This window comes from Lampetra fluviatilis, chromosome 12 (assembly GCF_964198595.1).
Source record: "Lampetra fluviatilis chromosome 12, kcLamFluv1.1, whole genome shotgun sequence".
In the NCBI taxonomy this organism is placed as follows: Eukaryota; Metazoa; Chordata; class Hyperoartia; order Petromyzontiformes; family Petromyzontidae; genus Lampetra; species Lampetra fluviatilis.
The window spans coordinates 8408548-8696905 of NC_136286.1; the positions used below are offsets into that span (position 1 = coordinate 8408548).

Below are 288358 nucleotides of genomic sequence, written 5' to 3' on the forward strand. Positions count from 1 at the left end.
ATGTGTACGTTGAACTTCTTTCGTACATAGCCAACCGTGCTAATCGGAGGTGCGGGGGAAGGACACCAAACTAAACACAAAAAGCAGTTCGAAAGAAATTAGTTTTCAAGCTAGATGATTTAAAAGTGCATTGCTCAAGTGGCTTCCTAATATCGGAAGGAAGAGCGTTCCAGACGGCCGCAGAAGCGCATCTGAATGCGCGCGATGGGGTAACCGTCTTTGGTCGATGGCTAGCCAGTAGCCGCTGCGAGGATGACCGGAGTTTGCATGATGGTTTATGCTCCTTGACGAGATCAAGGTATTGTGATTAATTTGCCCGATTTAATAGCTTATTTGGTCACAGGGTCATTCAAAATAAACTGAAACTTTCAGATGCGCATCTGCAGCCATCTGGCACGCTCTTCCAGTCCGATATTAGGAAGTCACTGGAGCTATGCAAATGAAATCTAAATTGAAAACTAATTTCTTGAGAACTGCTTTTTGTGTTTGGTTTGATGTCCCCCCCCCTCCCCGCACCTCCTATTAGCATGGTTGGCTACGGTGCGAAAGAAGTTCAACATACACAATGGTCCTCTGTGGCCTGACACCATTAGCCTCGTGTTGTCACAAGGGATCCTCATTATCACAGAGGCTGATAAGTCCACCTAAGCAGCCGTGTGCAAACACGCCTGCATCATCATCATCATCGCCGACGTAATAATTAATCTACCATTGTTGGGCTCTGGTGGGACACGAGACCTGGAGTTGTTGTTAACGGGCAGCCTAAGCTGGTTAATCGTCACAGATCCATCATGCACGCCATCCGAGAGACTGCCGGGCACAAGTGCGGATATAAAAGAGACGATGGCAAACTCGCCGGACATCTCCACGGCCGCTCCGCCTTCTCCGTTCCCCCGACAGAGGCCAGTTGTTCGGAGGCGGCGGCGCGGGGGAAGCGATTTCAAGATGCAGCGGAGCGAAAGCAAGGAGATCCTTAAAGACGACGCATACGTAAGTCGCACTCCTCCGCGGCGTCGCTGACGGGTTGTCGCGTTTGTGTCGATGACGTGAAGTTTGGGAGATTTCTTCTCTTCCGCCGCGGTCACTCGAAGGAGATCGGTGCGCTCCGTTTAAGAGGCGCACGTGTGCAGGTGGCCGAGGGTCAGAGGACCGAACCCGAGGTGCTGAGATGCTGCGATCTGAATTTGTGGGTTTTCAGCCCTCGCCCCATTAAACGGGGCTCTCAAGTTGTGCCGAGTTCACGATTTCAGCCATCGCCAAGATAATGATAACATTTGTCCGTGACATTAATATTGGTTTTGGACTTAATTTGGCAAGGCTTCAGTTTGGGTGAGACACACCATGGTCGCTTTGCAAGGGCATGAAGAGGCCGGCTGAAGTAACTTACGAAGAAGTTCTTGCGAGTTTTATTTTTTTGTATCGAATGAGGCTGTTCTCTGACACAGGGCGATGCACTGCTAGTTGCAGAGTTCTGAATGTAAGTGAATTAATGTATTAATGAATCTACCTCATAATGCAGATTGCAAAGATATCAAGAGCAGTATAGCAACGAATGTTTCATTTCCGCTAATAGTAATGCTTTGTTTATGCCACGACACACACCATTTTTTAAGATACCATTTGCCAAGATGATCCTATCTAAATACAACACGCACGTAACACGATACTAGCGTGCCTTATTTTCACAATTTACGGGGAATAAAAATATCTCGCGTCTGCGTCACCGCAGAGCAGTTTATTGTTGTTGGTTCATCACCGATGTTTGTTCCGTATCTACCTGCCGAGTTGGAAAGCGGTAGCTCATTGGTTAGTGTGGCGTGCTACGAACCCGACACCCCGAGATAGACTCCCACTCACGGCCAACACAAGTGACGATTATCTGAACCGATCCTGGGCCTCCGCTAGGTCGACTCAGCCTCCAACGAGTACCTGCTGTTGTGTGTAAACATCAGCAATGGGGAGACAAAGGCGGCCGCGCGTGGTGCTGGCCACCCACCCCCCTTCGTGTGCCGTGCCGGCCTTCATAGGTGTTCGCAAACAGCACTTGCCCTACCAGTCTGTTAAGACTATACGGGGAACCTTTGTCTTTTATGAAGTTCGTGAAGAGATTGTCGGGGCAGCGTCCAGCCCTGAGAGACTGCGGCCTCGAGACGGTCTCCTTCTCGGCCTCGTGTGACCAGCTGAGCCTCGGTAAGTGCTCCCATGCACGGTGACTCAATACACAAACATCATCGTCGCCATCGGCCATGGTCAATCCACTGCTGGATGAAGGCCTCCATGAGCCGCTGGCACCACCTCTCACGATCCCGCGATGTAATAATCCGCCCAGCACCTGCACACGAATTGATTTCGTCGCTCCGTCTCCACGGGCTCTTGGTCTTTAAAACAGTGGCGTTGCGTGGTTTTGGCGTGTGGTCTGGTGCAAGAAATGAGAGCGATTCCCCACTCTACAATTCCCCTAACCCCCCCCCCCCCCTCCAAAGGGGCCCTAAGCGCCATGGTCTATGGAAGGTCCTTGGCTAATGATCCTCTATGACCGTTGGGCCCCGGCGCAGTGGCACCGCCTGCACACTTGGTAGTTGCCGCTCCACCGCCTCTATGACGACAACAGCCGCCGTTTGCCACCGAGGGGCGGTGATGCCACCACGGCAATTGTGCCCCAGGCTAGGGGCACCTAGAGGCCACGTGACGTGTCAAAAGGCTCGCTGGCCCGAGGTCACGTGAACACACACGGTTGACTCAGGCGACTGGCAGATGCACCACCTGTGTTCTCCCAATTGTACCAACAGTTGGCACTGATTCTATACACTACACACAAACACACTATCTACAGGAGCATACCACGGTTGGCATGGGCCCTGGTTTAATTTATCAAATGGGGGCCCTATCCTATTCTGCCGCCCCCACCACTCACCTCCCCACACTTGTTAGCTCTGGCGCCTGGGGCCACTATGTCCTGCGGGCCCAGGTGCAGTTGCATCGCCTGCACACTCAACAGCCATGCCATCGTCTTACGGTGGATGTTGATGGCTGATTCCTGTGCGACTGTTCTCCCGTGTGCCGTTGCGCGTTGTAGGAAACCTGTGGTACCTGCTTGTGGCTTGGGCCACGCATTTGACCCTCTTTGGCATTTTGCTGAAGGACTTTCTGCCGCACGTCGCCTCCAGCTTCCCACTCGCCCACAGCCAAGGTACAACGAATAATCGAGCAGAGCAGGAGGTGTTTGTTTTTGTGTTCGCTTCAAGATCTTTACGGGCCGATAACTTCAAACGCCGATGCCAAACTGGTTGGATTTGTTACGAGACTGCTTCAAGTTAGCTTTCCTTATCTCCGTGTTATGTCTCGGAGGAAACGACTACAAGCCAATTACGGCGAACAGGCGGTTGTATTTGAAAACAAAATACTTGTGTGTAAAGTAATACAGGTGTGTGGTGTTAAACGTAATTTGTTTCACCTCCACCATCAATCATCGGCCGCGATCAATAAACTGCTGGATGAAGGCCTCCCCCAATCTATCGCCATCTCTCACGATCCCGTCACGTGATGAGAATTCGTTTCAAATGCATCATTGGTGAAAATTATCCTGAACAATGTCAGAGGCCAATGTGTCCAATGCTCACACGGTAAGTGCTTATTCCTGATAACATTCCTCAGCCAGTGGTATCAATTCCACATTTCTATGGCAGGGTCATTACATTATAAGTGGCAAGTAAAACTATATTTAAAACGCTGGAAATTATCAAATAAATGTGAGATATCACAGCGTCAATTATTAATTCAAAACACGCCTTAAAAACCCATTGCCTAAAATTTACAAATACAGGAAGCTCCTATAAAACGTTGAGACAGTGAAGTTTTTAGAGATAAATAAAGGGCATTTTTATACAAAAGCAAAACAGAAACAAGAGTTATTTGAGAATTAGTTAAACGGCATGTCTTAGTACGTTTGACTCATGATGATGATAATGTTGATGGTTTATTTTTGACAGTGGATGATGATTAGTGTCATGGTGATAACTGAGGATGATAACGACGACGACGACAATGCTTATTATTTAACACTAGCATTGCTTGGCGATTATGATTGAGGCTCGTGACGATGATCATTTACGATGATTAACGATGCACCTTGCCATCGTCATCCGTCACCCAACGATCCATCATCAAAATCACCCGCCCACCATCCCTTCCCGCTCCCACGGCGTGCAGGCGTGGTGCTGTGCCTCTCTGCGTCGTTGCTCGCGCTGCTGCTCTTCACGCTGCTCACCTTCCTCTCCCTGGAGCTTGCCATCGTGCGCGTGCCCCGCGCGGCGGGACATTCCCAGCTCCCCGCCGGGCAGGCCGCCCCCCCGGGGCCGACCCCCACGGGGTACCCCCCCCCGGGGCTCGCCTGCGTAGTACGGGGACGACGCCTGCTGGCCGTGGCGCTCTCGCTCCTGGGGCTCCAGCAACTGCCTCTGCACGCGTTCGCCGGGCTCGCTCTACTGCTGGCTCACACGTTCCTGTGCGTCGTCTCCACTGCGGTCGACGGGGTGGTTCGTCCGCCTGGCACCACCGCCGTCGCCGCCATCGCCGCCGCCGCCGTCCCGTTGAACGGTGGGCACCGGGACGGTGGGCACCCGCGACTCTCGGGTTATTCGGGGACGGATTTACTGGGTTGCAGATGAACCACGCGTGCACTATCTCCCGCGTGCAATTCTGCAGCGTGGATATTGCGTGTAAAAGAGGTGCGACTGCACCAGCGGGCCCTCCAAGCCAGCAGGGCCTGTGTCCCAGACATCTCACCCCCGAGGGTGCCATGGTGGTGAGATGTTAACTACCTCGCCTGGTGTGCAGGAGGCCGTGGGTTCAATCTCGACCCTGACCCCTGCTGTATATGTGGAGTTTGCGTGTTTTCCCCGTGGTCACGTGGATTTAACTCCGGGTCCTCCGGTTTTAGATTAATTATTTGGCTGCTAGAAATGTCCACATGATATGCTACTGCGTTGAGCTATTATTTGTGGCAAGGTTGCTTCTGAAAAAGCACACATACCGCAGTGGGCCTTACCTGGTAAATAAAATAGTTTAGTGTTTCTTCTTAAAATAAAGAAGGGGAAATTGGACAGAGCCCCCCCCCCCCCCCATTTTATTCCTTCCACCAGGGCCCATGCCAACCGCACTACGCCACCAATTACATCATCATGAAATGTTTCAATTCACGCGGGGCGACCAATTGTGAAAATCCGTACGCGTTCCGCCGTGCAGGTTCCCACGCGGGTGCTTCCGCCAACCACACGGACCACGCTGGAACCGAACCGGCGGGCGTCATCGTGCCGACGGCGTGGGCGGACATCGGAGCCGTGGATCTGCACCTCGACCCGGCCGCCAAACTCTGCCTGCTCTGCATCAACTACCTCACCCCGCTGCTGTTCCACGCGACGCGGGAGGCCCGGCCGCTGTGGCGCAAACATCGCGGCGCGAGCTTCGCCTACTGCGCGTTCCTCGTGCTCACGGGCCTGAGCCGCCTCGCCTCCTACGCGGGCTTCCACGCGCTCTACCTGTCCGCCGCGTCCGGCGCGGCCGCGACGGCCCGCGGCCCAGCTCCCTGGCCGCGTCTCATGCTGCGCCACCCCCAGGCGGTTTTGTCGTTCTACGCGGCCGGGCTGTTACTGTCGCTGGGGGCGACGCTCGGCGTGAAGGCGATCGCGTACCGAGCGCACGGAGCCAGCTCGGAGGGCGTGCGGCTCCCCTCCGCGGGTCTCGTCTCCTGCCAGCGCGCCGCCGCCCCCTCCTCCCGCTGCCACCCGAGGCCGCGCGCGTCCCTCGTGGCGACCGGGTCCCTGAGCCTCGCCGCGGTGGCCGCCAAGCTCACCGTCGCGGTCGACGTGTGGTCGCTGAGCTCGCGGCCCGCGACCCCCGGGCGGCCCGGCGGCCTCCCGCTGGCGGTGGCGGCGTGCGGAGAGGTGGCTTCCTGCCTGCTGTGCCTGGCGGCGTGCCTGGCGGCGTGCCTGCACCAACTGAGCAGCGGGCGGCGGTGGGAGCGGCGCCACCGCCGGCTGTCGGGGTCGTCGCTCAGCGACGTGGCCAGCACCAGCATCATCTACAAGCCGGCGGCGCTAGCAGCACACATCTCTTACACCCCCACCAGCGCGGTCAGCCGGACGTTCGTCTACTGAGAAAGAGACGCTTCACTCGGTGTGCCCGACCCAAAATAAATCGACCGACCGACTGATTGTTTACACCTGACCGCCGACACAACGTGCGCTGTATGTTTAATGACTGTAATCATTCGTGGTTGCATTATTTCCCCGTTTTTCTCTGTGTAAATGTGTTTTGTTTGTATGTATGTATGTTGAACTTCTTTTGCACCGTATGTGGCCAACCTTGCTAATCGGAGGTGCGGGGAAGGACAAGAAGCTAAATACAGAGAGCAGTTCTAACGAAATGAGTTTGCAATCTGGATGTAAGCTTTCGGTCATTCTTGATTTATCCATGGGAGGATTATCCAGGTTGCGGGTTAAAATAAATATCCTCATGCACGCCGGTTGAATCCCGAGCTGCCCTCCACGCGTTGAGGGTCAAATGACCCGGTGCCCACCTCGCCACGCACGCGTCTGCACTGCATGTAAAGCTCCGCACCTCCGAGTCACGGTCATGTATGCCTGTGGAGTGTCGTGCGCAATATAAATTGCAATATTATAATAATTATTCAAACGAAATGGGACCTTTTTTTGCCAGTATCAAAGTTTGAAGGAAAAATTAAGAATAGGTGTTAAGATGTGCAAATAGAAACCTTTTGCTCTCGGAAGTGATAAAAACGCGTGCCACGTTCGACTTCTTCACCCCGATGCTCAACAGTTGATCAATACAGACACGCTTTTCAAGCAATCATTTGCATTATCGGGGTTTTTCCCCTTTTATCTGGAATCCTCATAACCCCAAGATAATCGAGATTTGTCTGTACGTTGTTTCTTTTTTTCTCACACCACCTGCCCCGATTAGCATTTCTTGTTGCACTCTGGAGTCCGTCCAATGCTGCTGAACGTAATTTCACGTCATTTTACTTCTTCACAGAAACGAGATGGCTAATGGGGTGCTTGCGTCGTCCCTGTAGCTTACGGTGCTGATATTTATTTTACAAAAATTCTATATTTAGAACCTTTAAACTTTCAAATGTTACAATAATAACGAATACATTTGGCGTTAGCACCATTCGTATAGCGCAAGGCAGTATCGCGAAGTGTATAGTCTGCCCGTAAGGTGGCGATATTGCGATTACGTTTTACCAAATTATGTAATTTGCGAAAAATTTATCAAATTTGTAAAACTTGGACCATGCCGACCGGCACACATAGCGGTTTCATCTCCGTTTCAGGAAATAATAGTTGATAACGGTTTGTAGTTTCGCAATCATAATAGAAATATACACAAACAGTGATTCATAGATTTTGACCAATAGATCGGCCCTCCCATAATGCCTTGCACGTCACGTGACATTGGCAGCCGAGTTTCAGACCACCAACTCAAACGAGACACAATTGCGGCCACATTTCTTCAAGGCGGCAGCTGCAGCAGGACAATGATGCAACGATAGTCATCAATGAGTCGTTTGCTAGGCCCACTTGGCCACAGTGTAAGCTGCGTCTATGGTAAATGCTAACGGCCCCAGCAAAATGTAATCTGAACCCTAGTCAGCCACACACGTGCACAAATAGGCCGGGCTATAAGAACACCACTCAGCACAATGCACATACCATCATCGGACGTTTGTTTACTGGAATAGGTTTGCTTCAATAGTTGAATGGCTTGAGGCGACTGTTGACAAATTATTTTGTTGACAAAACTACCCTTTTCGTGTTCCAGTGCTTACGCGGGAAATGGCCCATACTTCAGTTTCAATAGAATCCAGCCACATTCCTGGGATGGTTTCCATTTTAAGCTTTCTCTCCCGCATGCGTGGTCCCGCTATTTTTTTTCCAAAAAAATCGTGAGCTACCAAGTAATGAGGTGCAGAGAGATTTAGCAGCTTTTCAGTTTAAATTTCAAACCATCGGCTGTTGTTGTAGTGGTGGTGGTGTTAAAGGTTTTAAGTGCACAAATGTTACCTTCCCCCCCTCCACTTTAATTCGTCAACGTTGACTGCGTCGGTGGAATACATTGACATATCATCAGCCCTGATCAATCCACTGCTGGATGAAGGCCTCCCCGAAGCTCTCGCTATGCCTCGTGTTCCTGCTAAAGTATTGGCCTCGTGTGACCGAGTGATTGCTCATTTTCACGAGGATTTGATGACATCCAGCAGTAGATTGGCAAAGTGGTGTCAATATCTTTAGTTACCCCCCCCCATCCCCCCATTGCCATTGATGTAAAGCGCCTTGATATGTTATGAAAGGCGCTTGATAAGCTGGAATAATTACGACTGTCTGCAGAATGTAACACAGACATGACCTCGAAGCAAGCAATAGCTGCTGGTGTGTAACGCTGTCATGTTCACGTGTAAACACAACATATTTGTGATCAAATGAAAAACTTTTTTTTTTCTACTCCGTTCATTCGTGTTATTGAACATGTGTATCCCGGCTTGTTCGGAATTCTGGCTTCGAGAGAATGTTTACCGGATTGGCGATATCATAGGAAAACTTTGACCGATGATGCATCAGGTAATCGTGCACTCTGCAAGTGACACGTGTATGCACACACGTGTCCATCCGTGCATTCATAGACCGTCACCCTCGTGCAGGTGTGTATCCCCTGTGTCCGTGTGTATGTGCCTGTGTGGACAGCCCTTGCCCCTACAGTCACATATGTCTGTAGGGGACCTTCTTAGTCTTTGTACTGTGCGTGTATATGTGTGCCTGGATATTTGTGTGGCTGTGTGCCTGTATGTGTGAATACATGTTCCTGGATGTGTGTGTGTGTGTGCATGTATGTGTGTGCGTGCGCTATATGTGTGCACGTGCATGTATGTGTGTTTGTGCATCTCTACATGTGCCTCTGTGCATGTGTGTATGTACCTACCTGTATATATGTGTGTGTGTGTACCTGTATGTGTACGTCCCTCTGTGCATGTGCATCTTCACATGCCTGCATGTACACACCCGCATTATACGTGTGTATGTATGTGTGTGTATGCCTATCTGTACGTGCCTGTATATATTTGTGTAGGCATATGTACCCGTGCATGTGTATATATATAGGTGCTCGCCAACAACACTTGCCCCAACAGTCTGTTCAGTGTACACGGCAGGCAGGGGTGTGGATCTTTGTCTGGGTGTGTGTGTGTGTGCGCGCGTGCTTCACTGCTCCCGTACGGAAATGGGTCCTTGGCCCCACGTTCCGCCCGAAGTGAAAACAAGCGGGTAAGGCGATTCCTCCAGCTCTCGCTCCCTTGCTGACTTGCTTACATCCCATCCCATCCCTCCCACCCCATCCCATCCCATCCCTCCCCTCCCACCCCATCCCATCCCTCCCACCCCATCCCATCCCTCCCACCCCATCCCATCCCATCCCTCCCCTCCCACCCCATCCCATCCCTCCCACCCCATCCCATCCCATCCCTCCCACCCCATCCCATCCCCTCTCCACCGCCACCTCCCTTCACCCTCCACCGCAGCCACAGTCTTCTCGCCACGGACCGCTGGCGGCCGCTGACAAACGCGTGCCAAAACAAGGCGCCTCCATGAGCCCGCACCTGCACACGACATCAAGCAGCCACGGCCGCGTGAGAGCGGCAGCGGGGATCATGGTCAAGCTAACTTCTGCCCGAACTTCCGTTACCCCCCACCCGCCCGCCCGCCCGCCCTCCCAGGAGTATGCCAGCCAGCCAGCCAGCCGGCCGGTCCCTAATATAGCAGCAGCAGCAGCATAGTCAGCCATGTTCAATCCACTGCTGGATGAAGTTCTCCCCAAAGCCAACGGCCTCTCCCGCCGCCACCACGCGATGTTATGATTGCACCTCGCAAGCTGCACGTGTGCTGCTTCCACGTGCAGCGCCATCCGAGTGGACGTCGTCTCGGGCTCTTTCCCATTCCAAGGCTGCCCATCACGCGTCCTGTGCAAGCCCACTGTCGCTTCTCGACAGATCGAACGAAGTCATGAAACCGTGAAGTGTATAATTGTAAATGTTGTGGATTTACTCTCCAACACACCAGTGGGCTGAAGTAATTAATAGGCACCACGTTTTGTTTACGTGACAAACATTACTGGCTGCGTCGGGTGGTGGAGGGTCACAACACATAGTTACACGATCTAACTAAAATATTCTTTATTATGAATAATATTGGTCGCGAAACGCTACGTGTTAGACTGTATATTCTCTGTATATCCATCTGATTCTCCTGTTTGGCTCGGTGTATTTGCGAGGATACATCTCCCCGTGCTTTTTTGCACACTTTTCAGATCAAATTTTGTCAATCATCACGTTTCTGGACCATATGTCGTAGCGGACAGTGCGCACTGATTAACAGCTGACTTCTGTAGGCACACTGCTCTGCTACTTTTCTTTATCACGTTGAGCTGTCCCAATACAACTCCAAGCTGCTCTCGTCCGCCTCTTTATTTAATTCGTTTGATCCTGGGAACGCATTCAATATCTATCCCAGGTACACATACTCTGCCGCGTTTTCCAGTAGGTGTACCGAGGCCACTCTTGTTTAGCGACATTGTTTTACCGAACACGTATGCGACATGCATGCGATACAATACATATGTAAGGGGTAAAAAAAATAGATTTTAAAAAAAACGTCATCATATATAATGACTACTTTATCAAGCCACTACTAGAGGGAAGTGATTTAACCATGCTTCACTGCGCGTTGGTGAGCGGGGGTGGTCATCGCGTTATCGTGAAATTAATGTAACGGTTCTGGAAAAAACACCCACGGTGGTAACCCACCGCAGTCTGATTTGGGCAAAACGTTACTGGAGCAGATAGTCAGTCCGGGCTCTGTCCCAAAAAAGCGAGGCCGAGCCAGACCCAGACGATATTGGATCCATGACGCAGCTGCTTGGGCCAGGGCTCAGTGTGGGACCACGCTCACAGAGAGCACCCTTGCGTGCGTGCGTGTCTATCCTCGGGGAGGGGAGTGGGAGTGTAGCGGTTAGCACGCTGCGCTACGAACCTCGTGACCCGGGTTCGATTCCAGCTCACGGCCAACACCGGTGACGATTATCTGAACCGGTCCTGGGCCTCCCCTAGGTCGACTCAGCCTCACATGAGTATCTGGTGCGATGTGTAAACATCGCCACTAGGGAGACAAAGGCGGTCGGGGCGTGGTGTTGGCCACCCACCCCCTCGTGTGCCGTGCCGGCTTTTATAGGTGCTCTCTAACTGCACTTTTCCCTACGGGGGATCTTTGTATTTGCCTTTATCCTCGGATCGACGAAGGTTCGAAACGAAGGGAGTTCAAATTAGCCGTGTAACCTATACACAGATTACCAATTACTTTGAGGTGTGTAAGTTAGACACTGATCTTAAACGTCATGAAATGACATTCTTTTTAAAATAAATTACATTCATGCATTAACTGTGTCCGTCTGCCCACCTATAACCTGGGGCCACTATAACTCTCGTAAAGTTGTTAGAAACTTAGCCTCTTGAAAGCCGGAAAAATTGTAAAAAAAAAAATAGGGTGGTGCAAACTTTGAAGACACAAACCACGGCAAAAAAAACACTTGCAAATATGCAAACGCATTTTTCATTGACAGCTACCCGTGGGCTTCCGCACTCATTAATTACTTCCGAAAACAAAGGCACGTTGGAAAACGTTATGTAAACATTATTCTTTGTTTGTTTACTTGTCATATTTATTTATTTAACCGGGGCTGAACACGTGCCACGACGCAACCCACGTGTCATCATCACGAACTCTCTCTCGGTGCGGCACCGTGGCTAGGAGATGTTAACTACCTCGCCTGGTATGCAAGGAGGTCGTGGGTTCGATCTCGACCCTGACGCCTGCTGTACATTTTGAATTTGCATGTTCTCTGCCCGTGGTCGTGTGGATTTTTTTCCGGGACCTCCGTTTTTTTGTGTCCATATCTAAAAAACACGCGTTTAGAGTATTTGGGTGCTATACATTTCCAAGTGATAAGCCACTTTGTTATTGAACTATCATTTGTGGCCAGGTCGCTTCTGAAAAAACAGCTATATAGCAGCTCAATGGGCTTTAACAGGCTAAATAAATAAAAGATCGCTCCAAAAGCCCTCTCGTGGCCAGCAGACCTCGATATTCCCATTTAGCTCCTGAATGTATTGCTGACAATATAGAACGAATAGAATAGCACACATGACAAGATTCGTGACACATGTAGAAGACGCGTTTTTGCACGGCATGGATGTTTACTTAATTATTTGAATACGTCTGAAAAACTGGATCTGCGAGGGAGATCTCTGTGCCAGAAGTCCATTGTTTTCCAAATGTGGATCCGTTCACAATTTGTGCAGATGAGCATACATTTTTGCGTGGGAGAGCGGTGGTGTAGTGGTTACATAACCCGGCAATCTGAGTTGGATTCCGAGCCAAGGTTTATTTCAGTTGGAGCAGTCCGGGACTGAGCTCAGGAAAAGAATTCCCGCAATCCCTTTCATACAATATTCCATGAGAAAGGTCACTTCCCATCTATGGCTCGCGTCTGTCGCGAGTAATATCAGAACCGATCCCGAGCCTCCCCTAGGTCGACTTAGCCTTCAGTGAGTATCTCATGCGGTGTGTAAACATCAGCCCTGGGGAGACAACAGCGGGTGGGCGCGGTTATGGCCACACAACGCCTCTACATAGGTACTCGCGAACAAACAACAAACCAACTCAACACATCCGTCAATAACACTGTGGCATTAAAGAATAAAATACAGTATATACTACACGACGTTTCGGGCAATGGCCCTTCTTCACAGCACATAGGCCATAAAGGTGTAGAGGCCAGAGAGGTAGATGCTAACTCTATCTTGAAAAACATTGCCTTCAAAAGAAAACGATTTAAGTAAGTATATTTTCGGCGATGGCCCTTCTTCACAGCACAAATATGTACCGTCTCCTTCTATGGCCTCTCCACCTCTCTGGCCTATGTCCTGTGAATGAGGACCATTGCTCCAAACGTCGCCTATTGTGTTTATTGTTTATTGTGGCCACAGTGTTGTTGATGCATTTGTTGCGCTTCCGTTGTTGCTGCTATGTGTTTGTGCACCATTGCCAACGCAATAACATCACCAAAAAAGTTGCCCCAAAGCAGTTATGTTCAAGGCTACGCGGGCGATCTTTGCCTTTGTTTGCTTCTCTGCGCGCGCACGTGCGCGGGCGCATTGCACGTGCGCGCGCTCGCGCTCGCCCTGCAGGCTGGGTGCGTGCCATGATGTGGGCGGCTGGAAGGATGCCGAGGGGATGTATGGGTGAAAGGTTCTAACCCCGGTTGTCAGTGCCCCGAACGAGATGGAATACTCCGGATGAAATATCCCACATGGGCGCCACGCCTGCACGAGGCTGCAGGTGCAGTGTGGTACGTCGGACAGGAACGGCGACGCCTCATCCTGTGTGAATGACAGCGGAGAGAGAGGCGAATTCCCACCGCTGTGGAAACACGGACGCGCGCCTGTGTCTACCGCGCGCGTGCGTGTGTACGAGCGTGTGCGTGCATTCTGTGTGAACAAACGTGTGTGTGTGTGTGTGAGAAAGAGAGAGAGCATTCACGTGCACGTGTGTGTGTGCCATTTACTGGGGAGCGGTAGTGTAGCGGTTAGCGCGCGGCGCTACGAACCCGGCGACCCGATTTAGATTCCCGTTCATGGCCAACACCAGTGACGATTATTTGAACCGGTCCTGGGCATCCCCTAGGTCGACTCAGCCTAAAATGAGTACCTGGTGCGGTGTGTAAACATTGGCACTTGGGAGACAAAGGCGGCCGGGCGTGGTGTTGGAAACCCACCCCCTCGTGTGCCGTGCCGGCCTTCATAGGTGCTCGCTAACAGCACTTGCCCCAACAGTCTGTTAAAGGCTACACCGAGGATCTTAGTATTTGTGTGCAGGCGAACGTGCGTGTGTGTGTGAGCAAGCACGTGTGTATGCCCGGGGGGGGGCGGTGGGGGGGGGGGTTGATTGTCAGCTGCTGTCACATTTTTCCCTAAAAGGTCACTTCCCGTGCATCATCATCCCAATGAACTAACTGATCAAGCTAATACCGATGTCAAGGTAATATCGCAAATTCAGTCTAGTGGATCAGATTACTTTCCTACAGCCTTGCTCCCAATGTGCACTGAGAAGGAAGGAGCTTTAAATGAGTCGAGGGCAATTGAGATATAAGAGAGCATTGGCGTACGGCATTGGCCAACATGTATTGCTTTGACCCTTGTGTGCGGTATTGGCTGCCGGTGAAAATTACCCCTGAATACGATGATGGTTAAAGTGGCACCTTTACAGCTGATGGAGAGATATCGCTGCGTGTGCCTAGGGAGGGCCCTTGATTGTGATTGAAGGATGCCCTTGTGGCTGACTAAAGTGTGCTTTAACAGTGGCTAGGGAATGACCCTTAAGGGTAAACTACAGGAGATGAATCTAAGGCCGAACAGTTGGTGTCGTTGGAATAATCAGCACCGAGAACCGCGGCGGGTGGCTCAGAGTTCAGAGCAATGTGCAGGCCCCGCTGAGATGCTGGGGTCGAATCTGGGCAGCCGCTTGTGATGAAAGTGGGTTCTCAATTGTGTCGTGAATTGATGATCACTGTCCATTCGCCAATAACCATGCAAAAAAACACATCACGGTAAATGTGGTTCTCTGTCCAATGTTAGCTAACTTCCGACTTTGAGGATTAGAAACATTCGTCTTAACTGTCAAGCGACGAAGCACATCTGTCAGTGACAGGGGCAGCGAAGAAAGTGTTACCCAACACTGTGTAGACCAGAGCTCTCTTGACCGGATCTTAGAGGGACCTCTGTGGTATCCACTTTCACGTGCCCTTATCCCAACCGCAGGGGTTGTACTACTCCGCGAGCGATTCGAATGAGACCCTTCGTCTCGTGCTATGACACTCATAGCACGTTCGAGATTAAACTAGCCACCTGCAATACAAACGCGGCGAATGGGATCAATAGTAACAGCAGCCGTACGGGTTCCTCATGACAATTACTTACATGGACATATATACAGGGTGGTACAGATGTTTTGGGATCTCACAATTAATTGACCCCTAACATGTTTTTCCCTTTGCTTATTCGTTTCTGTTTTCACACACATTGGTATGCAAAAAAAATTACGTTTTCGAGATATAACTCGGGGTCACGATACATCTGGATCATCCCGAACAAGTGCAGCAGCACACCGCGTGTGAAATAATAAAAAAAGTTGGAGGCGCCCGTGCTGGGCTCGCCTCGTGTGAAACCCTCCCTGTGAGCAAGCACCTGCTTCATGCAGCAGTGCTCTTCCCTCTCCCCCCACCACCACCACCACCACCGCCACCACCACCAACACCACCCCCACCACCACCCCACCTCCACCACCCCCACCACCACCACCCCCACCACCACCACACCACCACCACCATCACCCCCACCACCACCACCACCCCCACCACCACCACCACCCCCACCACCACCACCACCCAACCACCACCTCCACCACCACCACCCCACCACCACCCCCACCACCCCCACCACCCCCACCACCACCACCCCCACCCCCATCACCACCACCCCCACCACCACCCCCACCACCACCCCCACCACCCCCACGTCCCTCCCCCCACCGAATGCCCAACACGCTCATTGTGCCACGACTTGTATTTCTCTCTCTCTCTCTTTAAGGGAGTGTGTGGTGGGGGGGGTGTGAACAACTCTACGAAGCAAGAAGCTTGACCCTCAATTAACCCGCTAATGTGGGAAGCCCCGTTTTCTCGCGTTCGCCTCTGGTGAGAACTGGGCGCTTGCCTATCGCGCTGCCAACCGCCTCCTCCCCCACTTCCACCCCGGCATCTCTGGCCTCCCCCACCCACCACCCTCCCTGGCCAATCACCCCTGACGGCTGGCCATGCCGGGGTAACTTCCCCCACACCACGGGCCCCCCTTAATCCCTGGGAAACGTGCGGGAGTGGATAAACGTTGCCGCCCCGTCGGCCGTCACCAGCAATGTTCCCGCTCACAGGTCACGGGGGGGGGGGGGGAGTGCTGTGCGTTTGGGCTGTCGGTCGGTTGCCGTCGGCACGCATCGGGCGATGAATCTGTGCGGCTAAATTCCGTGTGAATTTAAAAATGTTAAACGGAGCGGGGTCGTGAGAGACGGTGGCAGCTTCTGAAGGGGGGGGGGCTTCGTCCAGCAGTGAATTCATCACGGCTGATGATGATGATGACGAAGTTGTGTCTGCCATAACCTGATACATCATTATCATTGTTGTTGTGACTTAATGTTATAATTAGATTGTCGTGTTCTTACTGAATTCCATAACCGTGCAGGCATGGGCTTATATGTTGTAACATTACACCAAATTAAGAGTCAACTTTGTTTACTTTGTATATTGTGGGATTTTTAAGATGTGTAAAAACATTGTCCACTAATTTGAGATTATCTCTTTCACTACTGTAGAGTTTAAACCATTTTACGAATTTCAAACAGCACCTTAACTAAGCCACATCAACTCCAGAACAAATTAACGAAACACCAAGCATTACCGAAAATGACAGCGCTTTGTCAATCCAATCCACTGCTAAATGAATGCCCCCCCCCCCCCCCCCCACATACGCTGTGTCAGTCACAAGGCTTGTTTGACCATATTTCACCACATTGGTCAATGCAGGTTGCTTTAAATGGGGAGGCCCAGATCGGTTGAGCTATCACTCACCATCGCCAGGCATGGAACTCAGGTCACCGGGGCGTACATTAAAACACCTTTACAGTCCTGCAGTGTGCTGTGGTAAAGAAAAGCGGAGAGAGAGAGAGAGAGGGATCACAGATGGGGTTGTACGGTTGGTTGGCAGTGGGTGGGAGAGTCGGGAGTAAGTGCTGGGGCCCTTCTAATCGCCTTGCTTTAATCGCTCCCGTGAAAAGGTGGCCTCAAAACCTGCGGCGATTAATGCACGCGGACAATGTCCTCAAATCCCAAATTGCTCTATGAGAAATCTGGAAAAGATTAAAGGCTTCGTTCTAAGAATGAGGGAGGGAAAATAGGTAAAAAAACTTTTCTTTTGGGAGACGCGATTAGCGTCTTTCTTTGAGAGTTTATTTTTTTAAATCACCTTCCACTCCTCCTCCTGCCAACTCTATTTTCCCGTGTAGTTTAATGGGCGTGTGTGTATGTGTTTTTTTCTTCTTCTCTTCATGCAGTCGGTAGGTGGGAGTCACAGCGAATAGGGGGATTTACGTAGCGGCACAAAGAGCGCTAAACCCTTGCGACCCGCGCTTCCTGGCTCCTAATCAGAGCGGGCTCGGCCCCCAGCCTCTGCAGCTCCCCCCTCTGCGCCACCAGGTCGTTTGATGATGATGATGATGACCTTGCAATCTGACATCATGCTGCCCATTGTGTCCGGGTCGCGTGACCTTTGCAGGGGGCGGCAGGCCCTCTGTCTCTGACCGCGCCCGCAATTAGTGCTGCCCCTTTGACCGAGCAATTGCACGGTCGGTACGACAATGGCTGCTTAAAATACTACCCGGAAGTACCTCATGCTATTAAAGTAAGATCAACCGTCGAGGACAATCATTAGTCTGCGGTATAATGCATTCCATGCCGGCATAATATGTGCATGTGTGTGTGTGCGCGCGGGCGGTGGTGTGGGGAGCGGTGGTGTAGCGGTGAGCGCTACGCTGCGCTACGAACCTGGCGACCCGAGTTCGATTCCCGCTCACGGCCAAAATCAGTGACGATTATCTGAACCAGTCCTGGGCCTCCCCTAGGTCGACTCAGCCTCAAATGAGTACCTGGTGCGGTGTGGAAACATCGCCACTGGGGAGACAAATGCGGTCGGGCGTGGTGCCGGCCACCCACCCCCTCGTGTGCCGTGCCGGCCTTCATAGGTGCTCGCTAACAGCACTTGCCCCAACACTTGCCCAGGCGAAACGGGGATCTTTGTCTTGCAGTGGTGGCACAAGTGTTTGTCGCGCACTGAGATATTTTTCCCAGCGACCGGCAACCTGAGTTCCATTCCCAAGCCACAGCTAACATCAGTTTCATGACTGTGTGTGTATGAGATCCACCAACCGTCGCGTCTGTAGTTATTGTGTTACAGACGTGCATGTATGTATGTTGAACTTCTTTTGCACCGTAGGCAGCCGCCATCCGTGCTAATCGGAGGTGTGACGTAGCTTCACATTATTGCTCAACGAAGTGACTTATCGTGTGGACATTTATTTCGGCCGAACACTCTAAACGCGTGTTTCTAAATGCCTCTGGGAAAAACCCGGAGGAGACCCGGAGGAAAGTCCACGCGACCACGGGGAAAACATGCGGACTTCACATATACAGCAGCAGGCGTCAGGGTCGGGAACGAACCCACGGCCTCGTGTATACCAGGCGAGGTAGTCAACATCTCCTATCCACCGTGATGATGATGAGAGAGAGAGACACGCAAACTCCAAATATACAGCAGCAGGCGTCAGGGTCGGGAACGAACCCACGACCTCCTGTACACCGGGCGAGGTAGTTAACATCTCATAGCCACCGTGATGATGATGAGAGAGAGAGACACGCAAACTCCAAATATACAGCAGCAGGCGTCAGGGTCGGGAACGAACCCACGACCTCCTGTACACCGGGCGAGGTAGTCAACATCTCCTAGCCACCGTGATGATGATGAGAGAGAGAGACACGCAAACTCCAAATATACAGCAGCAGGCGTCAGGGTCGGGAACGAACCCACGACCTCCTGTACACCGGGCGAGGTAGTCAACATCTCCTAGCCACCGTGATGATGATGAGAGAGAGAGACACGCAAACTCCAAATATACAGCAGCAGGCGTCAGGGTCGGGAACGAACCCACGACCTCCTGTACACCGGGCGAGGTAGTTAACATCTCATAGCCACCGTGGTGTAGCATAGCTCCCAGAGGTTGAGCCAGCGCAGCAAACAAGCGAGTTGCAGGTGGGTTTCCACTGGCGCATCTGAGTCGAGCCGGAAACCAAAGTGCAATATTTACACACAGCCTCACAAGGGCATCTGAGTCTGACCCGGCGCTAAGCAGGGTCAGGGGTGGGCGCTGACGACTCTGTCTGTCTTAGCCCTCCGTATGTCGGATTGTCTGTAGCGAGGGTCGTGATAATTCGAGTGAAAATGATCCAATATGAACGCAACTTTAGCGTGAAGTTGCGTTGCTATTTGGGACTTAACCGAGAGAAAAACAGGCCACATTGATCAAAGGGTTTACATTACCTTCTTATATGTTAAAAAAGAAAACTGCGTTAAAATAATTACCTTTGGCGAACAATGCGATTGTGTCATTCGGCGTGATATCATCTCAATGTGCAGTTTGAAACGTAACGTTATTATCGCTAATTGTAATCCTTGCGAGGACAAATGCATGCTGGAAAGCGTTCAAGGATCCATGCGTAAGCACGAGATGAAGACAAGGTTACAGAGAGACAAGAAGACTGAGAGACAGAGACACCGGGAAGGAGACCAGCAGAGACAGTGACAGGGATACAATGATAGAGAGAGGGAAACAATTACACGTAAAGATAGAACAGATAGAAATCTAGATAGCGAGACTGGGAGACAAGGTCACAGACAGACAGGGAAACCAAAGAAAATAGGAAAGACAGACAGAGACTTTTGACTTTTAAACAACTTTTATTGCCGCCAGCAGCAACAGCACTGGAGGCGATTCCGATTATGAAATACATACAGTCACCAGCAAACAAATAAAACGAACGCGATCAAAGACAGAGAGACAGAGGCATGCGGGGAGACACTGAGACTAGGATACACAAGCGGACATGGAAACAGACAAAGAGACACGGAGGAGACAAACGGTGCTGTATATTTCTCTCTTGCTGTTAGTGAGCACCTATTAACATTAGGTCATCGCTAACAGCACTTGCCCCAGAATTCTCGGGGCAAAATTAGCGTGCGCTTTTTGCTTGCGCTCAACACCTGCGGGAGAAAGTTAATTTATGAAAATGTTTTTGAGAAGTTCTGCCCTATAAATAGCCATACCCACGTGGCATGCATTATTGCATTTTTATGGATTCACAGTTAGCAGATGGGAATTAAATATATAAAATGTATTCAATTTAATTAAAGTCCCGTATTCATTTTATATTTCTTTCTATTCATTACATGTCGTATTCATGCTGTGGGAGTGTTGTGGACATTTGAAAACATGACTTTGTCCTCATCAATTTTATATAGCGCGGTAATTTCCACATGCATCTCTTACAATTACGGTTACATTAGTGTATTGTAATTTGTTTTTGTATTCGCTTGTCATTTGTATGTCCCCTCTTACAAAATGTCATTTCAACACGAACCTTCGTATTGATTCCGCAAAAATGATCTACCGCTGGTGCATCACGGGGCTTGTTTGACCATACTTCACCATACTGGTAGGTGAGGATTAGTGAAAGGTAGTGGGGAAGGGGGGGGGGGTGGCGAATGAGGGAGGTGTTGGAGAGGTGGCTCAGGACACGTTCAGGTAAACATTGCAGTGCATTAACCACTGCGCCACCGCTCCACAAAAACCTTATACATTACACTGCAGAAATAGTATCACGTAGGACAAAGTCATTTAACAATATACATTACTGCAGTGGTATATACCTGGCAGACTGCATTATCCATTAATCATTCCGTAATAAAGCCATTTAATCATTACGTAACATTCTCCAATTTCGCCACTCGCTAATCCATTCCTTTGTTGAAATTGTTCAGGAGGAATGGCTTCAACGTTTCCCTCCGTTCGAAAACACCGGCGTGTTTTATTGCATTTTCCAACTTCAACAAAAAAAAAACATACTTGGCACCAGCGGTTTCTCGGTTATTTGAAAATAGAAAAAAGGGAACACATCCTTGTAATTATTTACGTAACTTTATAAACGGAATGTACGGGCCCGGTGTTCGTTACAAGCTCAGCGACGGTGTTATTAATATCGGGTGGAAGTCCGTTACGTTTTGCCGCTCCCATCTCAGGAACGCACTTGGGCAGGGGGATGACATTAAATCATCCCGTGTGCAGCTGCTGTGCGGATTATTGTCTTGCATCGCCCGAGAAGTTAGAGGCTACTTAGGGAGGACCTTCATCCAGCAGTGGATCGAGCATGACCTCGGGGCAGTGTAGACATACGCGCGTTTGCACGAGCGCGTTTCCTGCGTCAATAAAGCACGGGGGAGATCGAGCCCCGAGTGGCGTTTGCGTGGCGCAAGTCACCATGCCATTAGATGTGGCTCGAGGCTAGAAGCCATGAATGGGCACTGTCAAGAGAACGTCGGAAGACAATTTTGAAAAGCACGCCAAGAAGGGTGGCGGCGAAGGTGCTCGCTGGGTTTTACACCGAGAGACGGAAACAGATGGAACACGTGGATTAAGAGAGCCACGCGCGGGTTCGAGACATCTCGAGATGAGCACAGTGCCCTGGGCTTGGGCCGGGCACGTCGTGAGAAGGGATGCGACGTCCGCAATAGAGATGGAGTGATGAAATCAGCTCGTGTGCGGATTGTTACATCGAAACACAATTGAACGGCATTTCCATACAGCGCTGGATTTATCGTGGCCAACAACGATGACGACGACGACGACGATGATGATGTGTTCTAAGAATGCCAATTATTCTTGCGTTGGGATATTTGACCGATTCCGTGAACAAAATATTTGAGGAAACCTAAGAACCCGGATAACACCCACGACGCACACGAGGGCGATGACACTCGGCACTGCCATCTCCTGGCCACGCCTGGCGGTCCCGTGCCTACACCACCTGGCAAGCCCTGGTGGCGGTCACCCATTAAAGTCCCGCGCCGACCAGACTCAACTCTGCATGGCTTGGGGGAGATTTGCCGAGATTGGCGCACGTACGGAGTGATTTTGGGTCGACGATTCCAGTCGATTAGCCAGCGTTCGGCAATCAGAGCCGTATCGGAGGCGGCAGAAGGCAGCAGTCAGTGGCTTTGGATGAAGAGGAAAGACCCCAGCTGGGCCCCGAAGTGAGAGGGCCAGGAGGTATGCGGTCAACAATGCTTGACTCAGGGAGGAGGACGCCCCTGCCATGCATAGTCCATTGGGATGTTGGCTATCAACAACAAGGCAACTCCTATGACTAATTGGGAATGGGACGCAAGCGTAGGATTGATCACCCTGTCGCTGGCCGCCTTTGGGGAGGCTGTATAGTGTGAAAGGCCGAAACACCCTAGGAACCAAAGGTTCACTACTGACGACGCGCTCCCCAAATTTCACCAGGCTCACTGTTCATGAACTCTTGGAAGTGCTTACACAAAGGATAGTAACATCTCATCCTGTGTTCTTGGAATCGTATCATTGCATTCCACAAGCACCTCCTCCCCCAGGAGCCACCAGAGACGATATCTGATCGATCTGATTGATCTGATTGTAACCGTTAACTACACCAACTGCTGAAATCATCTGGTGGGGGAAATTGCTGCTCCGCTATTTTCCAGTGAAGACATGACGCCTGGACTTTGGGCTATCCTCTCGCATGGATGCAATGGGAGAGGATAGTGCAAATCCAAACACCATATTGATTAATTACCAGGATTTTTTTCTTCCTGGGAGTGATTTGTACGCTCACGAAATAGAGCTGTCCAGGGCGGTGCCGTGCGAGATTGTTGTTCAGCGTGATCGGTGTGAGAGGAGAATGAATGATCTGTTATCGACTTTGGCTTCATTTTCACCACTAACAGACACCACGTTGACTCACGGCCGCACTATATGTAAGAAAATAAATCTTTAAATATATATGACAAGGTGTCATATCATGAGATGAGATACAGTGTCGACTGTGAACTCTTGCAGTAAACCGTGCATCGCTGTGTTCGACAACAGCTGGCCAAGAAGCAGATTTCACGTAACTACTCACGAGTTCCTGCCATGCGACCTCTTTATGCAGTAGAGAAATGTTCATAACGTGGCTGTCGAATCTAGAAATGTTTTTGATTCTCAGAGCTGAAAATTAGACAAAATGTGACTAAACAAATGTAATGTTTTTTTTCTATTTAAAGTCAATGTTGACCAAGCTGAGATCATCAACGCAACCACACTTTAGAACCTGGTTAAATCATGGGTGGCTAAGAAGTGGAAATTTAACCCAGGTGCCTCAGACACGCTGGCTCAATGGTCGGAAGTTTTAAAACACATTCCTGCGGAGGGAGCTGGTAGGAACGTTGGGTTGCTCGGTCAATGGCCAGGGTCAACGGCGGCGTGGTGTATTCCGCAAATATGCCCGACTGTGAGGGCGGGCACAAGCCGGCGTGAGTAGGTTAAACGTTGAGTTTTATAAGGGCACCACGGGGTGACCAGCCCCTCCCCACCCAGCCCCACCCTTCCCACCCCCCACCCAGCTCCACCCTCCCCTCCCCACCCAGCCCCTCCCTCCCCACCCAGCCCCTCCCTGCACGACGGACGGACACAATAACCCCCTGTGGGCTGGTGTAACCAGTGGGTTCCTACCAGTAAAATACTGGTTTATACGTGAACTTGTCAATTGCAGGGCATTTTTACGTGTAAGTATTCGTTATCGGAGCACGTGCTAATGTTACGGCTATGGTGGTGTGACATACGGTAATTATACAACTTACACACACTCGAGCAATCACAGTGAATTCTCTTCGCTAGTCAGACAGATATAAACTTGTAAGTGGACGTGAAATGAAATAGCAGTTCACACGCTTCTTAGTTAATTAAGCAGCTGCAAAGTGTTAGACGAATACGTCAAGAAAGCCATGCAAATATTTTCAGCATTGTTTTTAAGCAATACGAAATTTGGTGGTGCGTGCGCATTTGTGTGTGAGCGGGGAGCGGTAGTGTAGCGGTTAGTGTGCTGCGCTATTAACCCGACAACCCGAGTGACGATTATTTGAATTGGTTCTGGGCCTCTCCTAGGTCGACCAGGCCTGAAATGAATGCCTGGTGCGATGTGTAAACATCGCCACTGGGGAGACAAAGGCGGTCGGGCGTGGTGCTGTGCCCTGCCCGCCTTCATAGGTGCTTGCAAACAGCGCTTGCCCCAGCAGTCAGTTAATGCTATATGGGGCATCTTTGCCCTTGATTGGCAACGAAATACACTGAACTCCAACAATCAAACTTGCACGTGCATTTAGATGACTCAGAAATCGTGTGTACATCGAGGCTGTCTTGGTGGCCAACAACATAAATCAACAACAGACCATGGTCCATTTAAATGCATTATACATCTGTACATCTGTCCGGGGTGTAGCAGTTGGCACCAATGGACTCGCAATCCAGAGGGCGTCGGTGCCCGTGCGAAATCCCTGCCGCGTGGCAGTTGACACAGTGGGGCGTGTGTCGTGCACCGCCCCCCACCACCCCACAACTCTGTCGAGCCGACAGAACAAAATATATGGAAATGAGCACACCACAGTTAGTCGATCGGCAGAGGTCGTGCGTGTTGCAGCAAAGTGTTGGTTACTCCGACCTACCGATTCCAGTTAGTGATTTTGTTTTTACATCGTTGAGGTTGATTCATCAGGAATGGATTGACTGGAGAGGTAAATCCGAATCTGTATTAATACTGGAGGAATCCGATGAGCTATGAAGCTCTTTTCACAGATGTCCAGTATAAAGCTTTCGTGACTGCAGGGATTCATCTTCTTGGTTCTTTCGGTAAAGTCACGTAGAATGGAAATAATAAAATAATAAAAATAAAACATAATAAGACTTTGTCTTCTCGACAGACCTGCTCTCCACCTGAGGACGGCTGCTTGCGTTGTGGCCGAAACGTCGTGAGAATTATTTTATGTTTTATTTGTATTATTTTATTATTTCCATTCTACGTGACTTTACCGAAAGAACCAAGAAGAAGATGTCCAGTAGTTTCACAGACGTCCAGTAGTGAGGGAATGTTGCAGATAACACGGATACGTTTGATTGCTGGTGGGACAGATGTGTGAATAAGGCTTGGAGGTGACCTAGCAAGTGCCTGGGCGAGCTCTGTTGGAGGTCAGAGACATTTCGTGAAAGCAGTAGGGCAGTTACCGAGTGTGCAGGTGGTGACATTGCACCGACCCACGCGCAGAAAGGGCCCAGGTGCCGGGCTACGAAGATGGAAGAAACTGGACAGGTTGAGGTGGGGGGGGCATTTTATCCCTGGCACCAGGGCACATGACTCACCATGCTACACCTCCGATTAGCACGGTTGGTTACGTACGGTGCGAAAAAAGTTGAGAGCGTGTGGAGAGGTGTCTGTTGTGAAATCATGTTGAATATAAACTAAAAAAACTACTCATTTAGACTGCTGTGTGCAGAGAGGCGGGAGGAATTTTTTTAGAAATGTGTACCGTCGTTTCAACTTCAACGCGGGGAGAAAAACTAAAACTCAACTAAACATTTTTATTTAATTTTACCAGGTAATGCCCATGTGAGCTATAAAGTTATATTTCAGATGCGACCTGACCACAAATGATAGCTCAACGACGTGGCCTATCATGTGCACATTTATAGCAGTCAAATACTCTAAACACAAGTTGCTATATGTAGAGGGAGGACCCGGAGGACCCGGAGAAAAATCCTTGCGACCTATGAGTTGGGCACATCTGGATGAAGGCAGTGATGGGTGTCATCAGCGTTTCATCACATCATAAAAGTTGGACGTCACCTTCATTGTCAATGAAAACACAGTTGACGTTTCTGCGTTGTTACTTTGATTTGGAGGTGCTCTGCCTAACGCTTGAATTATACAAGTAGCAGCGATCGTTATTTGAGCATTCCAGCGCTTTGGACAGCAGGTGGCAGAAAACATCTTTAGTTGCGGTAGTCACGACAAAGCAGAGTCAAGAAAATAATGTCCCCCTGAACAGTTGGGTATGAGCAATGATTGTGTACGTTTCGTACGTTTATCATCACCTTCATCATCATCATCAAACATTATTAGTCCACTGTTGGATGAAGGCCTCCTCGACTCGTCACCATCTCTCACAGTTATGCAATGCAACATACGGAGACGCTTAGTAGTTTTCTGTGGTTCTTTTTAACCACTAAAACAATTTGGCAGTGAGTGCTATGCTATGAAACCATACAATAAAAAAAACACTTACATGTCACTCACTCCCTCCACGTGTGTTGGTTGGCACTGGTTTGTGGTGATTGTTTTCCATGAATAACGCTTGGGTCGTCATTAATACTATGGGAACCTCATTTGCCAGTAAAAATATGATAATTGGTTTTTTACCCTTCTATCTGGCAACAAAACTGACACCTTTTTACAAGGAGTCATGTTTGCATAGACCGCAATACCTGCAGTCATAATACAAACAAAAGAACATAACTCTGATAGGGCAGTGCACATTATCAGAGTTATGTTCTTTTGTTTGTATTATGACTGCAGGTATTGCGGTCTATGCAAACATGACTCCTTGTAAAAAGGTGTCAGTTTTGTTGCCAGATAGAAGGGTAAAAAAACAATTATCGTCATTAATAATCACGATACCAAGTAGGCAAATAACGATGCACCTCTCGTGAAAATAAACACGTTTTTACACTTCAGCGAGATTCGTTCTGCGGTCCTCTACATGTTCAGGTGTTATCGGCCAATTAATGAGTGTTTACAGGTGGAAGAAACCTGGAGAAACCCGGAGAAAACCCACGCGTGCGAGGGCGAAACACTCTATCCCGTACAGATGGAACAGATGGACTCCACAATTTGCTGTACCGCCTTCTCCTGGACAGCCAGGATATAGCTCCTTCTCAACGCCCACGGGGGCGGGTTTCACAACATCTGAGTGATCCACCAACCCTCACCTCCACAGTGCTGGATTGTAGGCCACGTGCATAGCCACCACCGCCCGGCAAATTATAAATAGCGGGCATAACCCATCGCGTCCATGGATTAAATATTATTAAATGTGTCCATGGTGATACAAAAATGTTAATAATAATAAGATCATTCATTTAGCGGCTTTTCATCAAGGATCTCAAAGCGCTGTACAGGACACAGCAGCAGCAGACACTTAACATAACATACATTTTAAAAATCCTTCTACTAAATTAACTAAAAGTTTAATAAGCGGAAGCATATAAATATGGTTTAAGGATCATTTAAAAATGTCTTTCATCAATATCATTGTAATTATATTGTATAAGCTTATGACACTCGTACAAGAGTATGTGTTTAAATTTATGTTTGCTGTGTGAACTGATGAGATCAGTTCATGAGATCAATTCATGTACACGAGATGCACTGGATTATGAAGGATCGCTTACAACTAGCTTCATCAGGCTATCGCCTGATGAAGCTATTTGTAATTACTGGCGAAACGTCGTACTCGGATTGTAAATGTTGTGGCTTGGCTCTTCAACACACAACCGGTGTGCTGTACCAGTGACGAATTGGCACGTTCTGTTTACGTGACAACCCTTACTAGTTGGCTGTGTCAGGTGGTGGCGGGTTTTAACGACACATTCATATATGTATGCGATCCAACCCAAAAAAAACCTCTATTATGGATGATATTGGTCGCGAAAGCCTTCGTGTTAATTACTTTTTTTCTATGCGTAGACCAACATGGGACGGTGTACCCTCTGCGTATTTATTAGTTGCAAAAAAGCTTCGCTTGACCTCCTCCAGCCACTTGGGGCCACTTGCACTCACCGCAACCTCCAAACAAGGAAGGCACATCCTGCCACATCCTGCCATGAAAGTGCGACTGCATTTGCGACAACGGCGAGAGGGGAGAATGTGCCGCGTGATGATAATAATAATAAAACAATCCTTCTAAATTAGACGTGGCTTTTCATTATAATGGAAAAAAGCACACTAAAACTAATTACTGATAGTATTTTCTTTTAAAAGGTTGTCCTCGCGGTGCCCTCTTGCCGCATGCATTCATCCTCCCGCGCTGTGTGACCTTCCGCCGCAACCAAACAGGGCGCTTCAATGGTGCCACTTTCATTCCAGTCGGCTAAATGATATTCCCAACCCCTAATTAAGAAACAGTACCCGAGTAATTATCACAGCGCTTTCCTAAAACAGTGTCGATGTAGCACGCAAATGCAATCAATCAGTCGGGCCTTGAGTGGCTTCGTCGCGATAGACGAGGATGTAGACCGCGAATTTAAACGCGTCTCGTCAGATGTGGCAGTCACAAAAAAAAATATCAACTGCATCGAACCGACATATATTTACCCAGAGAAGCCGCACCGGAGCCTCGAGATACTTCCACGGGCCATGTGCCTCGTTCTACATCGCGATGTTTGGCCAATTCCAGTCTTCTTCTTCTGCTTTCGTATGGCGCTTGAAAAACAGCAGCAGGCTACAGTTGTACGTTGAATTTTGCGTGAGCCACTCTTGCACGGCATCTGGAGTCGTAGCTGGGTGGAACAGTTAACTTGTTCCACCAGGACATGCGTGTTGTATTGGGGTAGCTGGGTGGAACAGTTGACTTGTTCCACCAGGACACGCGTGTTGTATTGGGGTAGCTGGGTGGAACAGTTGACTTGTTCCACCAGGACATGCGTGTTGTATTGGGGTAGCTGGGTGGAGCAGTCCACTTGCTCCACCAGGACACGCGTGATGTATTGGGGTAGCTGGGTGGAACAGTTGACTTGTTCCACCAGGACATGCGTGTTGTATTGGGGTAGCTGGGTGGAACAGTTGACTTGTTCCACCAGGACATGCGTGTTGTATTGGGGTAGCTGGGTGGAACAGTTGACTTGTTCCACCAGGACACGCGTGTTGTATTGGGGTAGCTGGGTGGAACAGTTGAGTTGTTCCACCAGGACATGCGTGTTGTATTGGGGTAGCTGGGTGGAACAGTTGACTTGTTCCACCAGGACACGCGTGTTGTATTGGGGTAGCTGGGTGGAACAGTTGACTTGTTCCACCAGGACATGCGTGTTGTATTGGGGTAGCTGGGTGGAACAGTTGACTTGTTCCACCAGGACACGCGTGTTGTATTGGGGTAGCTGGGTGGAGCAGTTGACTTGTTCCACCAGGACACGCGTGATGTATTGGGGTAGCTGGGTGGAGCAGTTGACTTGTTCCACCAGGACATGCGTGTTGTATTGGGGTAGCTGGGTGGAACAGTTGACTTGTTCCACTAGGACATGCGTGTTGTATTGGGGTAGCTGGGTGGAGCCGTTGACTTGTTCCACCAGGACACGCGTGTTGTATTGGGGTAGCTGGGTGGAACAGTTGACTTGTTCCACCAGGACATGCGTGTTGTATTGGGGTAGCTGGGTGGAACAGTTGACTTGTTCCACCAGGACACGCGTGTTGTATTGGGGTAGCTGGGTGGAACAGTTGACTTGTTCCACCAGGACACGCGAGATGTATTGGGGTAGCTGGGCGGAACTGTTGTCTTGTTCCACCAGGACACGCGTGTTGTATTGGGGTAGCTGGGATGGAGCAGTTGACTTGTTCCACCAGGACACGCGTGTTGTATTGGGGTAGTTGGGTGGAACAGTTGACTTGTTCCACCAGGACACGCGTGATGTATTGGGGTATCTGGGTGGAACAGTTGACTTGTTCCACCAAGACATGCGTGTTGTATTGGGGTGGCTGGGTGGAACAGTTGACTTGTTCCACCAGGACATACGTGTTGTATTGGGGTAGCTGGATGGAACAGTTGACTTGTTCCACCAGGACATGCGTGTTGTATTGGGGTAGCTGGGAGGAACAGTTGACTTGTTCCACCAGGACACGCGTGATGTATTGGGGTAGCTGGGTGGAGCAGCTGACTTGTTCCACCAGGACACGCGTGCTGTATTGGGGTAGCTGGGTGGAGCAGTCCACTTGCTCCACCAGGACACGCGTGATGTATTGGGGTAGCTGGGTGGAACAGTTGACTTGTTCCACCAGGACATGCGTGTTGTATTGGGGTAGCTGGGTGGAACAGTTGACTTGTTCCACCAGGACATGCGTGTTGTATTGGGGTAGCTGGGTGGAACAGTTGACTTGTTCCACCAGGACACGCGTGTTGTATTGGGGTAGCTGGGTGGAACAGTTGAGTTGTTCCACCAGGACATGCGTGTTGTATTGGGGTAGCTGGGTGGAACAGTTGACTTGTTCCACCAGGACACGCGTGTTGTATTGGGGTAGCTGGGTGGAACAGTTGACTTGTTCCACCAGGACATGCGTGTTGTATTGGGGTAGCTGGGTGGAACAGTTGACTTGTTCCACCAGGACACGCGTGTTGTATTGGGGTAGCTGGGTGGAGCAGTTGACTTGTTCCACCAGGACACGCGTGATGTATTGGGGTAGCTGGGTGGAGCAGTTGACTTGTTCCACCAGGACATGCGTGTTGTATTGGGGTAGCTGGGTGGAACAGTTGACTTGTTCCACTAGGACATGCGTGTTGTATTGGGGTAGCTGGGTGGAGCCGTTGACTTGTTCCACCAGGACACGCGTGTTGTATTGGGGTAGCTGGGTGGAACAGTTGACTTGTTCCACCAGGACATGCGTGTTGTATTGGGGTAGCTGGGTGGAAAAGTTGACTTGTTCCACCAGGACATGCGTGTTGTATTGGGGTAGCTGGGTGGAACAGTTGACTTGTTCCACCAGGACACGCGTGTTGTATTGGGGTAGCTGGGCGGAACTGTTGTCTTGTTCCACCAGGACACGCGTGTTGTATTGGGGTAGCTGGGTGGAACAGTTGACTTGTTTCACCAGGACATACGTGTTGTATTGGGGTAGCTGGGTGGAACAGTTGACTTGTTCCACCAGGACACGCGTGTTGTATTGGGGTAGCTGGGTGGAACAGTTGACTTGTTCCACCAGGACACGCGAGATGTATTGGGGTAGCTGGGCGGAACTGTTGTCTTGTTCCACCAGGACACGCGTGTTGTATTGGGGTAGCTGGGATGGAGCAGTTGACTTGTTCCACCAGGACACGCGTGTTGTATTGGGGTAGTTGGGTGGAACAGTTGACTTGTTCCACCAGGACACGCGTGATGTATTGGGGTATCTGGGTGGAACAGTTGACTTGTTCCACCAAGACATGCGTGTTGTATTGGGGTGGCTGGGTGGAACAGTTGACTTGTTCCACCAGGACATACGTGTTGTATTGGGGTAGCTGGATGGAACAGTTGACTTGTTCCACCAGGACATGCGTGTTGTATTGGGGTAGCTGGGAGGAACAGTTGACTTGTTCCACCAGGACACGCGTGATGTATTGGGGTAGCTGGGTGGAGCAGCTGACTTGTTCCACCAGGACACGCGTGCTGTATTGGGGTAGCTGGGTGGAACAGTTGACTTGTTCCACCAGGACACGCGTGCTGTATTGGGATAGCTGGGTGGAGCAGTTGACTTGTTCCACCAGGACACGCGTGATGTATTGGGGTAGCTGGGTGGAACAGTTGACTTGTTCCACCAGGACACGCGTGCTGTATTGGGGTAGCTGGGTAGAACAGTTGACTTTTTCCACCAGGACACGCGTGTTGTATTGGGGTAGCTGGGTGGAACAGTTGACTTGTTCCACCAGGACATGCGTGTTGTATTGGGGTAGCTGGGTGGAACAGTTGACTTGTTCCACCAGGACACGCGTGATGTATTGGGGTAGCTGGGTGGAACAGTTGACTTGTTCCACCAGGACATGCGTGTTGTATTGGGGTAGCTGGGTGGAACAGTTGACTTGTTCCACCAGGACATGCGTGTTGTATTGGGGTAGCTGGGTGGAACAGTTGACTTGTTCCACCAGGACATGCGTGTTGTATTGGGGTAGCTGGGTGGAGCAGTTGACTTGTTCCACCAGGACACGCGTGATGTATTGGGGTAGCTGGGTGGAACAGTTGACTTGTTCCACCAGGACACGCGTGCTGTATTGGGGTAGCTGGGTGGAGTAGTCTGATTGTTCCACCAGGACACGCGTGCTGTATTGGGTAGCTGGGTGGAGCAGTCCACTTGTTCCACCAGGACACGCGTGTTATATTGGGGTAGCTGGGTGGAGCAGTCCACTTGTTCCACCAGGACACGCGTGTTGTGTTGGGGCAGTCGTCAGAGATATTCGCCTGATGATTGGCACCTCACCGCAATTGCAGTTTTGGTGGATTCATTCCATTCACGGAGGAGACATCAACACCTTCTTCCGTGCGTTGTTGTTGTTGGAACACGGTTGAGAACGGTCCCTGCTGATGTCGGGGCAGAGAGGAAGCAGGCTGTTCTTCGTCGGGTCTCCAATAAGGTTCATGCCAATTCCTTGAATGTTTGGCTTCATATGGGAGAAGATGGTGATACGAGGAGAACACCCACATTCCGCCCTGCCCACGAATGGCGAAGTATGATCAAATATTCCTTACAGCCTGAAAAAAGGGCTTTACACTTGGGGTTGTACAGAAAACACTCAAATCTTGGCACAGATTCAGTCCACACGTAATTAGCAGTGAGCGGATCAAATCTCTCTGTTGACCGAATCCATTGCTTTTATTCCATCTTTTTGGCACCTCACATTAACCCTTGCCGACAGCATCTGCTGAAGATAGGCAACTGATGTTCACACAGTACATGGCATTTCTCAGTGTCCCACTGCAGACCAAGTGTCAGTGCTTGAACGTTTGTTTGTCACGCACGCATGACGCTTACATGGGAAATGGCTGTGACATATCTAAAATTGGTAAATGCGTACGAATCCCCTTTAAACATTTCCTTGGCTTTTTATCTCGGTTTTTTTCTTGCTCGCTCGTTCGCTATTTCATGTTTTGTCACGAGCCTGCGACAGAGATTAAAGCAACTCTGACTGTCCCAGTTACTCGGGATAGAAATAAAATATATTATTTCACAATATATTAGGTCGAACTAAAGAGCTTGTAAAGTCGTGGAGAGGAGCGCATGTTAGTAAGGCATGCAAACCAACCAAGCCAATGTCGCCAAAAATCAAATGCACGTCTTTCCAATGGCTGATGTTGATGAAAAGCAATAGCTATAATTTCACATTGACGTGGCAGAGCCAGATTCATTGCATCAGGAGCAGCAGAGTGGCGTGTCGCTGCGATGATGCCTCCGTTTGTATTTGTGAATTTGGCAATGAGTCGTTATGTCCCACGGTCTATGCTGGGTGATCACAGTCGCACACCACAGAGTTCTTAACACACAAACAAAACAGAGGTTCCTTTGTAAAATGAAACATAAATTGCCAACATAATGTCACCCGTTTATATTTTCTTCGCTCGAAACAGCAGGCTGTGAGGCCTGATCATCCTCATCAAACTTCACTAAATAACAACAAATTGCACGGGCCGGGTTGTGCTTTCACTGGTGCGTCACAAAAATGGGCCATTTTGCAATGTTGACGATAATGCCGCAGATATTGTTGCTAAAGCGTCCTATTTGTTAATGACTCTCGGTGCTATGCAGTCGAAACAAGGCTATCGCGCTTTGTGATATGCCGGTTTAGAGACTTTTTCCTGGGATTTGTTGTTCTCGCTTTGCTCCAAGCTCGAAGAAGCAAATCGCTCTGCACTCAATAAACAATGACAGCGAATATAGATTCACGGCCGACATCTCAGAAGCAGACAATCTGCAAGGTATCTTCATAACTTATCTCGAAGCGTGCAACTGTTTTATAATGTTGTAAATTCTTTCAGCCCGACTTTTTTTTCTTCTGGATTGAACGCTGGGCCTTGTGTTTACAAGTGTGGGGGAAAACAATTTGGCTGTTAAACTTCATACCGCTTGATGCCATAAAAACCCGAGGCGAAATCATTAGTAGCAATCTTTTTAATTTATAAGGTGACCTAAACAGTCTCCAGAGGTCCTATTAAAACAAGCACTCTGTTGTAATCAAAGTTTTGTTTGAACCGAGACCACAATCTACAAGGCAGCAAAATAACAGGCCTGGTTAGATGACGTTTACGGATTAAAAACACATAGAGCACCTACGTTGACTAAATGTAGTCGTGGATTCGTATATTTTCTTATTGTTTTAATTTTATGTTCAATCTGGTTTGTCAATAATAATAATGATTCTAGATTTGAAGCTTTCGTGACTGCAATGATTCATATTCTTAGGTTTTTTCGGTAAAGTCACGTAGGTTAAAAATTAAAATTAATAAAAGTAAAATAAAAACAATTTAAATTTTTTACCTACGTGACTTTACCGAAACAACCTAAGAATAATAATAATGATTGTCAATCTATTGCTGGAGGAAGGACTCATCACGCTTTTCAAGGGCGTTGTTTGACCATACCTCACCATGCTGGTCAGTGCGGGCTTGTAAAAGGGGGAACTCTTGTCACTCGCCACTGATGTTAATCACGGTCGGGAATCGAACTCAGTTTCGAAGGATCATAGCACAGTCCACTTGCCAATGCCTCACTGCTCCCGGTAAAGGGTGAATTAGATTTTGCTAAAATATTGGGCATTACAAAAGTAAAGCCTTTTGGTTGCCACTAATAATAATAGTAAAGGTATTAGCGCAGGTATTTATTGATTTATGACTCAAAAAGAACTGAGGATTAGGACCAAGCATGGGAAATTAACCAGAGAGGAAGTCGCAATCGTAAAAAAAAGCCGGGGTAGGGCTTTAATTGCCGACTTAAAATTCAGTTAGGGAAGGGGAGGGGGAGAGACACACGACCTTAATGGAATGGGTGCCCGGGGACACGGTTGTAAAAGCAAGCTCCTGGTCACACTCCGATTCAAACCCCTGGGGAAAGTCCGTGTTCTATCACGACGATCTGGCCAAGCTTGTCCGTGCGCGCCGTCGTTTTCAGTCACCTCGCGCAAGGTCGGACTGCCACCGCTTGCCGCACACGGGTTCTTTGTAAACTCCGCTCAGGTGTCTGGTTAAGACAAACAAACAAACAAAGGACACAGCGAGCGACGGTAACTCGCAGAGCAGAGCAGGTGTCCTCCGTGTTTGTAGGGTCGCATCTTAAAGTGAGTTGCGGTGGGATAAATATTGGTTACGCGCGCGTGGATTGCGTGACGTTTCACAAACATGTGTTTGGTCTTGCTGGGGGTTTAATTAGCGGTGTGGAAACTGACGGGTGGCTGCCACGGGGGGGGGGGGGGGGGAAATAAAAGTTGCGTTTGAAGTTTTTAGTTTTTGCAAATCGTTCCTCGATGTGCTCGGTGTGTGTCTCTACGTTTCGAGGCGGGCTGTGATCAATGTGCCCGATTTTCAATCGGGTGAGTCCCTAATAGCAACGCAAGTTTAGTATGTAGTTTCGTTCAGAGGGGATCACGTCCATGTAAGTTCTCCTGCCCCCTCTTTACAGACAGACAGACCGACATAGCTAATGCATAAACACGCTCTCAACCCTTGTCGGAAAGTATTACAAAACCCCACGGAACAAAACCTCAGCGGCGGCACTTGTGTGACATCACTGAATTGGGCAGACCTTGCCACGGTTCCATGGCTTTGTAAACACAAAGTGATTAGAATTGTTTGCCGAGCTACCCTAGTTATCTCCTAATCCCGTTCAAACTCATCTCGGTTAATAACATTTTGAATTGGGGTGCCATCGAAGGGGGCCGGCGCGGTGAGTAATTTCCAACGCGAGGTATACATGCCGCATTGTCTATGGCTATGTTTCTCATTAGTGGCTTATTGCGAAGCTTGAAAACCTTGCTTGAGCCCTGAACAGCACTTATCCCTAATGCGGAGGCTTTAGACAAAAGCGAAGTGCCGCTCACATTTTTCCTCTATTAGCACCTTGCTGGTGCACATTTACATTCACGGGTAAAGGGACAATTATCCAATTTTATTTTCTGACGACAGTTGCAGCCATCAAATTAAATTCCTATTAAAATGTAACACTGATTGCCTGGGAAACAAAATGTAAGGGTTTTTTTTTTTACTCCCCGGACAGATTTTGAATATTAAACGCGCGCTGTTACTTTTTCTTTTGTAAAGATGAGCGCTGCGTTAAATTAAAATGTATATTAATGTATTTTAAAGGGAGGCTTTGGGTAAGGATGGCCAGGGGGCATGCTGTAGCCCAAGGTTGAGTGTTTTAAAGAAACCGGGGTCAGGCGTCTATTAACCTCGGCTTTATCGGCATCATTTTGCATTTAAATGAAAAATGTGTTATGTTTCAAAAGCCCTTTTTAAAATTAATAGCCAATCAAATGCAGGACGGACACACTCAGTGACAAACAAAAGAGTCTGGCATGACTTTTTTTACATCTCTGAATTGATTGAAGAGTGGAGTTTTCCACGTGTTGGGAAACATTTTTAATAAACCTCATAGAAATTCGACTAACTTGTATTGTGCATGTGCAGTAACGTACTTGGCGTATGGAGCGATTGGCAGAGCGAATCGCGCACTCTGCTATGAGCTCAGCATCCTGAGTTTAATTCCTGGTCATGGCTAACATCGGTGGTGAGCATCATCGTGAAGTATGGTCACACAACCCCCCTAATTATCACAGACTTCGGAGGGGGGAGGCTTAAATGCAGCAGTCAGTTATCAAAAGGAGCTGTAAATTAAAATAATAATTATTTTTCTGTATTAAATATATATGCAAAGTGTATTTTCAGCATAATGATGTGCATGTACTGTACGTATAAATCACGTAACTGGCATGGCATCTCAATGTGATTTACAGCTACAAAATCACTATTTACACTAATACCATAATAAATGCCAAACACCTCGGGTAAGGAAGGTAAATTTACTTGCTATACTCTCTCTCTCTCTCTCCCCATGAAACCAGCTCGTGCACAGGCGCTAGGTGATTATTATATCGCAAGATTATGAGAGGTGGCGGTGGCGGTTTGGGAATTGGAGATGCCTTCATCCAGCAGATAATTGACCAAGGCTAAAGCTGGCGATGATATTGATGATGTGATGACATTTCCTCCCGATGATAAATGTAATACGCATTACGTTGACGGTATATTAGCCGTGCAGTGGTGGAGCACACGGGTAATCCAGCACTGTGGAGGCAGTGACGCGTTGGTGGATCACACATATATGTTGTGAAACTCCCGTGGGCTTGCAAGAAGAAGCAATGCTGTGCAGCAAATGTGCACCGCGCCTGTTCTGCCCGTAGAGGATCGAGTGTTTCACCCTCACACTCGTGGGTTTCCTCCGGTTGCTCTGGTTTTCTCCAGCATGTCAACACTCGTGAGCACCTGAGTATATAGAGAACCGCAGAGCTTGGGGGTATGGTTTGTGGCTCCTCACGCCTCTCGAGTCGTTCTCTCTCTCTCTCCCTGCGAGGGTGAGTGAATGTTGTGTGCGGCGACGCGTGACTAATTGAAATTGTATTCATTAAATCTAACCCTCAAATTAGTACAAGCTATGATAAATCAGCGGCGACTCTGAGCCATTGCAATTGTTTACGCAATAAACTGAGTAACCCACCGCTGAGCGAAACGTTTAGGAATTTTTAAAAAATAATTCCACGGGTAGCGCAAACATGATATTTGCATCGTTTAATCCAAAGGGGAAAAACTTGTCGCCCCGTGGCTCCCATTATGCGCGCAACATGCTGTTACAGCCTAGTCGCGCGAGTAGTTTCGCTTAATGAGTTTTTGTTAGTGCAGCCCCGCGTAACCATTTACGAAACAAGAGCGCGATAATTGAACCTGCAGCCGAGATAATTGCTCGATGGGAGAAGGAAGACCGGCAATGATTGACTCGCATTACGAGCGGTAATGTGCGCGGCATGCGAGAGATAAAGCAGCATTGGGGCGGGGGGGGGGTAACGGCGAACCTGTCACCGCGTGATCACGGCCGCGCTGTCCGTGTCCTATCGCTTGTATCTGTGAGTGGTGGGGACCCGTCCGCTTGGGCGGAGAAGGCTAACCGGGCCCCTGCTGCTGCTGCTGCTACTGCTCGCCCCCGTGCCTCGTGAATGTTTTGCCTCGCTGGAGGCTATTATATCCCCCGCCGCCTGCTGTAGAGGTTCCCAGAGGAGGTAAATATCGTGGCCGAGTTGCCCTTGCAGTCCAAGTTAACTGGATTAGGCAAATTACGGTATATAGGGTGGCGGCGGTGGGTGGATGGATGGACGGGAGCTTGTGGTTAGCGCACTGCTGCTATCCGTGCATGTATTTGCGTGTGTGTATGTGTGTAGATGCCTTGTGTGTGTGTGTAGATGCCTTGTGTGTGTATGCGCAGGGAGCGGTAGTGTAGCGGTTCGTGGCCAATATCGGTGACGAATATCTGAACCGGTCCGGGGCCTCCCCTAGGTCGACTCAGACTCAAATGAGACCCTAGTGAAGTGTATAAACGTCGTCACTAGGGAGACAAAGGCGGTCGGGCGTGGTGATGGCCACACACCTCCTCGAGTGCCGTGTCGGCCTTCATAGGTACTCACTAACAGCACTTGCCCCAACAGTCTGCGAAGGCTTTACGGGGGATCTTTGTTTTTTGTGTGCGTGTGTGTGTACGCGCGATGAAACTGCTGGCCACAATTTCCGCTCACGGCTGACATCAGTGGTGAATATCTAAAGGGGACCTGGGTCTCCCCTAAGTCGACTCGGCCTTAAATCAGCACTCGCCATAACAGCCCGAGTAAGCTACGTGGATAATCTGTGGCTTTGTGCATTCGCGTCTGTGTAGGATCGAGCGATGACGCGGTGGTTGATGCACTGCGCTGCGAACCCGGCGACCCGAGTTTTATTCCAAGCCGCGGCTGACATCAGTTGCGAGTGGTATGTCAACTGGTCGTGGGGCCTTCGCTCACGTCAGCAAGCGGCACTGACCAGCGTGGTGAAGTATTGGCACCACAATCACCACAACCGGTATATAGCGTGGTGGGGTGGGGTGGTGGGGGGGGGTAGGCTGTCATTCCTGAGTTGATTGAGAAGGATTGTAAAATATAAAATGCAATGAACTGTGTGCAGGTGGCTTCCCAATAAAGTTGCGTGCAATATTTTAGATGCATTTCTTTTACGAGAGCCGACGGATAAGTTAAAAGGGGAAACATTAACAGTGCGGCAACTTGGCTTCGTGGAGGAAAGCCTAATTTGTGACTGATGGCAATCGCACACGTGAACCCACCTAGCGAGAAGATTGTGGAAGGATGTTTACCAAGTTAATGGCATCGGTGAGGAATGTTTAGCAATTGCATCTATCGCGGCAAGGGTGAGTCAGTGGTAGCACCTCTGTCTCGCAACAATTGGCACGTGGATTCGATTCGCGAGTCGGGCGATTTTCTATGCGGAGTGTGTGTTCGCTCTCCCCATGTTCTGCGTGGCTTTCCCTCCGAGTTGTCGTGTTTTAAACAAACAATTTCACCACCCGTGTCGGGTGGTTGAGGGTTACGACACATTTATAAATAACGCGATCTAAACCCAAAAACGTTGATTATAAACAATTTTTATTTTACCAAGTAAGGCCCACTGAGCTGTATAGATCTTTTTCAAAAGCGACCTGGCACCTAATGATAGCCCAACGAAGTGGCTTGTCATGTGGAAATTTATAGCAGCCAAATACTCTAAATGCGTGATTCTAAATGTGGAGGAGAAAACTAGAGGACACGGAGAAAAATCTACGCAACCACGGGGAGATAAGACGCGCAAATTCCAAATATACAACAAGCACAAGGGTCGGGATCGAACCCACGACCTCCTGCATACCAGGCGAGGTAATTATCATTTCGCCACCGAGGCGTTAAAAAAAACATTCAATAAGCTGCAATTGGTATTGGCCATAAATATCCCAATGCTGAACAATCGACTGCAAATTACTCGATTGGGATTGCATGCAGCAGCATTGTGCCCCTTTCTGCGAAGACTTGGCAGCATAACCCTCTTGAAAGAGGATCTTGAGACTCGGTGATGCTTTCCAGGATACCAAGCGTAGGGATAATATGAATAATCACTTCCACCGCCAATGAACACCAACACGCGTCATGAACACTTCACAAGCTGAATTTGACCATCATCAGGGTAGGCGTCTGTGGATATCAGGAATTAACGAATCACTCTCCGCCGTTTCCCCCCACGTCTCATCAATCTATTGTTGCGATGCACCATTGTGATTTTCTTAAAAAGAACGATATTGTGTATATATTCTAGATTTGAAGTTTTCGTGACTGCAAGGATCCATACTCTTTGGTTCTTTCGGTAAAGTCACGTAGATGAAAAAAAAATGCAGATAACTAAATTAAATCACGACGTTTCAGAGGCAACACAAGCTCTCACTACAGTGATTTTGCTGTGGCTGTTCCACCTGATGACGGAAGCTTGTGTTGCCTCCGAAACGTCGTGATTCAATTGAGCTATTTTCATTTTATTATTATTTTATTTTTCATCTACGTGACTTTACCGAAAGAACCAAAGAGTATTGTGCATATATGTTTAACACCGCATTGAAAAGTAGCGTCTGTAATCGCTGTAGAGCGGTTATTTCAACCCATGAAAAAGAACACAGAAATACAAACCTTGATTCTTACGCACGGGAAATGCCGCGCGTGCGTCGTGAGTTTAAGAATCAATACGGTATTGACGAATCGATCCACCGTTTGTAACCCTGAATGAATAACCACTGTCGAGTTTACAGTGACACGTCCCAATTATCCATCAGACTATTCGACACCACGCGCTCTGAGTCTGCCCAATGTCCGTGATTGCATTCAGCAGCATACATTACCTGCTGCAGAGAGGGTATTTTATCATCATTATTATTAACACACACACACACAGCAATGAACCTGATAATACTAGTTTAAACAAAGCCAGGAGTGGTTTATATATAATTAACATAATTCGAGAATTAATTGCTAAATTCCAGCCTGCGGCGTAGCAATTTTCCCACTGATGTCACGCCCGATAACAGGAAGAAACCAGGCAGCACAAATTAACATTACCGATGTATCGGCCTGGCTTAGCTGATCCTCTCCGTGCAAACCAGGCGGTAATTAATATGCATTAGAAATCCGTGTTCCAATAATGCGGGCGAGGCGGGATGATGATGATGACGATGGTGGTGATGTACTGATAACGGGGAAGGAAAGGACTACGAGATGTGTACAATTCCGCTTCGTAATTTATTCTGGGGCTCTTAAAACCCGCCGCCGTGACATTACCACCGGGTATTTTAAGTGCGCTCCATCCCCCAACCCCGCCACCATATCCTGTAGGTTTAACTACAAGTACAGCCTATGTATAGTAGTATATGGCATCAATTGAAGGTACTTCAATATGAAAAGCGCTTTATAAAATAGAGGTTTTTATTTTCATAATTATCGTCATAAACAGGAATCTATGTTGCCGCGGTGTAACGATTAGCGCACTGGATTATTAATATTATTATTAATCCAGAGATCGCCAGTTCGATACTATCTCCCGGTGCGGCAGCTGCAACAATGGACATTGTTTCAACTTCAAACTCATTTACGGTGTCCGAAATCCATGGACTCGACAACATAAAGTGCAGATACATTATATATTGTTCGTGTATAAGGTATTCTTGTTGAAGAATGCACATGTGCACAATTTGTATCAATCCCACATTTTTTTCCCCCGTATAACTTTTTTTACTTGAATAAACAGCACTTTATATACATTGTTTGGAAACTTGATTATTCCAAATACATATTTAAACACATCTAAACAAGAAACACAGGCCCCGGGGAAAGAGGCAAAGTAAAATGTTCAGATTGTGGCATTGTGACTGTGTGGCATATAACCTTTAAGCCTCAATACAAATGTGCGCGAAGACAAATCGACGTACAACTTATTACATGGCCCGCTTACCACTGCCCCTTGATTCCAGAAAACGTCGTGGTTAACAAGTGGGAAAACTGACTGGACTGTGGAGTGAATAACGTCTTCATTTCCAGCTGGCTCAAGGTGGCCCCATGCCAAAGGGCCACGCACAATGCGCTTTCTGTGAACTTGGCAGCAACAATTTCATAGCTGCTAATAAGGTGTGGCATCTTGAATCTCCCCTATACAGCACCGCGTTTCCATGAGCCGCAACACTTGAATAGGTTCCATACCTTCCCCCCACCTGGCATACCTGTTTCCTACATGTTTGGACAGCTCGAGATGACCGTGATTTCAGCAGGAGCTTGAATTCTCCAGGCCAATTTCACGTTGCTGACCTGACCCGCATTCTCTGCATCAGAATTTGCGCAGGACACGTGGCGAGAAGAGGTGATGGGTCAGCTGTTGAGACTAACGATGGCGAGACATGGCAAAAGAGGGAACGCGTTAAGGTTAATGTCCACTGTGGAGATGGAGAAACGAAAACCAGCTCATGCGCAGGAGCTGCATGGATATTTTGTATCGTGAGATTGTGGGGGGCGGTGATGGCTTCATCTAGCTGTGGATAGATCACGGGTGATTCTGATGATTTAGTAGTGTACAAGTTCTTCGGAGACAGATTCACACAAGTACGAAGTTATTTGATTCATCAGCAGTCATTGCAGAGCTGTTTTCAGTAAGTGAGGCTCCAAAATATCGACAATCTATCACTTTCAATGAACATTTGTTATATTTATTTCCTTACATTGATTGGTGCGATGGTTCAGTCACATCTATCATGTGCTGGTCGTAGATCAACAGCTATTGGCTACTCCTCTTGCTATCCTGTTGCACGTTATTGCCAACGTAAGTCAAAGGGGCCTTACGTCCAGAGGCCACAACGTGACTGCGGGCACCGATCTAGAACCTTGTTACCACTCGGGAGCGCCACCGCCCGCTTTGATAGTTCGCCGGCAGCGTTTGAAACGTCAACCAGGCCGGCCGCTACTGAAGCGGTCCACTCACGCGTTCGTCAACACTCGACACGAACATTAACACGCAAAAAAACACATGTCGGGTCAACTCCCCCCTCCCGCCACCACCATACGAAGGAAGAAGTCCATCGGCCTGGACCAGATGGTTGCGACCTTCCAGAGGTCAGTGTTTCTCAAGATTTCTCGGAGGATGATGATGATTTTGTATTGTAACGATGCATCAATTCGTCAAATGTCGATTTTTTTTTAAGATCACGTTACATGTATCAGCATCACTTCTGAAATAAACGATGCTATGAATTCGATTGTGCTTTTTTCTAGTGGGTTTACGTGGCCCCTCCAGTTACTAGAAGCTGCTACGTAAAAATATATATTCTTTATTGAAATCGTGACCCAGAATTTCGACAATTCATTGAATCGCGAAGGGGCTGGTGGTACATGTTGTTTATGTCGTTTATTGTGAAATTTCGGTCACAGTTCCTATGATCACTGTTACATTGCTTATGGCTTTATTTTGGTGATTTCGAAAAGTGTTTTGGTTTGGCCATGTTTGTTTGTTGTAGTACGGAGTTAGACTGATGGCTTTAATCTAAGTTGTTTTGTGGTTGTTGTTGTTGTTTGACTTGCATCCCACTGGGATTTTTGCACACAGCGTTGGTGTACGGTGCTTTTTCTGGGAGATTTTGCAGTTTTTTCCTGTATTTTTATGTTTGCGCATAGTCACTTTAAGATGTTTTCTTGTTCATGTTTTTTTGTTTGTTGCGGTTGCACCCGATTCAAGAGCCGAATAGCTCTCACATGGCTATACCAAATAAATGAAACTGAATGAAATGAAACTGAACTGAATTATGCTCAACATTGCAGTTGTGCAAGAGGCTGGCGTACTTGCAATCGGCACGGAGCCAAACCGCCCAGTGCAGGGACCCTCCCACTAGGTGGCGATCTGGCACGAGACAAAATTGTGGTCCACGTGCAGCAGCCGGCAATCAGTGCCACTTAAAATTGTCAGGTTCATTGCCCCTTCAATGTGCGGTCAAGCAACTGCCACATGGGAAAGCGATATCGTCATATCGTTCAGTCTCATGTGCGAGTATGGGACCCCCCTCCCCACATCCATGCGTGCTGACAACACCTTGACCCTTCTCAAGTCCCGGCTTACGACGTCGCGTGTTCCATCGGCTTATGGCTGCCTCTCTCCGTAAACTGAACGTGTAAGCTACGTCTGTACAGCGATCCCGACCCTGACGCCTGCTGTATATTTGGAGTTTGCATGTTTTCTCTCCCCGTGGTCACGTGGATTTTTTTTTCTCCGGGTCCTCTGTTTTTTTTGCGCTCCACATTAACAAACACGAGCTGAGAGTATTTGGCCGCTGTAGTTTAGCACGCAATAAGCCACTTCGTTAAGCTATCATTGGTGGCCAGGTCGCTTCTGAAAAAGAGCCTGGTAAAATAAAACATAGTTTGTACTGCAGTACAGTTTTATTTAGCTCCAGCATCAAACATTGCGCATCAAACCTTATTTCGTGTGGTTTTTTTATTACGATAGAATATTTAAAACCAAACCAGATTGATATTTTTCTACGTTTAACCTTTAGTCATGGTACTTCACATTCACAATACTACGGGGAATTTGCGATGCACTACTGTACATTATCAGCCTGGATCTCTTGTCACTTTATGAATTTATACAATGTGATTCCTTTTTTTACACTTATATGGGACTATAGTTTTTAATGGAAAATTAACGGATAATAATACACTGTAACATGATAACAATTGTATGTTAATAGCTTCAAAAAAGTAAGTCTCCACTTGTCAACACGTGCCTGGAATCTTCTCCAGGTGGTCTCCAGAGCCCGGAAGCACATTTATTGTGGTATTGTTGCAAATTCTCAGAAGTGTCAAAATGTTTTTGAAGCACCATGTATACTGTGCATAATTAACTAATGTTCAGCCTTCATGAGTTGCACGGCTCGTTTTCAGGAGCATCCTGTTAAAAAAAACATTTGGATGTTTGGCCAATTTCAATATTTGCCATATGGAAGAAAACACAGCCAGCGACACCCCACGCCTAAGAGGGAGAGATCAAAGCTTCATGCAAATAAAGTAAAGAATCCACGACTGTGCTACCGTACTCTGCTCACCTCACAACACGGATAGGTCAAACACACATGGTTGTCCCTGTCTCCTGAGTACTAATCATCCTCAATCTTGCTTAGGTTCAAGGATCTGACAAGTTCGGGTTCATTTTGGGTGCTTTTCTCTAATAGAGACCAGAAAACAGAGAGTGCAGACTAATGTAAACAGCCTCACTTCCTTTCTTTTCCAGTATCGGCAGGATGGAAGTACTATAATCATAATAAAGCCTTTCATCAATCCCCTGCGGGATGAATGTCCCGCACGTTGCGCTCATCACGTGGGCTGTTTGATTGCAATTCGTCGGTCTGGCCAATGCAGGTTGGTCAAATGTGGGGGCAGGATTGGTTCAGATATCACTCACAACTAATATTTGCCGTGGCCGGGAATTGAACTCGGGTCGCCGGGTTCATAGTACCACATAGTACCAAGACAGAATACAAATCTTTCTGGCCGAATGAGAATTCAGGTGAGCGTTGTATCCATGCGCTCATCACGTGGGCTATTTGATTGCAATTCGTCGGTCTGGCCAATGCAGGTTGGTCAAATGTGGGGGCAGGAATGGTTCAGATATCACTCACAACTAATATTTGCCGTGGCCGGGAATTGAACTCAGGTCGCCGGGTTCATAGTACCACATAATACCAAGACAGAATACAAATCTTTCTGGCCGAGTGAGAATTCAGGTGAGCGTTGTATCCATGCGCTCATCACGTGGGCTATTTGATTGCAATTCGTCGGTCTGGCCAATGCAGGTTGGTCAAATGTGGGGGCAGGAATGGTTCAGATATCACTCACAACTAATATTTGCCGTGGCCGGGAATTGAACTCGGGTCGCCGGGTTCATAGTACCACATAGTACCAAGACAGAATACAAATCTTTCTCGCCGAGTGAGAATTCAGGTGAGTGTTGTATCCATCTTAATTATAAAATCTCCTGCAAGGCACTCTGACTGAGCATGGACTGGGGGTGGCCGCGCAGGTGACATTCTCACTGTTATACCGCAGCAAGGAATCGCATTGGTGATGGGGTGACGTGGTAATAAAGTGAAGCCTCCAGCCAAATCACCCTGAATGTACCCAGTCCCATCAGGAATCTTAGAAGCAGAATGGAGCCTGTTTAGCACTTGAGTGGGAGACTGAGTGACCAAGAGTTGTATGCTGGGGCTGCAGGGTGCTCAGGAGATGGCAGTGCCGCAATGGATTCTTGAATTTACCTGTTTGGAGCTGTGAGTGTTGCCGTCTTGATCGCGTAGATTGTCTCAATGTACCACCGGTTCCCTCTCAAATGAAGCCAAACATTAATTTGTGGAATTGACCAAACACCCCAATGTACAGCTGTCATGCAAAGGAGGCTCGAAACTCATCAATGCTTTGCTGGGTAATTAAAGAGGCTGACAGCAGTCATTGTTCGTATGTTGTACATGTTTTCCAAGAGGCCTGACCAGTGTTGAAGAGTAGGGGGGCGTCCATAAATGACGTCACGCACCTGGGGGGGGGGGGGGGGTCAGACATTTGTGACGATGGGTGACGAGGGGGGCGGGTTGAGAAATGTGACGCCACATCAAAATGCGCAACTTTAAATAAATATAGACTACGCGTTCTACTTAATTAAATAGACTTTTTAATAAATGTTTTCTCCTACAACATCAGAGTGCAGCGCCACACTAAATACACACTACAATGACAATAGTTGAAAGCGATTTTAAGCATGTTTTATTTTGGGGGGGGGGGCAGAGCTTTGTGACGCCATATTTGAGGACTGACTTTTTGTGACATCGTGACGAGGGGGGGGGGTCAAAAATCGTCAAAAAATGTCCAAAATCGCGTGACGTCATTTATGGACGGCCCCTAGGCCAAATATATCCTCGAGAGAGAGAGAGATACTTTCCAGAGCCCTCTCGAGTGGAGGCCCCAGCAGCGGTGTGAGCGAGCGGTTGCAGTGCCGCGCCTTTTCCCGTCCGCACGTCGACAAAACCCTCGGCTTCACTTATTTTTTACGCAACGACATCCGGTTTCGTGAAATTGATAGTTAATAGGCGGCATTACCACCGGTCTGTGAGACTAACCGCCTCATTACTTAGGGCGGCATTTGGCAGTTGAATAAATATTATGGTGGCAGTGCTTCAGAGGGACGACAGGCAGGGCTATGGGTGGGGGTAATGGAACATTCTTGGAATGGGCAATGGGGGGGGGGGTGAATTCCTGGTTGGAGTCTCACGCGAACCCATTTAAACACTGGTGAATTAAACAATAAAACAGGAAAGCATCATGCACTGTACGATCTATAGACGTGTAGCGGCGCATCGATCCACGGCATCAAAATCGATTCTTACTCTCGGGATGCCCGTGGCCACATGAGAATTACCACTTTGGATCGGTTCGCAAACAATGGTTATCCGTCACTGCAAGCAACTTGGCCGCGCTAATCGGGTGCTGGAGGGAAATTGTTTGACCCAACACGAACACGGCGTTTATAATTTGAGCGCGTCGCAGTCACTCTCATCAATGCAAGGGCCTTATTATACCTGGTTGACACACACGGTGTGTTGAGTTTTTATTGGATTATGCTCAGGTGTGTTTAAATGTGTGGCCTGCCAACGGCACTCATGAAAAACGAGTCGAAACGCATTGTTTTCAAGATCCCCCCCCTTCATTAGTTATGCAGATAAATCGGCACATTTTCGCCAAAAAATCTTACGAAAAGAAACATTTGGCACTACAAGCACTGTTTAGTTTTTTGTTCCTTCTGTGCATTAAAATTGTGCTTTAAATCGCCGGTAATAAGGCACCTTAGAAACACGTGCATAAATGCACCGTACTGTATAACTGCAGCGTAGTGGTTAGCAAATTGTCATTGAAATCGATAATTTGTATTTGGTAAACCAACGTATCCACGTTGAGATGCACCTTCTAATGGGCACTGGGCCGTTGATACGTTCCATCTGATCCTATCGCGACACGGGGGAACACACAGACTGCCTCTCTCGGCATTCCTTTTGATCGTCTCACACCCCCCTGGGGTTGAGGGAATCTTCGCTCGGAAAGGATGCATTTTTTAACACGCTATTCTAAATCCACCACAACAGACCGTATGAGAAATGTGCACAGCTGCCATATGGGACTTCAACATTTCGATATTCTAGCGATAGTTTACACAAACCCATCAAGCTTGAACCACAATAATTTACTGATCTCGTCAAGGATCATAAACTATCACGAAAACTCCGGTCATCCTCGCAGCGGCTTTTGACTAACCACAGAACAAAGACGGCCACTACATCGCATGCTTTCAAATGCAATTCTGCAACCGTCTGGAATGCTCTTCCTTCTGGTATCAGGTAGCCGCTGGAGTTATGCACTTTTAAATCTCGATTGAAATCTCATTTCTTTTGAACTGCTTTTTGAGTTTAGTTTGTTGTCCTTCCCCCGCACATTAGCACGGTTCGCTACGTATGGTGCGAAAGAAGTTCAACATACATACAATTAACACTTGATTCATTGGTTTGGGTTGCATGGTTTTGTTACACAGGGCTTTGGGATCTACCAGAAGCGTTGGGATGTATCCGCCACGTAACGTCACAAGTAAGGAATTCTAACTTCTCGTTAGTAAAACAGTTCTGCTTTTTTGGATAGGGCTTCTTTTTGTGTGTAAACACCGCCGCAGTGTTTACTGACATACACAACAAAATACCGCCGTCCACAACCGTTGTTGTCAGTTGCAGATGCAAGGAATTGGTCAAAAAAAAAGTGTTGTTTAAAAGCAGGCAGACGATCATGGCAGCGCAAGTCTTTACTTCACTCTCTTTTGGTTCCGATGAGACTTGGGTTGGAGCCTCACAACCAGAGGACTAAAGAGTTCGATAGACGACACGGTGCTGCCTGTATACGTGCTAAATATAGAAACATTTAGATATTTAGTTTGATATTCATTTCACACAACTGTTTTTTGCATTGCAAATATATAATTTGACCTCCCCCCAGCGTCGCAATTTGATCCCAGAGTCCATTAATATTGGTATTGTTTTGACCGTTTTTAAATTGGGGTTTTTCCCCATCCCATGCGTGGTTCTATTCACTCCATTGTCCTCGTAGTAACACTGACCCCTCCTAAATTTGCAGATGAATTACATACATTGGAAATAATACATTTCGTACACGTACAATGCCAAACGTGTATCGCGAGGGTAAGAAACAATTTAAATCGATGCATATCGTTACATGCCTCAATTAAGAGCAGGCACAATAACGGCAAGGATCAGAGCAGGTAGCGGTGTGCAATGCACAACGCAGCTGGCCCGATATCCTCACACCATAACTTAAAATCAAAGTGGTCAGATGGCCTGGTTCAATCACTGACATCACAGTGGAAAACCCCAAGTGGGTAATTGGCCCAATTGCAGACCAATTGCTCATGACCCCCTCCATGACCCCCCCCATGACCCCCCCCCCAAATCACCCCGCCCAAATCACCCGCCCCCCATCACCCCCCCCCCATCACCCCCCCAATCACCCCCCCATCACCCCCCCCAAATCACCCCGCCCAAATCACCCGCCCCCCATCACCCCCCCCAACACCCCCCATCACCCCCCCCCCAATCACCCCCCCAATCACCCCCCTCCCATCATCCCCCATCACCCCCCCTATGTAATCCAGAGCCCAAAACCAAATGGTTAACTTGTTGGTACCGCCGGAGATGGCAACACTTGAGTTGCATCAACATTTTTTAAATTACCGATGAAAATTAAGCATAACAATTATTTTGTTTATTCATTATCACATGCACTATTTCAATTAGCCATATACAAAAACGTGTGCATCACTAAATATTTCCCACCTTCAGTGCTACTAAATGATGCTGCGGTCCCATGGAATAATGGGCCTGATTGCGCACACTCGTGTTGTATTTAACCAGGCAAGGCCCACTGAGCCATGTAGCTCTTCTTCTAAAGCGACGTGTCCACAAACGATAGCTCAACGAAGTGGCTTACCATCACGTGGAAATTTATAAGCAGCCAAACGCATGTTTTTAAATTTGGAGGGAAAAACCGAAAAACCCTGAAAAAAATAATCGACGCGACCACGGGGAGAACACGGGGAGAACACGGGGAGAACATGCAAACTCCAAATTTGTAGTTGTTAAGGTCAGGATTGGAACTCACAACCTCTTGCATACCAGGCGAGATAGTTAACATCTCACCACCGTGGCACCCCAGTGTTATGACGAAGCGTAATATCCTGTTGTGGCTGCTTGGCCAGGTAAAATGACTCATACCGTGACTTATAACCCACGTGGCCAGTTGGCCCGATGGTACTTACACCACTTTCAAATTCAAGCAGCAATTTAGGATGATTGCATACCCACGCCATACACAGCGTGGTCCAGATGTCTTGTGACTCTCAATTAATTGACCCAAAACAAGTATTTGCCCTTCGCGTATTCATCTTTGTTTTAAGTAAACCTTACTTTAAAAAAAGATATGAAGTTTTACAGAATGTATTTTAGGGAATTAAACATGGGGTCGCAATACATCTGGACCACTCTGAAGCACAATGACGGTGTCAATTTGGGTCTGATTTGGACACTCGTTGAACGATGGAAAACGCAAGTGACCGTTTGATCAGATGACAAACTCACGATCTAATTCGAAACACAAGTGGCCTGTCGGCGAAACGACGCCGCGCAATGAAAACTCACGCAGCAAATTTGGCATCATAGCACTCACACCTCGTTCCACTTTGTAGAAGATAAGGCCGCACCACAACACGCAACTCCAACACGAATGTTCAGTGGCCTGTGGCCAACAACACCCGCCCAGAATTGCGAAACCGACCGATTACCGTACAGTAGCTTCCGCCTTCCTGTGCTTCCTCCTGAGTAGAACCGGCACTGTGCTGCGATGCAAAATCTCGCGATGCCTGCTGGGAATAATATCGCGACACAAACGAAGATTCGCACCGAATCGCACCCATTAATTTGAATACTCGCATGGCTCTACAAATCCTGCAAATGCTATGGAAATCAGCAGTGCTCCATGGACTGCTGTATGAAGCCCTCAACAAGCCGTCGCCACATCTCACGGCCATGCCATGGAACGACAATCAGTCGAGCACCTAACACACGTGGTGTTTTCATTAAGTCACCTCGGGTGCATTCCGTCACGTGGCTGTCAAAGCGAATGCTAAACAGTACAATATCGTTGAAAATTCTAACGCTAGTTTTCTTTACAATGGCCTACCTCCAAAGGCAGCAACAAAATAGAATTTACAATATACGGCAACGACAAAAAACGCCAAAAACAAAGGCAACAGCTGATTAACGTTAAAAGCCAACCAATGTTACAATAAGATTGCAACAGCTGAAGCAAATACATAAAAACTAACAACTGCCACAAACACAGACAAAAAAAAACGCTGCCCACAGTTATTAAGACGCATCGGATGTTTCAACAGCACCGGAGAAATCCAATAACCTTTCTAGCAGCAGCAACGACAACAATAACCGCTGCCCTTAAAATTAATTTGTTTCATCTCATGTACACGGAGGTTACCTTTTCCAAAGACCATGCCCGGTATATGTTTTTCAGTCATTCTCGGTCTATGACACCAATGAAGGATTTTGTAATCAAATTTGACTCAATACAGCTGCTAGATATTGGCACAAATCAATTCCTGCCACCTGAAAACAAATGCCAGTTTTCTGGACTGGTGGCAACTCGGCTTTTCCCGAACAATTTAATGGGAACTGATATCGCACCGTAACAACTGAATTACCCAGGCTCGAACTCGTTTACACTTGTGTAGTGACATAGAATCGGTCACGTAGCAACATAGGGCTGGCTATGCTGCTACGCGACACAATACAGTAATGGACAATCATTTACAGCCCATTGTCAAGACACTGCTGGATGAAGGTCTCATTATGCCCTGTTGATGATGATGGGGGTTGTTTGACCATACTTTACCACCTGGTCACTGATAAGTGTGGGTTGTTGAAGGTTAGGGTGGGGAGGTCAGAGCTGGTTCAGATGTCACTTGCCATTGATGTTAGCCATAGTCAGGATTCAAGCACAGGTTGCTTGTGAAATTTGCTTTGCACAAATCTAAACATGTGAAGAAGTTAATATGATGTAATGTTATTGGTTGTATTTAGATGCTATTTAATAGCAAATTGTGTATTATTAATTGTTTTCCTGCTGGGCAGACATGTCGACACGTTTTATTAATTACAAGCACCTACAGCTGTTTGTAAACAATTGCTTTGCTCCAAAACCTTCTTGGGATTTCTGTATGGAGTACTTCATGATTGGGAAAATAAGCAGCATTGCTGCAATCCTTTTCAAACCTTTTTACAGAGACTTCCACGGAATACTAGCATGCATTTTGTGACGTGTTCAATTTCAAGGGAACGCCAGTCGTGAATGTTAGCTAATCTCTCGTCCTCTGCAGATGCGGCTGCGTGTGCGAGTTAAGCAATGGCCTTGCTCAACATTTTACTTCGTCAAATCTTGTCTACATAACAGCCGCCAGCAGAGCCAATAAAATAACTATTTCTGCAATCACCGGTCTTTGATCATGACGATGATGATGGAAATATTACTACACAAGCCAGGCAGCTGCTGCTGTGGCATTGGTGTCAACGTGGGGCGATTTCAGAAGCTTGAGCCACACAGCTGCTTTATTCAATCACGCATTGTTTTACAATAAGCGGTGCAAAAAAGGAATTCTCAACAGAAACCACATTTAAGGGATTTCACTTTCATCAGGCCTCTATGGCCAATAAAGGAGGACAAAGTTAAACAGTTTACAGCAGGTGTTTGGACCGGACTGTACACACATCGCAATACATTTTTGAGGCAGTTTGATTGTCCTGCTTTTCCAATTAAAGTCAGCAAACATCCTGGTTTGGCTGGAACAGTCGCTCGTTTCAGAGAGGCTATAGTGGTGTGTCAAAATCACTTTAGAATATTTGTATTTTTACCCGGCTTCACACTTTTTGGCCTCATTTCCGATTCATAATACGGACAATGGTCATGACTGGCCAAGGAGTAGGCGGGGACTGTGGAGCAGTAAGCCCATCGTTAGAATGAGGAAAGCCACTGTTGTGGGCAGGGATAGTGAATGAGTGGGTGTGGTCGTGTAAAAGTGGGCGTGGTCAGTAGAGGGAGGGGCCTGCCAATCCACCATGTGCCATGGTTGACCCTCCCAGAAGTTTGGTACTGGTAGGAACCTCCTAGTTACACCAGCCCACAGGGGATTATTGTATCCGTCTGTCCATCGTGCAGGGAGGGGCTGGGTGGGGAGGGGAGGGTGAGGAGGGGCTGGGTAGAGAGGGTGGGGCTGGGTGGGGAGGGTGGGAAGGGGCTGGGTGGGGAGAGTGGGGCTGGGTGGGGGGTGGGAGGGGTGGGGCTGGGTGGGGAGAGGCTGGTCACCCCGTGGTGCCCTTATAAAACTCAACGTTTAACCTACTCACGCCGGCTTGTGCCCGCCCTCACAGTCGGCCATATTTGCGGAATACACCACGCCGCCGTTGACCCTGGCCATTGACCGAGCAACCCAACGTTCCCACCATCTCCCTCCGCAGGAATGTGTTAAATTTATTTCGAATGTGCACAGTGTAGAGCATGTGCAATTAAATTCATGCAAAGAAAAACAATTAATGTACTGTACTCCAAGTGATGAAAAAAACTTCAAACATGTGTTTTTGGCCATCGAAACGCACGAGGTATCTTGATCTGTTGAAGCCCGACGAGGCTACGGTGGAATCGTGAGAGATTGTAAACTAATTTATTTCGCACTGCTTTTTGTGTTTAGTTTGTGATCCTTTCTCCACACCTCCGATGAGCACGGCTGGCTACGTACAGTGCGAAATAACTTCAACATAGATATATACAAACAAAAAGGTAATCATATGATAGAGAACACATTCCAGTTAAAGACGTATTTTTGACTGTTAATGAAAGTAAGTGTGCACAGGAAGGATCCGTCGTTAGAAAGGATGATGACCGGTGATTGAGAATAATCACGGAGCGGCAGGCAAAGGATGGAATTCACCGAAGAGGCTGTCCACCTCAGTGAAACAGCAAATAAAGAATCTACTTGTATGCAGGTGCTTCAGTGTATTGTTATATCACTGGAGCATGAGGGATGGCAACGGCTTAAGGAAACTTGCATCCAGCAGTAGAATGATCATGGCTGATGATGTTCAATTTTGTATTCTTGCATTGGTTTGTGTTCTCACAAAGCTATTGCTTTACACCAGGGGTGGGGAACGTCCGGCCCGCGGGCCGTAGCAGGCCCGCAAAATCATTTGATGTGGCCCTGCCAAGGCAACCGCAGGCGGGACTCGAAATTCAATAAATCTAGGAGCGAACCTGGACAAGCAGTTGCGAGTAGCAACATCATCAACACCAGCTAACATCACACGCCTCACCAAAGAGAAGCAGTTCCAGCCATCACATTAGGGGTGAGTTAATTAAATGTTTAACCACATATAACAGGCTAATTTTAAGTTGATAATTTTGTATGGCCCGCGAATTATGTTATAAATATCCAAATGGCCCTTGGCAGAAAAAATGTTCCCCACCCCTGGATGCACACTATAACACGCATTAAGCAACTTTGGGTGTAAGCGTGCCATTGTATCATTAGATAAATATATGCAATATACAGTACCGTATCTGAATTGACAAATTGCCCTAAATGTGTCTGATCTTGACATGTTAAACTTCGCAGGTTGGAGCCTGGTTAGTACTATACTTATGTAATAAAGGACTTCGCCACGCTTTGCTTGGTCTCCGTCACTCTTTATTTAGGTCAACACCCGCACCCCGCTGGTCCCGACACCGGACCAGCTGTTCCTCGCGACGCGCCCCGCACGCGCTCTTCGGTTAGTCTTTCCAGCTCCCCCGCTCCGCACACCGCTGGCCGACGGTGTGCTGAGCCCGTGCAGCCACGTGGCTGATGGCGCGGAATCCCTCCGGCCACCCAACGTGGTCCCGCTTCTTCACTCCAACAACTGACCTGGAGCCCTTACGGGCTCCCACCTATATCCCCTTCACCACGTGACCCTGTCTCCTCCCTCACACCACGTGCCTCCGAACCTTCCAAATCTCGCCCCTCCATCGCGCCCTGCTGGCTCCGCCCCTAGGTTCCGCCCCCACTCACCTCGCTTCCGATTGGACCCGAGGTGAGCGGGGACCTTCACATACGCCCCCATACTGGCTCCTCCCCCCAATACCCCGGCCCATGTGATTGGCCCAAAGGCCAGCAGCGAACCCCGCTTGCGCTCGCATTACACTTCGAAGAGAGAGTGCCTGAGAAATGGCAGCTTTTGTAAGCCTGGACTGCGAGGTCGCCACAAGATGCTAGCAAAGCAATGGATGTGTTGACTCTGTGTGGATCCTTGTAACATGCTCCTATGCGTGGTGAGTTCTCTCTCCAGCTTCATTGCACGTGACAACACACACGCGTGACTGAAGACGGCCAAACATCCCAAAGCAGAAGTAACATTAATGAAAAGGTGGCTTTAAGACTCAGCGAATAATTCCTGGGTAAATAACGGCCGTAATTAGTAAAACATTTTTTTTTAATAAAACACAATTCAGAAAATGTAGGAAACTGTTAGTAATCGCATTATTTGAAGCGTTAATAAGTACAGGCATACGAGAGGATAGCGTTTTGTCCGTAAAGTCGGAGGTTTTCTTCGCATTTAAATGATATCATGGCATGAATGCTCGCATTCTGAAGCAATATTGTGAAACACGTTTTGCCTGATCTCATGACATCATATTTATTTAGTTATTTTCTCCTTTACTGAGCAGATTGGAACATGAATTACTCTCATTTGTGGATGTATGCTAAAAAATGTTTTATTAAATCTGGCATTCCCATACAAACCCAGATTTATATTAAAACTGCAAAAAAAATTGTGGCTTCATGTGTATATTTCTGTAATTTTTTGCAGATTTGTCCTGGAATAATACGTGCATTGCACATTGGCAAATTCCAGAAAAAAAACAACTTACTTTATCCCAGCGGATGCAGCCCTGACGTAATGGTTAGCACACTGTACACGTCTTGCAATCCAGAGGTTGGCGGTTTGATATCGGTGGCGAGATGTTAACTCCCTCGCCTGGTATATGGGAAGTCGTAGGGTTCGATCCCGACCCTGACGCCTGCATGTTTGGAGTTTGAATGTTCTCTCCGTGGTCGCGTGGATTTTTCTGGGTCCTCCGGTTTTTCCCCTCCACATGTAGAATGAACACGCGTTTCGAGTATTTGGCTGCTACACATTTCCACATGATGAGCCGCTGCGTCGAGCTACCACTTATGGCCAGGTCACTTCTGAAAAAGAGCTTTATAGCTCAGTGGGCCTTAGCTGCTAAAATTAAATAAAAATGTTTAGTTGAGATTCAGTTTCTCCCCGCGTGGAAGTTGAAACAACGGTACACATTTCTAAAAATTCCTCCCGCCTCTCTGCACGCAGCAGTATAAATGGGTACACCACAATCGATTGGCAGATCGCTTTGGTGGGGTAAAGTGTGGGTACCTCCACCACTTGCAAGCCATCTGGTCAGCGTGGAAGACTCGGCACACTATCCCCTTATGGCAGCAGTGGCGTGAGCAAGCAAATTGTAGGGCCGCACCTTTACCTTATTTTTTTTACTTATTTCAGTGAAAACTGTTTAAGGAACAATAGGACCCGTCCCTAATCGTGACCCGGAAAGTCCCCGTGGGTGCATATCATTGTTCGGACGTTTCACTTTACGACAACCAGATGTTCACCGCTTGGTGTTCTTAGGGGGCAGGAAATGGTTTCCCGTGAAGAGAGTTTCTCCCTCCCCTCTCTTTTTCTGACTTGGCCTTTGCACATTCCTGAACATTTTCCCTGGTCTGCATTACAAAGGACTGAACGTGACCCCCAGATCAAGTCTGCCTTTGTGACAGTGTATGTAGGGCAGTACTGAAGTTCACCACCGCCATGACTTTGCAGTGAGCAGACGATTAGAAACATATAGTGATACGTATCATTTTTTGATACTAACTTATGAACATCACTGCCAGATCAATTAATCCTTTTTTATATTTACAGTGTGTGCAGACCAGTGCAACTGTTATCTGCGGTGAGAAGATAATTTATACCATTTGGACCGAAGGGTTTGTATAGGTTTATCAGCATCATCCTCGGACATTATTTATCCGATGCTGAAGGCCTTCTCAAGCCGTCGCAATCTTTCATGGTCTTGCGATGCAGCAGTCCATCTAACTCCTGCACAAGAACTGATTATATTGCTCCATCTTCATAAATAATACTTCTGAATATCAATACATCATAAGACATGAACATTAAATAGTAAAGTATCAAGTAGTTATCTATTAAAATATAAATGTATTCACAGAATTTCAAAACCATTCTCAAAATATATATTTTTAAAAGCATAACTTCAGAAAAAATATGCTGGAAAGTGTCATCCAAGGCCCACTATGATTTTCCATGCCAGGTAAATGTTTCATCCTTATTGAACATCTATCTTTTGCATTTTAATGAAACATAGCCTAACCTACTGTAACCTACATGTAGATCAAACTTCGCCTTCACATTTTAAATGCATTTCTTCCCTATAGTCACTCCGTCGATGTTGCCTTGATTCCTGACCAGAAACGAAGTGCCCTCCGAAGGTGGCACGCTCGGCCACAGTGTCGGGCAGCAGTTGAGAACCTTTTCCTCAGAGGGCCGAACAGAACTTCCAATTGCTGTACTCTACCTTCGGCGGAAAAAAACTTTACCACAAACCGTAGCGTTATCTAATGTGAACTACATCAGAAAGACAATGTTACTCGGTGAAAAAAAATGTATTCCCCTCTTATTCCCGATTCGTACCGCTAAGATGTCGACAGTGACTATCGTTCACGGGCCGTTTAGAAGTGGGAGTGGGAGGTCTTACGTGGCCGCAGGCCTACATGACGTAAAATCGCGGGCCGTATGCAATAGTCATGGGGCCTCATGGATTACACTCAATGGGGTCTTGTGAAACGAAGACGTGGGTCGTATGAAGCTGTGGGCCGTGTGGAATAAATCGCAGGCCTGATCCGGCCTTCTGGTTGGCAGGTTCTGCACCATGGACGTATTGGTAAGGTTCTAGATTTGAAGCTTTCGTGACTGCAAGGATTCATACTCTTAGGGTTTTTCGGTAAAGTCACGTATGTAAAAAATAAAATTAAAAGTTAATAAAAGTAGTAATGGAAATCAAATAAAATAATAAATCACGACGTTGCGGAGGCAACACAAGTCTCCGTCATCAGGTGGGACCGTAACAGCTAATTGATGCAGTAATTTCAGCTGTCACGGTCCCACCTGATGACGGAGACTTGTCTCCGAAACGTCGTGATTTATTATTTTATTTTCATTATTACTTTTATTAACTTTTAATTTTATTTTTTACATACGTGACTTCACCGAAAAAACTTAAGAGTATGTATAGGTAAGGGTCTGGGTTGGAATACGGGGAGCGCGCTTGGCTTTGGTTCTTTGGGCGTCAATAGCAGGAGAGGATGGGGCCATCTGGTTTACGGGAACATGATGATGACTCGAGCCTGGTAGGCTACAGCAACGCGTGCCGATCGGCGCAGCGATTTGCGTGCCCCTGTGACACATCGCGCCCGTCACTCGGCACCGACAACTCGTACCGCAGGACGAGCCCCGCGGGGTCTGGGTGCCGGTGGGCTCTGCTGCTCTTTACATTCGGCGAGATTCAATCTTGCCTCAGGGGCACACGTGTGTTATTTTGCGAACATCTTTGCTGCGTCCTCTCGTACAGCTAAAAATAAAGAGGCAAAACTGAAATACTCTTAGGTTTTTTCGGTAAAGTCACGTAGGTAAAATATAAAATAAAAATTTATGAAAGTAAAATAAAAAATCACGACGTTTCGGAGGCAACACAAGCATCCGTCTTCAGGTGGAACCGTCACAGCACGATTAATTGATACAGCAATCATGCTGTGACGGTTCCACCTGAAGACGGAAGCTTGTGTTGCTCCGAAACGTCGTGATTTTTTATTTTACTTTTATTAATTTTTATTTTATTTTTTACCTACGTGACTTTACCGAAAAGACCTAAGAGTATGAATCCTTGCAGTCACAAAAGCTTCAAATCTAAAACTTAAATATATGTTTTTTTGCAAGGCTGATTAATTGATCAGCGACCATTGTTATAGGCTGGTGTTGGGCTACACAGTGAACACAAAAACACAGAAGGGCAGCAGAATAACCCATTGGTACTCTACTTCTGTGTTCTCATGTAAATGTTATCTGGCTTCACCAAACTTCACTGCCCAGCCTGGTAACCGATGATGCGCACAGACTTCTCCACAAATCTGGCTGTCGCCTGATGAAGCTAGTTGTAATTACTTGCGAAACGTCGTACTCAGTTTGTAAATGCTGTGGCTTGGCTCTCCAACACACCGGTGTGCTGTACTCGTGACGAATTGGCACGTTCTGTTTACGTGACAAACCTTACTATAGGAACCCTTACTAGTTGGCTGTGTCGGGTGGTGGCGGGTTTTAACGACACATTTATATATTTACGCGATCTAACCCAAAAACCTCTTATGGATGATATTGGTCGCGAAAGCCTACGTGTTAAACTGATGCGCACAGCATTGGGAAACTCTCATCCACCGGTGTATTCAAAAAGGGCTCCACAGTTAATGTAGATGTGTACATGTGTAATTGAAGTGACTTCACCGGGTCAATAACAGACCAAGAAATAATATGCTAATTAAGTTTAGGCATGGGAGCAATTAAGACATTGAACTACCGAGCGTATTTTTTAAGGTTCTATTCAAGGCTAATCACACGTCATGAGCAATGGCTGGTCAGTAATTTCCCAAGTGCATTGACCTAATGATCACATTTATACTTAGCAGCTACTGTTCTTTTATTCTGGGGCTGTGCCTCTGGGGAAAGAAGCGGCAGTGGTTAGCGGGACTGCACTGTGAACTTGATGAGTTCAACTCCTGGCCATGGCTAACATCAGCAGCCAGTGATATCTGAAATGGTCCTGTCTCCACCCCCATGCCTTTATTCAACAACCCACACTGACTTGAGTGTTGAAGCATGGTAGAATAACCTCCATCACTGACATGTAGTGTAAACCTTCCAAGGGATATGCCAGTACGTACGGTCGTGCCATTTTCATAGAACAAGACATTTACTGCACTATTAACCTGACATGCAACTGTTTTTCATCTTAAAATAGTATACCCACTATAGCCATGAACACAACTAATCAATGCATTTAGCAGAAAGAATCAATACAGGGCAATCAGTGGCTAACCCGTCTCAATGTTTACAAGTGTGGCCCAGTGGAAGGGCCATCCACTCTGCTTTAGCAAATCAGAGGCGACGCATCAGGAAGCCGATAACGCATTATCAGCAATGTGTTAAACGGTGTTTGATTTGCTTCGAAAAATCCTGTGTGGTCATGAAAACTTGCACGCAATTCACCGCACATTTGCTCCATAGTGACAGGCTACATATCAGAGGTGTACATTTCAACCCCCCTCTTCAAGATTCAGTGAATTGCTGGGAATCAAGGATACAAACTGGAATCACGAATGGACGTTTATTTTTGTAACCCTTGTGTAATTTTAATGAGTCTCTCGTAGATGGAGGGATCATTTGAACCGATGACAGAGAGTAATGATTTGATGCATTTAGCATTAGTGTAAGAATCAATATTAATTAATGAATATTGATAGTGTAGAATACAATGTGGATTTACCAAGCGTATACATGCGACTGCATCTCAAGTTGCTGTACAGAAACAGTGGACGTAATATGTATATATATAAAACGACAGTCAATCATAGACAGAGGGAAATAATCTTAATTTAGGAGCTTTCGTGACTGCAGGAATTATTCTTTGGTTCTTTTCGGTTAAGTCACGTCTAAAAATAAAATAATAAATTAAAATAAAATAACATATTACGACGTTTCGATTGCAACACAAGCAATCATCATCAGGCATAAAAGAAATAGCAACAAAAATCTAACTAGAAAAAAAAACTATAGACAGACATACAAGCAGACAGACATCACAACGGCACACAGAGAGAGGAGCAAGCTGACAACGCGGCACGGGCACGCAAACCTGAAAATTAGGAGGCAGGCACACGAAAATTAGATAACCTAGTAAAATATCGAAATGTGATGTAATACAACACAGAAAGTCTGTTAACACACAATTAACTTAGCAAATTTTGAAACACGTAATCAACCAGGCTATGCGTTAATTGTGTGTTAACAGACTTTCTGTGTTGTATTACATCACATTTCGATATTTTACTAGGTTATCTAATTTTCGTGTGCCTGCCTCCTAATTTTCAGGTTTGCGTGCCCGTGCCGCGTTGTCAGCTTGCTCCTCTCTCTGTGTGCCGTTGTGATGTCTGTCTGCTTGTATGTCTGTCTATAGTTTTTTTTTCTAGTTAGATTTTTGTTGCTATTTCTTTTATGCCTGATGATGATTGCTTGTGTTGCAATCGAAACGTCGTAATGTTATTTTATTTTAATTTATTATTTTATTTTTAGACGTGACTTAACCGAAAAGAACCAAAGAGGGAAATAAATGAATGTTTTGAGCCCCGGACTTCAACATGGGCAGGGATTCGACAGCGCAGACGGCTCGGGGATAGGAGTTCCAGAGCACGTGGGCAGCAGAGGAGAAAAATTAACCCGTAAAAACAAAGTTTTTCACTATAAATCCTTTATATGCGTGGCATCGGTTTTATTTTATTCATTTCTGTTTTTCTTGAGTAAGAGTTTCATTTTTATCACATTGGTATTTTAAATTAAATATGAAAAAAAAATACCCTAAAAAGTGGAAAATTTTGGAAAAAAATTTTCACGAAAATAAATTGTCACGCACAACGAGTCTATGTGCAAAATGTCAGCTCGATTGGATCACGGGAAGTGGGTTAAAAACGACAGAAAGATTTGCACGGTCGTAAGCGCGCAAGCAAGCAAGTGAACTTAATATAAAGGATTTAAAAAAGGAATCCCCTCTGAGCGAAGGTTTGGCGTGGGCTTGGTTGCTGGAGAGGATAGCGCATGGTTGCGAGTGGAGATCGATGATAGAGAAGACGTAGGCAGTGGTGAGTAGAAAGAGGACGTTAAAGACCTTGAGGAAGGCGCATGTAATCTTGAAACTGATCCGGGATTTGATTTGGAGGGAGTGGTATGATGTGGTCTCATTTACAGTTGTCTGGCAGCGGTGGTATATTGGATCATCTGGAGTTTAAAGATTACTAATTTTCAGAGGCCGTTGAAGAGAGAGTCGCCATAGTTAAGTCGGGATGTGATCAAGGTGTGAACGACAATCTCAGCAGCAGCTGGGTTAGGGAAACGGAGAATTTGGGAGATGTGGCACGCACGGAGCTGTAAGGTCCTGCAGAGTTGAGATGTGTGGAAAATACGAGAGCTCAGGATCAAAATACAACGGCAAGTTTGTGGCAAATTATTGGCCGGTCTTTGTTGAGAGTGGACTTTTTGTTGATGAACAGTACTTCTCTTTTGGCAATATCTAGCTGGAAAAAACATGAGAACAATTGCCATCTATCCACTTTCACTAAATCCACAAATATTACACACTGAGTTGCTGTATGCATCGCGGTCTAAGTACGGCTAATCCTGCACTTAAGCGAAACTGTAAACAATTTGCTCTGGAATGTAACTGACCGCGCCCAAACAGTGCGCGATTATTTTTGGGAAAACTGTGCATTGGGATTGTATTTTGAATCCTTTCGTTGCCAAGCAATGAATGGATGTGTCACGAATATATTATGTCATCTATAGTATGTGTTGGTAGCTGTACATTTAAATAAATTCGATGTTGTACCACCCATCAACTGAAACTGAGATCTATGTACAATATAATACGGTAAGAGTAATAACCTTTTACCCGTGGCACTGGACGGGGAGTAGAGTGAAGGATAAAATTAAATGAAGAATGAACGGGAAAGGGAAGAGACAAGATGAGGGCAGACAGGGGCAAGATGACCGGCAAAGAGAAGGGGATGTTGGGATGGAAGTCCGCAACGCAGAAAAAGAGGACAGAGCTCAAGATGAGCAGCAGCAAATTAACAGGAGTGCAGGCAAGAGGAAGGGGGAGAAGGAATCACGAATCCAAGATGTCAGAGATGAGAGGGGAATGAAGAGGGAGTATGAATGTTGGAGCAAGCGGTAGTGAGCTGCGCGGAGCAGTTCCTGTTTTCAGAGGGGGGGGGGGTGTGGGAGATTAAGTGTCCATACTTCACCATGCCTCTCCCTGACTTCGCCGCAATTAAATGAATGCTCATTGAAAGTGATATACTGTGCAATATTTCGATGGACAACGTGTTTTTTTTTGTGTGTGCGACAATTTATAAATAAAATGTACATGAAATAAATCATGTTAATGACTTTGTCAATGAACTGCTGCTTGAAGGCCTCCCAATCGACGCACACCGTGTCCGTCACGTGGGTAGGGGTCACGTGCTGCTCTTTTCGGGATTGCTGCGTGACATTAATCACGTGTCATTGCCGCTTTTGAAATATTGAGGTGGGCTTTTTTTGGTTACCCAATTCGAACAACAAAAGTGCCTCAGCTTGTTATTATGTTTGCCGACCCCTTGATCGTGGGGATTGTTTGTGTATGCTTCACCGTGCTCGCCAGTATGGTTATGAAGTGGTTTGTGACCGGTGGCGGGTGAGGCGGAGAGGGGGGGGCAGGAAATGGCTTTAGTCAATGGTGTGGTGGATATCTTCTTTGTCTCGGTTCAATTTTCGGAGTTCACAGTGGCTCAGTACCATGTGACGTGGTCGATGTTCGGGTCAGCGTTTTTGGAATCGCACGCCGGGCTTTCGTTGAATTTACGCTTGCGAGTGTCATAGCGGATGGATCTGCCAATAGACACGCGGATTCAATTGAACGTGGACCATTGTTTTCGAGGTATTTGTGCCCTTTACCTCAAGTCACCCAAAACACCCCACATTTACATGTAGCTCCAAGCGTCAACAAAATATAGATGTGGTCCGTTTTTCGTTGTTGCTGCAAACAAGAATACAGCAAATGGCTCGGAGGCACACGACCTCAGATCAAAGGAAGAGAATTAACTGAGAGGGCGTAGTCAGTGAGACAGCTGTGGAGTGTGGAGGCAGTGCGACTGCACTGGGACCCATGGACTAGGCCATGAAGAGGGTGGATATTGGACACGGGGCCCCATTTTATTCATTGCACCAGGGCCCGTGCCAACAATGCTATGCCACTGGGCATATAGTATACAAGGCAATTATCTAGGAATGGCCGTTTGATTTGTTTGAGGGAAATACTTCAACTATTAAAAGGAGAAACAGATGCTTCCTGCAGCTAGGGCAGACCTTCCTGTGTTCAGCGCACGATATATCAATATTGGATTGACTGTAACTGATGAAAAGGTCACCTTTTAAAGTTTCCTGCATTTCTCTAATTTCTGTACCTGTGCGATTGCGAAATGGCACAAGAGTAAATTCAGTGCCCAATCTTATTTTATAATTGAAAAGCATGATTACACAAAGGAAGCCTCTTAAAATATCACTTTTTTATTTTATAAAAGAAATAGCAACAAAAATCTGTCTAAAGTTTTCTAGTTCGATTTTTGTTGCTATTTATGTTATGTCTGATGATGATTGCTCGTGTTGCAATCGAAACGTCGTAATATGCTATTATTAAATTTATTATTTTATCTTTAGACGTGACTTAACCGAAAGAACCAAAGAATAATGTACATCTCTCTGTCAATCCACTGCTGGGTGAAGATTTCTGCACCATGTGTCAGTCACGGAGGTTGATTGACCATACTTCTCCAAATTGGTTTGTGCTGATTCGTGAACAAGGTAGAGGAAGGTTCAGATATCACTTGTCACTGATGTTAGCGATGGTATGGAATGAAACTCAGCTTTTTAGGTTCATAACCCAGGGCACTAAACACTCTTACCATGCCTCCATGTACTTTCTTTGACAGAGGGAAATAAATACCAAAAAGGACAGTTCAGTGAAGGATATCCTGCAAATATTTATGGCTAATTTGCTACCCACATATCAGCGAGATCCTGGCAAGACAATCTGAAACGGGTGCAAATAATTTAGACTAATGAAGAATGATGCAGAACCTATTCAAACATTTCTATATTTTCAAGAAGCCACGTAATTATAGCGCCATTATTACAAAAAAAAAATATTTGCCTGCTGGATAAAATAAATGATGTTATATTATATAGAGGACAATTAATTATTCAACCTGGTTTGCACAACCGCACCCTCGTGCATACAAATACTGTACGGAGGGATCGCGAGTGGACATGCACTTGAATTAATGAGCGTTTTCCTGCCTGCGAGCCAAGAGAGCCATTCCATGCCACATGCGAATGTGAAATGCGTTCACGCAATGGCATGCAGGAGCACTGCTCACCCTGCCAGACCGTTATGCTAGTCAGCTGAATAACGTTCCTTTTTGGGAAAACATCGCTTTTGTCCCAAAATTTGCTGCTTTTTTTTACCAAGAAATTAAAAAGAATAATCTTCCTATAATTTTTTTAAATATTAATCTACCACAGACCTAATTCACAGCCTCCCGTAATTTACTGGCAAAAGGGCCCCCATCTGCTCCCAGCATTTGGCGAGAACGGTGACGTGCATGAGAAAAGCCCACGCACAGGAGGCTACTCTAGACTTGCTCAAAGCCTGCAGCCATCTGACATTTATTTTCAAAATTCCCCATGCCAGGTGTGGGTAAGAAACTGTGGTAAATACGGCCCGACTGTATCTTAAAATATGTAGGCAGTACACGCGCTGCAGCCTCTGTTAATTCACACTGCAGTAATTCCTCGGCTATGTCCAAGTTTCAAGGGTACACTGATTTTTCTTTTATAAAAAAAGGCAACCACCAACTGCTGCAAAATTAAATAGAATGAGCTCATAACAAGTGAAATTCGGCGTGAAAGGCATGGTCAGTCATTGCATCTATCACATCATTGCGAGTAAATAACACGGAATAACCTTGGAATATGAAAAACATATTCCCCGATAATTGTTTAATACGGTCTCATCGACATCAGTTTGGCAAATAATCTTCAAAGAGGTTCATAACTACCTAGCTCTTGCGACATTGATAATACCAAAATTATTGAATTGACGTTCCAAATAACACATTTAACCCTGTAGCAAAATTCACGTTTTGGATAAATAACTTATTGCCAATATCATACGGTGATAAATCTATAAAAACACATTTAGGAACGTTACCGACACTTGTTTAAAGCTATGAAGGGCATCGCCAAAATGCGATTATTTAACTGTGACCATTCAGTTGACATGGTACAGTACATTATAAACTCAATCTTGTAACAAATGATTGTTTTAATATCGCACGTATTCCTTTTCATATTGCCAGTACAACTATAATACTGTCATGTAGATTTAATACTAATGTTTTGTATTAATCATATTATTTAAATGTAAATTACTTTAGGAATACATCAATTATTGACAATAACCATATCATCTGAATGCATCCATGAATAAGCACAACACGTGCATTTGTCTGATGCTGTACGGATAAGCAAAATAAAAAAAATACTTCTCTATTTTATGATTTGCATAGCGTGGCTTTCGTGTGGCATAAGCCCCCCCCCCGTCGCGTCTGTGTTTCCCTTCCCTCTTTCTACATTTGGCCATTCGGCAAGGGGCCGCGCAACAACGGGAGGGGTCAACGTCCCAAGAGACCCACGTGGCTCCAGAGATGAAGAGCAGTGGCGCCGGCAGTGACGTCAAGTTAACAGGATTATTTATATCATTTATATTGTCCCCTTTCTGTACAAACAAGTTGCGACACCCCCCCCCACACACACAACATGCACAGCACCCACACACACCCCCCTACCCAAGTCATGATATCCCGTAGTCCCACTCGTAAGCTAAGCAAGCAATCATCTCACCAACAACCACCACCCACCCAACCCAACCACCCCCTTTCCACCCTCCCACCCCCATTCCTTAAGTCGGCAGCGCATGTCAAGACACACACACATGCTTACGGCAGCCGGACAAACACAGCATTGTGTGTGGGACGGTAGCAAAGTAGCGGGCGGACACACACGGACGCACACACACGGACACCACCCAGTGTGTGAATGCACGCGTGTGTGCGCGCGTGTTGCGCACAATCGGCAGATGCTATCGTTGACGTGCGAACACGGCGGCCTGGAGAGACAGCGAGAAGCAGAAACAACAGCAGCACGGGCAGAGATGAAGACGACATTCTGATTCTTCGCAAGATACAGGAGCGCAGTGATCAACTCCCGTGTCTCCATCAGTGCCCGCGCTCTCGTCGATGCTGAGTTTAAGAACGAACTCGTGTTTGCTGCTTTGTAACTGTAATTCTTGTTTTTTTTTAACAGAAATATTTCCTGTCCGTTTTGGGGTTCTGCTCGGGATATACGGAGGGCGGTCGGAACGCGTCTTTAAGCGGAGAGGAATTTGGACAGGGAAGAGTGCAAAGGAAGATCTGGAAGACTACGAAAGGGGAGGATGATCGTCCGGATTGAACTTAGTGTTTGTTAGTCGTGGCCAGAACCTCTCTCTCTCTCTGTTTGCGGTGCTTGTTGTTTTAATTACACGAAGGGAATATTATTAGAGAGGAGTGAATACAAAAAGGGGCAGGATATAAAGAGAAGGAAGACAAGCCAGTTCGAGGCGTAGTGACGGATGGCCACAAATAGATACCAAGGCTGTATTTTAATGTAGATTATTTCGGTCGAAGGCAGAAAGGCAACAGCAGAGATAAGAAAGTGGCTTAATATGTATTGTTTTGTCTTATACAGCACATTAACACACCGTGCCTAACACTCAGTATTTTTGATGTAATACCCACGTCCAGTCTAGGTACACAGTGGTTATACAACATCACCACTTATTACTAAAGAGGACATCAGTAGTGTACTGCGGTTATTGTAAGATAATTGTTACTATATTTGAAATCAGTTAAGAAGACCCTATTGAGAATAATCCTATAAAATATATGACAATAGGTAACATAGCATATCAAAGGTACATCGCTTATTTAGATAAAGTGCTTATAATACCAAGATAAAGAGCATACTAAGATAATTATAGTATCAATACACAGCATCGTTCAGCTAAACTGTTGAGTGCTATTGTCTAGATACATAGACACCGCCGGATAGTGTTGCTATTGAAGAAGCCAAGAGGGGAAGAAGAGGAAGATGTCTTCTGGATCTCTAGAGGAGCAGGCAGCTCAGAGGTGGTGTCCCACTCACGTGCAGATCACCGTGCTCCAGGCTCGTGGCCTGCGTGCAAAGGGCAAGAATGGAACCAACGATGCCTTCGCAGTCATGGAGCTGGGCCGAGAGCGATATGCCACGTCCGTGCTGGAGAAGAGCTCCAATCCCGAATGGAAGGAGGAGTGCTCATTCGAGTTGCCCCCAGACGCCCTGGTTGGAGACGGAGCGGCAGGAGGAGGTCACCGCCAGGAGTCGCAGAGCTGCGTGGTGGTGGTGGTGGTGTCCGTGATGCACCGCTCCTTGCTGGGTCCTGACAAGTTCCTGGGACAGGTGTCCGTGTCGATCTCCGAACTCTACGTCGACAAGTCCAGACGCAAGCCCGAGTGAGCTATGGGTGGGGGTTGGGAGAGACACGTTTGGATGGTGGAGCTGGGTTTGGGATAGGAGATGGATTTGGGATAGAAGTTGGGTTTGGGATAGGAGATGGGTTTGGGATAGGAGATGGGTTTGGGATAGAAGTTGGGTTTGAGATAGGAGTTGGGTTTGGGATAGGAGTTGGGTTTGGGATAGGAGTTGGGTTTGAGATAGAAGTTGGGATTGGGATAAAAGCTGGGGTTGATATAGGAGTTGGGTTTGGGATAGAAGTTGGGTTTGAGATAGAAATTGGGATTGGGATAAAAGTTGAGTTTGGCATAACAGTTGGGATATAATCTGGATTTGGGATATAATCTGGGATAGGAGCTGGGTTTTGGATGAAAGCTGGGTGTGGGATAGGTGATGGGATTGTGTTTGGAGTTGAGTTTGGGTTGAGGTGGTATGGCGGAATTTTACAGCATAGTGAGCTTGAGGATTAATTAAAACGTCCAAGTATCAAAATGGAGAGCCCACCTGAAAACAAAGTCCTGAGACTCGGTGAGGTTTTCCTGGATTATTAAAGGACACCGTTTTAACTATTATCGTGTCAACTTCAGACTCGAATATATCTAGACTGTTATCGAGTATTGTCGGGCAATACTGTGCCGTAGTGTACTCTATGTGATTGTCCTGTAGGTATCCTGTACTGGTTTCCGTCCAAGTAATGTGCAATTTCCACCATTATATCAGGACTTGGGATACATAGTACAGTACTGTAATAATATGCAACCTACTATATTCCATACCATAATACTGAAGTAGTCTCATTACTATACCGTGCTGTTGAAATGTCCTATTACGATGCAAGTGGGTGGGTGTGTGTGAAAAAGAAATGGCGTTTGCAGGCAAGACTAAGATACTGTTCTTTTACACAATACTCCAACATGCTTTCTCAGTCTTAGCATGCTGTCATGACGTGCACACACAAGAGCAGTACAATAACTGTAGTAGTCTACAGTACATTTGCTGTACATTCACATTTAGAATAGCACAGTGCAACCAGCGTGGTTGCAGTATGGTGTAACAAAACCCACTCGCACCCCCCCCATTCGAGTATCAACACAGGGTGGGGACAGGCATTCATCGAGCAGTGGATTGGCAAAGGGCCCCACGTGTTAACGTTGCATTGCAGCGACTCCACACTTTGTATGCAAGCCTTGGAGCCACAGTGGCTAATACAGTACGGGAATAACCATGCACACACAACCCTCCACACACACAGTGTGTGTGTGTGGAGGGTTTAGTGCTTATGCCTGCACTGCATACAGTAGAGTAGTGGAAAACATAGTGCTCAGCAGTCGTGAGCACATTTGAGCTCTGCGTTGTCTGGGCCTCGGTGAAATGCCCTCGTCTCAGCAATGCATCTGCAGTCATCAGCAGCTCACAAACAGAAATGAAGCCTGCACCCACCGACAGCACTTGCATACGGCTGCTACCTTCTGCAAATAGTGCTTGAAATCATGTCCGTACAGTGTGCAACATCACTTCAGCCAGAACTCAACGTTTATTACCTAAACCCGAAAGCTTGTGAGAAGAACAAGATCACAACAAAGCCTTTTTTTTAATCCATGGCCAAACACAACAGGGCTTGTGAATATGTTTTGCTGATAACGGCTTTGTTAGGAGCCCTACGGGGGAATTCTTTAAGCAAAGGAGCTGTGGAGGCTTGGTTGGCTTTGGAGATCACACAGACGATTACACCAAAAAGTGGACTCTAGGCAGGACACGTTGCTCAGAGGTCGTGGACGAGACCAGGAGCAGAGTGGCAGCCTAAGGAGGGGGGATACATCCCTTGAGAGGACATCCGCTGCAGTGATGGAGCGATGAAATTGGCTTGTGTGCAGGCGCGAGATGGATCGTAGGATCGCAACAGCGAGAGATGACTATGGTTTGGCGTGGCCTTCATCCAGCAGCGAATATATCATGACCGGTGATAATAATGATGATCATTGTCAACTGGTCCCACCCAGAACATTGCTTCTTTGTTCCCATCGTCGTACAGTGGAGCATTATGAAAGGCAGTGGTGCAGCCATTTATCTCCCTTGTAATTGAGCTGGCGGTCAGTCGGGGTGGTGTAGGGTGGGGTGGGGGATTGGTTAGGATAGAAATTGCAGGAGTGTCTTGCTGCGTGCTGGAATTTTTAATGTTAATATCTATTCACGTGGTGGTAACTCTTAACAACCTTGTGTCTTGGTATTCTGACAGGTCCACCTTGGATGTGCCCAACAATATATACGACCACATCTCCCTGAATGCGTCGTGATGTTTTCAGAGCTTGTCAGCTAAAGCAGGGTTTTGAGCCTTCTTAACACTTGCACGGGCTTTCTCTCGGTGTCATAGCCGCTAGGCTCTGAATTGACCACCATATGGCAATGATGAATGTATCCCCTTCCTGTGCGAGGAGATGGGCATTCTCAGAGAACCTGGGTTTCCTCCCACATGTTAGACTCTCTCTCGGAATTAGCCATACATACCAGTACAGGTGTCTCCTGCAAACAAGTCTTGAGACTTAACGAGGGTTTCCTCGGTAAATAACGATGAATAATAATTATTATTGTTATTATTATTACATGACACACCGATGACATTCAACAATATTCGTTGCCTACCACCCAAACGATATCAGTTTGTGTCCCTTATTTCCGTGGTGTGGAATTCATATTGCATCTGCAAATTACGTTTTGACCTTGGTTATTACGCTCTAGTCATGCGTGATTGAAAAACGGTGCGATGACGTATCCACGATTTGTTTTTATATGACGGTCCACACTTGGTCACCTACAGTACAGTGCAGCAGCTGTTATTCTGCTGCTGCTGCTGTGTCCTACAGAATGTCGAGGCATTGTTGCGTCCTGGGAGCAGATCAGGGTCAGATTTCGAAATGCCCAAGTCATCAGCTAACCTGGTTCAGCTGTTTGTTCCGTTGTGTGCGTGACTTTCTGTCAACGTAACCAACTGCAAGGTAGTTTCTTGTGGGATTCGTTAGCGAAAAATCAATGACAACTCAAGTGACATTCAAGTTGGTCAATATTTCAGCCGATACTGTGTAAATGGCCGTCTTGGATGTTGGACAAAATTGGCTGTGATAAAGAATGGCATTTTGACCAATAAGCTGACCGATACACAGCAATATGGGCGACCAATATCACGGATCCTCTTCCAGTAATACTGTACTTATTTAAAGCGATTTTCCAATCCACTGCTGTCTGAAGTGATCCCCACGCCATGTTGGTCATGGGGTTTGTTTGACCATATTCCATCACACTGGTCAGTGCGGATTGGTGAATAGGGTGCGGTGTCCAGGACCGGTTCAGATATCACTTGCCACTGATTTTAGCCATGACCAATAAATTAACTTAGGTTGCCGGGTTCATAGCGCAGTGTACACAGCAATGCGCTACTGCTCCACCCCAATACTGTAACTCTACAGTAGAATACATTCCTATAATATATTAGCACAACCAAAAAAAACAGCAACATGTTTAAATTAATATACTGTATGCGTTTAGAGTATTTGGCTGCTATACATGTCCACATGATAAGCCACTTCGTTGAGCTATCATTTGTGGCCATGTCGCTTCTGAAAAAGAGCTAAATAGCTCAGTGGGCCTTACCTGGGAAAAAAATAGTAAGATAGAGTAATATATATGTGGTACGGTTGAAACGTGGTTACCTACAATACAGCAAAGTCTTTCAACTTTTCGTAACAGTTTGCTGATGAGTAGCTTGAGTTAGAATACCCTGTGAATACAGTATGAAGTCTATGGCCAAATCCTCCAGAATGTCCCCGATTTTGTCAGATCTCAGAAGCTAGGCAGGGTCCCAGATATAGGTTGGACGGGTGACCACCATGCTCAAACAGGTTGTTATAGGCTACAGGGCAACGTGGTGAGTAGCAGAGGGCAATGCAGTGAAATCAACTGTTGCACTGTACTACTATGCCTCTGCTTCTTTGGCTGCCCGACTTCACCAACAAGCACTTACCAGCGTTTTGAGGTGTAAATCCCACGATCTGCACGGTGCTAAAAGGGCCCTCATCCAGCAGTGCATTGACAACATCAAACCACACAACATGGGTGCAACATAGTTCATGAGCAATGGATACACAACGTATATCCATAAAATCCGGTTATAGCCTGTCATTTCTGAGAAAGAAAAAAAATCACTTAAGTGAATAGCATAAAATAATGAAGACATTGAGCTTTGTCAGATGAATAAACAATGCTTTAATGTGCCTAATGGAAGGCTGCGAAAACACATGAAACCCAAAGCCATTAATGCCTGCAGTAAAATTGGATATTTGCAATTAAAATACTGTGACGCATACTGCAGTACATGAACTGCATGACTGCTGCATTGTAATGGTTAGCATACTGGCCTTGCAGTCCAGCGGTCGCCAGTTCGATTCAGTCTTCTGACGCGGGAGTTGAAAACTTTAAACAACGGTTGCAAGTTCCTTAAATCCCCTGGCCTGTCCACCCGGCATTATAAATGTGTACACTGGAGTCGATTGACAGGTCGCTGATGGTGGGGTAAGTGTGGAGTACTCTTACTTTCCTCGAGATATCTGACCAGTGTGAAACAGTAGGCCAAATACCCCCTCGAGGGTTTATAGAGCTTCCTTTAATGGAGGCCCTTCCTCCAGCAGTGAAAAGAGCAAGCATTTGCAGGGCTACACATTTGCATGGTCATAGTCTATGAACGACCGTTTCCTTCGATTTATTTTTCAGGTAAACCATTATTTGTTATGCTGGTGTCACGATGACATTTCAGTATATTTAATCTGCGCTGTGAACAGCATTGTTCTTTCTTGACGTTTCTGCACGGCACGTTCCAAAAAGAATGTTTGAGGCCAGCTGCCCTGAAGTGAGAGTGTTTATGATACTCCGTGACGTCAATGATCCCTTTAAAATATCTAAAATTATTACCTTTGGTACTTCCTTTGGTGCCAAACACTGTACTATATCTGTGCGTAACAACACGTAGCTCTCTCGCACACGTATTCAACTGGCCAAGTTCAGTGTATACTCTATCTTCCAGATAATGTCATGTTGTAAATCCACTGCTGGATGAAGAGCTCCCCATGCTTTCTCGCTGGGTTCACAGCAGCCTGCACTATGGGTTAATTTCAAGGCCATGGCTAATATCATTGGCGAGTAGCATCATAATTGGTCGTTAGGTCCCACTCTTCCCCAACCCACGCTGACCACCATGGTAAGGCTTGCTCAGAAAACACCGATGACCAAGAGAGTGTGGTTAAGGCCTTCACCCAACAGTATATTAAGGGATTGTAGATTTGTATTAATCATGATTTTTACACGTAATATTGTATATGAACTGGTCATGTCAACGATCAATTTGATATTTGTAAGAAACGCTCATTTACTGAGCGTTTCACTGCCGTGGCATGTGGAAAGAATACATGATACCGCAGGCAACCTTCCTCCGTTCTTGTGGGTGCTGTGTCATCCGTTATGCGGCTGCAGTAAGGCAATGTGTGAGATAGCGACACTAGCACCGTGTCACTGTCAGTTTCCTGGCATGCGAACACAGAGATACAGCAACTTCCCGCATTGTGCCAATATGCTCACGCGAACGATTCTAGCAAGTCCGTGTGTTTGTCTGCTTCGTCCTCCATGAAGGCCCATTAGTGCGATGTGCTTCGTATCTTGCTGTGCTGGGAAGTCCCATCAAATGTCCCTGCAGATTGTTGTTTAAGGGGCCGTGAAGCTAAATTATATCTTGTGTTGCCGGAGCAAACCACGTAGATTTGTGAGATAATTGAGCACGTATTCGGCACGCTGTTCTCCCTCGCTAATGTTTTGTGAGTAGGTGGGAAGGGGTGGTGGTCTCTTAATTTCACATGCTGTAAGTGCAACAAATTGAACCAATTATGCACACTTATTTATTGTTCACAGTAATAGCAGCCATTAACTTTACGCAGTACACGAAACGAAATGCAGTGCAGAATAAAGCGTTGTTTTTATAGAAAATACGGTACACCGTGGTTTATTAACATGCCGCATTGCATTTTGTTGCAGATTTGCCCTTCTCCAATGGCAGTGTTCTATTTGAGGCAAAATAGGAGGCAGCGTAATATTGAAAGATATTATGTAAACACTGGATGCCACCGTGGCACAACGATTCGCAGGCATGACTTGAAATTCAGAGGTCTTCGATTCAATCTCCCAGTTCGGGAGTTGAAACAGTGGACACTTTTCTCACTTCTCCCTGCCTCCGGACACGCAGCAGTATAAATTGACGCACCACTTGTTCCATCGGAATGTCGTGCGTGGTGGGGTGAAGGTTGGCTATCGCCATCTCTTCAAAGACGTCTGGCCCGTGTGAAAGAGTAGGCCAAATTTGCCTGCGGTGAGGACGCTGGCGCTTCCGCAAGTGGAGGCCCACTTCGTTCAGCAGTGGCATGAGCGAGAAATTGTGGCCCTGCACTTTTACCTTTTACCCAGCAGGTAAACGTGTAAAGAGCTTTCCATTCTGCTCCTTTTCTAAAGAGGCCATTGTTTGAGCATCTGAAACACGGAGCAGATGTGTTGCCCTCATTATTTATTGCACTGAAAAACAGTCGGGCGATTTTCCAGAGTCTGGCACATTTAAATTGGTAGGTGATCCAGAGAAAAGAATGGGGTGACGTGCCTCGTGGGTTTTTTGTTTTCATGGATTATGTTTTTATTGTTGATATTTTTGTAAGAATCTTAAAATATTTAGCATTGCCAACAATGAGAAGGCATTTGCTTTGTGATAGCTTGTGGCTCAAAGAACTCTTTCATTTTTAAAATGTTTCTTTGAAATATAATGGAAACAATAACCTGTGTTTACTATGTAACCTGTTTGAAATTATCTTTTGTTAAAGCAATGTATAGTACTCTAATACTTTAGGTTACATATATAGCAGTTTTGGAACTTATGTTTTAGCAAAAACTCATTGAGAGATGCATTAAATTGCCGTTCATGTGGATCATATATACAATGGAGAGTTTATACTGGTAGGAACCACCTGGTTCCACCAGCCCACAGGGGATTATTGTGTCCGTCCGTCGTGCAGGGAGGGGCTGGGTGGGGAGGGAGGGGCTGGGTGGGGAGGGGAGGGTGGGGAGGGGCTGGGTGGGGAGGGGAGGGTGGGGAGGGGCTGGGTGGGGCTGGGTGGGGAGGGGCTGGTCACCCCGTGGTGCCCTTATAAAACTAAAAGTTTAACCTACTCACGCCGGCTTGTGCCCTCCCTCACAGTCGGCCATATTTGCGGAATACACCACGCCGCCGTTGACCCTGGCCATTGACCGAGCAACCCAACGTTCCTACCAGCTCCCTCCGCAGGAATGTGTTGCAGCATTTTTTCTCTTGTGCTCAGACCAATAATACAACGTTCATAAAACTGAATTTCTGATTTCAGTGAGAGATGAAAGCTGTATATGGGAAGTTAGGAGTTGCTCGCAGAGGTGCAGATCGGTGGTCGAGCTTAACAAGAGCGGCAACCGAAGAAGGGAGTGATAAAATAACCCCACGTTCTCTCTGGCTCGATGGCTTGTTGCATTGTGGATTTGTGGGACCGAAGGATGGCAATGGATTGAGGAGGAGGCTTTCATCTAGCAGTGGATTGATTGCGACCGATAATGACGATGATGATGAGAGTTGAGAATATATGCAAATGAAAAAAAAATACTGTAATATGTAAATGTGAGTGCAGTTATTCTGTGCTGCACCAGATTGCTTGGCCTCTCTTGGGGAAATAGATCCCTCTGAGTCAATCTGAACCAGGATGACCATGCGCTGCCTTCATTTGAAATCCCTAGGGGCTGTTTTATAAATGATCATGAACAGATTTGGTTCGTACTTTTCTTTTTGCAGTTAAACGACACTGAGTCGTGCAAGGAAAACGACAATTTATTCTTTAAAATACAATTGCCTCCACATCTAAAAGCAGTCGTACCTGCACTAAAGCTCGCCGTGTATGCCGTCCGCTATTACATTGGGATAGGAACTGGAGACTCGGCGGTGCGTTCATAAATATGGTCATTGCAAGGTCATTAGATGTGTGGCGGTCTGGCTGGCAGAGCATCATTAATTCATACTAAGCGTGGCTCAGTGCAGCTCATGATCCATTACGGTTCCACTTTGACGGCGCAGTCCGTGGTGGTTTAATGCTCGCACTCAAGACAGGCCTGCCAACAACAGATAACAGCAAGAAAATTGCATCCAATCAGCACTTGCTCGTTGCCACTTGTTTTTGCCTTACGAAAGAAATCCTCCACTGCAGAGCGAAAATTGGAAGGAGAAGAAACTCCCGCACCCCCCACCACCACCACCCACCACCACCTTGACTCCATCGCAAGCAAATTATCGGATGCGTTGTCAGCGCCCGTTTTTTGGTGCAGCCTACATACAGCAATGTGCAGTTTGCTCGTCGATATCGAATTGTCAACAAACTGGTCAAACGGCTGATGTGAATGCTTTTGTAATGATGCAAGTGCAACTCTTGTTCACGCTGAATTAGTACTGCGTCCCAATACCATCACCCCCTCCCCGTTCACTTCGTCGTTCGGTGCCGCGACGTGTCTGTTGCTACATACGATGAGGACCTGTTTATCGCAACCCTTTTTTTTCATCCCACGTTTCGTATTTGCACGCTCTGTTTACAACAAAAAAAAAGCACGCCACAGTATTAACAGAGGTTGCCTTATCTTCAAGTGCCGTGTGTAGGGTAATGGATGCGTCTCGGGGGTTTTATCGTGCACGGACACAATAGGCGCTCTTCTCCTTGTAAAGCTAATCCCTATTTATTGCTCAAGTTACGGTTAAATGTACACTGAATATGGGCGCAGGGTTTCCTGTTCCCACTGCCCGCGGCTATCGCAAAGATATGTCTGGAATGTCTTGGGAGAAAAAAAATGTGGTCTAGCGTTTGCATGCTATATTTAAAATGCACAGAAGACGTACACGCTACAAACGACATTATAACCATATAGTTTACGGTATTGTAGTGTAGTAATCTAGTACTTGTCCGTTAGCCACTTCAATATTAACCTTTTTTTTTATGTATAGACTTCACCCTGTGGGGATTCACTGTAAAAATGGGCATTCAAGAATATTTAAAAGCAATAAGAATCCCTCATGTGTGAGAGACATGGCCCACATTTGTATCTTACTCGCAGTGCCTGATGCCAAAATATGAAATTACCAAGTTCAGAGGGTTACTCTTTTCGAATCACATTTGCTCTGCACAGGCCCAAACTTCCAAAATTGACAAATGGCTAGCAACAAGCAGCACTGTTGAGAGTGTAACAGACACGAGTCAATGTGTCTTGCATTGAGCAAGGTTGTGAGAAGCTGGGAAAAGAGATGATGGGAGGGAATTCCCAAGTCGAGCAGTGCAATGAAACAAGCAGAAAGAGAAGTGTTTTGACCTGCAGCACGGTGGTGAACACAGAGTGAATGTGACCAGGGCCACTCGGAGGAGAAGGAACAAAAGGGGCAATTTGCCACTGGCCTCACACATGAAAGGACTCCGCAACGGGCCTATATTGTTGATGTTGCTAAGGAATAAGGGGGCCCCAGTTGGCATTCTGCTCTAGGCCTCCAGGAACCTCTGGGTAGCCTTGGATGAGGTGAAACAGTCAAGCTCGTTGGGTCTGCAGCCAAAAAATCAAGATGAGTAATTTATTTCGAATTTGTTTTAAAAAAAGCTCAATATTTCAAGAGCCACAATGCACGTGCATAACGGTCACGAAGCGGCCATTAAACAGCCTCGTGCGGCTCTGGAGCCGCAGGTTGCTGACCCCTGGTCATGCTGGTAGGCCGAGTTGCCTCAGAGGTAACTGCAGTCTGACGAGTCGGCGCTACACCACCCTTAAACCTCTCCCCCTTGCGTTGGCATTCCTTGCAGGTGGTACAAGTTACACTCGAAAGCCGGCAAGAAAGAGAAGGACCGGGGCGAGGTGCAGCTTTCGGCACAGTTCATGAGGAACAACCTGACGGCCAGCATGTTCGACCTGTCGGCGCGTGACAAGCCCCGCTCCGCCTTCGGCAAGTTCAAGGACAAGGTGAAGGGCAAGAAGAAGGGCAGCACCTCCGACTCCTCGTCGGCCATCGTCCCCGGCGTGCTGCGGATCGACAGTGAAAACGAGGACGAGGATGCGGAGAGGGAAGAGGAGGTGAAGAAGAAGGCGAAGGGCAGGAGCTTCCTGACGCTGCCGGGCATGAAGAGAACCTCGGTGACGCACTCCTCATCCTCATCACTTTCCTCCTCGCACGTGTCCATCCCGTCCACCCCTGATCCGTCGCTGCCGCCGCTGGGAATCCCGTCCTCCGGCCCGGGCGCTGGGGTCGGGGTGACAACCGTCATTACTCCCCCACCTGTTGAGCTGGCTCCAGAGCAAGACATGACTGGTGAGGATGTAAGAGCGGTCAATTAGGCATGTACCACCATACACTTCAGATTATGTATAGCAAAAAACGTTTTCCCCCTCTATTTTAAAGCAGAAGTTGATGGTGCATCTTATAATCTGGAAGGTGCGTGTGTGTGTGTCAGACCAGATTTGTATAACTTTAAACATCTTATCATCTAGACAATACTGTAATAGTGCATCAATAAAAATGTATGTTTAAAAAAACCTTGCTATGGCTAAGATCAATGGTAAGAGATGTTAACTGATCCTGCAAACCACCTACTCCCCCTAACCCGCACTGTCCTCCATCAACATGTACACTCCCCAATACAGCATCGGGAGTCGTTCAGCACCGGATTGACAAAGGGCTTCAACTCATGATTATTTGTTGATAGGTCATTCAATTGCCTTGATTTTTCAATCGTATTTTTATACAATACATTTCTTTAAAGTGATTTCTGGAGTGAATGCAAGACGTCTAATCTGAAACATTCACCGTACACTATATCCTCATTCATGTTTTCCAAAGAAAGCCTAGCAAAATTCGATTTAAAGCTTTCGTGACTGCAGGGATTCATCTTCTTGGTTCTTTCGGTAGTCACGTAGAAGGGAAGTAATAAAATAATAAAAACAAAACATAAAATAATATAATTCTCACGACGTTTCGGCCACAACGCAAGCAGCCGTCCTCAGGTGAAGAATGAAACACCACCAAGCTAGGAGCGTATATATAAGCTGGGTTGTTATGTTGTTAAGGCGCTCTTCTTCCCACCTCCCCCCCTCCAACCCAGCTTATATATACGCTCCTAGCTTGGTGGTGTTTCATTCTTCACCTGAGGACGGCTGCTTGCGTTGTGGCCGAAACGTCGTGAGAATTATATTATTTTGTTATGTTTTGTTTTTATTATTTTATTACTTCCCTTCTACGTGACTTTACCGAAAGAACCAAGAAGATAAAGCCTAGCAATGTAAGTTTTTTTTTTGCCAACACGTAATCTGTTCCCTCATTTCATATGCACCTCTTCTGAGGTAACGTTAATGCCATTCCTAATCGTTGCACATCAATCTTCCACTTGCGTTTTAAAACAGTAACGATTAAATCATGACTGCGGTTATTTCTAAAGGTATTTTCACCAAATCCATGAATCTATCCAGATATTATTCACGTGCTATGATGAAACTGATTTCATGCCTATTACTCGACTGTCTGCTCCCTTTATTGTGTTTTACTGCACTTTTGTACGCACCTAGAATTAGCAACACACTTATTGTCATGATAAAAAAATTATGTAAACAAATTAATGAAATGACACTACAGTGTTTATCAACACTGCCATTACTAGCAAATGTGTTTTTATGTCTATTGACATCACAATAATGTGGTGTCTTTTTCCAACATTATAAAGCCCCTACCACATGTTCTTCACTCCACCAACCAACGCTTTCTGTTGCAGCAAGTGGGAGACCGCTCATTCTCCTATGCTGCTGCCCCTGTAAACTTGAACTCCATTCACCCTGCCATCCATGCTGTCAAATCCCAACTCAAGACCTTCCTTTGGTTCCTCTGCCTTTGACTGCACGCAGAAAGAAAATCAAATGGCCACTGTTTATGTGCAGTGTCTCGAAGATGTGGTCGCATTTATTCACCGTATTAACCCAAATTGTATCGTACTGTGCGAAGTCTACAGGGAATGTCGATCAATATTTTCAAGTGAAATTTGTCCCGCAGGCAGCGTGGGTCGCAGGAGGACGCAGAGTGCCGACATAACGATGGCCCTGCCCGTCAAGGAAGAGCGAAACCTCTTCGGGGGCCTGAAGCCGAAATCCGAGACGGCCTCCAAGTCCTCGCTGTGCATCAATGGCAGCCACTTGTACGTGCCGGAAAAGGGCGCAGCCGCCACCGGTGGGCAGAACCAGGCCCAGCCCAAACCCAACATCGCCCTGTCGCGATCCCTGCAGAACATCAACAACGCGGAGGAGCAGAAGCCCTCCATCCAGAAGACGGCGAGCGTGGGTAAGGCCGACGCCGTGAAAGCCGGATTTTTCGGGGACAAGAAAGCTGGCAGCGACAAAGTCCTGGAGTCGACCTCGCTGCCGGAACCGGGGAAGGATGGAATGCACAAGGAGTCCCGGAGGTCGCTGGACCTCAGCAAAGGCGTCGGTCTGGACCTGTTTGACAAAGTGAAGGTCAAGGAAGTAGACGAGGGGAAAAAGGAGGATGGAAAGAAAAGTCGGCTGAACATCAAGTCTTTTGTGACCGGGTCCAACAAATCTGAAAGCGCCAGTCGGAGCTCCAGTGGGCAAAACCTGGCCGAGGAGCTTGCTCATGGGACCACGTTCGGTTTTCATCGGGACCACAAAGACAAGGTTGTGAAAGTCAGGTATGTAACAAGTTTGCGCGGGTTTTCATTTTATCATGGCTTGCCAATTTTCCTTCCATCACTATGAGCCCATTATGCACCGTGTGTCTTGGCAAGCATGCAGTACCGGGCAATCGATAGGCCCTTTCAGTAGTTTGCATTAACCGTGCAAGGGCTGCTCTTTGCTAAACGCAGCGTACGAACATTTATATGAAACATAGTGCATAACGATTAGGTTGCATAATAGTGGCCTGAGACAAAATGTATTAATATGTATATAAAAAAAACGAATGCTTGCTGTACATATATTGAATGATCATCATCAAAGGAAGGTTATATAATGTGATATTACAGTGATGTAAAAACACGTGGAGAGGTACATACTTGGAAAAACGTTGAGAGACAGGAAGAACACATGCAAGTTTGAGGCATCACTGACTTTAAAGAAAAGCAAGTTGGCTTGAAATGGACGTATCACCTGAAGGCATGGTGGGCGTTGGTTGAGACTTAACAATAGCAGGTGGTAGCCACAGGTGAAGACACACCTGGCACCACGTCCGTCATGAGGATGGAGCAGTGAAATTAGCTCGTGTGCAGGAGGTAGATGGGGTTTTTCCATAGCAAAACTGAGAGACGTCAATTTCAGTGGATAGATGAGCATGGCCGACAATGAAGATGTTACACTGTATCGAATAGTTTTCTTAAATTGTGTACGCTGCAAATTTCACAAGTACATCGTTTGTGGCGGTGTCAGAATATTTCTTACAAAGGCCACGCTGCCAGGTGGTGTAGGGCACGTGACTAAACATATACAATAAAAAAAATGACGGCATGTCAAAAACAGCTGGGTAAAAGTTGTCGATACACCTTAAAATACTGTAATGGGATATGCTTTAAGGGCATGAAACACATTTACGTATTCACGGGTGCGTGTTGCAGTCAATTCAATGCCATTATGCGTTTTGTTCCCTTATGTATTTTTAATCAGGGCGATGTCGCTGACAACGAGCAGCATTAATATTTTATCGGCGCTCACACGTCGTTCGCGTGCGATAGTGACAATTTGGAAATAGGCGTGCGGGACCGTCCGTCTGCTGCCTCAGCCGGACCACCCACCCTGAATAAGGTTGTGCAACTTTCCTGTTGCCTTCGCTTGCAAGTGGCACTGACACGGCTGCGGTGCCAGATAGCTAATATCGCGTTTGTTTGTAAGTGCCTATCAGAGGCTCTGGCAAAAAAAAACGGGTTTAGGCAAAAACGAATGCATCATGAGGAAACAAAATGGATGACCCACACACACAGTGTCGTGGTTGTTCAGGGCAGAGACAAACATTACATCGGATTCTGCATTCTGTTGAAATGCCACCAGTTCATTTTGTGGGCGAATGTGTAAATGCTTCAGAGCACGAGTAGGCAACCTGCGGCTCGCCTGCCTGTCTTCGTTTCTTGCAGCCTGCAGGTCACTTGATCCAGGACCACTTTCAAGCAGCCTGTTAACGATATGTACACTTCACTGCGATCCATTGTAGCCGCGCTAATCGGCTATTAGAAGGGAGGTGTTTTCAAGCTGTCAATAACCGTGTTTCTAATCTGAGCACGCTCAGTCACTTCTGACACTGCCAGGGAGGGTCTCTTGCAGTGACAGAAGGGAATGAGATGTGTGTGTCTGTTAGTGTGTGTACTTGCGTAGTTTTGTGCGTGGGGAGCGGTAGCGTAAGTGCTACAAACCCGGCAGCCCGAGTTCAATTCCTGCCCACGGCCAACTCCAGTGACGATTATCTGAACTGGTCATGGGCCTCCCCTAGGTCGACTCAAACTCAAATGAGTACCTGGTGCGGTGTGTAAACATTACCACTGGGGAGATACAGGCAGCCGGGCGTGGTGTTGGCCACCCACCCCCGTGTGTGCCGTGCCGGCCTTCATAGGTGCTCGATAACAGCACTTGCCCCAACAATCTGTACAGGCTGTACAGGGGATCTTTGTATATGTGTGGCCTGCCAAAGGTATTTGAAAGTCACATTTGGCCCTCGGTAAGGACAAGGTTCCGCACCCCAGCTGTCGGCTGTCAAGTACCACAACGTTTCACTCTCACAACCCATATGTCTATAATGCAGCACAAAGGGAAAAATGCCATAAAAATGACTAGGCAGTGATATTATTATTATTCTTGTTTAACTAGGAGAGCCTCACTGAGTCTCATGATTCTTTTTAAGGAGCATGCTGCTAATTTTTCATGCTCAGGACAATGATGTATGTGTAATTTGCGGTGTAAGTTTTCAGTATGGCAAATTTGAACTATGATGCTGGTACACATTGACCTCCTCTTGCAAATGACATCATGGGATCTTAAACGTCCACTGTGATGCAACATTGCATGTTTTTGTAATGATCGAACCCACGACCTCCTGTATACCAAGCGAGGTCATTAACATCTCACCACCACGACGCCCTCATATTTTAAATGATAATAGACACCTTGGTATTAATCAGGGCGGGCGCTGGATTTGAACCGTGAACATCTGCAATAAGCAGTGAACGCGCTAGCCGCTAAGGCTGCATTATCTTAAGATTGTTAAAGGCACACAGAGTATGATATGTAACCCATCATGCAAAAAATATATAATGCATCAAAAAGATGTTTATCAGTGTGCAGCTACTTAATGCACGTAAACCCCGTACAGTACTGTATTCTCAAAAGTGTAATACATTTGCCATGAAAATAAAAAAACAAATTTGATACAACCCACGTAAATCATATTTGATATTATGGAATCAAATGGAGATCACGAACAAATGGGATCATTTTCAGGTATTGGCAGGATTTTGTATCTATCCGACATAGCGTTTCGAGTCACTGCTGGTAAGCCTACGTTTAGTCTCGAATCATTTTACAGCAGTACGCAGCTCACCATGTATCACAGCAACATGCATCATCTTTGTTCACATTTAATATTCGCCATTTACTTGAGGTTTTTTTTGGACATCCTCTAATGCTTTTCTTATTCAGAGTGCTCTGTAACGCGATAGCTGTGCGATATGTATGGCCTTACTTTGGAACAAAATTGTTTCCATATGCAGTACAGTACTTTGGCTTGGGCTAGGCAACCTCTGTCAATCTTGGAACACAAAATTGGGAATATAACAGTTCTAAAATGTAGTCGTATGCTATTTTAATGCTATGTTTTTGCGTGTATTGAAAGTAATTTAAATGGCAATACAGTACAAGCGAATATATACCTACTGTACTGCTGCTTCTACGGTCTAACTTGACCTCTTTTACATCTTTGAAAGAGAGCTTCATCACTCATCGGATTCCTCCTCCACTCGAAATAAAGATTCTGTATATACAGGACCATATAGTATATACGATGCTACATATGTATGCTATTGCAGGGAACGATGTTGTGTGTGTTTTTTGGGGTGCTAATTAAGGTATTAGAAGTGGTCAGCAATACTGCGCTCTGGATTTGGCCACCCGACGTTGATTTATGACCACAGCTCACATCAGTACAGGCAGTCCCGCCCGAGATATGAATTTCCAACTTACGAACATCCGCACTTACGAACGAACCGCTCTGAGGTTTTATTCAAGATGCCATTTAACCAACCGACTGGCGAACGCTCAGTCGTACCAACGAACCCAACCGCAGAACTATGTTGTTCGGCGGAGGGATCCTTCGCGAGATGTAATGAGGCCCAGCACCCTAGAAACGCGCAATCTGACAAGCAAGCCAGCATCAGGACTCAATGCAAGTGAAAATAAAACATAGTTTTTTTCATTTCATGCTTCTTTAATTTACGCAAATTTATGTTTTTCTTCTTATTTATGAGTTTAACAATGTTTTCCCTCTTTTGTTGAACCATAACACATTTTATAACACTGACCGTATGTACAATTACATATTGAGTTCCGAGATATGAAAAATCGACTTACGAACGGGTCTCAGGAATGTAACCCGTTCGTAAGTCGAGGACTGCCTCGTAATATTTAAACCAATCCTGGACACCCTCTTTACAATCTTCCTTCTTCACCAGTGGTATTAATATCATTGGTACGTGAATGACGCTCAAACATTAACATTTCATCAAAGTTTCATATCGTCTTTGATGCTGTGCTTTGGCGATATCTAAAATAGTTTGCAGTTTAATTTCCTACAGTTCAACAGTGCGACGACTCACGTGTTTGGGCTCTTATGCCAATGTTCGTGCCACCGTCGATGACCTACGTTTGTTTTCCCCACTTGGCGTTGTTAAAAAATCCGGGTGTTGTCTTCGGCTTGGCCGCTGTCATTCAAGCCTCATGTTAAAAAACACCACTGGAGCAGCTTTCTTCCACCTCACAAACATCGCTCGTCTGAGACCCTGCTCGTCCGCTTCTGATGCCGACGGTCTGATCCACCACGCCGTTGTGTTTTCAAGGACCGATCATTGCAGTGCTGTCTCTTTAACGTGCCGGCTTTTGAGACCAATATTATCCATAAGAGTTTTTTTTTTTGGGTTAGATCGCTTAAACGTAAATTTGACGAAAGAGGAGGATTTCTCCACAACTCCGGCTGTCGCCTGATGAGGCTGGTTGTAATTACCGGCAAAACGTCACGGTACGCGAATGGTAAATGTTGTGGGTTTACTCTCCAACACACCGGTGTGCTGAACTAGCAACGAATTGCCACGTTTTGTTTACGTGACAAATCTTACTAATTGGCTGTGTTGGGTGGTGGCGGGTTTAACGACACATTTATATTTACACGATCTAACCCAAAAAAAAACTCTTATGCAGTGCTCTCTGTTCGGTGCCTCTGCCCCAGTCCTAAATTGCAATACGTCCTCTACTCGGCTACCAGAATTGTATCAAGAGTCCCGAACATGCGAACATATCCGTCCGCTCTAGGCCTCTCTTCGCTGGCTTTCTATAAAATCCAGAGTTGTAATCCCCAAGAAATTCCTTCTGACAAATGAGGCTCTCGAAAGTGGACAGCTTTACTCACCCCAGTATGTGTGGCCATCCCGAAGACTTTGTTCTTCAATGGGCCAGTGGCCCTGTGCATTCCCCGTGATGTGGTGTTGCACATTGGGTTGCGCGTGCCTTGTGTTGCGCTGCTGCCCGTCAGGAGAGGGCTCTGCACAGCGTTGTTCGTGATTCGGTGACAACGGCGGTGGCGCTGAAACCCGCGCCTCAAGACGCGTGCATTGTCTCTTGCGTTCGGTTCTATAAATTAGCTTCTATACTTTTTAGTTCCCCCCCCCCCCCTAAGTGCTGTATTATTTATGTGTTTATGTGTGTGATGTGAAGCAACTTGAGTACCTTGTAAAAATGTGCAATATAAATGTAGTTTATTATGATGGTTAACCCACACTGGCCAGCATGGTGAGGTATGATAAAAACAGCCATGTTCGACTGCCACGGCAGTGAATTGGAAAATGTCTAAAATATAATTAGTTTTTTTTTTATGATTATTGTAATGTTCATTGCTTCAGTCTTTAACAAAGATTTGATTACTTTTACGCATGTTATTTTATTATCCAGTATTTAAGTACGCCAATGAAACTTGAAATTACTCTTTACCGAAATGTGTTTGACAACGTATGGCCAACTACCCCACATGACCGATGGTGCATTATGGGGAGGCCTACAACCAGCAGTGGATATACGAAGTTGCCCTAGATAACTTTCGTCATTACTTTGTAGCATGCCGACGTTCAACCATTAATGCAAGAGATTCGCCTGCACAATGTGTCACATTTAAAACTGGCCTCTGAGGTGCACTGTACTACTGCACGATATTTATAACATTTGTAAAAATAAATATGATGACATCTCTGCTTGACTTTCACCAATACGAATAGCTGCGACAGCCCGCATACCGCCACCTACTCACAAATGAGAGTGCGTACGCTTCGGGTCCGCTTGCTTTTATTACTAACATTGCAATGGGTTCTCAAGTCGGCTTATTCAACGTGCATTCGAATATGTTGCGCAACTTTACTGCCTTAAAAGGAAACGTGGAATAGACGATTTAACACATTGGGTCTCTGTGTGTCTGTGTTGTGTGTCTCTCTCTGTGTGTGTCTCTGTTGTCTCTCTCTGCTTGTGTGTCTGTCTGTGTGTCTCCCTGTGTGTGTTTTTTTTCTCTCTCTCCCAAATTTAGTTCTACCTAATGACGGTTGCTTGTGTTGCAATCGAAACGTCGTATTCTATTATTGAATTTATTTTCTTTCTACGTGACTTTACCGAAAGAACCAAAGAGTTAACACGTAGGCTTTTGCAACCAATGTTATCCATATTCGAGGTTTTCTGAGTTAGATCGCGTAAATATAAATGTTTCGTTAAACCCACCACCACCCGACACAGCCAATTAGTAACGTTTTTCATGTAAACAAAACGTGTCAGTGTGTTACTAGTTCAGCACACCGGTGTGTTGGCGACGTTTCGGGCATTGGTCCTCCTTCACAGCACGTAATCTATGTACTGTATCGCAACATAAATGATTTGTGTGCTTTAAATCATCTATGTGCTGAGAACCAATGCCATTAATTTCACCTATTATGTTTTTCCTTTTGAGGCCACAGTGTTATTGACGAATGCGTTGAATCGTTTGGTCTATGTGCTTGTGCACCACTGTCAACATAACAGAATCACCAAAATAAATAGTTTTCCAAAATGTAAATGCTTTTTATAAACGGCAGAAACTGGAGCCACGTTCTCTGATCTATGATTTTACGGTAGTTTTTTCCTCATTATAACTGTCTGTGATTGGATGGAGTCACATGTAGATTATTTTTCTTAGAACGCATTAACGGTGTCGTAAATGAATTTTTTCAACAAAATTTAAAAGACAAACTCTCCACATTTTAGCCCGTTTGTGAGTGGGTATACTTTTTTTGGATGGACAATATACATTGTTAATCATTCTATTGCTTTTTTGGGGATAAATGGTACTTTTTTTAGATGACATAGTACATTGGAAACCCACGTATTCCTTTAAGAAGAATAAGCACGCTTTGATAATGGCTCGTGCAGATGCTCAGCTGAACAAATATCATTGACCGGTGCCTTCAGCTCACGTAATAAATACTCATTTAAGCTAAAATTATCAAAACGTTCACGGTCTGTGAACACTTTATGGATACGCGCAACTTAACTCGTAACTGTCATACCTTCCACTTGGCATGCAACGATGAATCAATTCACCATCTCTTATGCTCACTAATCTCACATGTCGCTACACGGAGTGGATATCACTGAGACGGTAAGAATTACACGAAAATAATCGATCTAAAATCGATTCATGACCCCAAATTGTGATGCTTCATCAAACTTCTGCTGGTGATAGGGAAGGCGGGTGGGGGGGGTGCAGGCAAGGGGGCAGGGGGGTTGCAGGCAAGGGGGCGGGGGGGGCAGAGTGAATCGTTGCGTAATTTCTAACCCTCCTGCGTCTCACAATAACGGAGCGCCGTGGCTGGAGACGAGTAAGAGGGTAAAATGATTTGTATTCCTCCTGCCCCTTGTTTTGTGTCTCCCCCACAGACTGGACGTGTCTCCCGAGGTCGAAACCACAAACCTCCCACAAAGCCCGTCCATGTCTGATAACTCGCCCCTCGCTGCGGCAGCTGCACCCGCTGTGCCTTTCCCTCTGTGCCCCCTACTAACACCCGTGCACTCCCCCACCTCTCCTTCCAGCCCCATGTCCATAATCTCACACCCTCCCAGCACACCCCCTTCCATTCTGTCGCAGTCTCCCCCCACGCCCGCGTCGCTGCTGTCGTTCACCGACATTGCCGAGGTTCCCAAATCCCCCCCTGCACCTAGGCCGACGCCGCGGCCTTCTCCACACGCCGAGAACCGTGCCGTGAGCGCGCCCGGAAGTTCCGTACGGGAAAACAATTTGTCGAATGCAGCGGCGGCCTTCGCTCGGGACGATCTGGTGTCGCCACCGCCACCACCCTCCTCACCGGAGAAGGTTTCCACCAAATCCTCCAACCCCTTCTTTTTCCCGTCCTCTGCTAAAAACCCTTTCCTGAGCAGCCATTCCTTTAACCCGTTCCTGGATGTTCTGTGCGAGGGCTCGGAAGCCCAAGCGTCGCAGGCACCGACGGTAGCGAGAGAGGGCGACGCGACTGAACGTGCTCCCAAGACTGACGAAGCATGGACACGTGGACTTGAGAATGAGAAATTTTCCGCTCACAAGAAGGACATCCAACATGAAGGAGCCAAAGATTTTATGACAGGATCGAAGGGGGTTTCTGTGAAATTGAGTGATTTAGAGACTGGCAAAGTTGATAAACTGGTCACTCAAGATTTATCTCCGGGTTCATCTCAGATGCAGGCTACAGGACCTCCACAAAGTGCCCGTCTGAGGCCAATGCCAACAATGGGGAGGATTGAAAAACAGGAAAATGTTGCGCCACCTCTAAAAGCTGATGATGTGGTGCTCGCACAGACTGCTCGCCAAGACGATCCTATTCACCAAAAAACACAGATGCAGTCATTTTCAGATTTAATATTGGGCAAAGGAAAGGTTTCTTCCCCTATAAGGTCACCGCTTTTCCTGCAGGGTGTTGAGGAGAATAACCAACAAAGGAGTGGGACAGGCAAGTCCTGTTCTGAGGAACAGCCTACTAAAAATGTGCCTGTACAACAGGAGAAAACTCCTGCCCAACTGGTAGACGCCATTGCAAGTAAGAACATAACGCCGGGACTTCAGCCAAATCTCTTGGATAAGTCAACCACTAAGATGTACAGTGAAGTTGAAGGCGCCGACCTAGAGTCGTCGTTAAAAATAAACTACTTGGACCAGGACGAAACCTCGTATTATCCTGTCAAAAGCCAGTTATACAGGCCTCACTTTTACAGCGCGTCTACGTTACGCTCGGACGCGGCTGAAACTTCGCCGCCTTATTTACAACTCTCCGTCGCCGAGGAGGACTTTGAGAAAGGTTCTCGCCGCACACCCCCTTCGCAGTTTCAGCCAAAATCGCCCGAAGAGGCTTCAACCGACACGAACCTCAGCGGCGCGCGCGGCGCAAGCTCTTCACGCACAGCGTTGGGCTACTCCGAGCGGGGTGTAGAGTTACCGGTGAAAGACTCAGACACGCAGCCATGCATTTTAAACATAGAGGTCACCACTCAGCCTGCACGGAAGTATGGTTCTCAACCACTGGACACTGCCTCCAAAAAGAATGAAGAAGGTTCTCGTAGCGGGTCTACGCTCTTCCAGTCGTCCTCCACTCTGGCCGAGTGGTTGGAGGCCAAGCACGCACAAGCCACGAAGAAGAGTGAGGAATCGCTGTCAGGCACTACCAAAGGCAGTTCTCTTGCTGATGGGTTGGATGTTTCGATCCTGAAGCAGCCGAGGAAGGACGATAACCCCAGTTCTCTGCATGAAGGAATAACTGACGATGGTTTGTTTGTTCGCACCTTCACTACAAGGGCTACTAATTTGGAAAGTAAGGGCTCAGTAAAGATGGACAATGGAGCACTCTCAGGGAAGAATTTTGTGCCTTCTGGCTCCTCTGCCTTGTCTCCCACCGACGGAGCGGGTAGCAAAACATTTTCGCCAGACACTTTCAAGCCCATTAATAACTTGGAAAAGATTGATAAGGCCAGCTCGTCAACAACACCCGCAGACGTCAGCAGTGAAGAGCCTCCACCGGACGTTGCCGGTGCGACCGAAAGGGACGCGGCGTTGCAGTCGACGTCCAAAAGGCTACACAGCGTAGACACAGCGTCTCGGGTGACCTCCCCCTCCGCACCGCCCCCCTCCCCTGGCTTTGTGCCTGCGCTTGCTGAGCCCTGCACCCTTCACCCCATCGCGCATGACTCTGTTCCTGCCCCAGTTGGTCGTCCCGTGATGCCCTTTACGGCGGCTCGCGAGTTTGGTCCATCCGGTGATGTGGGTTGGCACAGCCGAAGGGAAAAGGGCCCTCCATCCTCCTCTTCCCCACTGGTTTCAGCCTCGGAGACACGGCCAGGCTGCTCGGAGCCGCAGGGATGTGATGCTGGAATCAGGTGAGCCTGACCACGGCACTTTATTGATGGACGCGTAGCAGGACAGGGACTTGGGTCGGGAGTTGAACACAGAGATTAGTGTGAGCGTATACCAGCAGAACTTTATACTGTGTCTCCACATATGAATACAATTCTTTTTATACCATCGACCTATTGCATTATTGCAACCAAGTTTACACAGCAGCTTTTACTTAAGCACACAAACACTGGGCCGGTTTTGACATTTTTGGATAAATAGCTTCTGGGTTGCCATCTGTTATTCAAATTAAATAATTCGTACATTTGGTATTTGTGCTATTCTCATAGCGCAAGACTATGACAAAGACGTTATGTTTCCCAAACATAGTCTGTGGCAGTTTTGGCAGTCGGGGCTATTGATTGTTATGTGTTTTCCCGTTTGGATGATTTACGGATTTTTTTTAATTCGGCAAATTTGGACGACGCTGGCACAAATAGGCCACAAGAGCATTCCACTTAAGCTATGTGGCCCTTTTAAGCGCAAACGTTTGTACATAGAGTTCAGTACCATTTAGCTGATAGTAGTAGGCTCTTGGAGTGTATAGTTGGAAGCATTCCTTGATGCAGGAACAATTTATCTGGGATGTAAAATATGTTCCAGGAAGATGTTTTGTCAGCCGCAAGAGGTCTTTGGGCCGGATATGTAACGACATCTCAGTTGTGAGGTGCATGATGCAATGCATCATATGATATGTCGGTCATTATATTAAAATGGAGAAGTGATATGAACAAGGCCCATTCCCCAAAAATGTCACGTGTTATATGCTTGTTCTTTTTAAGGCCACAGTCTTATTGATGAATGTGTTTGAGTTTTTAGTTCTCCGTGCTTGCGCGCCACTGCCAACGCAGCATCACCAAGTAATGAACTGTTTTTTTTGTATTTGATATTGACGCAAACGCTGCGACGACGCTTTTAGGATAATCTGGCGCAAACACGACTGCAAAAAAAAACAAAAAGACGCAAACATTAAAAGAGAAATAATGCGTACGGTGAGAGTAGACACGAGACGAACGATGTTTTTTTAAAAATCATGACCCAGAATTGTAAATATGCATCCGACTTCTTCGGTAGCAAATCGTTACGTGCCGACCTGAGACTGTCGAACTGCAGGGGGTCATGTTTGGACAGGGCGGTGTCCTTCAATCCTGATTGGTGCATTCAGCGGCGGCGCTAACGAGGTCTTTCTCACGAGCGTTTTTGCACACCTGAAAATGTTCACCCAGTGAAGCTATTTTCAGGGGTGTTGCAAGAATCCCAGCAAATCGCTGGGGTCTCAACGCGCAAAGATGGGCGTGCGGTTCACGCGTCACATTGAAACATTCTCACGCAGAAAATGGAATAATTTAATGTTTAAAACGTGTATGCATATACAGTATGTGTTAGTATTCACGTTGGCATGCAGGGTAAATATGGTGTATTTCTGTATTATTACCAAAACAGGCATTTTGCAGTTGAGGAACAAAAATGTGTTAGCATAGCTGCTGTTTAAGTTGCTCTTCTTACTTTGTGTTATGTTTATATATTAAATTAGAAGCTTCCATCTTCTTGGTTCTTTCGGTAAAGTCACGTAGAAGGGAAATAATAAAATAATAATAATAATAAAGACAGACCTGTTCTTCACCTGAGGACGGCTGCTTGCGTTGTGGCCGAAACGTCGTGAGAATTATTTAATTATGTTTTATTTTTATTATTTTATTATATCCCTTCTACGTGACTTTACCGAAAGAACCAAGAAGATGAATCCCTGCAGTCACGAAAGCTTTAAATCGAAATTTAGAAGCTTCCATTAAACAATCATCAAGAGTTGTGTTGATGGTGTGGTGGGACAGCAGCTAATGCACTGCGCTATAAACCCGACCGAGTTTGATTTCTGGCCACAGCTAACATCAGTGGCAAGTAATACCTGAACCAGTCTTGGCCCTCCATTCACCTGAGCAGTGTAGCGAAGCATGGTGAACTCTCACAACTGACACGGCATGAGGAGGCCTTCCTTCAGCAGTGGACTGTCAAATTAATTTAAATTACCATTATTAGGTCTTGTATCGATAGTGAAATATCTGTCACGACAACTTATCCCTGTGAAAGCTGGTACAGGGTGTTGTAACATTTGCTTTATTGTGTGCGGTGGTGCACTTGGGCAATTGCTTGTTGAAGTCAACAAGGAATTGGCTGCAGGATTTTTATTTGTGTAGCAGCAGTGTGGTGGTGATCACACTGTGCTATGGATCCTAAACTTGAGTTTGATTCCCGGCCACGGTTCACGTCAGCGGTGAGTGATATCCGATCCGGTTCTGGTCACTCTCCTTTCCACTCATCCTCGCTAGCCATGGTTAGTGCAATTTCTAGCCTGCACCTCTCTACCTTTTACATACGTGTAACCACTTCATTCGGCAGTAGTTTTACTATTGCCCGTCAGATAAAAAAAATGTTTTACCTATGTTTGAAAAAAACGACGTGATTTTAATTTTACCAGGTAAGGCCCACTGAGCTATATAGCTCTTTTTCAGAAGCGACCTGATCACATACGATAGCTCAACGAAGTGGCTTATGTTGAAATTTATAGCAACCAAATACTACTCTAAAAACATGTTTTTCAATGTGGAGGGAAAAACCGGAGGACCTGAAGAAAAATCCACGCGACCACGGGGAGAACACGCAGAGGCGAGGGTCGGGATTGAACCCACGCGCTCATACCAGGCGAGATAGTTGACATTCTCTCCTCTGTGGCGCCCTAAACAAAGAGATTTAGGAAAAATAAAAAAAATACGTCGTACGTTGTATTGTAAACCTCGATTTAAATGTGGTGCGCGAGCAATGACGGCCAATAAAGCTGCCAGCGTATTTGTCTTTCGTTGCAAATGCAGCCCCCGTTCGGTGCCACCGCTGAACGCAAGCGGGAAGAAAATGGAAGAAGATGTCAAAACCTTTCCAGCTGGAACTCACAAGGTTGGTTATCTGCAGTTCAGCGACACACTCAATGAGACCTCTCTGTAATATGTACATTGCGTATTCATTGTAAACGCATGTTAACGTGCCAAAGAAGTGGTGTGTGACATTAATCCCGTGACGTTGCCTGGGGCTGCAACAAAACGAGGCTCGGGTTAGCCACAGTCGTCACAGTGAATGACACAGAGTGCCAGCACACACATTCAATATTTATATATATAAATGTTACATATCTTATGGGATACTGCCGAGCTTTAATGGTTAACACAATAGACTTGCATTGACGTTTGCGCGGTTTGATTCAATCTCCCGGCGCGGCAACTGAAACCAGAGACAATCCTCTTGAATCACCCCACCTCTGTCCACCCAGCAGTACGAATGGGTACGTCAGAGTTAGCTGCTCGGCAGGTCTCTTGTGGTGGGATAAAGTGTGGGGACACTCACATCCTCTGGGACGTATAACCACTGGAAGTGTAGGTCAAAAACCCTCTACTGGGGCCTTCTAGAACTCGTCCTAGTCGACTGAAATGAGCAAGCAATTGCAGGACTGCACCTTTACCGATGTACGGATACGTGTTGCTATAAGTTTTCTCTGTTTATTTTGTGCGAGAGAGTTTCACTGGACTCTCAGTGCTCCACCGTGATGTCTGGAGAAGGACTCCAGAAGATAACAAAAGGCCTTCTCACCCACACTAAGGCCATACATTTTATGAGCGTTGCAAAGAGTCTTCATCGCATGGCGTGTGGGAATCTCCAGCCCGCTGGCCCAAGTGCAGTTGGCACCACCTGCACGCTCGATAGCTATGCCACTGCCCCTGAGCAACGCAGGCTACTTTCTCATTCAACCTTCTGCTGAAGCTCGGTCTTGCTTTGGTGACCATCCCGACACCGTGAAGTGACTACACGTGAGAGAGAACCCAGATTAATCATAGAATGCTGAAACCCAGGTTCCAATCCAGGACCTCAGCGGTGCCACCTGTCCTAGTTCTCACAGAATTGTCCTTCTTAGACGTAGCCATCCTGAGAAATCTGTAAGTCTTCACGGAGCATGACGATTCCTGCTTTTTGTCTGTTCCGTAATAATACGGCATTCAAAACAACACATTTGCACACGACCCCACATTCTGGCATTGTGAGATATTCTTCTCCCCGTGATACGTCGCAGATATATATATACATTTTTGCCACCACAGAGGTTGCAACCCTTAGCTCTGACCTCCCCACTCCACCCCGCCACCCCCCACAACCGAGCGTCGCCCTGAAGCGCTGCAACTCGTTGCGTCCCCCTCCCGCGCCCCCAGGACGGCGGTCCGGCGGCAAACGCCTCCTCGGCCGCGGTGCTCTCGCGCCTCTCGCACGCCGAGCTGGTGGCGCTGGTGACGCGGCAGCAGGCGGAGCTGGTGCGGCGCGACGACACCATCCGCAACCTGCACGAGTACATCGACGGGCTGCTGCTGCGCATCATGGAGGAGACGCCGCACCTGCTGCTCGTGCCATACCAGAGGGCTGCTACGCTCGGGCAGAAGTAGTGCCCTTGGCATCGCTTCGTGCCCTCGGCATCACTTCGGTTCGGCTCGGCCCCGTGTGCCTCTGTTGGTCGCTCGCCGATGCCGGTGGTGGGCTTGCCAGCCCGGTTAATGGTGTGCGCGGGGCTTAATTTCAACCGAGCATGTTCGGGTCAGCGACCCTAACAATATTTGCGCTCCCGGTGCACCACATCGAGTGTACCTGTCGCTACGACCGTGGCTACTACTCGTCACGTGCAATGTTCTCCAGTCAACCGGCGAGCCGGGAAATATTTAGTGAGAAATTAAGCCCTGGGCATGCCCGGATGTACTGCATAGAAAGGCGTGATATAAATATTAAATTACGATGATAATATTTATGAGGAGTCAGCCATTGGGGTGGGAGGGTGGGGGCGAGGATTTAAAAAAAAAACTGTCAGCTGAAAACAGCACTCCGCTATGCTCCCCTACTCGGAGCGCTGTTAGTGACATTCCCATCAGCTGCTCGAACTCTGGACAGTTGCTGGTGAATTAACCATAAGAAGTATATTTACAGGGAGGTAAAAAGAGTAAAATGTCTGTTTGGGTTCTATTAGACACAATGTGAACAAGTATAGGACGTTGATCAATTAGCTTAGCTCAGATATGTGCGTGGGCTGAGGCTCATGATTAAGGGCTACAGTTGCTGCCATCCACACTTGCCCTGTGGTACAAGGACAGATTTCATGCGTTTACTTGTGGAGCTAAATAAGACTTCTTTGGCCATGTATTAAAACGCCCATAATGGGAGTATTCTCTTTGCAAGGCTTTAAAATATTTATGAATCTAACTAGTCTTTGTTATTGACCAGCAAGGCTAATTCCATTTCAGGCGGTATTATTATGGGTATGTGTTTGACACCCTCTTATCGAAAGCAGATATACATACTGCATTCCGCTAATTATAAATGTCCCAGAAAGTAAGGCGCACCTCGGTCTTGTGCCTGGTGCCAATAAAGTTAAATAAAAAATCAGGTCACACACATGCACACACCTACTGGATTTCAAGACTGACCACCAACTTTAGCTGTAAAATACAGGGGAAAACAGTGCGCCTTATTATCCAGAGGCTATGGTGATGGACTGGTAAAGGACGATCGAGATTCTTTTAGTGAAGATGTACGTGGATGGCCTGTGTGTTTGGGTGCCACGGTGGCGAGATGTTAACTACCTTACCTGATATACAGGAGGTTGTGGGTTCGACCCTGACACCTGTATATTTGGAGTTTGCATATCCTCCCCGTGGTTGCATGGATTGCTTTTCCGGGTCGTCCAGTTTTCCCTCTACGTTGAGAATCAAGACGATAAGCCATCTCGTTGAGCTATCATTTGTGGCCAAGTCGTTTCTGAAATTAGAGCTATATAGTTCAGTGGGCCATGCCTGGTAAAATACTAGTTTAGTTTTACACGTGACTGCACGGCCAGTGGGTTACGTATGTGTAAGCAAAAGTGTTTAAAAACCATACTGCAAATTTTAATTGACAGTGCGTATGGGATATGTTAACCAGTGTCGAATGTGCTCTTCCAAATAAGGCACGCCGCTATGAAAACAACCCAAGCTCGTCAAACCATTTTGGGGTGGAATTGCTGCAGGGCTGCTTGTTCATTGTCCCAAAGGATTGGTGCAGTTGATGATTGAAATTATTCAGAAGGTCTAGGTCCAACAATTGTACTGCATGCATGAATACATGTTTATGAGTTACGTTCCATAGATTAATTCCCATTTTTATTGCATTACAGTATTTGGTTTATCATCAGAAGTATATTATTGTAAATTTGGGTAAATACAAGTCCGTGATTATATGCCAAATCAATTCTGTATATACAGTATAGTATGTGTTTATACGATAATGTCTGCCTAAATATGCTGTAGAAGAAACGACAATAATGTTCATTGCAAAAATGGAAATGTCAAATTGAACTTCATAGCTGTAAGTGAAAGCACAAAGCCAATTAAGAATATAGGAAAGTAAAAATTACAATAATAGTGATTGTAAGATTGTATTGTCTATCAAACAGTGTTGATTATATCTGGATCTGTAGTGGTTGAATGTTGCTGAATTATTGTCGGTACAAACAGGAACTTAGCTTTTTTTAAGTTGTGACAAAACTGAATGTGTAATGCTCACATAAATGTGAGCTTTATTTTACGCGCAAGTATTTTGTATTATTTTACACCAGCTTTATTTTGGCTTGTTTACACTCCGCTAAATATTGTTCGCATCTGTATGTGATCTACAACTACTAACTGCCGTGCTTTCCATCGGATTCAGTGCTACATCAGTTTATCGCATCATAACATATTTAATATACCGCACACCATATTGAACGCCTGCGACCAAATCACCCAGAATGCACGCAGTGCCGTCAGATCTTGGAAGCTACACATGGGCTGAGCACGAATGGGTGGCCACCACCACGTGCACACAGAGGATGTCGTAGAGCAGCGACAGAGGGCATTGCAGCAACGTCCATTATTGCATTGCACTTGTGTGCTCTCAACATGCTCACCGCCTTCAACCCACACTGACCGGCGTGGTGAAGTATGGTCAAATAACCTGTGACGGCCCGCACGGTATGTGGAGGCCCTTACCCAGCAGTGGATTGACAAAGGGCCGTACCGGTATTAGCTTGCTACCTTACTTTGCTTCAGTATTATTTCATGATATATAAAACAAATCGCATTCAGGTAAATGCGCAACAGGAAAGTGTTTTTGAGAGAAAAGTCAATATTTGCTGGCAGTAACACTGCAAAGAGGATTATTGCCGAAGCCATGTTTAAAAATGACACGGCAATCTGGTGTCAATGTGCTTTGCAACGTGGCCATTTAGGGGCGCCGCGGTGGCGAGGTGCTAACTACCTTGCTGGTATACAGGAGGTCGATCCCAGTCCTGACGCCTTTATATTTGGAGTTTTCATGTTTTCTCCGTGGTCGCATGTTTTTTTCTCCGGGTCCTCCGGTTTTTCCCTGCACATGGTAAGCAACTTTGTTGAGCTATCATTTGTGGCCAGGTCGCTTCTTAAAAAGAGCTATATAGCTCAGTGGGCCTTACCTGGTAAAGTTAAAATCACGTAGTTTTTTTCAAACATAGGTAATTATATTGTATATATATGGCGTTCTCTGGTCTACCATCGTTTGAGACGAGGCTCAAAAGAAAGCTCTCCCTGGTGTGGACCAATCAGTTTCAAAGACAATGCATATATTTTACACTGGTCAACAACAAAAAAACATTTTTTTCTGGCCTAGACTTTTGCAGCTGTTCTAGACTAATTTCAGGGTGCTGATTCCAAATCTGATCTCAGATTTGCTCTATCACATCTCATTTTTATGCTATCGGCATACCCCATTTTCATTGATTTTATCCGAAATTAACTCTGTCACTTATGATTGCAAGTTGTTGCGAGTCAGTGACTGCTTTAGTGTTAAAATATGGTGCTGTATTTTTAGGATAGTGTGTTTATAATATCATTTTATGTAGATATACACATTTATTTAATATTTTTCTTCTGCAGTTTTTATTGAAAATGCAATATTTGATATCTCAAAAACCTGAATCAGCACCCCAAAATTACCTTAAAACCGTTGGAATACCTTATGCCAGAAAAGTGTGTTGACCAGTGTTATCATTCTGACCACAAGCATTGTGGTTAATGCAGACATGATTCCTTGTTAAAGGTTTCAGTTTGGTGTTTTAACATCTTAACACCTGTTTTGTTGCCAGAAAAAATTGTTTAGTTTTATTTGATGGACAGCTTAACTGGCTTTTGCAAGATGCTTGATCTGCATCGATTTACAGTGCATGCAGTCAATCCTGTAGGAGGACTGGCTTCAAATGCCATATTCAGTGTTCCCCGTCATATAAAATGACCCAATTAGTTGACCTGGATGCATGAATAATATTTTTTGCAAAAATATTCTGCCAGCATCTTAAAGATTTTAAATTTCTACTTTGCCTTAAGTGTTTTAACACATGTAAACATTATGTATCCTGACTGATGTATGATTTTTTTTGTTATTGGTGCTGTACGGACTGCAATAGACTCAATCAAAAAAATGTCGCTGCCCATAAAACGAACTTGTCTATCTCTACATTTAAAGTGAAAAATCACAGTTGATGTGCACAGGCCCAATAGCCACAAAAATGCCAAGCGGCCAGCAATAAGCAGCACTATAACAGCATATAGAAATGATCAGGTTTTCCTGAAAAAAATTCCCCCTAAGTGCTACATTTTTTGAGAAGTGGCATGCGAAGTGTTTCTTAATTACATTTGCGGTTCCCTGATGTGTGCAGCAAATTGCGTTTCAAAAAGCTATGTTTTTACAGTATTCTGTTACTGGAAACACCTTATGAAAGTATTCGCTTTCCCGTTCCGAGGTTTCATCTATTGTTGCTTGTTTATTTTCTTTGACAGTTTCTAGGAAAAATACAGGGATAAAAAAGAAATTGGACGGTCCAGACCGAATTAACCACATATTCATTACTGCTTCCTCTGTTGCTTTTGAATGATAGCATTTAAAATGTACGCCCTGTGAATCGGCTATAAGTTTTCACTTGACGTTGCAACGTGATTTGTTTTTAAAGCGCCGTTGTTGATTCCCACAAAGAAATTATTTATTCAAAGGTTAAAAAGGGACCACCATGCATTGTTTTGCTCTTAAAAAAAATTGTTGCAATTACAAAGGCTCCTTCCTTGAAGTTACAGAAATAATTACGGCAACAACAACATTATACTGTGGCTGAAAGTTGGTTGCCTCCTTTAAAATAAAGTACATATTGTTATGGAACCTCATGTTATTTCACTCTGCCAACATTTTTGTTCTATTATACATCTTCATTTTACAGTTACTTAAATGTCCCCACATAATATAGTATGTAAAATAAAAAAACACATGGAAGGTATTAACATTGTAATTTTGTTTTAGAAAACAATAAGGGAAATTATATTTGCAAAAACCAGATGGCTAAAAAAAAGATTTCGAAATTAAATTGGTTTTTAAAGTAATTTGAAAACAATAAAGTTACATTTTGAAATTGCAATGGCCCATATATAACATGTATTAATGTTATTTGATACATATTTTATTTTCATAGAAAATAATCCCATGCACGCACGTGGATTTTTTCTTTGGCATGTTTGTCCGCAACATTTACTTACATCCGCACAATTGTGAACGTGGAAATAGCGGCTGGATTTTCGTAACTAAATTGCATGGTGGTCTGCCTTTTAGTCCCATTGCCACTCCGGGGAGAGTAACTCAGTCAGCCTTGCAGATGTATAAATAGTGCATGGTCACACGTGCGTGTACGCGTACAGACCCGTGTTTTGTAGAAATGTATACGCTTGTGTGTGTTTGCGTGCGGGGTGAGGTGGTATTGCAGTTCGCGCACTGCGCTACGAACTCTGCTACCCGATGTCGATTCCTGTTCGCAGGCCAACAGTTGGCCCGTCCTGGGCCTCCCCTTGGTCGACTCAGCCTCAGATGAGTACCTGGTGCAGTGCGTAAATATCCTAGATTTGAAGCTTTCGTGACTGCAAGGATTCATATTCTTAGGTTTTTTCGGTAAAGTCACGTAGGTAAAAAATGTTTTAAAATTAATTTTAATTGTTTTACCTACGTGACTTTACAGAAAAAAACCTAAGAATGTGTAAACATCGTTGTTCGAGAGACTAAGGTGGCCAGACGTGGTGCAGGCCACCCATCGCCCTCGTGTGCCGTGCTCGCTAACAGTGCTTGCCCCAAAAGTTTGTTAAGGCTACATTGTGTATGGGGGGGGGGGGGAGCAGCGACATAGTGGTTGGTGAAAATTAGTACACGGTCAGGTCCTGGACAGGCACAACACTGTACGCAGTCTAGGGAGTGACGCACTAAGACACCTTTATAACCATACTCTTTGTTTTTTCGGTAAAGTCACGTAGGTTGCGTGACTTTACCCACTTTTATTTTTCTTCAAATTGCCAACATTTTTTCCATTGAACTTGTGATAGTTTTCATTCTATCATCTCCAAATGGCAGAGCCACATCGTTGTTAGCTTTAATAATTCACATTTTCCATGCACTAAATCCACCTGCTTTCTGGACAGTGGGATACTGTGGCTTATTGTGTTTTTTTTTTCCCCAGGGCATCGCTGAGTTTTTCAGTCAATCTGACCATGGTCAAAATGACCCAGAATTGTGACAATTAATTGAATATGGGAAGCGAGGAGTTACGAATAATTACACCCCTATTATGAACAGAATACGAGGCTGCGCTTTCATTGACAATGCTATTTTTGTCGCTGTGGCAACGTGGATTGTTTTGTTGGTATAGCAATGTTCATGCATTCGTTATGGATTAGACTCATACGATTGCGCGATAACCAATGGTCAGACTTACGTTTCTGATCCATGTCATTGCAAGTAATGTACACTGATGACAAAACCTTGTTCTTTGGGCGCAATTCATTATTAAGTTCCGCTTTGCCAAATGTAGAAGCGCTGGCTAGGCATCTCACTGAGGAAGAGGAACACGTGGATTTGAGAACATACGCACGTTTGAGATATTTTGGAAAGTACACGTCCGTTCGACGGAATGAAGGCCACACTGGTCCAGACTAATGACAAAGGTGGCACACCCTCCCCGAGAAGCCCTCCCCTGTGGAGATGGAGCAATGGGATCGGCTCACGTGCAGTGGCTCGATGGGATTTCCGCTTTGCAAGATTGAGAGAAAGCGATGGTTTGGAGAGAATGTTTGAATGTTTGTTGTATGCTGAACTTTTTTTCGCACCGTACGTAGCCAACCGTGCTAATCAGAGGTGCGGGAAGCTCATCGGAGAGCCATTCATCCCACTGTGGGTAGATTCCCGACTGCTCTGGTACTAGTGATTGATAATTTTTCGTGCAAAACGTCAGCTTATTCAAGTACAAAGCAACTCGTAAAATCAACATCGATGTATTTTACCTGCCCTGCGGTGTGGATACAAATGCATAATGATTCTGCATTCTTGGAACACGTGCATCGTCGGCTGTTTATGTTCTGGCTGCAACAGCACAATGACTTGGCAACTCGTGCAACCCAAAGCAGACTTCACAAGGCAAATCATATCCAGGACCCAGGACTCTAACAGCACCAATTGGCCAATTCGCGTCCAGTTGCTGGAAAAGGTTTAACGGAAATAATTTCCATTTTTATTTATTTCAGTGTGTTGCTCATGGGGTGGATGCAGTTGGGGGGGGGGTGGGGGGGGCGTGAACATACTTCACCATACTCATCAGTCTGCATCCAGGAATGGCGTGATCATGGCATTTGATGATAATGGCGAATTTGCAATTTATTTTCACGTTGTCGTCTACAGTAAACAATTCTGATCGGAGAGTTCAGTCTCAAATGTATATATATATAAAAACGATATACACAGCTTGTTTGTTCATTGTAAACGAGTGCCTGCACAGTCACTTGTGGTTGGTTGCTCATTCCCGGCAGCGTGTGACGAGTGGATCATAAAACCCGTGCTATGTGGAAGTTGACCTTGCAGTGCGTGTGACCTTTTGTTACGCAATCGATAATGTTCAGTTCATGTTACTTGCGAGCTTGCGTCTCAACGTGTGTTCTGCTGTTGTCCTCCGGTCACCGGTTTTACTTTCGTTTGCCTTAAATTGCTGCAGTACCGGAGACCCGTCGCGATTATGCAGAGGTATCCGACAACAAGGTGTCGGCAATTGTTGCGCACAGTGTACACGTCTCGCTTCAAGTTTGCGGGCGGAATGCCAAGCAAACGTTGTCTTTTGGACGTCGTCTCGAGTAAGTACAAGGCACGGCTAATAGTTGGATGGGTTATGCCATGCTGTTGTGAAGAGTCGCAACACTCCAACCAACCTACCAAAGAATGTTGCTGCGGCGTGTACGGCATGGCAGTGTTGTGTGTTGCGAATAAACTAATAAAGGGAATCAATGAAGAATCTGCCCGATCCATTTTGCCCTCTTAAGTGGCATTTGTCATCTGCGTGTGCGGAGGATGTTTGTGTCATTGGTGGCCGCGCATTTCTAGAACAACATGGCCGTGCGCGTGTGTGTTTGTGCCTATTTTTTTTCATTGGTGCTCGTTAACAGCACCTGACCCAACAGCATGTTAAGGCTATACGGGGGATCTTTGTCTTTGTGATTTTTATGGAGCGGTAGTGTAGCAGTTAGGGCGATGCGCTACGAGCCCGGCTACCTGAGTTCGATTCCCGCAAATGGCCAACACCAGTGACGATAATCAGAACTGGTCCGGAGCCTCCCTGAGGTCGACTCAGCCACAAATGAGTTCCTGGTGTGGTGTGTAAACATCGTCACTAGGAAGACGACGGTGGCCACCCACCCCCTCGTGAGCTGTGGCGGCCTTCAAAGCTGCTCGCGAACAGCACTTGCCCAAACAGTTTGTCAAGGCTATTCGGGGGATCTTTGTATTTGTGATTTTGGCCACCCTTTGTGGGAGTGCCCGAAAAAGCCTTGCGGTCTGTTTCCTGGTGCCCTCTTGTGGAAGCGACACGCATCACTTCCCCTCGTTTAATGCGATGTGAAGTGAGGATCCAAGCAGGAATGTTGCATTTCCATGCCAAGGAATGCCAAAGAGTGTCGTGTGGGAGGCCATGAACCCGAACCGCCGTTATTAGATGCTGTTCATGAAGGGTGGAGAGCACAGCCCACTTTTCCCCAACTTTTCGACAATTGTACGAATCGTAGCTATTTCAAATTCGCGATTCTACTTAATTATGTTTTACAGAAGCTGAAGGGCTCATGCGAACCCACTGCATACAACGTATCATCATCATCAACCATGGTCATTGGACTGCTGTATGAAGACCTGCTTAAGCCTCCAGCCATCTTGCCATCATGCAATACAATAATCCACCTCTAGCACCTGCACATGATCTGGTTTAATCGCTAATCCTCGGTCCCCTTGGACACGTTCCATGCCTTGGCTGCCGCTGTGATTTGTCTTAAGCATGGCCATCATCCCTTCCAACGGACGTGATCTGGCCACGCCTAATTATCAATGTATATGACATTGAAAAATGTTTTATTTTTAAACGTGATCCCATGAACATGTCGTGAGCTTTAAGAATCCATATTAATAGATGCACCGCCACATGCCTGTCTATCCACTGTTGGTACAGCAAATACTAATTATATAGACTCTACCCCCCTGCCCCACCACTTACGTTTGTGCCTCTTCCCGTGTCTTCTCTTCTCCATATTAAAAAAAACCTACGTTTCCGCTCGCAGTCCCTGTGTGAGTGGGGGCAGTGAGCCCAATTGTCTCCCATTCTTTAAACCGAGGAGCACTGAGTTTGTGTTTCGGTCCACGGGATTTATTTGCCCTTTTTCGTGCTTTGTACCGGGCTCTTATTAAAAAAAACTCTTAAGAATGTATAGACTCTACATTGCTCAATGCAGTGAGATAACAAATCATGTGCGTGGTTATGAAACGCGATGTGCACAATTTGTTTTAATCTGCATGATGCAGTCTTAATTCCCAAAGCGCGTTTGATGTGGTCGGGTGCATGGCCAGATGTGCGCTGCGTTAATTAAATCACAATCATGAAAGTGGTCTGCTGTAGTGGCAATGGGGTTGTTGGAGTAAGAATGGCGTGGCCCACGTTAATGAGCCGTTTGAGATGAGGATGAATGGAAGCTTAAGTGGAAGGCTGTGGTGTTTGTGAGCAGGTGAGAGGCTATTGAGATAATGATGCAATTGCGGGGGAAACGGTGACATCGCATGCCTTCGTCTACGATGATGATGAGGATGATGTGGCGAATACGTGGCACAAAATGAACAAAAAATGTACGTGATAATTACCGCAATAATCATACCAGGGATACAAATGTTGTTAAATACGAGCGATTTACACACACTTAGAAATATTTTCTAAACTAGGACAGCGCATACTGTGAAATGAACTCATTAGAATTGATCAGAGCAATGTTATTCAAGAGTTACACAAATTACTGAACAATGCATGTTTCTTCTACGTTCGAATGTCTTCGATTCATGAGTGCCTTCTTATGGACAAATGCCCAAAAAACGAACAGAAAATCAAGCATTCGTGAAGGGGGAGGGGTAACACACAGCACTGACATTTCCTGGCCACATTGCAGCCTATAACACCTGGCAAGACCTGGCGGTGGTCACAAAACCAAGTACAGGTGAGAAAGGAATTGGCTAAACATGTCAAACTCGGCAAAATTTAACTTGGAAACAAATCATTAACATCGTCCGCGTTTTTGTTCATTCTACAACACGTCGATTCATTAACGCGGGTAATACACCGTGGGAGTTGGAATGACCATTGTACCCACACCAGTGCTCGGGAATAATAAATAGCGATCGGGTACTGTTTCAATAATCTCACGTCGGAGTGTGTTGGTTCAAGGCTGGCTGGGCGATTGCAACCACGCCTCTCACACCTTTAACACTAAAACTACGGTTTAAGGCTCAATGCAATCATAGCTTTGTTCATTTGTCAATAACTGTCGGAAAGGTGATCCAATATGAACAAAACTTTAATGTAAAGTTGCGTTGGTGTTAGGGAATTCCACCGACAGGGGTTGCCCAAAATGTGGAGATAAAATACCAGCGCTAAAAGGACCTGCCTGGATGTTTTATCGAGGTCTAATGACGTATTTTTTTTAACCAATTAACAGGTAAGGCCCACTGAGCTATAGAGCTATTTTTCAGAAGCGACCTGGCCACAAATCATCGCTCAAAAAAGTGGCTTATCATGTGAAAATGTATAGCAGCCAATTCCTCTTAACGTATTGCTTTGCCTGTGCGCCTGTCATGCGCGCTCTCGTTATTACCGCTAATTAAATGCTTCCGAGGACAAACGCTTGTTATAAAATACACCATGCATATGAGGTGCGAACACTCAGCACTGAATTATTAAGTACCGTACTTAATGATTGCTTCATCCAGCAGTGGAGAAATCGTGATTGATGATGAATACATAGTAGCAGCAGGGGGCATTTCCAATTCCCCAGTGTGCTTTGAAACAACTCATGGCCACTAATGGCTCGGCAAATATATTTAAGTGTTATGACGTCTATAGTACATTTCGATTTAAAGCTGTCGTGACTGCAGGGATTCATCTTCTTGGTTTTTTCGGTAAAGTCACGTAGAAGGAAAATAATAATAATAATAAAAACATAATCAAATAATTCTCACGACGTTTCGGCCACAACGCAAGCAGCCGTCTTCAGGTGGAAAACAGGTCTGTCGAGAAGGCAGAGTCTTCTCGACAGACCTGTTCAGACTCTGCCTTCTCGACAGACCTGTTCTCCACCTGAAGACGGCTGCTTGCGTTGTGGCCGAAACGTCGTGAGAATTATTTTATTATGTTTTATTTATATTATTTTCCTTCTACGTGACTTTACCGAAAGAACCAAGAAGGTCTATAGTACAGTTATTACATTTTTTGTTCCCTGCAAAATATCTTTGAGTCCAAAGACTGACTATTCAAGAGGGTCCTGATTGTCAATGTTTAGCCTCTTCATTTGTTTATCCTTACACTGTAGCTGAATGCACACATAATACAGTCATATCCCCATCTCTTCGTGGTCCTCTAACCCAACATCTGGCCGGGTGGCAGAGAAGGGTGTAGATGTAGCTATGTTGGTGTGATATATATGCACGTAAAATTCACAGCCCTTTGTCAATCCACTTCTGGCTGAAGGGAGTCACCGTCACCTTGTCCACGTCATTGGGGTTATTGACCATACTTCACCACGCTGGTCAGTGCTGGTTGGTAAAGAAGGGGTGCATCCAGGAATGGTTCAGATCATCACTCCCCACTGATGTCAGCCGTGACCGGGATTCAAACTGATGAGTTCACCTGCGAAGTACACATTTCATGTCCACTGCTCCTCCCATTAAGCTTTTGTCAATGACACGAATTTAAAATAATTTCGTAAAAAAACACTGGCCTTAAAATAAAAATATATAATAAACGACGTTATCATAGCACATAAACTGATCATCGTTTTTTGGCTTAAAATTTTTTTTTTTATTAAATGCAAACTCGATTAAATGATTATGTCAGCTTCAATAATTAGGTGACGAGGCGAGAAGCCTCACCCATTCATTGGGGCATTCTCGCAGCCAGCAGTGCACCACCCTGCGGTGGGACCACGTCCAACTTACACAGTACACACCTTGCTGCAAGTGCCTCGCGTTTGTAATACGTGCTTACCACACGCCGTGGTTGGTATCCGTAGAATCCGAGGGAGGCGGAACTGATGAGCGCAACGTTGGCGCAGCCTGTGTCCCTTGATCCGGCAACGCAATCTGCTTCACAAACAATTAGCGCACACTTTTTAGCTAACTAGAGCGTAAACTTACGCACGCGCACAGACACACACACACGCGCCCACTCTCACTCACTCTCACTCGAATAGAGTCGACGGCACAACCTTTGCTACGCGACGCACGCTGCAAGTTCTTAAAGCGGCGATGGAGGAGCGTCGTGAATGCCCGCCATTCAAGCTTGGAAAGTCCATGTTTGACCAGGTAACACAAAAAAAGAACAACGTTTAAGAAAATAAAATAGATATACTGTACAGTATTTTAAAATATCCTCTACCGTACTGTTGTTTCCAGTCTTGTTGAAGGAACTAAGTCTGTTAAAAGCCAAGTTGCGTAGTTTAGTGCGCGCGCGTGTGCGCGTGTGTGCGTGTGTCATTGCGTAACGTGAGAGATAACGCGGTAGATGTGTTACAGCCACGTGGAGGGGGGGGGGTGTTTTAGTGTTTAACATGCGCCAAGATGGTCAGCCGATGGAACGTTTCCGAGAGAGCAAAATAGTGGCTGTCCACCACGTTCTTCCGCGGGAGACGGAGCGACGGCACCGCCGTAGCTTGGCGAGGGGGTAGGGAGGGGGAGCGACTTCTCATCCATCCAGCGGTGGATTGCTCGTGCCTCATCGGACGCGATATACGGGGAGTCGTTCCAGCTTTAGCACGGGCGCTTCAAATCCGCCGCTTTCGACGCTTGATCCCGCGCGCTGCAAGATATGCGGCTCCCTTCGCATCGACTGCAGCGGCGACAGTACACAACAGACTGCATCCGCTATTGATCGGCTCGGCATGGACTCGTTGGGCCGGGAGAGGGAGGGAGGGAGGAAGGAGGAGAGGAAGCATTCCGTCGTGATGTGCGGGTTGTTTTTGCTCTTGTCGAAAAGAGACCGCGTCTACTTTGCGTTCTTCACACGCTGCCCACTGCCCCCCCCCCACCGCCGCCAGCCCACACCCCACCCTGACCCCCACTCGCTGCATCCGACTATAAAAGAGTTGGATGCTACGTGGCACGGGTTCATGGCTCGCGACACATCCCGTCTCGATGTTTTGGCGAGGCCGGTTAATCGGCGGTGCCTCCTCCTCCAGGGTGTCCTCGCTCTCAGTCAAAGGGTCCTGTTGCATTTGGGGCGATTGCTTCTCGGCCGTGAATGCCATCAGAGGTCCACGGATGTTTTGCTCTGTGTTGGAGGAAACTTGGAGCGAAGCCATCACGCAATCCGAAGTGGTGGTGGTGGGGTGGTTACATTTCGGCACTGCCATCAGCTGGCCACACCTGGCAGCGGCGTGACTACAACTCCTGGCAAGCCTTCGGGGTGATCACCCACCAGATTGCCTCGCTTAGAGACCTCTCAACTGCTTAGCTTTTGAGATTGCCGGGGAGCGGTGGGAGGGCGAACGCAACGTGATTTGGTCATAGGCGAATATTTACGTGGCTTCGTACGATATGCTTCGTCGACTTTACGCACCTCGAATTCACCGCGTTGGCGAATTCACGTGGGGACGATGCCGAAAGGAGCATGGCGCAGATGACGACGCAGAGTTAAAGTGCTGCACGGAGGGACTCGCGTCCGTGACGTTTAGACACGCGCACTTGCACTCACAAGCACGCCTTTGTCCAACACAGCATTTGTACCAGTTGCACGCGCCGTTGCTAAGTACATTTTTTGTTGTTGCTGTTGCGTTGACACTCTCCACGGCAGTGGCGAGCTCACGACAGTGTGAATTTCATTTGCTCGGAGGAAACAAAATCACTGTTACAGTCGTCGCCGGCGTCAACCGTGATTTGTCCACTGCTGGATGGATGCATGGTCCTGCGAAGCGCCTGCACAACGAGCCGATTCGATCGCTCCATCTCCACCGTGGGCGTTCCCTCCTTGGGCTGCCACTCTGTCGCTAGTCTCGACGACGAGCGGTCATCCTGCCTAGGCCTCATCCGTGCTCATTACTCCATACCTGTCAAGCCCTTATCAGTGCCCTACCTTATTACAGACTAATTCAGACCTTATTGGGCAACCCGTGCCCTTATAAATCTCAACGTTCAGCCTACAAAATCCCATTACAAAGGAGAAACACAAGCAAATAGACAATCACCACAAGTACACTCACCACTACACTCACCACTACACTCACCACTACACTCACCACGACACTCACCTGTCGACCCCTTATCAGTGCCTACCTTATGATAGACCACTTGAGACCTTATTAGTTACTCCGTGTCCTTATAAATATCAACGTCCATCCTGCAAAGTCCGCATTGAAACGGCTGCATGCCGTATGGACATGAAAACTAAATTTCCCTGTACAACAATACGGGGTAAGCTGTATGGGTTGACAGGTATGCGTCACTCACAGAGTCCGTATGATGTACAGTATCTTGTTCCGTATGGAGTTTGAAAAAGGCAACAGACTGACATTTTTAAGTGTACGTTGCGAGCCATTCCACAGCATACGGGGCTGAGTGGAGTTGGCGAGTTCCACCAGAATACGCGTGTTGTCTTGGCCAGTGATCAGTGATATGTCCGATGGTGAGCACCTCACCACATTGTAAGTTTGGAGTATGATGTATATAACTTGTGCACGTTCTCTGGTCCATGTGATCCCTCTGTCTCTCTGTGAGTGACCCCAAGCGTGCACCATATCTTTCCTTTGTCCACTTGTAAACCTTGGTTCCATTTTCTTTGTCGGTGACCATATCTCGTTGATCCATATGTCATAGCAGGAAGTTTGCACTGTTCGTAATAACGGTTTTTGGGTTAGATTGCCTAATTACAAATGTGTCGATAACCCACCACCACCCGACACGGCCAATTAGTAAGGTTTGTCAAGTGAACAAAACGTGCAAATTAGTTGTTACTTCAGCACACCGGTGTGTGTTGGAGAGTAAACCCACGACATTTACAATTTAAATATTAAGTTTCGCTGGTGATTACAACTAGCTTCATCAGGCGATTTGTCAGAATTGTGAAGTCTTCCTGTTTGCGGTCTTCAATATAGTAAGTTTGCACTGATTGAAAACATTTTCCTAATGCGTAATTATTTGCTCAGCTAAGCCTTACTGTTGAGTTTAAAAAAGTGTTTTTTCAGGAGGGCCTTGTGACAGGATTGTTTGGCCATTTTGTTTTGGACATGTTTGTGCGTGTAATTACATTGGGGTGCCTGGAGAAAACACACACATTCCAAGGGGAATAACTGAAATGCCACACAGGCCACAAACATACTTGCTGTACTGCCTTCTGGCACCTTGTAGCCGCTGCAATGGGTAGTCACACGCGCGCCACACACTCGGATCTCAGGATGATTTACCAACGCCCACCTACAAATCGTAGGCTGTCAGGTGCGTACCACCGCAACACACGCATGGTAGAGGCATCGTATTGAATTGACTATTAAAAAAAAAACACTTGGCCGATGGTCCAGAATAATAATAACAACGCAGTGGCAGCCAAGGAACGTGATGTGTCTGAGAAGATGTCCACCGAGGAGATGCAGTGAAGTGCAAGTGCTTGGTGGATTAATAATAATAATAATTCCATTCATAGAGCACTTTTCATCAAGGGTTTCAAAGTGCTGTACAGGACACAGCAGCAGCAGACACTCGGCATTAAAAAAAATCAATTTACTAAATAAACTAAAAGCTTCATAAGCAGAAGCGTATAAATAGGTTTTAAGACACGTTTTAAAAATGTCCAAATATCCTGATATCTCATGGAAGAGCGTTCCATAGTCTGGGGGCTACACAGGGAAAGATCTCGGTCACCCATAGACCGAAACCTCGAACTGGTGATGCAGAGAAGATCTGCATCACGCCCAGATCTTAGGGACCTGGAGGGGACATATGGGTGCAGCACGTCAATGATGTAGGCTGGGGAAAGATGGTTCACTGCTTCGTAAATTCACAATAGGATTATGACATCACGTGATGATGAGAGATGGTGACGGCTTGGCGAGGACTTTATCCAGCAGTGGATTGATGATGACTGATGATGGTCATTCAGCGCTGCTCTGTCTCAGTCAGTGGTTTTGAATATCACCGTAGTATGTTTTGTTATATTATTAATGTTACCGTGTTATTATTTTCAGACCACATTCTACGGACGCCTTCGGCACTTCCTCGACATCATCGATCCAAGAACTCTGCTCGTGAGCGAGGTGAGCACTGGAAACGGCTGCTCTGGCATCTGGAATGCCTTACTGGGAGTCTTGATACCTGAACCTCTGAGAGAATGGAGCTGTGCTTTCCATGGCCATTAATAACCTGTGCGAGTTGTGGATCATTACTTTTACTGTCCATATAGGACATATATACACGATACCTGGCAGAGCCAAATAATGAATTTAGTACTCTATATATTTTTTTTTATTTCCGCCAGCCAATCTGGATTATTGCCGAGTGTGCTTTTTTTTTGGTAAAAAAATTCTGACAATTCCAGAATTATACTTCATATATTTAGCAAGGAGTATCTGACAGGCATTGCAGTGATGAATACATCGTATGTTAGAAAATGTAATTGTAAAAGGCATTTCCACTGAAGTGCAGTTGCGTGTAACAATTCACTGTGTCAGTCCACTGCTGGATTAATACCTCCCCATGACACGTTGGTCACGTGGATTCTTTCACCATATTTGACCATATTGGCCAATGCTTGTTGTTGAATTTGGAGTTGGGGTGTAGGATTGTTTCACATATCGCCAACCACCGATGTTTTTCCTTGGCCTGGTCTCGAACTCATTTCACCAACTTCACAGCACAGTGTGCCTACCACCTTGACACCCCCCCGCCCGCATCCCTTGCATGAAACAATACTCTTAATGTGCTATTTTTCCAGTGTGAATATGAATGTATTCCTATACCTACATAAAGTAAACCATGTGGTAACCTTAAACAAAACATCTGAAGCTCACGTTTGCCGAACACACAAGTAATATTTCATATCTTTGATTTCTCTCCATAGGCCGATACATAATACTAGTGTGGCTGGAAGTCTATCCTTAACGGTTATAGTGTCTGACTTGTATAATTTGGCATTGTAGTGCATATAAAAACTGCTGGCGTGCATGATGTGCAGAGGGTTTTGGCCTGAAGGACACACAGAGCATGTGGTGTACTCACTTTGGTTATTTAAAAAAATTAAAACACAGCGCACCTTTGTTAAAGATCCGTTCTCTCTGCCGTGTTTTCTAAACGCTTGTAAAACTCAAGTGCCCGGTAGACCAGTCCCCTAGTTTGTTTTAAGCCCTGTTTTTTTTTATCAGTTAAAAGCAAAAACATATATTTCAGGTCCAGACTGTTGGTGTAAGACATATGAATGAACGTGTAGAATGTAGTGCCCTCTGATTCTCTCTCTGTCATCCGGAGAATTTGCCAATTTTGCATAGTCTGAGGGATTAATGCTGAACCTTAAGAATTACGCGCGTGCCTTGGTCTTGTTCTATAAAGCTTGGGCAGTAACTATTACCCTTAATAAAAAAAGGTACCTTAGGCTGGTTATATGAGCATCAGGCATTATTGATCAACAAGAAGCCAATAGGTTGCTTTGTGTAACTCTGAGCTTGAGAAAATTATGTTGAACCCTGATCATTCTTAACGTGCCTTATTCTGCTTCTATGAACCTTGGTTATCAATTATCAGCTGCAGTAGCTCCAAAGGTGCCTTAGTCTGGCACTCTGTGTATAACTGCGTTCATCGCTGTGCGTGCGCACATATACTGTGTGTGCAGACGTTGTGATGTCGCGAAGTCCCGCATTCCCGTTGATGTTCTTGGTGACGGACACAAATGATTAATTTTTGCGCCAGTCCATCGACAGAAAAGGGTGTGGTAGATGTCGCGCAGTGCCACGTGCACAGTGCTGTAAAGCCTTCGAGCTAAGTTTGAATTCTGGCACAGCTGACATCAGTTGGCGAGTGTTATCTGTTTAATTCTAGATTTGAAGCTTTCGTGACTGCAAGGATTCATATTCTTAGGTTTTTTCGGTAAAGTCACGTAGGTAAAACATCAAAATTAATAAAAAATAAAATAAAATAAAAATCACGACGTTTCGGAGGCAACACAAGTCTCCGTCATCAGGTGGGACCGTCACAGCCAGATTAGCTGCATCAAGTAAGGGATTACATCTTGAATCATTGCCTCACTTGATGCAGCTAATCTGGCTGTGACGGTCCCACCTGATGACGGAGACTTGTGTTGCCTCCAAAACGTCGTGATTTTTATTTTATTTGATTTTGATTAATTTTGATGTTTTACCTACGTGACTTTACCGAAAAAACCTAAGAATATGAGTGTTATCTGCACTGGTATGTAGGCCACCCTCACCTTCTTTAACCCGTGCTGAGTAGCGTCGTGAAGCATGGTCAACCCCCGAAACCAACACGGTGTGGTCAGTCCTTCATCCAGCAGTGAATTGACAAAGGGTTGTATGTTACATTATCGGTGGAAGATATCCTCCAGACGTGAAGCATGTCAATTAATATTTCTGCAATCGGCAGTCACCAATCGGATACAATTTGACACGCATGATGTTTAGCATTTGCATTGCAATCTATTTGGCATGTACAGGAGGCTTTGGTTATTTTGCAAAAGCTGTCCCCTTTGGTCTTTAAGCACGAGTATATAAAATGGTATTGCGTTCGAGGCTTCGCCTTGAACGTTATCTCCATAAGCCACCCGGCCATCTCATTTGGGGTGAGTGTTTTAATTTGAGAGAAAAAAAAAATCGTGATCCAAATGAACATTCCCATGTCTGCAGGTCAACATGTGCCGCAAATGATTTTCTCAAGGCGTTACGTAACGACTGTTTAAACCTGAACCATTAACATTTCTTGTTCAAATGTTCAATTTGCACTCGTGTCGCTTAGCTTGCGCGTATGCATATTTCGAACCGGTTCCTCTGTTTTCCACCGGCACGCACGCACGTACGCACGCACGCACGCACGTACGCACGCACGTGTTCACTTATTTCGTCATTACAATTGAGAACATCTGGTCCCGAGCCCGCGAGGTATTTGAGCTACGAACGAACCAGCCCTCCTTCCTCCCCACATCTCCCCCCGTCCCTTACCCCTCCCGTATCCCATCACCCCCGGCTCTGTGACATTGAACTTGTCAGCTTTGGTTTGGCGGCAGATCGGTTTACGGCTGCACCTGAGCGGTCGCAATTAGCCTTGTTGAGCTCGGCCTTCCCGGGCCGGACCACCCGGCTGCACCCGACGCCCGGGGTCCCCACGCTGTTTCCCGGGGGGGGGGTGAATGCGACCAAGGCCTCGGCCGCAATTAGGCCGCGGACCGCCGTGTGGCCTTGATGTGACGAATGAGGCGCTAAAATTACGGGGGCCCGCTTTCCCGGTCGACCTCCCTGCAAGCGAGCGGCCTCCCATATGGCCCTGCGCGCCGCGACGATTGACTCGCAAGCTGTTTTTGTTATCGTTGTTAACGATTATTACGCGGTGCGGTGACGCAGAGGTTGAGCGCGCCGCGCTGTGTTGCCGAGTCGGATACCCCCCCCCGCCCGGCACAAGCTGATGTCGGTGGTGGGGAAGGTCTGAACCGGTCCTGGGGCACCATTCCACACAAACCCACACTGAGGTTGAGCAAATCCTTCGCCAACCTGCGCCGACTAGCACGGCTAAGTATGATCACGCCTACCCCAAAATCAACATGGCACGTGGAAGCTTTCGGCACACAGCGTTGGTGACGGATGGTTATAACAAAGAGAAATGTTTAAGTAAATTGCAAGTTTTGCTTTGCAAGTGTTGGGTGATGGCGAATGATTGTTACCACGACCGTAAAGCGATGAAATTGGTGGCTGTGCAAATTGGGCAGTCAAAATAAAAAAAAAATCATCCTAATAATACATTTGGAGTGTCATTTTGAAGGTAATAATAGTGTTGTGGTAAAAAAATAAAATTTTATAATCCGGCTTGTTTATGGACTAAGTCACTGGTTTGGCGCGTACGCGAAAGTAAATGTGTCGTCATTGTCCCAGCCTGGGTGAAGCAGTCGGTTCGCTCTTCTCCCCGATTGAAAAGGGTGGCCCAATTTATTATTTTTGACATCTGGATAAAAGTCATAAATCGTTAACATACTATGCCCAGGTATAATATGCCACTTCGTGACAAATGGTTACCCACTTATGTAGTGTCTGAATTGTACATCAAGATATCTGTGAAAAATAACTTTATAGCTCATCGTATTCTTCCAGTATTAATAAATATTCTGATTCTGATCGTGGAACTGCCCATATGGCAATGGACTTGCTGTGATGCACCCACTGAGATGGAGATATTGTCTCAAGGTTCATTGATTTCGTCCCGGGATTTTAACTCGGTGAATGTGGATTGAAGGAACGATATGCAACATAACCACAGTGCCACATCAAATATCCTCCACCCAATGTGTGTTAATACATGACAAGGTATTCGAGGTGTAGTGATGTGTAGAATCTTCGATTCAAATCGAATGTTATGCTCAAGATATATGCAGAGGATTGTGCGCTTAAGAATTTACTATTTAGCGTTCATGTTGGAAATTTGTTCCTGTAAACCCCTGCAGCTACTAGAGGTCATATATTGCACCGGAATGTTTAAACAGTGATATATCTATATTCTTTGGGTCTTTCGGTAAAGCCATGTAGATACAATTTTTTTTAATACAAATATGACTTTTCGATCGCAATGCAAGCAATCGTCATTAGGTGAAAAATATATATCTTTTGTTTGTATAATTTTAAATTTGTTCAGTTATGTTGCATCATTGGTCTAAATGTAGCGTTACTAAATCCGTTTTAACGAATGGATCATTACATGCCTACTGAATAATTCCCAACTGGATTTTTTTAATGTTGAGGATATATTACCTCCACCATGATCTTCGCTATTTTGCACGCTCACATGTTGATGTGGTCGCATTTAAATCCTACACAAGTCCAAATTATAAGTGTATACATTTTAATTTATATTCAGCATGTTTTAAATCAAACTTTTATCCATCCGAAAGATCTTTTATTTCCAAATCAACCGGCAGGAAACGGCAGTGTGTGTTCGCGAGTTGTTCGTAACCCCGAGGTCACTTCTCCACAACCCACGATTGCACGACCCCGTTAAGCGGCACCGATTAGCTCGCAGCACCTGGCGGCTTCGCCATCCGGACCGAGTGACGTGGACAGAGCCTTGACCTTCTCGGGAGCAGCGTCTCATGGTGGCGGTGGATTTTTGTCGGAATCGGGTTTCCGAGCGGAGCTCCCGTGCCCACCGCGCTAAGTCTCACTTGCCGCACATCTGTCCGTCTGTCCGTCCCATCAGCTGACGCTCACCCCAACCATCCCCACCCACCCACCCACGCTCGCGTGATCGTTCCCTTGCTTTGGACACGTGTGCGAGACCACACAGCCTTGAGGACTGTGACGGATGTGTCGGCGGATATGGACCTCCTTAACGAGCTTCGGCTAATTGCGAAGTCCGCGGCGTGAAGTGGAACGCGTGACTTGGCGCGGCCTCCGCCAAGTCTCTGGCCGGGGTAGAGGTGAGGGGCGATGCATCTGTGCACGCACGGTGGCACGAGCGAGCGAGCGAGCGGCGCCCAAATCCCCGCGGACGCAGCACCGGCGCAGCTGTCGTGTAACTTCAGTGTCTGCGTCGGCCCCTCCACCTTGGCCTAGCTTCCTGCGTCCGCCCATCATCGGGCGCGTGCGGTGCACGTTAGTGTAGATTGCGTGGAGATGAACACAGTCGTGACGTCTTGTGGGCCGTCTTCTGCTAAAGAACATTTATAAACGATGAAAACCTAAACGTTGCTCTCGTGTCCAATGTTGTGATCATCAGGTTTCGTGCCCTGGCCGTGCTGTAATTCCATCAGTCTGTGTAGGAAGCTGTGGAGTTGCTGCTGCCTGTGGGGTGCTTGTAAACTTTTACCTGAGGACATTGCGCGTGTGTTTGCTTTCGCAATCGAGTAGAGCTGTCATCAGCAAATCGATAGCGTGTTACATGTTGAAATTGGCGATAGTTCCTGTGTGAAAGCATCCTCCAATTACATTGCAAATTGCTTGTAAATAACAGTGTTATATGTTTCACTTGTGTACGTTTGTACACTGCGGTGCTGCTAACTTGAAAAAAAATAAACCAAGATCACTCTGCACTCTTGCAATCTACAATGCCCCAACACAGGATAGTGTATCGTAGACTCTATGTTTTAGTCAATGGCATTTTTAGACATTTTCTTTCCACGACTAAAGTACTCGAGACTTTTGACTTGAGCAGTGTTATTTTACACTCGGCCATTAAACAAACATTGACATATTCACGATAATAATCACAATCCACACTTCTATAGCGCCTTTTACCCAGAGGTGACAATGCGCTGTACAAAACACGCACGCAACACGCAGGCTCGCACCAATACAATCCAACACCAAAATATACGAATTGAAGCGGATACGAAAGCCGTTTTCACTCCCAATGTGCTGGACACAGCTGTTGCTGTCCCACGTGCATCAGCATCGCCTTGCTTGGACTGTGGATTAGTAGGATTGTTGCTTCTTTATTCACGGAATGAAAACTCTGGTCGAGGACAGCCGTTTTGTCGCGAATGTCTCGTGTGTTAGTAACCAGCGTACATTACAGTGATGCTGCATTTTGCACAGCACAGTGATCGTCTTCAAGATGTTTACTAGAAAATCTCAATCTTCTCACTACCGATCGATACACAAGCACCACTCTTACCAACGTGATCATTATTGCATACTTACTGTCATAGTGATGGCGATGACAGTAAGTTAGAATGATGCGGAAACATTGCTCGAACGATTAGCCGGGTAATTGGAACTTCTGTTCCACCCGTTGCTTGAAGGTTACTCTGGGTTAAAACGGGCCCTCTCGGTTGTCTCAAGGAACGTCGGCGCAAACTTAGCTTGCGCTCGCGTGCCCTCCATGCCAAGAAAAGCAACGTCACCGGCGTGGGGAGCGAAGGTGGTGGGGGGGGCTCAACAAATCGGTGACTCGGACATCGCTCAGCGTCGACGCAATGTAGGCAACCCACCGAGTGGTGCGCTCTTTGGGCATAACAACGCTGTTTCCTTTCGGACGGATTCGTCACGTCGGAAGTTTGATGAGGCGGTGACCGATGCCTTCATTTTTAAACGGTGTGGCTCTGACGTGAGCCGCTCGCTTGTCCGTTAGTTGAACTTGCCCTGGTCGTGCAAAACGAGGCGCTTAGTCTGCAGGAAGTTTGAAGGCAATTTGAAACTGATTTCTCCGCCAAACGGAAAACCAATCGTCGCCTCACTCGCCCAGACGCCCGCGATCATTATCCTCTGTGCGCAGTATTCGCTTCCCCGTTTAATGTGAGCAGTGTTACTTGAGATTGAGGTTATTACATTTTGTAAGGTTCACGATCGTAATGAAACATAACGTTTTGCAGCCCTTTGGCAATTAGCTGCTGGATGAAGACCTTCCCGAGTAACGTTGGTTGTGGTGGTGGTGGTTTGACCGTACCTCGCCGTGTTGGTCAGTGTGGATTGGTTTGGTGAAGGGCAGCTTAGCCTGGTCGTTGGCTGGAAGGGTCCTGTTTTAAAATCACAGCAAGAGGTTGGCTCATGAGCCAGGGTTAACTCATTCCCATCGTTAGCACAGCAAACAAAAAAACACGGCAAATATTGTTTTAAACCAGACGGTAAAAAGGAGACCAAAATTTGTTCTTGAATGGAAATGCAACTTAAGCTTACACCTTGAATCCCTCCCTCACTTGATGCAGCTAATCTGGCTGTGACGGTCCCACCTGATGACGGAGACTTGTGTTGCCTCCGAAACGTCGTGATTGTTATTGTTTTATTTTAATTTTAATTTCATTTTTTACCTACGTGACTTTACCGAAAGAACTAAGAGTATGAATCCTTGCAGTCACGAAAGCTTCAAATCTAGAATCATAGCCATCGTTCGCTGCTGGATGAAGGCCTCCCCCCCCAACTCTAGGCATGTAATAATTCAACTCCCCTCGGCCCCCACAATATATTTGAGAACGTTTTACCAATCGTGTTGCATTTCTATTCAAGAACAATTTTTGGACTCCTTTTTACCATCTGGTTTAAAACAATATTTGCCATGTTTTTTTTTTGTTTGCTGTAATATCGGCGTGTCATTTTCATGAATTGTAAAATGAATCGAATGAGGGTTTCGTTGACCCATACTTCACCACGCCGCTGGTCAGTGTATGTTGGTGAAGGGTGAGGCTCACAGCCAGTTCAGATATCACTTAAGCTGTCACCGAATGTGTGCTTCAGTGCGTGAACCGCTGTGTCACTGTTATTATTATCATCAACAACATCATCATAAAAAACACATCAAAGGAAGAACTTACATACGTGAAGACCAATATAACATTCAGAACTTAAGACTCGTAACTTTTTTACTTTCTGAAGTATTTTTTTTTACATGACGATAACAACAATAACAAGTCACATTTAATTGAGAGCTGCACAGGCACCAGTTGCGGCAGCGGTGTCGTCGGAGTGAAGCTCACAGCGGGGGCCCCGCGCCACCGCGGGCGCGAAGACGACGCGGGAAGTGACAGCGCCAGATGGCGGCAGAGCTGCTGGAGCTGTGACTCTCCGCGGGGGAGCTGTCCTCGACTCGTGGCTCCCCACCGAGCCACACCGCCACGACCGCCCCTGCCGAGCACGCGGGCACACACACGGGCACACACGCACGCGCGCACGCGCACACACGGGCACACACACGCGCACACACACGCGCACACACGCGGGCACGCGCACGCGGGCGCACACACGGGCACGCGCGGACGCACGCGGGCACGCGCGTGCGTGTCACGACAGGTCCCGTACGCCGCGCCCGAGACTTCCCTCCCTGCGGCGAGCGACTCGGCCGTAAACCGCCACCGGCGCCTCCCTCTTCTGCCGCCGCCCGCGATTTTCGTTCGCTCCCCCTTATCTCTCCTCCCTGGCGAGGCTGCATTTGCATAATGATTATCACACGCCTTGACGTGCGAGTGGTGTGCAGTCGCCCCCCTCCCCCCCCGCTCTGTCTCCCTAAAGACATAACCAGCCTTGCCCCCCAGCCTTTGCCCGTCTCAACTCCCCTGCCCCCCCCCCACAACTTCAGCAACAACCTCCGTGACCGCCTCCCCCCCCCCCTGCTCTCTCGCTGATTCTCGTGCCGCGCAGCAGTGGTGTGTTGTTGGCTAGGGAAGGAGGGGGAAGGGGGGGAACGGCCACGTGAGAGGGGACTTCTGAGGGCGAGCGGCGATCTGCGCCAGCGGGGAGGTTGGCTCAGGGTTCGTGTTGCTGCTTCTTGAACCTGAACGGTGAACGGGGGGAGACCCTCCCCCGTGGGCCGCCCTGCAAATAAACTCGGCCCACGCTCACCCCGCGACCATTTTCCGAGCGTGAAATGTAAGATCCGTTTTCGTCGTTGTGCTCCTCGAGTGTGGGTGCGAGGACGAACGTCAAGCCTCGGTCGGCGTTTATTTTTTCTTTCGAGCTAATGTCCTTTAATGCACGGTAGCGGCGCTGGAGTGCGGTGGAGTGTACGCGTGGTTGTGTGTGTGCACGCGCGAATGTGACGATGTAAAGTTAACATTTTGTATGGAGTAGAGTACCTCCACTCAACCTTACTTGGAGGAGGTTGCAGTTGTTGAGTGCCAAAAGTTCCACTGCATTACTTTGGTACGATCGGTTAATTTCACAAAAAGAGAAAGAGTCACTTTCGTTTTGCTAAAATTGGCCCTAGATGCTTGCCCTGTTATAAGTTAAGCCTGCAGCGTAATCGTTTTAAAGCGATGTAATTGAAATGAAATAAAAATAAGCGTGCGGTTCAATAAAAAATAACGCTTTAATGCTCGCTGCGTTGTCAAATATGCGGCGTTTCATGCATAAAAAATAATCTGTCATCACCAACTGTGATATCCGTGGCAGTGTGTTTAACGCTGTTTTTATTAAACCACCCAGGGGCGGTTCTAAAGTTCGTGACTCCTGACGCCTGCTTGAGAATTTGTTGGCAACGTACACATTTTACAAATTATTTTGTGTGGCTTTTTTACGTCTCGCAGATCAAGAGATTTGCCAAGATGCCTCCCGATTTTTCCAAGTGGAAGTTTAACATCGCTCCCTTATCAATTTGCAGCTTTATTAAGACCCCCCCACCCCCATGACAGGTTTAACCCTTGTGATGGGTTGAGCATACTTCACGCGGGTCAGAGCCGTTTGGTAATGGGTCAATGGGAGAAGGGTCGTGGGGTCACAGCGCCGGTTCACGGATTCGCTCGCCACTGAATGTTAGCCGTGTCCAGGTATCGAACTCGGGTCCGTCGGGTTCGTAGCGCAGTTCGTGACCCTCTGTTCCATTGCCCCCCCCCCCCCCCCCCGTATTGATTTGCGTGACGCACGGTGAACGAATGTTTTAACTGAGCCGCGGGATGATTGACGGCACTTACAGTGCAATGAATATTTGCAATTTAATTCGGTGGTATAGATTACTTTAATCGTGCAGTCCACACTTTTGTAAATGTGGTGAATGTACTCTCTCAAATATCATAATTAAGCTAAATATATGAAACACTACTATTGTATCCAAATTATTGGACTCTAATCACGATTCTGTAATAATGTTCAGTCCATCTACTTGAAGGACTGACCACACACCGGGTTGGTAATCTGGGGCGTGTTTGACCATACTTCGCCACGCTGGGCAGCGCAGCGTGATGGAAAGCGTGTGGAGTGTGGGGGTCGGGCAGGGGGGGGGCGTTGGTGGATAGGACTGGTTCAGACATCACTCGCCACCGATGATGTGATATTACCTATCACGGGGGGGGGGGGGGGGGGGCGGGCGAACTCAGGACGCCAGCTTCACAGTGCAGCGAGTGCCGTCTATCCCCCACCCGTCTTGTGGTGCAGTGGCCGGCGTCAGACGTACGACAATCGCAATAACACTGCATCGGCGGCGGGCCGCAGTTGCGCGCGAAACACAAAGGCGGCCTTCATGGAAACGCACCGTCGCGATCGTTCGGTTCGAGCGGAACAGTTGAGGGCAAACCGCTATTTTCAAAACGGTTCAGGTTATGCGTAGGTTTATTGGTGTTCGAGAAGGGAAAATAAACGACTCAAAATTAAAACACGGCGAGGTTGCGGTCGGGCGTGAGCGGACGTGGCCGACTCGACACGCGCGTGCTCGTGTGTGCGCGCGTGTGTGTGCGCGCTTGTGTGTGCGCATGTGTGTGCGCGCATGTGTGTGTATGTATGTGTGTGCGTGTGTGTGTGTGCTCGTGTGTGCGTGTGCGCGTGTGTGTGTGCGTGCGTGCGTGCGTGCGTGTGTGCGTGTGTGCGCACAGTGATTAGCACTCTGTGCACCGAACCCAGCGAGCCGAGTTCAATTCCCGCTCACGGCCAAAACCCGTGACAATTATCTGAACCCGTCCTGACCTCCGAACCTCCCCTCGTTTGCGTGCCATGCCGGCCCATCACAGAGGTGCTCGCTTAACAGCACTTGCCCTCAAAAGTCCGTTCAAGCTGTACGGCGAACCCTTGTCTTCGTGCACCCGCGCTGTGTTGTTGGGGTTTGTGTCTCGGTGCTCAGTCGGCAATGGTGAGTTTGGCCGCTGTGTTGCTCCGGAAGTGTTAGCTCGAAGGTGGCGTTAGGCCTTTGTAAAAGGTGGGATGTTCATGCTCCCCGTGATGTACTTGCGTTTATCTGCAGTTCACTGGCTGCTGCCAAGTCCAGGATGACGGCAGGTGACAGGCGTGTGCTTATTTGGACAGTGTGGGGGACGCACAGTGCTCATCCGATTACAGGCCACGGCTTCTGGTGGAAATTCTACATTCCTATGGCCGGGAGGGACAGTTTTCCCATCGAAACACCACTGTTGATGTTGTACACAGTATGTGTGTTAATGTTGTTAAAGCGCCGTCTATGTGTATATCAGCTATAGCAAGCGTATACAATTTTAAAAAAAAATATGTTTTCGCTTATTGAGTTACTTTGGAACCAAACTGCTGTGTAGAAAAATCTCTTCTCACAGCAGTGCGTCTTCAATGCAGCACACAGCTGCACCGCAAGCGATCAACAATCTGGGGTGTGACTTGATTCAAATCTGCAATTATTTTTGGCCTCATTTCCAGTCTTTTGTTATCGGTATTTGTTTCCGTCTTGTGGGTGTAGTTTAGTTTACTTCATCAACCCTCTATCCCCCAATCGTTGTCGCATCACGAGACGGAGAGTCTGCTTGGAGCTTCTCACGAGAAGGTAGTGCGGTCCTTCATGCGAGTCAACAGAACCATGCACGTGGGTATCCCAGGGGCTATCTCTTTCCACACAGTAGTGGGCAGAATTTAGGACGAAGAGTATTGTTACATCACGTGACAATCATACCGATAGTTTGATTTCCCAGACCAGGAATTTAGCCACATTCAGTGTAGAAATAAAACGATTGTGAAAGTTATATATACATATTTTTTTAATGTGCAGTCACTGGAGGCAGCTGGCCTGGATTCCAACGCAGGATCTCAGCAGTGCCAACTCAGTGATCCATTCTGAGCCACTCTGCCACTTGGCTTTAATCGGTTCCTCCACACGACGCGATTCGATGCACGTATCATGATCGTAACACTCGAGTTTCAGTCGACGGTCGGAGGCGCATCTGTCCCGACTCGCGCTGCCGAATGCGGCGCGCGCGTGCCACATTTCACCTTCGCCGCGATCGTAAACGCCGCCTCAAGCAGTTCTCGCTTTGTACGGGCGGCTCAAGTTCGTTTGGAGAGAGGGCGCGAGTTTGGAGGAGATGGGTGGGTTGTAGGTGGAGGGTTGGTTCCATTTCCACCCCCACCCCCCCGCAGTGTCACAGATGCGAGCCTCCCCGGAGAACGTAACCCCTGCACGCCGAGGAGAGGTGTCTGTACAATTAAACAAGTGTCTGTGCCGATAATTACAGGAGCTGTGTGTTTAATTACGTGCTAATTAAGGCTCGGCAGCACACCGCTAGGGGGTGTCCGCCTGACGCCCGTCTGCGCCGACGCCGCACAGCCGACGCCTCGGCAGGCGGAGGGCAGCGGATGATGGGAGACGGCGGCGCGAGGGGGTCCCGCCTGTGCCGCTCCCTCCGGACACGTCGCACCATCGCCATCTCGGCCCCGAGCGTCCGGGGTTGGTGGGGGGGGGGGGCGGGGGGGTGGCCCTGAACCGCACCGCTATCGACGCGATCCGGTCTGCACTGTTTGGGGATCGCGGTTGGGGCGGTCGTGGTGGTGGTGACGGTGGCGGCGGTCGTGCCCTGGGTAATTGTGGGGGCCGTGGACGCCGCTAGGGTAATACGTGTTGCGTGCACCTCTGAAATGCTACTTTGTTGTATTGTTGTTGTTGCTGCTGCGTGTTTAGTGACGTGTGTCACTGGAGAGGATGGACAAGTCATTACGGGGCTCTGGCCTGGTGTAAGAGTTCTGTGCGTGGGCAAATACGCCACGAACAAATGATGAGAGCAAGGCAGTTAGAATGAACACAGTCGTGATGTCTTGTGGGCCGTCTTCTGCTAAAGAACATTTATAAACGATGAAAACCTGAACGTTGCTCTCGTGTCCAATGTTGTGATCATCAGGTTTCGTGCCCTGGCCGTGCTGTAATTCCATCAACCGTGGAAATTCGGGGTGTAAACACAACACAACTTGGATTTGTAATTTGCCCGAAATGCGAGACCGCATCTCCAACCGGCGTACAAATGGGGAGGGACACGCACATCGAGGTAATAGTTGCATACCCGAGTATAGAATCACCTTGCACGCATCGTAGTGTAAAACACCGATTGTGAACGATTGCAAATGTGGCACGCGAAGCCGCAGTGACACTCGAAGCAAAATTCCCAGACGTGTTTTTGTATTACTATTATTATTATGATAACCGCCTGTAAGGGGAGTGCGCGCGTTTGGCTTTCGTAACGGCTCTCCGAGCGAGCTTCTCGTCGTGTCCTATCGGTGTCGACTTAGAAGCGCGACGCTGAGCCGTGTGCGCGTGTCACATCGTGTGTGCGTCTTAGCCAAAGTGCGTTTGTTGTTTTGTTTTAAAGGTGCATCTTTAGAAACGCGCCATTGTGCCGTGCGCGTGTGGCTCGTGTCACATCGTGTGTGCGTCTTAGCCAAAGTGCGTTTGTTGTTTTGTTTTAAAGGTGCATCTTTAGAAACGCGCCATTGTGCCGTGCGCGTGTGGCTCGTGTCACATCGTGTGTGCGTCTTAGCCAAAGTGCGTTTGTTGTTTTGTTTTAAAGGTGCATCTTCAGAAACGCGCCATTGTGCCGTGCGCGTGTGCGCGTGTGCGCGTGTCACATCGTGTGTGCGTCTTAGCCAAAGTGCGTTTGTTGTTTTGTTTTCAAGGTGCATCTTTAGAAACGCGCCATTGTGCCGTGCGCGTGTGGCTCGTGTCACATCGTGTGTGCGTCTTAGCCAAAGTGCGTTTGTTGTTTTGTTTTCAAGGTGCATCTTTAGAAACGCGCCATTGTGCCGTGCGCGTGTGGCTCGTGTCACATCGTGTGTGCGTCTTAGCCAAAGTGCGTTTGTTGTTTTGTTTTCAAGGTGCATCTTTAGAAACGCGCCATTGTGCCGTGCGCGTGTGGCTCGTGTCACATCGTGTGTGCGTCTTAGCCAAAGTGCGTTTGTTGTTTTGTTTTAAAGGTGCATCTTTAGAAACGCGCCATTGTGCCGTGCGCGTGTGCGCGTGTCACATCGTGTGTGCGTCTTAGCCAAAGTGCGTTTGTTGTTTTGTTTTAAAGGTGCATCTTTAGAAACGCGCCGTTGTGCGTGCACGTGGGAGATGGCGACGGCTTTGGGGAGACCTTAATACAGCAGTGGATTGACCATGGCCAATGACGGCGATGATCATGATGATGACGACGATAATGCGTACAGCAATATATATTTTTGTTTAATTTATGTCAACATTCATCACTTGCGCGAAAGGGGGGGGAAAACTAAAACACACGGGGATAATTTTACGGCATTCTAAAGAAATAAAAAATATATCTTCAGCGTTTTAAGAAATGTTTTAATAAAACATAGCAATGCTCGTTCAACGCCCGTACTTAAGTTTATTAAAAATGTAATACTTTAGCTGACAGACCATTACTCAAAAACTATTTCACACGCACATATATACCTACGTACGTACGTACATACGTCCGTGAGTGTGTGTGTGTTTGCCGTGAATAGGATTGGCACTTTTAATTCAAGTGCTATAACCGAGTTTAACAAAGAAAATCTGGATTTAAGCCTTGGGCTGTGGAGCCGAGCGTGCACACGTGTGCGAGGAGAGAGGGGCCAGAGGAATGTTGAGGCTTGCGGAGCACCAATCAATATTCCACCACTCGTGCTATAGGGCTATTGAAGTGTAATCTATTCACAATTGATTTGAGAGCTTAAAGGGACCTCGGGCTCTTTACAAGTAATTGGATGTTCTTATATTATGAGGTTCTTCCCACCCCACCATCCCCCCTCCCTCACCTTCTTCATGTACACATAACTTAGAGATGAAATAATTAAATCAAGGCACGGCCTCCCGAGTTATTTCCGACCGTCGCAGGACAATCTCTGTTTGCTTTTTTTTGTTTGTTATTCGCTACATTTCACCAATGCCACGCAACCACCAGGGTGCCTCGTATGAAGCCCACTGAAAGGCTGTCGGAGCAGGTGACATCAGCGAGCACCTATTAAGGCTGGCGAACAAAGACACGCGCAGGGGGTAGTTAAAACTCTTTAACGACGACGAGATGAGCTATGAAAATCGATGTTATGTCGACGTAATGCAGTGCTTGTTTGGAAGACGCACCGCGACCAATTGTAGGGCGGAGCAAGCTCTCGCGCACGCGTTAACGTTGATCGTACACAGTTTTACTTTTAATTAAAAAAAATTAGAAGTACGTGTAGCAATGTAGCAACACTCGTCGTAGTCATAATGAATAACAATTTCCCCTTTTTGATGAGTTACAGTGCAGTTGTGGTTTAGGGGCAACAGCGTGTGCAGGCATTGAGGTGCTGTGCCATGCACCTGGCGATCCGGGTTCGATTCCCAGTGACAGTTGACGCATCAGTGGGGAGCGAATTTATGAGCAGGTCCTGCCCCCCCCCTCCTCCTCCCCCCGCCATCCCCACTTTAGCACTCTTTTCTGACCAGCTGGGTGAAGTATAGTCAAATAAACCACCACGGCTGACACGACACGGGGGCGGGGTTGGGGGGGTGAGGCCTTTATCCAGAAGTGGGGTCTATTCCATTGGGATATGTTCAGGAGCTAAACGCGAATGGCGATGTCTGCAGGCCCCCACAACAGAGCTTCGGTAAATTTCGATTTAAAGCTTTCGTTAGTGCAGGGATTCATCTTCTTGGTTCTTTCGGTAAAGTCACGTAGAAGGGAAGTAATGAAATAATACAAATACAACATAATAAAATAATTCTCACGACGTTTCGGCCACAACGCAAGCAGCCGTCCTCAGGTGAAGACCAGGTCTGTCGGGGAGACAGCGTCTGAATGACGCTGTCTCCCAGACAGACCTGGTCTTTCAGACGCTGTCTCCCCGACAGACCTGGTCATTCAAACGCTGTCACCCCGACAGACCTGGTTTTCACCTGAGGACAGCTGCTTGCGTTGTGGCCGAAACGTCGTGAGAATTATTTTATTATGTTTTATTTTTATTATTTTATTACTTCCCTTCTACGTGACTTTACCGAAAGAACCAAGAAGAAGAAGAGCTTCGGTAGTTTTGCTCCTCCGTTGAAGGAGCGCAGACTCGGGCGGCTCGCTTCTACGGTCGATGGTTTGGATTTACTTGGCCACAGTCGCACCGCTGTGGCTTGTCTTCAGTTTTCCTCTTTACGAAGGAGATGTGTGCACTTTCGCGGATTATATATCGTGAAAAAAATGCAGTGAAAATGGAGCGCAGCTGTTTGTTTGTAGCTGAATATCCACATTTATTTTTATCCGGATTCACAATGATGTACGGTACCGCGATTTCTCTTTTTTTAATTTGATGCGACTTTTAAAACAAAAGCGGCAACTGGTGAGGGAGGTAAACCGACGCTACTTAAAGATGTAATGTCCTTTGTGTTGGGGTAATGCGAGTCGATAGCCATTGCCGTTTTAAACAAGAGTTTGCTCGCCTTTAAATTTTGCAAGGGACATAAATAAATGCGACGTTGCATCACAGCGACACTCAACGCTCACTGACACAATGCAACGCGCTTGCAGAGTACGCCGCAGTCATTCAGCTGTTTATCACCGAAATTCACTCGCGGCAAAAAGGACGATACATTGAGATGCGTGGGGGAAAAAAAAGCCCTGAATTGTAAAGTCTGATGCTAAGCTTTGATGTGACTTGGGTTGAAAATAAGATGCGTACTTTCGCGTTAATCTGCGTGACATTATGTGCTGAAATAGATTCATATCTCTGTGACATGTTGGCTCGATTTCCTCCTCGTGTTGATTATCGTTTGGTGGTTTTGCCGTATGATGTTGATTTTCTTATCAAGGCTGGATGGTACGTTTAAATTGTAACTTACGTTGGCTTCTGTCTTTTTGTGTGATGTGCCATATTTATCCGAAATAAAAAATTGTCCGTGCATTGGTTTATGGTCAGAGTGATGATCAAAGTCTTCGTGTGAGAATGCATTATCTGCACTTTAATGTCACGTGTTAACCATCTATAAATTGCAGAATATGTCTTGCAGGCTGACGTGATTGAAATGCTGCAATGGGTGGCTAGCCATTCAAACTCTTTCCCAATAGAGTTGAAATATCCTCTAAAGTTATTAAGATTTTGTAACTTCAATTAACAATAAAAAAACTATCAATACTGCACAATCTAATTGAGCAACAGCGTGTCGGTTAAAAGTGTGTCCCCTTTTGAGACTACTGACACGCACCTGTATACACTCCGCATGCGTACCATGTTTGCATAACAAAAATGATATCTGTTGATGTTTAACAAAAAATATGATAATTATTCACCCAGGAAAGTTTCGCTGTGTCCAACGACTCCTTTTCCGAAGGGTCCTACAACATAGGGTTTTTATTTCAAGACATTTTCAGCCAATTCATGGTGATTATTTGATATGTGGGAGGAAACTGGAGCACCCGGAGGAAACCCTACACGTGCGAGGGGGAACACTCTATCCCCGTACTTTTGGTGACGGATGGAGATTAGTTCACACTTGCTGTACCGCCTTCTCCTGGCGGCTCAGGGTATGGCAACATCCACGCCCACAGGAGTTTTCACAACATTTGTGCGGTGATCCACCAATCCTGGATTACAGGCCACAGGCATAGCCACCACCGCACGGCTACAATGAACATCTAACGATGATGATGAACTTAATGAGTGACAGCTCATATCTTTGTTGTCAGAAAATCTGAGATGGTGAACGTTCTCTCCATTTACATTCATGCCTTTGTTTCAACTGGAACAGCCACACTGAGATGGCGTTGAGAAATTAACGAAACCCCTGTCACAGGGCGAGTTGAACAATGTGACGCACTTTCGCCATTCAAGGGAAGGCGTTTTCTCTAAATGATTCACCACCCGTAGCAAACGGTAATGATGGTCATGATTTACAGGGCCTTTTGTCAGCCCACTCCTGGATGAAGGCCCTCCACACGCCACGTCCAGTATACCCGTCAATATACGGCAGAGACATTTCAAACAATTGGCCAACAGCAAAATTACTTAAATTTCGATTTAAAGCTTTCGTGACTGCAGGGATTCATCTTCTTGGTTCTTTCGGTAAAGTCACGTAGAAGGGAAATAATAAAATAAATAACACGAATTATTTTATTCTTTTAGCACGTTTACTTTTTATTATTTTATTATTTCCCTTCTACGTGAATTTACAATTTTATAATGTTAAATTTTTATTATTTTATTATTTCCCTTCTACGTGACTTTACCGAAATAACCAAGAAGAGCGAGGCGTCGTGATAATGCGCTCGCAGAAGGAGCGCGGCGGAGCCTCTGGACCGGCTTGACGTGCGTGCGCCTGCGCCCGCCGGACGCGAAGATTGCTTGTAATTGCAGGAACGTTGTTCAACGTTGAGCGCCGCGCGCGCGTGTGTGCGTGTGCGCGTGTGTGCGCGTGTGTGCGTGTGCGCGTGTGTGCGCGTGTGCGCGTGTGCGCGTGTGCGCGTGTGCGCGTGTGCGCGTGTGTGCGTGTGCGCGTGTGCGCGTGTGTGCGCGTGTGCGCGTGTGCGCGTGTGCGCGTGTGCGCGTGTGCGCGTGTGCGCGTGTGTGCGTGTGCGCGTGTGCGCGTGTGCGCGTGTGTGCGTGGACACGAACGTGGGGCGCCGCGCGTATAAACGCGCGGTCCGTGTACACATACGCGCGTGTGTACGACCGCGGCGCCCCGCGTGTACACGAGTAGTCCTGGATATATAATCAGAAATTGACTACACGTTACATTATACTGTCATTACTGTAATTGCCAGTACCCACAGAAATGATGTTAGTGAGCTGCGCTTATTAAAGTCACTTGTTTAATGGAAGTATTTTGTAATTATAACAAAGAACACGACCTCTTTATTACGAATCCTCCCGCAGAAGTTTTTTTTTTTTACGGTTATTATAAAAAAACATATTAAACTAGAAGCAACTTTTAACAAGCAAAGTGATTAGAGTGAAAGATTAATTTGAATAAAAGAATTTGACTTCAGATACAAATGAGAAAAAAAATATTGAATATGTAAATCGCTTTAACAGCATGGCACATCAGTTTTTAAAAACAGTCTCGTAGCCAAGGGGAACATTTTAAGTGCTCGCATTTGCCTGGTAATTTCAAATTTTCTGCTGGGAAACATGAAAAACGATCCCACGTGCTTGCAGTTGAGAGAGAGAAAAAAAGCCTTTCTTGGTTGACGTTAATTTAAAGTTTAAAGGGCTAATTTGTTTGAACTGGCGTATTTAATTTATAAGAACCTCCGGGCCCATTATATGTTTTAATAACTTCCAAATCACTTGAGTGCGGGGTGGATTGCGCGTAAGATCCTGTTCGTTGCCATTCCCTCCAAAATTCCCGTATCGTCTTCGCGCCGTTTGCTTTTATCGTAATTGCGCTCCCAACGAAAGTTCGCGGACGTTCGTCCGTACGTGCATGTTACGCGTTAAACCGGTCGCGCTCACTGCGGCGCGCGGGCAACGCTGCGCTCGTTGCCTCTCGCGGTGTTATTCACATTCTAAAAAAGACACCGCTGCATGGGGCTATTATGACAGTTGGCCCCTCCGAGTTCAGAGGAAATGTCTCACGGTTTCTGACGTTTGCTTAAAAGGTGTTTAGGCGCCGGCTAATAAGAAGCCGATTTTTGAATTGCGAATGTTTTTTTTCTTCTTCCCTTCCCTGTGCCCAAAGACAAAATTGGCCCCACAAGAATGTGCGAAGGAGGAGAAATACGATGTAAATAAATAACTAAACGTGGGAAGGCATTAAGGGAAGGTTTTGAGGAAGGGGGGGGGGGGTTGAGGGCAAGGAGGGCAGGTGGGGGGGGGGCTGGTCTCCTAACAGGTGGATAATGAGGGTGCAGAGCGAGGGCGGGTATTTTTTTTTCCCCCCGTCACCGCTATTTCGCGGGGAGAGACAGCGGGAGTTCCTTTGCACTCGGCTCCGTTCTCATCATTACGCTCAAGAAACTAATTAATTCGGCTTTGCAGTGGCCCGTAGGAGGGCCCAGGCCTCTCGCTTTGATCCGGTGGCGTAAGAGTCATCTCGTTCGCGCTAATTGGGGTTTGTTGTGCGGCGACAGGAACCGATTCAACACCCCTCCTGCCCCCCCCCCTCCACCGACTTACACCCCCCCGCCTCCCCCTCGGATATGCGCATGGGTGGGGCCCCTCGGTCCATCTGTCTCCGTGAGGTGAACCAAATGTTGCGGTGATGTTTAAAAAAAAAAAATCCATTTTGTCTCGTTGATTTTACCTAACTTTACTTTCAACGTTTTTTCCCCCCTCTCTCCCGTTCCTTGTTTTGCTTGGAATGCCCCCCCCCTCTCCGCCCCCACCTGTCGTCACGTTCGTCGTTGCCCGCCGCTCCGTCGCGAACCGCCGACCCCGGCCCAGAGGGAGCTGCTGCGAGCCGTGGAGACTCTCGATGACTACAAGAAAGGCGTCGCTCGTCTCGGGGTGACGGACAAGCAGGTAGCGCGACCTCGGGTGTCACGTTCGCGCGTGCTCGTGTGCTCGTGCGCGCGGGTTCGCGCAAGAGACGGAGAGGCACGCCGACGCGCGTGCGAGCGTGGGCGGTGCCGCGCCGCGCAGCGGTTCGTGCGCCCCACGCCACGAACCCGGCGACCCCAATTCGATTCCCGCTCACGGACAACACCGGCGACGATTATCTGAACCGGTCCCGGCCCTTCCGTTAGGTTGACTCGGCCTCAAACGAGCAACTGGTGCGATGTGTACAAGTTATCGCCGCCCGGGGGAGACGAAGGCGGCCGGGCGTGGTTCCGGCCACCCACCCCCTTTGTGGGTGCTCGCTAACAGCACTTGTCCCAACAGTCCCACAAGGCTATACGGGGGGGGGGGGGGGGAGATCCTTTGCCTTTGTGCGCCTACCGCTGAAGCAGGTTCCACCGTTGGAACCACGCGAGCGCCACTTGAGATCGAGACAAATCCGTAGCCACATCCGTCGTGCTGCGTTGAGGAACTTCTCAAACTTCTCAACGCAGCGCGTTATTCATCTGGCTCGTTCTCCCCAAACGCATTTTTACTTGCTCGGGTGTTCGCTGATGTGCGTGTGTATTTTGGCGCGCGATGTGAAATATTTCAAAAGGCGCGCGTTTGGTTGGTTTGCGTGAATTAACGGTTAGCGTTCCCGCATAATATGCAATTGTTTACATTGCAATTAGTCGCTGAGTCACTTTACTGTTGCATGTGGTGATACATTCTGAGGGTCCCTGTTCAAATAATCCAATTACGTTATTATTATATGACTTCACAGGAGAAAACATGACAATTGCGGTTTAGGAAATAAATACGGTGATGTCAATGGAATAGTATTCACAAGCCTGCTTTTGTGGTGTTTCTGTACGTTAAATACAGCCATTATTTTCTGTTCGTTCAAAAATGAATTTACAATTAATACCTACCTGGTATATTTCAACAATTATTATCCAATTAACGCTAAATTAGCAGTTTCATTGATTCACTTAATTGGGTCATAAACAAATTGTGTTCATCCTTTCAACACAATACTTTGAAATTGCACCGTGGACTGCTTAATTGGTATGTAAATGAGGCGTTCGCTTGTGTATTGTTTGCATTATACACACACACACTCTCTCAAAATACATTTCTGTTTGAAGATACCTTCTCACTTCTTAATCGTGTATTTAGCTGAATTCGTGATTGATGTAGGGACCATTAAATGAAGGTAGCCCCCAGTTGGTGTTCGAGGTGATGAATTTACATATCGAGCCATCGCATTAATAACGTACTCACAGCTTTCACCGGTGTTGTTCGAAGGTTGCCCTTCATGACAGGTTGTCAGTTGACTTGGTTTCAATGAAATGGCAGCACAAATCTGGCCACTTGGCATGTGTGTGCATAGGTGCACGTGTGTGTGTATATGTGTGTGTGTGTGCGTGTGGGGAGCGGTAGTGTGGTGGTTCGCGCGCTGCGCTACAAACCCGGCGACCCGAGTTCGATTCCCGCTCACGGCCAACACCAGTGACGATTATCTGAACCGGTCGTGGGCTTCTCCTAGGTGGACTCAGCCTTAAATGAGTGTCCTGGTGTGGTGCGTAAACATCGCCACTGGGGAGACAAAGGCGGCCGGGCGTGGTGTTGGCCACCCACCCCCCTCGTGTGCCGTGCCGGCCTTCATAGGTTGCTACTCGCTGTTCTGGCTATCCGGGGGATACTGGTCTTTGTTTTCTCCCTGATATTTCCACATTGACTTGTCGGCTGGTAGCGCTGCATAATTGGGAAATGGGCCAGGAAAAAGGAAAAGGCTGTAAGGTAAATGGATGCTAATAAATCCAATTCATCGCTTCATTGCCACCCCCCCTCCCTCTAATTTAATGGTTTAATTTACACATCTCTCTCCCTCTCTACAGGATCCTGCCAGTAATTGACGCTTAAATTGATTAGTTAATTTACCAATATAGTACTTTACTAATTCGTGCATTTCATTATCATTATCCCTACTTACCAACACGATTCCGGTAAATACGAGTGCAGTTTAAAACATGTATATATATATCTAATATAAAACTGAGGATTGAATAGTTTAAGTGGTTGACATTTTATTGATGACTTTGTTTAGAGATTCACGGAAATCATTCTCGGTGAAAAATCCTGACTATACATTGATTTTAACTAACTATGTTATTATTTAAATTTGACCAGTTAAGGCACACTGAGCTATATAGTTATTTTTCAGAAGCGATCTGGTTACAAATGACAGCTCAACGAAGTAGCTTATCATCACGTGGAAATGTATAGCAGCCAAATGCTCTAAACTCATGATGTTGATTCTAAATGCGGAGAAAAATCCATGCTCCAACGGTGAGAACATGCAAACTCCAAATGTACAGGCGTCAGGGTTGCTGTATACCAGGCGAGCTAGTTAATATCTCGCCACCATAGCAGTTTGCGTGGTTCTACATTTGGTGATGGAAACATACTGTGTGTATTTTTGTTACATCTAAAATGTCGAATCAAAATTTTTCGTTCGCTTGTAGGTTTTGTTCTGGAACACACGTGAGCAATCTCGACAGTGGGAGAGGCTCAAACTCTGGTATCGGCCACTTGTGTCGGAAGCTGACGGTTGACCTTCGACCTAGTCCCATTACCCTTTGACTCCGCGTCGCGAAGGGGGGGTGGCTTGTTAAGGTTTGATGGCATCGACGCTGAGGCCTGGGGGGTCAATGTGAGTGCTTGTTCGATGCCAAAACACTCATTGATGGAATTGACCAAACATCCGAATGAAGCGGGCCCTCCTGAAAAATGTGTGCAGAGACTCGGAGAGAGCCTTTCTTTTGTAAATAACTGGAATCATTAATTGGCATTTCATGTTATTTTCAAAATGAACTCCAACAAGCATTGCTTCAAGAAGAGTACGTCATTTATTAATCAGCGATAATTATGAACAGTAGTGACAACAATTGCAGTAATTTTGGGAAGACTTTCCTTGGTAAATATATTAATGTAATTATTATTGATATTGGTCTGGCCTTTGTGTGACGGATATAGTGCGACCTGGCACACATTTTAGAGGTGCAAGTCTGGACTTGACGATGATAACCCACAGGGCTTTATTTAACATTTTGTCTGACTTCACCCCTAATGTAAGAGTGAAATGTCTTGTCGCATGATGGGGTGGCATGTAAACGTCATGGCATTGTTAAGTTAAATACTCAAATCAAGACCGCTCTGGTTTCATTTTAATAGTTGTTTGACCATATGCTGGTGGCTCAGCGGCTTTTGGTTGGAAGCCTATGAGTTCGAATCCCAGTCGGGGTCGACTCAGCCCATGCTCCATCTCGGTTCAATAAAATAAATACAACTTCAGGAGGAAATCAAGAGCGGTTATCTTTTATAAATACTCTCTTGCCAAAGAAATGTGGATTTCATACCACGAGCTCAGGGCTGTGAAGAGGAGGTGAGCACCACCCCATGTCCAGTTCAGTGGGAAACCACTTGGGCTCTTTTGAAAATAATTATTAGTGGTTGGTGAATGAAAACTCAATTACTATATTTTTCGATTTAAAGCTTTCGTGACTGCAGGGATTCATCTTCTTGGTTCTTTCGGTAAAGTCACGCAGAAGGGAAGCAACAAAACAACAAAAATAAAACATAGTAAAATAAAATAATATAAAATAATATAATAATATAATAAAATAATATAATAATAATTTTATTATGTTTTATTTTTGTTGTTTTGTTGCTTCCCTTCTGCGTGACTTTACCGAAAGAACCAAGAAGATCAATTACTATAATTACTGAGTCTTCATTCACCAAGCCACACTGACCAGCGTGGTGAAGTAATGAGACGGCCGGTGGTGGCTACGCACGCTTCTAATCCAGCACTGTAGACGCGACGGTTGGTGGATCGCACAAATCACGTGAAGCTCCATCTCTGTGTGGACGTCCAGGAGGTGTCATCCCCTTGTCTCGCCAGGAGAATGCAGTACAGCAAAATTGTGGACGCCACCAGTTCCGTCTGTGGGATAGAGTGTTTCCCCCTTGCATGCGTGGGGTTTCTCCCGGTGCTCCGGTTGCCCCCCCCCCCCCCCCCCAACGTGCGAACACTCCTTAATTAGCCAATAGCACCTTACTATGCAGAGGAACATGGAGCTTGGGAAATTGTTGGCACCGTGAGGCTGCATTCCCGCCTGTCTGGTTCCTCGCGCCTCTGAGTCGTCGCCTGTTTTCGACAGTGAGTGAATACTGTGCGTTTCGTTACAAGTTGAAATTTGCATTATTATGACTGACAGCAGTAGAGTCACAAAGTGCTGTAAAAACCAAAACATATTTGACTGTCAATGTTACATTGAATAAAATAAAGAATACTTAGAATAATAATAATATAAAAGCAATCGTTGTTTTTATATTCTATGGTTGTTTCGGTAAAGTCACGTAGATAGAAAGATAAAAAAAATAAAGTGATTAAAAAAATCACGACGTTTCGATCGCAACACAAAGCGGTCCTGATAGAATATGAATTCCTGCAGTCACGAAAGTTTTAAGTCAAAATCGTTGTTTTGTTTTCTGTTTTTGCAGCTCTGGGAAGCGCAGAAAGTCAAGCAGGTACGTAAAACCCACTTTCTCGGTGCGATCCGGACCCTCCCCGTGAAAGCCGTGAGCGCAAACCCGCAGGGGCGGCAGCGGTAGCGGCGGCACGGGCTTCCCAGCGCAAACGCACGCCGAGTTCGTCAGCTCCCCGGTGCTCGGTACAAAGCCTCCCAGACCTGGACTTTGGGGGGGTGGGTGGGGGGGGGGGCAATCCATTTGAACTCGTCCAAGCGATGAAACAAAAACACAAGAACGTCCGCACGTCCGCACGCACGCACGAGGCTGACCGAACCTGAACTTCATTGTCCTCGCCCACAATGCCCTACTCTGTACGCTGACCCCCGAACAGAGACGTTTGAGACGATTAGAGAGTCACTCGGGGATCAGACGTGGAAGCCCCTCGGAGTGCGCGCACAGTTGGTTTAACATTTGCATAATCCACCGAGATCGGCCATCTCCGGGCCCCGCTCGCTCGCTCGCTCGCTCTGCAATGCGGCGGCCGCATTAACATTTTTTGCGCGTTGCAATCAACTCGTCATCGGCTCTCCGCGGAGACTGAGCCTTTGTGCTCTAATCCGAGGGCGAAGCGATTTACGCCCAGGCCACTCGAGTCGCGATATTGTGTGTGATATCGGCTTTGTTTGCCAGAGAGCCCTTTCCTCTTAGACACCCCACCACCCCCCTTTCATTTTTTTTGGTCCTCTTTTTACCTTAAGATTTTGGAACCGGGCGGTGTGCTAATTGTCCGTTGTGGCACTGTGCCAGTGTGTAGTTATTCAAGTGTTCGATCGTTGGAAGTGATACAGCTATATCTCTTGTACGATGATGATGCTAATGGTGATAATGATAATGATGACGGTGGTGATTTTGAAATTAATATATCGTGTCTGTTTGCGATGTTAGGCCGGTAGATTTGCGAAGTGATCTCCGTATCTGGGAGGAAAGCAAGGTGCTAAGAGAAAGCCCCCACATCGTTCAATGTGCTGAATGGATGAGCAAATGTTAACTTACTTGCCCGTTATGCAGGAGATTATGGGTTCGATCCCAACCCTCGTGTGGATTTTTCTCAGGCTCCTCCGGGTTTTCCCTCCATATTTAGAAACTTGCGTTTTCGAGAATTTAGCTGCTATACATTTCTACATGATAAGTCACTTTGCTGAGCTATCATTTGTGGCTAGGTTGCTTCTGGAAATGAGCTATATAGCTCAGTGGGCCTTACCTGGTAAAATAAAAAATTGTTTCATTTTAGTTTATAATTTAAATTTCAGGCCTACTTGCTCTTAGAGACACGCGTTTACTAAAAAATGAATTTTTTTTCAGTTTTCGAAATGAATTACCATCTACAGCGACAAATAGGTGACATTACAGTATAGGTGACTGTGGCTTACAACGTGGCACCCGGCACAGCTCACCATTCTTGGTGGCACATTCACACACATTCACGGGGCATCTTTGACTGTACTTCGCCTGCCCCATGAGTGTGCGCACCGTTTGTGGCAGCCTTCATCCAGCAGTGGATTGACAAGCAGACGTGACGTTTATTCGTAAGAAGTTTCATTTGCAAGCTGTTTAGCGTTAACAGTCGTAACGAACGATAGGAATGTGTGTTGCCATGGAAAATGCGCGTCTGTAACAGTGCCATGAGCGACAGTTCCAGAGTGTGCTCGTTTTGCTATATCCACGAGGACGTCAACTCGGAGGTTGTGTGGCAAAGTTTAAAATCATGATTTTAGACGGAATTTGTTTCGCTAACTTTGCCGTGTCATCATCCTGTGTCCGTTTGACACGAGATGATTTCCGCCGCGCACCATTCGCAAGCGTGGTCCTATTCGACATGTTGTGTTGAATTTAGCGCCTCTAGTGGTTGCTGCAGGGTTTCCACCAACGCGCAAGCACTTAAATCTTACACAGGTCAACAATAAGTCGCTCACACGCACGCGCTCCCAATCGATATGTTTGGAACACTTGGTGTTAATTGATTAATCAATGCATCGTCAGTCACACGCCTAGTGTTCACATGCTATAACCTCGCCGAATCAAAGAAAAAAATTGTCTTAGTTAATTTCTGCCGTGATATAATTCGCGCTTTGAGATCTTGATCACCTTCGTTGGCATTCGGCGCTGTGCTAAGCAATGCCATTAAAACACTAACAAGTGATATTGATGAATCAAAGTTCCTTTTCTAGTACATGGCCCATTTTACTGCCTGTTTGCAGTCAATAGACGAAAGAAATTATAATGTTTTTTTTATGAAAACCCCCACTAGGCCTGGAATGTTCATCATAAGCCAGATGTTGGTGGAGGCCCAGGACACGAGTCAGGATGAGGGCACATGCTCTCTCGTGGCCTAGGGTAGCCAGCACGCACACGCGCAGACACAGACACGCACACGCGCGCACACAGACGCACAGACGCACGCACGAGCACACACAAAGCACATGCAGGTAGTAGGCATGTGCATGCATACATGCACACGCGCGCACACATATGCACGCACACAGACGCACGCACGAGCACACACAAAGCACATGCAGGTTCTAGGCATGTGCATGCATACATGCACACGCGCGCACACATATGCACGCACACAGACGCACGCACGAGCACACACAAAGCACATGTAGGTTCTAGGCACGTGCATGCATACATGCACACGCGCGCACACATATGCACGCACACAGACGCACGCACACAGACGCACGCACGAGCACACACAAAGCACATGCAGGTAGTATGCACGTGCATACATACATGCACACGCGCGCACATGAAAATTCTCGCACACGGGGAATTCGCATGGACGCGGGCACACCCTCGCGCGCATGCACCACAGTCATATGTCGCTGGTGTTGGCCTTGAGCGGAAATCAAAATCGGGTCATCGAGTTCATAACGCAGCGTGCTAACCGCTACACCACCACTCCACACGTACAGACACAGGCACACACGAAGACGCACATGCACTGGCGTACACACTCATCCATAAACGTTGGCCCCGTTCTCCCCTCTGTCCCGAAAGTGCTCTGACGGACAGCTAACGATGCTAATCTGCTGCCTTTGTGAGCCAGTTGGAGCATAGTGTGGAACCAATAATCAAAGCCGCGCTTTGTCAAGTCCAACTGCTTCTTACCCATTCCCAGCAATGTTAAGCCTCAGCACGGTGATTTTCAACCTCTTTGAGAAACCGAAATAACACTGTCAAACACAACCTAGCCGCGATTGCTCATACATTAAGTCAAAACAATTCCGCCACCATTAAGTCGCATTGCTGTGCTGTACTGCAAGATGGGTCACGACTCTGCTGGGTCCGCGACCCGGAAAGTATTTTCGCACCCGGGGTACCCACGTCCAGTGCTGCCTCTCGCTAAGGCTCTGGCTACTCGAGTCGCGTGCCACGTCTACGCCGGTCTACCAGCGGCGAGAAATCGTGCAGTCCTGTAAGGCGCGTAAAAATACACCTGAACGACTGCTGTTTTAACCCAGACTTCTTTCCGAGAGCTTCCCCGCCTTAGCGCAGCCGGGCCTGAGCCCGGCTGCGCTAAGGCGGTGAAGGCGCGGACCCGAGTGGCGGTGAAGGCGCGGACCCGAGTGGCTTTTCTGCCGCTCTGGACGGGCCGCTTGACGTGCCCTTTGAAGCGCTCGCGCGCACAAAATCCCGCTTTGCGCTGCCACCCCGTCCCCTTCTGCCTCGGTCGACTTTCCTTCCGCGGGATGACGTTCGCAGTTTAAAACCCTAACGGTCCCGCGACGGCGTGAAACGCTGCAAATCACCATCGGCTGTTCTTCGTTGGCTCTTAAGCGCAAATCTGCTCCTGGCTGTCGTGGCCCTCGAAAGGTTAATTTGGGCAACAGCTGGTGAGATGGGGAGCGAGAGCGTGGCAGAGTACAAATTGGCCTCGCCCGGAGCTTCACTGCATGAAACCCCCGTCGTCAGGAGGATGTGCAAAGAAGTGGCATGGCGCTAATTACCGTGCTTCCTTTATCTTGGCTGCACATCTCTCACTCCCCATCACTGGCACTCTCCCTCTCTCACTCTCTACCCTCTTGTTGCACTCTCTTTCAGCCTTCCTGTCCTACTCCCCGAGTGTAGGTTCTTGCAGGAAAACATGAAATTGCCGCTGATGATGCTGATTTTCTTTCTCCCCTCCCCCCATACTTTTCTTTGGTGTCTTATCTGGATTTGTTGTGTTCTATTGTGAAACAGTGGCGGGGTGGGGGGGTGGGTAGGATGCGTGCAATGCAATTCCCCGTCCCCCCCACCCCCGTTTAATTTGATGGCACGTGTAAGGAGCGGCACCTCGTCGAAATGTGTCGCTGCGTGGGTGTAGTTTTCTAGCTGGTGACAGCCCCCCGGGTCGCATAATACATCGGTCATAATTCCCGTTGCGCAGCCAAAAGCCTCATTGAGTCTCAATAATATTTTTGTTGTAAGGCGGGTCCTGCTTCATTGGGATGTTCGGCCCTTTCCAGTCGTGAGCTTGTCGGCTTTGAGAAAACCGCAGCGTGGCACAAAAGCCAGAGAAGCCGGGAGAACAAACCATGTGCGTATCGCGAGGGCGCTTCGCTCCCACCTTTTCGCTACAGACAGATTCAATTACCCATCTCCCGAGCCTGGGACAAATGCACAACCGAGTCGTGAGTGGCGACGCGCCCTGCGCCCCAAGCACAGTGCCCGCAGAGGCCAGGAAACCGCGATCGCAGGTGCGGCTCGGACTTCGGCATTTGATTTGTGTGTGTGAAGAGCCCCATGGCGTCGGGTAATGGGAAGTGCCCGTGCCCTAGGTCCTCTACGCCGAGCCGTCTGCTTGCTCAACGCCGTTCTTCGATCGTGCGTGGTGCGCAACATTTCTCTCTCTCTCTCTCCATTCCGCTGAGGCGAAGAATTCGCTCCGATGTTTATTTTTTTTTAACTCAGTCTCGGTCGTTCTCCTCTCCCTCTGTCTGTGCACGCTCTTAATGGCTGTTTCTCTCGCAGGCCATTTTGCACCCTGACACGGGCGAGAAGATTTTCATGCCGTTCCGGATGTCAGGTGAGGCTTTCGCTCGGCGCACTCGGACGCGGTCTTTTCGCACCGTGTCGAATATTTTGCTCGTTAACGAGGGGTTGCTGGGCTGCTCCCTCCACCACAGCACCCTTGCCCCCTCCCCATGCGGACTTCCGTGCCTTGCCTCTCCCGCTTGTCGCTGCACCTCCTTGCTTTCACCTCCAACTCCACGCCGTCTCCACCGCAGCCACCGGCACTCCGACCACCACCACAACTCCACCATCACCGCCGCCACCCACACTGCACACCAATCACCACCACTCCAACCACCACCGTCACCGTCACCACACTCATCATCACCACCGCTGCCCGCCACCCCCACCTGCAACGGCACCACCAACCCCACCACCGCCACCGCTACGAATCAACACCCAGCACCGCCACCCTCGTGGGCCCTCCTCACCCGCTCACCTGGTGTGGCCGTTGGTGGCAATTAACGAGTAGCGGCGTCTGTTAGAGAAGGAATTAAATGCAGAAGTGGGGAAGGGAGGAAGTGAAAAAAAAATTGGAAAGAGCGTGCAAAAGAGAATCACGGCGCAAAAACGTGATCGACTGCATCCAGCAAAGTTTTACAACTGCGCGTATGGCTGGGCAGAGAGAGAGAGAGAGAGCCCTGCTATCAGATTAAGCCAGGCATGAAATATGAAACTCATACCCAACCTCCAGCCCGGGTGCTTTTTTTCCCCCCTTTCCTCTCAGCGCAATGGGATGTATATTTAAAGGACCTTAAAAAAAACCCAGCTTTAATGAGCCAAGCGTCTGTAGATTCATCAGCGACTTTGTTTGCCTGTTACTTAACTAATTGAATTTTGGCGTGGGCGTTGTTTTCAAATAAAAAAAATGGTTTACAAGGTAAGCCCACTGAGGCTATATGACAACCTGCCCACAAATGATAGCTCAACGTAGTGGCTTAGCACGTGGAAATGAATAGCAGCCAAATACTCTAAACGCGTGATGTTGATTCTAAATGTGGAGGGAAAAACCGGAGATCCCGGACAAAAATCCAAGCAAACCACGGGGAGAACGTGCAAGCTTAAAAAATATACGAGCGTCAGGATTCGCGATTGAACCCACGACCTCCCGTATACCAGGCAAGGCAGTTACCATCTCGCCACCGTGGGTGCCCCCCTTTTGCCCGCGCTCATACCGGGGGCTGAGAACTCCGTGGCGTTTGTCTTGTTGAACGGGAGTGGGGGGGGGGAAGGTGGCGTCTTTGACGTGAATAGCGATAAATATCCCGCCCGTCGCCGGGCTCCTTGCCTTCAGCAGCAGCGCCGGCCCCTCTTGAAGATAACGCACAGCTCAATAAATAACCCTTGGGAGGGGTTAATTGATCATTATCGCTATCGGGCAAACACCCTTGAACGTAATTGGCGTTCCATATTTCAACACGTCCAGGAGTGCAAAGAAGGAAAGTCCCTCCGAATTAAGCGATGTCGTTACATTACCCCCGCATTACATTGCCCGGCGCAAACGAACGGAGCTCGCAGTAACACACTCCGGTAATTTATTGCCCGTGCGCGCACATGTTCTTGGGAATAATGCTCGGCTCGGTAATGGCGGAAAGTGTGTGTGTGGGGGGGGGGGGTTTCCCCTCTTTCCCCCCCACCGCCACTTCTCCACCGTGACGCGCCGCGTTTTAGCGACATGCTCGGAGCCACGATCCACGTGTGGGCGGTGGCCACCGCTCGTCAGCCGGCTGCTCGGGCCGGGCCGAGGGTGCGGCGTTGCCGCCATCGCATGGGGGATTCCGTGTGGGATAATTACCGGCGAAATTTGCGGGACAGGTCCGAGCATGCGGCCGAGCGAATGTGTGGCGTTTCCGAGAGGGTGAACCACCGCCGCCCCCCCCACCACCCCCCTCTCCACTGCCCCTCCCCTCACCACGCCATCGCTACCCTCCTGATCGTCTTCATAAGCGCACACAAATCTGAATGCGGTGTTTTATTTTCCGTCTTCTGCAGTTGTCATTTTCGCGTCGTGATACCAAAAATATCCGTTTGCATGCATCTCACGGAGAATGGCCTGCGCGGAAGCGGATATCACAGAGCTTGCTCTGAGATCGCTTCAAGTGGCCTCTGGCCATACAGTAGAGAGTCGTGCTCGTCTCGTGACGGTCAACCCGATCGTTAATTGACAGAGCTCGTATTTTACGCGCAGAAACACATTTTACGTTCGAGTTTTTGGTCATGCAGTCATTTGTGAGAACGCGGTTTAGGCACGGGTGGCTGCTTGCAGTCGAACCCAGGAGCGCAGCGGTGCTCAGCGCTCTGACCTCTGAGCCACGTAGTCACCTCTTAAAATAGTTTAAAAATCATACGTGAATTATACAGCGTTAAAAATTACGTTGCATTTTCTCAAACAAAACGCATTTGCAGAGATTATTGTTTTTTTTAAACAATTTCATCGCAAAGGTGACTTGAGATGGATAAATGGGAACGTAATACAAAGTTAATACGCATCATTCACCTGTCACAATATAATGCTATGGATCTCATCAGATTTCGGAAGCTAAGCAAACTTGAGCCTGGATAGTGCCTGGATGGGCCACTGCCATGCAAAACAGGTCTTACAGGCTCTGAAGGCAACGTGATGGGCGGCAGAGGACAGTGCACCGTTGTACTGCACTTCCATGCGGATATGTTCACCACCTTCACCAAACCGAGCTGAGCTCACAAACATAACGATTACGGCCCACAAAATCCACATGACCAGGTGAGGCCCTCATCCAGCAGTGGACAATGGGCCGCATAGGTGCAGGCACAAGCAGCGTCCGCAAATCAGCTTTCTGGATAACAGCGCACCGGGTCGTGCTGACCACGGTAAAGTGCCACACTCTGCTGCCCCGACCATTTCGATTTTTTTTTCTCCTTTGGCGACGCTGCACAGGTGCCCTTGTGCTGGCACATTGACCGCCCCGCACACATCGCGGTGACTAATCCCCAGTCGTACAACCAATCCGTCAACACCGCCTACCCGTGTCAGCCGTGCGCCACCTGCCTCTGCGTTTCTTCCGCGGCCTTCGTGGGTGGAGTTTATCCACCCCCATTTTTGTGAACCGGCCGCAGTGGCACACGCCATACACGTGATGTATTGAAATAATATTTTCTATCGGGCACCGCGGTTGCGATCTATTGACTCACTATGTCTCTCACCGCTGCCCTGTCTCTCTTCTATGAAGAAGAGCCATTGCCCAAAACATTGCCTAATGGACACTGTTTCTTCTTTAGAACAGTGTTGATTGATGCGTTAACCTGCAAATGAGAAGTACTTAAGTATAACTTATAAAAAAAAACAGACAAAAACCTTTTCCATGAGCCTGAGATTTTACTTACTATGCACTCCCCTTCCCCCTTAATTATATGTTGATATTTAATGCTTTCTGTACCAACGATGTTTAACATCCTGTGTTTACACAGAGACAGTGGAAGGTATTATTATTATTTCTTACACACCCCAAGCTTTGCCAGTAATAAGGCAAGGAGAAGCAGGCCCACAGCAGACATGGCCGAAACACGTTTGCGTCAAGACATGTGGCGCGAATTTCACACCACCTGGGGTGCCTAACGTCTACCTTGTTCGCGCCAGATCTGCTAAAATAACACCATAACAGTCGTTAAATCCAAGGGTAACTTTTGTGGATGTTTAAAGTGGCAAGAGCTGTAATTTAAAGGCCTTGCAAGGGTTTTTATTTTGGAATATATATCTATATCTCCGTAATACCCCTGTGCCGGTCGTTTTCATGGACCGGCTTGTGAGAGGCCTTTTCCCAGGCCTATGAACCTCTTAGTATTCATGCACCCACTGCTTCGTCATCAGCCATGATCTATCCACTGCTCGATGAAGGCCTCCCTCCCAAAGCTGTCACCACGTCCAACAGTCACGTGATGCAACAAGTCTGGCTTTTGCACCTCTTCGCTGTGTTCATCCTCTTGGGTGTGAACGCTGGCCCGTCAAATATCCTCGCGACGTGTCCCTACCCTACAAGTGGTGATATTGTTGTGCTACGATGATTTAAATCGTTCTACATAATGCTCCAGATATATTCGATGAAAACGGTCGTCCACCACAATTTTTTTTTATTCTCAAGATACCACTCGTTTGCAATTTTAAGTATAATACACAGCGAATCATGGCCAAGGGAGGGAGTGATTTGCCAAATGATCATCATAACTAGACTAATGACCCTTGCGATGATATGAACCCAAATTGGAAAAATATACTAATTGGCTGAAGCCATGAAGCAACATCACTCCTTGCTGTGAAACTACTGTAGACCATAATTGTCTAAAACATAGCGGTTTCGTAATTGCCCCTTTGCTATAAATAACGGCACAAAATACCAAATGTATTAATGATTTCAAGGACCGTGTAATTGCCCGTCCTTGTGGATAATCCTTGGCCCTCCTTCGTGGTGTCCTAAGTCTAGACACCGATCTTGTCGCCTTGCTTGCCACCACTTGCAAGGCCTAGCGACCTCTGCCTCCACGTCTAGCCCAAGCTGCGCCATGCTTTCCACTCGCAGTCTGAATGCGCCGGGCGCCTTGACAGCCCATGCTCCTCTGCGTCGACGTAAACCGTTACGCTGGCCTCTTGTGCCTTGCCTCCTGTGTCCTGGCCTTCTCTGTTCTGCCTCCTGTGCCCGGCCTCTTTTGTTCGGCCTCCTCTAGCCAGCCTCTCCTGTGCCTGGCCTCCTCCTTCCGGCCTCTCGTTGTCTAGCCTCTTGTGTCCTGGAGGAATCCGATGAGCTATTAAGCAATTTTTCACAGATGTCCAGTAACGGTGGGTGAGATCATTAAAACAACAAATGATACGAAACACGATGAGAGTGCAAAGTATAAGAGGAGAGGTAAGCAAATCATGAAACGAATATTTGTTTTTATTTTCCCAGGTAAAGCCCACTAAGCTGTTAGCTTATTTTTCAGAAGCGACCTGGCCACAAATGATAGCTCAACGAATTGGCTTATCACGTGGAAATTTATAATGACCAAAAATTCAAAATAATAAAGACATTCCCATGGGCTATGTAAGCCTAAACGATAGCTGATGTCCTTCAACAGTGCCGATCCTATTTTTCAGCCGTTCATGGCAGTAAATAAAATGCGTTCCATTGGTTGGCAGCTGCAAAACGTTGCAAAATTTTTCCTGAACGCACTTTTCCGACTTCAAATCCGAGATGATTTTTCATTCGAATCACATGACTCGGCAGCGAAAATGCTCGACGGGGCCTCTGAAAGCAGCTGTTTCAGCCCATAAAACAGGAGGCCGATTGAGCGCCGGCAATGATTCGATATTGTTTATCACATTTATTAAGCACATGTGCTGGCGCTGCTGGAGAGGGTGGTGTTGCAAGATGTGTTAGATGTTTATTACGTTCGCAGCCATTCACTCAAAAGTAATTTGTTGACATAGAGCGAAGTGCTTATTAAGGCGAATGCATACCTGTCAACCCATACGGTTTACCCGTATTCTTGTGCAGTGAAATTGAGTTTTCAGGTCCATATGGCGTACAGCCGTTTCAATACGGGCGAAAAAATATGTCTATTTGTGTTTCTCCCTAATGATGGGACTTTGCAGGATAAACGTTGAGATGTACAAGGGACGGGTTGACCAATAATGTCCGAATTGGTCTGTAATAAGATAGGCACTGATAAGGGGTTGACAGGCATGCGAATGACAGTGTCTGGTGTGTGTTAAGTACTTTCCTTTGTTGTTTGTGGCCTAAATTAATGGACAAATAAAGGCAAATCAAGAGTTGTTTTGAGCGAATTGGCCAGCAAATGCAAAACCAAATACCGCCCTGTAAATTAACGTTAATTCCGCATGTTTTATGGTTGAAAAAAGAAAAGCTATATTCCCAAGGCAGCGTCACTAATTCTGTATACAAATTAAAATTACTGTAAGTTCAAGGTAAGCAGTGATGTTTATTTAAAAAAAAATGATTGTAACTTCGCTTGAATCAAGGTAGTGAGTGTAGAGCTGAACACATTTCCTTTCCGTTTGAGGCCTTGGACTTAGACTTTATTATTCCAGCTGGTGAGGCACCAGTGAGCAGTGAGCAGCTCTGTTACAAGGACGACCAGAGCTCAAGACTGTCGGCAGTGCTGACAGTTACAGGACATTGCAGTTAACGGGACATCACAGTTACAGGACATTGCTGGGAGGGAACGTGAAAACTAACAAGAGCCAAAAAACATTTATTTTACACGAAACAAGCCTTGCCCGTCAAGTTGTATATAAGTTGGACCGAATTGTGAACTCGTAACAGAATCCACAGCCATCCAAAACCAACGTCTTCATTCTCATTCTTCTCATCTGAGATGCCCAGGTGGTTTTTATGAGTGTAGTATCTGGCTTTCAGTCCTTGCAGCAGTTTTTTTTTTACTGTTGCTTTTCTAACATTGCCATTATTGATTATAAAGTGGTTAACAACCTTTACAAAATCAACAAAAACACTGGGAACCTGATTAAAGAAGTTACATTTTGTTGATTTTGGCTAATAATTCCACGGCATATTTTCCAATATTACGTAACCTGGGATAAAAATAGTACTTTAGAGAAATGTAATTACCACGCATTTCATAAATGCAGTCTTGAACACATTATTATAATTATTATTATACGATGCCTTAATGTGTGTGGCCTTTTTAATATTTTATACAAATTGTAATGATTATTTTGTGTCGTGTTTTCTTATATCGGTTTTTTTTTTGATGAGCGATGACGCGTTTATTACTGGGGAGGGTCCTTGCCAAGAAACACCGTGTGCAAGTTCACCAGCATTTATTCTCAAGACAGAGACGTGTTGGAACCGGTCCAGCGTTTGCTTGTCGTGAACCAATACTGCTGATACGATTGACTTCCCAGTAGGCCGTGTGGCAGATGGTTTGTGTAACAAAAAAAAAACGGTTTACAGAGACAAATATTGGAAGGAGACATTGTTTATTTCGTTAAACAAATGTAGGGTCACTTATGGGTAAATAAAGTCATAGAAGCTTGCTGGCGGAAAGGAGCAATGAGGAATCTCGTTATTACAGTGGCGTGCAATTTGTGGGTCGCAGCCCTTGTGTCTTAATCAGTTAGCCTAATGGGGTGGCATGGCAGGGTGGGCGGGCGGGCGGGCGGCCGTGCGTTCAGGCTGGGGGGTGCTTCTATTTTAGCAATGAAGAACACGCGAAAATAAGGCCAGGCAATTCCGCACTCAAACAGGGAACTGTTTTGTCTGAAATTACCCTAATATAACTTGATGCAACACAAGCTCTTGTTTCTATTTACCACTGTATTCATAACCGCGTGCATGTGGTACCGCTGAAGCCACGGCTCCCATTTCATGGAAAAGCGTAATCCTATCGTCCGTGACCTTCACGGCGGTAATTGTGTTGCTGTATATTCCTATTGACTTGAAAATTGCGTTAAAATGAAATAATTAGCCATCGCCGGGCAGTGTAATAACAGTCGAATGAATCATGTTTAAGAGATTATAATTAAAACCAAAAGCACGTTATAGGAAAAGGCATCTCAGTTTCGTTTAACTGATTTAAAAATATCAGGCCACCAGCGAGCGAGATTAGGGTAGGAAACTCCGAGTCCAGTCCGTTCATTATGAAATTGCCACGAAAGAGAAAGTAATTTAAGAGTAATGCCAGCCTAATTCATGACTTAATGTTTCCCTTCTGCCCGGTGTCTGGCTGTTAATGTGAGGACTATGTGCTCTGTGATTAAAATATAACGAGCAAATTTCTTCTCTCCTCAGGTTACGTACCGTTTGGGACCCCCATAGTGAGTATGTTACATCTCATCCATTTCATCCACACTGCTTCATTTATTACCGCATTTCTTTCAGGATGTAACCTCACACCTGACGTGACTGCCCCGCATTATTGCGTGTGTTATGACCGGGGGTAGTGGGGTTTGCGCCGGCGTTACCGCTCGCAGGAAAAGCATTTTTACGGTGAAGGGGAAAAAAAAAATCTCACAAGATTTGCCGATTGCTTCCTCATGTTATTCACTTCCTAACCATTTCTTTTATAAATGAAATATCCTATTTTCTGTACTTTACAATTTCGCGATAACAATGACCGCGGGAGGATCAGCGGTGCAGCGGGTTAACGAACTGCGCTTTGAACCCAGCGGCCCGAGTTCAGCGGTCTCTGAACTGAACAGGTGCCGGGCCGCCGCATTACCAACCCCGCACTGTGCCAGCACGGCGAAGTAGATAACCCTCACTCACGACCGGTAGAGCATGGGCAGGGCCTTCACCGAGCAGTGGATTGACAAAGGGGCCTTCATCGTTTTCGTGTCCATCGTACCAACGTCGTCAGACCAATGACGGTCGTTTTGGACACTGCTCGGAATACCCGTCGACCTGAGTTTTGATTTCCGGCCACGGCTAACATCGGTCGTGCACGATGATATCTGAACCAGTTTCCGCGCCTATCCCCAATTCGACTCTGCCTTTAACGAGTTCCTTCTACAGTGCGCAAACGTAAGCACTGGAGAGATCAAGGCGACCGTTTCGCGGCCCTCGTACGGTCAGTCACTGTGCGCCAATTGGCATTAACTACAGTTCCACTGTTATAGGTTACGAGCTTGCAAACCATTTCTGCGCGATATTTTAAGACCTCGCCGGAACCGCGAGGGGGTTGGCTGCGGCACGTGGCCTTCACCCGGCAGTGGATAGACACTGACCGATGACGACGTACGCCGATCACGGAACCGTTCGTGAAGGTCCGTTTCACGTTTTACTTCTCCGTCAATGCGACCGCTTGCTCATGCCCCCCAACCACCTTAGAGACACGGCCGCTGTCGTTGAGTTGAGGCGAGTGAGGTCCAGCTGTGTCACCGCCCGCCCAGTGTCTTAAGAGGGGAGGCGAGAGCCACCACCCTCAAGGCGTTTGACGATGCGCCGTACGAGCGATTAAAATACATTTTTGGTTTGCTCGCTGGATTGCGGGTGTGATGATGAAGGCCATTGCATGGACGTTGTTTTTAGTGAGCCGCAGGAAACACTGGGGGACTGGGCGTATAACGAGCATCGATGCCGACGCTCGGGATATTTGCATGTAATCGTGGACGTTCAAATGGATGTTATGTTACAAGTGATGCAAATGATACGGGAGTGAAACGCCAATGTTGCCCCTCGGGTTTAATTTTTACAAACACTGCGCATACGAGACGGAAAAAACAGCAACAATTGAGACACAATCTAAGCGAAAAGGCACAAACTATACTGGAAAAAAATTCAACCCTCCGAATCGTATAAGGACCTTCCAACCTTGAGCACGAGTTTAATCGTAGCGAGGGGTGAGGCGGTGCGTGCCCCGTTACCCCGTAGCCTGTGTGAGGCCGATTGCTACACGCAGCACACATGGCGCTTGCGAAACGTCGCTCGGGCAGCCGCGTATCGGATGCTCAAGCAAAACGGTCGCACCTGCTGGTGCTGCTGCCGCCACAGCTCGGCTGGCGAGAATTGCGGCCGCTCAAGCAAGCGCAGCCCCAACGACCGAACGTCATGCGGAGGGCTTGAAACGCGTTCCTGTTGTCTTTCCCAACGCTACGTCCGGCCACGATCCTATCCAACGCTGGATGGAAGGCCTCCCTCCCCCCAAGGCCGTTTCGCCGTTGCTTGTGGTTTCCTGGGGCTCTGGCGTTGCGAGCCGATTTTGCCGCTCCAGTCTTCCGGGGTGGACGTGCTTCCGGACGTGTTCTCTCCTTTGGCCGTCACTCCGTTGTTTAGTGCAGACCACCGGTCATGGTCCCTTTTATAGCAGTGTGACCTCCCGTACAAACGCAAAAAATTACGGCCCAGAGGCCTATTGGTTTCACTTCCATTGGGCAAGATTAAGGCTGCAGTTCTACCATTGCTTTGTCTCATTGTAAACACTTCCACACATATATATGATCGTCAGTGAACCAAGTAGTTCGCCTCCATGGAGTGTGATCCTGCAGCAGATGGCAAACGCATGAAGTCTACCACCAGTTTCCACGGGGCTCCACACAGTTAGTTTTGTGTGTGAAATTTTAACCCGACCGTGTGGCCGTTTCCACTGAAAATCGAAAATGCCGAGCACACAACTTTCCCCAAACAAGTTGGGGATTGTTCGGCAGTCATTAACACTGACCATGTGTGGTGCTTGGCCCGGGACGTGGGGGGCCTGATTGACGATTAGAAATCGGTCAATACAAACACGCCGCTACAGAGAGCTGCGATGGAGCTGCAGTGCTGTAAAATATTTACTTTAATGGGGCGAATAAGTACGTTTGTTATTACAGATTATGCGGTGATGCCGCTGCTGCGTTGGCAGTGGTGCACAAGCACAATTATCAAATAATAAAACGCTAAGCATGTGTCGACAACACTGCGTGGCGACGTTTCGAGCAATGTCTCATTTTCATAACGCACTTAAATGTGTCATCTGGAATGCTCTTCCGATATTAGGAAGCCAATGGGGAGCGATTCACTTTTAAATCTAGATGGAAAACTCAATTCTTTAGAACTGCTTTTTGTGTTTGGTTTGTTGACCTTCCCCCGCACCTCCGATCTGCACGGTTGGCTAAGTACGGTGCGAAAGAAATTCGACATTCATACTTACATTCATGAATGTGCTGTGTTTTTCACGTTTTATTTTATTGTCTGTTCTCATATTCCATTAAGCCACAAATGCACACACGCACAGATCCAGCTGAACGTGGTTAGTCTGCGTCGTATCGCAGTGGTCTTTGTTTCATGAGAAGGATTTCCTTTGTGAGCCTGGAAAGCCTCGCTGAGACCTCGGTAACCCAGTGAAGAATCGCTCTCCTGGGGGTGGGTCTTCATTATTGATACGTGTTCAGCTCGTGGAGCATCTCAGCATGTGGGAAGTGACCGCGATTCCCAGAGAAGACCTACGCAAGCGAGACGATAGGTCGAGCAGCAACCTCTTCGCCGCACTGCCTCCTACAGGGCAGCAGATGGGTGCCTCGTGCATCGAGTGGTGGGGCACGGCCGTTGGTGATTATTGACGAGTGACATCTGAACCTGGTCCTGGCCTTTGAGTATCTGGTGCGGTGCGTAAACGTCGCCACTCGGGAGATAAAGGCGGACGGACATGGTGCTGGCCACCCACCCGCTCGTGCGCTGTGTCTGCCTTCATAGCTGCTCGCTAACAGAAATTTCCCCATCAGCCTCTGTAGGCTATACGGGGAGGGGGGAAATCTCTGTCTTTTTGTTGCTTCGTGCTTACGGTGGCTTCATCTTTGCCTGATCCACCAACCCGGGCCTCTCCCAACTGTCCGGACTCGGGGGGGAGGCCTGGAGTTTGGCGACGCGCACCTGGCGGATGACCCCGTTGAGACGAGACTCGCTCCAGAATCCTCCGCAGGGACAGGGGCCTGCCAGGTCTCCCCTCCTCCTCCTCCCTCCCTCCCTCCCTCCTTCATTCCTGCCTGCCTGCCTCCTCCTTGGCGGCGGCCTCGCAGGTGCCACGTCTTGCCGCTCGGGGAGTTTTACGATCGCGATGTGAGCGGCCCTGTCAGTGCTGACGGTACACAGCTGCCCGACCGACCGTCGCAACCCGCCCCCCCCGCACTCCCCCTCGCACACCACCCCCCCCTCCACCCCCGCGTGTTGTGCCAATGCGACAGTGCTGCCACTGTCCGCCCTCCGCGAGCTTAGCCACGAGGGCGCACTTGGCCACGAAGCATCTGGTGATCAAAATTAACCCTGCGTGGGGAGGGGGGGTCGAGAAAAAAACGCGTTGAATGCATTGCGTCAATTGGTTTGAAATGTGTCGGCCGTTGAAACCTCGTGAAAATATATACAAAAACAAATACTTGCCTTGGAGTTATTCTCATTACGCTTCACCTATACCCTCATTGCGCTGAGGGACGCATTGCGTCATTGGCATTTACCGTTGTGGACCGATGGGAGGACTGATGGTGAGACGGACAGAGAGGGACGGACGAAGGGTGAGGAGGAGGGGGGGGGCACGGATCGAGCTGCCTGTCGGCGTGGGTGCCGCGCTCTCCTGTGCCGCCGTGGGTGACACAATCCAGACGCAGAGAGTCGGAGGAAGATCCTTGCCATGGGGCGGATAGAGCGCATTACTCACGCGCAGGGGATGGATGACTTAGCGCGAGCGCGGGGATTCCTTCGGGCCTGCGGCGTGGCCTCCGGGCCCCCCCCCCGTTACTCATGCCGAGTTTGATAACGGAACCGGCGGATGGACGCGTGCGCTTGCGCGGAATGCAACCCACCCGATCGCCGCCCCCAAAAAACGCATTCGTCCTTGTTAGTTTTAATCGAGGACACCGCTCGTGATTTACACCCACGAGGAGATCGCGGCTGTGCACCGTGCGGTATTCGAAACATCCGCTATCACCGCGCTCCCATTGATAGGAAGGAAAGGTTGCGCGCGTTCTCTTACATAAGTCGGCCCGCTGATTTATATAAATGCCGGGCTTATCCGTCGATACGAAGCTACTTCAGTTGTGGTCAAGTCTGTTATAAACAATTGGCAGTTGGTAACATCATTTATTACGTTTGTAAGTGTCATTTAAAAAAAATCGAAATCATAATCACAATAATGGCAGTGATTTTACCCACAAAGGCCTTACTGAGTCTAAAGACACCTTACACAAGAGGGTCTGGCATTTGGATGTTTTGCCATGAATACACTTACCCTCTTCGGATCTTAGAAGCGAAGCAGTTTTTTTTAGCCTGGCTAATACTTGGGCAAGCCCAGTGTTTAGCAGCTGTTTGCTAGAGGTGTGGGGCTGCGAGGTGAAACAGGACGTGGAAGTGCCATCACCCCCTCGTACGTATGTTGTGTTTTCTCTCCGGTGGGCCATCTCCTACATGACAGATACTCGTGAATGGTATTGACCAAACATCCCAATGCCAGGGTCCTCCTGAAAATAGTATTGGGAAGCTACCCCAAGTAATTGTCATTATTCTCATTATTATGGCCTGTTGTTTTAATCTCGTAACGCGTCGGTGAATTAAGAGCACCTGCAGGAGGCTACATACTTTAGCCGGCGTGAAATCTTAGCAGGATGACGGCAACGTTGTGTTCCCACTGCCATGTGGAAACATTACTGTTAGAAATTCAGATGCAGGTACCAGATAATTGTATCAATGATAACAATAATTTACACGTGTAAAGCACATTTCATCAGTAGATCCTCATGCACCCCGTGTATGGAAATCTGGAAATGAACAGAACCGGGGTAAACGGCCAGAATTATGGGGTGAAAGCCAGTTTAAAGAGGTGAGTGTTCAAGACAGACTTAAATAGCTCCAATGACTGTCTTATTATCAACACCGTGGTCCCAACGTTGACATGTGGCTGGAACCGTGAGACCAACATTGGGGCCCATCGTTGCGTCTTGACCGGGATCATCCCTTCTTAGGGGCATGCCCTATCCAAGCCCACTCATCTTCTTGGTTCTTTCGGTAAAGTCACGTAGAAGGGAAATAATAAAATAATAAAAATAAAACATATTAAAATAATTATCACGACGTTTCGGCCACAACGCAAGCAGCCGTCCTCAGGTGAAGAACAGGTCTGTCGGGACGGCTGCTTGCGTTGTGGCCGAAACGTCGTGAGAATTATTTTATTATGTTTTATTTTTATTATTTTATTATTTCCCTTCTACGTGACTTTACCGAAAGAACCAAGAAGATGAATCCCTGCAGTCACGAAAGCTTTAAATCGAAACAAGCCCACTCACTTAAAATAAAAAAATGAAAGTGATTGCTACTGAAATTTTACGATCCTGGAATACTGTGGGGATGATGGGTTGTGTTTTTTTTACATAGAGACACATATCTACGCATGAGACATAATCTACTCTGTTACTTCTCCTAACAGTCAAACTGATCCCCTTTCATTTTCGTACATTTATCTACACCAAGTTTGTTATTATTGCCACCTGTCAAACGGGGCTAAGCTAGAGTATGACCTGTTTAAAAAAACAATCGATAAAACCTAGAAAAACCAATTAAGTTTGTTTACTTAAAAATGATAGCCACAGATGTTTTGTGGTAGGCAGGCTTGCAAACGTTATTGTTCTGTTTGTGCAGACTGGGTCCCATACAGGGTCCCGTACTGTATTTACACCCCATGTTTAAAATATTGTACATACAAATTAGCGCATAAGGGGGAAATACCAAGGGACTAAAATGCTGTTCGCACTCTGTAGCACGTGGTAATTACAGACGAAACGCCTAATTAACCCAGCAGTCGTTATAACCTGAAGCAGCAATCACACACACACACCCAGGGAACGGTGCCCACGGCCCAGTGCAAAAAATAACCGCATATTTATTTATTTTCACCTTTGTATGTGTATATATATACACACACTCGCGCATATATGTAGTAAATACAACGGGGATTACCACTGTCGCATAAAATGAGCTGAGCTGATGTGAAATTAATCGTTTGTGATTCTCTGTCTCTCTCTCTCTTTCTTTATTTCCCCCACTTCGTCCCGCTATTTCATTGTGTCAAAAATGAATACCTTTTTTTTCTGCACGCAGAAATCTGCTAAAGGTCAGCGCACAAAGCTGTGGGTGCCCAGCCAATGCCGATACGTTGTCTTGCACGTGTGCAAATTCGGTGTTGCCACTGGTTGTTGGCAATCTGTGAAGATGACTTCTTACCTGGAAATATCTTGTTGGGGGGTGTTGGGGGGGGGGCATGGTGGGGAGGCTTGGTTGTCGGTGAGGGGAGGAGGGGCTTGCCTCCACGACGCCTATTAGTGCCTATGCTTCCTCCTACCCTCTCCTCGCGAGACTGGCTCTCGCAGCCGGTTAACTCAGCGGGGCGGCATCGTGTGGGTGCACAGCCGTTTAATTCGAGTTTGGCCCATTTGAACGGATTTCCTGTTTGAATTATTGAAAGCCCAAGCCTCGTTCAGGTCTCTTCCGCTTAACTTCCACCTGGGCTGTTTGGGTCAGTGACACTTACCGCATTGCCGCATCCGAAACGCACCACGTCCACTATACCTCTTGTCATGGCCGCGGGCACTAGAGTCGTGTGCCTACTCCATTCTCCCAGCGTCCCGTAACATATTCGGTGATAAATGATGCCCCCGGACACGTTTGCTATCGAGTGTCCAGGCGGTGCAAACTTGACCGTGGCCCACGGTCCGCAGGCGCCGAGGTGGCCAGACCATGAAGAGGGAGATAAAGAGGGCCCCACTTCATTCCGTGCTCCACGGGCCACGCCAACCACGCCATGCCAACCATGCCACGGTACCGTTTCCATATCTATGGCAATTGCGCAATGTCGTTTCATCTGCTTTGTAGGTCCAACGGGTAAGGAACGTGCCGTGGAGTCGTATCGTTCTGGCGGTTGCGAGTTTTAATTAGCTCGAGTGCGTTCTGTGCCAGTCGTTTAATGTTCTACAGTGCCACCGAGTCACCGGGTTTTGATGAAAATTAATTTATTTTGAAAATTCATTGATTTTTCACCTTCGCTTTTGATTCGGTCATTGAATTAAACACTGAGTAAGAAGGCACAATCTCTGCCTGCGTCATCACTGGGAATATTATTATTATTGATTGTTTCAAATAGGGAAAGAGATCTCATTAGTCCCGGAACTCCGATAAAGTCCCGTGATCAGTTGGCGAGATGAGAATGAAATTGACGCAAAATTATGCCTTCTCGTGCTGTTTTTGGCATTAGGGCAAATTGTTGGCTCAATGATTGCGTTTGAGTAAATCAAGACGAAAGTACGGTATTCCAAAAAAACTGATAAAGCATTATTTTTTTTTCCTCTTTCTTTTAAAGCCATGTCCTATCACACTTCAAAATCTGTAAGGGTTCTTCATTTTTATGTTGCACCGTTTGGAGAAGGTGTTAAACCGCCTTAATTGAAGCCAGTTTCTCCGGGCGCTAATCAGCGGTTTGCTTGTGTGTGCATGCTGCCCGTCACGATAGGTGAGCACGTGCAAGACATCGACCGATATGCATAGCCAGTGTACATAGCCGGTGTATACAGCCAGCGTGCGTAGCCAGGGTGCTTAACCGGAGTGCGTAGTGGGTTTATATCGCCGGCGTGTGTAGCCGGTGTATATAGCTGGCATGCGTTACCAGTGTGTATAGCCGGCGTGCTTAGCCGACTTGCATAGCCGGCGTGCTTAGCCGACTTGCATAGCCGGCGTGCTTAGCCGACTTGCATAGCCGGCGTGCGTAGCCGGTGAGGGCCGATGCTGAGGAGGTATGTGCATGGGCGGTGGGGCGGCTCGGGCGAATGGGGCTTTTAGCCCCCTCCTCAAACCTATTCACCGGCTGGCATTCAAACACAGCCTGCACAGTCAAACACTCGTGCAGCGAGGCAGGGCGAGAGGGTGCAAGTCCACCATTAGCAGAGGACGTGGTGGGCTGATGCGCAATGGTGAACCCGTGCAATTTAATTTATTTAGAAAATTAATGTACAAAAACGAGAGGGTGCAAGGTCACTCGCTATGAGCAAGAGAAGGGGTGGACTGATGCAATCATTGAACCGGTCCTGTTGGCCACATCTGTCTGTCACGTGCTCTGCTTGTGTGGGTCAAACTTGCACTCTTTTGGAATTTTAAAAATGTTTATTTATAAACTAAGAAAACATTTTGTGCATGTCGAAAAAATTCAGCCCCACAAATAATATTTTCACCGACTTCCTCTGTGTCTATCCTAGGGATGAGTTTTGGATGAAAACATTCCAGAGTTTGGATTTTTACGGATCATGTCCGTTTTGTATTCGTGCTCAAAAGTGATGTGGCCCTATGCGGCGTGACACCACCGCCTTTGGCCAGGGAAAGAGTGGAAGTGACGTCATATTAGTAGTGAGGTCACCTCCAACAGTCACATCAATCCGAAACATTTACTGTCAGATCATCCAATATTTCATATATAGGTATAATTTTGTGGATTATCTATGGATTCGTCCATGAAGTTGGTACGCATCCCAGGTCTCTATACACGTGCCCAGTGGTTAGGTGACGTTAGCCGGTGGGTTGCCGTTCTGGTGGTGCCCGTTGTTGGGGGGGGGGCGGGCGGTGGGGTGCTTAATACATTTTTCATTACTCTCACTGCGGGGCAGAGCACGAGCGATTAACGTAACAGGGAGGACAACATTTTTTTTTGGCAAAGGTTGTAAATTTTGCATGGCAACTTTCCGTAATGATTTGAGATGAAAGGTGTGGATGTTTTACGGTGTGAGAATGTAACCAGCTGGCAGCTACAAACTGTTACCACTGAAATACATTTCTAAAGTGCCTTTTTTGCATAACGGTAGTTTAGCTGTTCAGTTCATAACTAAACATGAAGACATTCTGTAACTTTACAAGAAGCGTGACCATATTGCATCTTAAAATTTAAGCTACCACTTTATGCCATCTGATGAACAATATAATGCAATTTACAATCGTAGACTATGCAATGGATTATAATTGCATTGTTATTTTTTTATCGACAAGGTTAGTGGTGAAGGGCGATTGTGGTGGCAGTGCTTGGCACACTGTGCTAGGAGCTCTGAGACCTACGTTTGATTCCTGGCCACGGATGATAAGAGTGGCGAGTGATATGTGAACCGGTCCTGCCCTTTTCCCCCAGCTTCAATCACGTGGTGAATCATGGTCAAACAACCTCCATGACTGAGACGGCGTGGGGAAATTTTACATCCAGCAGTCGATTGCCAGCGTTCATTGTCGTGATAAAAATCTTGGAACAATTCTGATCTCAAGTTTCGTTAACGTGCTGTTAGGATAGTTCTACACTCAGAGTCAGACGGTGGGAAACACAGTGAAGCCATTGGGCCAGTACAACAGATATTATAAATATCACGATATTATCAATAATCTCCACTCATTTTAGTACATTGTCTACACGTTTGCAAAATTACATTTCCCAATCTAATTTACAAAATAATAAAAAAGCCTCCTTCAATTTAATGAGCATTTGTGACCAGTATTAACAGCATGGAACATTTTCTGCAACACCTTTTTGCAAAGTGTAATGCCATTTAAAATAAAAATCTGCTCAGAGCGAATATATTTATATTTGAACCAAAAAAGCATTTTGTGAATAATGAGAAATAATACATTTTATAAGCTGGTCTTATCATTTAATGCGAATAACATGTTGAAAAATCTAAAATAGATATGCGACAACTGACGGGATTGTTATTTAAAGTATACGCCGTTACCTTTTTTTATTCCTAAAAAAAAAAAATCTAAGTTATTTTTTTTATTTTTTTATTTAATTCACACGTTGAATGCACAAGTACGTTACGGCGTGGCACTAATTACGGCGCGAGCGTGCAATTTATTCGGCGAAGCGGCGGAGAATGCGGGAGCGTTCTTTGACGTTTTTGCATTAAAACGCCGGAGCGATTCATTAACGTGGCTGGGAGGAGCTGCGATGCGCCGGAGGAGGCCTGTGTGGCAGCTCCCACCTTGCCGATGACTTCCTGCCCGCGACGCTTGTAGGGCTGTCTTGCCTGCCTGCCTGGCACGCACGGTGCCGGAGTAGAACGCGGCCACCCCAAGTCGTTAGCCAGCTCGAATTGGGTTTTACTTGTATCCTCCGACAACAACAACAGCAGCGGCGACAACAGCGGCGACGATAGCGGCGACGAGGTCGAAGCGGAAGACACCCGAAGCGAGGCTCCGCATCCTCCTCGGGTTGACCGACCGACGCGCGCGCAACGCTATCGTGGTGCTTACCCCCCCCCCCCAGCCGGGAAAGCGCGGCAGGGCAGGAAAGTGTTCGACAAAAGAAGGAGACAAACAAGAACATAAAAGGGAAAAATAGGATGGGGAGAAATCGTGGAATGGGAGGGGGGGGCTGGATACGAAGTGACGGTTCTCCTTCTATGCCACGAGCGATACCTATGACAGTCATTATTAGTTGGTTCTTTCGGTTAAGTCACGTCTAAAGATAAAATAATAAATTAAATTAAGTCACGTCTAAAGATAAAATAATAAATTAAATTAAATTTATTATTTTATCTTTAGACGTGACTTAACCGAAAGAACCAAATAATAATTCCTGCAGTCACGAAAGTTCTAAAATTTAACCTATGACAGTCCCCAAACGTTCGGGGGGGGGGGGGGAGGTGTATTATCTCTCGCATCCGGTTTGACCAGTGTCAAGGCCAGCCATATAAACATTTTCCTGAAGAGAGCGGACGGACACATGCGCACGTGTTGGCTTGCCAGAGAGACGAGCAGCAGGCGCTGAGCGACGCGTGTGAGTCGCCTCGATTTTCTGACTTGGTTCATCCAGTCAGAAAATCACAGGGCCACGAAAGATGGTAGCAGCTTGCGTGGGGAGGGATGGAGTTTGGGGGTTTCATCCAGCAGTGGATTGATTATGGGTGATGATGACGGAAAAATAGAAATATTACGCGCGATGAAGCTGTGTGATTGGCTCGTGTGCAGGACCTATACTTTGATCACCAACATTGCAGGACCAAGAGAGAGGTGCTGACGGCTTGGAGAGGCCTTCGTCCAGCAGTTGATAGATCATGGCTGACGATTGTGATGATGACATGAGAAAAAACCCCAACAAGCAACCAACAAGAGTCTATACTCTTAGTTTTTTCGGTAAAGTCACGTAGGTAAAAAAATGAAATTAAAATTAATAAAAATAACATAATAAAAATCACGACGTTTCGGAGGCAACACAAGTCTCCGTCATCAGGTGGGACCGTCGCAGCCAGATATTGCTGTATCAAGTGAGGCAGGGATACCAAGATGCATCTTGGAATCCTCACTTGATATTTTATTTTTATTAATTTTAATTTAATTTTTTTACCTACGTGACTTTACCGAAAAAAACTAAGAGTATGAATCCTTGCAGTCACGAAAGCTTCAAATCTAGAACAAGAGTCTAGTGTCTGTAAAATGTTACTTTACAAGCGATGTTCCAAACTCGGACTGCGATTGTCAAGATTGAGTATGGCATTAGGAGTGGGATAAGTGTGAAGTATGGCTGAGCCACACACTGAAGGGTTATTGAGTGTTGGGAGCTCGGGGTTAATTCAACGGTAGTTGATGCCTTGGGAATGAGTGACATCGTGACGACAAGCGAGAGTGACATGCGAACTGGTAATGGGAAGGTGTCTGAAAAGATCAGCTCAGTGGGGTGCTAAGATGTGTGTGACATACGCTGTGCGTGTGTTGGAGTGAGAGAATGCGTGTCTGTGTACAATTGAGAGTCGGGGTGTGTGCGCGTGAGAGAGTGAGGAGTGGTAGTGCAACCGTTAGCGCGCTGCGCTACAAACCCAGCGACCCAAGTTCGATTCCCGCTCACGGCCACCACCAGTGACAATTATCTGAACTGGTCCTGGGCCCTCACCTAGGTCGGCTCGATCTCAAACGAGTACCTGATGCGGTGTGTAAACATAACCAGGAGGAAGACAAAGGCGGCCAGGCGTGGCGCTAATCACCCAACCCCTTGTGTACTATGCTGGCCTTCATAGGTGCTCACGAACAGCGCAGTTTGTTTAGGATATAAGGGGGATCGTTGCCTTTGTCTTTGTGTGTAAGAGTATAAGAGAGTGTGGTTGAGCATGTGTCTTGAGCGTGCTTGTGTGTGTGTGTAAGTTGGTGTGTGTGGGTCTGCTCGTGGGTGTAAGCGAACGTGTGTGTGTGCGCGTGTGCAAGTTCACGGTGTCTGCAAACCCCGAACTCTTCTCATTTATTATAAACGTGTGGAAGGCACTCCATCTGCCTATTTAACACATATTTATAGTGGAGCTCGCAGTTTAGTTTGCTAAATAAATTAACACGGGGAGAGAAAAAAAACCCGAGGCAAGTGAATGAATCGTGTAGCACATCTCTCACTTTGGGACTCTTTTTTTTTTTAGAGCGAATTTTCCGATGCAAATTTTTTTCGGTGGCTTGTTAAACAGACGGGAAGAGGGGCTTGCGATCGGACCGCTGGAAGGCGTTACTCACCGAGCCCCCCCGCCCCCCCCCCCCGTGGAGTTCGCACGAGATGGGAACTCACTGGCTCTGTAACCCCTCAAAGCCGCTTGCGACGTCCGCTTAATAACACTACTTTAATTTAATAACGTAATAAAATAATTATTATGTTTTATTTTTATTATTTTATTATCTCCCTTCTATGTGACTTTACCGAAAGAACCAAGAAGATGAATTCCTGCAGTCACGAAAGCTTTAAATCGAAATTTAATTTTATATTTGTATAAATTTGCCACATTCCGACCAAAACAACCTCCCCTCGATGTCAGTGTCAGATCCACGCAGGAGCTAGCGTTGTTTTTTTTTTCTGGCAAGATTCAAGGCAGGGATGAGCCTGTGCTTTAGGGCTTTGCTCTTTGTGTCACAGTTAATAATACTTTCATTTTATATAGCGTCATTCATGCTAACAGCATCCCACAACGCTGCACGTTAATTATGTACAAGGACCAAATCTCGCATACGCGGTTGGCTATGTACGGCGCGAAAGAAGCCCAGACAAAGATCCCCCGTATAGCCTTAACAGGCTGTAGGGGAAAGTGCTGTTAGGGAGCACCTATGAAGGCTGGAACGGTACACGAGGGGGTGGGTGGCCAGCACCACGCCCGACCGCCTTTGTCTCTCTAGTGGCGATGTTTATACACCGCACCAGGTACTCATTTGAGGCTGAGTCGACCTAGGGGAGGCCCAGGACCGGTTCAGATAATCGTCGCTGGTGTTTGCCGTGAGGGGGAATCGAACCCGGGTCGCCGGGTTCGTAGTGCAGCGCGTTAACCCGCTACACTACCGCTCCCAACCATGAATGAATTAACAAATTAAGAAATGGCACCAAAAACAAAAAGCACAGGCAACTACAAAAATATATCACAACAAAGACACAAGTCCACGAGGTCGCATCCCAGACCACAGGCGTCGTGCTACCATCCAGTCTGGATCCGATTCTCGACGAATCGTCGTGAATCGGGAGTGTCGTATTAGGGAGTGAAAGTAAGCGTTCAGATTTTGGGCATTGCTAAAACAGCAATTGCTACAGCAGTTTTGGTGAATGACGCGATAGCTCAGAATTCTACCTGGCTCAGAGATGTTTCAAAACTGATTGCACGGTGCGCACCTACATGCCATCTGCTTTCCCACCGAATATGACATGCCGGGGTATTAATTTGCGTATACGCGGCTTACAAACAAACATATTGACGTACTGTGTGTATGTGTATATATTGAGATGATTTATTTACACATATATACGATATATACGTCTGAAAATGTAAAGATTGCAATGATCCTTGCACTGTCTGTCAGTGAATAATAAGTACCAGCACAGGCAATGCACTTTGCCCTAAAATATGCTGAAACAAGTACATTTGGGAAATTATTTCCATGTGTGCTTTTAATTGGATGCATAATTCACAAGCAAATGAAACTTGGTGGCATTTGGAACTGAAATGATTGTGTATTATATTTAATAATAATTGAATAACAACAAATTTACAGCCCTTTTGTCAATGCACTGCTGGATGAAAGGCTCCCGAGGCTGTGTTAGTTGTAGGGGTTGTTTGACCATACTTTACCACGTTTGTCAGTGTGGGTTGGCGATGGGGAGGCCCAGGAAACGGTTCGGATTTCACATTGGCACAGATGCTAACTGTTGAATGGGAATCCAACTGAGGTTTGCCGGTGTTCGAAGTGTGGTGCCCTAGCCAATGTGCCACTGCTCCACCCCAATAACTGTTTAAGTAGAATATACTCTATTAAAATATTTGGTAGAAATATTTCTAGATTTTTATTTGAGTTTTGGAATGGCTTTGACGACACTCTGTATTTTATTTTCATATACATAGACTAGTTCATATAGCCTGTCTTCTCCAGGCAACAGTTTTCAATACATCTAATAATCAACCTGATATGATTATTTACAAAAAATTTCAGACACAACTAATTACTCCATAAATGTGTATTTTTCCACACGAAAAATAATTGTATTTTTTTATTTAAAGACATACCCATCGGAAACCGCTCAATGGAAAGATTCCGTTCTTTATGAGAAATAACAAAAATATATAAACTTAATACTCTATTATGGGAAGCTCCTATCTTTTACTGTTTTCGAATTATTCAGATTTGAACATCATAAAATGCGTATTTTTTGTTCAAAACCACTTTAATCCGAAATATCTCCAAAACAATAATGATAGAACCAATGCGTCTCGCTTAAATTTTATTTTCTGTTTAATGCTGTCAAACCAAACAAGCTGACATCTTATATTTTGAATGGTTTCTGAATGACGTGTGCAAACATTTTCATGGGGCACTTAAAATCTAGATTTGGTGGCCTTAAAATAAAAAAATCTCGGATTTTCACGTTGCTCCACTTGTCTGTGTCCTAAAAGCTACCCATGTACCTAATGTCAGCTTTCTACCTTGTGGGGAAGTACCCTGGAGGTTTTTGAGACATACATACATATTAAGGTCTGTATTTATAAAGATAATGAGAAAATGTGGCAATTGGAAATATGAAAGGTGGTGAATCATCCGTTAGCATTGTTTTAACAAGTGAGCTCCCAATTGAGATTTTAAGCGTTTTTTTTAAGGCAGACCTGGGCTAAATTAAAATACATGCATGTCAAGTAGCCGCATCATATTTATATAACCTTGCAAAACTCGTTCGTATTTGCCGATTCATGTTTCAGTCCGTGAAACGAAATTTGATTGCGATGTTAAGATGCTCAAACGCAGCCCAGATACGAAATATCATTCCGTGTTACCGGGGGCATCGTACTTTGAAGATATTTTTGTAAAATGTATTTTTGCCAAAGGACACGAGTCGTCACTTGAAAATGGCATCCTGGGCATTGGCGCTAAGTGGCAATGCCACCAACATTAAAATGTGGAACAAACTCGCTCGCCAAGGTTGTTGTTGGGGGGTACAGCAGGAGGGGGTGGGCAAAGGAGATTGCGCGAGCCTTCCACGGAGCAAAGTAACGAGAACGCGAGAGGGTATGTGGAGCACGTGTCGGAGGTGAGAGATAGCGCCCGGGCGAGGGAGACGCAGCGTGGGAGTGGGAGAGCGAGTGAGAGAGAGAGAGAGCGGAAGAGCGCCAGAGAAATATCACGAGGCGGGAGGGTGCGACGGAGGAGGTATATAATAATAATAATAGGAGGAAAGGGGGAGTGAGATTGGCACGGCACCTAGCACCCCGGTGTAGAGCAGTAATTAGAGTCGGCAGGGTGGCGGCAGGGCAGACGGTGTGTAAACCTATCTGCGCTGCGAGGGTGGGGGGGGGGTTATAACGAAGCGCAGCCGATCCCTGCTCATGGGGAGTAATTGTGCGTGTGTGCGTGGCGTGCGTGCGCGCGCGTGCGGGCTGGGGCGTGCTAGCAAGCAGCGGGGGTGTCTGCTCCTGACCTTTGCAGCGAAGAAAATTAATTCCCCCGTTTTTCCCCTTCTGTCCGGCACAGCTTGCCGGGCCTCGTTTCTTCAAATGCGCGTTGGTGCTAAATGCACACTTTTTCACACTTCTCGCTCTCGCGCGTACACAGAGCGTCCGCGCACATATTGAACGTTGCTCCGGGAGCACATGTGTCCGGAAGCGCCGCGTCCTCTGAATGCTTTTGAAAATTTGGATGCTTCATCCTTCCAATTAACTTTTGGACAATGCGCTGACCCGTGGCTTTCATTTTTGGGCGTATAAGTGGGGGTGGGGGGGGGGGTCCGTGCGCTGTTTGCCCCCACTGATCCAAACCGCGTGCGCGATGATTTGCCAAAAGGCGCCGAGACGTCGGCGCCTTTTGGTCGCTTTATTTCAACCGGTGGCTCACTCGGCGATCGTTTACGCTTGTCTGCCGCGCAAGTTGATACGGATATTTCTATATGTTCCAGCCCACTGAGATAATGCAGCAGCGATTAGGGTTTTTGAGGGGGAAATAAAATGAGAAAGAGAGGCAGGGGAGGGGGGGGGAAGTATTATAGGGCTTCATCTGATCTAACGACAGCAGCGAGCTCGGCCGGTTTGAATCCAAGGACATCTGTGAATCTACCGGACATCTATATTCTTGGTTCTTTCGGTAAAGTCACGTGGAAGAGAAATAATAAAATAATATTAATATAAAGCAATAAAATATTCTCACGACGTCTCGACTGCAACACAAGCAAACATCATCAGGTGTGAAATCCACAGCAAGAAAATTTGAAAAAAGTGGCGGTTTTTCCTAACGTCGTGAGAATTTTTATTGTTTCATATTTATATTATTGTATTATTTCCCTTCTACGTGACTTTACCGAAAGAACCAAGAATATGAATACCGGACATCTGTGATGAAGAACTTCATAGCTCATCGGATTTCTCCAGGATAAAGAATTCTGATTCGGTTTTCGGAGGGACCCGGTGGTACGAGTTGGTGACCAGGTTTTGGCGTGGCCATGCAGCTCGTCCTGTGGACGTTGTTCTTTGTCCAGAGCTCGGTGCGGAGAGTATTGGGAGGTTGGCTGCTGAGGACGCAGGGTCGGGTGTCGGCATGACTGCTTCTAGCACTCATCTCGCCGCCGCCGCCGTTTGCCGTCACCGAGAACGGTGACAGCAGTGGGGCACGCAAACGCCAAATCTGGCTCTCGGCAAGTTGTCGCCCTGTGTCATGGCACCAAGCGGCTGAACTTTGCAGCGTGAAGTTTTCTAAGTGTTTGTAAAACTGACCTGTTGACTAAATGATGCCTTCTCCTCCCTTACTTCCATAGCCACTGACACTGCCATTGCACGGCGCTCCCCGCTGCTATGGCACCCGCTTTGTGCACGCAAGTAAAAAACCATTACAGTAAATAAGTTTTAACTGCTGAAAATCTCTTATCAAAGTGAGATGGGAACTGACAAGAAGAAAGTTAATTGCTCGACTGTGCCGCTTTTGGCATTTTACTCATTACAAGGACATTTTAAAAATGTAATTGAAATGTCACTTTGGTTAACCATCATGCTCTGCCAGTTTGGGGCCTTGTTTTACTAAGAGTACCGTAATCATTTGCCTCTGGACTCAACTTTTCCATCAAATTATCCACCCTCCTCCCTTCCCGAAAAAAATATATATCAATCTCTTCTGTAACCACAACAAGAACAGCTGTGTTAATTCTAGAACCAAGAAAAAAAGAAATGAAATTAAAACGGAAAGCCCCGTTTGTTTGTTAAATTCGAACCGTTGCCAGGCTTGGTCGCACTATATTCAGTTTTTTACCGAGTTTTAATTGAAGGCAGAGTTTGCACGCTCGAGTGCAGAGTTTGCACGCTCGAGTGCAGCGCGGAATCCCAGACGCGAGAGAGCAGACAGAGTGGGTAGGGGCGTGGCCGCGTGACGGTGAACGCGGGAGACGCGACGCGTGCAGCTCGCTGGCAGCGTCGCGCAAATGTCACTTTCCGAACCTCGCTCGCTCACTCACTCGCTCGCGTGAAGAGGCGTCAGAAGTGTTTCTCTGAGATCCGCTTCCGCGGGATGTTCTCTAGCACGGGAGGTGACCCGCTGCTCCACGAGAGGTCCAAATGCATTCTTTGTCACTTTCATATGACGGCAAAAGCAAAATCGGATTAAAACTCCACCTCGCCAATGAAACAAAAGGAACTTGTCGTGCGGGTGGTAATTGTTGCTGCTGTCTTCGGCAAATAAATGATGCGAATTTTAAATTCATCACAACACTTTGTCAATCCACTGCTGGATGAGATCCTCGCCCACGCCGCAGCAGTCGTGGTGGTTGTTTTTGACCGTCATTTTCCGCGTTGGTTCAACCAAATTGATGACGGGGGGGGGGGGGCGGGGGCGGGCAAGTATCAGTTCGGATATCACTTGCCACTGATGTTAGCCGTGGCTGGGAATTGAACTCTAGAAGGTGGGCTCGCTCATAGCGCAAATATCGCTAACCGCTGCGCCATCATTTCCTCCCGCCGATAGTAACGGTAATAATAACAATACAAATTGTTCACTCAGGAAATCTGCAACCTGGGGCCATCTGCTCAAGTGATATTAACCAGAAGAGACTCGAGTTGAAGTATCGTTTAATGGATTAAATACATCCCACTCCTTACTCTACATAGTTTCATGATTGCAATGAACCAGGTGGGGGGGGGGGGTGGACCGGAGACGCTTTCTCCGTCTTTCGAACGCAGGGCTGGAAGTCGTCACCATTAATCGCACGCGGTCATTAATGCCAATCATTTGTAATAATAGCTTTCAAGTGTGCTTACCCGTCAATAAATAAAGGGTGAATAACCGGATAATTTAAAATAATAACGGGGTTTTCTTTTACTCTCGTCGGGAGTGGAGAGGAAGTTATTGACATTTTAGATGTCTGGCCTGAAGATTGCCGGTGGACTGAAGAAGGGCGGTCAGCTGGAATGTCTAAATCTTTTTTTAATTTTACTCAGAGCAAAACAAAGCAGTGTTGTTATTTCAATGTAACCTGCTATTGTATGAGCTGTCGCTGAAGTGGTAACGTTTTCTGAATATGTGAAAAGTGTTTCTGCCCCCCCCTCCATTCTCTTCCTCATCATGATAAGGGCAATGCCCCTTTATCCAGAACACCCACCGCCGAGTCACAAGACCATTTTTCTGCAGGTCCCTGCGGTATAATGTTTTACCAGTACCATGAACGATCCTTCAGCACGTGTCCGGAGAAATGCCACACAAAACGAGTGGTTGCACGTAATGCTCCTCCACAGATTGATTCAGGAATCCACACTTACACTGCCATCTCCTGCTCACATCAGCCCAAGTCTACAGCACCTGGTTTTCCCTGTCAGTCTCCCATCCAGGTACAAACCGGCCTCAAGCTTCTAAAGGACACGTAACTCATGAATTTGCATCGACTATTCTGTCATTTTTGCTCTCCCTTGCTGCCTTTAGAACTCCCATCATCTCTTTTACCCGAGTTCCCCTAACCTCACACAGTTAAAGAACGACGTCGGTTCTTATCTGCACTGCACATCATCGGCACACTGAGTCCCCTGGCCGCTTGCACACTTGGCCTTTGGGCCTGTGCTTTTTGTTTTGGTGCCATTTCTAAAAAAATAAAAAATAAAAATTTACTTTAATTGGTAGTACAGTTTCCATTGGCTTGGTATATAGGTGTGTGTGTATGTTGGGCTTCTTTCACGTCGTACGTACCCAACCGCGTATATGGGATTTGGTCCTCATAATTAATGTACAGCGTTGTGGGATGCTGTTGGCATGAATGACGCTATATAAAATGAAAGTATAATTCTTATTAACCGTGACACAAAGAGCAAAACCCTAAAGCACAGGCTCGTCCCTGCCTTGAATCTTGCCAGAAAAAAACGAACGCTGGCTCCTGTGTGGATCTGACACTGACGTCGAGGGGAGATTGTTAGGTGGAATGTGGCAAATTTGTGTTAGCGGTGGGTGGCGGGGGATGACGGTGGTGGTGGGAGGGGGAGGCGTTGGGTGGGTTGGCAGTGCCCCCCCCCCCCCCAGTGCCCCCCACCCCACCCCACATGTTTGTGGTTAAACGGGGGGCAGGCGAAGGGCAGCCCACGTGTGCGGCGTTAACACCGCTCACGCCCGCTTCGGCTCTCGCGCCGCCACTGCCGCAGGCCTCGTGATTAGCCCGCACAGCTGAGCACCGCTCGCTCGCTCGCCCGCCCGCCCAGCACCTCCCCCCCCCCCCACTAAGCCAATTTTTGGCAGAGTAAAAAAAAAAATTTACACCCAAGCCCGGCGCTATTTATTGGCTTCGAATGGCGCGAGAGTAAGCCCCCCGCCGTGTCCGGTCGCCGACGTGGGCTTCTCGCGGGGGGCTCCTCGCGGGGGCGGCTTGCTGCTCCAGCAGAAATGTGCACCGCAGCAGATCCACTCCGTGCCGCTGGGCTACTACCGGGAGTGGGTTTTTTTTTTTAGCAGCCCCCGGTGTTATCTTAAGATCTGAATTTTTGGTGGATGACCCAAGATCAACATGAGCTCAACCTTTGACGGGTGGCACATGACAGCCATTATGGAGAATTCCGCGGAATAACATTGTAGGGTTATTGGATACAAATTGCCCATTTACGTGTGTCATTGGCGCCCTGTTTCCCAGGTAGGTAAGAAGGACCGCGTTTAACTTGGTGAATGTGCGTGATGACGATACAGTCTCTAAGCCGCATGGTGTAGGACTCTTAGAATATCAGGTACTTAGTAACAAGCAACGGGCTTCAAATAATCCTTTAAATGGAGACACTTGTGGGAATTGCCTGACGTGTGTAGGAGTGCGTGAGATTGCGTAGCGTGCTCGCGCCTCGTGTGTTGGTTATCGCACGGCACCTGGTGACGTGAGATCAATTCCTACTCATGGCCAACTTCAATGGCAATTACCAGAACTCTGTTCTAGGCATCCCCTAGGTCGACTCAGCCTTAAATGAGTACCTGGTGCGGTGTGTAAATATCAGCCCTGGGGCAGTCAAAGATAACCGAGGGTTTGTGTATGTTTGTCCATGCCATGTGCGCCGTGCCGGCCTTCATAGGTGCTCGCTAACAGCACTTGCCCCCGACAGTCTGTTGAAGGCTATGTGGCCGGCGGGGGGGGGGGATCTTTGTCTTTGGGGTGGCGCAGTGGTCCAGCGAACTGCGCTACGAACCCAGCGACCTGAATCGAACGCCGCCCATAGCTGGCGTCGGTGGCGAGCGATTTCCGAACTGCTTGCGTCGCCGCGCTTCTTCAACCAGTGCTGCCCCGGGTGTTGGCGACGGATGGCCCAGACACAACCCCCATGATGATGAGCCCAGCGTCGGGTAGGCCTTCATCCGGCAAGTTGATTTTACAGGGGGTTGTACATTATAATGGTAATAATTATATATGTTGAAATGTACGTACGGTGCAAGTGCACAGAATTATATTTTTTTCTCCCATTACGAGAGAAAAAAAAAACACTTTCAAAAGAAGCGGTAAAGTCTAAGTAAAAATCTGCAATTAACATTTTCAATAACGTCACCTAATCCAATTTTAAATATACACATCGGGTATATTATATATTTATTTCTGTTGTCTTTTTAATGATCACCCAGAATCTTACTTCGTCTAATTTGGGGCGGATAATTTAACGCGCCGTTTTTGCTGTTTTCGCCGACATTTCTTCTTACAATGGTCCGTTTAAAACTCGACAGATTTAGCAGCGCAAACCCAGGTTATTTTTTTGCGCGAAAATATTTACCTTGTTCGTAAAAATGAGTGGGGCACCACTGAAAGCATGAACAACGAGCGAGTGATGCTTCTCCTTTTGTGACGAAAAAAAAATCGCTGAACCTTGCCGTGCACCACATTTTTGTTTTTTTGACATCTGTCATCTAATTCCAATTTGCTATTCGTTCACAAACGTTTTAATGAGCTTTATCTCGAAAGTTTTATTTTAATTATAGCTTTCTGAAATTAAACCCTAAATTGGGGCGCAATAAGCATTCTAATACCATATGTCAATTGCGGCGCGCTTGCAAATCACAATTTTCGGAAGACAGAAAAAGAATTGCTCTAAAACACAGGCGATAAATCATACGGCGAAGCATATTTCCGAATAATTGGATATCCGCACGATCGTATTTTCCCAGGAAACTTAACACATGTGGGTAAGCGTGGTCTCGCATAGCCCAGTTACTTTGCCAACACCCCACCAATCCGTTCCTTCAAGGCCTCCATCCACCTATGCACCTTGTAAATGTCGGTTCGACTGCTAAGGTGGATTCATCCCTTCCTTGAATGCATTCACATTTTCCCATCCGCAAGGTTTCTCGTCACGTCTTGAAAGTGCCACAGTCGGTGCTTTCAACGGACGCGTTCGAAAACGTGCGCAGGCCAAAGGCAGCATAGCTTTTGTTAAAGAATATTAAGTGGACTTGGGACAGCACACGTCAGGGCTAGGAGGGATTAGTGGCCCAGTGCTCGACAAATAAAAACGGAGTGGTGGCCAAAGGATGGGGAATGCATTCGAGACGACGTCGACCGTTAAAGACGTCATTTATGAAAAGTAGGTTGCCTTGGGCAGGACGCGTCGCTGGGCAAGAATAGGAACTGAGTGTCTGCCAAAGGAGGGAGCACACACGAGAGAGAGAGAATGGCCACCAAGGAGGTGGTAGCGACTGAAATGTTGCCCCGTCTGCGGGCGCAAGGAGTTATTTTGTTTGTATAATTGCAATGCAGGGCCGCGAGAGATCGCGAAGGCCTTGGGGAGGCCTTTATCCAGCAGCGGATCGCTCCTGGCTAACGATGGCGATGATGAGAACGTGTCTCGCCGCCGCCACGTGCGGCCTATTGGGTTGCGTGCTCCCACATGGCACTTAATAATGACCTGTGACCCCCACTGCCCCCGCCCCCCAAAGGAGGGGTGAACTGATTTACACCCCCCACCCACCGCTCCCCGTCCTCCTCTCCCCCCAATTCACCCCCCCCCCTCCACCGAAACCCCCCACTCTTATGACGCAATGAATGCTCACAATTCAATTCAAGAACATTGTTGTTTCGTGAACCATGTGGTGAATGGCAGCAGAGCCTCTGTTGGCTGTAATGGTTTACAACTCTTAATCCACTCTTAAACCACTCTTAAACCACTCTTAATCAACGACTGAATGAAGGCCTGCCCCGTGCTATGTAGTCCGTGGAAGTTGTTTGACCATACTTCGTCACGCTGGTCAATGCGGGTTGGTGGAGGGAGCAGAAGGTGCTTCGAGACCAGTTTGGATATCATTTTGCCACTGATGCTAGCTGTGGCCCGGAACTAAATGTATCGTTTACAGTGCATCGTGTGAACCACGATACGAATTAAAAAAAACAGATTTTTACACGTGTGAGTTGAAGCATGTAGGATCAATATTAATTGACGGATCAATATTTCTCCATGAATCGGTGAATCGGAGCATCGTTGCACGCCCCACGGTAAAGCATGGCAAGAGTCACGTTCACTCTCGCCACAAGGTGGATGGTACTTGGGTTCAACAAAAACTTTTCTCTCTCTCACTCTCTCAGTCACATTGCTTATCGTCATCAGCAGCAGCAGCAGCCATGACCAAGCCACTGCTGGATAAAGGCCTCCCGAAACCTGATGTGTAGGCAATGGATCCTGCAACTCATAAATCGTCGTGCCATGTGATGGTTTTATTATTTGAGGTGTGTAGACATTGTGCATTGTCAATGCAGTAACAACTGGTGATGTTGTGTGTGCCATGGGTGTTGTTTACCGCTGGATAACCTAGTCCTCTCATCAACAGGTTGTTGGCCTCCTACTCCCCAATCAGACGCTCGCCACCACGGTTTTTTGGCAGGTATGTTTGCTTTCTCCAAAAACATTTAGTTCCGAACATTGTTTTCACGAACATTCACTTACAGCATTACTCGCCATTACTTCTAATTCCCTTTGTGAGATGAAATTTTTTTCCTTCCGTTTTTTTTTGTTCAGAAAAGAATGTAATCGTTTTGTTTTTGTTACATTTTGTGACCGGTCCAGTTCCTATAACGTGCGAAGTACCTACCGATATTGGCTGCGTGTATCGCCACCTCTGTGACCATGATTGCAACTCAGATCCTGTTCTGTACGACATCTCGACTGTCGTCGTAGGACGCCCATGAAACAGGCGCTAGCAGCAGCTCATTGGGCCGTTCCTACTTAAATAATTTAAAACGTTCGTCGAACTCCGCTCCACCGAAAAAATAGCGAGAGGAGTCTCTGCTGGCGACGCAGTCCTGTTCGGGTTCATCTTTACGCGTACGTTTAGCGCTGGATTATCCGTGGCCGCCGGATTTGGCTGCGCTCGCTCAAATATGAGCACATTGGTTCACGGCAGGCGCACGCCACTTCTATTGCTGTCGGCTCCTGACTTGTCGAGGGTCAGAGGCTGAGTGCGGTAACCGCAGCTCTGCGCGGGCCGCCGCGACGTTTCGTTCCACCGCTCGTGTAACCGAGCCCGTGTCATCGCGACGATCCACCTCCCCCCCCCTGTTGCCGTGCTTTGCAGTGGCTGAACCAAAGTCACAACGCGTGCGTGAACTACGCCAACCGCAACGCCAGCAAGGTGAGGATCCTGTGTGCGGCGACGTTAGTATACATGCATGTTACATGCATGTATACGTTAAAAACAAATGGGCGAATTAATGAAAAGGTCGTGCATCGTAGTGGGAAAGAGAGGCGAATCCTAACCCCTAATCCTGACCAACTAGTCAGCCATTCTCACGCGTTAATTCTTCGCACCGACTCAAACGTTACCCGTACCGCATCTCCGGCGCGTTAAATATTCCCCCTTCTCACTTGTTGTTCGCCTTTCAGTGCCGTTGCTCATAGCGCACATCGTAGACTTCCAACGCTTGTAAATCAATTTTCCAAATGCTTTGCGAGTGATCAGACGCAGTAAGAAGGCCGACCAAACCCCCCCCAGGAAGCGAATCCACGGAACAAAGATCCCTATTTAGAGACAACACGGCAGCCTCGTACAAACCCGACCGTTAACAATTAGTCAACAGGCAGCAGTGGAAGGTCGCAACGTTACGTTTTAATAGGACTAGCGAGATGTTGGGGAGGGGTGGTGGATGGGTGTGTGTCAATGGAGAGGCATGGTTGGAGAAGAGGGGAGGGATGGAGGGGAGGGAGGGGAGGGGAGAGGGGGTGCCCCGTCGTGGTGCGTGATGCGCACGCTCTCATTACGACGACGAGCTCTCGATCGCGGGCCGCGTGATTTCGGCGGCCGTGAGCAGCACGCCCGCCCCCCGCTCGCTTCTTGCAAAGCGGGGGGGGGGGGGGGGGTACGCGTGCGCCGCACTTCAAAACACGTCGATGTTTCCGAGTAGCGCCGCCAATTAAAGTGGCAAACCGACGCTCGAGCTCAAATTGTTTTCGCCCTAATTGGTTTTTGTGCGCATTGCATCGCGCGAGAACAATAATAAAAACGAGCGACGCTCGCACGCAAACGGCGAAGTAGCGCTTTGTCCCCTCGCTCACTCCGCTCGCTCGCTCGCTCGCTCGCTGTCTCGCTCTTTCTTCTCGGGCTCCCAGGTTCAGGTGACTAATCCCGGCCCTAAAGCCTCGCTTCGCTGGCCAACAAACAACAGCAACGCCCAGTGTTCTTTACCGGAGGGCCATCGTTGCTTCTCTTTCCGGCCGCGGCGCGCGACTTCTCCGTGTCAGGACCTCGCGGCAGATGATACGAGGGATGGCGATGCCCCCCCCCCTGCCTCCGGGATATCCATTACCTCCCTTGGCCGGCCTCGGGAGACATCAAAGTCGGGTCCATGAAAGCTGTCGGCGGTGCCAAGCCCACCTGACTGCCCTCCTATCCCCTGGCTCGTCCAAACAGCACCCACATGTCCACCCGATAGGGTCACTGGCTGCTACCTAAGAATTAACCACCCATTAACCACCCTCCATCCTGAAATCGATTCGACTAATCGTCACGATTTGGGCCTGTTATTCGATTGAACAGTGCTTTTGTATTGTTCTTGCCTTGAATTGTATACTTTTATTCTACTCCATTGGCCTAAGAGTTACATCAGCATGTCATACGCTTACACTTAAAGTATCCCTTCTTATTTTAAGTTTTGAACGGCGTTTTTTTGTTCTGCGTTTTATTACACGCTTGCCGCATTCCTTTGTTTTTTTTACACCGGCCGCCCCTCAGTGATATCGGTGAATTTTCAGTCATCGCAAGTAATTCGAGTCCTGCAGAGCACAATTTAGCGGACGCATCACGAGCGTAAGAACATTGCCATCACCGTCTCCTCCTGCTCCTCCCGCACCCCCGCACGCCCCGCACGCACCCCGCCGTGTGCTGTGAAGAAGACTGCCCAAAGCCCAAAAACGTCGCCCACGTTATTTTTACTTGCCCACTTTGAATGCCGCGTTGTTATCGACGAGCGCGTTGACTTTTTATTGTTGTTGTTGTTTAAGCTGTGGAGGGTTATAATATTAATTGTAACAAAAATAAGAATGTACATCTCGAAATATATTTTTTTTATCATCGTATCTAAACTTTCAACTTAACAATTTTTATTTACCAGGTAAGGCCCACTGCGCTATATAGCTGTTTTTCAACGAAGCGGCTTATCAATTGGAAATTGATTGCAGTCAAACACTATAAATGCATTTTTCGATTTAAAGCTTTCGTGACTGCAGGGATTCATCTTCTTGGTTCTTTCGGTAAAGTCATGTAGAAGGGCAATAATAAAATACTTGTATTTTATTATGTTTTATTTTTATTATTTGATTATTTCCCTTCTACGTGATTTTACCTAAAGAACCAAGTAGACTATAAATGCATGTTTACAAATGTAGAGGGAAAAATCTGAGGACGCGGAGAAAAATCCACGAGGCCACGGGGAGAAAATGCAAACTCCAAATGTACAGGCGTCTGGTTCGAGATTGAACCCACCCACGACTCCCTGCATACCAACCGAGGGAGTTAACATCTCGCCACAACGGCACCGCATGAGCCTCATCTGTATCTGTAGGCCTCATCCAGCAGCGGATTTGTCAAAGGGCTGTGACTGTTTAATTTGTTATTGTGTAAATGTATCGAGCATCTGGGAAATGCTCTGCTCGCTAACGTGAGCGTAATAGTGGAGGACTGAAGTGTCGTGCCCTCTGCTAATATTGCCGCACCGTTCACAAACATCTCGTTTAATTCAACGGCAGCAACGACAAACGTCGTTATTGTTTTTGGGCGTTGGTGAGAATACGTTGGTTAATGTTCCGTCGCGGCGTTACATTTGCTTAAATCGCACGAATCTTGTCGTTTCGATACTGTACTTGTAATTGCTGCGATGTTGAAGCACTTAAGCGCGCTCGCGCGTGCAAATTCGGTCGCAAGTCAAAACGTTGTTTTCTCCGTTTCTCGCCTGTGACCTCGACGTTTCTGCGCCTTTTGCCCACCACAGCCAACGCCGACCGCGCGCTTCGCGCAGGGATACCTGGGAGCAGTGGGCAGCGCGGTGGTGCTCGCGGTGAGTGTTCCGTCGCCACAGGCCACCCCCGCAGCCAGGGTCACACTCTCTCTTGAGTGTCACGTTCAACCGCAGTCGCTCTCACCGTTAAACTACGGCCATTGTCGGATTCAAAAACACGAATATAAATATCCCCTGTATAGCCTGAACAGATGGTTGGGGCAAGTGCTGATTGCGAGCACCTATTGAAGCCCGGCACGGCACACGAGGGCGTGGCTGGACGGCGCCATGCCCGGCCGCCTTTGTCTCCCCAGTGGTGAGGGTTTACACTTTGCGCCGGGTACTCACTTGATGCTAAGTCGGCCTAGGGGAGGCCCAGAACTGGTTCAGATAATTGTCACTGGTGTTGGCTGTGAGCAGGAATTAAACTCGGGTCACCAGGTTCATGGCGCAGTGCACTAACCACGACACTACTGCTCTGCACTACCACAGCCATCGTCACAGCCATAGTTACACTTACATTCAGCCACCCCTGACCCTAAACTCTAACGCTTTGAATGATGCATTATACTTTTAAAAAATCAAACGAGAGCCGTTTAATATTTTTCTCAAAAACATATACAGCGTTACATAACACCAGCATTTTCAACAGTAGCATTGATAAATCAGCTTAGACATATAAATTGTCATTCATGTGCTTTGCTTATTGAAATATGATGTGTTTTGATTTCTAAAAACGATGATATTTTCATTCAATATGTGTGTCAAGGATATAGTTGCATATTTTCACGTGCGCATAATAAATCAGTTATCGTCAGTCGCGATTAATCTGCTACTGGACGAAGGCCTCTCTGAGCTGTCGCCATCCCACGCGGCTCCGCAATGCGACATACTTAGTGGACGGTGATGCCAAAGGAGAGCGACACTCTTTTAAAATTAGCCAAATAGTTTATACACGGCCGATGAACGAGGCACGTCCTTAGTTGGGATAAACTACGATCATCACCCTCGCCGAATACAAATATCTCAAAAAAACAAACACGTGAAGTATAATTATCGGCAGCTATTAGAAGCTTTATAGAAGTTGCATTCAACTAAAAGTCGTACGCGTATTTGTCACACACAATAATTACAAACCACTGTCAAACAAAAGTGTTAGAATTGGTTAATGCAGTGGATTAGGAAACGTGTTTGAAAGCCGGTGGAGCTATACAATTTTAAATCTAAATTGAAAGCGAATTTCTTTCGAGCTGCTTTTTATGTTTAGTTTGTTGCCGCCCCCCCCCACCACCCCCGATTAGCGCACGGTTGGCTACGTACGGTTCGAAATAAGTTCAACATACATACGTACGACATCGTTTTGAGCGATAATATCAGGCCGTGTCACTCCAAGGGGATGATTGCCGATGGGCAAGAGTAACGACTGAGCGGCAGCCCAAGTTGTAACGCAGCAAAGAGAGAGAACGAAAGCACGTCCATCAAGGAGACGGAACGATTAAATCTGCTGGCACGTTGGCCATGGGAGGATTGTTTTAGCATTGCAACACCGTTGGGGGATATGCGACGGGTTTTTCTGGGTGGGCTGTTAATTCAGCAGTGGATCGATCATGGCCCGGTGCTCCTTTTTTATGATGGGCACAGCTGATGGGGGAAGCCTGCCGACTTCATCTGTTCTTCCACTAGCGCCTTTGCTTTGCTGGGGTTGACCCCAATGCCCCCACTCCGCCACTCCTGGGTGTACGGCATTACCTGTAATTTCCTGTGTGTTCCGGCTCGCTAGCCCCAGGCATGTGCACATTATTTATTTTCTTACCTAACCCCATCGCGGACCACACGGCCCTACCAGAGTCTGGCGGCTGCCGGCATAGCGGCACGTCGCTCGCCGTTGGCCACGTAACGATGTACGCGGATTATCGATTGAACGTCGATTTTCGTACGCTTACGATGCAGTGCATTGAAGAAAATGTGCGTGAGAAATGAAAGTGGATTATGGTGAGCAGTAGTGCAGCGGTGAGCGCGTTGCGCTGCGACTTCCGATGACGCGAGTTCGATTCCCACTCAAGGCCAACACCCAGTGACGATTATCTGAACCGGTCCTGGGCCTCCCTTCGGTTGACTCAGCCTCAGATGAGTACCTGGTGCGGTGTGTAAACATCGACCACTGGGGAGACAAAGGCGACCTGGCTTGGTGCTGGCCACCCCCCCCCCCCCCCTCCCCTCGTGTACCGTGCCGGCCCTCATAGGTGCTTACTAACAGCACTTGCCCTAACAGTCTGTTAAGACTATATGGGGGATCTTTGTCTTTGTATACGTGTGATGGCCTTAATCCAGCAGTGGATTGATAAAGGGCTGTACATTACATCTGATGCGCTCGGCTCCCGGAGCTTACGAGACAGCACAAACAAGACAAGCAATATCTATGTAACGGGAAAATACAAGAAGGTTAATACAAAATAAATTAGACAGACCACGTGAGATGGTAGAAGTCAGACAGAGCGAGGCAAAACAAGTGAGAAAGTACAAACGGTGAACAGGCGCGACAGACAACGCATACAAAGTTAGTTCGGATAAAATGTATAAAAAAATATAAAATGAAAGTACCGCGACCCATGAATCGTGACAGATCATCAAGTCGCCGGATCACGACGCACTAGGTCCTCAGCATGAGAATGCCGAAAGGAAATGGAACATTTTGCGCGGTGCCGTCTGTGATAACAGCGCCCCGTCTTGCACCGCTTGCTCTAAGCGCGCGCCACACGCCGCTAATCTCGGCTGGCCCCACGCCTCCACCCCCCCCCGCAGCGCCCGGTCGCCCTTGACATCCGGCGAGGGTGTTGATGCGACGTGTCACGCCGAAGGGTGTCAACATCCAAATCATCTCCAATCTCCGCTAAGCTCCGTGTGTCGGCAGCCCCAGCTGCGTCGTCGAGGAAACGCAGCCACTATCTTTTTCCACCCGCAGCCGGGAACCGAAATGGCTACGCGCCCCCCGTTTTTTTTTTACTCGCCTCTCGGTGAGTTCACCACGCTTTCAATTCCCACGTCCACGTGGCGGGCAGGGGTCCCCCCCCCCCCCCCGCCCGCACGACCTTCGGGAATCGCACCTGGCGAGCGGAATTTGAAAATCCTCGGTCGCTTTGCCGTGCTTGGCGATGAGCCCCGGGATTTGAGTCGGGGATCTAAACCGGAGCCACGCGGCAGCCGGAAGAGAAAATTAGTTTTCACAAAAGAAAAGGTCGTACTGCGGAGGAAGTTTTTTTGCGGTGGCGCTCCAGTGCGTTTCTCGGATTGTGCACCGCGTCGTTTGGCCCGTTGTCCTCCTCGCTTTTTGTGTGTGTTTAGTTGGTTGTCCTTCGCCTCCCACCCCCCCCCCCCTCCATGCACCTCCGAGTAGCACGGTTGGCTATGTACGGTGCAAAAGAAGTTCAACGTAGATACACACGTACGTGTCGGACGGTTTTCGCTCCATGTGCAGCTGGAGCTCTCCGGCGAGCGGAACGAATTGTTGGACGCCGTGCGGAACGACGCGCGTGCAGTACGACACAGACGCGCGATACGACACAGGGGCGGTACGACACACGGACAGCTCGCTTTGCCTTCTCCCAGGTGGCTACCTGGGTGTGGTGCTTCATGCGGGTGTGCGTCTTGCGTTCTGTTTTTCTGTTCGGACCGCGCTAATTTGCCCATCGTGGGGGTTAACGCAGGATCCTACGTAAGCATTAGCGTCGAGGTACAGTCCAAAAATATATTTTTTGTGCTGCCTGCCATCGGCTTTCCTACTGCCTAGCCATGCAGCCTGTAACAACCTGTACTTCCCAGGCCCAAAGGCTACTTAGCTTCCGAGGTCTGACAAGCATGTGGTGCATTCTGGGTAACCTCGCGATGGAGATGCTGTAAGTAGGCCAGCTACTATTCTGAAAGTAAACACCTGACTTGTGTGTGACACTTGTATAGCCGAGGTTCGATCTCCTTTTAATGAGCTAGCAATCGTGCACATGTCTGGTACGTTTGTGTGTATGTGCCTGTGTGTGTCTGTGTGTCTGTGTGTGTGCCTGATGTTAACGTTCACGAACCACATTTGTAAAATTACACTACTGCGTGTCTGAGTGTAATTGTCGATGGGTACGTCTGTTTGAGTATGTACTTGTTTTATTGTGTGTGTCCGTGTGTGTGTCCGTTTGTGTGTGTTTCTGTGCTTTTGTAAAGTGTGCTGTACTGTAATGATTAAGCTCACTGCGCCGCAAACCCAGCAAGTCCTGGTTTAAATTTTTAGCTATGGCCAACATCAGTGAAAAGCAGTGTTTGAACCTATCCCTGGACTTCCTTCTCGGTCAACTCAGCCTTTCACTAGTACCTGGTGCATTGTGTAAACATCAGCACTGGGAAGACAAAAAAGTGGCCGAGCATGGTGTTAACCACCCGTGTCCCCCCTTGTGTGCCGTGCCGGCCTTCGTAGGTGCTTTCTTCACAGCACTTGTCCCATTGTTCGTGAAAGGCTACACGGGTGTATTTGTCTTTGTGCTCTTGGAGTAAAGTGGTTTGATGCTTTCGGGTTGAGTCACTCACTGTTGAGTGCTGTCCCGAGGCACGGCTAGACGTGTCACAAACGAAACGGGGTCAAACGTGCTGTTTACACGGCTCATGTTCTTAATCTCGGCCTCTTTGGCACAGACGACATCTGCCAAGTTACGTTTACTCGTAGCCACGGCCACAGTGGCATCCTGGATGTGGTGGTGTCCCGCCTTTGTCTCCCCAGTGGCGATGTTTGTACACAGTCGACCTAGGGAAGAATCGAGACCTGTTCAGATCATCGTCACTGTTGTTTGCCTTGACTGGGAATCGAACTTTGGTCGCTGGGTTCGTAGCGCAACATGCTAATCGCTGAACTGCCGCTCCCCACGCACATGCACAAAGTCAAAGATCTCCCGTATAGCCTTAACAGACTGTAGGGGCAAGTGCTGTTAGCGAGCACCTATGAAGGCCGGAACGGTACACGAGGGAGTGCGTGGCCAGCACCACGCCCGACCGCCTTTGTCTCCCTAGCGGCGATATTTACACACCGCACCAAGTACTCATTTGAGGCTGAGTCGACCTAGGGGAGGCCCATGACCGGTTCAGAAAATCGTCACTGGTGTTTGCCATGAGCGGGAATCGAACCCGGGTCGCCAGATTCGTAGCGCAGCGCGCTAACCGCTACACTACCGCTCCCCACATGCACACACATGCACACACATGCACACACACATGCACACACACAAACTGAACACATTATGAGACTCGCCGACAACTTTTGCTCTAGAATGCAGGTGGGGAATACACTAAACATGCTCCAATGGTTCCAACCACATGCCGGCCTTGGCCCAGCGGTTGCCAAGTCCATCGGGCAGTTGCCACAGTGAGAGGTATCCTGAATTGAATGTGGTGTGTATCGCGTTTTACCGATCTGGACAGACGCGGCTGAAAATGTGCCCCTGTGCTGTGGAGGCGAGAGCGTGCGTGCACTGTCGAGGGAGAGCGTTCAGTGCGTCTCGGCACACGGAGCCCGTGGGCACGGCTTTTTCGCCTCGGCCCACACCTGCGCGCGCGCCTGGCAAATCGGATAGCGTCGTCGAGAGCCGTTTAAGGTCGGATCTTGTGAGCTGAATTCTGCCACTTACCACTGTGACCCCTATCGCACAACGCTCTCCCCCTCTCCTTAGCACCAGAAGGCTCGCCCGCCCGCCCGCCCGCCCCCCTATTTCCCCCACCTCGCCACCGCCCCCCTCCACTGACGAGCCGAGCCGATCCGAAAATCGCACACTGAACAGGCGGTCAAGCGTGGCTGGGAATCCTGCCCCGATTAACTCCCCCCCCCGCCCCCTCCCCTGTGTTCGGCTGCGTCAATTATGTGCGAGTAGGAGCCTCCCTGCTTGAGGCAGTGCCTCTCTCAATGGGGACAGCCCAGGGGGTGGTGGGGAGGCGTGAACCGGGGGGGGGGGGTGGGGTAGGGGGCTCGTGGTGAGCGGCGGGCGGCATGCGGGCCCGATGGCTAACGAGCTCCCCGTGCGAAATCACTCGCGTGTTCTCCGTCCGACATCGATCGTCGTCGTGATCCGTGAGAGTCAGCCCACTGCTGGATGGAGGTCTCCCCAGAAGCTGCCGTCTCCGGCTGAGCTGTGGCCGCAGCCAATTCGTCCGGCGCCGCTGCGTGGGGGTGTTCAGGGTCGTGCCGCGTGCTGTTCGGCACGATGTCCGACGTTACGCTCCATGCGCTGGCAGCTTCTTCGGAGTCTGAATATTCCGTCGAGCATCGTGCCAAATAACACGTGGTACAACCAGAATGACACATCTACAGCTGCTCTTTCTGTGCTACATCTCGACATTGGACTGCCGCCCGTGCACGTTTCCTGCTTTGGAAGACGCTGGTGTTAGCCGTGCCCGTCGGCCGTCATCCCTTCTAGTTACGCGTCCTGCCCAAGCTCGCTAACCTCAATAATGACGTTTGTTTTGCCCCAGAAAGCCTCACTTGACTCTCTCTAGGCTGAGGACCGGTTTAGGTAACTGTCAGTGGTGTTGGCCGTGAGCAGGAATGGAACTCGAGTCGCCGGATTCATAGAGCATCGCGCTAACCACTATGCTACCGCTCACTTTATAAAGATGCATTTGCATACGCTTCCAAACACACACACACAAAGACAAAGAACCCCCGTATAGACTTAACAGACTGTTGGGCCAAGTGCTGTTACCCGAGCACCTATGAAGGCCGCTGCAGCACACGAGGGGATGGTTGGCCAGCACCACGCCGGGTCGCCTTTGTGTCCACAGTGGCGACGTTTACAACACCGTGCCTGGTGCTCATTTGAGGCTGAGTCGACCTAGGGGAGGCCCATGACCGGTTCAGTTAATCGTCACTGGTGTTGGCCGTGAGCAGGTTCGTAGCGCAGTAAGATAACCGCGACAATACTTCTCCCAAACACGCACGCAAACGGACAGACACACGCACGCAAACGGACAGACACACGCACAGGAAAGCGCACGCAGCACTGCGCATTCACCCCGAGCACAAGGGCCGTTTCTTTGGGGCCAGCGCTCCGCTAAGTCGCTAAAGCAGCACCCCCCCCCCCCCTCAAAGGCTGCGGAAGCGTGAAGGTGCCCTCCCCCCGTCAGAGCGGATTGAGCGAGTGCGGATGGGGTCCCCCGCCTCGTCTCTGACACGGTGCCACTCGGCTGGTAATTGGGCGTTAACGCGACCGACCACAGCGTGGACGGCCTGGGTAGCTGCGGGGGTTGGGTTAGGGGGCATGTTGTTTGGGGGGGGGGCGAGGAGGAAGTTTGTGCAGCGATGGTTGGAGCGAGTGCAGTGGCGTTGTTGTGCAGGGGTGGTGAGGTGGTTGGGGTGATAGCGGTGGCATTGTTCGGGTGATTTGGTGCAGCACACAACCCTGCCTCGAACGACGTTGTGTGCGCCCTGCATCTTTCATCTCTTGCAATTTCGATCAAATTTCATTCGGCAAATTAAATGTATTCGGCTATCATGAACGCAATTATTTCTTCGCAGATTAATGCCAGAAACTAGAGTCTATCCACCAAACGCCTATTGCATTTTTAAATTGATTTGGGGTCTTACATTTCATGGTTGTTGCAGTATGCATTCAGTTATTATGTCTGTGGACAATTTATTTATTTCGTCTTTAATTGTAATTAATCCCCGTCCCGTATATTTTGCACCCGATCTCTCTTCCGAATGCGACTCATCTCCACGTGCTCTCCTCACCCTCCGGGGCCTGTAAGCGTAAATAGAAAGGAAGCTCGCCGTTTTTCGTTTTTGGCTTGTCGGGGTTCGAAAAGAAGAACGGAGCACGTTTCACACTCGTTAAAACCACCCTTCGTCCAGCAGTTGGAACGATTCCGTTAGGGGCTAAGGGTTACAATCCGCGACTCGAGGGTGCAACGCCTCCACGAGTTACAAGGGGCATCTCCTGCGAGCTGACAGCTTGCAAGACAACACCAGATGATTATTTGGCTACTCTAAATACATTTCCACAAAATCCACTCTGTTGTACTATAATTTCCGGCCAGGTTGCTTCTGAAAAATAACTCATAGTTTATTGAGCTTAACCTGGTAAAACAAAAATGCAATAGTTTATTTTAGTATTTGAGTGATTTGCTTACATTTTCCTATACTTTGAAATCGTATCGTTTTTCGTATTGTTTGTTGTTGTATCTCTCTGACCCCCACCCCTTCTGGGCATCTGTGGAAAAGAGCTTTGTAGGTCATCGGATTTCTCCAGGATAAATAAAGATTCTGTTTCTGAGTTTGGAAAGTGGATAAAACCGCATTTCCCCCCAGTGTTCTCAAGCAAAAGTTGGGAGTGCGTCATCTTCTAACCTATAAACGTCAATCTTTGTCTGTCTGTCTGTGGACGCACGCTTGCGAAGGATTTGGCTCGCAAACCGTGGGGTGTATGTTTAAAAAATTTAGCCAGGTACCACGCCGTAAGCCCCGCGGTGAGCAAGCGCTATTCCTTTTTCCCATCCGTCAACTTTTAAGTATTTTATTTAGCGATTTCAATCAAAATACACAACGCTTAAGGTTAATTCAATTTTATGTGTTTGTGTGTGTGAGTCCATGTATGTGTGTGTAAGTCTATGTGTGTGTGTGTGAGTCGATGTGTGTGCATAGGTCCATGTGTGTGTGCGTCGATGTGTGTGTGTGTGAGTCGCTGTATGTGTATACGTCGATATGTGTGTGTAACTCCATGTGTGTGTATCTAAAGTCGGTGTGTGTGTCCGTGTGTGTATGTGTGTGTGTGAGGAGAGTTAATGTAGCGGTTAACGCGCTTCGCTACGAACCTGGCAACCCGGGTTCGATTCCCGCTCATAGCCAACACCAGTAACGATTATCTAAACTGGTCCTGGGCCTTCCCTAGGTCGACTCAGCCTCAAATGAATGCCTGGTGCATTGCATAAAAACATCGCTACGAGGGAGACAAAGGCGGCTAGGCGTGGTGCTGGCCACACACCCCCTCGTTTACCATTCTCGCCTTCATAGGTGCTCGCGAACAGCACTTGCCTCAACAGTTTGTAAAGGCTACATGTGGGATCTTTGTCTTCTGTGTGTTAGACTAGATTTGTACAACTTTAGTTTGGGGTGCGTCTTACTTTCTGGAACGTTCTATAATTCGTAGAATGCGGGTTTAACAGTAGCATTAACAATCATTTGATAATTTACAACTCTTGGTCACTTCGATTGCAATAAGGCCTTCCGACACTTTTTGGTAAAGGGGGCATGGTGGGCTTCGTTTTGCTTATATGACCATACTTCACCATGCTGGTCAGTGTGGGTTGGCGTATTGGAGTTGCAGGTTCGGGGGGGGGGGGGGGCAGTGACACCGGACGTTAGATCAGGAGGGCGACTCATTGTGGGGTGTAAGTTCGGGTGGAGAGGTCGTGGAGGTTTGGAAAGGAGGGCGGAGGGTGGTGGTGGTAGTGGTGGGGGAGGACTCGGTAGAGTGGAAGGTGATGTGGGCTATGTGGTCTAATCCCCTTTTTGCTTGTTTGCTATTCACTCTCTTTGCGCAGATTTGCCGGCTTTTCGAGGGTCGCCCGGGGTGTAATATTACTTAACGCGTTTGTCCCCACGCAGCAGCGAGCCCAAGCTCGAGCCCCAGGAGTGTGTCCCTTTGATGTGTCCAACTTGTCCCGGAGCGCCGCAGTGCCGGGAGCTTGTAATCTGGCCTCTGGCCGACAGAGTCCCAGGACCCAAGGCAATAGTGTGGGTGTGGCAATCCCCCACCCCACTTTGCCTGCACTTCCCTATGAGTTCGGGAATTGAACTCAGGTTGACGAGTTTGACTGCGCGGTTGTGATACACATCTCACCTCCAGTCCACCGCGGTCAACTAAGAGGTGTGTGTCATAGTCGTAGAAAATGCGTTTTCTCTTTGTGATGTCGTGAGTTCAAAGCCCTGGCAGAAGTCAATAATTGCCCTGTTTGAAGAAACGGTCACTGCCAGAGAAATGTGGAATTTTCATCACTGGCTTATGGCTGTACTCCGTGACATGGGTGATTGGGACTGGCGGCTCTTGAGAAACTCATAAATGAAAGTTCATTTTGGCATTTCGAGTGGAAAAATTAGTGCAAAAAAAATATATACGCTCATCCAAAGTTTCAAAGTGTCAATTTATCGTAAGCTGGACAGTTGTTGTCCACTCTTGTCTAACTCGGCACAAAGCAGTTATTTAGTTGACTGTTGAGAATTTTTCAAATGATAGAATGTGGCTCATAGGTTGGCTGCATATGCGTAACGCTAATTAGATTTTTTTTATCACGTCTGCAATTGTCGAGAACACGTTTTTTTTCCTTCCTCAGCAGTGCCACAATTGCCGATTTGTCGCGCCTTAATTGTACTGTTGACTTTTCTGCAAAAAAAAGTTATTAAAAAATATAATTGTACCCTACCAACCATCTCTAATATTATCTTGTGTGTTTTTATTATTATTATTTTTATTAATATTTTTTTATTAAAATAAGCTTTTAATTATAACGCTCTGAAATATTTTATTTTATTCCTTGAACTAAAATTGCTGTTTCGCAGTTAAAGTGGAAATCCGGTGTGTATTTCTGTCCCGCTTTTTTATATTATTTTAAAACTCTTAACGAGATATCGCTTTACAATTTGAATTGCACGAAACTAAAGTGGAGCGTTTAAACGCGATTATAGCTTGCATTTTTACAATAGAGTTGAAGTTTCCTTTTGCAAGTGTTGCATTATAATACAAAATTATATATGCTATTGTATAAAAAAAAAAACACTCGCAATGAGAGGGGAGATATGAACACAATTGTGCATTAATTATGTCATATTGACCAACTTTTAAAATTACTTCAGGCCGCTATCTGCAGCAGTAATGATTAAATGTGTATAATTATGCCTAAATTGGTGAGCCTCCGTAGAAAATAGACTGCTCTCAAGTTTGTTAATGATCCTGCTTTGTGGTTGCACGAAGAGTGTCAGCAAGCAGGCTTGAGGTTCAATAAACACGACGCGTAAACGGGGTCTCTGAATGCACACCTGCGTTTGTGTGCGTTTGTTTTTGTGTGCGTGTCTGCGGGTGTAAGTGGGGAGCAGTAGTGTAGCGGTTAGCGCGCTGCACTACGAACCTGTAGACCCTGGTTCAATTCACGCTCACGGCCAACACCAGTGACGATTATCTGAACCGGTCCTGGGCCTCTCCTAGGTCGACTCGGCCTCAAATGAGTACCTGGTGTGATGTGCAAACATCTCCACTCGGGATACAAAGGCGGCCGGGCATGGTGTTGGCCACCCACCCCCTTTGTATGCTATAGGTGTGCTACTCGCTAACAGCACTTGCCTCGATTTGTCTGTTTAGGCTACATGGGGGATCTTTGTCTTTGTGTACGATAAACACAGTATACACAACTAGAGTTCAGAAACATTTTCAATTGTATATCACCAGAACAAGTTTCGCCCAATAAATGTTAGGATAGTTTTAAAATACACATCCTTGTTAACTGGGGGGGTGAATTTGGTTCATGCACTGCTACGAAACCTAAGCTCGATTCCCGGTCACAGCTCACGTGAATAGAACAGCAGCCAGCTGACGGATCCGTGTATTGGGGTGACGTCTCGTTCTCGACATCGCAAGAGCTTCCTGTCCATCCAGTCGGCATGTTACTTGCACCGCTGGACTGCACACCTCGTATCTGGCTGAAAGAGATACATTAGAACATATGGAAAATGAAAAAATACGAAAAAATGACCTCACTTCTTTTTTGTGTGTGCAAATATATCGATCATCTCGTAAGCATTCGACCTTTTAGCTCTTTGGCCAAAAGGCACACTGCTCCGTTGAACAAAAGAGCTTCTCGGGAAATGAAATGTAAATAACAAGGCCCTTGATGTCCATGTTGTGCAGCCTTAATGGTGAGACATTGTCAAATTTGGCAAATTTCAAGCCATGACGTTTGACATTCACTCCAATTTAGTTTTACAAATTGTCGAATCGCGTGTGAATCTCAAGACACTGACAAAATGGAGAGAAATGTGCCCATCCGCAGTTTTTGTTGTTGTCGTTTCCTCACGAGAAGGAATTGTGGGCATAATTGTCCAGGCCCAAGAGGGAATTGAGTCGACATTTCAGGTAGAATTACTTTACAACATTCTTCGGTAATCTGGCAGCAGTTTCAGAGATTAGGAAAACTGTGACAAAAAAATACAGAACACTAATTGGGTATAATTTTAAAGGTTTTAGAAAATATGACTTGTAAGTGGATTAAATCAGGTTTGACGAATACGTGAAATGGAATGCAGCATCAAAACCACAGCGCAGTAAAAAAAAGTGTTTGTGTGTCCGATACCATGGGTATCTCATGAGTATTTCTCCCTTATCAAATAGGTCGACGAACTATACATGATGTTTGCCTGAAGTAATCGCTTACGTTTTGTTTTAAGTAAAAAAAAATCCTTATATTTTGTCACTTTTTAAAGTTGGCACTTACACGGCTTTACCCCTATACATATTAGACGGCATGTGTAAGCATAGTGTTTGTGCGTGCATGTGTCTACGTGCGTGTGTGGTTGTGCGGGATGTGTGGTTGTGTGGGGAGCGGTAGTGTCGCGTTTAGCGCCCTGCGCTACGAACCCGGCGACCCGAGTTCGATTCCCGCTCACGACCAACACCGGTGAAGATTATCTGAACGGTGTGTAAAAACATCGCCACTGGGGAGACAAAGGCGGTCGGGCGTGGTTTCTGGCCTTCATAGGTGCTCGCTTAGCAGCATTTGCTCCAGCAGCCTGTTAATAGGCTACACGGGGGAACTTGGTGTTGTCTTGCGTGGTGTGCTCGTGTGCAATCGGCAGGTGGGACTAAGCGTCTTCATTCAGAGAGCCAGTGGCTTCAGCCCGGCCACCCGTCTCCTCATCCAGCGCCTCATTCCCTTCCCTGCCGTGGGTAAAGTTCTCACACCCACAACGACCGCACACCCCCCCCCCCCCCCCCCACTAATACCCCCCCCCGGCCACTTCTACCTCCCCCCACTTCTACCCCCCCCCCCCCCACTAATACCCCCCCCCCCCCCACTTCTACCCCCCCCCCAAACTACCCCACCCTCTCCTTCCCCAACCGCAACACCACACACACACCTTACATGACGCTCCACATCCACCCCTTCCACATTCCGCTGTTTTGAATTTCACTTTTATTTTACAGCCCTTGTGACGAAGCCACAGTTTCCTCCGTTTCTGTTAAAAACCTTGAACAGGTGACATCGTCAGTGTCAACATCGGCCTTTCTTTTTGGTGCTTGTTGCTGTTGTTGTTCGGGGAGAGGCTAATGCCACTGAAATGTGCGTGCGAGCCAAAATATTTTATTCAAATAAGTGTCGTTTGTTTGGATCTACGTTGTTTTGTCAAATGTATGGGATGGATACGATTATATGTACATGTTCTTGCAAAAGTGTTCTTTGAGTTTGAAAAAAAAAAAGGAACGCGCGTGTCTTAACATTTTTTCCTAAAAAGTTATTTTTGAAAAATGGAATGAAGATTAAGTTGAGTTAGGGTGCACGTGACAGACTGTGTCCGATCACGGCCATTTGTAATCAGGAGGCTACTGTGAAAACGCCTAAATCTCCGTGAGAAAGGTGATCGTGAAAGATAAACTATTCTCTATTTGAAAACAAAGTTTCTCAACTTGAACAAATGCATTGTTTTATTCGATTAAGCTGCATTATCGTCGCTAGGTGTTTCATGGGAAATCTAGCGAACAAAAAGTGCGAAGACTCATTAACAGTGAGCAGCACTTGCATTACGCAGAACTATTGCAGAAATTCCTCCACACGAAAAAAAAAAGAAAACGTGGTCGCAAAATAATACAATTGAGAGAAAAAGTTGAGAAAATCACCAACATTGCGGAGCAGAAAGAAAACAACCCAAGGTTTTATAATGAGCTCTCTAAAATAAATGTATCATATAGCCGCCAGACTCGGTAGCTTATTCAGTTTTGGCGCGGCGTTAATTAATGGAGGACTCGTGAGTTGCGCGGCAATTAAAGGCTTCCAGGGAGATTTGCGAGCGAGCTAGGGCAGTTTAATTATTAAGCGCATAAGGACTTAAAACTTCTATTAACGTCCTCATTATCGGCTTTAGACCAGGCCCGTTAAAGGTTAATGAGCTGCTCTGCCCTTGCCTCGCGTGACGAGGCCTTGTTCATGGGCGAGGGCGGTGGACAGAGATGAATAAATAAATAACGGGGTCTTTTTTTTGTTGGATTATTTCATTTCACCCCCTTAAGATGTCACCGCGTGTTTCTGTGTCACCTCAAACGTCTTTAGTTCGCTAGCCACAGCCGTTCCTAGTCTCCAGTTACTCGGCGTATGCTCCTGGAGTGTCTTTGTGTCTGCGTGCGTGCGTTCCCATCGGACGGGGAGCGGTAGTGCAGTGGTTAGCGCACTGTGCCATGAGCCTAGCAGCCCGAATTAAATTCCCACTCATGGCCAACATCGGTGATGAATATTTCAACTGGTTCTGGTCCTCCCCTAAGTTTTTTTTAGGCTCATGATTCAAGCATGGAATTTTGTGTGTGAGATTAGTTATGATTTATGCAAATGAAATGTTAATTCACATGTAAGCAAATGTAGTCATCAAAACTGTACAAATGAGAACACTGATTTGAATCCCTGGTGGGAGCGGTGTGGGGGGGGGGGCATCTGTGGCATTGAGTGACGGAGTCGTGTCTAGCCGATGAAAACATAATTTATTGAAAAGAGCATTCGCTGAACATTGATTGGCCCACAGAGCACCCCCGGGCAGCCACGTGATCTCTGTGATCCCATTCGACGTTGCCATCCCAGTCACCCACGAGTGGTGGCAGCCAGGGGCGGATTAAGATTTTGTAGGCCCCTGGGCTACAGGTACTGTGAGGCCCCCAGTAATATTTTCAAAAGGAAAACAAAGTTAAAGAAAAAATATAATTTATTATTACAAGGCTAACAACAAATAAAATTCAGCATTCACAAATGAAATAACTTTTAACTTCATCTCTGGAGGCCATCCAGATGGCGGAGGTCTTTGGGCTGCAGCTCCTAAAGCCCCCGTGCCTTCATCCGGCCCTGGTGGCAGCGATCATATTTGCCCGATTTTGCGCGAGCAAATTTGTCAAAGCGTTCGAAAACGGCGCCGACAAATATTGCCGGCCACGATTGACCAGAAACGATTTACCCTAAAAAGAAACGTGCCGGGGCGCGACCCGGTCCTAAAGCGTCCCCCCTCGCATGCGGAAACTCAACAGCCACCGCCAACGTGTGCAACGTTCTGCTGATGCGGCACAACGAGCTGCAGGAGGGGGTGGACGTCGTGGATGAGCACGGCCGCGTCGTGGGGACCTCGCGGACAGCAGCGAAGCACGTGAGTGCGGGACGCGCACACGCACACAAAGACAAAGATCCACCCCCCTCCATATAGCCTTCACAGACTGTTGGGGCAAGTGCTGTTAGTGAGCACTTATGAAGGCCGGAAAGGGTGGGTGCCCAGCACCACGCCCGACCACCGTTGTCTCCCGAGTGGCAATGTTTACACATCACACCAGTTACTCATTTGAAGCTGAGTCGACCTAGGTGGAGGCTCAGGACTGTGTCAGATAATTGTCACTGATATTGGCCTTGAGCAGGAATCAAACTCGGGTTGCTGGGTTCGTAGCGCAGTGCGCTAACCACTACACTACCACTCCCCCCTACGCACTCGCACACACAACAAAAACCGCTATTTGCCACAAAGTGGCGGTGATGTCACCACGGCGCTTGTGCCAGGGTATGTCCACTTTAAGGCCACGTGAAATGTCGAAAGGATCGCTGGAAGGAGGTCACGGAACAGACCCAGGTGCCATGGGTTGACTGGCCGAGATGACTGACAGATGTACCAGCTGTGCCCCGTGCTGTATCAGTTGGCACTTTTGGCACACACGCGCACGCACACACGCACACACGCACACACGTGCACGTCACACGGCCGTCAGCCGAGCAGCAGCTACCCTCAACCTGGCTGTCACAGGCTCCCAATCAACCACCACCAACCACAGTAACCCCACTTGCCTCTCACCCCCACCCACAGCCCCTCCCCCCACCACCACCCCAGCAAGTCAAGGCATCATTTAGCCCCCCCCTTCCCCCGCTGCCTGTAAAATGGTGGTGGTGTCATCCATGCCAGCAGTGTCTCGTGCTGTGCTGGTAAAATTTCACCATAGTGACCATGGTAATCCTCATCACAACCTTAACCCCAACCCTAATGCCAACACTAATCCTCAATTTAACTCCCAATGCGAACCCTATAACCCCCTTAGCCTTAATCCTAAAACTAATCTTTATGCCAAGGCTGATAATAGGCGTTTATCTAGTCCCACACGAACGTTAACCCCGATACGAACCCAAAACCAGCCTCTAACTCTGACCTTTATGCTATCGCTAACCATTACCTTATTGCCAACCCTAATACTATGCCTAATACGAACAAATAACACTATGTAACACAATTTTTGTTCCTGGGTAATAAGTGTTATTTCGTAATTGCTTATGCATTAAAAGTAAAAAAATGTCTGTTATTCCCCACAAACTTTGCTTTTGTGACCAGAACAGTGATATTTTTAAATGTACCTATTTTCAATGAGAAAACAGGCGAATTTGTGTTTTATCGTTCACATTAAGTCAGAAAATGCAACATATGAATCAAAATTAATACAAAAAGAATACAAAAGATTTAGACACCAACGTGTGCACTACCACAGGCGGGACTGGCATGTCCGATTAGCACGGTTGGATTCAAACGTACATACTTAAGACTCAAGTGAGGCTTTACTCGATGGATAAAGGGCAATTGGGATGCAAATCCCAACGCTGACCCTGACCTAACCCTGAACTCAAATAGTAAAGCTACTCCTCCAACTAACCGACACGGAATGGCTGTGTAACAATTCACACAACGAGCTGTTCCATGGCAGAAAATGCCACAATAGTGGCCAAACGATCGGTCGTACCCATCGTGCCTTCCACGTCCCGTGACACCACCAATCCCACGTGACACCACCAATCCCGCGTGACGCCACCAACCCCGCGTGACGCCACCAACCCCGCGTGACGCCACCAACCCCACGTGACGTCACCAATCCCACGTGACACCACCAATCCCACGTGACACCGAAAGGACGTCCACTGCAGTTGGAACAATGAATTCAGCTTGCGTTTAGGTGTTATGGTGCCACAGTGGCGAGATGTTAACTATCTCGCCTGGTTCGATCCCGACCCTGACGATGCCTGTGCATTTAGAGTTTGCATCTTCCCCTCGTGGTCACGTGTATTTTTCTCCAGGTCCTCTGGTTTTTCCACCCAACATTTAGAATCAACATGCGTTTCAAGTATTTGACCGCTATCATTTCCACCACGATAAGACACTTTGTTGAGCTATCATTTGTGCTCACTTCTGGTAAAATTTAAATGGTTTATAGTTGAAACCATATGTTTTCTCTGGAAATCACATTTTTTGGTGCGTCTCGTATTTTGTTATTCATTGCTATCCTTTATTTATTTTCAGCCTGCACGCACATTATTGCCTCATCAGTTTCTCATCATGTAGCCAAAGTGTTAGAATTGGTTTAAACTAGAGGGGAGGGGAGGGTGGGGGACACACGTGGATTCGTAAGTATACACACGTCAATTTTGAACCGCGACAAGAGTGACGGCCGAAGGAGGGAATGCACTTAGGAATAAGGATCCATCATGGAGATGGAGTGACGAATTAGGCTCGTGTGGATGTATACGAGCCCTAAATACATCTGATGTTCACACTGTTGTGTTTTTTTTTTCACACACAGCCCGTGGCGGGCTCGTACGTCGCCGCGTTTCCTCGTTAATCTACTTTGCGAGAGAGTCTTCCCTGTAAGGCCCTTTGCGAGGATGCGAACGTGCGCACAAATGAGTGTTCACGCGCGCGCGTGGCCTCTGTCGTTGCGAAAACAGCGGGAGCAAATAACCGCTCTCGTCAAACGCCCGAACGCATTGCCCGGGCCCCCGAAGCCGTTTCCAACGTGGTGGCACGTGAGCCTCGGATGCCTTGCACATTTCCTTCCCCAGACTAAACTGCAGAGGTGTGCGTGTGTCTGCGCGCGTTCTAAATTATTTCTTTCTCCGTCGAGCAACTTTAAATAACCGGCGCTCATCGATCGCTCATCACCTGCAGCGATTGTGATTAAAGGATTCCCACACCATCACCATTCCCTCAAAGTTCCGTGATGCTACCAGTCCATCCCGCTTGCTATACACGGAGCTGATCTCATTGCTCCATCTTTGCAGTTGCACCCACCCAGGCACATTCCCTCCTTTGTACTTTCGCTGCCATTCCGCCATCAGTCTTGCCCATCGTCCATCATCCCTTGCATTGGCGTTTCTTGCCCAACTCCCACTTTAATGAACAGTATGCATGTATGTATGTTGCACTTCTTTTGCACCGCATGTAGTCATACAATCGTGTTTATTCCCTAACCCACTTGCTGTTGTCCATCACGTATTGTTTTTAATTCTCGGCGCCATTACAGAACCAGATTTACTATGATGGTCATTGGTGACTGGGCTGACATCCTCAACTTGCTACAAACTTGAGAACCCGGTTTGATTCTTGTAGGTGGCTGAAACCCGGATTCGAACCCAGAGTCTCGGCAGTGCCGGCTCAACTCCTCTGCTACCTTTGTGCATTTTCCAACTTTTGTAAAATTTTCATGTTTCTGATCAGTAAATGGTTATTTTTGTCTATATATATTATCCACGGTGCAAGCCAGCGTTGACGCTTTGAAAATCGGCCTCCTGCGTGCAGATGCTTCCAGCTGCGTTGACACCTGAATGTAAAACACTGACGAGTAGACTTAATCAGAAGCTGTAAACTCGTGTTCCAGGCTGTTACCACGTCGTCATTTAATTTACGCACTTTTCGTGGATAACTGATGGTGCAAATGGCGCGCGATGCTTTTCAAGAGCGTCAATGCAAAACTGTGACCTGGCACGGAATTTGCATTGTCAAATTAATCCCCAAAAATGTGTTTGCAAGGCGTAAACGAAACCGCGCGGCGGCGCAATGCAGGCTGTTTACAAGCGGCGCGGAGGGGGGGGGCTTGCGATTCGCCCGCCCGTAAGCAATCGTTAAACGATGGCTGGCATGAACTAATTTGCGGGGCCTCGCGAATCAATTTGTAACCTGTCGGCCAAGGTCTCGCGTTGTTTCCCAGTTTAAAGTTTGTGGTTACAGCATTGCGTCAGAAATGTTAGACGTGGAAGTGGTTTAACGCTGCGTGCTAACCACTACACCACGGCCCCCTTTAGCCAAGCAAACTTTGTTGAGTCTGAAGACTCGTTCGCTGGAGGGTCCTGCATCGTGATGCTTGGCCGGTGCCATGTACCGGTGTTTTGGTCGAAAGTGGGAGGACACCAGAAAAATCACTTGTGACCCATGCAAGGTTGATAACTCAAAGCTCTGTGCAGTCGGAAACAATCCGTTGTTGTGCTGCCATCTCCCTGCTACCTCACAGCCATTGTTGAGGGTCTGTAAATTATTCATTGAAATAGTGCGGTCACACTTTTTTTAAAATATAAAATGCACCGTTAATCATTCGACTTCCCTCCCTTGATATTTTGAGCCTATTGACGCTTTCTACGTACGCTCACCCGACAGTAAAATTCGGAGGCTTACACCACCTCCCCCCCCACCCTGTCATCCGATTCGGATCCTAGCATGTGGCTTTACTCTGTCGAGTTTCTGAGAGCCGCTTCCCTGTCCCTCCCACACATCTTTCGTGCCGCCTTCTCCCCACTTTCCACGAGTCGCCGGGGTGTTGCTCCCTGTCCTCCTTCGCACTCATCGCTCAAGCCCCTCCACTCCTCCCTCTCACGAGACGCTGGGGACGCCGCCTCCTTAAAAACTTGCGTTCAGATCGACGTCGACGCTCAGATCCATTGAAGGACGCCCCGTGTGTCATTTGTTGTTGTTGTTGTTGTTTGTGGGAAGTTTGGGCATTTCTCCTGGTTGTCTGGCCACCAAGGGAGATGTCAATCAATCAGTAAATATTCATTTTACGCCCTTAATAAAGTGGGCATCGGTGCACATTACAACCGAATGGGAACACCGGATGAGCAAAGTCAATTGTAACCGCACACGAAATAAAGTGCAACCGAGCGCAACGAATAGCATAAGAAAGGTAAGTAGTCCCTAAAAATACAGGAAAAGTAAAGAGACCGTTTTAATTTAAAAAATTCGATTTTATGGGAAGGCAAGTCTGAATACATGTATCTTACACGGACTGCGGAATTGTGATGTGTTGCTGTGATGCCGATAACCTATGCGTTTTGAAAACCAGTCGCCTCTAATAAAATACCACGTGTGAGCCCAAGCCTGAAGCTTCAACCTGCGTGCAGCACCCCAGGCTCCATTGGCAACCCCGCTCGTTGCCGGCCCAACCCCATCAGGACCGCCGTGGCAACACAAGCCGAGTCTGCTCTGTGCCCGGGTCACACACCTACCTAGCCGGCACTCTCCCCAGTGAGAGTGGGCACGCGGCACGCGTTTGTCCCACAACCGTGTTTGTTTGTCTCGCCCCGCATGGCGGCCGCGCTCGCTCCGTTCCAGGCGCTGGCGGAGACGGCGGTGACGCGCATCGTGCTGCCCATGCCCATCCTGGTGCTGCCCCCCCTCATCATGGCGATGCTGGAGAGGTGAGGGCAACGCTCACTCGCTCATAGTTCGCGTTCTCGCCCACTCGCTAGGCCTCGGCAAGGTAAGGTAATTTACCCTTTTTACCGGGTAAAAGGGTAAAGGTAAAGGTGTCGACATGCCAAGGGGTAAGGTAAAGGGTAGGGTAAAGGTAGCGCGGAAGAATTACCCAGTAAATACCTTGTTTACCGCTCGCTAAAAGCTCTGTGGCGCAGTCCGTGGCCTCCATTTAAAATTGGAATCATCGAGAGTATTCTAAATGAATGAAGCGCTCTACCTAGCATTTAGCTGTTATAAACCTTTTTAATGTGTAGTACCCCAGTAATTACCTGGGGTACTACACATTATGGGGTAAGGGTAAAAGGTAGGGTAAAGGTAGGCTCGTTGTTTTTACCTTTTACCTTACCTTGCCGAGGCCTACCACTCGCTTACCAACTCGCTCGCTCATAGTTCACTTGCTCGCCAACTCGCTCGCTCGCTCACTCATTGAGAATTCACTTTGATTTCCCCTTCTGGTAGAACGTGCGATTGTGATGAAAGGTTGAAAAGGTTTCAGTTGTCTCAAAAGCGTCCGGGTGGCTTGGGGAATCACAGGGATAAGGAGCCAGCAACTACCCAGGTTCTGAGTTTGAATCTGGGTTTTGGCCACCCATGGTTAAACTGAGTTGAGAGTTGATGATCTCAGGTCAGTCAACAATGGCTGCTTAAAAATGAAACCCGTTTTATTAAGTTCGTTTTTTTGACTGAATTTGGCTAAATTCCAGATCTGAGACTGAATCACGTTGGTTTGATTGGGTGAATAAATGGTCGTGCCCCTACTGTGGCAGACTACAATCTAAAATAATCATCATAATTAGATATTTATCTGTGCAGGGAAGCCCTACTCGGTCTCATTGACGGTCCTTCTTGGGGTGTATCGCCAATTACATTTCCTCTCTGTGTGTTTCTGGAGTCAATGAAAAAAAACTCATCAAAGAATGGATTATTCGTAATACATTAAGAGACCGTTCCTCAGTAGCCAACTTGCTGTACTCATTAACAGTAAAGCCTTTATTTCTAATGCTTAATTATACAGACTACAATGTTTTTACTATGAACATAAAAACACATTTTATTATGCTATGTATTACATGAAGTAATGTTTTGGATTATTAGTCAAATAATATAAAATGTACTTTTGCTGCTAGCAAGATGTCCCACAAATAAACATAAAAAACATCTTAAAGAAAAGAAAATGAACACAAACTATGTTTGCATTACACCTGGCGTGGACGAGTGCACCTTAACATCTTCACGTCTACAGTGAGACCGTGGAAAAACACAGCCAAACATACTCGCAACAAAGACAAAGATCCCCCGTCTAGCCATAGCAGACTTTTTTGCGTCAAGTGCTGTTAGTGACCACCTATTCAGGCCAGCACGGCACACGTGGGGGGGGGGGGGGGCAGCACTCCACCGGGCCACTCTTGTCTTTCCAGTGCTGATGTTTCCACACCCCCAGCACTGTGATCATTTACGGCTGAGTCAACCTAGAGGAGGCCCAGGACTTTTTCAGATATTCGTCACCGATGTCGGCTGTGAGCGTGAATCGAACTCGGTTCGCCGGGTTTGGTAGCGCAGTGCGCTAACCGCCGCACCAGCGTTCCACTTGTGCGCTCACACATGCCACACATGCATGTGTAGTGCTATGGAATGGGTCACTATGACGTGTCGCGCTGACTGCTGGCAAAAAGGGACTCGGCTGCCATGGTAACCCTGTCGGCCGGCAGGTGAGGGGGTAGGCGGGAGGAAGGGATGCGGGGAGAAGGTGACGGAGGGGGTACGCTAGAAGCCGGGGAACCTTCTAAGAGGTTCTCGAAGGGGGGCGTAGCCAATTGGGGAGCGAGGCTGCCCTGGGGGGATAAAAGGGGGACCCCGGAGACGACTCGGGGCTGTTGTTGAAGGGGAACCCGTGGAGCGACACAAGTCTCCGTCTTTGTCGTCGTCTACAGTGTTGTGGGTCAGGCAGCCTGTTGCTGCCCTGGCCTGAGTATCGTGTTCCCTGTGCCTGTGTAAGGCTTTAATACTGGTAGGAACCTCCTGGTTACACCAGCCCACAGGGGATTATTGTGTCCGTCGTGCAGGGAGGGAGGGGCTGGGTGGGGAGGGAAGGGTGGGGAAGGGTGGGGAGGGGCGGGGTGGGGAGGGTTGGGAGGGGCTGGGTGGGGAGGGTGGGGCTAGGTGGAAGAGGTGGAGCTGGGTGGGGAGGGGCTGGTCACCCCGTGGTTCCCTTATAAAACTCAACGTTTAACCTACTCACGCCGGCTTGTGCCCGCCCTCACAGTCGGGCATGTTTGCGGAATACACCACGCCGTCGTTGACCCTGGCCATTGACCGAGCAACCCAACGTTCCCACCAGCTTCCTCCGCAGGAATTTGTAAACAGAGCGCATCCCGTTATTGTCTGCGAAGTGCGTCACTACATACATGCACACGAACATATATGTACGTGCACACTCGTGTAGGCGCACGCGCACACAGATACACGCACAAACACACACGCAAACACTCGATGACCCAACTCCATATGCATGGCGTTAAATCCTTTACCCGTCAAGCAGGAGTCACACAGCTTAACCCCTGTGGCGGGTCATTAAGTCATCTGTCAAGCTACACATGTGTCGCTTGCTCGATTAATGTTGTCCCCGCTAATCAGCACAAACGTCAAGTTCTACCGACGATCGGCAAAGGTATTCGCAACGTCTTAGGGCCTGTCCTCAGAAACTCGGGCGAGGCGCTCTGCAGATTTACCACGCGTTTTGTTTGTGTTGGAGCGGTTCGGTTTGGGGAAAAGTTGAGGATGCGTGTGTGGGCTACAGTGGCGGCGGCAGCGGCGAGTGTTATCCGCGTTGAGAGCTGCCGGGACGAGTGTTTTGCAGCGGGTTGAGAATCAAATTGCTCAGCTACGTATGAAAACGCGTTGACACGAGTAACCAATTGGCGCGCGCGCACGCACGCCCGCTTTGCCCAACACGCCGTGGGGTTTTTAATTGTAACGGAGCGCTTGGGAAGTTCGAGGCGGCGTGGGTGGACTGCGGCTCGAGTGTGGTCTTCGAGCTTTGAGAGACGAGTGTTTCAGCGGCTGGCCGTGCAATTCCTCATTACTTGCAGAAACACGTCGTGTGCACACAACGTGTGCGTACGCACTGCTGTGTGTACAAGTCCTCTCCAAGCACAGGGCTTATTTATAGCGAATCAGTTCTCTCCGTCTATTTTGAGTAAGGCTCTATTTTTTTTTTATGAAACCATGATTAACAAGGCATAAAAAGGCGGCGTTTAAAATACACTTTTCTAGTTAGCTACTAAAATATACATTGCACTTCTCTGGACGTTAACAAACACTAAGGAGGTTATTTGGGGATGTTTACACAAGCGTCGGGCTCAAGTTTATACAATCAAAACAGTACGGGCGCAAAAAAAAAAGTGGAATGTTTTGTGCCCCTTCGGCTGGGCCGAGAGGACACACCTGCGGTCACGCATGAGCCGCAGTGCAAATATATCGAAGGTGAAAATATTATTTCTTAATTAAAGGCTGAGACATAACAACTAATGAAGCATAATGGGGGGGATTGAGTCCGTTTTTGGGTCCGCGCGAGTGCGAGAGTGGTCGGGCGCGCGGAACCTTTCTGCAACAACCGCGACGACACCGCGGCTCTCAGCCGCGATGCAACGCAATTCCTAAAATCCACAAAACCCACAACGGCAGGATTGACTCGCCGCTCCCCACTCCCGGTACCGGATTTCAGACCCCCCTCCCCCTCCCCGCGCCCCGCAACCGCTCAGCCCCCTCCCACTGTGCGGTGCCCACGAGAGAAGAAAGCAGCTGATGTCATTTTGAAAATAGGATTTAGACGCCAGTTTCCAATAAGCAGGGACTCGCGTCGTTGTTGAGCGCGAGCGCCGCTGTTGTTGTTTGTTGTTGTTGTTTGTTGTTGTTGTTTATTGTTGTTGTTGTTGCTGCTGTTGCCGTGTTCCCCCTGCTCCACGAGAGCCGGGCAGCTGCGGCGAGCAAAGGGTGTGGAACGCGAGTTGCTTTTGTCTTTGTTCGTGCGATTTTTTTTGTGCCTTTTTCTTAATTTGTTGATTCATTTTGCTTGGTGTAGTGGGCTTTTCAATTGCTTGGTATAGTGGCTGAAATATGAGATTTGGCCCTTATGGATAATTAATGTACAGCGTCGTGGGATGCTGTTATGAAGGTGTTGTTTGATTGACAAATTGATTCTTGATTTCGCACGTAAAAATCTAAAAACATATGTAAACGTCCATATATATTCAGGTGTTTTGTATTTAGGGGGTAGAGTGCAGCGGTTAAGCATGTCCCGTTGGGAACCTGGCAGGAGGAGTTCGATTCCCAGCCACGACGTAACGTCGGTGGCGAGCGACGTTTGACTCAGTCCTGACTGCATCCCCCCCCTCCCTAGCTCCCCTTGATCAGCGTAGCTGAAGCAACCCCCAACACCAACGTGGGGTGGGGAGACTTTCATCCAGCAGTGGATTGATTTCGTGCTGATGAATTGTCACAATTTCGTGCTGATGAATTGTCAAATCTTGGTCCCGATTTCACGTCCCGATTTCACGTCCTGCTCGAGTAGCCTAAAATCAGCGTTACAATACAGCCCTGCTTTCTGTCTTGTATAATTGAGTATTACTAGCCACATATTGATGCAAGTATCAAGAGCTGTTTGTGGAATCGATGCATTGGCTACATGCCTATTAGTCACATGCCTATAACATGCCGATCATCTCACGAGCGTGGACTCCCTAATTGGGAGGCGGTGGTTTAGTGGGTCGTGTACCGCGAGACTCCTGGCCACGGCAAACATGAGTGGCCAGTGGCATCCGAATCGGGCCCGAGCCCTCCCCGAGTTCACCATTCCCGCACGGGACAGCGCGGTGACGGACGTTTAAACGATGCCCGTGACCACACGGCACGGGGGGGAGGCCTTCGTCCAGAAATAGGTTGAGAAATGGCCGTTCATTATTTGTATTACATGCATCTATTATGAATGAACGATGCTGACGAGAGGCAACCGGGATGCGCGGAAAACATGCGAACGTCCGCACAGATCGTTCGGCAACCCCGCTTGCTGTACCGTCTCCTGATCCCATCTTAGGTCCACTTCTTCTCACCATCACCTCCCCGTCAACCACCCCCCCCCCAACCCAACCGACCCCACTATGGCCCTGTCCCCCTTCCCTAACCCCTCTCGCCCTCCCCCACTAAACCCCCCTAACTCCCCACCTCGCAACTCCCCTCTTCACAGCCGTACCCTCCCGGCCCCCTCGCTCCCCGAGCTCGCACTGACGAGGAAAACCAATATTGCCCGCGCCGACGATGATGCTGGGTCGAGTTTGTTTGACTTCTGTACCAAAGCGCTAATATTAACCAGAAAGTGTAAGCGCACCTGAAATAATACGGCCGAGTGCTGAATGACGGAGCGCGCTTGACAGATCTAAGATAAACTATCGTTGCGCCCGCGCCAGCAGGCTTAGGAACAGCCCGCCTAGGCCCGGTGACCTCTGGACAACACTTTTTTTATGCCACTCAGGAGGCGCTAAATCAATTAAATCTATTATAATGAAGCATCCTTCACATTCTTGAGCGGATATGTCACCGGTTATATTTAGCGCACGTGTAATTCGCCGGAGGGGAGCTACGGGTACGTTGGGGATGCGGCGGGGTGCGGGGGGGAAATGATGAGGTCATTTTATTTTAAGAGTTAATGTCAGTCCGCTGATGTGATGAAAGATTCTCCGCGCTATGTCAGATGTGGGAGTTGTTTGTGACCATCCTTCACCGTGCTGGTCGGTCAGGGCTGGCGAAGGGAGAGAGGGGGCGGGGGGCTACAGCATTGGTTCAGAAATGTGAGACATGGCAGTGATTAGCGCAGCGTGCTAACCACTGTGCTACCGCCCCTTTAGCCAAGAAAACTTTGTTGAGTCTGAAGACTCGTTCGCTCGAGGGCCCTGTATTGTGACGCTTGGCCGGTGCCATGTATCGGTGTTTTGGCCGAACGTTGGAGGACACCAGAGAAACCAGAAGAATTATCGTGGCCAATGCAAGGTTGATAACTCAAAGCTCTGCGCAGTTGGATACAATCATCAATTCGACTCCCCGAGCGATATTTTTGAGCCTATTAGCACCTCATAGAACAATTTGTAACAGCGGTACAGATCGTAGTTTTTGTTAAAGCAATATATATTCAAATAAAATCAAACACTAGATATTAGATATAAAAAAGAGGCAAAAGGGTTGAACCATTTAAACGTAAAATTAGAGCATGAATGTCTCATTTTGTGGATAGTTGTACAAATGGAGGGGGAAAAAATGTCTAGTAATACATATATAGATTTAAGAGTGGATGTGTTGGCTGTCTGGCTAACACATTGTCAGATCGCAAAGGACTGCGTGTTTGTGTATCGGTGTCTCTCTCCCGCTCTCTCGCTCGCTTGTGTAAGAATTGCCTAATCAATCCCACATTCACGAAACGTGGCCGCGACCATCTGCTCCACATTTACCACACCAACACCCACCCACCCCAAATGCTGGCCAAAACAAGACGCACGGCGCTCACCGCTCCACGACGTAGGCCACGGCCGCTCTCGCTTAGCAACGTGCCGAGAATTTGAACCAAACTAAACTATTTAAAAAATATATATTTTACCAGGTAAGGCCCCACTGAGCTACTGTATATAGCTCTTTTTTTTAGAAGCGACCCGGCCACAAATTATTGCTCAACGAAAGTGTCTTATCACGTGGAAATGTATCGCAACCAAATTACTCTTATAATCGCACGTCGATTCTAAATATGGAGGGGGAAAACCGGATGAGAAAGATCAACGCGGCCACGGGGGAGAACATGCAAACTCCAAATATATAGGCGTGATGGGTCGGGATCGAACTCCCCACCCTCCTGTATACCAGGCGAGGGAGTTAACATCTCGCTCACGGCACCGAGACCGCTACCCCCTCTGAATCCCCAAACATCTGCGTGGACGCGGTGGGGGGCTGCAGGCACCGAACCGCCCTGCTGCTGCTGCTGCCGTCAGGGGCTGTGTGGTGCCAGAATCGGTTGCCACCTCGGGGATCTCTAAAAACCGGGACGATAGCGTGACACGACAAATATTTTACAATACCAGCAGAGGGGTGGGGGGGGGATCTGCGTGTAAATGCATCGTTTAGAGTGTTGTTGTTGTTGTTGGCGTATCATTACGCAACTGACAAAACCTGGGGCTTATACTGTCCCGGGAATACTCACAGATTGCCCAGGACAGCAGCTACCTCGCAAGAGTAAGATCCAGGAACACAAACTGAGACAGGTGGCAACCCCCAGTGCCTCCAGCAGGTAGCGGCCGGGTTGATGGCGGATGCATTGTCAAGGGTCGTGGCGACGCGACCAGAGAGGGGGGCGGGCAGTGTGCGTTGGGGCGCGGGGGGTGGGGCGAGTTAAGAGACGCGCACGAGACCCTGATTGGTTCATTAGCGCCGCTTGTTTGTGCAGCCTGGAGTAATGACACGGCTGCATGGAGCCTCCCCCAGCCACCTCCTCCCCATCTCCTTCCCCACCCTCTCCCCTCCCTCCAACTCGCGCTCAATCAATCTCCACCACCTCGGCTTCCCCCTCCTCCTCCCGCTCCCACTCCCTAGCACATTCGCCCCACTCCTTATCCGTGCCCCCTCCCCCAAGTATGATGTGTGGGGGTGTGTTAGTAGAGGAGTGGGGGGGGGGAGCAAGGAGATAGCAGAACGGCGAAGATCGTTGTCCTCGTGCAGCGGTGTTTATTTACCCGGTCACCGAGAACCGCCCAGCTGTGTAATTGCCGCTTAATGGGCAAGGACATGTCAGGCTGATTATATTAGTTTCGAATCGTGGGGATGCGACGCATGGGGGGAGGTGGCGGCGGGGGTGGAAGACACAAAGAAGTGTTGGTAGTGTTGGTGGTGGGGGGGGGGAGGATGAAAGAAGGAGGAGGGGGCTAGAGGAGGAGAGGATTCGCTTGACGGTTTCTGCTCATCCTCCATTGGTGTGCCCAACGCCAACCCCGCAGTGCGATGACGATGACGTAGGCTCGCGCATTGATCGATCGCGAAGGGACCGAGCGATCAGCACCATCGAACCCCCACGTCCGTCCGTCCTCCTCCTCTGCCTTGCACCACTTTATGAGACCCCCCCCCCCCCGTACTCGCCGCCGCTCGTGTTGTGCCGGTTTTTCCCGTTGCTTTGCTCGCGCAATACGTTTCTAGCGGCCTAATTTGCACGTTCTCACTTTGGCCAACATCGCTTGCCGGCGCTCGGAGAGAAAGTGTCTGTGCATGCATTTATGTCTCTAGCCTCGCCGTGCGAGAGGCTGCGTTCGTGGCGGCCCATGTGACTCTCGTATGGCTCCGTCTGTGTGTGTGTGTAATGCGTGTGCAAGGTCTGTGTGTGTGTGTAATGCGTGTGCAAGGTCTGTGTGTGTGTGTAATGTGCGTGCAAGGTCTGTGTGTGTAATGCGTGTGCAAGGTCTGTGTGTGTGTGTGTGTAATGCGTGTGCAAGGTCTGTGTGTGTGTGTAATGCGTGTGTAAGCTCTGTGTGTGTGTGTGTGTAATGCGTGTGCAAGGTCTGTGTGTGTGTGTGTAATGTGCGTGCAAGGTCTGTGTGTGTAATGTGCGTGCAAGGTCTGTGTGTGTGTGTAATGCGCGTGCAAGGTCTGTGTGTGTGTGTAATGTGCGTGCAAGGTCTGTGTGTGTAATGTGCGTGCAAGGTATGTGTGTGTGTGTAATGTGCGTGCAAGGTCTGTGTGTGTAATGCGTGTGCAAGGTCTGTGTGTGTGTGTAATGTGCGTGCAAGGTCTGTGTGTGTAATGCGTGTGCAAGGTCTGTGTGTGTGTGTAATGTGCGTGCAAGGTCTGTGTGTGTAATGCGTGTGCAAGGTATGTGTGTGTGTAATGCGCGTGCAAGGTCTGTGTGCGTGCGTAATCCGCGTGGCTATATATTTATCTAAACTGTTCGCATCTCTCAGAATGCGCCCGAGTTCGATGTCTCTCTCTCTCAAGCTAAGCAGCGGTGAGCCTGGATAGTGCTGAACCGCGACCACCATGCATCACGGGTGTTAGTGCTGCGGCTGCTGCTGCTGTTGCCAGGACGCATTGTTGGCAGCAGAGGCACAGAAGAAGAAGAGTGCAGAAAATCCATTGCACTGTAGTTCTACTCTCTCACGTCCCTCACGTCTGTGCTCCCCCCCCCCCCGCAACTTCACCAGCTCGCACTAACCATCTTCTTGGTTCTTTCGGTAAAGTCACGTAGAAGGGAAGTAATAAAATAAGAAAAATAAAACATAATAACATAATTCTCACGACGTTTCGGCCACAACGCAAGCAGCCGTCCTCAGGTGAAGACCAGGTCTTCACTATTATTATTTCATTACTTCCCTTCTACGTAACTTTACCGAAAGAACCAAGAAGATGAATCCCTGCAGTCACGAAAGCTTTAAATCGAAATTTCGCACTAACCAGTTTGGTGAAGTATGGTCAAATGCCCCCCGCCCTGCCCACGACTCCCACGGTGTGTGGAGGCTCGTATCACGGTCGTTGCATATTTGCTTGCTCATATGTTCGGACCTATGAATGCGAATACGAAGACACACACACACACTCACGTATGTGTGTCCGCCTGCCTGTGTGAAGGAGTGTTTGTGTGTGTGTATACGTGTGGTTGTGTGTATACACATACACAAGCGGAAATTCTCTCTGGATTGTGGAGGTCATTTGGAGGGGGGGGGGGTGCAGGCATCATTAAGGGGCCTGACCCCAGGAAATTACTTTTACAATCCGAGGAATGTCAAGAGAGGATTCCCCCGGTGTGGCTGCTTGTCAGGGCGGGGAGGACTCTCTGTGAAAATAACAACAGCGTGGATCTGCTCGCGGTGTCATTGGCGGAGGGGGAGGAGGGTGGTGGGTCGAGTTGTAGTGAGTCTCGGAAAATGTGTTTTATCCCGGAGGAATCCGATGAGCTCCAAAGCTCTTTCTCACAGATGCTCAGCAGCAAGAGCAGTGGGCAGGGCAGATTATTTGTTGGTGTAACGTTCTGACCTGCCCCTACTGGACATCTGTGAAAAAGAGCTGTATAGATTTCGATTTAAAGCTTTCTTGACTGCAGGGATCCATCTTCTTGGTTGTTTCGGTAAAGTCACGTAGAATGGAAATAATAAAATAATAAAAATAAAACAATAAAATAATTCTCACGACGTTTCGGCCACAACGCGAGCATCCGTCCTTCTCGACAGACCTGCTCTCCACCTGAGGATGGCTGCTTGCGTTATGGCCGAAACGTCGTGAGAATTATTTTATTATGTTTAAATTTTTATTTTTTTATTATTTCCATTCTACGTGACGTTACCGAAAGAACCAAGAAGGAGAGCTGTATAGCTCCTCGGATTCCTCCGGTATGAATAAATATTCAGATTCTGATTTCGGAATTGTAATTCTCAGATTTGTCAGCACTGCAATTATGGGAGAATGCATGCGTATATAGAATGTGCTAAACTTATCATGAGCGACAGTAACTATGCCTTATCCACTGCTGGATAATTGCCTCGAGCCACTTGTATAAAGTACGAGCCGTGAGTGGGCGGGGCGGGGGGGGGGGTGAGGCATCCTACAGAAATGAGTTCGATTCCCAGCCATGGCTAACACCAGTGGTGAGTGAAATCTGAACTGGTCCTGGGCCCTCCCACCCTTCGCCCCCTGGCAGTGACCAGCACCATGAAGTAAATCACCCCAGTTGCCGACGGGGAAACCTTCATCCTACGGTGAATTGCCGTGTCAGTGTTCATGTCAAACGTGGGTAGCTTTGCACAAGACGCGGAGGAAACGCTCCCAGATGTCTATTGTTTTAGTTTTTGCAAACAAAGTTAAGAGGTGCTACACTCAATGTGGAGAGTATGTGCTACGTGTTTGTGTGTGCGTGTGCACTGCGCTACAAATCTGACTCCCTGAGTTTGATTCTTGGCCATGGCTAATGTCAGCGGCGAGCGTCGTCTGAACCGGTTCCGGGCCTCTCCTATGTGAGCTCGGCCTTAAATGAGTAGCTGGTGTGGTGTGTAAACATCGGCACTGGACAAATACGTATTGTTGACCACACCACCTCTTTCGTCCGCCATTCAAGCCTTTATTGGTGCTCGCAAACAGCACTTGCCCTAACAGTCTGCTCAAGGCTATATGGGGGATCTTTGTTCGATCTTTGTATTGTACACACTCGGGCGTTGCAAGATACAACGGCATCTCTGTCCTTTCGTCTCAAACGGTGTTCGTGCCAACAAATGCGGTGACGCGGGATCTCGGCACATCTGACATCCGTTTGCACACAAATTATAGAACAAATGATACATCACCTGAACTTTGTTTTCAGTTGCACTACGCATGCACGCACGCAGTCAAACAGGCACTCATGTACACAATCACAAGCACGCACACACACACACACACAAAGCCAAAAGACCCATATAGCCTTAAGCAGGCTTGTTGGGGCAAGTGCTGTTAGTGAGCACCCATTCGGGCCGGCACAGCACCAGGTACTCGTATAAGGCCGAGTTGACCTCGATGAACTTCGCAACCGATCCTATGGCTGCACTCAAAGTTAGAAGTTCAGGTTTTGAGGCGCCATTCACTGTCCACTATTTCACCGTTTCTCATTTACAAAGACAAAGATCCCCCCATGTAGCCTCTTAACAGACTGTTGGGGCAAGTGCTGTTCGCGAGCACCTATGAAGGTTGGCACAACACACAACGGGGTGAGTGGCCAGCATCACGCCCGGCCGCCTTTGGCTTCCTAGTGGCGAGATGTTTACACACTGCACCAGGTACTCATTTGAGGCCGAGTCGACCTAGGGGAGGCCCAGGACCGGTTCAGCTAATCGTCACCGGTGTTAGCCACGAGCGAGAATCGAACTCGGGTCGCCAGGTTCGTAGCGCAATGCGCTAACCGCTACACCACCGCTCCCCACTTACACGCACACAAAGACAAACACACGCAGAGTCTGACAACCCGCGCTTTAACGCGCGCATGCCAAGGGTGCGGCTCAGGGTTCGCGACCTCGGGAAATGAGCGGTGAATGGCTCGGATTTCCTGCCGCGCTGTGATCTCTGACCCGCGCCACCACAGGTGTGCCGGGGCACACAGGGGGCGAGCAAGCGAGCGAGCGAACGAGGGACAGAGACGGAGAGAGCCCCTTCCATTCTCAGACGACGCACAGCGTCGCTCGCGCCTTTAATTGCAGACACTGCCCCGCGTGGTAATTGCCTCTGCGTGATTTGTACATTCTGTAGTTGTGGTGGTCGGGTTGATGAGATAATGGGATTTTTTTTTTCTTCACTCTTTTTTTTTTAATCGAAGAATAGTAATTTGATGAAATGTGATATATACATTTTTTTTTATCCTTTTTTGGGATATCGATTTTCACATTTCAGGATTGGCCTGCTTGCTTTGCGAGAGTCCCGCGTGGAAGCGCGCACATTCTTGTTAACGGCCCTTGATGTACAACGTGTTGATTTTAAAAGGTTTTTAAAAAAATTAATTCGCGCGTGAAATTTTCGACGTATCTCTAAAAGAGTGCGTAATTGCCGGCGTTTTATTATTTTTAAGATGTCTTCCTTTACGGATCTATATTAGCCACAGGATCTAATAAGAAAGGATCAGCATTACCCAATGAAATATTTCTGTGCTCGAGAGGTCAATAATACCTGCGTAAGCATTCTGCTTGCACACGAGAATTGCCTTCACACTTTTGTTTAATAGCAACATGATAATAACGATAATAGTGTTTAATTGCCTGTTGTCCATGTGAGTGTACATTCATTTGTCATTGTTGTAGTTTGTGGTATGTATGCAGTTGAACTTCTTTCGCACCGTACGTAGCCAGCCGTGCTAATCTTTCTTGTGATCACTTTTTTTGGTTTGTGTTTTTTATGTTTTGGTGCCATTTCTTAATTTGCTGTTCATTTTTTATTTTGCTTGCTGTAGTAAAGGTTTTCATTTGCTTGGCGTGTATGTGCGTGCGTGCGTTGGCCTTCTTTCGCACAGCGCGTAGCCAAACCCCGTCTGTGGGATTTGCTCCTGATGTATAATTAACCTACTGCATTGTGTGACGCCGTTGGCACGAAATGACGCTCCGTATAAAATTCAAGTATCATCATTAATAACACTGGTCAACAAAAAACAAAACATTTCTGGCCTGGACTTTTGCAGCTGTTCTAAAACTAATTTCAGGGTGCTGATTCCAAATATGATCTCAGATTTGCTCTATCACATCTCATTTTATGCTATCGGCATACCCCATTTTCATTGATTTTACCCGAAATTAACTCTGTCACTTATGATTGCAAGTTGTTGCGAGTCAGTGACTGCTTTAGTGTTAAAACATGGTGCTGTATTTTTAGGATAGTGTGTTTATAATATCATTTTATGTAGATATCCACATTTTATATTTTTCTTCCGCAGTTTTTATTGAAAATGCAATATTTGATATCTCAAAAACCTAATGCGATAGACAAAAACTGATGCCAGATTTGGAATCAGCACCCCAAAATTACATTAAACCCGTTGGAATACCTTATGCCAGAAAAAGTGTGTTGACCAGTGTTATCGATGCAGGGTGGTGGCTCACCCACCGCGTGTGCCTGGCACAGGACCGCGCTGCTGCGCGCGCGGCCCCGCCTCGCGCTGCCGCTGCAGACCCTCGTGTGCACCGCCACCTTCGCCGCCGCGCTGCCCCTCGCCATCGCCATCTTCCCGCAGTACTCCCAGGTGAGCGCCCCTTCGTCCACACCCACGGTGGTGGGGGAGGGGTGGTGGGTCGGGGGGGGGGTGGTGGGGAGTGGGGGGGGGGGGTGGTGGGGAGTGGGGGGGGGCGGAGTGGGGGGTGGTGGGGAGTGGGGGGGTGGTGGGGAGTGGGGGGGGGCGGGGTGGGGGGTGGTGGGGAGTGGGGGGGTGTTGGGGAGTGGGGGGTCCGATAACAACACGGAGGAACGCCGCCACCTGTTGCGATTTTCCCAGGATCGTCTTCCCGCTCTTCCGATTGTCCGTCTTCCCGCTCTTCCGATTGTCCGTCTTCCCGCTCTTCCGATTGTCCGTCCTGCGAGGTCTGTAAGTCTTTCCCGGGACGCTAAAAGTCAGAATGAGAATGTTTATATTGGAGGAATCCGATGAGTTTTAAAGCTCTTTTTCACGGATGTCCAGTAGGCGCGGGTGGTAATAGTAGCGATGATACACCCAGGGCTCAATTTCTCACTCATTATTTTCCTGCACTGCTGCTCGGCTTGGCTTGGAAGCGGGGGTTATCGGTGTTAGGCCTCGCGCCTTGCGCTGTTTGGTCAAAAGATTCCTGCTACTAATTTAACGTGGGGAGGCCTTCACCCAACAGTGGACTGACAAAGGACTCTCAATGTTTTTTTTTATGTTATTCACTAAACTGTGAATGCAGCAAGCACAAGGTATGCCTATCCATAACCATCCTGTAAATTGTTTGGTGATACTTGAGTTAGCATTGGTGCCCAAGGACAAATAAAACATTCAACACGCTCATCATTAACGCCGAAAAGGAAACGTATAATAGGCGACGTTTCATGGAAATGGCCCTTCATAGCATAATGATCCCATATTATCGTAGCGTATATTGCCACCACCACCCACACTACTGGATCGCGAGGACAAAACAAGGCGAGGTAGATGTGGCTGGGTGCCAAAATGATTCCCGTAGCAGCGCTCCGGACTGTTCACGGCTTACGTTAACCACTCTGTACGCCGTTCCAGACGATGTGAGACATTCCTCCTCCTCGTGAGATGTCCTGGATCTTTGTACGTCAGGGGGTGGCAGCCCGAAATGTCGCTCGGACAGGTAACGGTAAAACCTCTCCTTTCATCCACATGGTCAGACGAGTTGTAACGTTTCGTGCTTGTGATTCGATTCGAGATTCCATTTTCATTAAGTTTGGGGAGAATGAGACAATGTCACAGGTACACTCTTATGTCACACAATAATACCAAATGTTGTCTCCTGCTGTGTTTAGAATTTTAATAACGTTGCATTAATAAGTACACTGTAGAGAAAATGAGCAATGATAATTCACTCCTGTAGCTTGCGTGTAATGTTTTGCTTCGGTCACAAAATAAACCCAGATAGATCATCAGTGTAACTTTGTACGGCCTAATGTGGGATAGCAAATAGCCCTGCAGGGTGTGTGTGAGAAACAGCTCCAGTTACTATTCGTAAATCGAGGCATCGATTCATCAATTAAAACCACTTCTTACTCTCACAATACACACACAGAATCCTGCATTTATTTACACACTGTCAAATTGTAGGTACCAGATATGCTAACGTTAAATTTAGAAAAACGGAGCGAACAAAACTGTACAGACGAGACGAAAAAAACCACAATGGAGAAAAAAAAAACATCCGATGTTTTTTACAAGGAAAAACATATTTAAAAAAAATAAAATCACGACACGGATTTGTCCTAACATTCACCGGGATGAATCGTCACATGCCCAGGGTTCACCCCCTTCTCTGCGCTGACGGTGCGTGGAATTGATTGTCACACTCTGGAGCATTGCGGTGACGACGACGGCGGTGGGGGTGTCGAGCTGAGCAGCAGTTGAACTTTGAACTTTTAACCGCAACGAATGGGGACGCTACCCCCTCGCTCACCTGCCCAGCGCGGCCAAGAAGGGGCCCCTCAGGAAGCACGGCGCGTGTTTGAACGCCCGCCCGCCCGCCCGCTCTCTCTCCCACTCGTTGGCTCGCCCACCCGCTTGGAGCTCGCTCGTTGGCCATGTAACGCACGCACGCACGGGGGACTCTGGGCAGGCCCCGGCACTCGCCCGTCGATTGTATCTGCACCGTCCCACGTCGGTTCTATCGCACGCTCGCATCTTCCCGCGCCGCCAGCCGCAGAGTGTGCGCTCCATCACTCATGGCCGCCGCCGCCACCACCACCAAAAACCCCCCCCTTCTCCCCCCCCCCCCCCGCCGTGTCTTTCGCGCGCACGCAGGCCGGACGGGAACGGCACCGCTGTGCGTTGGCAGCGGACTCCGTCCAGTTGGGTTTTATTTTTCGTGGAATGTGATTTGGAAAAGTGTTGACTGCGCTGTCGCCGTGACTCTAGACCGACTCAACCGCGGCAAAGAGGCGAGCGGTCGCTGTTCCGAAACGGCTGACGACGAAGCCGCCACCCTTCTCTTGGCAGAACGGAGCCACGAGGGGCAGTTGCGCTAGGCCCTCAACTTTTGTTAGGATCCTCGGCAGCAGAACTCCAACAGTTGACCCCGATTCGTCAGCTTGCCTTGCGCCATCCCAAAAATTGGTTTCTGGGATCTCGGACGAATTTATGGAGGGGTGATTTATTAATAGAAACCTTTATTACTGAGGTGATTATGCGAATTGCTCTGATAGCATGAAGGCGAAGATCTTAGCCAAATACCTAATGCACTCGGAGAAGTGCCGGAGTTGGTTAACGTCCTTTATTTAAGACCAGGGGGAAGAGACCATTGGGAGCAGGAGTTTCTTTAGCAAAACGGGGGGGGGGGGGGGGGGGTGGGGGATCTGGGTTAAATAAATAGTGGAACAGCAGCCAAGGTTCAGTGGGTAAATTGGTTTAACGGTTTTCAGCATGAGGCAAATGTGAGGGTCCAGTTTCTGCACGTCATTGCCAAGCATTCCTTTGCTAAATCAAAAACAATGGCAAGTTCAATGTGAAATGCTGTCATGTGATCGTGTATCGAAAACACTATCAAATGCAGTGTTTAGAGCGAAGACGTTGATTTGAGGAGTTACGTGAAGTAATTTGAAGTCTCACAGTGGCTGACTTTTTAGGCTCCATTCGCAGTGAAATAGATAAGCCAATGCAGCAAATATTGCAGCTTATTTTGTCAATCCACTGCTGGATGATGGTCTCCCCCACGCCGTGTCAAAATTTGGGGTTTGTTTGACGGTGTCAGCACGCTGGTCAGTGCAGCTTGGCGTTGTTGTTTGTTTGTCGTTCTTACCAGTGGGCCTGTCACGATGCCTCGGCTCGTCGATTAGAGACCAATCCCTACGCTCTCGTTTAAATGCGTTGAAAGCGTGCGCTTGATAACCGCTCATTGATATTTTTGCAAATTCGATGCGCGAGCCGCAACGAGGCCAATGGAGTGGAGGAAACCGTACAAGTGTGACGGACCAAAATTGAGAACCAAGGAAAACGAGAGGCCGTTAAAATATATTGAAAATGGCATCGCTGAATCGTGACAATTCATCTCTTCGCTCGAGAGGTCAAAGGTTATATACCTCCGATTAGCACGGTCGGCTATGTACTGTGCGAAAGAAGTTCCACATATATGGCGACTTCCCAGCACTTCTCCCCGCACGCTCCTCTCGTGCATCTACAAGAAGCGGTTTCCTGGTGTTTACCTTTTACAAACTCTGAGAGGTTCACTTTTAATGCGAACTCGGACACCCAAAGTGGTATTTTGGCTGCTATAAATTTCCATGTAATAAGTCACTTCGTTAAGCTATCATTTGTGGCCAAGTCACTTCTTCAAGAGAGCTATGTAGCTCAGTGGGCCTTACCTTATAAAATAAAAAAATAGTTCGTTAAATAAAGTTACTTGGTATAAAAAGCCCCCATGGTGCTGGCATGCATTTTTGCATGAAAATTTGCTCCTATCTGGCTCCGGGCCACTGCTGTCCAAGTCTCAATCAGATTATTCTCTACAGCGGACCGAATCCGTGTGTTAGACCTGACACTTGCCTGGCCAGCGGAATCAAGACAACCACCTGGCACAGTTAGTTTATTATGCCTTCAAACAACAAAACACACAACAACAACAACGACGATGACGACGAGTGAGAAAATCACCTGGAATGCGTTCGATCTCATCAGATTTCTGAAAGTAAGCAGGGTTGAGCCTGGGCAGTGCTTGCATGGGCGCTGCGGACTGCTGCTGCTGCGGGGCTGTGATGTCAGCAGAGAAAGAGCAGTGCAGCAAAGTCCATCGTTGTACCGCACTTCTGCGCTTTCGTCAGTCCGCACTGCGACGTACGGCCAGTGAATCCCGCACTGCTGAGACAGCATTGAGAGAGAGCCCTCGTGGAGCAGAGTGAATTGACTCAGGGCTGTTAAAAGGAAAAGAAAATCTGAACCTTGAGTTGAGTCGGGCAGTATCATACCCAGCATTAAAATGTAGCACTGTACTACAAAGACCGGCAACAAAATGAAAAATAATTTAGTAAATCGCTCTTTTCTTTTTACTTCCAACCTGAACGAGCGCGAGACCTGCGTGGCCAACCGCTGCGGTGCGTTTTGCACAGCTGATCCCAACGAGACGGACGAAGAACAGCCCCTGCCTGCCTGCCTGTACAGCTGGAGTTCTGCTTTGCCTTTGCATTCCTCTGCGGGAGCGGCACGCGGTTATCCAGAGGTAACGGGGGGGGGACCTCGCTCGGGGAGCCGCGTGGACTGCCAGGGACGGATCTCGCTTCACGTCGTAAACGTGGCCTCGGCGTGAGCGGTTTTTGGAGCACAGCCTGGATGGCCGTGTGCGGCCCGCCCGTCGAGATGTCGGCGCAGCGCCGCTCGCCGTAGAGCACTGGGGGCGACGTCGGCGAGTGCGGATGCTTTTGACGTGCGACAGACAGGCAGCCGGCAAAACTTTGTTTTTTATATATATTAAGTTGGGTTTTTGTGTTCAGTCATTGGTGACCCAGGCTTGGACCATCATCAACTCACTGCACTCGAGAACCTGGTTTAACCACAGCTGGCTGCAATCCGTGTTCGAACCCAGGGTCTGAGCTGTGCTGACCCATCACTCTGTTCCATGGCGCACAACGACTCACCCTCTGTATCAATGTTTTTCTTCACTGCACGAGCGGATATTTTCCCCGGGGTGCTGAGATATCGGCTGCTGCTGCTGCCTTCCCCTCCCGCCGTACACTGTCCCGCCTGGCTGCCACGCAAACCCCCACGTACCTCCACCACACGGGTAATTGGTCGCGTGCATCAATTGCACCCGTTCACGATCTTGCTCCGAGGTGAACACTCACCTCGCCGTCACGTTGACCAGTGATGGAGCGGCAGCACGTAGTGGTGAGCGCGCTACGCTTCGAATCCAGCGACCTTGGTTTGATTCTCGCTCACGGCCGACACCCAGTGACGATTATCTGAACCGGTCCTGGGCCTTCCCTCGGTCGACTCAGCCTCAAATGAGTACCTGGTGCAGTGTGTAAACATCGCTACTGGGGAGACAAAAGCGGCCGGGCCTGGTCCTGGCCACCCCCACCCCTTTTGTGCACCGTGCCGGCCTTCATAGGTGCTCGCTAACAGCACTTGCCCCAGCAGTCTGCTAAGACTATACTGGGGGATTTTTGTCTTTATTTGTGTGTTGGGAGTGGTGGCACACTGCTCCCCACACGTGCACGAGTTCGAGCCCCAACCTCGGCTAACATCGGTGGTGAGCCTTACTCGCTGCTCGGTAACAATACCTTCCCCACAACTCCGTTAAAGGCCACAGGTGGATCATTGTATTTTGCACGTGCATATGCGTGTGCTTGTTTATGCGTGTGTGCACGTGTGCAGGATCACAAAGACAGAGATCCCCCCTGTAGCCTTTACCGACTGTTGGACAAGTGCTGTTTTTTCTGAAGGCGGCCAACACGGCTCGCACGAGGTTGTGGTGATGTTTGCACACCACTCTAGGTACTCGCATAAGGCTGAGTCGACCCAGCGGAGGCCTCGGACCGGTTCAGATATTCGTCACCGATATTTGGCCGCGAGAGCGAATCGAACTCGGGTCGCTCGGTTCGTAGCACAGTGAAACTGTTCACTGCACCACTGATGGTATCGCGCATGCATGCTCTTTGCGCGGTGCCACAACAGTTAAGATACTGCGCTCACAAATCCAGCCACCTGACTTGGATTCATAACCACGGCTAACACCAAGTGGCATCCAAATCTCTCCAAAGCCTCCCTTAGATCGACTCGGCCTTAAATGAGTCTCTGGTGTGGTATGCAAACATCATCACTGGGGCGACAAAAGACATCCGGGTGTGGTATTGGCCGCATCACCCCCTTGAGCGCCGTGCTGGCCTTAATAGGTACCCACCAACAACTGCACTTTGCCCCAGGCATGAGGATTAGGTGTTAAGTTTGGAGTCAGGGGTTAAGGGATGGGGGTTAGGGGGTTAGGATCTTTACCTTGGTGTTACCGTCGGGGTTAGCACATTCTCTCGGCACGATGGATACAGAGGCTCAGAGTATCGAAACATGACCTGGGGGATTGCTTAGGTCACCTCGGCCTGAAATGGCGCACGCCGCGTGCGGGGAAATGCGTTCGCGACGTACAGTGTTGAGTGCACGTGAAACGGATGCTCGTTAGCTCCAGGCTGGCAGGTTTTTAGGGAGGAAGACGCGGGGGCGGGGGGGGTTATTACCGTGACCCCCCCCCCCCCCAGGGTGTCGTGTAAGCGAGCCCATAACGCAAAGCCCGCAATTTTCTCCACTCTCTCGTCTTATTGAGGAAGCGGCAATTGAACACGCTCGCTCGTTAGATTCAAGCGCCGCGTGTCGTTCAAGCGCCACGTGTCGTTCACGCGCGCGTGCACGCACCTGCTCGCGGAGTTGAGACCGTTAACATTATAGTTCGGCGAGTGGCGCAGGTGGGCACTGAGGGTTTGGGAGCCAAGTGCAAAATGTGCACGTGGAACTTCTTTCGCACCGCACGTGTGCTTATCCGGAGGTGCGGGGGAAGGGCAACAAACTAAACACAGAAAGCAATTCTAAAGGGAAATGAGTTACTTCAATGTAGATTTTAAAGTGTATTGCTCTAGTTGCTTCCTAATGTCGGAAGGAAGAGCATTCCAGACGGCCACAGAAGCGCGTCTGAAAGTGCGTGATGCGGTGACCATCTTTTTTCGATGGCTAAGCCGAAGTCCGTTGTGATTTAACACGGGTTGCAAAACGAAACCGGTGAATAGATTTTATACACTTAACTTTGTTCGCACCGCGCGTAGCCAACCGTGCTAATCAGAGGTGCGAAATCCGAATGTTCATGCCCGGAAAGCGTGCGTGCGTGCGTACGCGCGCGTCTTCGCGACGCGATGTTTGTGAGCGTGGCACGGAATGAACAGCGTCGTCGTCGTAATCAACAACACTCCGACCGGCGCGTCGTTACGGCCGCTCCAACGTCGTGTTGCGCGGAGCGAGCGTCGTCGTCTGTGACGGAGACGCTCGCTCTCGGAATGTCTGCGGGCGAACGTTGACGCGGTTTTGCGCCTGGTGGTGTCGCGGGTTACGGGGTGGCTCACACATTCAGAGGCACGAAGTCAACGGACTTGAGATGACAACTCGTCCGCTGCTCGCGGCTTTCGGGCTGCGTCGTTCCCGCAGACATCGATTGCGTTGTTGCGTTCAATTGTGATGTAGTAGAAGGGAAGCTGCCGCGATGTAATGGCGAGAAGCTGGACTTGCAATCTTGAGGTCGAAGGTTCGCTCTTCCGGCATGGCATTTAAAATCCTGAATTCCCCCCCCCCCAAACCCCCTCGCCCCCCCCCCTACCTCCAGCGGTGTAAAGAGTCGATCGCCAAGTCCCGGGTGGTGAGATAGAGTGTGGTAACTCCCACGTCTTCCAATTAGTCTGGCTATCATTTTTTTTATATTAAAATTTTATTTTATTTTTCTATCTACGTGACTTCACTGAAAGAACCAAGAAATACCATGAAAGAGTCGGGCAAATCCTCAACTGTAAAGGGGGTTGCTCTAGAGCTCCGTCGAGTTGGAGGCCCTCCCTGCGCCAGCAGTGGCGTGAGGGGCGGATGGCAGCGCTGCGCCCTTCACCGCCTTCGCGTCGTAGCTGGCATCTCGCCGGAGACGCGGGCCCTGCTCTTACAGCGAGGCACCACACAAACACTCGCGCCAGGACTCGACGATAACCTGCTCGTCGCAGCGGCCGTCTTTTTTTTTGTCGTCGCTTAGCGCGGCAGCGTTTTCCAAGATAGGAACGATCTTCAGAAATCCCCCGTTGGCGGGGCAGCCGTCCAGCAAGTCGGCTAAATTGCCGATTAACGGATTATGTCTCCGGTAACTGGAACATTCCTTTCTCAAGCGAATGTGACTTGCACGTAGCAGTTACTTCCAACGCAACCGCATTGAGAACCCGACCCTTTCATTTGGTGGCTCCGTTCGGGGGATCTCTCTCCTGACCCTCAATTAAGAAAGGAAAATCACATCTAATTAAGGCCCTTATGTCTGAAATAGTTTCTAAGATCTCTATGAATATAATCGCATGGCTGCTAAGCTATTGCAATTTGCATATGGTCGGAATGCCTTTTGTGTGCGGATTTCAATTTGCGACGAAAAATGGAACGGATTCTCGTGGGTATCAGAAGCTGTCGGCAGTAGCTGATGACGGCCGAGTGCCATCGAGTTCGGCGATCTTAATTTTTTGTTTGTCGGAAATTAATTGGATGTCTTACGCTTGCGACAGGTGACGCACGTTCGCGGTATGGTGTTGCGCCAAAAACACGGCCGCGCGTGAAAATAATGGATACATTTTTCGCTCTGAGTGGTGACAATTTCATACCTATCGATAAACGTTTTATTTTGCGTGAATTTCTAAGTGGACCGATGATCGGTAGCAGGAGCACTGTGATGTGTGTGTGTGCAAGCCTGCAGGCGCAAACTGAGCTGATCGTAGAGGGTAGAGATCTTGCGAATGAGCCTGTCCTGGTCTTCAGTTCTCTCCAGGCCAAACATAAGTAGATTGAGTTGTGAATTTTTCCCAATCGCAACGTTAAAGCGTTGGCGCCACGCTTGGCCCACCGCGACACAACCCTGGCAAGCCGAGTTTGATTCCTGACCACGTCTAGGATCGGTTTGCGAGTGATATCTGAACTGGTCATATATCTTCTTGGTTCTTTCGGTAAAGTCATCACGTAGAAGGGAAATAATAAAATAATAAAAACAAAACATAATAAAATAATTCTCACGACGTTTCGGCCACAACGCAAGCAGCCGTCCTCAGGTGAAGAACAGGTCTGTCGGAAAGACAGCGTCTGAATGAACACCACCAGGCTTGGCAGCGTATATTTAAGCTGGGTTGGAGGGGGAAGAGCGCCTTGACAAAGGATTAGTCACTACATATCTGCATTTCCCATAAATATGCTAAATTCTCTTGATATGCAAATTCCTTTGTCAAGGCGCTCTTCCCCCTCGGGGAGGCCTTCATCCGACAGTGGAGTGACGAAGGGCTGTAAATAATTATTGTTGTTATTGTTATCAAGACATAACGATACAAGCAGCCCATTACAGGGAGGCAGACTTGCCTGCAAGTTATTTCACGACAACACATTGCAGCATTGCGGTAAACGTCGACCGGCATTGCGTTGGGGCTTGTTATCCGACTTTCCCACGTCACCAATCGCCCCGCCCAGGTGCTGCCCCAGTGCTTGAGAGACCCGTGCCATCCCAGCGGTGTTAGAAGTCAAAATTCGGGTGGAGAATTACAAACTGTCAAAGTTACATTCTTCCCCTCTCGCGCCTTTAATTAAATCACTTTCGGGTTTGTTTTGTTCTTACTCCCCTTTCCCGCTAGAAATGTAACGTACCGTGTAATGGCTTTTTTCCTTTTAAGTCAAGTGGACGTAAATATTGGGGGGGGGGGGGGGCTCTCCTCGTGATAACAGAAGGCAGAAGTAATTACTCGCAACTGCCCACAGAAGCCCTTGCAAGGCTGTTGTAACCTGATGTCGGCAGTAATGATGCTATTAATTCGGGTGATGTCAGTGCTCGTGCTAATCCGCCAAGTGAAATTGATGTAGAAGCCTCTCTCTCTCTCTGTGACCTTGGTGGTAGCGGTGGTTACCGTGCCGGTGCGAATACGTTGCCCGCACTCGTGAGCGTGCAGGTGTTACGGCCTTGCCGACGGAATTGTTTCACGTTTAAATTTTTCGCCGTTTGATTGCCTACAAAACCTGCTTTGTTTTCCCGCCATTATTACAATTATTAACTTACTCACCCAGAAAAGCCACGCTGAGTCCGAAAACTCCTTTTCAGGAGGGTCCTGCATTGGGATGTTTGGCCAACACCGGTGACATTGTCTGTTTTTGGCTATGGAGGAGGGGGGGGGGGTGCGGGGGAACGTGCACACTTCACACAGACCGGCGCCCACAGGTGTTACCACTGCTCCACCCTGCCACCCCAATATAACAGCGCGCCGGGTTCTTATGCAGCCGTGATCAACTCACTGCTGGATGGAGGCCCTCCCCAAGCCTTTGCCGTCTCTCACGTTGCTGAGGAGAGTAACAATCCATCTGCCACTTGCAGACGAGCTTTATGCTTGTGAGTTGTGTATATTTAATATTTATTTTGTTGAAATTTTCAGCACGTGCTTTTTTTTTTACTTTTTTGGGGTGGAGCGATGGGCGCGGTGTTTTGCGCGCACTGCACTGTGAAACTGAACACCTGCGTTCGATTCCTAGCTAAAGTTAGTGGCGAGCGATATCTGAACTGGCCTCGTACAACCTGTTCATCAACCTGCGCTGACCAGCATGGTGAAGTATGGTTAAACAACCCCCGTGTGGGCACGTTTCTTACATAGCCCGGCCTCTGTCCACCCAGCAGTAGAAGTGGATCTACCACATATACTTGATACAGCAATCGTGCTGTGACGGTCCCACCTGAAGACGGAAGCTTGTGTTGCCTCCGAAACGTCGTGATTTTTATTTTATTTTATTTTTTATTTTACTTTTATACATTTTATTTTTATTTTTTTACCTACGTGACTTTACCGAAAAAAACCCAAGAATATGAATCCTTGCAGTCACGAAAGCTTCAAATCTAGAATGGATCTACCACAGTCTATCAGCAGGTCACGAGTGGCGAGTGGGGAAAGGCGCAAGTGGTATTCCAAGACGTGGAAGAGTAGGCCAAATACCCTGCCAGCGTGGGCGGATAAGTCGGTTCATCGGAGTACGATGGGTACCGTGGTATCTCACGCTTTTAACCAAGTGGACCAGATGAGAACTGCTTTTCGTCTTTAGCTTGTTGTCCTTCCCCCGCACACCTCCGAGTAGCACGGTTGGCTACGTACGGTGCGACATACACAGACAAAGATCCCCCGTGTAGCCTTAACAGACTGTAGGGGCAAGTGCTGTTAGCGAGCAGTACCTATAAAGGCCGGCACGGCACACGAGGGGTGGGGGTGGCCAACACCACGCCCGGCCGCCTTTGTGTCCCCAGTGGCGATGTTTATACATCGCAGCAGGTACTCATTTGAGGCTGAGTCGACCTAGGGGATGCCCGGGACCGGTTCAGATAATCGTCACTGGTGTTGGCCGTGAGCAGGAATCGAACTCGGGACGCCAGGTTCGTAGCGCAGCGTGCTAACCGCTACACTACCGCTCCCCACATACACATAATACATACACACACACACAGATGTCACGGTTGTCTTGACGGAAGCCCCGTTGTCGCGCCGTGTCACTGCGGTGCCAAGTTTCCAGAGCCGCTCGAGAGTAACGGCTTTGTGGGAGACGATTGCCAGCGGTGGGCGCGCTGAACCTGCCCGAGTGAATCGCGGCCCTTACAACCGCCGCCCCCAGCTCGCCTCGTCCGACGGCCTCGGCCGCAGAACCCAAGGCCACCACCCCGGCAAGGCCACCACCCCGGCACTGCCACAACAACAACAACAACTCCTGTTGGGGGGTCACGTGCCGTCGCAGCCCCCCCCCCCCCAAAAAAAAATAAAAAGGAAAGCGATTAGGAAATTCCATCTGTTATGCCGCTTTGACTTATCGCACCGATGTGAACATTTCGCGCATCGCCTGTATGCTGTTTTAATGGGCGGCCATAAATTTTAATAAATAACCTTCCCCCTCCTTTGGCCCTCCCGTCTCTCCTGCCCACGACCTCCTCCAAACAGCAGTCCCTGTCCAAAATAACCAAAACCCCTCAACGGCCCCTGATCACTCACGACTCACAGCGCACACCCAAACCCCGCAGGGCCCCCCCCCCCCCCCATCTTCCCCCAGGGGAATTGTGTTAATGCGAGTTTACACCTGGCCTCCCCAAGGACGCGATGCGCGGGTCGCAGAACCGCCTGCAAAGATCAGCATCGCTGGCGGTCACTGCGACACCAAACGGCTCGCGGAACGGCGCCGTTGCGCAACCGCCATGGGAAACTTTTTTCCGCTTTACAAACACGCGCAAGCAAAAAAAAAAACGCGTCAAATATTCCTGCACACCTTTTCCGCTTGTTTTGCCCGACTTACAATTAAGACGATTATTCTAAGGGGTAATTAAACGTGCCGCGTCGGTGATTGCCTAATGAACGTGTCGCGTGCAGATGGCCGTGCAGAACGCGGGATGGCTCGGTGCCAGTGATCGTGTATTCGATATCCCCCCCCCTCCCCCCCACTGCTCGCGATGCTGCTGCCCGCTCGGGGTACCACGCTGAGTTGGTTGCCGTCGACTCGACGTCGATCCTTAAGCTCGCGCCCCTCCCGGTTGAGTCGTGCGCGTGTGCGAATCGATGTCTTTTACGATGCGCGTGCGACTGATGTGATTCCGCTCCGCGTGTTATTAGGTAGCGACTGGAGCAGTGCACTTTTAAATCCAGATGGACAACTCGTTTCGTTAGAACTGCGTTTTGTTTTTTGTTTGTTGTCCTTCCCCCGCGCGCCTCTGATGAGTACGGTTGGCCACGTACGGTGAGAATGAAGTTCAACATGCATGCCCCTGCAGCCACTTATCCTTCACCCCAGTGTTAAATGATCCTTGCATCAAATCGCCACCCGAGTGGGCTTGGGACACGTCAAACGTTTCCACCCCGAGATAATTCGGGGGGGGTTTTTCTTGTCAGCTTATTTGACCATACTTCACCACTCTGGTGTCAACGCGGCTTGGCGGAGGTGCGATGGGGAGTTGGGGGGCCCGGAACCGGTTCGAGGCATCGCTCGCCCAAATTGAACAGGCGCAACCTTGCGCGACCATTGCCATGATGCGTTATTGATTTTTGGGTGAGATCGTGCTCGGTTAAAGACATGCGTTGTACACCCTCCTCCACCCCGACACGCCTGTTGACGTGACAACTTAATGGACTGGCCGCGTCAGGTGGCGGAGGGTTCACAACACACATTTCACTTCGACGATCGCGATTTACGAATCGCGGTCCGCCGAGTTCATGGCGCGGCGTGGGCGAGTCACCTTGTCGGGAACCGCTCCCAAATAAATAAATAAATAACTGCGCTCGACTTGGGCCCTTCGACCACGCGAGCCTCCTGCGGGGATTCGAGCGGCACGAGGAGGAGGAGGAGGAGGAGAGGGGGGGGGGTTCGGCGTCTGCCACGGCGCTGTCGCGTGCACGCGACTCTTTGTTTTCACGCTCGACGCATCTTTTTTCGCCGGCGAGGATCTATTAGCGTTAATTACCCCTACATATGGTGTGCATTTTCACAAATTTAGCACTCCCGGTTTTTCTCTCTCTCTCTTTAGTCTTTAAAAAAAATAAAAACGAGCAAGCGATACAAATGCGCACTGAGCAAACAGCGAGTAACGTGCATATAGTGCTCTGTGCTACGTAAACTAACCCTCGCAGTTATGATTATTATTTACAATATTTTATAATTATTTACTATGGTTATTTTTGTGTAGTTTGTATGTTTTGTATTATAATAATAGTCACGCCCTTTATTTATCCGGAAGAGACTGGCATGAGTCTGAAAGCTCGATTTTAGGAGGGTCCCACACCTGGTAGTTCACCAATCCCATGAACGAGCTTTTGTTTGGCTGCAAGTTGGAGATAACCAGAGAACCCCAGAGAAACCCCACCACGCACACCCTCGTGGGTGATAACACCCAACTCTGCACAGATGGATTCAATAATCTGTCGCTGCCCTGCCACCTTTTGACCCGCTTGCAGCCCAACCTTCACAACACAGTGGCATTTTCAAGCAACGGTCTCTCAATGACGTACTAACCAGGCTCAACCTGCTTAGCCTTCGAGGCAGGACATGATGAGGCACGTGCGGGGCGGGGGATGGGGGGGGGTGAATTGGTCGTAGAGGGGGGAACCGCCGAGAGATTCAGAGATGTGGCCTGGCGGCAGGGGAGGGGGGGCTGGACTTGTGCCACCGATTTCCCGGGAGGTGCGCGCGGAATCGATTCTCGCCGTGACCTTTTCATGTAAAAGACTGCGACGGCCGTCGGAACAAAGGGAAGCCGAGGGGAAGGGCGCTCGCACGCCGCCACTCCACCGGCCGTTTCCTAAAGATCACGCAACCGTGGAGACCGGCTTATCCGCGTGTGTGTGCGCGCGCGTGTGTGTGCGCGCGCGTGGGGAGCGGTGGCGCAGCGGTTGGCGCACCGCGCTGCGCGCCTCGTTCGATGCCCGCTCACGACCAAATGACAGTGGCGAATGTTTGAACCGGCCCTGGGGCCCCTCCCCTAGGTCGACTCAGCCTCTAAAAGGAGTAACTGGTGGAGTGTGTAAACGTCGCCACTAGGGAGACAAAGGCCGTGCCGGCCTTCATAGGTGCTCGCTTACAGCATTTGCACCAACAGGCTGTTGGGGCTATACGGAGGGGGCGGGGGGTTCTTTTTGCGTGCAACATGCGTCCGTGTGTGTGGGCGTGCGCGTGCGTGGTTGTGCACGTGTGTACGTGCTTGTGCGCGAGCATGTGTTTGTATGTGCATGTGCGCGTGTGTGGATGGGGGGGGGGGTAGGCAGTGGAGGGAACTGGTTGGGGGGAGAGGGGTGGCGATGGGGGGGGGGGCTGTTGTTTGGGAGGCAGTGGAGCGTGGGAGTGAATCCATTTTAATTGGCCGATGTCTGCAGGTCACAAGGATATGCATACTGATAGGTCAACAACTCGGGGCTGTAATGAGGTCCCAAAGCATTGCCGATTTCACCATTGGAGTGTGAGCGGTGCTCGTGGACGATTTGAGATCCAAGCATTTGCTGATTGGCGGCATTATTGAAAAGCACCATCTCTGCGCTGATGTTTATTCTGCAGTTATGCTTTCGGCTTGATGTCGGTCAGGATCGTTGTCAGACGCCGTGAGCCGTAGCGCATTGGCGGCTTCCCTGGATTGATAATATAACGTGCAGCCATATCCATTGGAGGCTGCGCATTCATCTTCGTCGTTGTCGTCGTCGTCATCAACGACGACTTGGCAAGCGAGCGGGCATGGAAGTGAGCGAGTGGGTGGGCAAGTGAGCGATTGAGGCAGCGCGCTAGTGGGTTGGTAGGCGATTGAGCGCCTGGGTCAGCAGCGGGGTGAGTCAGAGAGCAAGTGGGTGAGTGAGTGAGTGAGTGAATAACCAGGTGAGTGGATGAGCGAGCGATCGAGCGACGTCTGGGCGTCTCACCGTGTGAGCGTGCGTCGGAGGGAGTCCTGGGAGGCTGCGCGCCCAATAATGAAGCCCCCTGTTTTCCTAATTATCCTAATTAGCAGGCAGGGCCGGGCGTCATTTGGTTATAAATGTTACCTAATCCGCCACCTCCACCGAGAGCAGCAGCCTCATAATTATTGATGCCAACCGTCTGTTGGCTGCGCACGCTTCGGCAAGCGAGCACATGCAAAGAGACGTTTCCTTTAACCCTCGCTCGCCCGGCCGCCAATTCCGCCTCCCCCCCCCCCCTCGGCAGCTCACTCGTGAAAGTTGCCGCTCGGGAAAATCAGGGCATGGGCTGCCTGCCACTCGTTCTGCCGTCGCAGGACTTTAAATGCTAAAAGACATTGGGAGGGCGGGGGGGGGGGGGGCAGGGGCCAGGGGGGGGGAGAGTAACATACGAACTGTGGTTGAGACTCCCAAGGAAACACATTTGGGAATATCGCAATAAGTGGGTTAAGATTTGCTTGTCTGAGATTTTTTTAAAGATTTTTTTTGCGGACGATGTTTTGTTGCTGAGCGACGGCGTCGGATGTAAGGGGGGGTGGGCTGGGCTGGTGATTTAACGGCGTATGAAGGCGCGAGTGTTAAACCGTGGACGGTAGTCGGCTCATTAGATCTCTTGCAGGAGCGAGCCGTGTCGGAGGGATGTTCGACGTTTGTGAGCGCGTCCAGGCTCTCACGGGGAGGAGGCGTTCACGGCGGCGGCGTTCTTGGTAAATTATTCCCAATTCCGCTTAAAATAATATCGGAATTATTTGGTTCTTGACATTTTTCTGCACGATGATTTTTTTTTTACTAAAATTAACGGCGCAAATTACCGCGCACGTGTGTGCATATTAAAATAATTCTACACGCTAAGTTTTTATAGCTGCTTTTTTTAATTTCCACGAGACAGAATTTTCTGGGTTTTTTTTATAAATAAAATGAAAAAAATAACAACAGTAATTGATTCTGCCGAATTAATGCTTGCCAACATTTTCCCCAAAAAATATCCTTTATAAGATTTTAATTAAATTTTCTGACATTCGTATCATTTACTTTGGGTGAATACCGCAAAACCGTCTTACCTCCCGCGACCCTGACGCGCGCCCGCTACCCCACCCCTCCCTTCGAATGGTCTCGACGATTAATGTTCAAACAATTCGAATGACTACAGCTTTCCGCTAAAGTCATTACGTAAGAGAGAAAAAAACAACAAACCAAAATGGATACGGCTTTAGCGATCGCTCTCATCCTCTGTACCTGTTGGTGCCTTGTTAACTTGTGTTGTGGGCGGCATTTAGCGCACGGTCAAGCTGGATCTGTGCGGTTACCTGGCAACACCTGACCGATCAAGCGGGCACGGAGCCTCCCATTGGCTACTGCCCCGTTGGGATTTTTTTTGGGAATGGGAGGGGGGGGTCAGGAGGGGTCAGGTGAAGCACACGCACACGCGTAGACATGAACGTACACACGCACACTCGTGCATGTACACACATTCACATACACACGCACACTCGTGCACGTACACACACACACGCACCTGCACACTCACATGTATGAAGACAGGTTCGTAGTGCAGCGCGCTAACCACTACACCACCACACCACCGCCCACACACACACACAGATGCACACACACACTCGCGCACCCACAAGCGTACGTCTTTGTCGTGTCACCCCGTGCAGGGGTGTGTGTGCGCGTGCGTTTGGCTCTGCTTCCTGTGCTGGCTTGAGATGATGTCGAGCCAATTTTGTCATTTAGCAGTTTCACTGCGCTCGGCAATGTTTTTATTACATTTCCCCTTTGCTAATTTTGTTTTAATTAAATGTTTTTAACGTTCATGAAACGGCAGAATTCTCGATTAATTTCAGTCACATTGCCGTGATATTTATTTAACGTTTTTGCATGATGTGTCGTGTATCGCATACGGGTTCTCTGCACTTTGGGTCTTTGTCCGGGCACTCTGGCATTCTCCCACACTCAAAGTACTTTACAATGAACTGACCAAACATCACAAACAGCGCCATCATAAAAAAAAAAATTATATCACCTTGAGACTCCGTTATGGTCACAATTACAACGTTTATGTTTTACCAGGTGTGAGAACTCAAGAGACCAGGATGAGCCTCACTTGCAAGAGTGACCCAGGCCCATTAGTCTGCCAGTAGCGGGTGACGAATGCTGCTGCGCGTATAACCCCAATTGAGCAAATTGCGAGTACATTACGACATTGACCAAATTTGGACCCTTACACCGACACACAGTGGGAACTTAACTCTTGCGAACGACATCAGGCGATCGTCAACGTACACTGTGAAGCGGACGGCGCGTATGTACGTATGTTGAATTTAATTTTCGTCGTACGTAGCCCGCAGTAGTAACCAGGGCGGCCGACAGGATTCGAACCGTGAACCTCGGCCAACAAGCGGCGATCGTGCTCCACCGCTGGGCCGCATCGCCACCCGAGGCTGTGACGTTCTTGGTTCAAGAATGATGTGTTCTCGTGGGCATCTGACGTGGGTGTTTTTTGATACATTCGTAAGTTAGGCTTTTGCACTGGAGAGATGTGGCCAGGAGTCACAATAGTTAAGAGTGTGCAACTTGCAATTTAGAAGGCTTCTGTTCAAATCCTGGTTGAGATCAACTCGGCCGTTCATGTCTCCAGGGTCGATAAAATGATTATCGCTTTAGTTTGTTGTCCTTCCCCCACACCTCCGATTAGCGCGGTTGGCTACGTACGGTGCAAAAGAAGTTTGTGGAACATCCATACAACAGTGGCTTTGGCCTGTGAATAGACTCGCTCCCATCATAGGAATGAGGAATGTCCACCACTAGGTCGGGATTATAAATGTGGTGATGAAATCAAGCTCGCGTGCAGGTCATCAGTGGATATGCTTACATTGCAGCACCATGGCTGAGATACGATGATGGGTGGGAACTGTAGGCAGAAGATACTTTTACCGTGCCCATCCGAACCGGAATGTCTCATTGACCGCACTCGACGTTCCATAAGCGTGCATCCACAGTCGATGTCAAGTCGAGCCCGACTGACTTTGTGTTTTGCAGCTGACTGTTGCACACCAGGTAGCCTCACTGGCAATGCTTTTTTTTTCCTCGTCCAAAAATGCCCAACCCAATTAAATCTGTATCAAGTCCCAGCCCTGCAAATCGGGGAACGTGCAAAATCTCCCTTATTGCTGCACCCTCGAATGGCGTCTCGTGACAGTGTGCTCGCTAATTCTGTGTGTACGTGTAATAATCCATTCCATCAAACAAAAAAAACACACAATTTGTATTCTTCTAGTCAATTACAACTCGTGTATTATCACAGCCAGACAGCCGGGCCACACTTTCCCACTGTAATACACGTTAATAATTTCTGTTTTTAAAGTCTATTATTATATAGATTATATAGCTCAAGTAAAGGGTCTGGTGGAGGGGAGAGAGCGTACGTTCGTATCAACGGCGAGAGCCATGGTAGCAAATTAAAACTGAATTATATCATTTTGTAATCCACATAATTACGTTCGTGGTAAATTTTCAATTCCTCGTGTGATGCGGCTTGTTGTTGTTGTTATTTAAACTGTTGTTTACTTTGTCTTGCTCTTTCCGTGTTGGTCACCCAGGTCACTCTCGCAAATGGTAACACAATCGACTTGAAGTCACCTGCTCACCGATTCACCCACGCACTCACCCACGCACTCACCCACGCACTCACCCACCCACTCAATCACCTACACAATCATTCACCCACTTCCGCGTCGGCGACGGGGGTTGTTTGACCATACTTCACCACGCTTGTCAGCGCCGATTGGTCGAGTGGTTGGTGGTAGATCCGATTATCGCTTAAAGTGTCTCTCGCCGCTGATGTTTGCCGTGGTCAGGAATAAAACTCAACGCACACGACTCCACTGCGCAGCTGCACAGCCACTCACCCTGACATATCAGTAACCATCAGCCGTGATATCATCAGCCGTGGTCAATTCACTGCTGCAGGATTGAAGGCCTCTTATCGCACGTCCTGTGTATGCATTGCTCACGAAGATAATTGGAAACGCATGCTCATAATGTACACAGTTGAGGTGCAGCACTGCAATTGCTTGTTCTCACCGCTGCTGGCAGAAGGAGCTCCACCAGAAGGGAATTCGAGAGAGACCCCCCCCCCACCCGAATGTATTTTTGACCTACTCTTCCACGGTGACCAAACATCTTGAAATAGGTGAGAGCAACGATTAGCTGAACCCGTTCTGGGCCTCTGTTAGGTCGACTAAGGCTCAACACGAGTACCTGGTGCAATGTAAACATTGCCGCTAGGGAGACAAAGGCGGTCAGGCGTGGGGCTAGTCACCCACCCCCACGTGTGCCGTGTCAGCCTTAATAGGTGCTATATAGACTTCACAGTTTATAGACTTAACAGTCTACATAGCTACGGGGATCTTTGTGAATGCGAGTGTGTGAATGTGTGTCTGTGTATGGGGAGCGGTAGTGTAGCGGTTAGCGCGCTGCGCTATGAACCTGGCGACCCGGGTTCGATTCCCGCTCACGGCTAACACCAGTGACGATTATCTAAACCGGTCCTGGGCCTCCCCTAGGTCGACTCAGCCTTAAATGAGTACCTGGTGCGGTGTGTAAACATCGCCACTGGGGAGACAAAGGCGGTCGGGCGTGGTGCTGGCCACCCACCCCCTCGTGTGCCGTTCTGGCCTTCATAGGTGCTACTCGCTAACAGCACTTGCCCCTACAGTATGTTAAGGCTATACGGGGGATCTTTGTCTGTGTATGCACATGAGACTGTGTGTGTGCTAACCGCTGTGCCACCCCTCCTCTCCACGTGCAACACAGATCTCGAGATGGCCGCGGGCCTGCTCACCTTCACCAGGCTGTGCCCCCCCCCCAATTCCCCCAACCCCCCAATTTTCTTCACCTCCCCCATTCAACCCCTCCAGCATCCCTTAAACACACCACCCCACCATCCTCCCTCCCTCCCTCCCCCCTGATCAAGTAAAACCATATAATCCCATTTAGTAGTACAACGCCCTCCCTGCTGTCACAGCCAGCTGCATGCCTGCCCCCAACCCACACCCCTGGGGTTACACGGGGAGATTGAGTCTGCCAAGAGGGAGGGGGGGAGCCGGGGGAGGGGAGGCACAGACAACAACGTCTACCCCCCTCCCACCTCCCTCCCTCCCTAGCCACTGCCCTGACCCGCTCCCCACACCCCTGCGTTGCCCCCCCCCCGTCTCCCCAATATCCTTCCCTGGAGATGTTTACAAGCCAGCTGATTACTGCCACTGCTTCATGCTGGGAGGGAGGGGGGTGGCATAGCCATCGAGTGTGTAGGCGGTGCAACTGCACAGCGGCGCTCAGGCGGGAAGAGTCCCAGGCCACGAAGAAGGGCGGGGGCACTACAGAAGGCCCTCTATGGCATTCTTTGCACGGTGGCCCATGGCCCAATCACGTGACTCCACTGCTTGCTGCGATGATACTTTGGCTGTGCGGTGCAGCAGTCATTGTCTTCTTTGCAGGCAGGCAGGCTGCTGGATTGGCGTGGGTGGAGAATGAGAGAGAGGGGGGTGAGGAGGGGTGGATGAAGGGATGGGGAGGGTCTGATTGGTCGTGGGCGGGGCTGGGGGAGAGAACACGTTAAACACAGGCTGCATCTCCCCTCGTCTGGACTAATTACTGATCAGAGCAAACACGACGCGACACAATTAGGCGCATAATTAGTGCGGTTTTAGCGCCCCTTGTTTGCTGCGTTTCGCCGGAGTGAGCAGATTAGGGCGCAATCTGCACGCACAGCAGTGATCGTGGATCAGCGCAAAAAAAAAAGCCCCTTTCATTATTATATCATTTGTGTTGGGAAATGCTACGGGCAGTTATTTATTTCATTGCTTTTCAATAACATTTTGATTGCATTCAGAGTCGTAATTATCCCCTGCGTGGCCAATAGAGTAAAAAAAACGCACCCGCCACTTATCTTTAAAGGGACAATTGGCAATCACCCTAAGTCTCGTCAAACGCCACGTTTGTTTTCTCTCTCTCTCTCAATTAATCTTAAAGAATTGGCTTCGCCGGTTATCTGATGAGTGTTGTGCTCTAATTTTGGCGCCCCGTTAGATTACCAAATAGCCGTTGATTTGCGTCTTCCTCGTCGGCGACAACGCCGTGCGAGCGTTTGCTGCTCACAATCAAACCGTGGGCCTCATTAACCTTCCGCGGACACTTTAAGCACCGCGCGGATTAATTTAGCAGCGGCATGGCTGTACAGAAAACTATGACCCAAGCACGTGGGACTGTGCCAGATCGCATCCGATGTTTCCAAGCTCGTGTTTGGATGGGTGATCCCAGCGTGCGCGGGCAGATTGTCACAGGCCGCTGTTCTGTGGCCAGCAGCGAAGGGCAGTGCAGAGAAATCCATCGCTGCGCTGTACTTCTATGCTCCCACGTCCATGCTCCCCCCGCATTTGCACCGACCCCACACTGACCATCGTGGTGAAGTGTGGTCCAATAACCTCCTCGACCTGAATGGACGAAGAGGTGTGTGACGATTGTTCATGAATCATGTACCTGACCCTTGCTCTCGTGGGTAATAGGGGTAACTGTCCACTGTCTGACCTTTCAATATAAAAGCCTAATCAACGTCCAATAGCTGTTTTTATTATTATTATACGGGCGATGGTTCTGGTGTCTCTAGAAATGTACTTCCCCTTGCCGTGTTGAAAGGTGGTACTTGTGAAAAACATCTGTTGGTCTTGCGCGAAGCTAACTCCCAGGCCAGATTGGAATATCGATGTCGCATGTCAAGATCCATTGTCATTTCAGAAAGTGGTCGAGAGAATGTATGGGTTGTACGATGCATTGATTCATCAATTAATATTGATTCTTACGTATTTGTGTTTTGGTCTTCCTAATGTTATTCTCGCTGCGCTATCGTCATGATGTCACAAGGAATCCATTAGGAAATCTCGGCCCTATTGTGTCTTCTTAAATACTCTTCATGCGGTATTTATTTATTTTCACTAAAGGTGGCGCATACTCCGATACACACTGCTATGAGACTGGTGTTTGTTACGTTGACGGTGAACAGATGTTTTACTTCTGAGAACTGGTCTTCCGCCAAATTAAGTGACAACCCAATTTTTGTAATGTATATATGTTCTACTGAAACTATTCAACACCATCAAAATTCTGTGGTAAATATAATTTAAAAAAACATTTGTACCATTGTAAGTAAACAAAAATGAACTCGGTGACATCTGAAGGTCAGAGTAAGAATGCCTGTGCTCCCAATGCCTCTCGCCACGCCTCAAGTCACCCCTTAACGCCTGCTCACTTATTTATTCTCCTCGTCTCTTCCCCTCTCCCCTGTGCACAGATTGACGTCTCCCAGTTGGAGCCAGAGATACAAGCGTCGACCACGGACAAGATCCTCACTTACAACAAGGGCCTGTGAGCCAAGTGACGGCCTCCTCTCTCCACCCTGGAAGACGCCTGCAAGAAATCAACAAATCGCAACTCTCACCATGGCTCGCACCTGCACGACCCTCCCAGGCAAAGGCCCTCATCGCGTTGCGTCGCGGTGCGTGTGCCTCTCGCCGCATGCCGCATGCCGACGCGGCGTGGGGTGTTTTTTTCCCCCTTTCTCTCTTTCCCCAGGATTGTTTGGCGTTGTGGACGTAATGTGACATGCGCCTTTATTGAGCAGCATGTCATAATTCTCGGCAAACCTTTTGACCTGCAGGAATGCGTGAGCTACTTAAAAATAACCCCCCCCCTCCCCAAACGCAAATTTACAAGAGTAAAGAAAAAAATCTAAAACGCGGCCCTACCAAGAGAGAGAAATGTAATGGCTGTTATTTAATGCCGTGCCTTCCTACGGCACAGAATGAAACCCTTCGCATTGAACACGGAACAAAATCCCTCCTAGGTCATCAACAACAACGCTTTGAAAGATAAGCCGATACAAGCTTAGCATAACGTTCACACGGGAGGTTGAACCCGAAGAAGGGGAACGGAGGGAGGGAGAGAGAGGAAAAAACGCGTGTTTTGAGCGCTGCACAAACGGGACAGCTGCACCAACTCGAATTCCTGTCGCGTCCGACACGACGCGACAATGATGCAGGGCCTTTGTCGAGAGACACGGGGGGGGGGGGGGCGGCGGGGGGGATGAGCGGACCAGGAGGGGAAGAGCCGCTCATTACGTAATCGTCGCCGATACCTGCACGCACACCGCGGCACCTCCGACTAGCACGGTTGGCTACGTACGGTGCGAAAGAAGTCCTACGTACGTGCCAGTTTTGTTGTTGTTTGTTCCCCCCACATCGCGTGCCAGCCGGTTTTGAGCGACAAGTCCGGTCCGTCGACGTGTGTTGATTCTCTCCCTCGTGGTCGCACGCGTGCATCGGCAGAGAAGCGCATCGGGTCGCGACGATTCGCGCACGTCACAACGGCTGTGTCACGTGAGCCCCCCCCCCCTCTCTCCCCCCCACCACGAGTCGCTACAGCTGCTTACACCGCCATTGACTGCAGCGTTAAAACAAAATACTGTCATTGGTTCTTGAAATGTGTGTCATGGATCGTGGGAATTCATTGAATCACTCAGTGCAGTGGGTGGGGGAGGCAGGGTTTGAGGGGGTCTGGACCTTGCCCATTAGCCTGCTAGGCCCGTAATTGGGTCTTGCGCTCACAATCCGAAAGTTGGATCCATAAACCAGATTGTGCGCGTATAAACATTTGATTGTTTACCACTCATAGAGATGAGACGCTTACGATATATTTAGGCTAACGGAGTGAACACAACTGTACGAACTCGAAGGGGAAGAAAGAGAATGCAGATGACACGAAGTATAATCGATTCTTAAAAGGCGAGGTGTAACGCTTCTGCCTAGCGGGCATGCTGCGCTGCATAAATTCGTCGATTACAACTGATTAACTATTATTACGCTAGCGATAAGCGCATTTCATCGTTTGTGTAAGGATGAGTTGTTTTTGACGCATCCTGTTCGTGGTGCGTTATTTGTTTGTACGACGCCGGCAGCCACAAGTGACGATTTGTTTCCTCTCGTCGCGATAAATCGTCGCGATTTGAGGCCACGGTTCGATTACATAATCAATGTGGGGGGGATGAGGAGGAGGAGAGGGGTGTGATTGTTGTGAAACGTTAATGTAGTGGCTGCAAGGGTCGCGTGCGGCAAACGCAACGCAATGATTTTGCTGCGTTCCGTAAAAAAGAAAGCCCTGGTTGGTGCCATGCAGCATGCACATGCGAGTCGTATTCTATTATTGTCGTTGTTGTTGTTTCAGTAATTTAAATCGACGAATCGGTGCCTCGTGACTTACCTAGAAAATAAGCAATTGCTTTCAATCATCTTGACCAAGGACTCGAGAACGTTGAAAGTACCCTTTGTTGTGAGTTCGCTTTGGTCAGAGTCTTGAGCATGATATCTGAGATAATTGTCCTTGGCATGTAAGGTTGTGAATGTATTCAAGTCGCAGTCATTATTGTTCGCTCTCGTGCCCGCAAAATGTTTAGTAGCTGCAAATATAATGGCATTGCGGGCTTCCATAAACCATGCCACATAACCATAATATATTCGTAAAACAGAATATGACTACAGTAATAATTAATCTAATGCTGGATTGAAGGGCTTCTCACATCGTGATGATCATTGGGGTTGTTTGACCATACTTCACCATGGTAGCCAGCGTAGGTGGTTGAAGGAAGGGGTAGGGTGGCCAGTTCTGGTTCAGATGTCAGCCCCTGGTTGGGAATCGAACTCGGTGTGGCTGGGTTGATAGTGCAGTACTCTGTCTCAACGCGGTGTCAACACTCCACAGTTGTCTGTCATCTAATAATGTAATTAAAGAATGTAACGTTTACAAGATCTATTAATTGTTGATGCGTGACGCTAAGTATAATTTTAATAATGGTGTTGTTGAAAATCCCACTCGCACTTGTGGTGTGACTGTTTCGTTACAATTTACGGCGCACACTTAACAGGGTAGTAGATCTATTGAACAATTTCTCACCGAAATAAAGTTTACACTTCAGTTATATCGTTCACGCTTGCGCTTTTCATGTTGCCTGTCGTGCACGTCAGTCGTCAATAATAATGATGACAATTCTTTTGCGTCAAGTGCCGCACATGTCATCATCTATATTTGTGGGAAATGTCAGCTCTTTACGCCTTCTAGAACATCTCAAAGAACGAATAAAGATGTGCACAGAGAGAGACTACAAGTGGGAATTACCTTTTTATTATTTTTTATCTAAGTGACTTTACCGAAAGAGCCAAAGAATATTGATTCCTGCAGTCACGAAAGCTTTAAGTCAAGATTTAATTACTGAGACGTTTGACCAAAAGGACCTTGGCCACGTGCAGGACATATCCTGAAGAGGGGCACAGCTGGAGAAATGGGGCACAGCTGGAGAAATGGATGATTCTGCATGGGGAAGATGGAAAAGAATGGAGACATCGGCTGGTGGGACATTGTTGGAGCTGAGTCTCCATGAGAGAAGCAGAAGATCGTGAAATATGGAAAAGGTCTGTTATGAGGATGACACTAGATCGATGGAGAACATCGTCATGATTTCAATCTGTTGGTGAAACATGATTATCTGATTATGTATTTGATTATTGTTGATCATAATTTACATTCCTACGTCAATGTGCTGACTAAAGGTGTCCCACATCGTACCAATCGTGGGGATTAATTGACCATACGTCACCACGCTGGCCATTGTGCGTGAAAGTGGGGAGAATAGGACCGGGTTCGGATATCATTCGCTTACTGACGTTAGCTATGGCTTTGATTCGAACCCGGGTCGTCGGTCAAATAGCGCTGCTACAACCGCCAACGACGACCATTCGCCACTAAGTGGTGGTGACGTCACCACGGCGCTTGTGCCAGGCTATGTGCACGTTAAAGCCACGTGAAGTTATTAACGCCCGCTGGCAGGAGGTCATGGTTCAGACCCAGCAGGTGCCATGAGTTGTCTAAGTTGACTGGCTGATGCACCACCTGTGCTATGAGATGGCCATTGTTATTTCACCTGTTTCGCACAATTCACTCGCATTGGCAAAATACATAAATCGGTACCAATAAATAAAGCTTAATAACCCCGGGTGACAACACGAAGAGAAACGCAGGTCTGGGCTCGTGGCCAACCCAGACCGTGCGATGAATTCCATGGTAACACCAAGTGAAACGTACGGCGCTGCTTCGTGACCTATTAAAGTCGCAAGCGAGGATACGGGCCACGGGGCCGAGACGAACGATGGGGAGTGGCAAAGCCGAGGGGGGGTGGGGCAGGGGGGGCAGACACGCTCGAGAGAGTTCACCACCTGAGATAGAGGCCACGAGGAACGGCCTCGCCGTGCGTGCGTGCGTGATGCAGGCGCGAGATGGATCCTTGCATCGCGAGTCCACGGGCAGACGGCCGCGACAGGCGGTCGCCCAGCAGCGATAATGCCCGCCGAGTGAAAGAATAATCATGTCTGGGCCTCGTTCACGATACGCGGACCTATGAGCAACAAACGTACGCCATGGAGAGCTTGCGCGGGGGGCCAGGTTGCCCCCCCCACCCACTTTTTTTGAGGCCGCGCGAAGTGTCGGCAGGAACTCGCCGTAGCATCCCCCACGTGCGCTTCTGTCGGCGGGGCGCGCGAGACGCGCACACGTGTTCACGTATGCGAAACAAGCGCATAACTCGCGGCTCTCTTACACCCGCCCTGCGCATTCCCCCCTTTCGCACCTCTACCCAAACATCGGCTCGAGTTCCGCTCTTATCTTCGCGCTGTTTGCAGAGCCTGCACATCCCGGCGCGTCACGTGCCCGCTCGTATTGTGACAGCGTTTGTCACGAGTGTGGCGGTGACTCATCACCGCCCCCCCCACCCCGTTGTCTAAAGACGGCTCCGGCTGCGATTGGAAACGTGGGGCAAAGGGGCCGTCACGTTTGCTGGCACGGGCTGTCGAACGCCGACAAAGACAAAGCTCCCCCCCGTGTAGCCTTAACAGACTGTTGGGGCAAGTGCTGTTAGCGAGCACCCATGAAGGCGGGCACGGCACACGAGGGGGGTGGGTGGCCAGCGCCACGCCCGGCCGCCTTTGTCTCCCCAAGTGGCGATGTTTACACACCGCACCAGGTACTAATTTAAGGCTGAGTAGACCGAGGGGAGGCCCAGGATCGGTTCAGATAATCGTCACTGGTATTGGCCTTGAGCCGGAATCGAACTTGGGTAGCTGGGTTTGTAGCGCAGCCGCGCTAACCGCTACCCTACCGCACCCCACACTATCGAACTAATTTGTGTGCGAGCTATGATGAAGGCTCGTTGCCCGAAACGTCGCCACTATAAGTCATTGAGAGGCTATGGAGGACCATTGCCTCAACTATTTATATGTGTTTTCTTTTAAGGCCACAGTGTTGTTCATGACGAATGAGTTGAGTTGTTATTGTTTGTTAATTTTGCACCACTGCCAACGCAGCAGCATCACTGAGTAATGTGTTTACTCACACTTAGACTTTATTATTTCAGCTGGCAAGGAAGGCCCTATTGGGCCAATGAGCTCTGTTACAAAGACGATCACAGCCCAAGACGGGCGGCAGTGGTGGTAGCTTCAGAACATCGCAGAGAGGGAATGTGCAAACGTGCAAGAACAAACACAACACTTATTTACACGAAAAACACACACACGCGTCGGCTGATGTCACGTGTGTGCGTGTGCTGTAGTTGTATGTAGTTATGTTCCGTGCACATGTACAGCCCTTGGTCAATCTACTGGTGCATGCAGTCTTCGCCACACCGTGTCAGTCATGGGGGTCGTTTGATTTTGTGGTAGCTATGGAAAGTGAAGGCACGGGACCAATTCAGTTATCACTCGCCACGAATGTTCGCCGATACCGATAACGACGATTGAATTCGGGTAGCTGGGTGTATAAGTGCAGTGCGCTAACCACTGCGCCACTGTTCCACTCCTAATTACTGGACGGGTAGGCAATGTGCAATTGTTTTCACCATTTTAGCATCAATAGATGTGTTGTTTATGTACCTTGGTGCAAACGGGGTGCGTAGACGTGGGAGGAGGCACGGAGGTGATTTGGTCACAGTTATCCAAATTCACGTTTGACACCAGACATCTCCACGTGCTCTTACAGTGATTTGTTTTCTCAAAAAATAATTCCACGTCTGTTGAGAGACAGTCGAAAAATGTTCGCACGACGCCTCTTGGATTTTCCTGCAGTCTGAAAATTGCAACTGCCAATTAATTTTTAAATCCTTTATATTAAGTTCGCTTGCTTGCTTAGGACCGTGCAAATCTTTCGGTCGTTTTTTAACCCACTTCCCGTGATCCAATCGAGCTGACATTTTGCACACAGACTCGTTCTGCGTGACAATGCATTTTCGTGAAAAACAATTTCTAAATTTTACACTGTTTAGGGAATTTTTTTAAAATATTTAATTACCAATTGTTTAATGCTGCCAGACAATCATCTGACCCATAGGTGGTAGCCATCTCAAGCCAGAGGACGAGAGGACTCTAGCCGCCTCGATGCCACGCATATAAAGGATTTATAGTGAAAAACTTTGTTTTTACGGGTTAATTTTTCTTAGACGAGCCTCGTGGAATTTTCAGTCAAGTCTATCGTATGTTTGCGTAGCTTTGGTGAAGATTAAGATTGTTCTAAACAATCTGAAGGTATCTCGGGTAATTTTCCTGAGTGTTTTGTATAGTGTGACATAATAATGATAATTGTAATGTCATTTATTTACCGAGAAAAGGCTCACTGAGTCTCACGATGCTTAATGAGTGGTTGGCTTGTGGAAGGAAACTGGAGTAGCCAGTGAAAAAACCCTGAGAGCTACGCACAGATAGATTCAAAAATCCATATCTGTACTGGTTTGCGAGATGTGAACTACCTCCCCTCGTATGAAGGAGGTGGTGGGTACGATCCCGACCTTTACGCCTGTATATTTGGAGTTTGCATGTTCTCTATCCCGGCCCTCCGGTTTTTCCCTCCACATTTAGAATCAACACGCCTGTAGAGTATTTGGCTGCTATACATTTCCTCGTGCAAAGCCGTTTAGCTATCATTTGTGACCAGGTGGCTTCTGAAAAAGAGCTGTATAGTTCAGTGGGTCTTACCTGGTAAAAAAACAAAAAAAAGTTTTAGTTGAATTCGTGCTGCCACTGTAAGCTTACCCTCCTGGACACCTTGCAGCCCAAGCCGTTAACACCCGATACTCGCAGGCTATCAGGTTCCTGTCCAACTATTATCCAGACTCACAACGACAACGTGATTAGCTTCCGAGATCCGACGTTATCGGACGCATTTCAGGTCGATTTGATTGTGGGCATTGGCAGGTGGATCCACGTGTTATAGTAATAGGCTCATAACATAACTATATAATGCGTGCATAACAGCACTCGCCTGCCAGCCATGTAATTACTGCGTGAAACAGCTGAAACAGCTGAAACAGCTGTGACTTGGCCCGATTGTAACACGCGTGGGCGCGGTGGTGGCGCAGTGATTAGCGCGCTGCCAGTGCGCCATGAACCCCGTGACCCGAGTTGGATTCCAGGCCACGGCTCAAACTAGTGGAGATTTATATCTGAACCTTTCCTGGCCTCCGCCCCCCCCCTTTTTTTTACCAACCCTCCCCCCATCACTAGCGAGTGATACTTACAACGGCCATACGATCGAGCATCACTTGACCAATCCGCACTGACCAGCGTGGTGAAGTATGGTCAAACAACCCCCCTCCCCCATAGCCGACACGAGATGTGGAGACCTCCGTGCAGCTGTGGTGTTACCAACGTTCTGTAAATTACAATTATTACAGTAATGGGACCTATTGCAGGGGGGTGTTTCTTTTTTTATATTCGCGTGTGTCAACGTGACCGCGTGCCAATGTGGTTAAGAAAGGTCGACAGACCTGGCTCTCACTCGCCTCAATTATGTCGTTTGTTGATTCAGCACAGCCTCAATGAGGCTTACGACACTTCTTTTTTTCACGAGGGTCCTGCCCATGTTTTCGCAGTAGGTAGGGGGCGGTGATTGTTATTTGGATTCCAAATAAATAATTTGCGGCGGTTTTTTTTTCAATTGGGGTGTTTTTCAAGTTTTTAAATAATAATAAATCAAATGTACAATGCGCATTCCGTCTTATAATCCCAATGCGCACCCAGGGGCAACCGACGAAACTGAAGCGGGAAGGCCACTTCCAAGAGATGAGGTTTTCAAAGCAGTCTCAATGACATCTACCGACTGCGATTGCCCCGATTTCAAGCGGCAAGGCGTTCCATAGTTTGGGGGCCACGCTTACCAAAAGTCCCGATCACCAAAAAGGGCGCAACCTCGCCAACTCGCACCGGCACGCCGGTGCACGGTGGGGCCACGTGTTGCGAATGACGGAACGGGATCTCGAACGTCCGCTGTGAATCAGACGGCAATAAGAAGCGTAAACGTCGAGGGAAATGAACGCGCGCGCGCGCGTTGTTGGTTGGGTTGCACACACGTAACACCCATAGGCGCACGAACGATGACGCGGTACGAATATTTTTTTTTTCATTTTACAAATGCGTGTTTACTAAAGGTGATGGATGGACGGATGAGTCGCGCGGACGTAAGTTTTGGAAAATCGTGGTTAGCACCACTTCCATGCGGGTACTACAACAAATACAAAAAAAGACAAAGGTACCCTGGATAGACTTGCCAGACTGTTGGGGCAAGTGCTGTTAGCGAGCACCTATGGAGGTTAGCATAGCACACGATGGGGGTGGGTGGTCAGCACCACGCCCGGCCACCTTTGTATCCCCAGTGGCGATGGTTACACACCGCACCAGGTACTCAATTGAGGCTGAGTCGACCTAGGCGGAGGCCCAGTACCGATAGAGATAACCATCACTGGTCTTGGCCGTGAGCGGTAATCGAACTCGGTGAGGCCCGGTTCGTAGCGCTAAGCGTTGCACTGCCGCTCTCCACAGACACACACACACCTATACCTGTGAATGTGCTGACGGTACGCGTGTGTGTGCGTGTGAACTCGAGACACCTGTGTGTGTGTGTGTACGCGCGCGCGCGCTGAGTGAGGAGTCTCACGCAATTAAGAACGCGTCCCCGGTTTGTTCCTTTGAGGCATCGGCCCCTGCACGCTAAACAAACACATCAATCGGTAATTACCCGCATTCCCGTCTACAACGCCTCCTCCTCCTCCCCCCCTCTCTTCGTGTATTTACCTCTCCTTTTGTAATGTAATATAATAAGATAAATATAATCCACTTGACTCTTGAAGGCAGCAAATCAAACACGAGACGCGACGGAGGAGCTGCCAGAGAACGTACACGCGCACACACACACGCACACACGCACGCACACACACGGCAGACCAGCAGATGTATACGCAGACTGACGATTATAAAGGCAGATAGATAGACAGGCAAACGCTCACCTAAACGGAGACACAATGGCACAGACAATCACATAGCAAGCAGACACACGGACAGACACATAGACACACCGCCTTGCGTACACACAGACTGACAAGAAGACGGATCGACAGACATACAGACATAGAGACAGACACGCATACACCGTATAGGGCCGATGTGTAGAGTCCCAGCGGCGAGAAGCTGGTCCGTGTCACAGAGGCCAAGTCGGTGGAGCGGAGAGAGACGGACGCGTCTAAATGACCATGCAGGCGTGCGCGTGTGTATGGCTGGATGTGTGTGCGTGTGTGTAAGTACATGTGCGCATTTGCGTATGCACTCGTGGTTATGTGTGTCTGTCGTTGTATATACGCACATGCGCGCGCGTGTGTGTGTCTACGTGTCTTTGAATGCGTGGAGGGGGAGCTTTAGAGTCGGTGCTGAGCGCACTGCGCCACGAACCCGGCGACCCGAGTTCGACTCCCGACTCGACTTTAAACGAGTCCCCGATGCGCGACGTGTAAACATCACCGCTGGGGAAACAAAGGCGGCCGGGTGTGGGGTGTTCGCCACCCACCCACACGCCCGCCCGCCCAGCCTTTCATGTGCGCTCACTAACAGCACTTGCCCCAACAGTCTGTTAAGGCTATACCGGGGATCTTTGTCTTAGTGCATGCCTGTGTGTGTGTGTGTGTGCACGCGTGTGTCTGTGTGTGTGTGTCTGTGTGTGTGTGTCTGGGGAGCGGTAGTGTAGCGGTTAGCGCGCTGCGTTATGAACCCGGCGACCCGGGTTCGATTCCCGCTCACAGCCAACACCAGTGACGATTATCTGAACCGGTCCTGGGCCTCCCCTAGGTCGACTCAGCCTAAAATGAGTACCTGGTGTGGTGTGTAAACATCGCCACTGGGGATACAAAGGCGGTCGGGCGTGGTGCTGGCCACCCACCCCCTCGTGTACCGTTCTGGCCTTCATAGGTGCTCGCTAACAGCACTTACCCCTACAGTCTGTTAAGGCTATACGGGGGATCTTTATCTTTATTTGTGTGTGTCTGTGTGTGTCTGTGTGTGTCTGTGTGTGTCTGTGTGTGTGTCTGTGTGTGTGTGTGTGTGCGTACGGCGACTGTGAGAGCGCTGGTCTCACTGAGTTGTGACACCTTGATGAGCATTTTAACGCCGCGGCAAGGCGAGAATGCGGGCCTCGGAAGGCGCAACACCTGCGCAGGTAACCGCCCGGCAGATTGAATGACACCGAGAGGCGGAAACCCAAGCAGCCGAGCCGGCCGTGTTTACCGGGCAGGTTATTGTCATCCCACAGTTCTGTGCTGTCAGAGCGGTCACCCTAGATCGCTGGGGCAAGCTACGAGCAGCCGGCACGCAGACGCGCGGTCGTTCCATAACTCCTTTGCGCGTTTCAAAGGCCGCCGAGTGCGCGTGTGTGTACGCACGTGCGTGTGTGTGTGTGTGTTTCCTGAAGATGTGTTTGTCCGTCTGTGTGTCTGTGTGTGTGTCATTGTCTTTATGAGAAGCGGCAGCAGCGTGGTTCGTGCACGGCGCTACGAACCTGAGTTCAATTCTCGCTCACAGTCAACATCGTTTATAACGAATATCTCTGTCTCTTTATACGTTGTCCGTATGTGTGTGTGTATTTGTGCATATTATGTACTGTATACGTACCGCGGTCTTTTTGGGTGTGTCTATGTGTCTGTATTTTTGTATGTGTGCCTTTGTAAGTGTGTACCCGTGTGTTTATCTTTGTGGGGAGCGGTGGTGCAGCGGTTAGCGCGCTGCGCTGCGAACCCGGCCACCCGAGTTCGATTCCTGCTCGCGGCAAACACCAGTGACGATTATCTGAACCTGTCCTGGGCCTCCCCTAGGTCGACTCAGCCTTACATGAGTTCCCTAGTGTGGTGTATAAACATCGCCACTGGGGAGACAAAAGCGGCGGGGCGTGGTGCTAGCCACCCACCCCCTCGTGTGCCGTGCCGGCCTTTATAGGTGCTCACTAACAGCACTTTCCCCTTACTGTCTGTGAGATTTTTGCCTTGTTTATCTGTGTTTGTACGTGTGTTTGTACGTGTGTGTGTTTGTCTTTGTACTATTGTGTTCAATAGAATGCTACGATCCATGTAATCCGAGTTCGAATCCTGGACACGATGCACGTCCGTGCCACGCGGTATTTGAAGCCCTCCTCGGCTTTGCCCAGGTCTACTCGGCCTTAAATCAAATCGTTCGACGCGTGTGACAGATTAATAACTGAGAGAAACAAAGGCAGCCGGGCGTGGTGCTGGCCACACTGCCCGGCCTTAATAGGAGCTGGCTAACAGCAAATTTTCCATCAATTGGAGTGATCGCTATGCGAGAGTGTGAAACTAATTCTTGCAAAATTACAACGAATTTGTTTTTGAGTTTGAAAAGCGAAAGCCTGAAAATGATACAAACGTCAAAGTTACTCTAAAACACGTCATTATTGTCAGGAATAAAAGCCATTCATACTGACCATATACTTCAGTACGGACTGTTGAATCGATAGGCCGAGGCACAGAACCAATGTAGTCATAGCTCGTGGCTGATGTTAGCCGTGGCAGGGAATCGAACTCAGGCCGGTCGGATTCAGAGAACAATGAGATCACTAAAAACTGCGTTACCGCTCGACCCTTGTGAAACCGAAGACATCTCTCTACAATGAAGTCAATACTCTTAGTTCTTTCGGTAAAGTCACGTAGAATGTCTCCCCAACAGACCTCGTCTTCACATGAGGACGGCTGCTTGCGTTGTGGCCGAAACGTCGTGAGAATTATTTTATTATGTTTTATTTTATTATTTTATTATTTCCATTCTACGTGACTTTACCGAAAGCACCAAGAAGATGAATCCCTGCAGTCACGAAAGCTTTAAATTGAAACAATGAGATCACTAAAAACTGCGTTACCGCTCCACCCTTGTGAAACCGAAGACATCTCTCTACAATGAAGTCAATCTTTAATGCCAATGCCGCTTAGTAACCCTAATAGCGAAACATTGTTGCGTGGACGTCAAGCAATTAGAAGGACGATGACCTTTGCTCATCTGCAGGTTCCGAGAGCATTGACATCGGTGTCCTTTTTAATAATCGTCGTTTGACAACACCATCAAGAACAAGTACAGTATATTCATTACTAATTATAATCATGTAAGATGATTACGGAGGAGCGGTGGCGCACTGGTCAGCGCACTCCGCCACGAACGCAGCCACCTCGAGTCTCAATAACATCAGTGGGCGAGTGAGATCTCGACAACCGGTCCCTAGCCAAACCCCGCTCGTCGCCAAAGCCGAACTTATCAGCGTGGTGAAGTACGGGGAAACAAACCCTCTACGACCGTCAAGGGCCTGTAAATTATTACGATGTTTCATTAATTAGACACGTGAATAGATAAGTGATCTGTTTTATAACCCGAGCGAGATCCCATTGAGACCGAACAACTCGTTGTACAAGGAAGACGCGGGGTCGGGGGGGGGGAGACAACGTTCGCGCTTGTAAATCAAGACGAGTAATGTATTCCCAAAGACTGTGTAATCATCTTAATGATTATAGTTCACGTAGAGGGAACAGCGTGTAAAAAGATCGATATGAGATGTAAAACACCCCCCCCCCCCGAAAAAAAAAGGCAATCGTGAGATGTCTGGCGCTCTTCGCAGTCAGGGACGCGCTAATCTCGGAGCCTCTCGATACTTATCACGTACAAGTACAACTCAACAGCCATCCGGCCCGCTCCACTGCTGGATGAACGTGTGAGTAAACTACATCTCTACTAGAACGTTGCTCCGACGCCTCGGAGATGGCAATCTACCGCACGGGAGGTTGTCGTTTTTATTTTTATTGAAATAAAAAAAAGATATAAGCCTCGACGTTTGACGCGACAACTCGAATCGACGCAACCAGGGGAAGGTCACAGGAGAGGGGCGGACAATTCTGATTGGAGATCAGAATCAGAATCTTCATTTAAACTGGAGGAATCCGAAGAGCTACAAAGCTCTTTTTTCACCGACGCCCAGGAGATGAAAGGGGCAAAGTGGGCTGTTGGCGTCACGCGAGTGAGATCGTTAACATGGACGCATTTCTCGAACGGCGGGGCAGAAAAGTAAAAGTCCTCGACCGCAATGAAGCTCAGCCTCGTGGGTTCGCCACTCGAGACGAGCTGAACGGAAGTCGACTGAGGACAGCCGGGGACATGGCGCAAGACGAGAGGAAGCACCCGCCCCCCTCCACACACATCGACAGCAGGAGACAGGCGACGAGCAAGCAGAGCACCGCAGCGGACACAGAGGGAGGCAGGCCGAGAGAGACGGCGGTGGTGTTCCAGAGTGGATGAGCGAGGAGACAGAGGACAAGATGAAGGCAGAGCTCACGTAAGGCGAAGAAGAAGAAGAAGCAAGCAGCGAGACATGGTGGTGGCGGCCGGAAAGCCAGGCCCCGCAAACAATTTGAGTCATCGGCCGCCACTGCTCGCATCGTCCCCAGCAAATCGGCTCCTCCGTTCCCGACGGCGCCTTTCCCACCGGTGACAAAGTTTGCTCGGAGCGTGCACGTGTCGCCCACCCGCTCCGCTCCGACCCGCCTAGCCCTCCACGTCGCCCGCACTGCCGCCCTCTTACTCCGGCACCGCGAAAGCAGACGGGGACACGGGCGAAGCATGCGTGGAACGTGGTGGGCCCACGGCGGGATGATGTTTTAGTCGCGAGGATACGTCCAGAGAGTGGTGGCGACAACAGGAAAAGACAGCGCGAGAGGGGTGGGGGGCGAGGGGAGGGGGGCCAGGCGCGCACCGACCTTATTAGCGTTCTAATTGAGTCGGAACGTGAGCGGCGCGCGGTTCGTGACATTTCAGGTATTATTAAAACCGTACGATGGTTAATGAGCGAGAGCACCGCTAATTAAAATGTTAATGTGATTAAAGCCCGTACACTCAGGTGCTGTCTGTGCGAGCGGCCCACAATAATACGCTTCTTTTAATTAATTCCCATAAGTGTTGGAGTTGGCTGATGAGAATTTGAACGCGCAAGCAATAGTGGGAGGCGGGGGGGGGGCACATTTGAGTTGTCCGCAATGATTAATTATACTGGGAGGGGGGCAGGTCCAGCGCAGAGAGACAATGAATAAGAGAGAGAGAGGCGATGGAAATTGATATTTGGAAACTGTCTCTATCCATACACGTGGATATGGTGGGATGTAGCTCACACAACCTAACAGCACCACCACCAGCACCACCTTTCCGCGCAAAATAATTTGCCAACGTCGGGGCGATGGGGGAACGTGAGTTAAAAATACGATTTATAAAAAAAGGTAGGCACGTAGATGTGTCATTATTCCAACTAATTGGATGCATATTACGGTGTAATTGCTCATTAGAGGTGTGTATTTGTCAGAATAGCTGACGATAAGGCCAAAGAAATATCTGTTTAAGGCCACGCACCTCTTCCCCGCACCGCTCACTGTCTGTGCATCCTCCTCCCGCTTCACAATCTTTGCCCATGGCCTCGCGAGCCCTCCCCGCGAAGAGAAACGTCGAGAAAATCACGGCTCTGGGAACGTGACCGTCGAATCGCGTGCCCGTCATATAGAATGGCGACGGCTTGAGTAGCGAGGGAAGCGCCGCTTCATCCAGCAGTGGTTATGATGATGATGATCATCATCATCATTTTGATGTAGGCACCGGTAACCGGGTAGAGAAATTGTCCCACTTTTTGTTGGTGCCACTCTCTATGGGAGGCGAATTGCTCGGTCCTCTGATACAATTTGACCACAACTTCACCGAGTGAAGCCATCGAACCAAACTGGAGGCGACCTCTCTGTCGTAACTGTGGATTAGTCCCGAATGAGAACGTGCTGTTTTACAGATATGTATATATATTTGTTTTTCTTGTAAAATCAGCATTGTTGCCCTTCTAGAACAATGTTGGAATTTACATGATCGTCGATATGCATCGTATGTGTGGTTGTTCTACAGATGGACTCGCCCCGTCATAGGAATGAGGAATTCCCGTCACTGCCTCGGGGCTGTAATTATAGAAGAGCATCGCTACGTGTTGGCACTTTGCGTGGCTTTGCGTACCACATTAATTATAATGCCCAGCCTGATGTCCGTCTACTGCTGGATGAAAACCTCTCAACGCAGTGGCAGTGATGAGAGTCGTTTGACCACACTTCACCTCCTGCCGGCACGGCACACTCTAGTATTGGACAGACGTCCCCACACGCCTGACTTCATAGTTGTGATTATCCACACAGTTGAAAGGGTATGGGGACTTCTCGCCCACTCTCAGTACAAAGCATGAACAGCCCAATGGGCCTCACGTTGAAATATCACAATTGTAGTGGCGGTTAAATGCGATAATAACATGCCAGCGTTTCAAATGTTTTTTTTGTAAGTGCGCACAGAGCGCATCTGGAGACGTGTCTTCTTAATTAAAGCGCCAATACGGAGCTCCCAAACACGGTCTATAATATAATGAATATTACAGCGGTCCAGAGACGTGTCCATTCGTGTGAAGTCGAGAACGGACGCATGCATGGCTCAGAATAGAACACTCGTGACACGCCGGAGTTTCTGAAACTCCAGTCCTAGCGATTCTACAAGGCTCGTCTTTCCATGCTTGCCAGTCTTCTCCGCTCATACACATATCTGGCCTCTACACGCAGCACGTGCCCCATGATTGCTAAACAAGTCTCACTGTCTGCCTACGTCGGACACACACACGTACAAAGATCCCCCATGAAGCCTGAACAGACTGTTGGGGAAAGTGCTGTTAGCGAGCACCTATGAAGGCCGGCACGGCACACGAGGGGGTGGGTGGCCAGCACCACGCCGGGCAGTCTTTGTCCTACCAGTGGCGATGTTTACACACTGCACCAGGTACTCATTTGAGGCTGAGTCGACCTAGGGGAGGCCCGGGACCGGTTCAGATAATAGTCACCGGTGTTGGCCGTGAGCGGGAATCGAACCCGGATCGCCGGGTTCGCAGCGCGCTAACCGCTACACCACCGCTCCCCACACACACACACACACGCGCACGCACACACATAGCAGTTTTTCATCTGAGTTTGAATCGAAGTTCTCTATGTCACGCGGAGCGTGCTGAACAATCATTGGGCGCGTGCTGCGTCTGACGATGGAGACGATTGGCGCACCACGAAGTGTGAAGTTTACGAAAAGACTATTTTTTTTTTACGATCACAAAACATGCATTGAAACTTGGGCGTGTGAATGAATTGTTTGCTACGTATGTAAATTCAGAAAAATATATACAGTATACTCGCGCTGCCCGCGCCTTTGCATGGGTTACACGGTAACGTTTGCGTGGGATACACGTGGAGTGTCGGTGAGAGGCGTGACGTCATGTTCAAGCTAATCATCTCCCTCTCATCATCATTATCAACCTCGTCGCCTTCATCATCGACATCGTCATCGTCACCCACAGTCCAACACGGGCCGTGTCTGTGCGTGGACAAAGAGAACGCGAGTGGTGAAGAAGTGGCCTCTGTCATCCACCCCCCCCCCCTTTAAGACGACGCTGATGGAACACATGATGATAATAATAATAATAAAACTTGCGAAAGCGCAATAAGCTGCTCTGCCGTAGCGAATTCCCATTAATTAGTCTCTTCTCGCCCCGAGGCGTCACGATATATATATAGAGAGAAAGAGGCTGTACACAGGCGAAGGTGTTGAAGCGACATTGTCATGTTGATAGAAATGGTCTTCTCGCAGTACATCCGTGCACGTGTGGATCATTCCCGTCAGCCATGATCGATTCACCGCTGGACGAAGGCCTCGCCAAGCCGTTGCCATCTCTCTTCAAGAAGCCTCTGTCGGCCCACTGCCAGGTGAAAGCGTTACCCCCCATGCCGTTATTGGTCATTGGAAAATTGTTTGGCCATACTTCACCACGCCGGTCAGTGCGGACTGGTGAAGGAATGGGAGATGCACGACCCCCTTCAGATATCGCTCGCCACTGATGACGGCCGTGACCGCAGCACGGTGCGACAACCACTGTGCCACCGCTCCTCCCACATCGGTAAGAGGTAAGGCGCAGCCTTGCAATGACTCGCTAATACCTCTGCCGTAACAAAGTCCTCCACTAGAGGGATCTTAAGGAACGGTATTTGGCCTACTCTTCCAGGGTCACCAGACGTCAACTTGCCAATCCGACTAACGGCGATTTGCCCAATTATAATTGTGGACCAAGGTGATATGATTTCATAAACATGCCAAATTGTTTTAACTGCCACACTGGGAGGACCATGTATATAATGTAATAATAATAATAAAATATGAACCTGTATGTGCGTCTAGCACAGGAGTCGGCAACCAAAGTGACAAGAAAATCCATTATTTTTGTTATTCGATCAAAAAAAAACACTAAATATTTCTAGAGCCGCAATGCACGTGAAGGCGAGACGGTCCTTAATTAATAACGTCACGAAACAGTCCTTAATGAGCCGTATGCGCCTCCGAAGCCCATGGTATAACTGGACTTCCATGATATACTAATAGGGTTTTTCCCCTTTTTTCTGGCAACAAAACGGACACATTTTGCAAGGAATCATGCTTACATTAACCACAATACTTGCAGTCAAATGCAAACAAAAAACAATACTCTGATAATTTATGCATTGTCTTTGAAACTGATTGGTCCACACCAGAGACAGCTTTCTTTAGAGCCTAGTCTCATATGGTGTTCGACCAGATGACGCCAAAAGGCGTTGTTGCCAGAAAAAGGGGAAAAACCCTATTAGTATATTTTGGTACTGGCAAAAGGAGGTCCCATGATGATGGACTTCCATGCTCACGGGGTCAGCAACCAGTGCCGGATGATCCTAGTAGCACAAGTAGCTACCTACACATGCTACGGGCCCCGCACTTTCAAGCTATCAATTCCGGTTCTGTGATTTTGCACTTGCTCTATTATTAAAGTACTATACTGCCTTCAACTTTTATGAACGACTGGGTGTTTAAGGTTAGCGATTTGTCATATTATCTGGCTTTTCGCAAGTAAAAAAAAAACAATGACTTTACTATGCAATTAAAAAATTGCATGTGTTTTAATATTACGTTTTTATTTAGGGTCCCTTTATAATATATGCTACAGGCCCCGCAACTCAGCTTAATCCGGCACTGTAGGCAACCAAAACAACAAAATAAAAGAGCCGCGTTTTCTCGAATATCAAGAGCCCCCCACTGCGCCCCTTAACAGAGCCGCGTGCGGATCGCGAGGCGCACGTTTGCTGACCCCTTGGTCCATCGTCACACCGCGTCGGGCACACATGCCGCGAATTCCTGCGAGCGGCGGTCAGCTGATGTCACGGACCCGCGGTGGAAGAAGAAGAAGAAGAAGCGTGGAGCGGCTTCTCGCTATCTGCGCATTGATCGCGCGTGCGTTGCGATGTTGAAGACGCATTCCAGGTATGTCTGGGGCGCTGGCGATTACAAAATGCCGTTTTCATATTCTGACGCCATTGCTTGCATAACCCCCCCTGCTTGCCTTGCTATGGCATCAATCTACTATTGAATGATTGAAACATGTTTGTCATCAATATCATGATCAGCCATGTTCAATCCTCTGCTGGATGAAGGGGTCCCCAAGCCAATACCACGTCCCACGATCCTGCGATGCAATAATCCACCCAGCACCTGCACGAAACCGATTTCATCGCTCAATCTCCTCGGTGGACCTACTGTCAGTTGGCTTACTTATCCTAATACTTGGCTGTCACTCAGTCATTATTGTTCACCATCGGCCACCAACCCTTTCCTGACGATCGGTCATCGTTGCTGAAAACTCGGGGAATTAAAGTTGTAGAATGGGGGAGCGATACACGGTTAATCTGCCTTAAAAAAGTTGTTTTGAGAGAGCGCGACGTGAACTGCACAGAGAACGGTCAAGAAAGTTTTCTGGGGAGAAGATATCTCTTCCAGTTCTCGAACGTTTGTTTTGTTCGTGTGCCACTTGAAAATTGCGAGGGAGGCTGGGGTCGAGGGTCTCGAGGCGGACCACTTAATGGTGAGCACGGTTGGCTACGTACGGTGCAAAAGAAGTTCAACGTACGTAATGAACATTTATTTTATTTCTACGAATCAACGTAGCCCTTATTTTTTATATATAACCACAGTCTTGCCTTTCTAATGCGACGGAAGTGCCTCTCTTTTTGCGAGCGAAGTTCTGTGAAGTCGGGTGAAGGCGTGTGTCGGTGCTAGCCTCAGGTCAAGTTCAGCGTTCATCCGGCATCTCCCGACTGCGTCTGGACGAGAGCGGCGATGCGATGGGGAATCCCGTCCCGCAGACAGATGCGTAGCGGAAAGTGGCGACAACAAATGCACCGCTTTGCCTGCAAGTTCTGGGCACTCTCCAATCGATCTGAGTTCCAAAACACCAATCGGCAATGTCTTTTGAATCCTGAGCTCAACATTTCATCGCAAGACAGCTCGAGCGGCCACTCTTGTGCCTTGGTGGAGGAACGAGTGGACAGGTCACTGCCGAGTGGGTTACGTATCCAGTTGTTGGGTTCGGCTTCAACTGGAAGTAACCTTCAAACGGTTTCTTAAGAAGAACGCGATGTTTGTCCATCTCGTTGTTTTCTTTTGTCGTCAAACAACCAGATCATTTTCATACGGAAAACTGTGCAATGTTGGAAATGTGCCGAAGATATCTTTAATGATGGCGACTTGCAATCCGGCCGAGTTTTCTTGATCATTGCATTGACGCCTTCTCGCGCTTCCAATGCGGGTCACCGAAACTCACCGCGGCCCCACGTGCAGCTCATTTGGGCGCGCGGATAAATCGGCGAGGCAAGTCGATCGTGAGAGACGGGATCGATCTTCAAAACAACTTGTGAAATTGAATGGACGGTCCGTTGCAAAAGAGCCGTAGTTCTGAACGCAGCTCAAACAAACGGGCAAGTCCTTTGCCTCTTGACAACCACCGTGCTTGTGTATGAAGAAGAAGAAGTCGGACATGGGGACTACCCAGTGCAGGTAAGTCTCGCTTAACGAGGGAGAATACATCTTCTTGGTTCTTTCGGTAAAGTCACGTAGAAGGGAAATAATAAAAATATAAAACAATAATATATTATTGTATTATTTCCCTTCTACGTGACTTTACCGAAAGAACCAAGAATATGAATCCCTGCAGTCACGAAAGCTTTAAATCAAGAGGGAGAATACGTTCCACAAAAACTCGTTAAACGATCGTCGTTTTCCCATTCACTCCCGGGTGAAAAAAGCCGAGCGACGTTTGAGCCCAAACATGTTTCACTCTTGAACAAATAAAATGGACCACCAGTAAACACTCTGACACGTTGCCAATCAATACTGCCTTCCTTCACAAACTCGTCTAATAACTGAACGAAATATGTTCTACGATTGTTTTAGTTGGCAGTGATCGACAGAGATAGATCTTCCAGCACTTTGCCTACCCACACATACCTGATGTATGCGAGAATATTTTGAAGGTTAGCGACGTCAGCGGTCTCATCCAGTTGCAATGCAGAACACGTACTGCTGTACACACGCTTCACAAGAATGTCTTTCACATGAGGTGACATGTCATGCACTTTGCGTGACAAAGTGTCATTCGGCAGAGGCACACAATCTTACCGCTTTTATGTCCATAACGGCTCCCTATATATACCCTGCGCCTAACTTGGCCCTCCCGGTATGAATAAATTGGTTTCGTGGCTGTAGATGAGAAGACATGGTCCGAGCTGGTGGTTGGAAGTGAGGTGAAAGCATCGGGGGGTTTGGGGAGGGAATGGGAGAGGAAAGCGTGGGGAGAGGAGGGCACGTCGGAGGAGGGACGAGAGGGGAGAGCTGTGGATGAAGGAGGGAGCTGTCTGTCTGTCACAGAGGTGGACGAACCCTGACCTGTCTCCGCACGTTGGTGAACGGAGCACTCGCTGCAGTATACTGAATCGTTAGCTGTATGCAATTTTTGTTGTTACTATATCTAGTGTTTGTAAACTCACTGCCACTTCCTTTCCATCTATAACACCCCCCCCGCCTCCCCACATGGTTCAACGAGGGAGAGGAGACGCGACGGTTTTGTGTTGTCCGGTTCCATCACTCCGCCACGAAGAAGGACCATTGCCCGTAACGTCGCCTGCTTATATATACATACATACCATTTTCATTTAGAGCAGCATTGTTGACGAAAGTGGCGATTTCCACATTGGGAGGGGGGGGGGAGAGATCCCGGGGAGCGTTATCCGCATGGGGAAAGAGTGCAATACCAGCCTTGTGTATGTGTACAGAACGCCAGGTCCTCCGCTCCCTCCCTCTCTCCCTCTCTCCTCCCCCTCGTACCACCCCCCCCCCCCCCATTGGCCACCTCCCCCGCCCCCCTCTTCTACACAGCGGTGTCTCTGTGTGAGCGAGCGAACGGCAGGCGACAAATTAACCCCCCCCCCCACCCGGAATGGGATTTACCATTTGCGCCGTAATTGATGCATTAATTGCCTTTTGAAAAATTAAACTGCACAAAGGATCAGAGCTGTTGCTTTTTCTTATCGTCATGACGGAGCGGGAGGGGGGGTAAGGAAACAGCAGCAGTAATGATAGCGCGTGTGTGTGTGTATATACAGACAGACATCTTTATACAGAACACACAACTGGAATGTGTGTGTTGTGCGAGCTAGGGGATGGATGCCCAGGACAGGTTCATATATTGTCGCCGATGTGAGCTGTGAGCGGGAATCGAACTCGGCTGGCCACTTTTCGTAGCGCAGTGCGACAACCACTGCGCCACCGCTCCGCAACGCAACTCACAACACACACACACACACGTACAACACACACACACAACACCTACAATGCAACAGACACACACGCGTACAACACACACACACACGTACAACACACACACGTACAACACACACACGTACAACACACACACGGACACTTCCACACAACACGTACAACACAACACACACGGATACATTCACACAACACGTACAACACACAACACAATACCTACAACGCAACACACACACACGCGTACAACACACACACATCACGTACAACACACACACGGACACATCCACACAACACGTACAACACAACACACACACACGGACACATTCACACAACACGTACAACACACAACACACACACACGGACACATCCACACAACACGTACAACACAACACACACACGTACACATTCACACAACACGTACAACACACACACGGACACATCCACACAACACGTACAACACACACACGGACACATCCACACAACACGTACAACACACACACACGGACACATTCACACAACACGTACAACACAACACACACACACGGACACATCCACACAACACGTACAACACAACACACACACACGGACACATCCACACAACACGTACAACACAACACACACACACGGACACATTCACACAACACGTACAACACAACACACACACACGGACACATTCACACAACACGTACAACACAACACACACACACGGACACATCCACACAACACGTACAACACACAACACACACACACACGGACACATTCACACAACACGTACAACACAACACACACGGACACATCCACACAACACCTACAACACAACACAACACACACGGACACATCCACACAACACGTACAACACACAACACACACACACACGTACACATTCACACAACACGTACAACACACACACGGACACATCCACACAACACGTACAACACAACACACACGGACACATCCACACAACACGTACAACACACAACACACACACACGGACACATTCACACAACACGTACAACACAACACACACGGACACATCCACACAACACGTACAACACACAACACACACACACACGGACACATCCACACAACACGTACAACACAACACACACGGACACATCCACACAACACGTACAACACACAACACACACACACGGACACATCCACACAACACGTACAACACAACACACACACACACGGACACATCCACACAACACGTACAACACAACACACACACACGGACACATCCACACAACACGTACAACACACAACACACACACACACGGACACATTCACACAACACGTACAACACACAACACACACACACACGGACACATTCACACAACACGTACAACACAACACACACACACGGACACATCCACACAACACGTACAACACACAACACACACACACACGGACACATTCACACAACACGTACAACACAACACACACACACGGACACATCCACACAACACGTACAACACAACACACACGGACACATCCACACAACACGTACAACACACAACACACACACACACGGACACATTCACACAACACGTACAACACAACACACACACACGGACACATCCACACAACACGTACAACACAACACACACGGACACATCCACACAACACGTACAACACACAACACACACACACACGGACACATTCACACAACACGTACAACACAACACACACACACGGACACATCCACACAACACGTACAACACAACACACACGGACACATCCACACAACACGTACAACACACAACACAACACACACGGACACATTCACACAACACGTACAACACACAACACACACACACACGGACACATCCACACAACACAAAAACACACCGACACCTGAACACGCACAGACACACACACAGACGTGTTCCTCGCTAATTATCACACGCGGGCTGATTGGATGGCAAGAACGGCCTGACCCAAAACACCAGATTGTCGCGAGCAATTTTTAGGATCGCGGCCGCAAAATCATACATATTCATCGTGGCCCTCCTCAATTACGGCGTCTGTTAATTAACGGAGCGGGAATTTACACCCCCCGCCTGCCTCAGGAACCATTTGCGCCTTGTCAGACGATTGTTGTGTCCGCGACGGACGCGTGAACTCGGGGTCACGGGGCCTCGCGGGGACTGGGCGATCTCTACTTAGCGGATGTTTGTCAACCCACTGCTGGATGAAGCTTCTATCCCCCCCCCTCCAACCCCCCCCTCCTTTGCTTCACCATAATTCACCACACCGGTTGGTTTGAAGCAAGGGGACTGCCGATGATGGCTTCGGATGTCACTCGCCACCCATGCTAGCCGTGGCCGAGAATAGAACTAGCGTCAGAGGAGAGGCAGAGGAGGGGACACGTTTGAAGGTGTCTTGGGCCAGGACTTGAACGGGGGCCTCGAGTCGAGAGCACGGCTGGCTGTGGGGACGGAGGTTTCGGGACTGTGAGTGATGCAGCAGAGGAGAACGTGTGACCTCCACCTGCAGGGACAGCTTCAAACGCATATCAAGTTGTATACGTATGCACGTACACACAGTGCCACTATATGGGACACGTGCAGTTAGCGAGCACCTATTGAGGCTGGTAATGCGCGTGAGGGTTTCGGTGTCGTCAGAAGCACGAACGACTGCCGAGATCTTCCAAAGCACTGATTGTGTACAACACCCGCAGCGGATGCTTCATGTTAAATGCTGAGTGGATCGAGGAAGAGACCGGGATCGGTCACCGACCGGGAATCGAACCCAGATCCGTAGCGCATTCCGCGCCACTACAAAGACAAAGATCCCCCGTGTAGCCTTAACAGACTGCCGGGGCAAGTGCTGTTAGCGAGCCACTATGAAGGCCGGCACGGCACACGAGGGGTGGGTGGCCAATATCCACGCCCGGTCGCCTTTGTCTCCCCAGTGACGATGTATACACACCGCACCATGTACACATTTGAGGCTGAGTCGACCTAGGGGAGGCCCAGGACCATGTTCAGATAATCGTCACCGGTGTTGGCCGTGAATCGAACTCGGGTCGCCGGGTTCGCGCTGACCGCTACAAGACAAAGACAAAGATCCCCCGTGTAGCCTTCACCGACTTTTTGGACAAGTGACACACACACACACACGCACTCACACCCTACACGTACGAATACGATGCCGCTTTAATGAATGCGCCGTGTGTATTAATTACAGGTCTGAATGCGGTAAACACACAGGGAGAACAAGCACATTAATGCTGACTGTAGCCATACATTCACCGCGCGTGTGAACAGCAATGCCAATTTACCGAAGCTATTTATTCTTTAATTGTGCAAATATTGCTCCGAGCGTGCTCGCTACGGAATGATCAACAACAATAAAAAAAAACATCACGCACGTTTTTCTTTTTGTGTGAATATATATAAACGAGAGGCTGCGTGTGCGTGCTAATCGTTACCGTTAGGAGTAATCATCACTCGACAGCAGTGGTTCTCGAAGTGTGGTCCCCACACCATCAGTAGTCCGCGAAAGGCTCTGATGCAGATGTAAGTACATATGGTGAACCTCTTTCGCACCGTACGTGGCCAATCGCGCTAATCGGAGGTGCGCGCGGGGGCAAAGGCAACAACACGGACACAAAAGCCGTTCTAAAAAATACGTTTTCAGTCTCGATTTTAACAAGTGCATAGCTCCAGTGGCTTCCAGGCGGGCGCGGAAGCGCATCTGAAAGCACGAGCGATGCGGTGACCGCCTTTGTTCGATGGCCAGCAAAAAGCCGTTGCAGGTTATTTGCGTAAATAGTGACAATGTTTATTATACCTTTTTGTTTCGGACATTAATCAATCTTTTACTCATGATATTTAATTTAAAAAATGAAGTTAGATAAACTACCTTGATTAAATTACCCTCCCCACCACCACCACCGACTATGAAACAACTTATTGCTGCGTTTTAAAAAGAGAGACGTGTTTTCACGTTCCGGTAATACGATTCATTTTGTATTACTGACATTTAGATATAAAAAGAGTCTCGGGTCGAGAGGTTGGTTACTGTGACCTCACTCTTCTAGACGCCGGCCGTGATGTCTTGGAAGAGGTGGGAATACCTCGACACGTCATCGTTGTCCACCGCAAGGTACCTTGCAGATCGACTAACTGCGTGGTGTGTGTCCAGTCGTACTCAAGTTTCAATTTTCATTTATTAGGTATAGCCCTGTGAGCCATTCGGCTCTTGAATCGGGTGCAATCGCAACAAACAAAAAACAAAAACATGAACAAAAAAGCATCTTAAAGTGACTATGTGACGATGTGCAAACAGAAAATCCAAGAAAAGACAGCAAATTATTGCAGAAAAAGCACCGTACACCAACGCTGTGTGCAAAAATCCCAGTGGGATGCAAGTCAAACAACAACAACAACCACAAGACAACTTAGATTAAGGCCATCAGTCTAACTCTGTACTACAACAAACAAACATGGCCAAACCGACAATTCATCAAATCGTTTGGAAGTCTCGTAAATCCGTCGATCCGTATTTTTATGATTATTTATTAAGTCCATCCTGGTGAAGCATGGTCATACAACCGCCACGACAGACATAACTTGGGGAGGCCTTCATCCATCAGAGGATCGATACATTAATTGCCAAACACGTCTTAGAGAACGTGTATTATTGTATATACATCTGTGTGCGCGCAGAGGTTTACATATTCAAAAGGCATCGTTTTGCCTTCCTACTTTAACATTTAGAGTAACCATCACTGCAAACATGAATGGACACGCATTTCTTCAAATTCATTATCGTCATCATCATCATCGAGATCGTCGTCATCGTCACCATCGTTCACGTCATCCTCATCGTTACGATCGTTTTGTGCCATACTTGAAAGGGCACTTACTAACTGCGACTTTGATGTAGCCTGAAAGAAAACACAATTGGCCAGCTGTTGGTGAAAAACAGAACGGTCCTACAAGTGCCACCTCATTAAAACGCGTAAGCTGGCTGATGGAGCAGTGGCTACAACGCCGGAGTGGTTGAACCTGGCGGTCACTTGAATTCGATCCACAGGCCGCTGCTATCATCAGTGGCCAGTGATATCCGAACCGAACAAGCCCTCTGCTCCCATCCCTCATTTCGTGAGAACTGCTTGTTGTGTATTCTTTGTTTCTGTCGGTAAAGTCACGGAGATAGAAAATCATGAAAAGGTAAAAAACCACGACGTTTCGATCGCAACACAAGGGACCGTCCTCAGGTGAACAAAAATACAGCTGGCGGACCGTTGAGAGACATTTGCTTTTTGTGTCCAGTTTGCTGTCCATCCTCCACACGTCCGATTAGCACGTTTGGCTACGTACGGCGTGAAAGAAGTTCAGCATACATCCCTGCTCCACTCAACCACCACATTCTTCACCGAACCCGCTGTGACCAGCCTGGTGAAGTATGGTCAAACCATCTCCACCGAACAGCACGGCGTTCTCAGGGAGGAATTCATTCACCAGCGGATTGGTAAAGGGCTGGATGTGATTAGAACTCATGCGGTTTGAATTTTCTTTACGGAAATGTGCCAACAGAATTTGCTTCTGACTATCTATTCCACGAGCTATTTCTTTTTTGTTGTTGTTATGTTTAATGCACTCACAGACCTCAGAATCTTTATCCTGGAGGATGGTCAAGAGCTATAAAGTTCGTTTTTCATCGATGTCTAGTAGAGACTGGTTATCAAGTTACATCAACAAATAATACAATAGTGGGTACTAGAACAAGATAGAGACATGTTAAGGTCATTAGTAAGTAAATATAGATCTAGCATGGAAGTGCATATTGGACTGGTGTACAAAATGTTTTTGTAGATTTATCAGGACCAAATGTAAGCTTGAGCAAGACATTATTTGGCTATTTCGGTAAAGCCACGTAGATGGTTGAAGACATCAAAACAACCACAGTACCAACAATCAAAAACGACACCAATACAATTATACTGCACTTTATTATTGAACTATCGATGTCATGGGTAAGGTTCGTAGTTTAAAATCGCTGTTGCAAATGTGGCTGTAGCTGGCACTCATCTTCTGTTTAAGGATAACATTTGAATGGAGATTTGCTAGCCTAAGGGAAGGAACAATGATGTTCCAAAACGTTGGTACTGCCACGGCAAAAGCGTCGTCACCTATTCCAATTCTTGATCTACGGCGAGAGACACACACACACATACAAAATAATATTTATTTAGTTAACAAAGTTGCAATTTAGCACATTATATACCAGCCGGGGCGTTTAGTGCAACAGCGTGTGAAAAGTATGTTTGACGCTTTTAAATCGAAAATCATTTTTTTTTAAAAGCCGACGCAGAATATATATTCCGAGGATATGATTGCGCGCTGCCGTATTAGGACGTGGCAGTATATGTCAACACGGGATATTCTCCCTCGTTACTCATCGTGACACGCTTCATTTGTCTCGGCACGGCACAGTCATTATACAACGACACGCCGCGCGTGCAGTTGTATAACGATGATGATGATGCTACTACATGCCACGCGTGTAGTTGTATAATGATGATGATGATGCTACTACATGCCACGCGTGTAGTTGTATAACGATGATGATGATGATGCTACTACATGCCGCGCGTGTAGTTGTATAACGATGATGATGCGACTACATGCCACGCGTTTCGGAGCATCGTCATTGTTCATAAGCTACCGGAAGCACCGCGGGGGGGGGGCAATGGGCTAAATTATTGGTTATACTATGTAACACAATTTTTGTTCCTGGGTAACAAGTGTTATTTCGTAATTGATGATGCCTAAAAAGTATAGAAAATGGATATCGTTCCCCACAAACTTTGCTTTTGTGACCAGGACAGTGATATTTTGAAATGTACATGTTTTCAATGAGAAAACGGGCGAATTTGTGTCTTTTCGTTCACATAAAGTTAGAAAAAAAACATATGAATCAAAATTAATATGTATGTATACTTAAGTAATACAAATTACTACAAAAAGATTTAAAAGTGAGGAATTTTTCGAGATTTACGATTATACTGTAAATCACTTTCACGAATCAACCCCCAAATATAGTCTCCCATTATGTTCTCGTTATACTTTCCTGGGTAGCGGCGTTCAAAGTCCAGTATATCCTGGTGGAAGCGCTCGCATTGCTCCTCCAAGTACGCTCCCATGTTCTCCTTGAATTTAACAAGATGAACATCAAGGATATGGACTTTGAGGGACATCCCACAGACCATTGTTCCATAGTTCTTCACCAGTCTCAACCAGCTCCACATGGTTTTTGACCTTGTGATTGCCCAGGAAGTCACGAACCACTGCGACAAAGCTGTCCCAAGCCGCTTTCTCCTTACTAGTGAGCTTGGGGATTCATTGCACTCCAGGATCTTCTTTACTTATGGTCCGACGAAGACACCGGCTTTGACCTTTGCCTCAGACAGCTTAGGGAAGAAGTCTTGAAGGTACTTGAAGGCTGCCAACTCCTTATCTACAGCTCTGACAAATTGTTTAATAAGGCCCAATTTGATGTGCAGTGGTGGCATCAGCACCTTCCGGGGGTCCACCAGTGGCTCCCACTTGACGTTGTTCCTCCCCACAGAGAACTCGGTCCGCTGTGGCCAGTCCCGCCTGTGGTAGTGCGCCTTGGTGTCCCTGCTGTCCCAAAGGCAAAGAGAGCAGGGAAACTTCGTAAAATCGCCTTGGAGACCCATCAGGAATGCCACCATAATGAAATCTCCGATGACCTCTCAGCCATATTCATCATACTTCAGGGCATCCAGCAAGGTCTTGATGCTGTTGTAATCCTCTTTGAGGTGCACTGAGTGAGCCGGTGGAAGAGACGGGTACTTGTTACCATTATGGAGCAGCACGGCTTTGAGGCTCCTGGATGAGCTGTCAATGAAGATGCGCCACTCATTCTGGTTACAGGCGATTCCGATTGCCTCAAACAGACTGGTCACATTGTGGCAGAAGCAGAGCCCATCTTGATGGGTGAAAAAGTTGCAAAAAGGTTGGTGACGCTTTCTTTGATCTGCGACTTGTACACTTTCATCCAACAAGTTCCACTGCTTGGGCCTAGACGTCAAAAGCTTGGCATTGGACTTGGTGAGACCAAGATCTCTGATCAAGTTATTGAGGTATTTTGGTTGGGGTAGTATGGGTTTCTCTCCTCAGCTCCACCTCTGAAATTGTCACCCGGATCTACAACGTCTTCCTCGCTCTCTGACTTGCTGCTCTCTTCTAAAGATGGCTGCTTTCTCTCCAGAAGAGTGGGTACGGGGAGCTCATGACAGTGTGGCACCGGGGTGATGGATGAAGGAAGGTCCGGATATGTGATAGCAGGTGCATTCTTGCCAGTCCGACGTTAGAAAGGGTCCACCATGCAGAAGTAGCAAATGCTTGAGTGGCCAGTGGGTTCCCGCCAAATTCTTGGGATAGCGAATGTCATATCTCTATTTTCCCCTCTGCGCCATCCTACAAAAATAAATTTATTTCCCCCATGACTAATGTGTAAGAGATTATCGCAACATTTTTCATGTATGATATATTTTTTCAATAACATTGAACATTTGTAAACATTGTAAAATAAAAAAACTTTTACAATTTAAAACATTTTAACAAATTTTATAACATAAAATTCCGAGCAACAATTGTCCATCTTACCTTCCAGAGTTTTTTTGCATTGCTCGCAGGTGAAATGAGGTGGCCAGGGTTTGTTTTGATCCCCGACAGACATGCCGAAATATGCCTTGTAGGCCTCACACATCTTAGCAGATGCTTCCACAGAGTACTTTTTCGCTCTTGTTTTGATAAATTGGCCGCAGACATAGCAAAATGCATCTGCTGGATGCTTGCAGTCCCTTAATGCCAACTCAGAAAAATTCAGATATGTATCCACTTAGGCAGCTGGAGCTAAACTGAACTGGTGGGCTTCAGGCCCCTGTATTTATACGACTATTTATATTACCGGAAAGTTCTAGAATGTTCTAGAAGTTACTCCAAGTTTACTCAGCACTCAATCTATCTGGAATATTCTGAAAATTGGTAAATTTCTAAATATCACTGTCCTGGTCACAAAAGCAAAGTTTGTGAGGAATAATACCCATTTTATGTACTTTTGAGGAATAAGCAATTAGGCAACAACACTTACTACCCAGGAACAAAACAACAAAATTGTGACACAGTGTTATCTAACATTTTAATTTGAGGATATTATTCGGCGTTACGTTTTGTTTAAGAAGCACGGACGCCACTGCGCGTGTGTCAAATGTCAGCTTTGTAACCCTTCTCGGAACAGCATTAGAATTAACATCAATCAGTGCGGTCACTCAGCCGCAATCTTGTACGAGTCTTGGACAAGCGCCGTGCGTGGCACAAAGCGACCTCGGGGGAAGGCCGTGTCGGTGGCGCGTTCCGCTCCCACGGGCAACATGTGGACCCACGTGTGTCCGTGCTCACGCGTGTGAAGAACACGCACGTGCGCGTGATGCGATTGAACTACGCAAGAAGACGGTGGCTTCTGTAATAAGCGCGCTTCGCGGTAGCGAGATGTCGTCTGCCTCGCCTGGTATGCAGGAGGTCGTGGGTTCGAGCCCGACCCTGACGCCTGCTGCTGTATATTTGGAGTGTGCGTGTGTGTGTCTCTCTCTCTCTCTCCCTGTGGTCGCGTGGGTTTTCCTCCGGGTCCTCTGGGTTTTTCCCTCCGCATTTAGAATCAACATCACGTGTTTAGAGTTATCCGGCTGCTATACATGTCCACGTGATAAACCATTTCGTTTGAGCTATCATTTGTAATATCCAGGTCACTTCTGAAAATAGACCTAGACAGCTCAGTTGGGCCTTACCTGGTAAGAGATTTAAAAAAAAATAGTGTTTTTCTTGTACTCTTATTTTCGGAATCTTGTCTCAGAAACTTCTTCCCTCCCTCCCCCCACCCCCCTTAGACCCCCCCCTACCCCGCCCTTCCGCGCCCCTCCTCCTCCTATATATGGCACATTATGGCCATGCATGCGTCGACTCAATGGAGCGGCCGGTGAACACAAGCGGCACTGAATGTTCTCACCCATTACTTCAATGGCGCGCTGGAGAAAAGCCGTAATTAAGGGGATTAGGGGAGGTAGCGGCGGATCAGAGCCGAGGTCCCGGGGTTTCAGGTCCCGTCTGTATTCAGCAAGATAGGGAGGGATGGAGTCGCGCTGCATTCAGCAGATAGAGGCGAATGGACTCGTGTAATGCGGCGATACAGACAGAATTAACCTCATTAGCATCAACCCTTTGCCTTCCCCCGTTTTGGCCCATTCAGGGGGAGCCTTTCAATCGGCTAATCCGTCTGTTTTCAAAGCGCACGCCTTAATAATGCTCTGGGATTATTTAGAGCGACCGGTTTTTGCTCTCCGTAGGCTTATTTGAAAGGAGGAGCAGGAGAAGATGGAGGGAGGGAGGGGGTGTAACAGAGAAAGAGAACGTTTGGCTGTATAGATGGAGCAACTTTAATCCCGACTATATCCCTAACTGCTGTAGCCATGGCAGCAAAACTGCATGCCTCGCTTAAGCCATTTCAGTTTGTCGAGTCGTGGGTTGCGGTCGAGGATTGCCCCGTGCCCGTGGCGCGTGCGAGAGCGGCGTGCCGAGTCTTGGTGCGAAGTGGTGAGCGCACAAACCCGGCCGACGCGACTTGGGATTTTTCCCGCTCACGGGTCAACACCAGTGACGATTATCTGGACCGGTCCAAGGCTCTCACTTAGGTAGACTCGGCTTCAAATGAATGGCTGGTGCGACGTGAAAACAAATCGCCACTCGGGAGACGAAAGCGGCTCGGGATGGGTGTTGGCCACACACAGAATCGCGTGTGCCGTGCCGGCTTTAATAGGTGCTCGCTAACAGCACTTTCCGCCACACACTGTGAAGGCTATACGGGGGATCTTTGTGCATCAGCATGCGGACAGACTCACTCACAATGATCCGTGAGTGGCTTCACTTTATAAGCGAAAATAAATCAACGCTCGCCACGTTACGCATCTGACAAACATCCACCACCAATCTTCCCCAAAACCAAGGCTGTTTAAAACTCAATTCAAACGTCAACATTTCCCGACGAAGCCCAGTCGACCGAAACGTCGAGATCTTTCCTCCCTCTCGGTGACATCGTAATCAAATTCTTGTGTTTTTATTTTATTAACTTGTGATTTCATGTGTATGTTTAAATAAAGCAGCAACTTCATATTATTGATCAGAATTAGCACTCCCTCGACGTTGCGGGCACTTTTCCTTGTTCAGAGCGGAACGTGATGATGCATGCGGTGAGCGTGATGTTGTTTTGTTGTTGCTCGCAGTCTCTCTTGTAATTGTGTCTCATAGTGAACGACACAACTCCGAGGCAGAGAATTGTCCAACCCTGTTAATAGCCCCGCATGTGTAACGATTGTTGGGCAAGCTTTCTGAAAGCGAATTACAAGATAAACCCCTTGCTCTATTAATACTGGGTTACAATTATTGTAGAGATGATTAGGCAACAACAACAACAACAATGAAACGGATTCTCCGCGCGAGTCTCTTTGATTGGTACACTGGCTTTCCCGGAAATGTATTAGATTTTAATAAAGGAAGAAGTTTGTGCTGTTGTTTTATTATTGTATATATTTCGACTCGTATCACGACGTTGTAAATCGCGGTCATTCAATAATTAGCCCGCAGATAAGTCCAATATAGAGAACAACAGGAATGATATCATCACCAACACTGTTTACGCAGACCAGAAAAGGCATGACTTTTTTTTTGTAAATTATCTATTTTTGCATTCGTCCGCTTTGCACGCACATTCAACCAAATCCCTTTTTGAGTAACATAATTTCCCCAAGGATCCCACCGGTGGAGATGGGAACGATGATTATATAAGTTCGTGTGCAGGTGCTAAGTGGATTGACGCATCGCAAAATCGCGAGTGGTGGTGGCGGCGGCGGCTTGCGGGCGGTGGGGGGGCTTCATCCAGCAGTGGACTAACCATGACTGACGATGATGACGACGACGACGACGATGATGAAGTTCTCAACATCGATGTTCAAAAGCGGTGGTGAAAGAACGACACACAATAGAGCACGTGGTGTCATTGTTGAGACGTGCAGCTTAGCCCAACTGACACGGCCTGGGACATCACGCGAGGCGCACGCATCACCACTGCGCCCGGTGCTGGCGTGATCGAGGGGGCCTTTAATTGGGTCTTCAAGATTGCGTCCTCCTTGTGGGAGGGCAACGTGAGGGAAGTGAGTTGGGTTTGTAAGGGGGCGGTGGCAGGGGGTGGGGGGAGGGGTTACAATGGAAGAGGAGAAGAACGAGGGATGAGGTGAGTCAGCAGAATGTTGGCGTCCAAGATGAGCGTGAATCTCATCATCATCACCATCACCATCGGCCGCGATCAATCCACTGCTGGATGAAGGCTTCCTCTGAGCGGTCGCCATCCGTCACGGTCGTGCGAGTACGATTTGCTTGGCGCCTGCACACGAGCCGGCTGATTTCACCGCTCCGTCTCTACAGAGGGGCCAGTCCTCTCGGGCGCGCTCCCCAACCTTGGCTGCCGATCCGTCACGAGTCTCGACCCTTCCAGCGACGTGTCCTGCCCAACCCCACTTTGCTTTTCTTACAATGCTAAATAATGTAGTTCTCATATAACCTCATCAATTGATTACAGTGCTATTATTATTATTACTCTGACGAATAATCCGTTGCGGTTGTATATACGGTATTTGTTTTTGAATCCTAATTGAGTATTTTATAATAATTATTATTATTATTTCACCGAAGCACATTACCGCTGAAAATCTGGCATGTGTACACAAGCTTTATTTTGTCATTTTTAATCTCTAAAAAATATATATATCTATACAAAAAAAGAAAACAGCAAAGAGTGTCCTTCATTTTCTCCGTTTATCCCCAACACTCATAGTCACGTCCCTTAGCGCCCTTCGTGTCAGAAAAAAAAACCCCACTAAAAAACATTTTCCTTTTCATCATCAAATCCTCATTCGCTGCCGCGGAGTTGCTGGCGCGCGGGTCACGGATAAGTTGCTTTGCGGATCGCGGAATGGAAAGCAATTTACGGGGTCAGAATTTGGGGGTCCTAATCCACTTACGCACTAAAGACGGAGGCCAATCCGTGGCGTCTTTATATCGCCCACAATTCCCTTTCAATGCCGGGGGGAGCTGCCCTCTCTCTCGCCCGCCTTTCTCATGCTGATGGATGTGCCCCGTGTACCTGGGACAATCGTTTGGCCGACACTGTATCGCCTCCGTTGCTTGCTTAAGGCCAAGGCAGACCATCCTGCTTTACATATGACCAATTCACCTCCCCCGCCCCAAGCCTCTCGCCACCCGCCCTGCCCGTCAAACTTACACACAAACTTCTCTTCTCACCCCACACAAACCCCGCTCTGTGTGCGTCTCACCCTCTTCTCCGCGAGCGACTCCTCTGCGTATCTCTCTGTGTGTGTGTGTGTCTTTATATATGTGGAGGGGGAGGGGTGGTGTGGTGACGCAGTGCTTATTGCGCTGCGTTATAAACCCGGTTGCGCCATTAGTCGCGAGTGGTGAAGTATGGTCAAACGCGGCATGAGGAGGCCTTCATCCACCGCGCCTTGGACGCATGCTTGCCTGTGCATCTATGATTTCCCTTGTCTGTCTGCTCTCCTGTCTATCGGGTCGGTGCCGTCTCTGTGTGCCAGCCTGCCTGTCCACATTCGCGTCTGTCTGCCTGTGTCTCTGCACGTGTCTCCCTGTGCGTCTGTGTGTCTTGTAGTCTTTCACTCCGCTTGTGGGTGCCTCTCCCTGGCTGGCTGTCTGCCTTACTGCTCGTCAGTGTCTCTCACTCTTTGCATCAAAGCCGTAATTATAATAGAAATTGGGGGGGGGCACATCACCCCACCCCCAATATTTAAATATGCTCAAAATGTCCCCCCCAATATATTGGTATGAAAACAGAATTGCTATGCTGTGTAAATAAAAATAACAATTTGCTAAACCTTGGCCACAATATCTGGACTTGTCTTCATATAAATCAATGCATATATTTCTGTTTAATTGATTGTGGTTATGGTTTTACTTTATAAATCCATAATCTCTGCCATCGCATACAATAAAACAAGAAATGGGAAAAAAGTAAAAACAGAGCAATGTAATACAATACACTATTAGACATTATTGTAAAAAATAAATAAAAAGTCCATCCAATCTTCTTGGTTCTTTCGGTAAAGTCACGTAGAAGGGAAATAATAAAATAATAAAAATAGGATGTTTTATTTTTTTAAATAGAATGTTTTATTTTTATTATTTCATTATTTCCCTTCTACGTGACTTTACCGAAAGAACCAAGAAGATGAATCCCTGCAGTCACGAAAGCTTTAAATCGAAAAGTCCATCCCATGTGTTAGTTGATTTTTTTAATATTTTAGGCAGGAAATGAGTTTTCAAATTTAGACTTTTTTTCTGGGTTGGGACCCCCAGACACCCTGGGAAGATTTGGTCCCCCCCCCCCAATGTTGACTCCATGGCTACGGCCTTGTTTTGCATGCTGGCTTCACGCTTTCATTCGCGTCTTTCTGTCTCTCGATACATCAAAGTGAACGCCTCTCGCTCTTTTGGCTGTCTCCGTATTGTCCTCGTTATTTCCTTCATATCTCCTTACGTTTTGAGTTACAGCTTTCGTGACTGCAGGGATTCATATTCTTGGTTCTTTCGGTAAAGTCACGTAGAAGGGAAACAATAAAATAATGTAAATATAAAACAATAAAAATTCTCACGACGTTTCGACTGCAACACAAGCAATCATCATCAGGTGTGAAATCCACAGTAAAAATGTTTTTCTTTTATTTTCTTCAAATGTTCTTGCTGTGGATTTCACACCTGATGATGATTGCTTGTGTTGCAGTCGGAACGTCGTGATAATTAATATTGTTTTATATTTATATTATAAAATAATTATTAAATGTTTATTATTTATATATTTTTAAAAATATATATGTTTTTTTTTATTTCCCTTCTACGTGACTTTACCGAAAGAACCAAGAAGATGAATCCCTGTAGTCACGAAAGCTTTAAATCGAAAAGAACATATCTCCTTACGTTGTTAGCTGCTGCCTCTCACTCTACTCGTTCCCCTGGCTGAATGTCTCCATGTCCCTGTCTTCCCGGACTCCGCTTGCCTGCTGGCATTCCTGACTGTATCTGTGTGTCTGTCAGTCAGCTTCTCTGTCTGTATTCCTATCTTTGTTAGTATGCTATTGTGTCAAGGCCTCTTTCACTGTCCCGAACGCTTCTCGCCTGCCTGCATTCCTGTCTGCATGTCTGCGGGTCTGTCTGTCTGTGTGTGTGTCTGTCAGTATCCCGATTTGTCTTGTTGCTTATCGATCTGTCTATGCCAATAGCTTTCACTCTTCCTGCCTGCCTGCATTCCACGAAGCGTGTCTTTGTCCGTCTGTGTGTGTCTATCTGTGCGTCCCGCAGAATAGTGGTGAGTGGCGGTAGTGTCGTGGTTAGCGCACTCCGCAACGAACCCGGCGATCTCAACAAAGCCCTGTGCCTCCCTTAGGTCGACTCAGACTTAAAATCAGTACCTGGTGCAGTGTTACAGGCGAGAAAAGACTCGGAGGGCGGGTAGCAATCTGTGGCTTTCCCTGCACGATGTGTCTGTGTGTGATGTGTCTGTGTGTGATGTGTCTGTGTGCGATGTGTCTGTGTGTGATGTGTCTGTGTGTGATGTGTCTGTGTGCGATGTGTCTGTGTGTGATGTGTCTGTGTGCGATGTGTCTGTGTGTGATGTGTCTGTGTGTGATGTGTCTGTGTGCGATGTGTCTGTGTGTGATGTGTCTGTGTGTGATGTGTCTGTGTGTGATGTGTCTGTGTGTGATGTGTCTGTGTGCGATGTGTCTGTGTGTGATGTGTCTGTGTGTGATGTGTCTGTGTGTGATGTGTCTGTGTGTGATGTGTCTATGTGTGATGTGTCTGTGTGTGATGTGTCTGTGTGTGATGTGTCTATGATGTGTCTGTGTGTGATGTGTCTGTGTGTGATGTGTCTGTGTGTGATGTGTCTATGTGTGATGTGTCTGTGTGTGATGTGTCTATGTGTGATGTGTCTATGTGTGATGTGTCTGTGTGTGATGTGTCTGTGTGTGATGTGTCTATGATGTGTCTGTGTGTGATGTGTCTGTGTCTGTGTGTCTGTGTCTGTGTGTCTGTGTGTGATGTGTCTGTGTGTGATGTGTCTGTGTGTGATGTGTCTATGATGTGTCTGTGTGTGATGTCTCTGTGTGTGATGTGTATGTGTGTGATGTGTCTGTGTGTGATGTGTCTGTGTGTGATGTGTCTGTGTGTGATGTGTCTGTGTGTGATGCGTCTGTGTGTGATGTGTCTATGATGTGTCTGTGTGTGATGTGTCTGTGTGTGATGTGTCTGTGTGTGATGCGTCTGTGTGTGATGTGTCTATGATGTGTCTGTGTGTGATGTGTCTGTGTGTGATGTGTCTGTGTGTGATGTGTCTGTGTGTGATGTGTCTATGATGTGTCTGTGTGTGATGTGTCTGTGCGTGATGTGTCTGTGTGTGAGGTGTCTATGATGTGTCTGTGTGTGATGTGTCTGTGTGTGATGTGTCTGTGTGTGATGTGTCTATGATGTGTCTGTGTGTGATGTGTCTGTGTGTGATGTGTCTGTGTGTGATGTGTTTGTGCGTGATGTGTCTGTGTGTGATGTGTCTATGATGTGTCTGTGTGTGATGTGTCTGTGTGTGATTTGTCTGTGTGTGATGTGTCTATAACGTGGTCGAACTCACGAGTGCCCTTGCCGCTGCTGCTGCTTCTGTCTCTCTCTGATGCATTTGCTGCTACTGCTGCTGTATCTCTCTTCTACTGCTGCTACTGCTGCTACTGCTGCTGTATCTCTCTTCTACTGCTGCTACTGCTGCTACTGCTGCTGTATCTCTCTTCTACTGCTGCTGCTGCTGCTACTGCTGCTACTGCTGCTGTATCTCTCTTCTACTGCTGCTGCTGCTGCTACTGCTGCTACTGCTGCTACTGCTGCTACTGCTGCTGTATCTCTCTTCTACTGCTGCTGCTGCTGCTACTGCTGCTGCTACTGCTGCTACTGCTGCTGTATCTCTCTTCTACTGCCGCTGCTGCTGCTACTGCTGCTACTGCTGCTACTGCTGCTACTGCTGCTGTATCTCTCTTCTACTGCTGCTGCTGCTGCTACTGCTGCTACTGCTGCTGTATCTCTCTTCTACTGCTGCTGCTGCTGCTACTGCTGCTACTGCTGCTGTATCTCTCTTCTACTGCTGCTGCTGTCTGTTTCTTGCTGCTACTGCTGCTGCCTCTGCTGCTGCTGTCGTCCCTCTGTGCTGCTGCTACTTTCGCTGCTGTTGCTGCTGCTGCTGCAGCCACGGCGTCTGGACGTCCGCTAATTGCGCGCTGCGTCGCGACGTCGTCACATCTCGTCCCGCGTTCTCTTGTTTGTCAGTGAGAAAGAGCTTCATGGCTCATCGGATTCCTCCAGTGTCAATACATCTGCTTGTGATGCGAGCGCTGGTGTCAAACGCAAGCCCCGTGGCCGGGCTCCGTTTGCTCCACAGCCACACCGAGCGTCGTCATCATCATCATCAGCAGCATCAGCATCATCATTATCATCCTGAGCATCATCATCATCAGCATCATCATCATCATCCTGAGCATCATCATCATCATCCTGAGCATTATCATCAGCATCATCATCATCATTATCATCCTGAGCATCATCATCATCATCAGCATCATCATCATCCTGAGCATCATCATCATCATCATCCTGAGCATTATCATCAGCATCATCATCATCATCAGCAGCATCAGCATCATCATTATCATCCTGAGCATCATCATCAGCATCATCATCATCATCCTGAGCATCATCATCATCATCATCCTGAGCATTATCATCAGCATCAGCATCATCTTCATGAGCATCACCAGCAGCAGCTGCCGTGATTTCATCCACTGCCGGGATGAAGACCGCCCTAAAGCCGCGTCCTCTCACCATTGTTAGGGTGCAACAATCCATCTCTGGAAACCTGCACCACACGAACGTGATTCCATCGCTCCATCTCCTCGTTCCACGTGCCCCCTCTCGGACGCGTTCCGTTCCTTGGCTGAGCATGAGGATTGTTAATTTACTCTGCAGAGCCTTTGTCAGTCCACTGCTGGATGATGAAAGCCTCCACCACGCCGTGTCGTTGATGGGGGCGGGGGGGTGGAGTTGTTTGGCCATACTTCACCACGCTGGTGAGTGGGGGTTTGGTGAAGGCGAGCGCGGAGCACAGGCGCGCGAGAGCATATAAGTACGGTACAACGATGGATATTGCTGGGCTGCCCACAGCGTCGCATTCCCAGGGTGGACAACCTCCTCGTGTGTGGTGATCAATCGTTTGCTGCCCCCAGACCGACCCCACGCCTCGATCTTCGTCGGCCGCACGGCCAACGACCGCGACGCAGCAGCGCGCGTGCAATTAAAACGCAATGGCCCTCGAGAGCACGTGTGTGTATATATATAGTTATATTTATTTACAATGCAATTATGGACAAATGACTCGGAGAGTTGTATCACGCGACCGATCGATCGTTCGAGAAGAGCAGAGCGAGGGAGGGGAGGGAACGGAAACAAAGAGAAATAAGCTTAAAAGTAAGCACCGGTTAAGATATTTACACTCGCGACACACGCGCGGGTCACGCCCCACCCCCCCTACACGCTGCACGGGCTGAAGTTGAAGCGACTGTTCACGATCCTCCTCCTCCTGCTGCTGATGCTGCTGATGCTGCTGCGTCTGTTTCAACAACAACAATGTGCAGCGTATCCTTTTCAGCGGCGAGAAACATAAAAAAAACCAGAAAAGAGAAGACGCCTCCTCTGCCTACTTTCATCCACGGAGATTTATTGATTTAAACACAGAACTTTACGGCAATAATTTAGGACCCATAATCGTGTTCGGAGTTCGAGAATCATTCTCTCAAGTCTCTGTGCCCCCTCTTACTCCACCCGCACCAACCACAGCGCCCTTCCCACCCCCCCATCCCCCCAAAAATAATAAACTAAAATAATAACAACAATAAAAACATCATGAGATTGCAATGTTCACAGTGAATCTTTGTTTCGCTCTACCCATTTGTACGGCTGAACTTTGTTTTTAAACGTCTTCTTCTTCTTGTTGTTGTTGTTAAAGTGACAAGAAAACACCGTGACAGCACCGGCAGCACGACAGCGACGCAGCTCCTCCTCTCGGCGTGACGTCAAGACCGAGAGCGTGACGTCAAGATTGTGACGTCAGGACCGTGAGCGTGACGTCAAGACGGTGAGCGTAACGTCAGGACCGTGACGTCAAGACCGTGAACGTGACGTCAAGACGATGAACGTGACGTCAAGACGATGAAGGTGACGTCAAGACCGTGCACGTGACGTCAAGACGGTGACGTCAAGACGATGAACGTGACGTCAGGACCGTGACGCCAAGACGGTGCGCGTGACGTCAAGACGGTGACGTCAAGACGGTGAACGTGACGTCAAGACCGTGCACGTGACGTCAAGACGGTGACGTCAAGACGATGAACGTGACGTCAGGACCGTGACGCCAAGACGGTGCGCGTGACGGTCGCCGGCATGGCACGGTTCCGTCCACGACTGACGACGAGAGGGGTCCCCCCCCCGCGTCCCCCGTGCCCGCACCGTGACGCAGCCACGGCCACGTTCCCTCCTCGTCTGTCCACAACCTCCTTCGCAGCCGCCTCTCTCCATCTCAACCTTCCTCGCCTCTTCATGTTGTCGCTCGAGTTATAGGTATCGAGCTACCCCCCCCCCCCCCGTCTTGCGATGAGCGCACTTTTGATTTGTTCAGAATGCGAACCTCAACGTACACCACACAGCACCACACACACACACACACAGACACGGCTCCTTCTCTCGTGGCTACGATACACGCCGATGGGCTGCGTGTTCACGAGCCGTGTCCCCGCACTCCGCCACGCCAAGCGTGTGGAGCTTCCTTAATGAGAGGCATACAGAGAGAGAGATGGCGGGGGGCGGTGGGGGGGGGGGGGTCACGGCTTCCAAAGCGCTCCCCGGTGACACCGCGGGAGTAACGGATCACGGAGGGCGCACAACAGGCAGACTCGCTCGCGCGCGGCTCAAAGGTTCGCGTTCAAATATCGGTCGGGGGTCTCATCAGCGGAGCTTCAAACACCGCAGGCCCGGGCAGGTGGAGGGGGAGACTCGGGATGGAGGACGATGCCGTCCTTTGACGGTCACGGGACTCGGGGTTTCGTGTTCACGACTCCTTTGTCGCATCAAGTCACTGTTGCTTGCTTTCTTTCTTTTTGATCGAGTGTTTCGGGTATCATGCTCTGTTCCAAATCTTCTCGGTGCTATAGTCATTTGCGTGGCTTGTGTGTCTGTGCAACCAATTACAACCTCGCCAATAATCTCCCTCCACTAGCTCCTACCGACCCTCCTCCTCGACCATCTCTCACCTTCTTCTTCTCGTGCCAACGTACAAGCAGCTCCATCTGTCCATCTGTCCGTGTGGTGCGTGCGTGTGTATATACTATGGAGTAGAGGGCAGGCCATCCTACGAACGGGACGAATCTTCTTCTTTGTCGGCTCCAACCCCTCCACGCGTCCCAACGCCCTACGCACGCAACCTGGAAAGTTTTCACCTCGCCTCGTTTTCCACCCCCCCGCCCCCGCCCCCACCCAGGAGTTCATCTCGTTGCGAGTCTCGTCTCGAGGCAAGTCCACCGGACACACGAACCCCCCCCCCCCCCCCGAAAAAAAACTATAAATATTGAAGCGCTCTGTGTTGCGCAACGACGCTGACGCTTCCATCTGCTACGGCGACCGCGCGAGATGTCCCCCCCTCCCTCTCAGTCGTCGGAGGTGACATCGATGTCCTCTGAGCTCGGCTGCTTCGTGGCCATGCGCCACCGGTTCACGTGATGCGTGCCCTTCTTCTTCTGCTGCTCGTCGGGTCCCTCCTCCTCCAGCTTCTGCCGCTTGTGTTTCGTCCTCCTGTTTTGGAACCAGACTTTGACCTGCGAAGAGGCGTGGGGGAGGGGGGGGGGGTAACAAGTGAGAGAGAAAGAAAAAGCAAGGTTAAGGGCGGATGTCTCTGCATTGCGTGGGCCGCATAGTCAAGGGGTCGGGAACCAATGTAACAAAAATAGATTTTTTTCTCGAATTTGGTGAAAAAAATAACTGAATATTTAAAGAACCACAATGCCATGTGAAGACTAGACGGTGGGTCCTTAATAAATAACTGTCACCAAGCCGTCCTTGAAAAGCCGCATGAGGCTACGAAGGCACAGGTTTCCGGCTCCTGCCCATGCTAAACTGAACTTCCATAGTAAACTGGACTTCCATTGTAAACTGAACTTCCATAGTAAACTGGACTCCCATGGTAAACTGGACTTCCATAGTAAACTGAAGGGCCATTGCCCGTACCGTCGGGCTATTATATTCGTATGCTAGTGTTATTGAGGAATATGTTGAGTTTATTTTATGTCATTTGCAAGAGTGTCCAAGTGTAAAAAAATAAAAATCGCGACGAAGGTGAGATTCGAACTCACGCGTGCAGAGCACAATGGATTAGCAGTCCATCGCCTTAACCACTCGGCCACCTCGTCTCACACGCTCACACACGCAAGCTCATACAAAAAGAACCAGGATGAAAACTTGCACGCACATACATACAAACAGACCCCACCCCCCACACACACAGTCATACCAAAATATTGGGGCAAGTTCCATTCGCGAGCACCTATTAAGGCTGGAGCGGCACACGAGAGGCTGGGTGGCCAGCACCACGCCCGGCCGTCTTTGTCTCCCCAGTGGCGAAGTTTACACATCGCACCAGGTACTTATTTGAGGCCGAGTCGACCTAAGGGAGTCCCAGGACCGGTTCAGACAATCGTCACTGACGTTGGCCGTGAGCGGGAATCGAATTCGGGATGCGGGATTCGCAGTACAGCACGCTAACCACTGCGCCACCGCTCCCCATACAATACAACAACTGCCGCTCGCCACAAAGTGGTGGTGACGCAACCACTGCGCTTGTGCCAGGCTAGGTACACACACGGACACACAGTCGGAGGCACACAAACACGTATATGTTGAAATAAAAAAAAATCCGGTATTACGTGAATTTTATGATATGTCGCAGTTTACAACACGATGCGACGATTATTGCTTAAATTCGAACTTGACTATTCTATACAATGAGTCATTCTGAGACTCGTGGCTCGTATACGTATCGCCTGAGCGAGAGAGGCAGTTTTGTATCCACCCCTCGAGGCTTTGTTCGCCAAGTTTCAACGCTGCGCGGCTGCAAAGGGGGAGACCGGCACTCCCGCGGCGTCCTTGACACGTGCACTCCCACGTGGTTGAAACGAAAAGAAACAAATTGATGATTCGTTGACTGCATTACAGTTCGGTAAGTCCTCGCTTAACGCGGGTTCACACGACGCGTTCTCGCTATAACGCGGCCCTTCCGTGAGAGGACGATTTTCGCACGACGCAGAAAGCGCCCCCTTATAACGCGGAACGCGACCCGTTATAACGTGGAACGCGCCCCTTATAACGCGGTTTCCTGAGCGTTCGACACGATGCAGGTGGCGAGCACCTCATTTATTTATTCCGCCATCTGACTGTGTGTGTGTGCGTACTTCGTATCTCGCTGAACTTTATCGTTACATTGAGGGCCGTCTCCCCAATACCCCCCCCCACCACCACCAACGCCCTTTCACAGCCACAGGCGCCGTCCCCTGGCTCGCTGCCGTCTCCCGCGATAATGAGACCCGCAGGTAATTAAAAAAAAACCTCAAAGACCCTCGGCCCAATTAGCGGCATCCACGACGCAATTTTGTTTCAGCGTCTTGCTTACTGTAGTCGCAGCCGTCATCGTCGTCCTAGTGAGGTCATCCAATTCGCAGGAGTATTATCCAGAGGTGTGGACTCGAGTCATGTGACTTGGACTCGAGTCAGACTCGAGTCATGAATTTGATGACTTGCGACTCGACTTGGACTTGCATAACAATGACTTTGTCCCACCTCTGGTATTATCCAACCCGCGTCGTCCGGAGTTGTGTTATTTTAAAACAAAGTCGACGGATCGTGCGAACATTTTTTCGAGTCGTTGTAACATTTGCCGCTCGTTGAAGCGCCCCCAGTGGCCGCGGGGCTCGCGCGAGCCCATTGGCACAGCTTTAGACGACGACGACGACGAGTCGATAATAATAATAATTTGATCGATTCATTCTCACGAATAATGTCGGGGGCTCAATTTACGCTCGCGTATTGGACGAACGCCTCGTGAGCAGTGTCGGATTAAGCTAGTGCGGGGCCTGTAGCAGATGTTACAAAGGGGCCCTAAATAAAAACACGCAAAGATCCAAACATTAATTTTTAACTTGCATAGTAAAGTAATTGTATGTTTTCATTTGCTATACAGCCGGATAATACGACAAATCGCTAACCTTAAACACCCAGACGCTCATAAAAGTTGAAGGGCGGTATAGTACTATAGTAATAGAGCAAGTGCAGAATCACTGAACCGGAATTGTAAACGTGAAAGCATTTAGCGCGGGGCCCTTGAAAGTGCGGGTCCCGTAGCTACTACACGTGTAGCTACTACACGTGTAGCTACTACACGTGTAGCTGCTACACGTGTAGCTACTACACGTGTAGCTGCTACACGTGTAGCTGCTACACGTGTAGCTGCTACACGTGTTGTAGCTACTTGTGCTACTGGGATCATCCGGCACTGAACGGAACGCGTTTTTTAGAGAGCGTGCAGCGTGAGAGACGGAGCGGTAAAATCGGTAAATGTTGCTCGATGGTGGATTGCATCCCAGGATGGTGAGAGGAGGAGGAGGCGGCGGTGGAGGCCTTCATCCAGCATGGCTGATGATGATTGTAGTGATAATGACCATACACGTGTACATAAGATGCATTGCCATGCATTGTTATGCAATGATCCTTGGATCAATGTACATTGTGTAATTCGTTGTAATGCAATGGACCTTGGATTTGCCTACATGTGTAATGCATTGCGATGCATTGTAACACAATGAATCTTGGATGTATGTACGTGTGCATGAACCCAAGGTTAGTTGCATTGTAACAGTCGACAAGATCCGTTGGCAACCGCGCTAAGCATCGCAACGGCAGCAGCTACTCTCTTGCGATTTAACAAACGCGGGTTCTTAGCTCGTGCGAAGGAGTCAGCGAGTTGGCCTTCGGGGCCTGTGTTATTATTACCCGCACTTCGAGACACATAGGATAAAGAGAGAGAGAGACAGAGCAAGAGAAAAAAAAGGGAATTAAAACTTTTGCTGTTAAGACGCAAACAATCGCGACCGACAATGCCGCTGGATACGTCTTGCTCGCGCCGTCTGCACGAGCGACGCGTGACACGCGCGCAACGCCGAGTCTTATGACGCTAATCAACACTCGCGCGTGCTTTTATTCTATGACCCCCCCCCACCCCCCCAGACGCTACCCTTCCTCCCCCCAGCACAGACTTTTTGATTTATGCAGGAAGATAAGGAAGGGCGAACATGCTTTTAATTTTTTTTACTTACTCACTTGCTTTATTGTCCATAATATTCGACCACACGGTGTCTATTGATATTTGTGCTAAACGTAACACCACGTGTCATGTTTTTTTTTGGGGGGGGGGGGGTCGCGTAAGTCAACTGTGTGTCGTAAACCCTCCTCCAACCCCGACACGACGATTAATACAGTTGACAAAGTGAACAAACGTGGCCATCATAACATTGGTGGCGAACGTCCGCGCGTTAACTTTTGACAGTGCAGTGTTGGTCTATCATTGCCTGGGGGTGATCGACGTTGAACGGCCCCGGATAAAGCTTCAAATCCACCCAGCGCCTGCAGCGAAACTTGGAACAACACCCGGGTGCAAGGCGATATTGTTTCATTCATTGCGATGAAGAGCAACAGCGTCGCTTGGTAAGTGTGATCTCACTAACAACATCTGGCCAATCAGCATTGGTCGCTTAACAGGCCCGACTCTACTGATGAGACCCAACAAAGGCAAAACTGGGCGCAGAGTTTGCGAGCTCAAAACAAATGCTGCTGACCAATTAAGTAAAACATATGTGATCAAATCAAATATATGCTGAGATATAATGACACATATGCCATATTAATACGTGGAGTTGTTTTTTTTATAGACGATCGTGAATGATGTGGTTGATATATAACTAATAATGTTCTGGAGGGGCTAGAAAGCTGACACTTGCCACAAATATAAAGTACATATTTGGAATTAGAGAATGTTTGTAACTGATATTTTCGAACTTTCCCTTCTATCACTTACGGTGGGTGGATTAATGTCACTCATCGGGCAGGGTCAGGCAGCCTAAGCGTTCCACATTACTTCAACTCAAAGTGTTAAACACTTAGGCCGACATCAGATAACCAAGCAAATGAATTGGTGATGCTGCTGCTGCTGCGTTGGCAGTGTTGCGCAAGCACAATTAACAACAACAACAACAACTTAACACACTCGTCAACAAACTGTCTTGAAAATAAATGTTATTTACAATCGGCGACGTTTCAGACAATAACCCTTCCGAATAATCCAACAGGCAATGGCCTCCCTCTTCCTCACAGCATTAACAGGCAAATAGCCATTGCTCGAAACGTCGGTGATTTATTTTTATTTTACGACCACTGTTTTTGACGAGTGTGTTGAGATAAGCAAGCGAGGGTCGTTATCCAGTGGAGTGTGATGCTATAGCCGATAAAAAGTGGGCTATCGTGTTATACTCTGCGTACTGTGAAACGCGTACTGCGTCTTCTTTGTAAAGCTGATGCTCACCAATCTTCAACATCATTCGCAAAAATCATTATCTAGAGTGTATATATCGGCCACATCGCACACGCTAAAGACACGGATTTCACACCCCAAAACTACCTAGCAGTTTGGATTTAAAATACTGTCTATACAAAACATTTTCTGCTATGAATAAGGGCCATCGCCTGAAACGTCGAGTATTATATATCTCTTTTAGGGCAGTGCTATTGACGAATGTGTGAAAAATCACAAAATGCTTGATCGCACAGCAACGCGTCGATCGGAGGGATCGTGGCCGGTGGTCGAGACTAGCGATGGAGTTGCAGCCAAAGTAGGGAAGGACACGTGGGATGGGACTACGCCGCGGAGAGACGGAGCGACGGTTCCATTGATCGGCTGGAGGCATCGTTGCATCGCAGGGCCGTCAGGAATTGGATGGCACGACGATTTGGTGGGAGGGAGGCCTTCATCCAGCAGTGGATCGATCATAGCTGCTGCTGATGATCATCGCCCAGCGCTTATCGTATTTGGTTGCTAGAACAGTTTCACGTGATGAGCCACTTTGTTGAGCTATCATTTGTGGCCAGGTCACTTTTGAAAAAAAAAAACTAATAGCTTAGTGGGCCTTACCTGGTATAATAATAATAATAACAAACAAAAGTTGTTTAATCGCTGTAATTGTTTAATGCTGACGACGACAGCGCAAACAATGGAACTTGCGGTATAATCAACAGACGCAGGTCATTTAATGTAACGACGGCAGCGGTGAAGGGGGGTGGTGCTTAGTGGTTAATCCTGGCCGCAGTCGCCCTCTGCTCAGCTTACGATGGCCGGTAATTACGGGGCATCGGTGAGGCATGTCCCACGGCTGAGCGGCGATGCAATACAACGCAGTGGGGCGGTGATGGGAGGGCGGACAGAGCAGCGCTCGGGATAGGGCAGCGGCAGCGGCAGCAGCAGCAGCAGCATGGGGTGAGAGGAGGTGGCGACCCGGTGACTCAACGCGAATGAGAAAGAGAGAGAGCGAGAGCGCGCGCGCGTGTGTGTGCGCGTGTGTGTGTGCGCGCGTGTGCGTGTGTGTGCGTGCGTGTGTGTGCGTGCGCGTGTGCGTGTGTGCGTGTGCGTGCGCGTGCGTGCGTGCGCGTGTGCGTGTGTGCGTGTGTGTGTGTGCGTGCGCGTGTGTGTGCGCGTGTGTGTGCGCGTGTGTGCGTGCGTGTGTGTGCGTGTGTGCGTGTGTGTGTGTGCGCGCGCGTGTGCGTGTGTGTGTGTGCGCGTGTGTGCGCGTGCGTGTGTGTGCGCGTGTGTGTGCGTGTGCGTGTGTGTGCGTGCGCGTGTGCGTGTGTGCGTGTGCGTGCGCGTGCGTGCGTGTGTGTGCGTGTGTGCGTGTGTGTGTGTGCGTGTGCGTGCGTGCGCGCGCGCGCGTGTGTGTGGCCTCGTATAAGAAGTTGCAGAGTCGGAGAGCGGGGATGGGTTTCGGTGGGTCAGGGTTCACAGTGGCCGTGTTAGAGACACTGAGCCGTCGCCGCTGAGGAGCTGGGTTAGAAGCCAGGGTTCAGCCACCCACGCCCCCCTCTCTCCCGTGAATGGTGGGTACACGGGGGGTTCTCGCGTGAGAGCGAGCGGATGGGAATGGTCCTCAGTCCGGGCACCAAAATGAGTGCACGCAAAAATTGTCGCTAATAGCCTGGGATCTGCGCTCAACTTGGACAAATTCCAGCGCTGAGAATGAAACAACTTGCGACAGACGCGCGATGAACGCCGTTCGTCGGGCGCATCTAGAAATGCGCGCCCTGAGTGTGGGGAAATCTCGAGTCATTTGTCAATCCACTGCTGGACGAAGGCATGCCACGAGTCAGTGTTAATGGGGTGGAGGGGGGCGAGTGGGGGGAGGAGGAGGTCGGGGAGGGGGGGCAGGACCGGTGCAGTCACCGCTCTGCACTGAGACTGGAACTCAGCTTGTCGGGTTCGCAGCGGAGGCGCGCTAACCACTGGCACCGTCGCTCCTCCAGTCGGGGGCTGAAGGGGGTCTATTATGGGATTTCAGAGAGTCGTGTTTCTTTTTTTTCTTGCGACGTAATCGTCCGGGTGCCCTTCTCTGCCACAGAGTGGTACACAGCTCGCTTCGCGTCGTGACGCCGCGCCAGGTGAACGGAAGCTCCGTGTTGGACGGCAGCTCCGTGTTGATGCCCAAATGATTGGGCATATGATACAAATTGTGCTTTACGTACAGCGATCGGCACGCACCGAGTAAGAAGGGCTGCGCCTCTTGTTGTCACGAATTATGTCAAAGTGCGCAACATTATTTGTTCATGGGTGCTCGTGGAATATACGGTGGGTTTTGGAGTGCAGAGTGTAGCTATTGGAGCGGTGGGGCCGGTAGGTGAGCGCACTGCACGATGAACCTGGCGACCAACCCGCAATTTGACCTGTTTGGTGAAGTATGGTCCAGCAAGGCGTGGGGGTTGTGGATTGGCTAAGCGCGTCATCTGTGCAGTGTAACTATGGAGCACGTGGCCTCAGTGGTGGTACATACGCGCATCAATGGCGGCGCGTGCACGATGCGCCACGTGACACGTATACAGTCGTGTACACACGTGAAGGTCGTGCTGGGGGTGCACGCTGAGGTTAGTTGGGGGGGGGGGGGCGGCACGGTGGGACACGCGGGGGACACGGGGTCAACACGGGGGACACGTGGGAACATGGGGGGGGGGGACACGGGGTCAACACGGGGGACACGTGGGGGGGGCGGTCACGCGGGGACACTGGGCCACACCCAGGAGGAATAATGAAAGGGGACGGTGGTAACGAAGGCGCTTAAAAGGGGATAGGGGATTGGAGGAAACCCAAAGGGGGGGGGGGAGATCTATTTGGCGGGAAACAAGGAGAAGGAGGAGGGGTGGCTCAGAGGAACTTGTGGAAGGTTTCAGAAGGTGGGCAAGTGAGAGGGGATGGACACGGGGAGCGAGAGCGCGGAGCTCCGTGAGAAGAAAAGTCTCCGTGGAGAGAGCGCTTCGTACTGGGAGAGAGCGTTAGTGGGGAGCGGTAGTGTAGCGAAGCCGTCGACCCGAGTTCGATTCCAGCTCACGGTCAACGCCAGAGACGATCATCCGAACCGGTCCAGGGCCTCCCCTAGGTTGACTCAGGCTTAAATGAGTACCTGGTACGCTGTGTAAACATCGCCAATCGGTGAGACAAAGGTGGCCGGGCGTGGTGTTGGCCACCCACACCCTCGTGTGACCGTGCCGGCCTTTGTTGGTGCTACTCGCTAACAGCACTTGACTCAAAAGTCGGTTAAGGCTATACGGGGGATCTCTGTCATTGTTGGTTGAACCAGGACGACTCATGCGGACTCTCTTTCACGTGTATATATATATACAGATGGTATGGCACATTCCGCGTATACCCACGCACACGATGCATCCACGCGGTGCAACGGCGGAGCAGTGGTTCACGGACCGCGCTGTGAACCCACCAACCCAAGTTCATTCCCTGGCCACGGCTCACGCCGTGAGTTGCGAGTTGACATCCGAACCGGTCCCGGGGCCCACACTTCGCTTACTGACTCAGCGCGCTGTTGCACGGTCAAATCCCGCGACCAACTCGACTTGGGGAGGCCTTCATCCAGCAGTGGATGGACACAATGGTGTAAATGAGTGCCACCAATTGCTGCCCGTATATAAAACGAGCAGCCGGTTCTCCCCTTTGCTTCTCGGCTTTAACGTCAAACTCCACGCCGAGTTGGCTTAGTGGCACGTTCACAACGCAAGACTTAAGCATGATATCGTTTTTTTGGGGTTAGATCGCGTAAATATAAATGAGTCGTTAAACCCACCACCACCCGACACAACCAATTAGTAAGGGTTGTCACGTAAACAGAACGTGACAATTCGTTACTAGTACAGTACACCGCTTGTGTGTTGGAGAGTAAACCCACAACATTTACAATTAGAGTACGACGTTTCGCCAGTAATTGCAACTGGCATCATCAGGCAATAGCCAGATGCTGGATGTCGCCTGATGATGCTATATTTACCCGATCTAACACAAAAATAAACTCTATTGTGGATAATATTGGTCGCGAAAGCCTACGCGTCAGACAGACTTAAAGCCACATAAATGAAAGCAATCACTGCGGGTCTTGGGGACCCAAATTAAGAAAATCTTGGGCTTGTTCCAGAGTTGAAGCAGAAACTGGACTATATTTCCACCATAAAGCTTAACCGTGAACTATAATTATAAATTTACATCACTCGCCCACTTGCTAGTGTGTGGGTAATCACATCTGTAAATTGCTAGAAAAAGACAAAACAAGAGAACGATCGTG

At 48.2% G+C, this 288358-nt stretch overlaps 4 protein-coding genes and 1 non-coding gene across 7 annotated transcripts in view; 3 read left to right on the plus strand and 2 right to left on the minus strand.

Annotated features, from left to right (window-relative positions):
• The first annotated feature begins 867 nt into the window (after window positions 1–867).
• On the plus strand, window positions 868–8404 carry LOC144934953 (uncharacterized). Of its 2 annotated transcripts, none has more exons than XM_078861212.1 (5): window positions 868–990; window positions 2097–2190; window positions 3077–3190; window positions 4210–4611; window positions 5245–8404. In XM_078861212.1, exons 1-5 carry the CDS (start codon window positions 946–948, stop codon window positions 6153–6155), a joined length of 1566 nt encoding a protein of 521 aa, XP_078717338.1. In that variant the 5' UTR covers window positions 868–945; the 3' UTR covers window positions 6156–8404. The 2 variants fall into 2 exon arrangements, with proteins under 2 accessions (XP_078717338.1, XP_078717339.1); XM_078861213.1 differs by having other exon boundaries at window positions 4210–4596; window positions 5245–8403.
• A 58526-nt stretch (window positions 8405–66930) lies between these two features.
• LOC144935130 (rab11 family-interacting protein 2-like) lies at window positions 66931–99181 on the plus strand. The gene is made up of 5 exons (XM_078861568.1): window positions 66931–68546; window positions 78477–78979; window positions 80708–81359; window positions 94228–94309; window positions 95611–99181. The coding sequence occupies exons 1-5, from the start codon at window positions 68146–68148 to the stop codon at window positions 95836–95838; spliced, it is 1866 nt and encodes a 621-aa protein (XP_078717694.1). The 5' UTR covers window positions 66931–68145; the 3' UTR covers window positions 95839–99181.
• A 9064-nt stretch (window positions 99182–108245) lies between these two features.
• Window positions 108246–239003, plus strand: SFXN5 (sideroflexin 5). 2 transcript variants are annotated; one of them, XM_078861577.1, is made up of 14 exons: window positions 108246–108382; window positions 112252–112320; window positions 133237–133314; window positions 137902–137928; window positions 142888–142942; window positions 150711–150736; window positions 175134–175187; window positions 175878–175934; window positions 178786–178851; window positions 191654–191744; window positions 194079–194194; window positions 199448–199533; window positions 213236–213353; window positions 236334–239003. In XM_078861577.1, the coding sequence occupies exons 1-14, from the start codon at window positions 108326–108328 to the stop codon at window positions 236409–236411; spliced, it is 978 nt and encodes a 325-aa protein (XP_078717703.1). In that variant the 5' UTR covers window positions 108246–108325; the 3' UTR covers window positions 236412–239003. The 2 variants fall into 2 exon arrangements, with proteins under 2 accessions (XP_078717703.1, XP_078717704.1); XM_078861578.1 differs by lacking the exons at window positions 142888–142942; window positions 150711–150736.
• A 40040-nt stretch (window positions 239004–279043) lies between these two features.
• Window positions 279044–288358, minus strand: part of LOC144934954 (homeobox protein EMX1-like) — a 52154-nt gene continuing 42839 nt past the window's right edge. The window contains exon 3 of the mRNA XM_078861214.1: window positions 279044–279250. Coding sequence (XP_078717340.1) covers window positions 279083–279250 — 168 coding nt within the window. The 3' untranslated portion in view covers window positions 279044–279082. The remainder of the gene's footprint in view (window positions 279251–288358) is intronic.
• Window positions 279760–279841, minus strand: TRNAS-GCU (transfer RNA serine (anticodon GCU)). Its single transcript has one exon. It is a non-coding gene; the product is annotated as a tRNA-Ser (tRNA).

What these genes read in the sequence shown, in the direction of transcription:
- LOC144934953 (XM_078861212.1), top strand. Translation starts at nt 946, where the DNA reads ATGCAGCGGAGCGAAAGCAAGGAGATCCTTAAAGACGACGCATAC. An exon ending in GTGTGACCAGCTGAGCCTCG is followed by an intron (nt 2,191 to 3,076) that starts GTAAGTGCTCCC and finishes TGCGCGTTGTAG; the next exon opens with GAAACCTGTGGTACCTGCTT. An exon ending in CCCACTCGCCCACAGCCAAG is followed by an intron (nt 3,191 to 4,209) that starts GTACAACGAATA and finishes CACGGCGTGCAG; the next exon opens with GCGTGGTGCTGTGCCTCTCT.
- LOC144935130 (XM_078861568.1), top strand. Translation starts at nt 68,146, where the DNA reads ATGTCTTCTGGATCTCTAGAGGAGCAGGCAGCTCAGAGGTGGTGTCCC. An exon ending in GACAAGGTTGTGAAAGTCAG is followed by an intron (nt 81,360 to 94,227) that starts GTATGTAACAAG and finishes TTGCAAATGCAG; the next exon opens with CCCCCGTTCGGTGCCACCGC. An exon ending in TTCCAGCTGGAACTCACAAG is followed by an intron (nt 94,310 to 95,610) that starts GTTGGTTATCTG and finishes CCGCGCCCCCAG; the next exon opens with GACGGCGGTCCGGCGGCAAA.
- SFXN5 (XM_078861577.1), top strand. Translation starts at nt 108,326, where the DNA reads ATGGAGGAGCGTCGTGAATGCCCGCCATTCAAGCTTGGAAAGTCCATG. An exon ending in GCAGCGCGGTGGTGCTCGCG is followed by an intron (nt 178,852 to 191,653) that starts GTGAGTGTTCCG and finishes TGCAATCGGCAG; the next exon opens with GTGGGACTAAGCGTCTTCAT. An exon ending in CGCGGACAGCAGCGAAGCAC is followed by an intron (nt 194,195 to 199,447) that starts GTGAGTGCGGGA and finishes GCTCCGTTCCAG; the next exon opens with GCGCTGGCGGAGACGGCGGT.